This window comes from Pectinophora gossypiella, chromosome Z (assembly GCF_024362695.1).
Source record: "Pectinophora gossypiella chromosome Z, ilPecGoss1.1, whole genome shotgun sequence".
Taxonomy (NCBI): Eukaryota; Metazoa; Arthropoda; class Insecta; order Lepidoptera; family Gelechiidae; genus Pectinophora; species Pectinophora gossypiella.
The window spans coordinates 18,333,687-18,586,615 of record NC_065433.1 but is presented as its reverse complement, the minus strand read 5'-3'; the positions used below and the strand labels follow the sequence as shown (position 1 = coordinate 18,586,615).

General features: G+C 36.8%; 9 protein-coding genes across 21 annotated transcripts; 4 read left to right on the top strand and 5 right to left on the bottom strand.

Annotated features, from left to right (window-relative positions):
* The first annotated feature begins 2,043 nt into the window (after positions 1 to 2,043).
* Positions 2,044 to 10,122, top strand: LOC126379734 (uncharacterized). Its single transcript, XM_050028548.1, has 2 exons — positions 2,044 to 2,140; positions 8,797 to 10,122. The coding sequence occupies exons 1-2, from the start codon at positions 2,105 to 2,107 to the stop codon at positions 10,081 to 10,083; spliced, it is 1,323 nt and encodes a 440-aa protein (XP_049884505.1). The 5' UTR covers positions 2,044 to 2,104; the 3' UTR covers positions 10,084 to 10,122.
* A 1,819-nt stretch (positions 10,123 to 11,941) lies between these two features.
* LOC126380585 (tol-Pal system protein TolA-like) lies at positions 11,942 to 18,768 on the bottom strand. 3 transcript variants are annotated; one of them, XM_050030111.1, is made up of 3 exons: positions 18,212 to 18,768; positions 17,876 to 18,079; positions 11,942 to 12,545 (listed from the first exon to the last, which is right to left on the bottom strand). In XM_050030111.1, exons 1-3 carry the CDS (start codon positions 18,464 to 18,466, stop codon positions 12,246 to 12,248), a joined length of 759 nt encoding a protein of 252 aa, XP_049886068.1. In that variant the 5' UTR covers positions 18,467 to 18,768; the 3' UTR covers positions 11,942 to 12,245. The 3 variants fall into 3 exon arrangements, with proteins under 3 accessions (XP_049886068.1, XP_049886070.1, XP_049886069.1); XM_050030113.1 differs by lacking the exon at positions 11,942 to 12,545 and adding an exon at positions 13,331 to 13,862; XM_050030112.1 differs by lacking the exon at positions 11,942 to 12,545 and adding an exon at positions 16,340 to 16,826.
* A 7,787-nt stretch (positions 18,769 to 26,555) lies between these two features.
* On the bottom strand, positions 26,556 to 56,577 carry LOC126380557 (uncharacterized). 2 transcript variants are annotated; one of them, XM_050030049.1, is made up of 8 exons: positions 56,294 to 56,577; positions 31,765 to 31,887; positions 30,449 to 30,591; positions 29,819 to 30,155; positions 29,107 to 29,467; positions 28,856 to 29,030; positions 27,806 to 28,034; positions 26,558 to 27,721 (listed from the first exon to the last, which is right to left on the bottom strand). In XM_050030049.1, exons 1-8 carry the CDS (start codon positions 56,349 to 56,351, stop codon positions 26,826 to 26,828), a joined length of 2,322 nt encoding a protein of 773 aa, XP_049886006.1. In that variant the 5' UTR covers positions 56,352 to 56,577; the 3' UTR covers positions 26,558 to 26,825. The 2 variants fall into 2 exon arrangements, with proteins under 2 accessions (XP_049886005.1, XP_049886006.1); XM_050030048.1 differs by having other exon boundaries at positions 26,556 to 27,721; positions 29,107 to 30,155.
* A 3,975-nt stretch (positions 56,578 to 60,552) lies between these two features.
* Positions 60,553 to 97,443, top strand: LOC126380559 (uncharacterized). Of its 5 annotated transcripts, none has more exons than XM_050030053.1 (18): positions 60,553 to 60,715; positions 66,843 to 67,027; positions 72,198 to 72,400; positions 73,194 to 73,232; positions 74,801 to 74,892; positions 77,243 to 77,431; positions 78,827 to 78,970; positions 79,865 to 80,014; positions 80,335 to 80,405; positions 82,219 to 82,323; positions 83,939 to 84,061; positions 84,331 to 84,514; positions 85,267 to 85,381; positions 85,933 to 86,071; positions 87,247 to 87,456; positions 87,910 to 88,065; positions 88,441 to 88,581; positions 90,839 to 97,443. In XM_050030053.1, the coding sequence occupies exons 1-18, from the start codon at positions 60,670 to 60,672 to the stop codon at positions 91,139 to 91,141; spliced, it is 2,595 nt and encodes an 864-aa protein (XP_049886010.1). In that variant the 5' UTR covers positions 60,553 to 60,669; the 3' UTR covers positions 91,142 to 97,443. The 5 variants fall into 5 exon arrangements, with proteins under 5 accessions (XP_049886010.1, XP_049886012.1, XP_049886009.1 ...); XM_050030055.1 differs by having other exon boundaries at positions 66,843 to 67,039; positions 77,243 to 77,338; XM_050030052.1 differs by having other exon boundaries at positions 66,843 to 67,039.
* Positions 97,444 to 102,081: 4,638 nt separating this feature from the next.
* LOC126380580 (tachykinins-like) lies at positions 102,082 to 149,799 on the bottom strand. Of its 2 annotated transcripts, none has more exons than XM_050030104.1 (3): positions 149,692 to 149,799; positions 103,032 to 103,808; positions 102,082 to 102,810 (listed from the first exon to the last, which is right to left on the bottom strand). In XM_050030104.1, the coding sequence occupies exons 2-3, from the start codon at positions 103,792 to 103,794 to the stop codon at positions 102,776 to 102,778; spliced, it is 798 nt and encodes a 265-aa protein (XP_049886061.1). In that variant the 5' UTR covers positions 103,795 to 103,808; positions 149,692 to 149,799; the 3' UTR covers positions 102,082 to 102,775. The 2 variants fall into 2 exon arrangements, with proteins under 2 accessions (XP_049886061.1, XP_049886062.1); XM_050030105.1 differs by having other exon boundaries at positions 102,082 to 102,807.
* An 18,483-nt stretch (positions 149,800 to 168,282) lies between these two features.
* LOC126380029 (putative peptidyl-prolyl cis-trans isomerase dodo) lies at positions 168,283 to 194,697 on the top strand. Of its 2 annotated transcripts, XM_050029132.1 has the most exons (6): positions 168,283 to 168,502; positions 185,677 to 185,706; positions 186,214 to 186,336; positions 192,533 to 192,572; positions 193,487 to 193,690; positions 194,159 to 194,697. In XM_050029132.1, the coding sequence occupies exons 2-6, from the start codon at positions 185,704 to 185,706 to the stop codon at positions 194,353 to 194,355; spliced, it is 567 nt and encodes a 188-aa protein (XP_049885089.1). In that variant the 5' UTR covers positions 168,283 to 168,502; positions 185,677 to 185,703; the 3' UTR covers positions 194,356 to 194,697. The 2 variants fall into 2 exon arrangements, with proteins under 2 accessions (XP_049885089.1, XP_049885088.1); XM_050029131.1 differs by lacking the exons at positions 185,677 to 185,706; positions 186,214 to 186,336; positions 192,533 to 192,572; positions 193,487 to 193,690; positions 194,159 to 194,697 and adding an exon at positions 168,726 to 169,499 and having other exon boundaries at positions 168,293 to 168,502.
* Positions 169,525 to 179,406, bottom strand: LOC126380028 (uncharacterized). The gene is made up of 2 exons (XM_050029129.1): positions 179,273 to 179,406; positions 169,525 to 170,882 (listed from the first exon to the last, which is right to left on the bottom strand). The coding sequence occupies exon 2, from the start codon at positions 170,876 to 170,878 to the stop codon at positions 169,823 to 169,825; it is 1,056 nt and encodes a 351-aa protein (XP_049885086.1). The 5' UTR covers positions 170,879 to 170,882; positions 179,273 to 179,406; the 3' UTR covers positions 169,525 to 169,822.
* Positions 194,698 to 196,187: 1,490 nt separating the features above from the next.
* Positions 196,188 to 220,050, top strand: LOC126380027 (C2 domain-containing protein 5). 4 transcript variants are annotated; one of them, XM_050029125.1, is made up of 23 exons: positions 196,188 to 196,248; positions 196,750 to 197,005; positions 197,669 to 197,828; positions 197,949 to 198,089; positions 198,174 to 198,334; positions 198,490 to 198,601; positions 198,676 to 198,745; positions 199,110 to 202,786; positions 202,993 to 203,139; positions 205,403 to 205,562; positions 205,863 to 205,954; positions 206,446 to 206,578; positions 207,505 to 207,596; positions 208,155 to 208,273; positions 209,144 to 209,269; positions 211,096 to 211,186; positions 211,744 to 211,874; positions 212,066 to 212,167; positions 212,706 to 212,864; positions 213,740 to 214,057; positions 214,838 to 214,993; positions 215,262 to 215,366; positions 216,073 to 220,050. In XM_050029125.1, exons 2-23 carry the CDS (start codon positions 196,826 to 196,828, stop codon positions 216,121 to 216,123), a joined length of 6,483 nt encoding a protein of 2,160 aa, XP_049885082.1. In that variant the 5' UTR covers positions 196,188 to 196,248; positions 196,750 to 196,825; the 3' UTR covers positions 216,124 to 220,050. The 4 variants fall into 4 exon arrangements, with proteins under 4 accessions (XP_049885082.1, XP_049885085.1, XP_049885084.1 ...); XM_050029128.1 differs by having other exon boundaries at positions 196,202 to 197,005; positions 202,596 to 202,786; XM_050029127.1 differs by having other exon boundaries at positions 196,202 to 197,005; positions 202,410 to 202,786.
* A 267-nt stretch (positions 220,051 to 220,317) lies between these two features.
* Positions 220,318 to 241,672, bottom strand: LOC126380030 (myosuppressin-like). Its single transcript, XM_050029133.1, has 3 exons — positions 241,623 to 241,672; positions 221,390 to 221,583; positions 220,318 to 220,932 (listed from the first exon to the last, which is right to left on the bottom strand). Exons 1-3 carry the CDS (start codon positions 241,631 to 241,633, stop codon positions 220,841 to 220,843), a joined length of 297 nt encoding a protein of 98 aa, XP_049885090.1. The 5' UTR covers positions 241,634 to 241,672; the 3' UTR covers positions 220,318 to 220,840.
* Positions 241,673 to 252,929: the final 11,257 nt, after the last annotated feature.

The window sequence follows — 252,929 nt, the reverse complement described above, 5'->3', positions numbered from 1 at the left end:
CGCACTGGTAAAATTGATGGTCAGACTAGTCTAATAATTGATAGTCTGACCATCAATCTGACCAAGTGGGAAAAACCGCAAATAAGCGCTTACACCACTCTACCCCGTATATAACAACACACAACATAACCGAAGCTCATAACTATATCCAAATTGAGGTAGTCACATGTACATGCAAGTAGCCACACCTCACTGAGGTTTCTACATACATACATAAACTCACGCCTATTTCCCACCGGGGTAAGCAGAGACTATAGAATTCCATTTGCTTCGATCCTGACACACTTCTCTTGCTTCTTACTGAGGTTTCTATCCAATATAAAACAAAAGCTATGAAAAAGTGTGGTCAAATCAGCATGACGTAAATACAATTTTTTTACTTACTTTTACTCACTGTCATTTACCAAAAATAGGTGTATAATACGTACATACACAGACTCACACCTATTTCCCACCAGGGTAAGCAGAGAGTATGTAATTCCATTGGTTCCATCCTGACATACTTCTCCTGCTTCCTCCACATTCATCAATCGTTTCATACACGCACCCATCCATAAACCGTTATAAATTATTTCTTATAAATACATACGCCTTTCTAATAAAAAAATAAATATATTTTATTCAACAAGCGCAATGACAAAAATAACAAAAAAAAACGTCGAAGGAATAATCTCCTAAGATGAATTCTACTAATTAAATGAACATCTGTATGCTTCTAAGAAAATCTACTAACAATACTTTCATTGATAAATCACAATTACGCCGAAATGATTTCAGCTCATTTCAGTTGTTCGTTTCAATCATATCGTAACGTTACATCATACCGTACGTTACAACGTACGCAACAATTATATACTTTTACGTTTCGTAGCGCAATGATTGTTGTAAAGAATATAGTAGTTGTTGTTTATTATAATAGATTAATAAACACAAGAAGATGTGAGAGCGACTGACGCGAGCTGTGAATGTTTAGATATTTTACCAGAGCTGTTAATGCCCCCCTTTTGATTACAAAAATAAATATTATTCCAAAAAATATGCATGTTTTATTTTTTTCCCCCGCCATGACTCAGTCAGACTGACCAAAAAAAGTTAAAATCGATATCTAAGCAGTTAATCCGTTTAAGTAGAATTTTTGACATTATGCGCTTTTGTCATTCTGCGCCTTTGACATTGTGCGCTTTTGACATTCTGCTCTTTTGACAATTTGCTACCACTTGACATTTCGCTCTTTTGACCTTATGCTTCAAAACGATTTTAAAGATGGACTTTCCATGCTACGTTCTCCAAAAATAATATAGATGACGTTGTACAGCGTTTTCTTCGTTTAACCTTCTAATTTCATGGATAACAGAGGTGTACATCTTTTATCTTTGTTTTTGGGTATAAATTATGGACTTCTTTATTACACCAAGGCACACTTACATCTTCCACCCATTATTATACATGCATTCTGCCATCACATTATATTTTAGAATACTTATGTATCAGTAAATATATTATGAGATTGTGACATTAAGAATTGAAATTTATTCAAGTGTTTGTACACTATGTAAAGATAATGTATTCTAAAAATTGGTAAATATGACAAAAGTTGATGATTTTAAAAGTACTACAAAAACTAAAGTGGAACTATACTCATATACCACCATATTTTTAATGAATAAAACGAACATAATTGGTACCTACCTACACAAACCCAGCTATTTATTGACCATCTCAGCTATTCTATTAATACATATATTAAACTAAATCTTATCTAGTCTCTGTGATCCACTGCTGAGACGATATCTTCCCCTCTAACTAATTAATTTTATTTCTATTGAGCTTTACCTTATACCACAATTTGAGAACAGATATCCATCACTTAGCACTCTCATATATAATATTAAGGAAAGTGGTATTAGCAGCTCTTGTAGTGCCAGTCACAGTCGAGCAAATAGTAGCAATCTGAGTCGTCGCACGCAGCCGCAGCACTATCGGAGAAGCTTTCAACAGTAACACACGCCTCACTACAACCACGATTAGGCATTGTAAAAAAAACTTGTATGGAAAATTAATTAATTCAAGTAAATGACACACGCCAGGTGGCCTGGACCGGAGAATGCAGTTGTCAGCGTGTTACTACGCCTTTTACACGGTAAGTTATTGTTACTTACTTCTTACTTACTGTTTTATTTTGTCTTGGTTTACTTATTTCTGTGTTTTAATAATTTCATGATTTTTACTAACTTAAAATTTTCAATTAGGTACATTTATCATTTAAAGTAAATTAAATATTAAATAAATTATGTCATTTATTTATGCGGTTAAATAAACATGTGTTTACTTTCGACGTTTAAAATTGCAGTCATATTTATTTGTTATATCTATTAAGATATACCTATTTGTTATATTTTGTATAAGTAAAAAGTTTAAACATGTTCTAAAAGTATTAATAAATACCTACTAACATTTTTGTATTTACGTTTCTAGTGTTTTACTTGTAACGTTAACTGCTTTGGAATAATTATACAATGTAGGTATCTTCTTGAACTTCAAATAATATCTCCACGAACACGCTAGAGCATCGTGGTGGAGTATGCTCCATACCCTCACCGGTTGTGTGGGACGTATATAGGATATTTAGTTCTGATTACGTTTTTCATAATTTCAAATACTTAAGCTGTTTCGATATTATTTTGCATATCGCGGAACTATGGTAAATATGAGAATCGGGGTCAGTTTTTGAATAAACATTCTTAAGTTATGAGTCAAAAGTCATTCACTCGAACCAGTTTGCGTACACGTAAGTTCCCATTTTGCCGCCAAAAGATTGACAGTAAAATTTTATCGCACTGAGAAAGTATTCATTAATCGCATTCATGTTTAGGTTTGTTTATTATTTTTGTACGAGAACATACAAAATTTAAATAACAATTCAAAGAGTACTTTTAATTACAAAGCTCTACGGTGTAAAGTTCAAACCCTGGGTCGTGAACTTTGGCCCGTAACAGCAGATAAAGCACCAAAAACATTACGTAACAACAAAATTCACATCTAGTTATTACAATTGTTATTGTCTGTTATAGCAATGTAGGCCTATGCAATTTTATCGCGATTAACTTCATCATCTTTCTCTTAACGATCAACTTCAAGCACGTAAGAAAACATAATTATTATTGTTAACGTATTTTTCGAAAATAAAACTTACGTAACATTGACGAAGATAGGTTGTAGTACTACGCAGCTTCGCCAGGTTTTTTTGGGTTTCACAAAATTTTGATTTAATCGTAATAAACTAAACTTAAATTCCAATCTCATTCACATTGTTTCACGCTACACATTCAGAGTTCATTTTTTATCAAGAAACATTGGATGTAAAGAAAAAACGCATCTAGATAAATTGCACAAATACATAACCAGCTAGAAAGTGATAAGAGAATGACAAATGACACCGGCATTTGTTTAGGTTGATGTGGAGTTTCTAGTCGCCAATGTGGGATAGGGTTAGTGAAGTGGAAATTAAGATCCGTGTGGAAGCCAGCTGTCGGTCAGTACCACCATGTATGATACGACCTGCATTGGGTTATTTTACTACGTTTCCGTTTTTATTTCATCATCGTCATCCAACACGTATATACAGAAGACAATTGCCAGCTAACCAGCAAATTGGAGCGAACACAATCCGAATGATATGCGCACTGAAAAAGCTTTTCACCGTTTTTTCCTTCCTCCGTACAGCAAAGAAGTCGTACTTCAACAAGAATAGTAGCCATAAATGCGATGTAAGAGGATCTCACAACTGTAATTATGAGCATGGAACATGATAATATACCGTCTCGAGCACATCGCTTTGTGTTATCCACACAGGCTCTGCGAAATCATTTTTTGTAACTGGCCAAGCGAAACCACTGATTTATGCTAGCGATACCAATTACCTGAAAACTTCTGAGATTTAATTGAGATTGCAGCCATTCTAGGAATATAATAAATACAGGCTGTTAGTGACATCGTAACAGATACTGAGTGGAATGATTGTGACCATGATTCTGAGTTAATATCAGTGGAATCTTCCAAACACCCTGTATAACTTTTCTTTTGTATTTTATTTTCTGGCCCCCAGATCTATTGAATGCTGCAAATAAGAATATATTTGACATAGGCACTTTTATTATTATAATTGTGGTTAGGAAAGCTACACATACTGCAATTCATATGAAAACAAAGCCTAAATAATATATACCTAGTCAAAGCATAATACTTGTCAATAGCGGCTAAGTCCTTAGAAAAGGCAAATAAGAATATTGACCATATCGCACGTGCTTATAAAGCAAGTTTACACTTTCGATTAGAGAAAATGGTTGCGCCCAATAATTTCACGATTGTCGCCGACGTAACCGGCTAATGATGCCAGCTTTACAATTACACGTTAATTAATTTACTCAATGATTCGATTATAGATTCGTTTGTAAACAGTTTCATTTTCTGCTATACTCATGCTTTCATTTGTATTAGGTATAAGTAAACATGAATACAGAAACAAAAACCTGTAGACTCCGTCCTTATTTGAAATTATCTGAAACTTTTATATCGATTTCGGTTACAGAACTTTATGACATCCGGTACCTACTTAGTCAGATCATGTTTCTCTCCCATAAAATTTGTCTTGTACGTCAATTCCGTACTATTCCACTGCTGAAAAAAAAACTAAAGCCCCGTTTGTTAAGTTTCACATAATCAGCTATTTAAATATAAATGCCTTGTATCATACTTATCACAGCTTGTCACATACACATACTTTTTGTCGTTTGCAAACAAACCGTTACCGGAAGAATCATTATTACAATTATTCTCTGTTACATTATCTGTCGAACAATAATAGCGATTCAATGAACTTTTTTTGTAGTTCGCACGCAATTATGTAAGTTTTTAACTACATGGAAAAATGTGTAATTATGGGAAAACTGAAGATTAACAGTAAATAGCAGGATTGTATTGAATAATGTGCAGTCGCTGGATGCAGATATGCCTAGCCAGTGTTTAAGCACTATCAGATTTAAACAGTTAACTTTTTTGGAATATAGATACAGCTATTGTTAAAGAAATTAATTATCATAACTATAGATCTAGCGATGGGAATATCAAAGTAGTTGGGTAAAAACCGTATCTTCGTCTACCTACTAAATAGTATACACCAAAGTATACACCATTAACACATGTTTATGAAATACGATGTTCGTGCATCACCCAACAGGGTCCACATAATATCAGCGTCGTGGTTCACGCCGCGACTTGTGCTGAGTGAGGCCCTTTTATCTCAGGACGTCCACCACCACCTTATGGTCATTTCGACAAACATCCGTCTTGCTTTTTTGTAATTGTTTTAGTGGAAATTTGATATGATGTTGTTGTCTTTTTTTGTGTGTGGCGTCCTTTTATAATAAACTTTTTCTATTCTATTCTATTCTAAATGAAGTACTTGTTCTCTTTTGAAACGTAAGAATTCATAATACGCTTCTTTCGTACGTCTATTAAAATTACTAATTGACACCAGAATGACTCTCGCGAACATGATCCAAATCCTGATCCTATCGTTCATTATCAAACACATTAAGTAGTGCTCACATCTCACAACTAGAATCGATCACTTCTCGTGGCTATCAAACTATAAAACGTTATAAATCGATGAAACAAGTTTCTATAAGAATTTTGGAAAAAATCATACATAGCAATTATTATTTACTGTTATCTAACACAGCCATCAAACTTAGTCGAACTCATAATGTTTAAAATGTATTTGCTGAGAATATAACTATAATTATACGTAATAATTAGCTGCCTAATCATTAATATACTTAGTGCTTCATAATAACAACTTATTAAATACTTTATTAAGCGCAGCACGGTACCCAAACAAAAAATATTTCTGCCTAACACCCTATGTCGTATTACACTAGAAAAACACTTTGTGCAGGCGTCTTTGCAGGCGTCTTGACAGTAATATTATTCTTAAGTACTTACACGCAACTGATACGTTACAATTCGTATTTATGAATAGTGCATGCAAAATAAATCCATTAAGCGTAGCGAGACATTGTCATGATAACGTGGAAATCTGTAAGATTTATTGCCACATGATTCAAGCAAAAAAGTGGCTATGACATACGGACAAACAGACAGATATGACGAATCTATAAGGGTTCAGTTTTTTGCCATTTGGCTACAGAACCCTAAAAACATTACAATTGATTCCAGAGAAAATACATCACATTCACAGTTTCGGATAGCTAAGATTTTATACTAGTCATATGTTTACCACAAGGTTGCGTCTTAGGACTTCTTCTTTACCTGCCACAACAAACAAGTACCTATGATTAAATTAGTGAGTTGTATATTCCGACTGACATAATTACAGATGGTGTAATAACGTTTGTATGGAGTACTCATTATAATGAAACGGCCTAATGCCAAGTCCTTTTAGAACTGAATGTAACTTAAGAAGATTAAATGAATGTAGCTTTGTCAACGTTGTAAAATGCTTTTTCGCATTCAATTTAACGGTTTCAGTCATTAGTGATATAACTGTTGCGGTTGCAACAGAGGTCGCTGATCTTCAAGTGGAAGTTATTTGCATTGAGAGGAAATATATTAACTTTGTATTTTATAAACATCCTATTCCTGTTTGTACAGACTCCGATTAGTGAAGTGATGATTCAAAAAAGGAATGTGGTTGTAACCTTTTGTAATCTTAGCCTCAAAATTTTTGTTGCTTTAACCGACGAAGGACCACGATGTTAGCGAGCGAAATCAAAGATGACCAACTCAGTATTAACGTATAATAAAGAGTAAAAGATCACAAAAATAATAATAATGTAAAAAACCTAACTTACACCCCCGTTGCTAAGCGCCATATAATCAACAATACCTAGGCAACGGGGGTTGCCAGATCTGACGCCAACAGACGGTTTTTGTTAGTATCTTCCTTCTTTAAAGCTTTATCTGTAAATAGTCCTACTTTCTCGCTTTTCTTTTCTTTCTCTGTGATTACAAGACATCAGTGTACTCTCTAGGTTGACATAGCACACGGAACAGTTAGAACAATAGTATTCTCATTAAAAATCAGCATATACAGTTAACCTTCACCTTCACCTGCCCAGCATTTGTTTGTATTCAATAACCACATGGTATTATGACCCAAGAGTATTAATTATCATATTAGCTGAGTGAAAGTAGTTACGTGATTAGACATCTATGAATAGAAATGTTTATTTATACCAAACTAGTTGTATATTATGTTTGGATTTCACAGAGTTTTTATTTCTTGCCAGGCTTTACATGTGTTATTATTTCACTCCGACCACCATAAACCAATAAACTACAACAGATCATATATTTTCTTTATCGACGGAAAACCCTCCGGCGGCAGGGGTCTACTTCTCAAACAGTCTATTTCTCATTTTGACTACTTTTCGTGGAGACAACTTCGCAAATCGCCTACTTATCAAACAGTCTATTTCGCAATCCGCCTACTCTCAAAGAGACCACTTCGCAAACTACCTACTTGTCAAAGAACGAACAAAGTACTGATAAATAGAAAATTATTCATTACGTTTTGTATTATATTATTTTTATTAACCAAACAAACTTAAAATGAAATTAAACTTAAATTGTAATGTAATAACAAAGAAAAACTTAAAAACACTAATTAAATTTTAATCGCATATAAACAGTTTTTTGTAAATATTCTATAATTGTTATTTCGTTAGCTTCTAATTGGCACACGTGTTTTTCTAATTTTTGATCAAATTGTATATCACAGTTCTTGCGGTTTTTTTTCAAAGGGTGGAACAAACATCTTTGAATTTGAAAATCGAAATGTTTTCCCTCTTATTTGTCATTAAAGGAAAATAAATGAAGGATATATCAAAAATAAAGTGGCCAGTAATTTCCTCTAGCAAGGAGGTAACGAATGTGCATTCTATTGCTATTATGTTATTAACTGTCCGAAGATGACATTAAAGAAAAAAGTAGTCACTTTGCGAAGTAGTTCAATTGAAAAGTAGGCGGAATGCGAAACAGACTGTTTGCTAAGTAGGCAGTTAGCGAAGTAGTCAAACAGAGAAGTGGGTAATGATGCGAAATAGACAGTTTTAGAAGTAGACCACTGGCGCCGGAGGGACGGAAAAATATTTGACTATATGAAAGTACCCTAGCCTACTACTGTTAATAAAATCAAATTCAAACTTTTTTGTGTTCATTAAAATTTGTAACTCGCACCTAGACTATTCCACAGTCTCACATGCAATTAACCATCATCTTCTAACAAGAAATTGCTGATTAGCACATTATCATCATACTGGGTACCTACTGGCAAGAGATGCGTTACATTTACTTTCTTCGTCAATTACAGTGTGCAAAAACACGCACTCTCCAGACACAGTCGTAATCTCGACACAAAAAACGAGGAATGCGCGTTATGTACGAGACTCAGCTCTTGTTTTATCTCATACGATTTGATTCGTAACGTGGACACAGATCCACTGTGAAATAAAGCTACGAAAATACTCCAAATAACAAAAAAAAACGCTCTTGTCATTGGAAAAGCCTTTGAAAGCTCTTAGCAGTTTTCTTAAAATTTAGAAAAGATTAAAAGTAATAGATAAAGACCAAAACACAAAAACTAATAAAGCTTAGTTTTTTTATGTAAATGATGACACACTTAATTATTTTCCCATATAAAACCGTACTTTTACACAGCTTTCATTATGTTTTGTCAGGTAATAAATAATATAAATTATTTTAAACATGTTCCAGATAAGCGTAGCAGCGTCATGTGTACAATCAGTGAGCCAACCTCAAGAGTTAGCAGACAGACGACATGGGCGACACCTAGACAGAAGAGACGCATCAATAATAATAGATAACTTCCCACTGGATGATATGTTAAGCAACAATCCAAACGTAATTTACAGAAAAATATCAAAACTAAGATATCGCGCTCCAAGACCTAAATATAGATTGACAAGACAGAAATACGTACCAGTGAAAGTAAAATCAACCAAAAGTCCTGCCAAGAAGTATAAAGTTAAGAAAGTGAAACCCAAATTTGGACCCAACAATAAAAAACGTTCACCAAAACCTAGGTTCGCAAGGCCTAATAATAATAAGTACTCCAAAAACAAACCAAGATACGAAAACTCACATCAATCTCCACATATTGCGAAAAACTTACCTCCAAAGCATTTCCACAACACAGCTCAACAGCCAGCTGGCTTCGGGGAGCCGCCTTCGGACTTCAGACCACATAATATGTTTAATCTCAATCACGCAGAACCCCCAGTTGATTCATACGGTGCTCCTTTGAAAGCTAGTATTCAAGATCCATACCCGATGGTGGCCGATTTAACAGAGTTTGACAGTCATGACAATGTTAATAGTAAAAGAAACACGGGGATAAATTTAGGCAATTGGCGAGACGTTCCACAATCCGACAGTATATTTAGTTTTTCACATCATTACAAAACTTTTGTGAAACCCGGTACTAACGGTAAACCTCCACCTAGGGATATAATGGACAGCTTACACCATTTCAATGGTCATGAGCAAGATTTCTCAAGTTGGCAGAATAAACATATTGATAGTAAAGTTACATACCTCGACCAAAATCTACTTAAGCCTGAAGTTAGCGTCTTTGACTATGATCTTGAAAACTCAGATCACAACTTGAACAGTTACTCTGATGTCTATAGATATACAGATCTTAATAGTAAACCACACTACATACAACAGACAAAGAAGAAACCCGAATTTCTTGGAGATATTCATAAATTAATAAATAAGCCATGGAGGCATCCGCCTGTTAATAACAATGATGACCAAATATTGGTTGGAGGTCAATATGCCGAACCGCCAGGAAAGTATGTAGCAAAGTTCCAGCCAAGCGCGCCGATGTACCAAGATGACGACGACAGCTTCAGCCCAGGAAGTTATTTAATTCCCGATTTCTCGACCACTATCTCACCCTACGTCAACTACAAAAACAGCAATATGGCATTCAGCCCCCAAAATCTGAATGACGCATTTAGTATAGTAGATAAATGATACCCTAATTTTAAAACTATTTTGTGTCTTAACGCGAATCTCGGTACAAACTATTTATTCATCATAATAAGAAATCATAAAAAGGCAGAATTAATGTTTGTAATACTTACATCTGAAACTGCATATTTAATAATAGTATTTATCTTTTTATTAGAGATAGGTAAATAGATAAGTATACTGTATTACTTTAAATGATGTCTTAGAATTTAAGCTATTGTTCAACTACCTACTAGCAGTTACGTTTATTTTTTTATTTAGTTAGTTTATTTTCAATTGTGTACTAATTTATTTAAATTGTATCTATAATTTTCATTGCTCAGATTATCGTTAATATTGTGAACTACGTATTCGAAGAACACTACTCGTCGATGGAATCTCGATAGAAAGTTACTGAAGATAAAGCAATATATGTAGTGGGTGATATCGCGCTTATCTCAGTGCCTGCTATATGACGAGCAACCCGACGATACATTTTAATCTCGCATTGTACTTTATTATTATGCTCCTAAATATCAAAGCTTTTCAAAGTCCAATAAAAGCTAAAATAATGGTCATAGATATATTTGGATGTCCACAGCAAAAAGGGTCATTGCCACCAAGTTTAATATTTGTTTTCGCTGGTACCTGGTTTCTTAAATGTGGGAACATTTTAATACAGTTAAAACCTCGAGGTTTAGTTGAAGAAAATCACAATATCAGAACATGATTTTTCAGAAAAGTGCTTACGAGGTTTTCGAGGTTACAATATGTTTTATTTTTATGCGTTAACCAAGCGGAAACATTTTGACCTTTTGTGCATTAAACTTTTGAAATATACGTCGAGCACGTGTTTCGCTGCGATAAAGTTATTCCAGTGGCATTTCTTCTATTTATAGACGTGTGAAAATAAAAAAATGTGTTAGTGTAGACACAAACTCGTTATCAGTAAATTAATTTCATCTATTATCATCAACACATCAACATTAAATTGTTAAGATCACCTCTGCCCATGTTAATTTGTATTCTTCTTAAATTGCTCCTAAGTTTAAGTAATATAAATAAATAATATAATATTAGATGAAAGTAAACGATATTTTATTCTTACCCCATTGTAATTTCTACAAATTATTATTCAGATACATTAAATCGGATTACTTGTAGCAAAAAAAGAGCAAATGTACGTACTTAACATACTCATAATGACTCCCCTGATCCAAAAGTAATCAAATTATTTAATAACTACATGTTTTAGAAAGGAGTTATAATTAGTATGGCAGTGTATTTTAAAAAAATCCTAAGGAGTTTTCTGAAGCGGAGCGGAGATATGCAGGAATGGACCAATCACTGCGAGGTAGGTATACAGAGCCTTCTCTTGCCCTAGTGCACACGTGACTATAATATGATAAGCTCCCAAATGCGCTGTCACAGGTTATCAATAAAACCTACCTTACAGAAGCCGTTTTGACAATATATTGAGCAATAAGTGTCCTTTTTCGTAACTGGTTAGAAATGATAATTAATTACGAAAATATAAAAAAAAGTCTTCTTTGATAACTGGTTATCAAACAGCGAAGAAAAAATTCTTTTTTCATAACTAGTTATGAAACTTTGGTTACGAACGTGGACGAAGGGTAGCCAACGGCAGTAACCAATTGAATTTCGGTCCCAAGATACATTACCAAAAATTGTATTATGTAAGTAGTATAAACTTTATATTGTACGTGTTGTTGTATGGTGTAAATTTTGGAATCGACGAATTTGTTTGGCAGAGGAAACTAAATCTAAAGAAATAAAAAACAAGGGTATTTAACATCTAACACTATATTATCAGAAGCTTATACGATGTTTTATCAAAAGCTTATTCGACGACAGCACGTCTTAATACACCATATTACAAAACTAAGTAAATCAAATTAATCTAAAATATACATAATATCCATTATCCACACATTACAGATAACATATATTTAAATCGAAATAACTAAACAGTCGTGACACCCTTGTTATATCCGTATAATGCCAAATGTTTCCTTTAGTACAAGCGATAAAATGTTACATAAAATAGGTTTTCAGAATAGATGAAAATTCACAAACACCATGAAGAGGTACAGAAAGTTGATTCCGAGAACTATACATCTGACTTTTATAAGTCGTGTTAATTCATACTTTCCTTATAGAAGTAATCATCGTCGCCTATTAGACTTTGCCAGCATCAAGGCGGTTTGACTGTTAACATCTTTTCTCTTCCTGGCGTTGCCGCAAGCAGCGCGGGCCGCCTCGCACGCGCAGTGAGCTGCCTGCTTCGTTGTCGCACAGTCGGCGCAGGCGCATTGCAGTTTATGTTGCAGTTCAGCTAGTCTCGCTTTAGCTTTAGCCAGATTCTGACAATCCAATTGAAGTCCCATCTTTGCCTTTTCCAGGACGCAATGCGCTGTCTTCTCTAGCTGGCTGGCAAGCTGCGTAGCTTGCATCATTAATTTGTGCTGTAAAAAAATAAAATGTTGTTAAAGCTACTGATAACAATCTGAATATTTTATTGGTATGCAGAAAAATATTTACATTATAATGATTACGTTGATAACTTCGTCTCGTTAGTAAAAATCTCTGAGCAGTCCAAAGAACTAAAAATTAATTGGAGCTGCAGAAAGCTCCTATAGAAGGATGTGGGTCACGTGACATGTACAATGGAAGTGTAAAGTAATAGGTTCTCCAATTGTAGGTTATTTTATGGATTGTGAAATAAATGTATGTATGTATAATGTATTATATTTGTCAGTAAATTTGTTAATATTTCCGCTTCGTTAACTTTGTATTGGGACATAACGCATTCATTTGACCCTACCTAGCATACCTACTGATATTTTCTTTGTGATCATACGATACATCGCTCTACCCGTTTTAGTAAGGGTTTCATTTTAGTCGGGTTTTTATATTATATATGCAAATTGTACTGAAACAAACTGATATAACAATTCGTTAGTTCTTAAATCAAAAAATAAAACGAATATTTATGATCTAATACTATATTATCAGAAGCTTATACGATGTTATATCAAAAGCTTATACGACGACATCACGTCTTAACACACCAAATCACAAAACTAAGTAAATGAAATTAATCTAAAATATCCATTGTATTCATAATCCACACATTACAGATAAAGATATATTTAACTCGAAATCGCTAACAGGAATGACAACAGAAAAATAATGGAATGCTGCCAAATTTATTGGATTTAAAAACGTCCTTATTGGTTATTGGTTATTGGTTATTATATTACTCTACACTAACCACAGAATAAATTTCTCACCGAAAAATATGTAAGTACCAAAATTTTAACAAGTAAATGCAGTGATGTGATGAATTTACGCTGTGGTGAGTGTAAAATAACTTAGGTAAATGACTGTTCACAAGTAGGCATAAAAATGGCGCAGTATGACCAGTAGTGTTTGAAAAATATTAAGCAATGTTTAAATCCATACTTTCCTTATAAAAGTTATCATCGTTTACTATTAGGTTTCAGGAGCATTAGTGCCTTCTGGGCGTTCACGTCTTTTCTCTTCCTAGCGTTGCCGCACGCAGCACGCGCTGCCTCGCACGCGCAATGCGCCGCCTGTTTCGTTGCGGCGCAGTCCGCGCAGGCGCACTGCAACTTGTGTTGCAATTGAGCTAATCTTGCCTTTGCTTCTGCTAGATTATGACATTTCTCTTGAAGTCCTATCTTTGCTTTCTCTAGGACGCAGTGTGTAGTCTTCTCTAGTTGTGACGCTAGTTGCGTCGCTCGTAACATTAATTTGTGCTGAAAAAAAAACAGGTATTTAAATAGGTTGAAGTAGATAATCAAATAAATATAACGTAAGCAGACAAGTAATATTTACACTGTAAAGGCTTGCTTTGATGCATTTAGTATTCGAAAGTAGATAAATGAAGTCCATTATCTTAATAAAATTTAAATTTTCTTTGAGTTTCAACGCGATTTTAAGGTTTCCATCAAATAATTATATTTAAGTATATTTTTCTGTTAAATCATTTACTTTTACCACTATTATTTTTAAATCACGATTTTAGAGATGTGCATTTAAAGATAAAATCAATTTATGGCGGAACTAAATTCTAAACTCAAAACCGAACTAAAAAAACAAGAAGCACGTAATAAAAACGACATAAATATATACATATATCGCATCTGTAGCTTTCTTATAGTAAGTTCCCTTTCAGTTTCAAATTTATTTTTCCAAACAGGGGGGAGCTATCCACTCATTTTGATATAATACCAGAATATTGGACTCTTGAGAGAAAAGGAAGAAGAAGATAGTACTGATGGAGATTCCTGGGATTTAAAATGTGGAAAGATTCATCTACAAAGCAATACTGCAGTTGACATTTGCGCATATTAAAGCGCGCCATGTCAACAAACGTCGAATAGCAATACTGATTTTTTTAGATGAATTGCTTCTATGTGGCCGTTAAACCCCTCCCTAGCAGTTCAGCGTAATTCCCCTTAAGTCCTAGTCCTTGTCTCTTTTATATCTGTACGCAGCCTACACCCAACTAAGTCAAATCATCATAACATTTTCTATGTGAATATAAATCGTGTTAGACTTTCTGTCCGAAATTATCCACAACAGCTTAGAACTTTTATAACGAATCTATTGATAAAACTATGCATCATCATGCACCTAGATTTGAATGTGTCTACACTCATCGGGATCCCCTGTCTGGGAGACATAAGAGTGATGCAGAGAATTAGATCTGGATTTGTTCTACTGAATTATGCTGAAAACAGAATTTGTTCCGTTAAAAAAACGGAAATACAAAGTTTTCTAACCGACCTCCAGCCAGCGGGATATTTACCAAAGTTAAGTCTGATGAAGTATAAATTGGTATTAACTTTTAGATCTGTATTTATTCTGTTCAACAAAACAAAAAAAAAATACTTCTGACATCCTTACTTCAGCTACAATCAAGCTGCAATGAAACCTCCAGTCAGCGGACTTTTTCTCTCACAGCTTCAATTTGTACCTGATACATAGTTTTGTTTTATATTCTACCCACATATCTTTCAAATTCTATACTTTTTAATTTAAGCACTAGATGTACGAATAGGTAATTTAAGTGAAATTATAGTCGTAAATAGTTCAATTTTTATTAATTTAGTGTAAAAGTTACAAAAGAATGTCATTGAGAGAAAAAGTCCGCTGACTGGAGGTATCATTGCAGCTTGATTGTAGCTGAAGTAAGGATGTCAGAAGTATTTTTCTTGTTTTGTTGAACAGAATAAATACAGATCTAAAAGTTAATACCAATTTATACTTCATCAGACTTAACTTTGATAAATATGCCGCTGGCTGGAGGTCGGTTAGAAAACTTTGTATATCCGTTTTTTTAACTGAACAAATTCTGTTTCCAGCATAATTCAGTAGAACAAATCCAGATCTAATTCTCTGCATCACTCTTATGTCTCCCAGACAGGGGATCCCGCTGAGTGTAGACAGATTAGATTTGAAAAACGCGTAGTACTAATAAAACTGTTTCCTTATACAACCATTATGTTTTTTAACAGAAAATGGGCTGAAATAACATTTAAGTTGCGATGCAAATACAAAGAAATCTTATAATCTAACTCTTTAGCAGTTTCAGGTGGAGAATCAGTTGCTAACTGAGAAACTATAACATATTACTTTCCTGGGGAGCACTCACTTATCAGAAAGTGATATTTTGAACATATAGATAATAAGCAAGCACAATAATTTATGTATTTTTTGACTGATGGATGAAAATGTAACCAATTATCACTTTATTTACTTGGCTATGTTTTACCGTTCTTGGACCTTTAAACTAATGAGATTAGTGAAAATGAAAATGAAAGGGCTACGAGAAGTTGCACCTATGAAAATTTCATTATTTTTAGTAAAATCGTGTTTCATAACCATATTCCTTTTTTGTCATTGCGTAACTGACTGCTCTTGTAATTTAACCCGTATTTTTTTTCTGATACATTAACTTTATGTTCGATTTTATTTTTTAAACTTCAATTATATTGTAAAAAAATTGACCGAAATGTTCAGCTGATTGCACTAAAAACTATTGATGGAAAATATTGTGTATAGGCTATAAAATCTTTTCAACTACATACTTAGAGCAGAATCTGAACTTTGAACAAACACTAGATCTAAGAAAAACAAAAACAAATATGTTCTAATACTATATTTCAGAAGCTGCCATGTTCCATGTTCTATCAAAAGCTTATTCGACGACCAGCACGCCTTAACACACCACATACACAAAACTAAGTAAAACTATTAATCTAAAATATCCACCATATTTATCCATACATTAGAAATAACGATTATCTAGCTAAAAATCCCTACAGTCACGACAACGGGAGTATATCAAAATTGTCCACATTAGACAAGATGAAACGTATTAAATATTCTTAGGTGACATATCCTTATAGAAGAAATCATCGTCTTATTTTAGATTCCAGTAGCGTCATTGCATTCGGAGTGTTCACATCTTTTCTCTTCCTAGCGTTGCCGCATGCAGCACGAGCCGCTTCGCACGCACAATGCGCCGCCTGCTTTGTTGCGGCGCAATCCGCGCAGGCGCACTGCAGCTTGTGTTGCAAGTGGGCTAATCGCGCTCTGGCTTCGGCCAAATTGTGACATTTCTCTTGCAGACCAATCTTTGTCTTTTCGAGGACGCAAAGAGCAGTCTTCTCTAGTTGGCTAGCTAGCTGTGTCGCTTGCATCATTAATTTGTGCTGCAAAAAAGATGATGCAGTTAATAGACTGATGAATATCTAAAATATATTGGTAAGCAGATAAATGATATTTACATTATACCGATTATGTTGATCGACTTCGTTTCGTAAGTACCCATGTAAAGAACCATGTTTCAAGTCATCCACAACGGGAACAAAAAGATAGCAACTTCCAGAAAGCGCGCGCATTCTTTAGCAAATTATTGACAGTTAAAAGTGACAACACACGCGCTATCTAGTTGCAGTCATGAAATGTCGCAAAAATTTATTAAATATGACTAACAAAACCGAACTACATATTCACAATTATCCACCATTCAATGAGACAATTTAGCTATTTCTTTTTTCCAGTACACAAACATGTTATAATTGAAGGCGTACACGTTCTATACATCACTTGAGCACACGATAGGACTCCAGCTGCCAATATAAAAGTATAAAGCGACATACAAATCATTTTGAATATATATTACGACTGTTTCAATTATAATTTTCCACTTTTCGCTTCCAATGATCTTGGACTCGAGCCACTCGTAGAGACTTGTCACTCGATCAGAACCTAAAAAAGAAAGCCAAGTTTTACGAAGTGCTGTGTTAGCTCTTCAACAATTACTACCAAAATCAATTGTAAAAATGTGTAAGCGGATATGGTAGTAACAGTAATAGAGTTTAACATTTTACACAACTTCGTAAAACTTTGCTTCGTATCTCTGATCGGGTAGAAATTGTTGAAGATCGCCTATAAATTGACGTCAATATAAATAAAGTTGTGTTGTGTCTTTGTACATGTCGAAGTTGATACAATCGTAGCTTTTCTACGCGACACTTATTTTTTTTATAACACCTTATTAATAATAGAAGCTACAATGAAGTGCCTGACAAAATTCTAAGAAATTGAACGAATCAGAACTAAAATTTTGCAACTGACTTAAAAATAAGTAATGTGTAACTTATTCGTAACTATATTCTAAAAGGATTCACCTGATGAATAATAATTGAAGATGAAGGAAATTCGATGATTCATCGAAGAGTTCTTTAGTAGAGCATACCTGAGCAGTTGCCTGCTGCGCGGCTTGTATGGCAGCATTCACAGTCCCTTGCTGCTGGTGCACAGCCGCTGTATCCTCTGCAACCACGGCCTCCGCCTCCTTCACTTCTTGTTGTAGCTGTTCCACAACTGCCTGCTTGCCAGCGAGAGCAGCTTCAGCAGCTTTCGCAGCTTGCAGTGCTTTCTCCGCAAGTTGGGTTTTTACCTGAAAAGTAATTATATCAAATCTGTTAATTTAGCTAAGAAACTTATAATTATGTCAACTAGAATAAATTGCCATTAAATAATTTGACAACTGTCATTTTTTTCAATTTAGAATGATAAAATTATTATGTACCATATGCGCCGCCTGCGCCCCGGCAGCGTTCTGAGCGGCTTGTGCAGCTTTCGCTTCAGCTGCTGCTTTCTGTGCTATACTTGTCGCACACTTCCCTTTGTTGCAATCCCGCTGAGTTTCCCGTACTCTGTTCTCCTTATTCTGTTGCACTTGCTGGCCCAGCTGTGCTAGCGCCGACTGCTTCTCCGCCGTTCGCTTCTCTGGGAACCCCCACACTGACACAGCTGTCAGCAACAAAAACGCCCAAACTTTCATTTATACACACGTTGGTGACCTACGTCTCTACAGCGGCAACTTTAAATTGCCATTTAGTAACTAATAGACTACATTAAGTAATAATAATAATATTTTCTTTATCGAATGGTGGACATAAAATTTGGCCCAAAAATTATTGCACGCAAACAAATCACTATCTGATGATCTGACGTTTAACAAGCCACGTCTTTCTAAATTAGAAAAATTAGAGAAAAAATAAATAATTTTCAAAAGTAGTTTGAAGAGAATAATAACTTTTCAAGAACAAGAACTTCTTGGATGTAAAAAGCAAATCAACTAAAGTTTAGGTCATCTTGCTACGTGTGCCGGCAAATAGAGTAGCCCGTCTAGACATGACTCATGTCGGGGCTATTTACTCATATCAGGAAGTAGTAACCGGAACCCACGGTTTAACACGGTTTAATCACATAATCAGCCTATAATGTCCTAACCAAACTAGGGATCACAACGTATTTTTGTGGTACGTCCCCACTAGGATTCGAACCCAGGACCTACGGATCGTGAGCCCAACGCTCAACCACAGGTCCACGGAGGCCGTTTTAATAATATAAAACATAATAAACATCAATGATCATAACTATCAAAGTGTAACTATGTTACCTACTGAATAAAGATATTTTTGAATTTGAATTTGAAATTGAATAACGATTAGAGAAGGTTCATCTCCAGCATAGGGATAACATAGGTATATGTCATCCGACAAAGTGGTCTAAATTATGAAGAGCAACTTGGATATTAGCTCCACAATTGAGTTTTATTACACATCATCATCATCATCATCACCAGCCCATAAACGTCCCCACTACTGGGGCACGGGCCTTCCCTATGGATAGGGAGATCGGGCCTTAAACCATCACGCGGGCCCAGTGCGGATTGATGGCTATTAACGACTGCTAATGCAACCGGGACCAACGACTTAACGTGCCTTCCGAAGCAAAGAGGAGCTCGAAATGAAAACTTTTTTTTTGTGGTCACCCATCCTATGACCGGCCTTTGCGAAAGTTGCTTAACTTCAACAATCACAGACCGAGCACGTTTACCGCTGCGCCACCGAGCTCCTCAAGTGAGTTTTATTACACATTGAGTTTAATTGAGTTTTAGCGTTAGACATGACCAGCCCAATGCCCAGTTTATAGATAATTTGAATTTTAGAGCGCTTTTGTTAAGCGCCATTTGTAAAATACAAACAAACCAACGAAGAAGAGAACCAAATGCGCCGCACACCCGCTGCTACTGTAGTGGTACTAAAGTGTAAGATATTAGCTTTATTAAGTGTTCTCTGTTGATCCTGCATTGGAAACATAGTGTTGGCGACGTTGGCGAATTCGTGCATCTTGGTTTTCGATCATATCTTGCAACATCAGAGGCACAGAAAAAATGTCTGTTCACAGAACTCAGGCACAGAAGCTATAAATCTATGGTTAGTCAAAATAGTAAATAAACCTCGTTTTTCTTGTACATTTTAAAATTATCTCTATAAAAATTCTGGCAACCAAGTAGAAGGATGTAGAAACAAATATTTTTCAAATGTTGACGGTTATGCGAACTGTCTAATTTTGTGACACGGACTGTAAGAAATTTTAGAGTAACTTAATATTTGAATATCTTAAAATTATGTGTGTCTATATCGTAAATTGTGTTAATAAGCCGATTTAGAGGCTCACTACGCTGCCTCTCGGTATACTGGTTATATTGGAGGCACGCCAACTATCTTATACAAGGGTAAGTTTCTATGTTGTTTCGGTTGTTTCTATCAGTATGTCATGTTATATTTGGAAGTTGGACAATCGTAGCAACGGGAAACGACCCGGCAGCATTTTAATCAGTTATAAAGTATGTGTGTTTGATGCAAAGAATCTGGAAGTCCAGCAGTATTAGGGCGCGTCAACGACATCAAGTAAGTATGAAAAATTGAGGAACCCAGCGAGAAATGTATCTATTGATGCTACAGATGGATTTAGCTAATTGTATCCAATTCCTACTTATACTTACTGGAGTTGTAAAGTCACCTATAGAGTATTGGTTAAATAGGCTACCAAGTGCTTAAATGTATTTTTATGATTCCGTCTTAAATAGTTAAACTTCAAGTATTTTCATAAATAGGAATATGTTCTTCTTCTTTTAATCCTGTAGGGCTCGAACAACAGATTTCCACTCCTCGCGATCTTTTGCAGCCTCTGTAGCTTGCTCCCATGAAATAGGAATATCTATACACATCAATAATTGAAAAAATACCTAAGGAATGTTTTTGTTTTCAGGTATAGAAGATAGTTCAGCTGGTTACCAACCCAGCTGTTCACCAGCTCAACGTTGCGATCACCACGTGAAAAATGATTTGCCTCTCTCTGTATGCGCTTATCGCATCTGCCACAGTCCTGGCTTGTGTTCCGGTCTGCTACAAACAACTCCACTTAAATAAATTCCTAGATTGTGTCAAAAAATAGAGAACCGTTATGATACTTTGTATGACATGCATTACAGCATTGTTAGCAGTCGGATGTATATCGTGTGGCCCAATAATACTAGATGTTATCTGCCGTAAATCATGCAGAGGTCCTCCGTCTACATGTAGGAGTCCATGCTGTCCAAAACAGAAATGATATTATGTTAATATAATTCCAATGTATGCCGTATAAAAGAAATAAATTGTTCTTCAGAAATCCTGTTATTTTATTTGTTGTTTTATAAACCTTGTCCTTTAAAGAACAGCTCTTCTAATTTAGCTGACTTTTGTGGGTTAGCTAAATCCAGTGTTTGAATACTATTATACAGGGTTTTTTGACAAACTAGCAGAAGATAAAGTTAAATGTTTCACTACTCTGGCTCATAGATAGCATGGTTAGCACCCACAAAGACGTTATAAATAGGGCTATTTCCGGACTAGAGATCAAGCCATAGAAGTTTACTGGAAGCAATAGCTATGGAGCTAAGTCACTATTTTTCTGATATTCGCTACATATATTCCCAAATATGCATCTCTCGCATACAATTCAAATCCACTACTTACCTCTTTTCAACCCATGGATTAAATATTTTATTAAATCTAACTTTTCCACCAGAGCTTCGATGATGGATTTTTCACTAGATTTTATAAAGCGCCAGTACTACAGAATGTATTACAGAACATAGAGCAACACGGACCTCCGCGGACCATTACAGAATGAACAAAATTCATAGGTAGAATTTAGAATGACTCTTGTATGTGAACTGAAAAACATCCACCTTATCGATTCTGAAGTCCGTAAACATGTAAGTGTAGGTAGGCAACGAAGAAGTTTTTTGTATAACGACCCTAACATTCATACTGCAAAGTTTCGTCGCCTGATGAATTAATGTTGGGGTCCACTTTATGGGATCATCAGCTTCCTTTCCTACACTATATACCTGCCATTTTTAGAACTGTATAACCAGACATGTAGGTCTACGAGTGAAGAACTATTCGTTTACTAGGTCTACACATCTTTCTAATATCTGACTTAAGTTAAGAAAATAATGCTAACGTGAAATACAAAATCTTTCACAATAGTTACATTTTAACATCGTAGAATACCGGTCCGCGGAGGTCCGTGTTGCTCTTTGTTTAAAATACTTATCTTTGCAACCAAAACTGCAACATTTATATTTTATATAACTGTACCGAAAATACACAATAAAATGTTTATTGTTATCTTATCTTTTTCTTCATAAAATGCCTTTGTCTCTAATACAAGACTACTAGCGCTATGGTCCAGTGGTTGAGCGTTAGGCTCACGATCCGAAGGAACCGAGTTCGAATCCCGGTGAGAGCATATCACGAAAATCACTTTGTGATCCCTAGTTTGATTAGGCCATTACAGGATTGATCACCTGATTGTCAAAGTAAAATGATCATTGCTTCAAAGTTGTTAAGCCGATAGTCCCGGTTGGTAATTCACCTCACAACCCACACGATAGAAGAAAAACGCCGTGGCCGCGGGATTTCCTTACCTTTGACTCTTAAATTGTTGCTGTTGTTTAAATTCGCCTTATCTATAGTGGAGTCAATAAAGCCGGACTTACTTACCAACTTCTTATTTGCCAGGGGCAGGTCCGACTTTGATGGTTTTTTTTTCTTTTGTAGGGGTATTTTCTTTATAAAAAAACTAACCCTACAAAAGAAAAAACACATCAAAATCGGACCTCTTCTTGGAAAATAAGAAGTGAAACCCTTCATTGACTACACACTCCACTACTAAGGTAGGCAAAGATCTGAATATACTTTGACACTCACTCTACTTGCGCCATTAGTGTGCTAGGCCTCTTAATAGTTCAAAGTGTGTTCAAACACAGACATTTAATAATAATACTAAACTATGCATTCTAATGACCTGACTTTCTGACTTTCAAGGCCCATATCAAACGTGTGCGCGATCGCGCCGCGTTTGTAATGGGCCGTCTTCATTGTCTCCTTAACAAGCGAAGTAAATTGTCCCTTAGGAATAAGGTGAAAATCTACACGACTTACATCCGTCCGATCATGACCTATGCAGGGGTAGTTTTCGCTCACGCGAGTCCCTCTCAAATTCACCGTCTACAGGTAATACAAAATCGTTTCATGCGGAAAGCCACGGGAGCTCCGTGGTTCCTTCGCAATGAAAATCTGCACATTGACCTAGGTCTGCCAACCATTGCCCAATGGCTCAAATTAGCTTCCAAACGTTTTTTCGATTCTGCTCCGCACCACCCAAATCCCCTGGTAGTTGCGGCTTCCGAGTACATTCCGCTTAGGGACGGTACTGAAAAGTATCGGCGCCCGAAGGACGTAATATACGATCCCGACGACCCGATTACTCTAGCCATAGAGGCAGCCAATCAGCTCGCGACACCAAACACTTCAGGTCCCCGATACCGACCCCGCCGGCGTGGTCGACGATTTCCCTCATTCAGCGCTTATCGCTATCGACCCAATAGGGTCGATTAATTCTTTCAAATATTTTTCCTCTCAGACGACGCCCTGAGCCGAGGTTCGCGCCAACTGGGCACCCTCAGGCCTGTTGTCTTAAACGTTGTACCGGGTGAGAGCCTTCAGCGCTCCCCATTTGTCCGGCCAAGTAGTTAATGCCATCTGCGGCAAATCTACAATAAGCCACGTCAAACAAACAAACAAACATTCTAATGACCTTCAACAAACCCTCGATTTCATTTTATTTTATTTTGGGTGTAAATTGAGACCACATTTTTTACGGATTGAAACAAGTGCTGTTTATTACCAGGTCTTGTCACCAAAAATCTCATTTTTTATAAAGGCGCCTACGCTGTTTTCACTGTAAGGCGACGGTATGATGCCAAATGCCAACAATATGAAAGCTGAACACAACTGAATAAAGTACCTAATCAAGGAGCATATAGAAATAACACGACCTTCAAGAGTTTGTCTATGAGTATAACTCTGACACAAAAAAGAAATTTTGAATTTAGAAACGTTAAATTTTAGTGTTGGATTGTCATACAATGAAGAAATTTTTGCATAAAACAATATGAGTTTAAAATTACTGTGGAACTGCGCCAAAATAATCTTGATCTCAGGATTATCTTTTGGCGTATAATAAATTGTGCACATGGTCAGACTGGATCACAAGCTGGCGAAGTAGCACCAGGAACTGTTGATGTAAGTATCCATCGTGCCCATCTTAGCGCGCTGACAGTGCCACTGTTTAAACCTTTCGTTCTAACATAAATATGTACACAAAATGCGGGTATAAAATGTAATTATCTATCGTTAATTTATCGTCGTGCACCGTTAAAAGATGTGAAGTGTTGCAAAACAACAGGAGCGTCAAGAATTATGCTTGGAGCAGTTATCTTTGAAGAGAAGATAAGCCAAATCTTCAATATTTTTTGATGGGATTACTTCTCGTTTTCCAAATATACCTCAATCTTTGTTTCAGATACATAACCTTCATGATAAATTGCTCTTTTATTGGATTGCTTACCACCGTTACTGCCATTTTCATCTGTTTGCCTCTCATCTCAAGAATTTTGAAGCCACATTGCCGCTGTCGATCTAGCCCACCAGTAGTAGTGATACGCGTGCAACGACGCCTGTGATAGACTTGCAAGTGTTAAAACTGTTAATGTTATTTACAATTATACGAAACAGTATCTCCGATATGGACATTGTTTGTTTGTTAACTGTTTTAACCATGATAATATTAGTGCCTCTGGTTTGTGAAAAGTTGTGTTTTGACCCGCAGAAATTAGATGAAAAACAAATGTGTTCATGATAGGTGGTACATTGCTAACCACACTGCTGACACATTGACGATCTAAGATTAAATTTGATTTAAATAAATAAAATTATATTTACTTATTATTATCTTTTTTTCTTCTGATTTTGTACACCAGTTTGTACTCAGTTTATTTTGTTTTTGCATCTATCATATTTTGATTACTATCATTATATTTTTATTATTTTAGAAAAACTCTTTTGTCCTATTGATTAGAGTATTGAACTGTCGATCTAGTCATCTCCTGGATTTGATTCCCGACGGAAACACATAGGAGTATAAAAACTTTGTGAGCCAGTCCTACGTGTGGTTACGACATTGTGATCCAAAATACCTGATTGTCCGAAAATTAAATGGTTTCGTATTTGTTTTCGTACTCATCAAACCGATGTTTTCTGTTATTATTTACTTAAGTATCTACTCAGCCTGACGTGTAATTGGGCTGGTTTGACCTTCGAGTTGAAAGGTCGGATTGACAGACGCTTCTAATACCAGACTGGTCCATACATTCGGCAAAACTGCAGATTCCGGAATAAAAACGGGATACTTAAATGTTAGGGATTATTTTAAATAATAATATTTAAAAACGTACTTACCTACATTGCCAACTTTATGATATTTTATTTTATTGGCTGATTAAAAAATAAGAAATTTTATTTGTTACAGAGCTCGCCACCTACGAACTAATGGTGAACATTTATGATTTGCATATCACTGATCAGTCTAATAAGTGGTGCTGCATTCGTTTTGTGCGTGCCCTACTGCACGCGAAGACTCTTCGAGAGAAAGTGTGTCTGTCCATCTGTACCTGTGTGCCCCGAGTGTGGTGTTCCTTACTAATGAACCTCTGCCCGAACAACGCTCATTGGAAGGACTAGGTGCTCAACAGTGACCACTACTTTAAAAAAAACACGGTAACCAGTTAATGAACGATTTTCGCTGTTTGTGCGTCGTAATCAGTGGTGCTCAGGCCTAACGATGATTTGTATGTGTTGCTCAACAGCTTTAGCAGCCGTAGCTTTAATAGCTTGTGGTCCGATAGTCTGTGAAAAGTTTCTACGCTGTTTCCTAAAGACTGGGAAAAAATAGATGCAACAAATCATATAGCAGTGACTGCTTTGTGCTCGTTATTTACAATATGTAATTAAATTTGTTAAAATCTCGAAGTGACTATTTTGTCGTAAATCATTAAATCGTAGCATATATTGAAGAAGCCAACTAAGTTTCACATACTTATGTTAATATTACGCGTCGGGAATGACCCATCTAGTACAATAAAATGGTATACAGTATTTGGCCGCACGTTCGTAAAACTTTTAGGAATATCGAACTTTGTTTTAAAATGATGCGTTATATTTATATAACGGGTGTATATTACGTAACAAATTCAATATGCAATAGATAATATGCGATTTAGTGTATTCAACGTTTGTGTATTGTTTTCATGCATACTTGTCGTATTAACTGAACTTCAGTAATATTGTGTTTGGACTAAAAATGATAAAATTTAGATGAGGTAGTTTTTTGGCTTTATGCAGATGTCGTGGAAAATTGCAATGTACCTATCAGTCCAATTGTATTAAGAATAGAAAGCTGTTACAATAATATAGAATGTAGGGATATCAATCACAGTTAAACATGAACTCTTGATTAAAATAAATTATTCAATTTAGCATTTTACGCTTTGTATTTTTTACGCGACTGATGTTAGCATAATGGCATAAATATCATCATTATTACTTGTCATAATCGGATGTGTGAGATATATTTTTAAGTCGCATAATAAAAGCCAATTTTAATAGTTTATACCTTTACAAAATCTTGGATTTTTTATTATTGTGTACCATACCATCCCTGTTAAAATTAAAACGTTTAGTTTCGGAAACTCATTTTAATTCTACATATCTAAACATACACCGTAATATCACTTGACTGAATCCTTTTATTTAGACTAACCATAAGACAAAATTGAGCAAATACGTAATTCTAGAATTTATTGGCCTTCGCACTTACGTATCTGATTAGGAATAAATAAATTAGTAAGGAGTTCTATATGACACTTAAATTTAGTTATTGACTAAGAAAGCTATAGACTATGTTCGAAATCTATTCGTTGAACTTCGAAAATGTTCTTGTCTTTGTGGAGTCACTATAGAGACCGCCTCTTTCTTGATTCTCGCGTTATACGACGGCCCCAGTACTGCTTCATCCAATTTTGCGATCGTAGCCGTCGGTGTCGCATACTCTCCTACAAGTCTTGCCATTGATGTCGGTCTCACTATCTGAACTTTTTCATTATTTACTATTGTTATTTCCTTCTCATCTTTATTTTCCGCGCTTGATCTATAAAATCGCTTTACTGGAGGTAAATTCTGAGCATCTTTAAGTATAGTTGGATTTAATTTGTCAGCACTTTCAAGCTGGTCCGTTAGAGTTTCTGGTCGTAAGACGTCGTGAGTATCATTTATGGTGAACATTTGAAGTTCTTGTTTGATGATTTCTACGGCGGGCTTTGTGCTTGTTGGTGGTGCAAGGGTTGTGGTATTATTATTCCGTAATGTCATTCGTCGTCTGTGTTTCCTCTCTGCAGTATTTTCATCTGAACTAGGTTTAGAGTTATTTTCGCCGGAACTTGTCTGTTTGTTGAAGTTGATATCTGCATTGACAGTCACTAATTTGAACTCAGAATTTTGTTTATTTTGTTCCGGAACTCTTCGTTGAACTTCAGGGGCTTTAGGTGGTTCTGGAGATTTACGTCTTGCTGTATTTCTTTTACTAGTATCATTATAATTTCTATTAGCACGATAAACTGGTGAAGTCTCATTTACAGTGGATACTTTGTGATTATTTCTTTCATCGACGTATGGCTGAGGTGTTACAATTTGTAAACCCCCATTGTTCGCCTGAGCAGGTTTGGAAGAATCTTGATTTTCCAAAATTGATATAGCTTCTTTGATGCCCGCTACATCCTCCGGATTAGTAGCTTGGCCTGAAAGATAACAAAATTAATTAATATAGGTAATAATCTTTCGCATAAATAAATAATTTCTTAAAAATAATAGATAACTATTACCATCTTCCTGCATCTCCTTTTTATATGAAGAAAAGAATGTCAATGCCTTCATCAGCTGGTAACTCTTAGATACTGGGATGTTTGTGTCATATAGTCGCCTCGTATTCTTACAGTCCACGTAGAACCACCAGTTGCACTTAAGAATTGTCTGGTCAAACAATGTAGACTCAGGGCATAGGAACGACTTCATCACTAAACCGTCATCAGTGAGTGCACATACGTGGAATACCTGCAACCATAAAATAGGTTAGTTTCCATTTAGTCAAATCAGTTACTTTTTACTAAAAGTCAACATACGAAATTACTATCGAATGTGTTTGAAAAATCAACCTGTGACGTCAGAAAAACTTGATGAAATGGTGCACTTATTATTACATTTTTCTTTATTAAATTTAATAAATAACTTAAACAGTTTTAATTAGTAATCAGAATTTCATAATCTATCTTTAATCTAGGAAACTACCTAATTATATTTGAAGTCACCTTTTTTTTTGGTATATTTTATGCAAGTAAAAAGTTCTACTGGCTAACGTACTGTTTTATAATACTACAATGCATCACATTCGTGTTTAACTAAAAAATGCCAAATACTGGCTGCAAGTTGTTTTTTATTTATCTTTTAATTGAGGTATCAAACAGAGGGAAAACGTTTATTTCACACAAAAACAGATGTACTTAATTATTAAATCGTTTAATCGTTTTTAAAAAAAACGTTAAGTTTTTTTTTTATACCATAAAGCTAATGTTTGTGTGAATATTGTAGAGTACCTACGCATGCAAATCATTTTCTTTGATATCTTTTACTGGCGAGTTTCTACATCTGGGTTATATTCTAGGTATAATTTAGCTGCATCTTGCAATATTTCTTGAAATATTATCAATATTATCAAAGGCTTTCGAAATTTAGTGGTTGAGCGTTTCTCTCAAGATCCGGAGATCCCCGGTTCGAATCCCGGCGAGGACATAAAACAAAAATCAGTTTGTGATCCATAGTTTAATTGGGATATTGCAGGCTGATCACCCGATCGTTCGATCGAAAAATAATCTTACCATGCATCCAAGACTCTCATCACCATACAGTCCAGGGAAGTATTTCTGATCACCACAATGGAAGTTCGTGTCTGGAAGATCCACTTTAGATTGGAAATGGTCATCGAAGTTCTTCTCATATCCCACAGGATAATATTCTCTTGGAGCGTTCATTACTTTGCCCGAAGTAGGATTACTGAAAAGTTCAAAATTTCACGGATTAATATATCCCGTAAACCCGCAACTATAATTATTAATGATAACCATCTTACCGTTTTGGCTTTTGAACAATAGCAGGCATGAGGATCTCTGGCTCAGGTTCAGGTTGGAAAATGAGCGGTTCTTCAGTCGTAGTTGTAGTGGTAGTGGTTGTCGTAGTCGTGGTCGGAACGGGAAGGTTTGCGTATTTACTCAACAGCTGTTGCTGTCTTAGAGCTATCGCCGCTTCTACTGCCTCCATCGATATATTTCCTGCTTTGGCAATTTCGGCTATTTTCGCATTTATATCATCCTTGTTAAACTTAAGAGTAGTGTCGTCTCCGTAGCCAGTAATAGAATTATAATCGTCGACTTTTTTCGTATTATAGGCGGGATACATACTTGCCAGGTCGTGGACTTGGTGGGGAACCGGGTCTACAAAGTTAGAAACAGGATTGGTTTTTTGGAAAGAAATAGCATTTTGAGATAAGTAGGTGGGTGCTTTTGATGGAGTAATTTGCATTTGTATGGAATCTTTGAAAACGGGTGCAGGTATGATGGTTAAGGCTTGTGTAGGTGGAGCAGCAAGTGGCATGGGAACAAATGGGTTAATTGATGTTGGTATGGAATATGGGTTAAGTGTTGTCGGCATGGAATATAGTTTTGGTGTATTAACTATGATTGGAGTGGGTGTTATTTTGAGTAGTGGCTGCGCGACGTGTGTTGCTGTCATTTGCGAGACCATTTTCGAGACTTGTTCGTGTGATACATGTGGATAGTTCTCACTCTGGTAAAGTGGTCCAGGTCCTTTCGGCGACGGCACTTGCAGTGGCGTGTAAGATTTCCTTGTAGATGTTATGGGTAGAACTTTTAACGATTCTTCCTTTGGTGGCAGAGGTTTGAAAGGTGGAACACCCATAGGCATCGGCTTGGCCATGGTAATACTAGGGTTCGGCCTGTTGAAAATGGCAGGTGTTTCAACGGTTGGTCCCGGTACTACAATGGGCTTCATAGTGCTGGAGACCCGGTGGTGCAGGCTGCTCAGTTTATCCATCGCAGCTTGATTCGGACGTGTAGCTGGAGCCATTGGCCGCATCATGATTCTGTTCTGCTTGCCACGTTTCTGAAATGTTAAAAACATGTTCTAAGACAATATATTCCATTGCTAGGAATGAATTCGCGTATCTGCATTAGCAAGTGTTTTTTCCACATGTTATGTTGCCAATATAATTGGTTTATGACCTTTTTTACATAAACAAGGTTTGAGTTACAAAATGTTTTCTTGTTTCATAAAATTCGCTTCAGCAATTTATTGCAGATATTATATTTCGCTTGGCTTACATTAAAAAAAACATCTCTTCATGCATGTGTAAAATAAAGTTCGCTCAACAATGTACTCATACGGTTCGTTCCTACCTCTTGCTTAACAGTAGGCCTTACAGACGCGTCAGTGATGAAGTTGGCCGGAACTCCATTTTTCACGCTGACCGATCTCCGTCTGCTTTGATCTAAGTTGGTGAGGGACTGCTCGAATCCAAGCTCATCTCCGAGACTAAATCCTGGAATATAAAAGATTAAAGTGATACAAATATTTAATTTGTTACAATGAGTCGTTTTTAAGATACGTCGATTGGAAAAATATTCCATTCTTCCCTATCGGTAGGGATAGACCAGTAGGGATATGTGGATCAGGGAGATCTGTACTGGTAGCCTAATTGTGCAAACAGTAACGCAATAGCTGGTAAAACGCAATACAGTAGATATTTAGAAATTATACCATTACTCACGTTTTATAATTGAAATTACAAGAAAACGCTATCCTAAAGAACATTACAGTCAGAAAAATCTCTTCATTGCATAGAGCAACAGGGGCCACCTTGCTCTATGCGTAGAGCATATTAGGTACTACTAATACTTATGAGAGATGACTGTAATGGCCATCAATCACCAGCAATGAATATTATCTTTTTGTTGTGCAAAATCGAGGGCTCGCTCTTTTAATTGTGCCTATTACTGAAAGACCTTCTTTGGATGTCAATTTTTCAATGTGTCAATTTTGTTTTATGAAGCAGTATTATCGCCTTAGATCATGGCATAGTTTCTCGCCTTCCTAATCCCAGAGCCTCGATCATCATTCGTCAATCAGACAGAGAAAGTTCCCTCAATTGATGAGTGGCATTCAAAACAATTCGTGATGAATGGAAATACACTGCCAGTAGGTAATTTAACATTTTATGAAAGACAAAAGTATTGTTCGGATTGGAAACTCATGCGTGTTTTTTATTTACGACCAACAGGAAAACATCATTTTCCTAACTTTACTCTTAAAACTTTCTTACTCACAATAATCTAATCACTTTGTAACACATTAAGTAAAAATTCGCTTAGCTTTTGCTTTCATAAAAATATATTCGCTATGCACAAGTCGCTTACATGCTATAATTAAATAATTCCTAGGAGAGTTATGATGATAATGGGTAGGTACATTGCTATATAAAATGAGGATATCATTCTGCATGCCATTCTAGGCAGGTGATTTGAATAACGACTGCACATGAAGGAGAAGCGAGACATTTTTAGAGTTGTAGATCTGACGATCGACTGAGATCTGATCTAAGGATTCGCTCTGCATGAAGAACTCCAGTTGAGTCTAAAATACTCTAGAGGTATTTAATAGCAGAGGATGAAAGGTGTGGACCTTGATCGTTGTCAAACAACAAAAACACCCTTACCTATACTCGCATGTGCTTTCACGCCACCGAGGTTACGCACTCTGAAGAGACCAGATTTCTTGAAAGCGCAGTTGATCTTGAAACCGAAGTCGGACTCCAGAACACAAGTTGGCTGGACGATTTCTGAAAGATAAGAATATATTATAAATTTACTCTAATAACATCTTCAACCATTATTGCTATAATCTTATCTTCCACGATGACCAATATTCATGTGAGTAACGGTTATTAGAAGACTTATAAGAGTCGTCTTTCCTTTTCAGGTGCATAACTTTATAAAACAATAACTTCTTATGGTTCTTAGTCAAAAGAATCTTCGAAAATCTTTATATACACTCGTGGTATATAATTTCCGTTGGAACCGTGACTAGTCCAGGATATAGAGGCAGTTGTGACCTAGATTTCACTTCGTCCTGCACAATGCATAAAAGGCCATAATAATGCTCGTTTACATTACAGCCTACGCAATGTTACGCGATTTTGTGTGTTGTTTAAACCGGTTTGTACGACCAAAAATAATAGAAACTACACTATTCTATTAGGGCGCTTTTGGTCATGCGGAGTTGCAGACGCATGCGTAGCTCGCGAAGAACTTCTTATTATGTGCATTTAAAAAGATTACACATACAGAAACAGTAGTAGGCAGGCACAGTACAGTATTAGATAAGTAGTAGTATAGTAGGATTTAGCAAATCCGTGCTCCTTTTAATAACTTCTTTGTGTCCTACAATACATGTTCTTAATTTCTTATGTTTCGCAATAATGAACACAATAATACATTACTGTTATAAAATACGCTATTCTATGAATGTATAAGCTGGATATAAAAGTTATCCTCTGTTGCTTGAAAATGTTTAAATGTAAGTATTACCTATTCCTAATTGAGTACCTATTAACTTTTATGAATGAATTATGCCTGAGCGGAGATGTGGTTGCCGATTTGGAAGAACGTTTGACTCTCATTACGAGGTAGCATCTATCAAAAACTAATAATATTCGAATTTGTAATGTAGTCAAGGGTGAAGGAAAACATCATGAGGAAACCCACATACCTAATCTTTTAATTTTTACATATTTCCTTGCGTTGTGGTTGCCGCCATTTGCCACGTAGCTAGTTCTTTTGTAAATATTTCCTTTTATTTTGGTGCAATAAAGTGTATTTGTATTCCCGAGAATTTGTTATGGTATGTAACCTATTCTGTGTTGGTATTCCATTTGCAGTCGCTTCTGTAAAGACCAAACCTGTCGAATATATAGGTTAAGTAAGCGAACTTCATGAAATCGGGATCATACTAGAGATGATGATGGGATTACACTTGATGAATGGTTAACTGTTTAATCTTGTGTAGTTTATGAAGCCTCTTGTTAAGAAATATATACTTATAAGATAAAAGTAAGAAACGAGTAAAGATTTTATGAAGAAAAGCTTTTATTTAAGTACTTTATTTAAATAAATAAAATAAATAAAAGTTGAATTTCCTAACGTAACAGTTTACGCAGACGCAAATTTGCGGTGATAGTGATGTGATGTGGTAATGGTGAAAAGGAAACAGTTAACCTTAAAAATGTTTGGTTTGAAATAGTTATAAACTCGTTTGCCTCCTACTTGGACTAATACATAAAAAAAACTACTATCTGCTAAATCACGAGCAATATTATCCGTATTACTACAGTGATTTCATAATAATTACATTTTATTCTTAACTATTACGATAAATCAATGATTCCCCATTGTCTATACATGTTCTTAGACGTGAATCATGAGCATCCAAAAGATCCAAATCATTGGATATCGACTTGTCTCGTAATACCTGCTACTGTAAGTAAACAGAATTCACTTAAAATTTTATAATAAATCTTAAGTCGAGAAGTGAAAAACTTATTATCACATATTATTAACTTCATCACTTTCACAGTATTCTTTAATTTAATAATTATGTACCTCATCATCATCATCATCAGCCCATTAACGTCCCCACTGCTGGGGCACGGGCCTTCCCTATGGATGGATAGGGAGAACGGGCCTTAAACCATCACGCGGGCCCAGTGCGGATTGATGGTTATTAACGACTGCTAATGCAGCCGGGACCGACGGCTTAACGTGCCTTCTGAAACACGGAGGAGCTCGAGATGAAAACTTTTTTTTTGTGGTCACCCATCCTATAATCGACCTTTGCGAAAGTTGCTTAACTTCAACAATCGCATACCAAGCGCGTTTACCGCTGCGCCACCGAGCTCCTCCATTATGTACCTACCACACCAAAACTGAAATAATAACAAAATATATAAAATACTTACAATAGAAACTATCACCAATTTCATGGGTAAGTATCGATACAAACCATAATTTGATTCGCACAATCCGAAATGATACTACATCCGTTTGCTAATAATACTCCCATTACATTTTCAAATCTATCCACGCTCTATATTACTTATAGGCATAGCGAAATTGCGGACCTAAATCCGAATATGGATATAGTTCTTATTAGATCTTCGCATAACTACTATAGTCTGTCAGACGATCACTTTCACTGTAAGAAACTATCAAATGGCGATATCAATGACTAATGCGAAGTAAATAACACCAAATATATGAATCAGTTGACCGGTTCGACGTCCGTGCCTCCCGGATGTTTCGGAGAAAGGCTTCGGCTGACTTACTTACTCACCAGTACAGATAGCAACATTTTTATTTGATGTCGCATTGAATTGCTTAGGCCAATAACAAGTTAAGTTCTGACTAAAAAAATTCAGCTGAGTTTGGTAAAAAAGAGTACCAAAAAGCAGCAGATAATAATGTACAGATCGGAGGGCCTGTATTGTTCTATGCCGTAGTTTCATGTGTGAAATTAATAGCATAACAAGTTTAGTTGTTAGGTTTTTGCTTATACATTTACTTAATCAATTATAAGATTTATTACTTTCTAAATATGGCCGTAAGCCTAATCAAATAAAATTAATAAATAAATATTATCCCTAGCATTATCCCGTTTTTCACATAGTTCGCTTACCTAACCTGAAGATTGGACAAGTTTTTACAGAAGCGACTGCCTGTCTGATCTTCCAAACCGCAAAGGGAAAACCAGCCAAAACAGGTTTGGTTACATGCCTCCGAAAATGCATTTCTCGGGAATGTGGGTTTGCTCACGGTGTTTTCCTTCACCGCCGATCACGTGATAATCATTTATGATCCAAACATGATTTCGAAAACAAATTCGATAATATTTGGTTTAGGCCTGTGCTGGATTCGAACCTTCGAGTTCAAAGTGAGAGGCAAGCGACCTACCAACTAAGCTACCACGGCTTTCACTTACTTATATAGTTTTTCCAAAAGTGTCCAGTAGGAAGCACAGGATGTCCTATTTTTTTATCTCATTACCAATATAGTTAAGGTAGAGCCGGCGAAGTGTCCCTTTATCTTTTTTTTCTATCGCTACTAGAGCAGTTACGAAGTTATGGGCATCCATGCGTACTTATCGGGTTGTCCGAGAAATATCAATAGTTGTAACTGTGTAATTGTGAGGTCAGAGCACGACAATTGACCGCCGCTGATCAATCAGATTCATAAACAATTAGCAACACCATAAAATAATAAAATTATTCTCCATAAAATTCTTCAAGACTTTCTCCATAAAATCGGAACAATTGGAAAGGTAAACAGATGAGGTAACCAAACAAATGCGTATACATTGTCTCCGAGGCATTTCTAAGAATACCGTTCCGTCAATACAACGATGATTGAAAAGTGAAAACAATTGCACATAGCGATCAGCAGACCGTGGACGGAAAAACGAGCGGTGATCTTACATACTGGCGGCCCGCTGCGTGTGCGCATATGGTCATCAACAATCCAACCAGAAGCCCCGGAGCCGCATCGCTGATGCCAAATCGCCATGAAATCGTAACATTAGCCCCGCGTAATCACAATAATTTAAACACATCATTTGTTGCGACATTGGCCATTGTTTCGAGTCAATTAGGCGACAAAAGTGATTTAGTTGTGAAATTGAAACGGCACCTGTCAACTTGAAACTCTATTATGACAGATAAGCTGGTGGAAGTCAATTAGGTTTAAGTTTCAATGGTTATATTTATGATGTTTACCCATGTGTTATCATACTAACTTTCCCTACATAGCTATTTACTTACATAAAATTGATGTTTATGTTCTGACTTGTGGAAAAGAAACTTGCAAAGGGTACTTAATACTTCCTTTTAAAATCTTGTTTTACTCACAATATACATAACTGTGCCTTACTCTGCTACTATCTCGCGGACGTTACATAATTTTGAGGAAAGTAAAATTATAATAATAATTCTTAATTAAATTTGAATTTGATTAATACGAATATGTACAAAATTTCATAATACAGGGTGTTAGTGACATCGTAATGAAAACTTTGAGGGATGATTCAAACCATGATTCGGAGTTGATATCAAGTGGAATTTCCCGAAAGTATGGAACTGAAATAATTAAAAAATACTAAAATTTTCATGAATTTTCTGACAGGAAATTCCGCTTGATATCAACTCACAATCATGGTCTGAATCATCCGCGACAGAATTTGTTACGGTGTCACTAACACCCATACGCACTTTGTATGGCTACCTGTACGGTCACTTTGGTACCATGTCACATTAACTTTTTTGACAAATTGAACTGTAAATCTCACTAAATGTCAAATATGTTATTGCGACAGAGTCCTAAAGTGGGTACATTATATCGCTCATGATTGTACGTACTTGTACGGGGTGTAAATAACATCATAACGTATATTGAGGGGGGTGATTTAGCTCATTTTTCTGAGTTAATATCAAGTGGAAAATAATTTTAAAAACACAAAATATAATACGAATTTTGTGACAGAAAAATCCACTTGATAACTCAAAATCATCAAAATTATGTCACTAACACCCTGAATATGATGCGTCTTGTTTTCCAAGATACTTATAAATAACTGTGCATTCGTGGACTGGACAGGTTTTCTTGTCATCGCCGGACTTAATATTGATAATAAGCGGCTGAACGCGGGTCACTTTCCATTTCCATGAGAAAGCGAGTCCAGTCAAGGCGAGACCTCGCCAGACTTATGATAACCAAAGAAAACCCGTAAGATATAATAAAAAAATACATCTAAACATAGATAAGTCATAATCACTAGTTTAAGAGCTACTCTCTTGTCAGTGTAGCATTCTCCATGCTACTTTTTTAGGGAATAGGGCAGTGGTTTCCCTCCCACATAGATAAATAGGTGCTTCATATGTATAGTCATTAAGTTTTAAGAAACATTGTTATTTCCGGCTACTTATACTTAAGTCGTCTAGTGACTGCATTCGTAATAAAAGACACTCACGCAAGATTAGAATTCAACCTCAGAATAATTCAAAAATGTTTTTTTTTTTTCTAAATTACTAGGCGTATTGTCCGACGTGTAATAATATCAGAGAAGAAAGAAATTGCAGAGATTGAAGGAATTCATCAATATTGCACGCTTGATGTAGCCATAGCTCTTGAATTTTACAAAATCACAATAACCGTAAAGAACAATTTGTCATCATCGGCCACAGCGAATAAAGATGACAAGTGAACAATTTATGTGCAAAATATTGCGCTTACGACATACTTAGTACCAATTTCGTTACTATTCAGATTTACAGGCCTCAGTGCGACATTTTATCACGTTTTTCTATGACGTCACAGGTTGCTTTTTCATACAAATTCCATAGTAATTTTGTATGCTGACGTTTAGTAAAAAGTAACTGATTTATAGTTGGAAACAAGCCTGCTGGAGGTCCCATTGGGGCTGGAGTCGATATCACTTTGTGAGACTGTTAATCTAACAAGCATAATAAAATTAGCAGTTCATTTACACTTCAGAATTAATCTAGTGATCTTGACCCACCTTTACGTAATGACGATTTATAAATAATCAGCTCTTAGGAAGCGTTGCGTAACAAAACGTCATTAAAAAGTGATCATTGCAGATCCATTACTTTATGTTAGTAGCGCTGGCCTAGTAATCTAATGGCTGTTCTACATGATACCTCACTACATTGATCGCTCAAGAATAAACTTGAAAAAAAAATTAAACTTATCATCCTCAGTAAAGGAGATCCATTCCTTTAGACTCAATCTATAGATCACATAGTCGAGGCAGACACCATATATTCGAAGTATTTATGATGTGATGACGGCCCTTATCTTTACCTACATGTACCTACTTCGCAATTTTATGAACACTATCAAAATCCGAAGGCATGTCGTGACCTATGCCATAAATATAAACTTTTTTATTTAAACAAAATAGAATCGATACAACGACAAAGTATTTTGACATGCCATTGGCCCAACTGGCTTTGCAATACGTAAGTCCATTGTATACAAAGTGTAAGGGTTCAGGGGTTAGAGCCTAGCAATCAGTCTTGTTCACGTGTACGTCGCCGTTGCAAAATTATTTTGTAATTATTGCCTTACCAAAGGTAGGTGCGATTGGGAAGTTTAAACAAGCTAGGAAGCACAACTTATTACCATACGCTTTTACTACAGAGAGTCATTGGTCTGTTGCAATCATTAAAATGAAACAATAAATCACTCAACTGGAAGCAGTAACATTAAAATGTTATTGTCATTACTAAAGATAATGATTTTAATTTTCTTCCGCCAATGAATCACAAGAATGCGGATGCAACTTTTTTCATCAAAAACAAGGTTTTTTATTTCTGATATATTCAATACTGATTAATCACATAACTTTCTTTTGCACTTTCCCATGAGGGGTCACTAAGATAGCCATCACAATTTTATGCCCATACGATATTATTGAGCTGTCAATGTCATAAAACTTGTACAAAGTAATCTTTGATCACCGCGTGGCCGCCTGACCCTTCACAGAACAAAATGAAATGCTCTGTGGTAACCTACATTTAAAATTACATTCTTGGGAATTATTCTTTATAATATAACATTGGTAAATCTCTAAGTACCTATCTACCCGACCCTCTCAATGCAACAATGCATATTTAATCATGTTTCATCAAGGCAGAGACCAAAATCATTATAACGTCAAACGTAAACTAGTAATTAATAGTCGTAAGACTGTTTAGATAAGATCTGCAATTTACAGGTCCAGTGATGATTTTGTAAAGTTCTTTTATACTATGCCAGGACTCAATGTCACCTTGGTGATCCACTGTGTTGAAGTTTGAAGATCTTTGAAATCTTATTCAGTATTAGGTTTCATTACGATATTTTCACAATCAAAAACGCATGATTTACACGTCGCATAAAATATTATTGATTTATTATAGAAATGAATAAGGTGTTTTGCAACACCAATAGAAGAATAGATAAATCGTAAAACTGTAATGTTGTTGCTACCGGCAAGTGTACAAAGAAATATCATAAACTATTATTTTGCGAAACGTTAACGTCACAAAAGGTTGTTAATTCTGCAGCACGTCCCATCTTTTATTCTATCGCCATTTCTGACATAAACATATTTGCCAATTTTAGCTACAAAGGTGCATACATCAAGATTTAAACATTATTGTTTATAAATACGCATATACACAGCTTGCTTCTATCAGTAAAACTGTCCATAAACCTACTTTCTTAAAGCGCCGCATTTGGATTCCTTGGGCCCCTAGACTACACTGAGGTGGGGACCCCATTTTAACCATAAAATATACTAACTTACTCCTACAAATGACTGTAAATATTGTTTTAAATAATACTTCTCAATCACTACCTCTGGTGACAAATATTAACAATATAATATTTCAGCACACAAGGGTAGTAAGTTCCTGTATTTTACCGTTTCCCTAATTTTCTAACCAACTTTCCTTAAAAATATTATGGCAAGACTAATTTTTAAGGAGGGGCTCTATGTGGTGGAGTCCCGTTGCCTACAATAGCCTACGGTTAAATGCGGCTCTGCTTTCTTAGGTACCTAAGTAAGTACCTAGAATACATTATGTCTGTTAATAAATAAGTACATGAGTTTTACTAAATACTTATGTCTAGTAACATTTTAAATATAATCATTTTGAACGCTAAATATTAAAGGCAAAAACCGTAATAAGCTCCGAAAGAGAAGAAAGCGGTTTATATATTTATTTGCAAAAATACAGCATACTTTATAGTTCACGTTGATAAACACAATAAATTATCCCTTCCGAGTATTTTGTCCAAATGTTAAAGATAATGAGTATTCCGCACATATTCGCCTTAAGGTGTTAAGCCAAGATCGAGACTGCGACAAGGTCGCAACTTTCGAAACGCTCGATATGGCTACGATTACGTGACCGTAAACACCCATGCGGAATACACCTGTTAGCGGTTTTACGCTATTACTACGACCATTATGCACTATGTTATTCTATTAAAGTCATCAGTCTTGATTACGCCCTAATATCTTATTACGCGCGCCTTAGTACAGGTCGTTAAACCAAGCTATTTTTTTATTGGCACATTCATCGTCCAAGAATTAGTGTTCAAGATCAGTTTTGTTTTGTTATCGAAGAGGGCTACAGTTGGTGCTTATTTTTTTACAATTTATCGATAACACTATGTAAATATATTAAGTACCTACTTGTTTTTTGAGGAAGATGATTTCGAAAACTTAGTGAACGGCACGGTGTTGATTTTAAATAAAGGCGGCAATAATAAGTTGGACCAGCACGTATAACGGTATTGCAGACCATGACCCGTCTTAATAGAGATCATGAAGACCGGCCTGACTTTAAGCAATACACTGGCACTTTACCTCACTAACCTTTGTACGAATAAGTACAATTTTAACTGCTACTGGGTGTCCCCTGCCAATGCCAAAAACGTGTATCTACTTGTGCGTGTAACTAGAAGGTGCTTTAATTACATAAATTTGTCAATTAAAATATTGTAAATTAGTTAGACAAGTAGACAAAGATAGACTTAGCTAGTAGCTTTTTATGGGGCATTGTTTCGTTCTATAAAGGAGATGTTAAGCTGGCTTGATAGCCAGCCAATACTGCTATGGTGGTCCGTAATAGTTAATCATATCTATCTTAAAACAGCAATACCACAAGTGGCTGCAAGTAGTCCTCTGAACACTTACAGCACATTGCCCAGAAGGGGCTTCAGTTTATGTGTTTAAGATTTTTATAGTATGATAAACAGTTCCTGGCGTAAGTTTAACGTCCAACGCTCTCACCCGGTAACAGTTAGTGCCTTCTTACGAAATTTAAATCTAGTAGTAAAATGCAACTAAGAATGTTGGTAGCTTAAGGCACTGTGCGGTCAGCTAAACAAGCGTGAAAGTAAATGAAATACTAGAACTTTCTGCTTGTTATAAATATTATGCGTATTGGTACACTTTCTTCTGGTCCCTATAATATATGATCATTTCCTCACCTTATTCTAAAACATACTAGGTACTTACTACGCTAGCTAGCTACGGTAGCTTTTACGTAAAATTAATCTTAGAGACTGAAAATGAATTATTATACATTACTATTAGTGTTTTTCATCCGATAAATTAATGATATATGATAATGTAACACTTTTAGTTTTCTTTTACATAAACAGCCTATATACGTCCCACTGCTGGGCACAGGCCTGCCCTCAATCAACCGGAGGGGGTATGGAGCATACTCCACCACGCTGCTCCACTGCGGGTTGGTGGAGGTGTTTTTACGGCTATTAGCCGGAACCAACGGCTTAACGTGCCCTCCGAAGCACGGAATCATCTTACTTTTTCGGACAATCAGGTGATTCAAGCCTGAGAAGTCCTTACCAAACAAAGGACAGTCTCACAAAGTGATTTCGACTTTTTTTATTTTCTTAAAAACGATATTGTTTTACTCTGATTCTCGAACCTAGTTTAAAAAATCCGTCAGTATTTCCAACATGCATACTTAATTATAGAGAATGAATAATATTCTCGTTCAGAATGCTGGATGTGGTAAAGCGGAAACTGTTCGTCCTCGGAAGTGTATAGTTTCTCCCCGATACACCTCGCGATTACGCTCGCTGTTACGATACCTACTGTGTAATGTTACCACTCAATCGTTCAATAAACATTTATTAAACACGCACATTCATCCAATTTTATTTTAACCTCTCTACCCAATTCAGCCTGTATCCAACCACTGCGGAGTATTGGCCTCAACTCTTTCTGGCATACTTCACAATGTCATCCGACCATGTGGCTGATTCTACGTCTTAATCGCAAACCAACTCTTGGCCTAACTCATTCTGACCTTAGTCTTGCTAGTGTCCAGCTCATATCATATTTAGCTTGTACACAAAATAACATTCTATCATGAATTATATATTGCCACGTCAAACAGAACACTACGGTAATAACGAATACAAAACCAAGTCTCATTACAAAAATAACATATTATCAGGTAGAGGCAGCATAATATTCCAAAATGATCATTATCATCCAAGACATGGCCATCTGATCTAAAAATTCAACATTATTGAGTTTGAAAGGCGAATAATAATTATGAAGAAACTTGAGTCAGCCTATTGCAAAATGGTCGGTGATTTTACACGTTGAATTATACATGCATTGTATGTATTTAGTCATAATTGTATTGCAATTTTGATTGTATAGTACAAGTATTATTAATGAAACTTATTCGTTTCTTTCTGCATCTTAAAACTGACAGACCAATATTTTATGGACATTAGGCTATGATGTTCTCCTTTGTATTTATAGATGCCGCTAGATACGTACTTAATGCTTATCAGACAAATATTAATAAACGCTGGTAATTCCAGCTGGGGTTGGTTGAGCTACAAATATTCAAAAAGGCATCCTTAAACCTCTTTTGATTAGCACATGTGAAATTAAATTAATATGACAATAAGACATTATGATAATGTGATAATAACAATATGATATGATCCCTTTCAATGTCAGGCTTGAAAGCTTTTATAGATATATATTTCGTTTCTTATTACTACTTAACAGATGAATAATAAAAACGTGCAATATGTAATGAAACATAGGTAAGTAGTAGCAGATACATGTGCAGATAAATACCTCGGAATCGTTCAACCGACATCGAATCACGATCCCACTGAACATGTAGAACCTGACACACGGTCAGTAGTTTTTACGTGGTGTATACTTGGACACTGACATAGTGAACTAGTGACTCGAATGTCTGTTTGTATTGTGATGGTCAGTGGAACACGCAAAAGCAAGTGATAGATTCTTGAGAGGAATCTAGAGTGACCATGGAATTAACTCTACCGGGCCTACTTAAGTCCTAACAATAATAGTGCAAAAACTATCGGTGAAATCCAGTGGAGTCCAATAGATAGGCACCTTCTTGACTGAAATATTATTAATTATCTTGTTGGTTTCAATTCTCCAGAGTCAAATAAATTCTAATCTAATCTAGCCTACAAAGTCCCACCGCTGGGCAACGGCATCCCCTTAAATAAATTAAATATTGTAATTTGATAGCTTTCATCACCCAACAAAACAACTACAAAAAAAAAATAAGTTTTAAAACACTACAGACCATCGTCCTTGTTAAATACAAAGACCAACACAGAAAAGAAGATTTATTAGTTATAGAAAAAGAACGACTTACAGCTTTCAAAATGCATTAATCTAAAATCTTCGGTCGGCTATAAATTAACTCTTGCAAAAATGACTACTTGCTTTTATGCTGTCCATTTATTCTTTGTGGGTCAGCACCTTTCTTTTTGTACGTAAGTAGTTAAACTATTAGTTCGACTGTCCAACCTGCGTGAGGTGTAAGAGCAATTTGTATGCAGATTCATCGACAACTATGGTGACTGGAATTCGGACGGCGCGGTGGCAGCACGACACGACCAATCGGTGAAAGTGCTCGTCCCAGAACTAGCAAACGAAATATTTTGGAGAAGGCATCTGCTTCGGTGTATTCGTACTACAAGCTTAATGTATTACTTATTTTTCACTTGTGTCGCACAGTACTTTTTATTTAGCACACTTCGTATTTTAATTCGACAAAAGCATTAAGTAACCCTTAATGCTTTAACATTATATTACATTATATTATATTTATATTTAACATTATATTTTTTAACATTATACTTAATGAATATACACTTTTTACAAACGCTATTTATTTTTAACGAGGAATTTATTTAACATGTCACAGGCTGCCTAATAATATAATAGCCAACAATATTACAGACAAGAATCCACATTTTGTTGAAATATTATTCCCACATCCGACATTTTCGCGTGTCTATGATGACATTGACAGTTCCGGTCAAGGCTATTGTAAATATTAAACGCAAATACGGCAATGTATGCTTATCTAAATTTCACTTACATTCACAAGTGCATATAAGAGGTGCACTAATAAGTGTGTTACTTTCACAATTAGCGTATAGAAGAAAGCAGAAAGTGATCGATTATCACAGCAGCTTGTAACGGATTTTACTTCGGATAAGTCATAAAAGGGGTCTTCAAAAGACTGGTACCTAATAATGAAGCTCACACAAACATTCTGCGGTACTAATCTATCGAACGCCTGTATTTCAACACGTCCACTGACTGAGGAACATTTCGTAAACTAATTGCCAATTAGTAGCTGTTCACTCATCCTGTGGTCAATGGACCAACAAAGGATTAACGTAATTTTAGGTTCTTAAAATGTACATGAAGGCCGTGCTAAGTATTATTCTGTCATTCTTATGTAAGGCGGAACACTGTAGTTAAGCGAGTTTACGTCGATGATTAACTTCTCAATTTCCTTTTAAAAGTTCGTAGTTTTGAAAAAAAAAACAATTAGCTTCTTGCATTTTACTTTAAACATTTGTGTTACTTTATAGTAGTCGTTAATAACGGTGCTAATTTGTTTTAAAAAAATATTGCCATTAAAGTAATACGTATAGAGAATATATCAAGGCTTTTTGGCGGGAGACGGGAACGGGACAGTTGCTCTCTTCATTGAATAATCTAAATACTTAATACGAAGTGGTGTTTTGTGGTTAATGATCGCATTAAGTTAGTTGGAAGACATTCGCGAGTGTTATTATATTGGAGTATTCAATAAACAAAGTGTATCTGCCTATTTTCGCTTCGCGCCAAGAAGCCGCTTCATAACTCAAAAGTTTATGCGGAGTTTTGAGTTGATTCGTTTGGGGTTCGGAGTAGGAGTATACTCCGAGGGTGGGGGCTTAGGTTTCATCATCATCACCTTTCATCATTTCATTAATCATCAAGAAAAAAAATACGTCAGACATGGTTGTATGGGCATAGTTCCCTTTGCCTTACCCTTCGGGGAAAAGCAAAACAAAAAAAAAGAGAATATATCAAATAATAATAACAAGCCGGCTACAGTTAATATAATAGTAAGAAAATATGATTAAAACTCTCCCAGCCAAGGAATTCAGCCGCTTCTAACTACAAAAACTTCTATTTGTAAGTTTTTGTGCGTCGGTCGCGTCGTGTCGTTTGCATTTTTTCACGACACACTCGCTGTTCCCATAGCTGCGCACAGTAAGAGCTACTTCGCTCTCTAGTTGTAAATATTGACTATTGTTGAACAGGGAAACGGTGAAAACTGTTAGGCCACCATTGTGGATTCTTACCTGAGGCTTGTACGGCACTAAAACAATGAGCACTTTCAACAGTTTATGGGAAAATCAAATATATCAGAATATTACCTTCGTAAAAATGTATAATATATTTCCTAACGTTATGTAAGACGAAATTTACTTTATTGTAAACGCAACAACTTTTACTAACAGAAAGTGTAAGGTCTCTACTATTGTAAAAAACACAAAAATATTTTACGTTTTATATCGTTTATAAGTAGGCATCATATTAAATACATGAAAAATAACACGATAAGGTGTTGTCGTGTCACACGTGAAATGATAACCATCTAACACCAATTCATTCGATGACACGGCCCGAGCGCGGGTTAATAGCAAGTAATGACAATCGTCTGATGAAGACGCTTACAATCGTAATGTTAGTGTATATTCTTCAACTTATAACTCATGAGTGAACAAAGGCCAATGAATTAGTAACATACTAAATAGAATTAGCCATGTAACACAAATATAAGACATTCGTATGCAAAGATATAAAACAATTCTGTTGAAACTCTGATATTACTATCCAAATTGAGTTTCTGAGGAAAATACAGATCGCACATAAATTATTGTTTGCGTCACTTAAATCATAGACGCGAACAGAAAATGTTAAAATCATTTTCTCTCTCAAACCGTATTACCAGACTATAGATCTTATTTAAATACCGTTATGAAGTGTACTCTGAATAAACAGAATAAACATCTGAACAATGTTGATTTAAACGTTATTCAATTGGCAGCCTTCAGGTGGCAAATTAATTTAGTAACAAAGTATATTTTTACATTGAATGCTAAGGACTTCGTTACAAGAGCCTTTGGACAAAAAGTGTTCTAGCGTGTCGTTACATAAATAAACGTATAGTATAATATGCAGAAACAAGTACAATGGAAAGTGTTTTGAATATTGTGTAAACGCAACAAAACTTGAATAGGCATGTTTTCGTAATTCCAGCTATACCGTTGTCCAGTTTAACGGGTTAGCGAGATAACTTTACGAGAAATGACAAAATGCGCGTACGCAGCTAACTAGATTGATAGAGATTATGATGACAAAAGAAAGCTTTGTTACGAAGTCTCCACAACCAGTTTGTAGAACTCACATTTTGGCTAAACCGGCATATTTAACAAATAACACATAACACACACACATACACACACACGCGTACCACTGATATACGTGAACTCGTCTGCCCCTACTACTTTAATTAATACGTGGTTAACTGTAATTAGCTTCACTAGCTTATAACATAATATTATTGTAAAGTATTGTAAATGAGCTGTTGTTAACCTGAATAAATAAAATATAAAATATAAATATAATATATCATCAGTCGCATAAGTATACATACCTCAACACGATTTATTATTTTTATTATATCAACAAAGGTCTGATTAAATAAAAATATTTTATCTAACACTCCTAGTTTAAAGTAAATAGAACATAATTGAATTACTTTGAAACGGTCATGCGTATGAACAGATTACCGTCCGTGACGCCACACAGTATCCAGGACTCCTTCACGGCGCATGCGCGTGGCGACAAGACGACAATTACTATGACAAAACCATAATTACGACAGCATAAAAATACAGTTAAATATTCCGTTTGAGACTTACTAAATTGAAAACACTTGCAACTTATTGACAGAAAGATTTTACAATATTTTATTTTCCAAATTTATTAAAGTACTATGTCATTATGCGACATATTTACTAAATAAACGGTTGCATCACGTAAGTAAGCAGATTATGAATAGATAGAAAGGATTACACGAAGGTCAATTGGTCTGACGTTTTGTGGCTAGAATGACCTTAGTTTCAGCCACAAAATAATATTCTTAGACTTTTTAAATAGATATAAATGTATCTCACTTAAGTTTCACAAAAAAATACCAAAAAAAAGAACAATAATTGCAACATTTTCAAAGTCACTGAACATAACGACGCGCGTGCTACTTCGCTCTTTATTTCAGAACGTCCATTTGATTCTGATATTTTTAAAAAACCTTTCACTGAAAAGATGGACGTGAAAGCGAATACTCGTAATAACCGAGTGTACATTTATGGACATTCAGATTTACAGTAGAAAGTTTAAAAAAACATCAATTGCATAGTTTGTATGCAACCAGACATCGCAATTGGATTTCCAAACTGACAAAAGCAACGAAGCTGGATACTTATTTAGATTTTAGGATATTTTGTGTGGCTTGTTGTCAATTTGAAATTAAAGTTTATGAGATTTAATAATCATTATTTACAAGTATATTTACTTTACCAAAATGAATTACGGTCATTTGCAACGTAATCTAACATAATATGTATCGTATTATAGTATCTTTGACATCTATTACCTCAATATATCAATATTTTTAAGAATCTAATCTATGTACTGCACAATTAAATATACAACATAAATTCACATGATTTTCCAAGTGTCAGATTGTCAATTTGACATGGATTTAATGGTCATTAGTGTGTTTATAAGTCAAGTTAACGATGACCATACAAAATGGGTGATTTCAAGCGAATGTTCACGGTACATTACGGCTGCGTCTGATGCTTCTAGTGAAAGAAATGTCCATAGCGATGAACGCATATAAACCCTGAATGCTGATGTTTTGGTAAATAAGTGCTTTGGATACGAATCATCGTCATATTTTTTACAAATATATTTGCAAAATGCAACACGCACGCAATGGTGTTTAGAAAACTTGATTAAAGATGATAAGGTAACATAGCTTTCTGGTGAAAAATCGAAATAAACGTGTTCCATCCATCATGTCACTATCGTTATCTTATCCCATTATCACAAGGTCCATTTACCTAACCAGAAAATTCGACAGGTCCGAGTTTTACAGAAGTGACCGCCCAAATAAACCTAATCGAAGAATATACAGATGATATATATTACCACTTAATAGCGAGAAGTTCTAACATAATAAGGAACAATTACAATGGTGCACGAATGGAACACCTGGTTTATATCTAAAACAGAAGCAAAACAAATTGCTTTAATAGCAGCTTCTACATCGCATGTCGGTTACTTTGACTCCTCACGCGTTCTCCGCACGATACTGTTTTTTGCAATATTTAAACTCTTCATAACTGTAATCAAGTATAACGAAACGTGTAAATGCATTGCTTTTCCTCGCTTATTTTTCCACATTGTAACGCAACGGCGGTAATAGTCGCGCATTAGCAATCGTATTTCATTTTATTGATAACTTTAGTGCGTAACAATGTTTATACGAGCTTCACAAAAAGAGCTCTCTGGTTTGCTCATATAAATAAACAGATCTCATTTTACTTAAGTAAGTACTTATTAACATATTACCTCTGGATTATTGGTGAAATTCGTTGAGAAATCTTCCTACAATATTCGTTCAAGGATGTATGTGAAATCGTTTCGCCGCTGCTGAACACAACATAAACATCTGTTTTTTGCATATAACAGCTCTGTGGGTGGGAGTGCACCTATTCCTTTTGTCTATTCAATTTAATTATTAAGTGTATTTTGTTTTTTCATAAATTCGCTAAAATTCTCTAATCAAAGAAAGAAAGAAACATTTATTGTCACGCATTTAATCATTCACGCGTGAATATTAATTTTACCAGCCAGAACTAGTATTTGTCTTCTAATAGTACTCCAAAGCTTGACTCAACATTATCGATGGAACCGCCACGCTGTAACTTACTCAATCATAAAGAATGCAGAACGTGTCTCCGGTCATTAGAAAACACTTCATTAGGTAGCAAGGTTATTCGGTTTTTCATAAATTAGTAAATCACTGCCCATCACTTTCGCAACACGCGCGCCGCCCGGCCGTCTAAACTCAAAGGTGTTGAGAAACAATAATTGTCTTATTGCCTTTTTTTAACAATACCAGAAATTTTCGTGTTGGAAGCCATGACCTGACGACATGGGAGGCGCATAAAATTTTGAAGGTTTCCAAAATAACGAAGGAAGCAGAGTCATATTTCGGTGAATGGTTTTTAACATTTTAGTTGAAACAATTCATCTATTCTATTAAAAAATATTTCTTACTAAAACAAACTAACAAACATATCATAACGCCTGTATTCCCGAAGAGGTAGGCAGAGTTGTATAGTATGAACACCCACTCCTGGCCAGCTATGTTTTAGTCCCGTGTAAAGAGAAAGCCTATTACCATTAATCGAGTACGAATCCTGGAAGCCACGTGGTATTATCTATGATCCAAACATGAGTAAAACAATCAAAATTATTAAAACATAGAAAATTCATTCACACATGAAGAAAAAAATAAACGATTGCGCTCGTTGATGTCTTTTATATGAATCCGTCTAAGTTCACTATATTTCATACAAAATTCTATCTGGAAGTGGAAATATATTATTTTACATCTTAAATATATTATTTTGGAGGAGCTTACTTAGAATATATTATATTATATATTGAATAGTACTTTGTACTGCGGGGCTTAAGGCAAGAGGGAAACCACTGCCCTATTTTTCCCTAAAAAGTGGCATGGAAAATGCTGCACCGACAAGAGCGTAGCTCTTAAATTGATGATGACTTTTTTACTTTTTTTCCGACATTCCACGCGTAGATTTTAGTGTCGAGATGTAACTTTTAAATGTAACTTTTCGAAGACAATGTTTTGAATTCATTAAGTAGAATCAAGTTGAAGTCCACCCATAACTTACACTACATTAACTAAATAATAATTCAAGTACAAGTACTTCAAGGCTAGTGTTTTTACCAAAGCAAACCACTCTCGATCTTGACCGGGATCTAGTCGCCGGGCCAAAATGGACAATTATCGCATTAAAATCATAAAAGTAATGGCTACAACGCAAAATTTTCGGAAACTTAATACGGTGCATACCTTTACAAGTGTAATTTATAATAAAACACACAAATATAAAAACCCGAACGTGAGATTAAAACATACATTACACTTCTCTACTGCGGATCAATGAAGAACTTTACATATTATTGGAGATTTTTTAAAAACGCAACATTTATATGTTTTTTTACCGATATGCAAAATCAAAGATAAGGGGCCTCGGAATGCAAGGTACACGCTTTGCTACTGGACCATCACTGACTGGAAGTCAAAAAGTAACAAGGGGTATTGTAAATATATTTTAAAAAGTTTCGTCTAATTTATAAATTAAGTTTTCAGACCACGTAGTATTTGAAGTGTTTTACGTAAATCCTCAAACTCGTGTTCAAGGACAATACGAAGTTCACATGATTAAAAACCTTAGGTGTGCTGTTTTAGGTTAATGTTTGAAATTTGGGACACATTTCCATAATACCTACATTTCATATGCGAGTAGAATTCTAAAATCAAAGCGCTCGTCTAGGACATAATTATTTTTTGCGATCTAAATCGCTTTTGTCCTATGCTAAAAGGCGTTGCCTGTGATGTTGAGTAGTCTAGAATTTAGTATTTTTTTGCATTTTACAACTTAATTAGAGAAACTCAAAAAGCTGAATAATTCATTAACTCGCGGAGATAAACTAGGAAAAAGTGTTCCCAAGAAATTTGACTGGACAGCTTTCATTTGCTTACCATACAATAGACGAATGCACACTACTTCACACGCAATAAAATAGATACATGGTAAAATGTCATAAAAATGTTTTACTATTTAAAATATTCATTTTAATTACGACCTTGCTCTATTTTCAAACTTAGCACGCGGTTGATATAATTAACTCCGTAGAGATTTATGTAAGTAAAGTTGATACATTCCAAAACATTCAATCAATAAATGAATATTACTCTTCGACTATAGATTTGTGACCTTGTTTATGAAACATTTTAGTATGCTGTGGATGCAATAATAAAACTACGTACAATACTTGTCTTTCTACAATAGATATTATAAAGTTATTTGTATTATAAGTAGTTGTTATAAGTAATTCAATGAGGGAGGTACCTAAACAAAATGTACATAATACCTTGACAATAGTCAGGGGCGGTATAAACGTGCGACACAATATCGATAGGCTAGCCATTTCACAGACAATTTCACTTGCTCGCTCCAATAATCTGATCATATTGACGAGACACATTTCTCCATAATGATAACTTTGCGATTGATTCGCGGAACAAAAAATGGGAAATGCGAAACTGAAGAGTGATTAAAGGTGATGTTTTTATTGTTTTCTTTCTGTAAGTATATAATATTTAGTACAAAATGTAGGTATTAAAACGTTAACAAACTTGTACGTGTTCAATACGTTATCACCTTCACAATAATTGCAAAAAGAGAGAGGTGTGAAATATTCTATTAAATTGTTAAAATCAACACGTAGTTACAAATAACCACATGATGATACCTCGATACAAATATGACATTGCAAATTTACGAAACTTTTGACTACGAAGGTCAAAAATACAAGTAGGTACCAATGTTAATGATACAAGTTTATCTACCAATGTCAAATGATTAGTGCCAATATTATAATTATAATGGTAACCATAAAAAGGTGCATTACAAGAAATACAATCGCAAATTATAATGCACCTAACATTTTGTTTCTCAATAGCTGAAATGGTGGTTTCGAAGAAACCGATTACAAAGCGAAGCTAATCATGGTCATTTATTAATGGATAAGAAATACCTTTTGAACTTGTATGTCGCCAAAATTGCGAATGATTAACAGTTGTACGTCAAATGGATATTTGGACTTAAAAATTACCGAAATCTTATAAATGGATGTATCGTGCTGACTTAATAGCATCTTTCGAAATGTATCCATAAACTATTGACCAACAACTAATACATACTAGTGAATATTAGTGGGTAAATAATAATTGAAAAGTAATGTGTCAACTTGTGGCAGAGGTCACGATTGTGAAATATGAGAATCAAGTAGTACGCGATTTATCGGATCTCCATTGAAATGGAAGATTATGAAAGATAATGCGGAATGACAACACCATTATTTAAATATACATTATACACCGGAGAAGTGAAGGGCTCGTGATAATTAGAATTGCAGTCATTAACACTTTCATCATTCCATCACGACACATCAGTAAAGCTGTGGTAAGAAATGTTTCTGTATATCCGAAGAAAGAAGATAGGTACGCACATTGCTTGTTATAATAATATAGAATAGGTAACGTTTTACAAGTTTCTTGTAGATCTTTTACACGCCATTATAATAAGACAAAATCTCGAGTTTAAAAGTATGTATATTTCAAATAGATACTTTAGAAATGTCGAAAGAAACGGAATCATGTTCGTAATCGATAGATTTTATGCTCACAACATACCATTTGCACACATACTCTCAAGCGTGGGATTTTCGCCGTACAATGCCATCGCGCATTTCCATCAACGATGTTTCACCCTTGACTGTACAGAATATAACTGCGTGTAAGTAACGTATTCTAACTAGCTATAGTAGCTATGAGAAAATATTACCATTTTTATCTAAAGACTAAGTAGCAATAGAACTGTGATTGCCTGTAATCTTCTTCAATAAGTAAGTCTTATTTAGCGTTCCTGATATTGATAAAACAACAGTTTGGAACATTGTTTACATTACAATGTTCCAAAATCAAACTTTTAATGATATCAATTATTCAGTTCATTGTACAGTGAATTAGTACAAGTTATAACTATTCTTTGTTGTTATCATCACGATAAGAGTACAAATCCAAAATTGTTTTTAACGTGTATTTAAAATGGTCTTGGTAGAGAAGAATATCATGAGTTGTTCAGATAAGAAAGATATTACAGGCTGATCACCTGATTGTCCGAAAGTAAGATGATCCGTGCTTCGGTGGCACGTTAAGCCGTTGGTCCCGGTTACTACTTTCGTTACATAAGCCGTTAGTATTCGTTACATGAGCCATGTCAGGTACCTTTGGCGGTTCAATAGTAACCCTGACACGAGGGTTGATGGGGTTGGTAATCCACCTCACAACCCATACCATAGAAGAGATAAGAAAGAGTACATCATGATCAACTAGCATGCTTTTAAATGCAGTATTGTGCGAAATCATTTAAAATAATCTGTATCTTATTATGACCTCGAAGCTTTCAACATACATAATATACGTCAGATAACGAATTACCTTAGAATACTTCTTTCAAGTGTTTGAGGTGAATTAAGTATTTTGTAAAGAACTAATTAACCCTTTCACGGACAGAGACCATGGATCATTGATGGTTCATAATAGGTTGTGTGACATCTTGAAATCGGAACGTCCATAGACGTTCTGTACTTGAAAGTGTTAAGTATATCTAATACAATGCCTTAACACTCATTTCAAACAACCGGAACCCCAAGTCCCGATTAACTACATCAAATTGACATTGGTAGAGCTACTCACTAAATGCGTTGAGTAACGTAACCATTCAAACTGTTATATCTGTATAACATATTACTTCCCATTACAACACATATAAATATACTTGTAACTCGACAGGCCGTTACGGATTTTTTGCAGTCAAGGTGAAGTGCTACATAAATGGATTAATAAATGTAATTCGTAGATGTAGCTTGTTAGAATCTCTAAATAGCTGTTCAGGGTCTACGGGATTATGTTATTCCTAATTAGCAAATAATCTGTGTCTTCACCCAAGAGTCTGCATGATGATGATATGTATAACAAGAGCTACGAACAAGAGACAAAATTGAATTCATTACTTGGTTAACTTGCCATTCTGTTAGTAAATACAGAATAATTTTGGTAGGAGTCTAACGAATGGTTTGTCTTCTATATTTTAATGATTTGGCAATCGATATAGCATGAATAGAAAACCTGTTCAGACACCTTTATGAACTTACTAGTCTCTGTGTGTTTTGTGTACAAATTTTCAGTACTTAAATAACATAAAGTTATTAGCAGAAAATATTCTTAGTAACGAAACCGGACTACCTTACCTTCTTTGACCATCAAATCTTTAAAGGTAAGGCGTACTCGTAAAACAAAAAGGCGTTTTACAATTCTCTTCACAACCGAAGGTATCTATTAGAATGAACTAGAAAATTATGCAAATTGATGCACGACCAAAATAATAAACTTTCTTCATAAGGGAAAGTGGTCAAAACTGGGCACAGCTAGTTCGTTGTGACCGTACAACACGCAGTGACAATATCGTTGAATATGCAAAAAAATAGTGAAATCGAAAACGTGTAAAGTACTTAAACTGGAAGTCAAATGGTCTCCGCCAAAAACACTCAAAGTTAATTGTGAAAGGCTTTTGATATCCGTTACGAGACATTTTCACATTAGTTTATTAGACCGTCACGGTTTAGCTGAAGTCCATGTATATTCATCAGATGCATATATGTTCAATTGACCTGTTTATTGCAAACGACCAAAAGAATTTCATGCATATCAAAGAGGTACAGGTAACGGTACATCTTTAACGACGAGAATGTCGATCCTTCCACCGCTTCTGGACCAGATCGTCAACCGACATTCCTTTCCCAAGGGTCTCTTGATACTTTTCTTTAAAGGAAAGTAGGAAATCTATCAGAATAGAGCACATTAGTAACATACTAGACATTTTCATTTTTGTTTTTTTGTTATCTAGATCCTAGAATCAATGACATTTGATACCTATATCAACAGGAAAGTAAAGAAATAGCTAAACACTATGATGTAATTGTCACTAATAGGTACGCTTTAGAATCTATAATAGAGGATAAATGACATATTTGTGTTCAATCGATGGAAGAGGTCGCCTGGTCTCTATGTCCTTATTTCTTGATCCAGGACGCATTACTGGTGAGCCGGTTGCAGGGCATTCGTGTCAGGTGGAAGGCAAGTGCATCGGTCCCGTTACCATCGTTTCGATGTGTCAATGTTACAATTCTCCGGCCGTGACTGGACCAGCGGCCACCGTGAATGCATTTGATTTTTTCCTTTTTGCAACCTTAATAACATTATTCGAACGTTGCAAAAGCTATTGTTGGCTAGACATTGCCAAGTAACGCGGTCAATCGTTATTTGAATGACATGTGTCTACTGTAAATGTATATAGGTACATTGGGATATAAATATTCCAATCTAAGAAAAAAAAAGAAAGTAGGTATTAAGTTTTATTTCGGATGACTCATAGTTTTAATAGTTGACTGACTAGATTTGAGATTATATAAATAGTTATTTATAATCACTGGATTTAACTTTTCAATCTTAGGTAGACAATAAACTTTATATTTTATTAATTATAGTTGCGTTTAATGCAAAACTACTTTCTCTATGCGAAAGTGTAGCGCAATCGCAATTATACTTACTTACATATTACATCCTAAACTTAGCTTATAATTACGTGTACCTATTCTCGAAAATCATTATTTACCTATGGCTAGAAAATTATACCACAACGAATTATTTTTCAAGAGAGACAGATAGAGATCTATAATAAAAAAAAACATATTATTATATAAGTAGTCCCTGCTCAAAATTAAAGAAATTAACTTCTTAGAAAGAACTTACTAGGTATACGAAAACGTTTACTATTCACATTCTATAGTTTTCATTACTTTTCCTCTATTTTCCAAAAAAAATAATAACATACATCAGGTACGTAGCTCATTGTCACTTAAATTCAATTTAAAACTTTAATAAACTAGATAGGTACTGAGATGATAGAGATGATAAAAAAATAACGTACTTATTTATTAGATTAAATTAATAAATAATAAGAAAATATAGGTACCTACACTACTTTATTAAAACTTAAACTAGACACCTACTCTATAAACCAGACACCTACTCTATTAGTATTTAATTTTAAAAAGACAACTTACTCCAAATATTATTAATTCAATCAGGTGAGGTAATAGTGTCATTATCAAAACCAACGTAATGTTGACTTGCCCTTGCAAACAGTAATTGGCAGTAACCGGCTCGTGAATTCGCATTTGCTCTATATGTTAAAAATAAAATAAAATTCACAATAACTTACCTATAAAAACCGCCAAAAATAACAGGCAAGAACCGGTGAAATAGTGTACAGGCGTCATAATTCAGTCTATCCCAATCCTACACTTTCACTGAAAATCCGCACTAAATCACTGCATTACAATTCAAGTCAGAAAATATACAGTCTTCTCCTTTTTCGATTGTTAGACACTAAAAAATCTTCATGTTTTATTCACACACAAAAGTGAAAAAGTAGTAAAAATAGAAGCCGCCAATTTCAACAGTTACGAACAGACTACGATTTTCCCGCGCATCGGGCAATCTCGTTCGAAAGTCAAACGCAAACTGCGCGTTGACTGGCCAGCGTCAGTCAGGTGTGCGAGCAAGCAAAACTTGTGAAGTAAACGAGCCTCCTATTACCCGGCCAGTTTTAAAACAAATTAATTAACACCAACGTTCTGTAATTGAACAACTAATATAATTCTATCGGTTAGCTCCTGGGGAACGTTTTGAATGCCCACGGAGCGCACGTTGCGTTCTAAGGTATACGTATACGTGATTGCATTTCGAAGGCAACCAGTTTTATTGGAAATCAGTGGTTTATACGCGAATTAACATTGAACTCTTACGTACCGTCATTGGGGTATTTTAAACTGGTTTATTTAGGTATGAGAGCTATAACCTGTTCGCAATTATTACTCCCCCATATTTTTCTTATTTATATGACAAACAGGATATAAACCGTGAGAAGATCCACATAAATTAAAAAAATAAATTTAACGTAAGTACCTATTTAAAAGCGTCATATTTTTGAAGAAACAAGTAGGTATCTAACGAGGCAGCACGAGAGTATATTTATTAAGTAATTTTGAAAATTATTCGGATGTATACCAATTTCAATACCAAAATGTTTCGTTTATATGTCTTTAGCTAAGCTTTAGTATGAACGATTTTTTCTTGTTTTTTATTTAAAGTTTGAGCATCATTATAACGAGCTATGACGAGCTGAAAAATGAGTTATAGTAAGTCTCACTTCGTAAAATGTTGGGAAGCCAAAGACCAAATAATTTTAGACTTAGTGATCAATCTCTTTGTATCTACTGCCTTGGTCCTTTCTGTTAGGCTAGAGACTCAGTCCGTAGGTACCTGGCTTGATCAGATGGCGATGGTTTCGAGGGTTACCGCAACGACGAATTGAAGACAGTTTGTCGATAACCATCAAAGCTTGATGCCCACAGAAGTGGTAAGGCAGGACTAGCGAACTGGTGCTTAGAATATGTTTAAGATTTTAAACAAAATACGCCGATATTTTCCGCTCGCCCTAAAGCACCGTGATAAATAAGTACGGGTACTCGTCCAATGAGGGGCTTCCCAAACCACGATCCCAAAAAAAAATAGATCTCACTGTATAACTCCAATGTGATAATTAGGTGCCTAATTTTTCAAAAATATAATGTAATGGCAGAAGAATATACGTATACAAATAAATGTAGCTTGATGTTTGGATTAGAGTTAGGTAGCTAACTAAGTTTTGGGGGCAACTAGAAAGATGGTTGAACAGCATGTTCTACCCTATAATCAAGGTAGGGGCATTATTTCTTACTTTTTATTAGACAGGTTTTTTAAAGATAAAACTTGTAAAATTACTTTTTACTGCATATTCAGTTTTCTGTCTCTCAAAATACAGGTCCCCTAGTTTGAGAGACAGCGTTACCTTCTGCTTTTAAATAACCACCATCAAAATTGTATACTTACTGTCAATGTAATTGTAAATAATATGTAAATTGTTGTGTGTGGAAATAAAAAAATATTTATTAAAATATAATTATATCTGTAGTCATTTGTATATCCGTAAATACTTAGATTATTAATTGTCTTTTATAGGTTACTCATTAGAATTCATTAGAGTGTGAATAATTTACGTCAGTAAGTATTATGACTAATGCTAAAAATGTCCACGGCTCACTCCGCAAGTGTTAGTCAGTAAAAGATTTCGCAAAAAATGTGAGTAGTCGGCGTAACGATGTAGTTTTTATTACGTATGAATACTTAGATAAAGTTTTCCCTTTAGGTTTTCCCAGCCGTAATCGTGGCCATGATTGCACCAGCTAGGATAGACGAGACGAGACGACGAAAATAATTTTGCCTTGGTTATGATTCTGTGATCCCATAGCCCTCAGCGCTTTGTACACACATAACCCATTTATGTAGTATAACGATATCCTAGTGCAACGGTTCAATGTATTAGTGGAGTCAACATACATACATACATAAACTCACGCCCGTAATCCCAAATGGGGTGGGCAGAGCCACAAGTAATCAAAGACAACTTGCAGCCACTGTTGATACGAAGTCCTAAGATGGATATGATGGAGTCAAATTCACCTCAAAAAGTAAAAGTCATCAAAATCGGACTTAAGAAGTTAGTTAGGAAGCTTCTACTTATTTATTTAAGTAGGTATATCAACAGTACACAGTAAAGATATAAAATTCAAGTCCTAATTATTTTTTGTATATATATTACAGGTACACACAGCATTCACAATTACAACAACAAAACGTATATAATATATACTTTATTTACTTACTCTATGTAATTTTCTTATTCAAAAAGAGTTCCCTTATAAGTGTATTATCATTGATACTTACATCGTTGGTCACGGGGTATAACTAGCCCAAACACCTCTACCAACCCACAGTGAAGCAGCGTATTGGAGCTACATCATACCTCCAGTTGAGGAAAGGCATGAGCCCATCAGCGAGTATATAGGCTATTTATGTTATGTTTTCACAGACGGGACACATTGCTAGAATTGATGGTAACCGCTGAACTTGGAAAACCCTAGAATGGAGACCCAGAGCGAAAACGAAGAGGCAGACCTCCAAAACGATGGGTCCATGACATCCGGAGATATGCAGGCCACGGCTGGATGCAGAGGGAGCAAGAGCGCCGGAAGTGGAGTAGAGGAGAGGAAGCCTACATCCAAAGCTGATTAAATCGGGCCACGATGATGATAATGATAATATGTTTTGTTTTTCATGTTTCTATTAACCTGAACTGGAACTGGGTGCAAATACAATAATCCTTTTGCTTTAGCTGTTGTCAGGTAAAAAAAAATAATCAAAAAACGCGTTCCACTGTTCACCTTCTCGGGCATATCGTGAGAAATTATGTGCTCTTTAATGCTAGACTATTAGTCATATGACCGATGAGCTGATCGCGTACTATTTATCAACTTAACATGTCTCCTGGTTACTTGTGGCTCTGTCCCCCCCAGTATGTATCAAAGGCGTGATTCGACACAATACACACAATACTTATCAAAAGTGAAAATTCAATCCAGGGCAACTGCAAGTCTTTTGACGGCTTGTTATTCTAGCCAGTCATATCGAGAAGGTAAAAACATTTAGGTAAGTACCTTATTAATTTGTGTTCCCGTCCGGTTAATTGAGGGGACGCCTGGGCCCAGTACTGGAAGGTATCATAATAGTCTATTTAGTATGAAAGGTATGTTATATTACGTGTACTTAGCCTTCCCTTTCCTCCCTGGCCATACTTGAAACGTAACTTTACTTCTCCTTTTCCTGTAAGTGGGTTTTTTTTACCTCAGTATTTTTTACAAGTGATACCAACTTAAAATCCCCTACCCTGCTTTCCTGTCGAATAAGACGAGAAAGCAACCCACCAGCGCCACCACTGGTAAATCTTAGCGACACCTAGGCATTATATACCGTACGAAATAACTAAATGAATAAAAAAAATGACTAGATAACACGTAAAGCAAAGAGTACTATATCTTTTCAACAGATGTCGTCAGTACGGATTCGGACGAAGCAAGAGATAAAATTTCCTAACAGATGGCGCTAGTAGTTGGAAAGTTAAAAGAAAATCGTGAGTTGTGTCATTTTAATTTAACATTAGCTTACATGAAACCTGCATGAACGTAATTCATGAATATAAAAGAACTTAATAATCGAAATCATTAATCTATCGAACCGGTTCTTAGGTTCTCTAAAACATAAAATAAACTACATTGAAACTACATCACTACCTTGTCTATGGTTGTGTTACTTTTTAAATATTGTTTAAGTAAAGACTTTATTATATGATGCCATTCATAAAAAAGCATTTTATTATTAAAGACTATTTTTTATTTAAAAATGAACTAAGTTCTTTTATTTTTTAATTTCTAGTTAGTTTTAAATATAAAATGTAAAACAACTGTAAAGAGAAATTGTAATTATTAACCATAAGAAGCTAGACGCCCGCACCGATGTTTGTGGTAGTTGGCAGTGAACGGAACGAAGTGTCGTCGTATAGATCGTTAGCTGACTGGCTGTCTGGCTGAAAATAGTGAACGAGTTTTCGAAATATGTTCGAATAAAAGTGATTACAGTGAGTGATTGTCATCTAGCAAGATGGTTGATGACGTGAGAGATATTACGGAAACCGCTGAAAATAAAGGTATACGTGCAATCATAGTTACAACGTATCGTTTTAGTGTAATTGTGATTAAAATTGTCTAACCCTAAACCGTGTCGTGGCCCCACGTCGTGGGTTCGTGCACCGCTTTCGAGAATGTCCGCAATGGGTCGTCGTCGACGCAATGCAATGTTTTGTTTTTCGTCTTTATTTGGACGTCTTTTTCACGTCGTGGTATGTTCTAAAATTAGAGTAAGGCGTGCCAGACGGCTGGAATGTGCCAAAAAACCGTAAGACCTCACAGTTTCCTCCTATTAACAATCATCCAAAAGTTCTTAGTTTTTATTAAATTACTTGCACTTTTGTACATTAACACTAATTTGTTATGTGTTGTTCCTGGCCTTTGTATGACGTAAATGCTGACAGATGGTAGCTGAATGATCCGCTGCTTGAGTCATAAGCACACAATTCCTACATGATTTATCTTTACGTTAATAATATTCTGTGTATACCTACATGTTGCTGAACATTTAGCACGACACTTTCTACCACCTTATCTTATCAACACTATCTAATATTTTATATGCAAAATGCAGTTGCTATAATGCCTTATTGTCATTATGACGGTTGAGAAATTGGATACAACATGTTATCTCTGATAAAAAACATAGATTATACTGGTGTTATTCCAATATTTTTCAAGTAGATAAGGCATTTCTGATAAATATGAAAGAAGAGGCATTTCAGTAGATTTATTGCTATAGATTGCGGTAGGTAATATACAAGCTAACCACATCCTTACTATAAAATTATTAGTATATGATTAAACAAACATGTTCGTAGCCACATCAGCATGAGTTACAAAACCAAACAACTTTAATATTTTATTTGAATACTATGTTACGAATGGAATAAACTGAAACATACCTATTTTGTTTTAGGTTCCACACAATTTCTTGTCACTTGTCACTGTAAATTACATTACAAGATGTTACAGAGAAATTTTATTTTAAGCTGATAATTATTTTAAAGAAAAAAAAATCACAATGTTTTAATCATAACTACATTTGAATTGTTATTTGGAAGCAGTTGTATCACATGTAATGTACTATTATGGACTAAAATGCGAAAACAGACTATTTACTGAGTAAATTGTGTTTCCCAAAACCATTCCCACCTATTGAATATGCGCATTTCATCAAATTACCTACCTACCTATTTATAATTTTTTTGTATGCAATCATAATATAGTTTTTCATTTTTGCCATATTGTAATTCTTATGATTCAGTTTTTGGTTGGCTGTGGGTCCGAATCCTAAATATGAATAGACAACATCATATTGCTAATATAAAATATCAAATTCACATTTCTTCTCACTTTATGTTAGCATTAGGACTTTTAATTTAGTATTATTATCATAATTTTCATTGTATTTTGTTAAAATAAATTCATAACCTTTGTGCAGTAACATGCACCCCAGTGGAGATTTTGAATACCTATTCCTTGATATAAAAGATTAGTCACAATTAACTGTTTGTACCTGTAGTTAATGCATAATTTATGATGGAATCATTGCTATGAGATCTCAGCAGGCTTGTCTTTAATATTATACTTGTCATATATGGCTAGCCTTCTATGGTAGCACATTGACCTTTTTGCTGTGGACTGGTACAGGCTGATGATAAAGTCAAAGGAATTCCACTTTAGTTTGTATATAAAGATGAGTCATTAAATCAAGTGTTCTCTTAAAGACCTTGAATTTTTATTACATCAGTCTTAATTTTCAATATTGGCTTATACTACAACATTAACATGATTTTGCATTATAATTTTAATGTTATGTGCTTTTAGGATTACATTATACATCTGACTTTGTATGAATTTTACTATTTTCACAGCTGAATTTCAATTATTTATGGATTCAGAACAATAGACTTTCATTATAATATCTTATTATAAAATATAATCTTTATCTTTCATTATAATATAACTTACCTACCATTATAGTTTTCTGTACCAATTACATTGTATCCTCTTAATACATTATAATTGAGTGATGAACAAAAATTAGAGGCTATGCTGGTTCCAAAAGGAGATAAGGACATAAGATGATGATGGAGACAATGCAATAGTGATAATGATGTGTCTACACTCAGCGGGATCCCCTGTCTGGGAGACAGAAGAGTGATGCAAAGAATTAGATCTGGATTTGTTCTACTGAATTATGCTGAAAACAGAATTTGTTCTGTTAAAAAAACGGAAATACAAAGTTTTCTAACCGACCTCCAGCCAGCGGGATATTTACTAAAGTTAAGTCTGATGAAGTATAAATTGGTATTAACTTTTAGATCTGTATTTATTCTGTTCAACAAAACAAGAAAAATACTTCTGACATCCTTACTTCAGCTACAATCAAGCTGCAATAAAACCTCCAAAGGACTTTTTCTCTCAATGACATTCTTGTCAACAAACACACAAATCAAAAATCAATTATTCTTTTACACTAAATTAATAAAAATTGAACTATTTACGACTATAAGTTCACTTAAATTACCTATTCGTACATCTAATGCTTAAATTAAAAAGTATAGAATTTGAAAGATATTAATTGGGTAGAATATAAAAGAGTTCATTATAAATTCAATAAATGCACCTTTATACTGTCTATATTCTTATCAATATAGGAAATGCAAATATTCTTTACGCAAATGTGATTAACACAATATCACTAACGGGATTTGTATTGCTAATAAACTACCTTACTCCTAAACAGCTTCAATTTGTACCTGATACATAGGTTTTTTTATATATTCTATCCACATAATATCTTTCAAATTCTAATACTTCTTAATTTAAGCACTAGATGTACGAATAGGTAATTTAAGTGAAATTATAGTCGTAAATAGTTCAATTTTTATTAATTTAGTGTAAAAGTTACAAAAGAATGTCATTGAGAGAAAAAGTCCGCTGACTGGAGGTTTCATTGCAGCTTGATTGTAGCTGAAGTAAGGATGTCAGAAGTATGTTTCTTGTTTTGTTGAACAGAATAAATACAGATCTAAAAGTTAATACCAATTTATACTTCATCAGACTTAACTTTGGTAAATATCCCGCTGGCTTGGAGGTCGGTTAGAAAACTTTGTATTTTCGTTTTTTTAACGGAACAAATTCTGTTTTCAGCATAATTCAGTAGAACAAATCCAGATCTAATTCTCTGCATCACTCTTATGTCTCCCAGACAGGGGATCCCGCTGAGTGTAGACACATGTGATAATGATACTAAACTCAAAGGCAAATTCAAATTGTATCAGTTAAATAACTAAAGGTTCTTTGTCACTGCACAAGTAATGAATTTAAATCAGTCCATGATACAATGGCTTTGGCGATAAAATATCGTTATGAATGTGACAGACTCTCGTATTAGGAAAGGCGACCTTGTACGGCTCCACTATCTCAAGTATATGTATAAAACATGCAAATTAATCATTATTTGTTACAAATGCCTGCCTACTTAATTTCAATATTCTTATGAATTGAGCAAATTTGAGTTTTATGTCGATATACGAAAATATTCGCGTGGGTTTAACTAGGTTTGGTATTTCGGATGTAACCTTAAGTAGGATGGTGAAAGATAGGTGTCGTGAATATTGATGTTTGGGTGAGTCGCCCACGTGACGCCAACGGCAGGTGTCGATCGCTTACTTTATTCGCCTACCTAGTTGATAATTTATCTTTTTGTTTAAAACGTCTACTGCTGTTATATACCTATATAAACAAATGCTCTTATCTAACGAGCGAAGCGTAAGCAATTTATTTTATGTAAGAGTAACTTTGTAGACAAAGACAGCTTATAAGTACCTGCATAGTCCTTAATAATAATTGTTGATCTAGGCAAATGTCATATGCCAGTTATTGTCAAGTGAAGTAGGTAAATACGTACCTATGCAAGCGAAGCACGTTTGGATGCTGACAACTTTGTCACCTCATCAGCCAGGGGCCTATGGCGGCTCAATCATAACCCTGACACCAGGGTTAACGAGGCTAGTATTCCACCTCACAACCCACACGATAAGAAAAAGAACCTCATCAGCCATTAAAGACTGTGGAGTATGCTCCTTCTCACTCGTGTATAACATATAGCGCAGTGTATAATTTGTTTATAAATATAAAATTATGCGTATGTACCATTATGGCATTGTATTCATTGTGAAAATTTATTGACCTAAATTGACTTCTACTTACGTACCTACAACATGCATTCCTTTCCATCTCGCTTATCAGTTGTATTAAGATTGTGATACACTATCGACATGCTACATTCTTGAAGTACAAGTAGTTACGTATGTAATAGTTAACAGGTAACCTACCTACAATCGTGTAAATTCATAATGAGCAGTAATTTTAGTTAAACTATAAATTCGACGTTTAACTTTATATCTATACTATACCGTATCAAAGCTATACCGTAGCGCGCATTGAGGACTCAAACCCCTCCCCCCCCCCCCCAATTTCGAATGCAATATACCTACCTAACCATAATTTGGAACCAGAACATTTGACCCTGGATACGGGTCTGAGAGCTGTCAATGGCATTAGACTAAGTCTAGTGAGTCAGTTTATTGTATCCTTCTTTCACACCCACACGTCCAAACTCCATTTTAATACAGACGCATTATAATCTGTATATCAAAAGATCTCGTGTATCTTCATTGAGGATTTAGATAGCGGATGTTGTTTTCATATTATATCAAGATTAAAGCTAAATGGAGTAGGTATTTAATGTTGTGTATAAAAATAGTGTTTTACGTAATATACAAGGAATATATATACCTTACGCGTTTTTGGCAGATTATAGATAGAAGCTTCAAAAATTCATCTTGGGATACTATCAGCAGTAGTATAAGGAAAAAGCAACAGTGATAGTTCTATACGCGCGGTGACTATACGAACACATTGAAGACTAAGTAAGTTCTAAGAATATAAGTACTGTTGACGGTAGTCGTATTTTCAAACTTTAGCAGATGAATAGATCTAAAGTTAAAAGGCTTGCAACGCCTGGATGACCCAATGTCAAGCGTTTAGCGTGAAGATAGTTGTTAAAAGTGGTTTTCGATGAGCTGCACTGCATTTTAAGTTTTAAATAACCACTAGAATCTAAGTAAGTACCTACCTAAGTACGCTATAAATTTGAAATGTGTTCCATTCTAAATTGCTACTAGCCGCCACGAAGTCTAGTAAGACTATTTTGAATGTCGTCACTGAGGGAACAGTTAAATTCTTTTTATTTTAGTCAACCTTAAATTAGTTTTAACGGTCAAGTTCTGTATCATAAACCTGTCGCTGTTATTAGGGACCCCGAAGGCAGTCATTATAATTCTTACCGAGCGTTCCATTGAATATCGCCTCTTTATTTTAGTAAATAAAGCCTAGCCTAGTTAGTACTAGGCTAGGACAGTCAATAAACTATTGGTCTTAATGTTCAATGGATTGTATACATTGAATCCATTCACTGGTTATTGATTAAAATTTACATATGTGTTTGTGGAGACCCTGTAGGCAGCGCGTGTGTGTAAGTGCTCGGAAATAATTGGGTCGAAGCTTCATCAAGGGCTTTTACCATTGAAAGACCGTAATAGTGTTAAAATCGCACCTTTTCTCGGCTATAATTCGTGTTGGCCAGTTACTCGTTGGTAGAACAGTAATTTTTCATCTACCTTTAACAGTATTTAGAATAACCGTTTACGAAAAAGCCGTCTACCGTTTCTCGAGAAACTATCGGTCGTCAGTACTTTCACTCACATGCTAAGCTTCAATAAACTGAACATTTCGACCTATAGTTTACAGCAATAAATCGACGCTTTAGAAATCGACCGAATCAAAATCCATTCAACTATTCTTCCGAATGGGCAGCAAAACATAAAATGGATGATGATATTGATAACGTACATATAACAGACAAAGATTTCTTAGTACATCAAACTGGGTCACCCGCCTGTAATTCTAGCACCGAGCTATACATTTATTAGTCGGTGATAACCATTAAATATAAATGTCGCGTATTTTCGTGTGCGTAATCTGCAAAGGCATAAAATTTTCTAGAGATGGTAGCTATTGTGTGATTTGCATTTTACAAGTAACTTGTTGATTAACGATTTATGTTTTTTACAGCGTCTGTGGATGCTATAGACAGAGCCAGATTAGCACGCGAGAGACGTGAAGCGGAACAAAGGAAGAGGCTGGACGAGTTGCGGGCGCACGCAGCGGCCGCGCAGGCGCAGCGAGAGAAGAGAGACGAGGAGCGCCGCCGGCGGCAGGCAGAACAACGCGCCAGAGACGATGACAGAAGGCAACAGGTAAACCACCAAGTATGACACTTTTGAAAATCCCTTCTATTTTGTTTTGTGTTTGTTGTTTTGTTTTGTCCTTAAACTCGTATGCATGTAGCATATACTGTTGAGAAGATGTAAGTAAGCCGAAAAAAGTAAAGCGTATTTTATATTCCCAGCATTTAGACATATTGAAGCTTGTAGCTATAGTTGTGATCTTGAAGAAAACCCGTGATAGCCCTGTTCTGAGAACGCGTACAACGTAGTGACACGAATATGAATCCCAGCTCAGACACTAAACCACTGAATCCGACTGAGTTTAAAGTCATGTATGGATCATAGCTACTTGATACTAGACATCTCTGCCTACCCAGTCGGGGATATAGGCGCAATGCTATGTTAGTGTTATGTTTCTGTCCCGTCTTGCACACATCACTAAGTATTTAATGAAATATTATTATGTAGTAGTATTGATGATCTCGATGGTTATCGAAAAGACGATAGAGCTCGCACAGAACCATGATACTTGGAAAGACATGGGGGAGGCCTTTGCCCAGCAGTGGGATCACACACGCTAATAATAATAATAAGTAGTATTGAACGTTTCAGTGGTCTTTTGAAATTATCTTATGAATAAAACGATGATAAATTCTATTTCGCAATTAGAAAGCTAAAAGTTGCAGTCGAAGCTATTCAAATTGCGTTCGTGGCACTGTACACAGTTTTTGTTATAGCCGATATAAAAACTGTTGTACGAGCACAAACTCTTGCGTTTATAAATAGAAGAAACACTAATGGGGTTTTTGCCTTGAAGCGTGTACCTAGAGTTGGGATCTGGAATGAATCTGATCAATTTGTCTGTCCACTCGGTTCTTGTCTGAGCGTTATTCAGGCTCGTGACCCTAATTAATATAAAGCTAGGTACTCGCCTGCAACCCTTCGCACCCAAGTAATTTCGCCTATTGTCAGCCTACCAACGTAGGCAATACGATCAAATTCTTGCTAATCCAATCTGTGTTACTAATATTTTTATACTATCATGTCACCTTGAGGTTCATCCTGTAATAATAAGATACCAAAAGTGGCTGCGGAATGTCTTATTGATAAATGGTGGCTCTGCGCATCCCGATATGATCATTTGTCTTTAAATTATGTACTTTTTCTTGTGGCGGTTTAATTTCAATACCTATAGGTATTGATTTATCAGTATCAAAGTGAAGGGATACTCGTACTTAGCCTATCTCAACTTACATGTACGTTAAATGGATTACATATTTCAATTGTATAATATTATGTTATGTAGCTTTATAATTGCATATACTAAACACCTCTGCCTACCCCTTCGGGGATACAGGCGTGATGTTATGTTATGTTGTCGTTATCTGTGTCTTTCTTCAAAACGATGGATAAATATTTAAGAACGTTGCGTCAACTGCACGTTTTAACACTAATTATAAACGGAAATTATATTTGCAGCATGGCTTTAACAATAAAATTTTGCATTTAAAGAAAAGCGAGTTTGCAGCGCGTGGCTTGTGTGTGCTGTACAGTATGGCAGACTTTCTCCATCCTAATAAAATAGTACCCACGCGAAAACGTAAATACAATACATTGGTTAAAGAGGGAAAATTAGAAAATGTTTGCTCTAATACGAAAACACAAATATGTGAATGAAGTAATAAATAAACAACTCGCTGGAGAATAATTACGTGTTATGCTAATGCCGCCGATAATATTTGTTGAAGTGGGGATCAAGGTTCACCTGCAGGTCTTGTATGGAATGTTTTATCTTGCATATTTATTATCTGCTGCGGCCCGTGCGTTTGTAGAATGCCTCGCTCTACCTACACCTACTTGCCTAAGAATATTTGAAATATTGCTCTCTACATTCGGAAGTGCCTTTATTTCAAATGAGATCACAGGTTATTTTTGATTCCGTATCCAAAGGATCTAAGAGGATAGTCGCTTCCTGGCCCATTATTTTAGAAAGCTTAACTATTTACAAGTATAGATATATAGGTCTAGATGTCTAGGTGTGTTTGTCTATATATAAATAAACTGTGCCTACGTTAAAATGTTATTACAGATAACTACGATATAGAGGCAAGGCGTTTCGTAGTTGTACGATGCGAGTCATCAGCGGAATCAATTAGACCTTTTAGATTACGTTCGCCAATTAACAAGTTTTACTACTTACGCTTGGAGATGTATTTTAGTCTTATATTTTAGTTTGATATTTTTAGAACTAACGCCTTTCAGTTGCTTATAGTTCTAATATATTGTACTTAGAAACCGTACACCCACCCGCATCTGTCAATTGTACTCTTCTGAGCAAAGGTTCACTTTATTATCCAATTGAACACCTACAATTTATAACCATCCATTTCGCCTTTTCAATTTTAAGGCAATACTTTAAAATTTCATTGGAAACTGTCGTTAGAGTGTCTAATATTTGCCGTATTTGTGTAATGGATGACGTAGGTGTTGCATAAGTTGCGCGTCCTTGCGGCTGAGATGATGTCATTCATGCACTGTAGACTCACATACCTCAGCGGCTCAATCACTCGGTTATGGACAGATTCCACAAATATGGTGGTCATTAGTCTCCTCTTACAATATGTTATGATATTCAAATTATTTGCACACCTCCCACAATTTGGAATAATTAAATGAAGGTTTAAACACATTTATTACCAAGAATCGAATAATTCTCAATACAGAACCATACTTTATTCGTTATAGCTTGTATTTTAAACACTTTTACGTTCAATGTGTAATAAAATTCAGGCTAAAAAAATCTTTTTCGTTTAACTATTTATAGATCCAGTGCGACCCACCGTGACGATGCATAATATCGCTGAAAGGAAATAGTATGCATTCGTTCATGGATCAGCTAGTGTTAGGAGAGTGATTTTAATAAAGAGAGCGATCTGACAATAGCTGTGATGACCAGGTTACTACTAGTCACTAGTTACATAACACGGACTCCATTGTCAGTGAGGTCATGCGCAGTATAGTTCCCTACTCTGTGCGTGTGAGCAGTCAGTGCGTCGTTCAGGAAGCACCCAGTGATCTACTTATCTCATTAATGTTAAGTGTTTATTTTAATTTATTCTCTTTCACGCAGATAGTTTTATTCCGCTCACAATTTCTTAACCATTATTTAATTTAATTATTAAATAAATGACGTTATAGCCGGTAGAACTAATATTGTGTTCAAATGCGTCCACAAAAGAGGCAAACTCGTTCACGTTCCTTTCAAGTTTATAAAATGTGATCATTCCAAACATTAGAAGAGGCATTAATGGCCCAAACAGAAATACTCTCGACTCGTTGTAGTGCATCAAAAATATTTAAAATTAACTCTTGCTACGCATCAAGGAGTCGCGACAAAAATAACAGGGAGTCACTTCCTTCAGGACTAGGTGCATTCCGCGCCGCGGCCGGTTTCCAATTAAAGACACCGACACCATACTAGACTGCTCAACTCAAGTGACAGTTGGAAAGGAGTGGAAACTTCTCTGAATAAATTAACGGAAACAATGGAAAGTACGGATCGGGTATGTGAGTAAATCTAGAGGCGTGCAATAGACACTTAAGATAGTTGGAACTGCAATCATGGTTATCTCACAAGTCGCTCGTTTGCTTTATATATGGAAAACGTGACCTGTGTTCAGTCAGCATTGAATTTCCTATTAGGATATGCTGTCTGTTTCAACCTCAACAGACTCAAAGGCTGCCTGGAATGGTTATTTTTTTAATAAATTTATTTCCTACCCGACTGTGCCTGCATGCGACTGACGTGGATGTCCTAGACTATACGGACTCTGGTATTTACCTACCGTCGAACACTATCCGGGGCTTATTTTATTATTGGCATTGCATCTGTCAGAGACGGCATACTTATTTTTTTTTTACTTAACTGCAAACTCGTTAATCGCTCCAGTAAGTTCTTTGTTTAGCATGTCGTATTATAAAAAAATCATTCATTCAATGTTTCGTCCTTTGTGCGCTTGAAGACGTAAAAACTATTTTTAAATGAAATCATGATCAGCGTTATTATACTTCGCATACATTTTTATAAAGCCAAAATTATTTCAATCGAAACGCGTAGCCCAAAGTAATTATAATAGCGAATGTTTAAAGTACCATTGGAACCATAACAATAATCATAGACATTGTAATAGGCTTTGTTTATAAATATAAAAACAAAACGGCAGACAATGTGATTTTTGATACTTAGGTAACATTGGTAGAAGATATCAGAGATCGACATTAGTGACCCTCCTAATATGCCTATTTATAAAATATGTGATAAAATCGTGTGTGATGCTTGTTAGGCGGCCGCTTGACAGGCGCGAATCATGACATTGACACACTTGGCAATTTGGGTTAGAAGCCGGGAACGCCGATGACGCAGACACGGACATCGCAAAAATACCTCGGTTTTCCATATGTTTGACATTCACTGGTCTCGCCGCACTTACAACCGGGTAATCGCGTGACGTGTGGTAGGCAGTCATATTTATTCTTTTATTGTGGCTTGATCTGATTTGTTACGTTTTACTTTCTAGCGATCCAACTTTTCTTTTTTAACCAATTACTTAGGCAATTACTTAGGTGGGCAGAAGGCAAAAGGGAAACCACTGCTCTATTTTTCCCTAAAAAGTAGCATGAAGGATGCTACCGACAAGAGCGTGGCTCTTAAATTAGTGATGATGATGACTTAGATATTACACTTATTCTCTACTTTTATCATTAATATTTTGTCCCATTAAAGCGATAAGAAATTGAAGAGATATACTCACTTGTACCGAAATTGCTTGCTAGTTTATTATTATGTGTAGATACTAGTAGTAGATGTATCTTACTTATACGTCTGAACTATCGTTTGGACCTAGTCCTTTTACCGTATACGTATAGTAAACTAGAGATATTCAACGGAAAAACGTATTCACCTTCTCTGAATCCACCGTCGAGTCACTTCCTTGCAAACTGATAACGTTATTAATCATCATTCTATTATCTTAAATTATATTTGATAGCAACCAGTCTCATACGTGCAGCTAAGAACATAACATGTATGAAAAACAAAAGTGTCGCATCCAGATTCAATTATCGCCTGTAAAGTGATTGTTGTAGCTAGTTTGTTTGTTGTGACTGTAAGTGCATGTGGATAACGTGTGTTGTATTGCAGGTGGAGGAGCGCAAGCGCGCGATATGGGAGGCGTCCATATCTCGGCGGGAGGCGCTGCTGCAGCGCGAGCGCGAGCGCACGGAGCGGCTGGAGCGTGCGCGCGCCGCCCGCTCCGCGCCGCGCCCCGCTTTTGCCTTTGGCTCGTCCACACCACGACTCCTCGAGCCCCTAGATTCCGCAGGCTTCTTTTGGGCCGCGCGCAGGTAATGCCCCGACCTTGAATACCATCGTCACAATGCCAGCAAAACGTTTGCCAACACCACTCCATCTGTCCTCAGACATTCACGGCTCTCACGATTCCAAAGGCTCTCACTTAAGGGTGTTGGGACCGTGGCTATATACTATAAAATAAACGTGAGGCCCCCGCTCGATCCTCGCCTCTCTCGACACTTTCGGTTTTTTTGCTATAAATGTTCTTTTTATTACTTATTATAAGAAACTACATATAAAAAAAGTTTAGTACAGGTATATTTACGTTTAAATATGTAACAAAAATACAGAAACTTACTAAATACTTTTGTATGGGAATGTATGTTTAATCAATAATTTAAATTATTATTTTACCTCTTGTGGCAAAAATAAAATGAAGCCTCAGAAATAATGGTAAATGAGAAAAAGACCAATTTATTTACGTTTTGCACTGAATGCGCTATACGTACGCCATCTAGGTAACGGATTAAAACTGGCTAGGGTCCCAACATCCTTAAGTGATATTGGCATCATTCCAACTTTCTTATAAGACCTTTTTGAATCTATAGAGTAGTGGGTTTACAATGCAGCTTCTATTTTATGAATTGACTACAGATGTCGTCAGCACAAGATGGCGGGGAAACCGACGATAACTACACCCTGTTTTGTTTTAAGAAACTCACATTTTGGCTTTGCTTTGTTGGTCCAATTTCGGTTGTGGGTTATATTTTCCTAAAATCATAACAGGATGATCCAAATACCTGATTATTTTACTAATTTATTTTTGTTTTGTTTTCCCATCTCCAGTACCAACCCCATAGATCAGATGAACTTTTTTGAATCACTGTAAGCAGTTTTTATTTTCTTTTTGTTGCGTCTTTCCTTTGAATAATTTTCTACTAATAATTTTAGTTAGAGTATTTTGATTTAACAGTTACTAATAGCAACCAACTCGAAGAAGTAGAATACAAACTTTAGTAGAATGCAAATTTTGGCACTAATCGATGCAGATAACTAGGTACAAAGGTATTCGGTAGGTACAATGAATTTTAATCTAAATAATTCAATCTAACTTTCTAGAATAAAAAGCAGATTAGATTACAAACAGTCGTTAGTAAACTTTAAAAAGAAACAATAATTGAGATATCAGAATTTTGTAACATAATGGCATAATGTTACAACAACAAACATTCCTGTCAAAATTTCTACGAAACCTGAACTATTGAACTCGGAGATTCCAATTTCTAGACACTAAATTATTTAGGTCGCATTCCTAGCCTACTGTCCCGTGTACATTTAACGCTACCAATCGAATGTTCTAGTAATCATAACACATACCTGCCACATTTGTATAACCCATCTTCATGTACATTCACTAAAGCAGTTGGACAACTTCGTCCATAATTATATTTCTTAACTAAAGACTAACATTTATTACGTTGGTGGCAATATTTGTTAATAATTATGGTCATAAAATGCTTACATACTAATTTGTTGTAAATGTTGTTTCCTCGTCAACGTACCTACTATCTGTTACTGATTTTGACTTACTCAAATCATACAATAATTAAACAATAATTAGTATCATTTGTAACCCTTATTATTAGGAGAGATAGGGACTAAAACAGTTTAGTAGGCCCATACTACGCATGAGGGTTAGTTTGCATGAGCTGGGGTAATTATGATAGCACTAATAGCTCTAGTTTCAAGGTTAAAAAGAATGTTCTACTAAATAAGTTTTCTATTTATTTTAGGTCTGGAATATTGTTAGTGTGTACTAATTGCTCAGTAGTTACTAATCTTTTAGAGTGAATGGTAAATGGAGAGCTATTCGATCGGAAATATCTTGGTGTTCAAAAGAGTATCTAAATTTATTTCCGGGACGTATGGAGTCGACATTTCACGGTGATCGGTTACCTTATTGCACGGCTCCATAAGTCACCCATAACACACGTCCACGCCGCTGTTTCCGCCATGGTCCAGTGACCCGGTGACGTCACCTTCCTTCCTATATTATTATTTTAGCACGGCTCCATTGTCTCCATAAAACAATAGCCTTATTTCAGACATGGCGGATTTGTCAATGGCGAAATTTGTGACTTTATTTATTATACGATTTAAATCCAAGTCAAGTAGTTAGACCGCCATGACATGACCTTATTTATTCCATAATCATGCGTGCATGTACTAAGTATATAACGTAGCTTTGTGTATATAAACATAACTTAAAGCAACATGCATACTAATTACTGATTAAGCGTCGCAGCATGCGCGCAATACATAAATAGCCTATTTTTGATTAGCGTGTTGTTTAACTGGCAACTAATTACGCTCGGCTAAGTCTGTCGAATCTACAACTGTACTTATTCACCTCATGACTGTGACTGTACAACAAATGTCTGGGCATGTTTCAGGGCGGCATCAACAACCAATGTGATGTTCGCGTCTGCGCCACTCACAAAGCGCGCCTCAGCGTTACAACTTGACTCCGACATCGATAACAAAGGTACGGTAAAGTATACAGTACAATAAACAAATTTAGTACATACATTCTTCGTGTGTACGTATAAAACGAATCAAATAAAGCAAAGACTCATCAAGAACATACCCTGGAGGACAAGTGAACTAAGTCCTTGTCTATGTCAAAAAGTCTTCGAAATAAATGACTGACGGACCGACTGATTGATTGAGTGATTTATTAACACACACAGAACAGACAGGTTCGAACCCTAAACTGAAAGTCTATACTCAAGTTTTCCGCGGCCCAAACTCTTTTAAAGCCTCTACTAAAGAGTTATGTGTTTCTCATAAATCTACTTGCGTGCATGATGACTTTGTGTTATTGGTAACATAACATAAACAGCCTATACACGTCATACTGTCCCCTCAATCAACCAGAGGGGTATGGAGCATACCCCGCTGCGGGTTAATGGAGGTGTTTACGGCCAACGTTCAACGGAGAAAACAATGTAAGCTTTTTGAAAATTATGCCTACATAACACCAAAAAATTCAATGATCACTTACTTTTCTTTGGTGTTAGGGCTAAGTTTTCGAGAACCTTTCATTGTTATCTTCGTTGAACGTTGATCTACTACTCAAATGTTGTAATGCATATACATATTCATGCGACGGGCTTTACAACTTTAATAAAGAGAACAGGACAACATTTGATAGTAAATTTAATAATCAAATTGTTCATTTTCTGTACCCGTTGAGCATCCGCTTGCTATTTAGACACACCACAGACTCTAAAACTGTTTTATTAACTGAATTTTTATAATAAATGTCATTCAATTTTCCTTTTAATGCTGCCAAAGGATGCGTCATGTTTTCAAGTTTCTGTAAGTTTTTAGTTGTTTTTAAGTATAACATAACATAAACTGCCTATATACGTCCCACATAAATATATTATGATCTTGAATATCGTAGGTGATATTCACAAAGACATTGACATTCCACGCAACGTCATATGGACGAAAAGAAAATGGAATGGTCCATACTGCTTATCGTGTGTCGATATAGATAGTTGAATTTTACACGATGGATATAACTTATCACTATGCAATAAATGTATGCGTAGACAAGGTTTGCCTTCTCATGACTGCCGGTAGTAGAATAGTCAAATGAGTTTTTACGAATCGTCAAAATGTTTTTTTTTCCTATGGAATTTGTATGACTATACGTCATCAGTAATAGCGGTTAAACTTCGTACTCATTGTTACTCAAATGATAATTAAAATTCGATGATAAGTTAAAAAGAAAAATGATATGCTAGAAAAAATACACAATAATTAAACCGTGGTTAAAGAGTAAAAAAAACTCATAAGCGCCATTTGCAAAATCTCATGCTCATGTGATTTTTTTTAGCAGAACCACAGAAAGTACTCGCTATTTTCATACAGATCGAGACTGCTAATTGTAAGGTTTGGTCATCTTAATCTGGCTTCTATTTCTAGATTAGCATTTTATGATTTGTCGTTGACAAACACGTTATTGGGCGTAAGTTTACGTGGGTTGTGTACTCTCAAAGATCTTAATGCATAAAGGCTTACGTAAAGACATGTCGACGTGAAAAAGATGCAATGGGTATTGAGGACATTTACAAAGTCCGCTTAATCTACTCAGTGGCCTTGCGTCGGATTAGAAAAGATTATGCTAATACGAAGTGTAAGCTATAAGGAGCCGACTGTTTGTACGTCTACATGTTTATGCTTATATACAGAATAAAGACTGCATACGCAGTATAATATACTTAGCATTTTAAAATAAGTAATATGTTTTGGTATGTAGAACTATTGTCATTTATTAATACAAATTTTAAGCTAAAAAATAAATAATTATACTTTGCTATTGTTTAAAACAAGCGGCTCGCACGTTAAAGTGAGTTTATCCAACAGTACATAACGCCAATTGTACTTTATGATGCCGTAGAAGGAAAAACAACAGTATTCTGAATCACAGTTGACTCTTATGCTATATATTCCCCCTGGGACTTATTCATTACTTGAGCAATGACCAGTTGGGTACTTGCTATAGAAAGTTATTACAGGGCTAAGTTTATTGCTCTCTAAAATATTACTAATCCTCTTTTGTTGCTGGATAAGATTGATAGAGTAATTTTCTTTCGTGTAGGTTGTAAGGTGGATGACTGAGCTCATTTACCCCGTTGTCAGAGTTGTTATAGGTTCAAAAAAACTACTATGTGCTTGCTTATTTAATACAGAATATAACAACATAACCTCACAACTATATCCCAATTGGGGTAGTCGGAGGTACATCCACCCTCCCACGCTTCGCCCAACTTTGTTAGACCAAGGTAATGAAAGAAAAATTAATAATAATATAAAATTTCCAGACGAGCCCGACCGCTCACCGCAGCCCGTAATGTGGTCGTCGGTGGCTAGGCGCCGCACCGACTTGGTACCTACACTGCCGGCACCGCGGGCCCCAGGTAGGGCTTACTCGATGACCAGACTCGACAAGATCCCCTCGCAGCGGCCGCTCCACTCCGCCTCGCCCTCCATGCATCACCTCAACAGGACCCGTAAGATGACTGATCTGATTACTCTACAGCTTGGGTGCTTCGCTTCGTGTTTCGGGCGCTTTAGGGCTTGGCAGGATTGTAACTATAACTGAATATAATTAAGACTCTTTCTGGGTAAGCTCGTTACTCCGTCGACAGTTTCTTAACGTATTAAATGCAGAATGGTGGCATTTGGTATAAAAAAAAATACGACCTTATCATTGATTTGACACCTCTGCTTTCTTAAGCAGAAGAGGGATATCGGGCCCTTACTCAACAGAGTCGATCACTTTGTAATAAGTCAATTCAATTCGCAATGTCTATAGACTTTGATACCGACTCAAAGTCCACGAACTCTAAAATTAGAAACGATTAAGAATAAACATTGTACATGCTGGTACTTGAAGACTTATTTATGACGCAAATCTGTATTAATTGTACCAACATAACCCTTGGTGTTTACTGCACTGTTGAATAAATGCTTTGCAGAGCTGATGCTAACTGAAATTATTTATTTATATTTGATTTTATAAGCTGGATATGGCTGATCAGAGCTATGCCGCGTTTGAAATGGCACTTTGGCGTTCATGATTAATGGATGTTTTATAATTATGAATAATTCGTAATTACGAATTTACACCGCATCTCGAGTTCGTCTATTTTCCACTAATAAAGAAGAAAATTGGAGGTGTCTTGTGATCTCTGGGCTTCAAACAACGGTGGTCTGTTAATACTTGTATTCTTTTACTATTTGGGTTTACAAAGGTGTGAAGGTTTTCGGTAGTCGCTTCTTTTTTCTAAGTTGTGCGGGAGTCTCGCATCGCTCTTTCACTGGTTTTCATTGTCTCAACATGGGTAACGGTCCTTCCATCGTAACGAGGTAAGTGGACTCTAATGTACATCATTGGGACACTACATAAAACTATACTGCACTTTTACATTAGCTATGCATTACTTACATGTACATATAAAAATACAATTAAAGAAATGATACGATTAAATCTGCAACTTAATTTACTGCACATAAATAACTTTTATCTTAATAAGAACATAATAAACATGACACGATTTACATTCTTCTCGTCAAAAACAACAATCCATACAAATCCCTTATCCCTCCTTATGGCTTTATTAAATTACTGGCATAGGCCTCCCCCAAGGATCTCCACGACGATCGGTCCTGCGCTGCCCGCATCCAGCGGCTTCCCGCAACCTTCACCAGATCGTCGGTCCACCTTGTAGCGGGCCTACCCACTGAGCGTAGTATCATCTAAATACACACAAATCCTATTTAGGCTTTAAAGCTATTCCTACCTTCTATCATCCTCAATGTTCCCTAGGTACCTATTCCGTATTCCTTGACACTGAGTCGTATTATAGCGTAGTGCAGCTTGTACATAAGCGTGGTGTACGCAGAGACGCGGTCGGGAGAGACGACGCCGGGTTCTAGGCCGGGCAGCGCCATGTCCAACGCGACAGGCGTAGTCCGACGAGCTGCTTCGGCCCCGAGGAAGCCACGCCCGGCCTCCATTGCCGGCACAGGAGTCAACACGCCCAGAGGTACGCATAACGTTGGCCCAACATCGGCAAACACGTGACCAACACTTTTACTTTCGAACTGTTTTTTACAGCATGTTCTGCAAACCGTCTCTACCAACACGTTGGCCACAACAGTCGCCAATATTTGCAAATACATTTCGTAACTTTACACAAGTCTTGGGCTTTCATAGTACATACATCCATCGATCGATGTCCCTTCATATAAGTGTTATCATATCACTCACAGTATTACTTTAATATTATGATGTGCCAATTAACAATCACTGTTCAATGTGCTTATTTAATTAGCTGTGTAAATAACTAAATGTTAAATGTGTCTATGTATGTACACGTAAACCATTTAATGTAAGTAAAAACAATATTGTCAGTTTCAGAGATATACTGGATTATTACATACACCTTTTAGTTAGAATCACCCAAGCACATGGTTTCAATGTATAACTATAAACTATCATAGACAGTAATCAGATATTATCTGTGGATATTAAACTAGGCACGTTCTTTCTGTATTGCAATGTTTCTTACACTTGTGAGAATAAGAAATGCTTAATGCTATCAGTTTAGTTCAAAACCTTATGGTAGATACAACTGCAAAACTGACTGGGAAACTGGGAAAGGCCAGTGCCCTACGTAAGTCGTCAAAAGAAAATAAATATAATAAAGATTATATATTTTATTATTGGACTGGGAGCGAATAAAAAATAGAACGCGTTCAGCTGCTTATTTTCAGTCACGGGTGATGTTATATCACCAAGCGGTACATGGTATTCACTTGAAGACGTGGTACCAGATGGCTGTAGATTGTGTTCTGATTATTTGTGGCTACGCGCACCTCGCTAGGTATTCCGAGAGTGAGTTTCTGTACGTGCTTATATAATAGTATGTGACCGTTAGGCGGCGGTGACATGATGTCGCTAAGCGTGGCGACGACGCCCTCGGTGTCGCGCGACGGCACGACCATGGCCGGCGGAGACGTGCCGCGGCGCGGACAGACCACACCTCGTCGCCCACGACCCGTCTCTATGCACGCTGCCGCTAAACCTGGTCAGTACTACAATTTATTTATCCTATTTATTACGCTTTAAATAAAAACTGATTTTGTTGGGCTGGCAGCGAATAAAGCACATGGACCGCGTTCAGCAGTTTATCTTCCCTGGGTTGTTGTAAAAACAGACAAAAGATTAGTGTAATACGGATGATGGGCTATTAGCCGCCATGCAGTTACGCCGTTATGTTTATCCCAGGCACTTCACACCAAACGTGTCTCCAAGTTGTCTGTTGAATACTTGTTACTCTGTCCACAACATTAGACAGATTAGATTTATGTTTGTTAAATAGACGTGTAATTAAACCTAATGTTTCAGCTTCAACCAATCCGGCAGACGGCAAGCCGCCAGTACACAGAAAGCCAAAGCCAGCCAAAGATCACGATAAGGCAAGTTGACAGACTTCAAATAGGGAAAGTTTTACCATCTACTAGGGCATTGTCGTATAAGGGCATTGTTAGCGGAATGCGCAACTTCGTACAATCGCCGTTTTTATTGTAAGATCGATCGAACACGATCGTAACAGCTTAGTATTTGCCGTCAGGTATATACTTATATATCATAGAGGGTCCCCCACTCACTTCAGGCTGAGTACTGAGGGGCGGACGGCAAGAGGGAAACTACTGCCCTTTTTTTTTCCATAAATAAGTAGCATAGAAAATGCCACACCGACAAGAGCGCGGCTCTTAAATGAGGGATTTTCCAACCGACGTTCCCCAAACACACGATAGATGTTCATTTCTCATTGCTGGGGTACATAATTATTCAAAAGTGTAATGGGCACCTTCGCGCCCGGATTAGTCAGGGGCGGGCTTTTTGACGAGTGCAGTAAATAGCATTATTTTTGTTCTTCTTCTTATCGTGTGGGTTGTGACGTAGAATACCAGCCTCATCGACCCTGGTGTCAGGGTTATGATTGAACCGCCAAAGGCCCCTATCATGGCTCATGTAACGATTACTCACTTACATCAGTAAATAGTAACCGGGACCAACGGCTTAACGTGCCTTCCGAAGCACGGATCATCTTACTTTCGGACAATCAGGTGATCAGCCTGTAATGTCCTAACCAAACTAGGGATCGCAAAGTGAGTTTTGTGATATGTCCCCACCGGGATTTGAACCCGGGGCCTCCGGATCGTGAGTCCAACGCTCAACCACTGGACCACAGAGGCCGTTTGTTAATATCTATGACATAAAAAAAAAATATTCAAAAATGTAATGTAATTGCCGACGCATATATAAAACTAGTTGTTGCTTGATTTTTGGATCACATTAAGTATAGAACGATTAAAAAATATTTAAAAACTTAACTCAAAATTAATAACTCATTGGTGCAAGTCCGGTACCGGGGTTCCTACCGGCTCTTCCCGATTGATAGGAAAGCTGGTGTACCTGCACAATAATGATCAGTGACTATAAACCACAGGATCACAGTGACTATAGTACATACATACATAAACAGCCTATATACGTCCCACTGCTGGGCACAGGCCTCCCCTCAATCAACCGGAGGGGGTATAGAGCATACTCCACCACGCTGCTCCAATGCGGGTTGGTGGAGGTGTTTTTACGGCTAATAGCCGGGACCAACGGCTTAACGTGCCCTCCGAAGCACGGAATCATCTTACTTTTTCGGACAATCAGGTGATTCAAGCCTGAAAAGTCCTTACCAAACAAAGGACAGTGTCACAAAGTGATTTCGACAATGCCCCCATCGGGAATCGAACCCGGACCTCCAGATCGTGAGCCTAATGCTCTAACCACTAGACCACGGAGGCTGTGACTATAGTAACTAGTGCTAATTCCTGTAGACATCGCCTAATATTATTTTAACTTACATTTTCTTTTCGGCCGAAAAGAAAAGGGACAGGTAATAAAATTTATGGAACACACATCGATTTTAGGTACAAATATAATCACACAAACATCTAAAAATTTTACATTGACCAATAAGCCGACAGAATTAAGTTGACAGCACACGTCAAACGGTTTGTATACCAGCGAGATACCTGTTTGATTCTCCCATTTATTCATTCTTTTTTAAAATTAACAGCTGTCAATTATCCGTCCCTTTCCTTTTCGGCGGATAAGAAAATGATAGATATAACTTAAAATAAAATAAGATGGTATCTGCAGGGATCGGGGCCAATATTTACGTAAGCAAACCGGGACCAAATTGAACCTTGAATCTTATGTATACAGACTCCGCGCGGCAAGTCGCTGTCAGCGTCGCCCGGACGCACCTTGTCTCCGACACCAGCCGCTTCTAAGGAGCCTAGCGTCGACAAAGAAGTCGCTAAGATCAATGTAAGTTCCTTCTTTTTAGTTTAGTTTAAACAGTCACGTGTCTCCTACAACTACACAAACCTACTTACTAGACATGTACATACATTGCTCCTTCCCCTGTTGCTGGCAACACAAGTATAAAATATTTAATAATATTTTTTGCATGGCAATATTGTACGGAATTGAATGGCCGACGCGTCCCGTGAAAGTATATTTTAACGATTACAAAAACTTAATTTTTATCCCCTGTCCTGTATTTGATCAGTTTTCAGAAGAGAAAAAGTGACTCATCCTGTCATTTATCATCATGTAATTTCTGATGTGTGCGTACCACATCACATTACACATACTAGAGTCGCTATCAAATTCATAGGTAACATAGTTACGCTTTCAATCGTCAATTTTTACATAACGAACGTCTCATCCGTCTTAAACTACTGCAGCTTCTCACAACCTTTATAGCCGGTGAAAAGAAGCTGCAAGAAAAACCTCGGCACAGGGCCCTAGAAGTTCTTAAAAAAAAAAATAAACGTAAAATATTGAGTAATTTAGCTACCTAATATCAGTTCTCAGACAGTTAATCCCATGCATTCATATCTTCTAAATAATCACTAACTTTATAATAACCTTTTTTGCAAAGTTTCTATGAAGAGGATGTACTTGTAACTATGAAATAACAGCATCACACCAAGGGGTAGGCTGAAATGTATTGTATGTACGCCCTCTCCTCGCCAGCTATGTTTAAGTTATATTTATTTACTTAAGTTATTCAGTTTACATTATATTGTCATGTACAATATATATATTACAAAAATCCTGGTATTTGAATCAAAGTTATAACACCTTGAGACCTATCTAACCACAGAACAGGTGTCATCAGAATTACAAAGGTGTATTAATGTAAATAGTGAAATTAAACAATGAATGACGCACATATTTATAATAGTCGTTCAATGCTATTTCTAAATGTACCAACTAAAGATACAATAAATGTAGGTTATTTAGCAAAACACGACGTAAGTATTTTGTGTAATTGGTATCATTTATCAAAACACAATCGTCTGTGTATAATAATTTCAAATTAGATATGACAAAGAAGATAATGGTTGTCCATCTAATAGGGTAGTTTCCAACTACTCAAATCAGTTAAGTTTTACTAAACGTCAAAACACTAAATTACTATGGAATTTGTATGAAAAAGCACCCTGTGACGTCATAGAAAAACGTGTCAAAATGTCCGTCGTATTATTACGTACTTCTTGATTAAATAAGTTAAATAGAAAAAACCACCACCTGATTGTCCAAAAAATAGGATGATCCGTGATTCGGAAGCCACGTTAAACCGTTGGTCCCGGTTACTACTCACTCATGTAAGTATGTAGTCGTTACATAAGCCATGTCAAGGGGCCTTTGGCGGCTCTATAATAACCCTGACACCAGAGACAGCAGGGGCAGGGGGTTGATAGGGTTGGTAATTCACCTCACAACCCACACGATAGAAGAAGATAGAAAAAGAAAATGGTTTTCGTTAGTTTTAGATCTGTCTTTATTTAGTAATCAGTATTTCATAATTTATCCTGAACCTAGGACGCGACCCTCTTCGAATGCATCATTCTCATTGTGTTTTTTCTTTCAGAATCACGTCATAACAGACAAGAACCAGGTGAGCGCAATCGAGGTGACACAAAAACTGGAAGCCTTGCAGATCCAGAATGGAGAGGAGCAAACGCACGCTCACAACCAAAATGTAGATGTTAAGGTAATGTGAATATCACATTCGTAGAATAAAATATCATTCCAAGTATAATTTCAGCAGCGGTGATTACATTACCATGATAGGCACAACATAATATAATATATTATTACCTTTGTACTTATTTAAATAATTATCAGATTCTGCAATATTACCAAAATTTCCATTACCTTTAAATAATACAGACTATGGTTCTGTCATACTGCACTTTTTTTAAAACTTTCTTTTCTTTACTTAATATTACAAAACTTAAAATTGTTTCACGCACTGTACAGGTAAGCGAAAACAAAGAAACCGTAGAAGTTAAGCCGCAAGAGAAAGCGACCGAAACCCCCAAACCGGTAGAGATTGCCAACGAACACAAAGCAGAAGCACAGAAGCCAGTCGAGAAGAAAGAAGACAAACGAGAGGAGAAGAAGGAACCTTCGCAAGAGAAGACTGATGATTCAGAAATGACAGGTGGGAGGTCATTTCTGACTGATATATTGCCTACTTATACCCCTTAAAACGTAGCATAATTAGAATGACAGCAAAACAGAGAACAAACAAAGAAGAAAGAGATGAGAGATATGTCTCTTTCGCACTGACGATATAAAGCTTAGTACGATAGATATATCACTCTTATCATCCTACACTTCAATGGATATAATTATCCAAATAGCAAGCTAGTGTGTGCTATTTTCCCAATTTCCAAACTAGTAAACCACTATGATAAACCTCACCTCAGTTAAATTGTACCACATATATTTTCTCTTCAAAAACAGTAACAATCAAATGCCTTATATGTTCTAGAATTATATGTCAACAGCAAAGAATAAAGATTATTACAATTCAAGTAATAAACCTAGACAACTTAAATGCTTTTCTTCCTATTTTAAGTGAATGTCCCGCCGAAAGGATGTTCTTTTTCCAGCTTATTTTTTTAATTCCGGCCAGTGTTGACAACTTTCTAAAATATTTACCTCGTTGAGAGTTACACCACCACCAACAAAAGGTTTATTGAAAAATAGGGGGTATTTATGATATTCTTTTTTTTAGTTAGGGAACATGAACAAAGTTCATAAGGCACTATTACATAGTAAGGAAAATACTGTAGTGTGTATTTTATGAAAGATCATTCCATATCTGTTCGCTCTATTTTCTAGATTTTTCGTTAAAAAATATTTCATTGGACAAGCCTACTACTATTGACTGACGATGTTTGTTTGCAGCGTCAATGACGGCTCGCCGTATAACGACCGAGGAGGAGGCCAAGGCCGCGCTAGCTGAGAGGCGCCGCCGCGCGCGCGAAGAGCTTGAGAGGCAGGCAGAGCTCGAGAGGCAAAGGTAATGACATAAACATCCCGGATACTGCGATAGCCCTTCCCGTCAATCAACAAGAGGGAGAGCTATAGAGCATACTCCGCCGTGATATAATAATGTTGACCAATTTATTATATCATCTCCAACATTATGCATGTAGACCCTGGGATCGTAATCTGTCTGATATCATACCCATATTCAAACAGTTACTGCCGGAGACAAGCCCACAGCAAGTTACGCAAGAAAAATCACGTGTATTTAGAAGTTGTTTTCAAGTAAATTTCTCGCCATCTGTATTCGGTCACACGTCTCCAATCATTGCTAGACGCGCCGAAGATCCACTCCATATGTCTGACGTACTAGAAAGCAATATTGCTATTTGACATTTGTTTTCATTGCGCACTTACTTTTTGATGAGCAAATGTCAAATTGCAATATTGCTTACTTAGATGAATTGCTTCGATGTGGCCATTTTAACCCCCCTGAGCGTGTTACAATCATTGCACGTCAGCGCACCTGCAATATAATTGCAGGTTTCGTCCTGTAAGTAGTATAACACAAAAGTGATATTACAGACTACAGCGCGAGGCCGAAGAGGAAGCAGAGAGACAGCGGCAAGAAGAAGAGAGGCAGCGGCGGGAGGAGGAGGAGGCGAGAGAGCTGGCGCAGCTGCAACGCCGTATGGAAGAGGAGAAGCTGCGGAAGGCTATTGAGGTCAGAATCGTGACATGTTACGAAGATACACACACACACACACATACACACCTTATATTTACATGTTAATCTACTGGGCTGAGGGTCAGATCGAAATTAGTCACTATCTGATTTGTATTACGTTACATTGCCTGTTGTGTGGGGTATGTCTTTGTAATGTAATACATTACGAGGAAAGCAAAACGTGAACGCGGGACCGCTCTCTGTCTGAAGGAAACCTAGTTGCTACACAGCTGCACGTGGAGTAGATAAAAAACGTAAAATAAATTGCGAACTCAACCCTCATGCTGAACTTAAGATCCTCTATTAATATAAATAGAGCTCATTGTCAACCATCTGCGTAACATGTCGCTCCCGCATTATCCTAGTAAAGCTTCGTATTCAGTGAAAGAAAAATATATGTGTTGCGGCACTATTGAATACAAGACTTAAGCGCAACGTGGACTCGACAAAAATACTTCAGCGAACGAACTAAGGAGCAAATTAGTAAAATAATATCTACAGAATATAGTAAGTCATAAAGTATAAGATAAACAATTCAACAATACTAGCTTACACTGCCTAGAGAAATGGGATTTACTCAGAATATTGTTGCGAAATACTGATTCTCTGTAATAACCACTGGTTTTGTACTGTCATCGCTTCGCTGATACTTCTTGTCTGGTCTACGCTACGCCTTAGCGAGCCGCGGTTTCACCAACTCATATTTGTACATAGTCAAGAGAAGTGTTAACTTCTGGTGTTATAAAATGTTGCTGGCGAACTTATGACATGCCACTTGATGAAATGTAAAAATATTTTTGTTCACAATGTATTTTGTTAAATCTTACTTTGATGTGCTATGCGCTAGATATTTTCTGAAAATATATTTAAAATATGCGTTACAAGCGCATATTGTAAACGCTAAGTTGAGTGTTGAGTTTGTCTAGGAAATGCTGAGCGAATTAGCGACTTCTTGTTTATTTGCGCTTTAGTGATTGATGCCTTACTATTCAGTTATAGCGAAATCTACGTAATGCGATGTTATTTTATGGTTTAAGCGAATGAAAATAATCAGAAAAGTCATCTAATCATTAAGCTCATAAACTCATAGAAACGCGGCTCGCTTAATCCGTCATCGTGTCATAAATATTTAGTGTAAAATCTCGCCGCTAGACAGAATCTTTTGTTTATAGGCGCAGCAGCAGTTGGAACGGGAAGAAGCGGAGCGTAAGGCGCGCGAAGAGTCTGAGCGCCAAGCCCGCTTGAAGGAAGATGAGGAGAAGAGGAAAGCTGCTGAGGAAGCAGAGAAGATCCGCAGGGAGGAGGCCGAGCGAGAGGAGAAGGAGCGGCTAGCGCGCAAGTTGCGCGTAGAGGCTATCATGGCGCGGACTCGGCTCAAGAAGGTACTTATCACGACATTTTCGATATAAATCGACGCAATTTATAATCCTTCAAGTCGTTCGCAGAATAAACGCGTTGCTATTTCTTTACTGATAACTTGAATAAAGCAGCGTAGGGTCTAAAAACGTTTTGAGCATTTCACCTAAAGAAGACGATTCTGCTATTTTAAATTAATTTATCATAACGCAATTTCTGTCTTCACAGTTTTCTAAGGAACTTAATAAATCGGCGCACAATAATATTTGTCGAATGAACTGGATTATAGCAAAAACAAATTATGCTTGCGTAAATTCTCAGAAGTCTTAGAACGAATACACAAAACTTAGCATTTGAAAAGTAAAATAAGAGTGTGAAACATTAATCTTTCCCATCAACTGCGACTAGCTGTAATATATTTTCTTAGCGTTCAAACTTTTAATGATCGTATTAAAATAACATAATTGTGATATTGACAGCAAGCGGAAGAAGATAAGAAGCAACAGGAGAACAAAGGGCAGGCGCAGACGGGGTCTACCCCTGCCGCTCCAGCCGCCGATCAGCCCGCGCCGACCCCGGCCGACAACGGCAACGCTGTCGCCACTGGAGATTTACTGGGATTCGCCGCTAGTCAGGTCATTATTAACATAACGTACACCCACGGCTATATACCAAATTGTGGTAAACATAGATGCACCCAACGCAGGATAAACGAAGCATTCACACTTCACCGAGGTTTATACAATTTTTATCGCAGTGAAGCAGCGTGGTGAAGTATGCTTCAGACTCCTCTAGTTAATTGACGAGACGCCCATGCCCAGCATTGGGCCGTATGTAGACTGTTTATTGTGTGAAATATAATAAAATCAAAAAGATATACATGGTTACATAAATGTAAATATTGCAGCAAAACGTTTGTGCAAAAAATTGTACTTACGTAAGTACAAATTGATTACATCAATGTGAAAGAAACCTAAGCGACATTTAACGCTCATATTTTAATATTGCAGCCAGAAGAAACAAAACCTCAAGAGGAAGTGAGCGCTCCACAATCAAACAACGCCGCGCCGGCACCGGCCAAGGAATCGAACCCCACACCCAACAACGGCAACGTCACTGCCGATCTACTGGACCTGTCCGAACAAAATAATGTAAGTATCCAAATAAAAGCTGCCTTGCGTAATATTCAACTTGTATTTTTCTTCTTTATTTCAATATTTTGCTTTGCAACTGCGAATGATCATTATATGAAAAAATGTAATATTTACATTGAGTTAACTTTTAGACAATAAACAGTTTATAGAAACAAACAATGCCAACGGGGCAATGCCGCTAGTGTAATGGGTTCGTTTGGACCAGGTCAGATTCAGAACACTTAAACGCCTAGTTGAACGTGACGAAGTTACGTATGTTTCTGATTATGCGACAAATTGTATTATTATAATAAAATTGTGACCTATTATTTGTAAACAGAAAATTATTGTATTGTCTATTTTTAGGGTAATATTAATAAATTCAATGTTAGAAACAAATATAAACGGGAAATCGGTTTATTCAGAAATTGTCTCCCTAGCGTATTTTGAAAATGTCCGTGGTTGCAACATTGCATCAGCTGTGCGCATAAAACTCAAAATAAATCCTTTAGTTGATGACCTTATTAGGGTAGGTTTATAGCGCGATCTACAAAGCTGCCATTACAGTAGCCACATGGAATTATCTTGATTTTTTTAAATGTTTATAACAAATGTACACGCTCTGTTGATTAACGGGAGAGCTGTGGACACATAAAATAACAGTATATTATTTATAATAGCCAAAGAAAATACCTACAAAAATGCAGTCAAGTATTAGCATAGAATAAGGAATAATACTACGTACAGAACGGTAACGCTGCGCTCCCCACCAGGGTCTGAGCTACCTTTACCTCATCGCCTCGAACATAGTCACAAGTTACATGTCAGAAGTCTCACACACACAGATGTGCGTGTAAGATAATATCAATGAGTAATGTCTGTGTAAATCGAGGTTGTTTGTATGAAGTGTCCGGGATATGGCATTAGTGAAAGCATAAAATTCACATTATCCGAGGTCAATCTTAACATCATAACCATATATATTATGGACTTTGGGAGGTTAAGAAGGGTACATCGAAGCAATTCACCTATAAACCAATATTGTAATTTGACATGTGCCCTTATAAAAGTAAGTGCGCAATGCCTAAAAATGTCAAAATGCATTTTTTTTAGATGCTTCAATTTGCCCTTTTAACTCCCCTGGTCAGCATTTAGCATAAGTGTTACTAGAAGAATGAGGATAAAAACTTGAAGCTCAAATTTAGGCGGCAGCAATGTTGAGTGTTCCTAAATTTTGATAGTTCTTCCATACTGTCCTGCCAAATATAATAAAATGTGGTACAACGCGAAGTGTATCCCATCTGAAGGATGAGTTACGAAAAAGAAAAGCCATCAGTTGGAAAAGGCAGTTTTGATTGGAAAGTCGTTTTTCTAAGATTTCTTCTTTCCCATGTTTAGAGAAGAAATATTACACTATGATTTTGCAGTTACACGCTGCACAAAGGGTTATAGTGAAAAAATATAACCAAAACAATACTTTTGTTTACTCAAATAGTACCGAGAACTGACAAAATTTAAGAAAACTCAACAATAGCGACACCTGTTGGGAGAAATACTTTTTTTCATCCTCATTGGTAAATTTTTTGTTTGCGCTCAGTAGACCTAAAAGCTACGCATACTATTTATATTTTATTTTTACTGTGTAAAATTTCATTACTTGCTTTAGTTGTGGAACAAGAAGAAAACAACGGCTACCTCCTGGGTTCGATTCCCGATCGCATGAAACAAGTTTTCTGAATGGGCTCTGATGTTATGAGTAACAGGAACGATTAAAAAATTTGATGCTAATATTTTTTTTAAATGCGCATTTAATAAAATTAACAACACAACAGTTTTGACTTTTGTCTTGAATTCATGGTTACTTGCGTAGAAAAGCTGGTGCTGATAATCCCTGTAAGCAAAAATGTGAGCTATCAGAAATCAAATTATCATCCGCTTTTAGTATTGTTTGAAAATAGATAATGAAATTTAATAAACTGTACGGTGCCGCTTTATAATTTCTCACTATAATAAATCCACCGTGTTATATCAGCGTAGCACGTTCTAAGCTAAGAGTTCATTTACGTCCTTGGCCATGCATTTTTATACCTTATTATCCGTTTGCCGATCACTGGACTAGCCGGTTTCTTAACATGCATAGTATTAAAAGTCCCAAACAGGGAAATTGTATGCGAATGTGTATTTCCTCATAAACTTCCTTATACGACTGGCGCTCATGTGATACGATAAGAATAATAGTTTTCCAAAGCAACTTTAAAATATTTGATAATTTCAGATTGAGGACAATACGCAAGAGCAGACGTCAGCAGCAAACAACAAGCAACCAATAGATAATTCACCGAATGCCAATGCTCCGACAGTAGAAACCAACAATGGTAACGTCCAACACGTTTTGGAACCGAACACCAATGCAGGCCACATATCGGCCAACTTCATCCAAACTGAACGGATGTCCGCAGAGCATAGTCAAAATAAGTTGCCTGAAAATGTACCAAAACTAATCGAAGACGATTTCACTGCGCACAACGGTCATGGGGCGACTCACAATCATCCTCTGACGTTGCAAAACGCAATATAAATTAAAATAGGAATGAATATGAAATGCGAGCGGTTTTCATAACGTATATATTGGCTGCCGGCGACGTGAGGTGAGTAGTAGCGAACAAATCGAGGTAGACCCATAATAATATATATTCGACTGAATTAGACAACTTACGTGATATTGGAATATATCATGAGAACATATTGGAAATTTAAATAGGTATAGAAAGGGAAAATATGGAGGAAAAAATATAAAAGAAATATTGCAATTGTATGTAAGGTGCCTTTTGTAAATAAGTTATTTTTTTGGTGCTATGGATTTTTATTGAACCATATATATTATTGAAACTATGTATGTACCTTATTTATTTCATGCGTAGAGAATTGTTTGATTGTGCACCTATATAGTGAGTTTATTGAAGCAGTAGCAATTATTTTCCCTATAGTATTTTGGAATGACGTTACTTTAGGATAATACGGATCCTCATGTGGATTTTGTTGAGTTCCCAGTCTTGTTGCAGCCAATATGTATGATATAGAAAACAGGATGTTGGTGTCTGCTACTCTAAAACCTTCACTGAAATATCCTCGGATTTAGTGGGTTTCATTTGTGTACGTATTAAAAATATCAACTCTGTTTCTGCAAGGAACTATTTCATATACACAATACTCGGATAAATGAAAAATATGTTTTGTGTTGTATTGTCTGGCTGAGAGAGCTGTACGCCGGCGACTTGTAACGCGGGAAACCCGATGGCCGGGGCTCATTTTCGAGACTATAATCTCTAGTCAATGCTAACAACAAAAACCTAGTGGTATAACCGTGTGTTGTGTATGGAATTTGAATAGTATTGCGGGTGATACGCAGAAAATATAGATAATTGCGGAAGAGCGAGATAGTAAGTACTTTCGTATTACTAGTGAAACTACAATACATATATTGGCCCCGATTCCTGCAGACACCTCCTAGTTTTATTTTAAGGGAATACCCGTCATTTTCTTATTTGCCGAAAAGGAAATGACGGATGATTGACAACTGTTAATCTTAAAATGAATGAAAAGCCCGAGCGAATAAAATATGCATCTCGCTCGTATGCAATGCGTGTGCTGTGAACTTAATTCGGTCGGGTTATTGGCCAATAGAAAATTTTGGAAGGGTTTATTTTAATTTCTACCTAATATTGACGTGTTCCATAATTTTTTTTTTTCCCTTTTTGGCGGATAAGAAAATGACAGGTATAACTTAAAATAAACTCAGATGGTGTATACGGGAATCAGCACCATTGACTAAAATACTAAGCTAGATTTTTCAATGAAAGCTAGTACTTCTAATATTTTAAAGTGGTAACATTTGAATGTAATTATTTACGTCAACATGTAGTATGCGATGGTGCCTTCGCCGCTTCCCCTCCCCCGCACTTCGACCACGACCCAAGATGTGATACAGATTAGAGTAGCAGACTTGGAAAGACACTAAATTATGCTAAATAATGATTATTAATGCATTTATATTGCAAATCCTTGATTCTACTAAGATTGATAGTTATTACAATTGGGTATGCTAAAAAAGAATTTGGCATTTCTTTTTAATGATAATATACATTATTTTAAGAAAGTAATATAATTGCTTGTTTTAACTTTTAGTTCACTGGATATTTCCAAATATATGTTTTTAAATTTTATTACCTTGATGACGTGATACACGCAAAACGGAACGACTTGTTACTTTTTAACGATTTACATTGTCAAAATATATATTATTTTTATTACCAGCCAATCACGAAATATGTTTTCTTTATTGGAGGTCTTTGGCCTGTTTTCCTGTGTCAAGTTTATTTTAACGTGACCAACGTCTTAGGGGTAGAATGGTCATCGAGATTTTTTAATTATTTTAAAGTAATTTTTAACTTGATTTTCAATCTCAGTTTTTAATAGAAAAATATGGTATCATCATCATCATATGGTATCAAACCAAATTATCTCCATAATTTAGCATACCCAATAGCAAAATTAAATAAATTAAGGATCATAATCACTGCTTAACTTTCTTCATGTTACGAAAATAAAAAAAAATATTTTCATACAATAATATAACATTTCTTTGTTAGTGTATGTAGGTAATGAGTGGATTAAAATAAAAGATATATTAATAGGATCAGGGACTAATGGAATTAATGTCATTAATGATTCTATTAAAAATCATTAACAAATCGACTTTGACGGTATCATTTAGGTTGTGTATAAGATGCTGTGGTAATAGCGTAATTATTACACAGTGTGCATTACATTTACTTTGTATAAATTTTAAGTTTTATTTATTGTGATGTTGTATTAAAAATAATAAGAATCCCGGCTGTAGACCTGCAATTTGTTCGTCACAAAAATGACTCATATGAACAATTTCACTCCTCTCAGTAAATATACTTGGAGAACCGCTCCACTACCGTGACGATGGACTTGTTGGGACTTGGGGAAGTGGATGTGCAATACATTTTTTATGTAAATGTATTAAAGTGTGCGCCCATTTCCAAGTGCACAACACGGACTGAGAGACAATGCACCGAGCGGGAACTCGCTCACTCGCCTTGGACATAACCAGTGATAACCCACACATACAGATGCTTGAGTTATCGATAATTCCAGTAGAACCTTGAAGTAATGTTACGATTGGTCAAATTAACTTGTTATTATCTTTTCGAACAAGCAATAAAATGACACGCAATAAAAGCTATAACGTGCATTAAGAACAATAATATATGTGTTACAGCAATAGAATTGTACAGGGGGGTTAAAAGACCACAACTAATCAATTCATCTATAAAAGCAATATTGCAATGGGAGATTTTCTTTTTTAGAGTCAAAAAATAATAATAGTTCTCAATAACTCGTCAGATGGCGCTTAACCAACTACGTTACTGGGCCATTGCCAAAGATGCCACGAACTAATAAGAGATTGATTCATTTTTCCTTGTTATTTGCTTATTTTCAAGACGTGACGTAATATGTATTTTTTATAACAAGTTTTGTTTTCAAAATTTCATCGCAGAAAAATAAATAATTAAGGTTTCGTTATTTGCAGTAACCTGCCAAGTTCAGCGCCATCTATCCAGCAGCTAGGAATAAGAATAAAATAAAAAGAAAATCCCTTATTTGACATTTGCGCATTTAAAAGTAAGTGCGCAATGCAAACAAATAGCAACATTGCTTTTTTAGATGAATTACTTTGACGTGGCTTTGTTAACCCCCCCTGCTCATCACCATAATACACACAATATGGTCTTAGCAAAATGAATGTGGTAATGTAATAAAACATAATAAGTTATTTAACACATGCATAAACAATTTTTGTATAATAAGTAGTTAGCGTTCAAAATGTAATCTGTTTTTGCGAAAAGCTTTGCCCATTTAGTTATTTATTAACGTATTCATTTCTTTCAATGTGATTTTAGATATGTTTAGTATATTTTGAGCGATCTATGTATGTATGAATTTATTTGAACATTGAAAATCTTACCTTAATTTCACAAAGTGAAATATTATCACTTTGTGAAATTATTCTTGTAGTGTGTTGGAACTTTATCTGGTTATCAATACACTGTATATAGAATCAATTCAGTATCACTACATAACACACGTCTATGAATTATGTTGAATCATTCGTAAACTGGATACAGATATCCGTATAATAATTAGTCGTATAAATATAGTAGGTATAAATAACAAATTCAAAATTTCTTAATTATTTCATGCTGGAATCTAAAGTTTCTGACTGTATAGGAATTCCATATAAATATTATTTCAATTCATAAATAAGCAGTAGGTAACTGGTCCTTCTCCAGTAATATAATGATGGTTATCTAGACTCTACCGTAGTTTTATCCTCTGTACAGCTTTTAAAACATTTGGCGTTACGATTAGGTGAACGACTGAAAGTAAACGTATCCTTGCTGTAATAGCAAGCAATGTAGCAAGGTTTTGTAACACTCTTTTCCAAATTTATTACGTACACTTTTTTGCTTGTAGGTAATGTATAAATTTTCACTACAGCCCATTTATATACGATTTTAATCATGTAGGTGAATATACAAACGGCCTTATTAAAATTACTTATACTTAATGGTTGTTTCTTTCTTATGAGTTTTGTATAACATTTTTGTATAACTTTTAGTTGGTGTGGTTCGGAAACTCGTGGTGTTAGAGACAGAGAGAGGTGTTGGGCTCGAATTAAATTAGACTTCGTCCTGGTCGGCCATGCTGGTAAAACTAGCTACACTCAATAAAAAAAATATCTCTTAAAATCCGTCCAGCGGTTCCAAAGTTGTAAAGATAAAAAAATTACTGGTTAAATTTCTATAGCTATGTCTACATCAGTGTGCATTTGTGTTGATTTTGCGTCTTCGGTGACGCGCGCACGAGTAACCATAGCGCATGCGCCAAAAGTATTTGAATATCTGAATGCCGCACGCCGATCTACCAGTGTCTTTCCAACACATGTCCGTATACACAACAGGACCCTTCGTCTGATTCGATCGACAACCAGAGTTTCACTTTCGTAATATTTAGTACCTTCCGAGTAGTGTAAGAAAAATAATAGTACCTTTACAGTTAAACAAAAAACTTGAATTAATTTCCAGCAGGACCCTCCGTGGTTTGAAGGTCTTCAGACCATTGGTGTATATCCCTGTATAGCGGTGCATTAGTACCTTCAGATTATCTTCGTTTTCTTTTAAAACAAATATTAGTTTATAAGAAATAAATCTACAAAATTTTTATACTGCCAGCAGGACCCTTTTTTGTTTTGGTGCTTTCAGTCCAGACATTCATATTTCCTAGCAGCAGTATATTAGTACTTTTCAAAAAAATATCGCTTAATTAAAAAAAAATGTATTAAAAAGTAATAAGACTGATTCTTTATCAGAGAAAATATTCTAACACTTTTATTTATGTGATGCAACCAATGAAATAAAAAACAGTTTTCATGTTATATTAGGTAGGTACGTAGTTTGATATCGTCAAAAAGGAAAACACAATGAAAATTATAACAAAAAATAAATTATATTTACAAAAATTTACATTAGGAATTATCAATCAAAATTACAATTACCAATCAAAATTACAATTACCAATAGAAATTATCAATCAAACGTTGTTCAGCGTGGGTTAATAAAGATCATAGTAGATCATTGGTTGCATCACATAAATAAAAGTGTTAGAATATTTTCTCTGATAAAGAATCAGTCTTATTACTTTTTAATACATTTTTTTTTTAATTAAGCGATATTTTTTTGAAAAGTACTAATATACTGCTGCTAGGAAATATGAATGTCTGGACTGAAAGCACCAAAACAAAAAAGGGTCCTGCTGGCAGTATAAAAATTTTGTAGATTTATTTCTTATAAACTAATATTTGTTTTAAAAGAAAACGAAGATAATCTGAAGGTACTAATGCACCGCTATACAGGGATATACACCAATGGTCCGAAGACCTTCAAACCACGGAGGGTCCTGCTGGAAATTAATTCAAGTTTTTTGTTTAACTGTAAAGGTACTATTATTTTTCTTACACTACTCGGAAGGTACTAAATATTACGAAAGTGAAACTCTGGTTGTCGATCGAATCAGACGAAGGGTCCTGTTGTGTATACGGACATTTCCAACACTGGTAGATCGGCGTGCAGCATTTCATGCATTTTGGATGGCATTGTTTGCTTTTAGGCTAAACAAATACTTACGTGAGGGGCATAAAAATGAGTCTCCAGTAGGCAAAAATAATATTTTACTAGTTTTATTTAAGCGTGTATCGCATCTCGATAATGTTGTTAAAAGCTTGTAGATAGTTAAGCGTGCCGCGTCCATCTTATGACCAACCAAATGCATGCGACAGGCGCACAGATACATACACCTAGATAAAATGTTGCATGTATCATATGTCACAGCTCTTGAAGCAAGGCGAATTGTTAGTTGAAACGCAATATGAACATGAATCATTATCTGAGGTACAAATAACGTAGCACATCACCTACCTAGCACAATCACATGCAAATCAGGACGAAGTATAATATCATTTCATAATAACTGAGCTCCCAACAGGCAAGTGTTCTTGCGTAGGTTACGATTTTCACATTATAACTTTATATATCAGCAATTATAGGTATGAATGAATCCGAGTACATAAAGTCGCAGGCGGTGCTTGGAACCGTTGCTTGTTAGCTGTCATATAAAATATGGTATGTAATGTTTTTATGTATATCACACATGGCTTCTATGTACGTTATTCTATATTATGTTAGCAATCGATGGATTTATAAGGAGAAAGTTTAATAAAAAATATAAAATTTGTTTATTTTTTTATTTGCACACCTGTATCCTTACCATGGCCTCCAAATAACGCGCGCGACGCGATAGGCCGCGTTTCCAATGTGGCGACGACAGATTACCGTGTCGTTTAAAGCGCGTCTTATATAATATAATATAAATGGGAGGTGTTCACAGGGCGACATGATTATACCATGTAGCGACTCCTCGTGGTGTTTATCCACAATAAAAGGGTAAGGTTTATTATCGACATCTGGTGGGCGAAAGTAGAACGAATTATTTCGTGTTAAGTAATCCTAATATCCAATTTATATAGGGTGTTAGTGACATCGTAATGAAAACTTTGAGAGATGATTCAGGCCATGATTGTGACTGGATATTAAATGGAATTTTCCTTCGCAAAAGTATACAACGGAAAATAAACACAAGAAATTTAATGAATTTTACGACAAGAAATTCCACTTGATATCAACTCGGAATCATCGTCTGAATCATCCCCCTCAGTATTCGTTACGGTGTCACTTAACACCCATACCTAATTGTATGGCTACCCTGTATGTACTTGTACGAGGTATAAGTGAAACTGGTTGTTCTCCCAGAAGGAGTGTCGGGGGGTAAAAATGATGTATGGGGGATGTGATCAGGACCACACCCGGTGAGTATGGGACAACTTCCAGATCATGGAAAACTGCTCCGCATCAGGGAGACACCCTACAGTGTGGCGCAACTATCGCACCTGGAACGATTCTTTTTTCACAAAACCTATTTAAATCTTGGTCAAAATCTATCGTGGGTGATAAAAAATCAAAATGGCGGAAAAACAAGATGGCCGCCATACAAAATTTTGTTTTTCCAGAAAATGTCTTGTTGGTAAAAATTGTGTACGGGGTTGTAATCGGAACATATTGTCGAGTATGGAAATATTGTTTGATCTTGAAAAACTGCTCCGCATCAGGGAGACACCCTACGGCCTGGCAAACCTATCGCACTTGGAACTTTTTTGTTTTCACGAAATCTATTTACTTAAATCTTGGTCAAATCCAATCCCCGGTGAAAAAAAAACAAAATGGCGGAAAAACAAGATGGCCGCCATACAAAATTTTGTTTTTCTAGAAAACGTCACGGGGAAAATAACTGTATAGGGTTGTAATCGGAACGTCTTGTGGAGTATGGAAATACTTCTCGATCTTTGAAAGCTGCTCCGCATCAGGGCGGCACCCTACGGCCTGGCGAAACTATCGCATCTGGACCTTTTTTGTTTTCACAAAACCTATTTAAATCTTGGTCAAATTTTATCGCCGGTGAAAAAAAAACAAAATGGCGGAAGAACAAAACGAAAAATTTTGTTTTTCTAGAAAATTCCTCATGGACAAAAAATATGTATAGGGGTGTGATCGGAACGTCAACTTTGAAAACTGCTCCGCATCAGGGGGCCACCTGGAACGTTTTGGTTTTCATGAGACCTATCAAAATCTTGGTCGAATCCAATTGCCGGTAAAAAAAAAAAAACAAAATGGCCGCCATACAAAGCTTCGAACTAATACAGGACACGCGAGCAAAAGTATAAAAATAATCATGAATTTTGCGACGGAAAATTCCACTTGATATTAACTCAGAATCATGGTCTGAACAATCCTTCTTAGTATTCGTTACGATGTCACTAACACCCTGTAAAATGTAGCGAAGTGTAGCACTTGCTAGTTAGAAGAGGAAAGAGATTGCGCTGCAGCGAAATTACGCTAATGGCAGCAAATTCATTAGTAATTTAACACGTGATATATATGGGGACGCATATATAAAATGATTTACTTAAGTCTCGCATATTTCTTCAATTTTTATTCAGTTTCGTCCTGTTAAAAACGTAAATAGTTTATTGGAATTCCAATAAACAGATATTTTTGAATATTTGTACTAAACCTTCAGTCATTTCAGCCTTCAAACAGCTGGGCAGTAGCATTCATCAAACATACTTATTGTAAAACAAACCTTTGCTAAGTTACCCGGGATCGAAGTCAGGCACCCGCCGTTATTGCATACAGTCATGAGCAATATAATGTACTTACCCACTTTAGGACTCTGTCGCACTAACATAATATTTGACATTTAGTGAGACTTACAGTTCAATTTGTCAAAAAAGTTAATGTGACATGGTACCAAAGTGTATGCATATTAATGCTCGTGACGTACTTGGTCGTTTCTTAGTGACCACGGGCGTAATGTATGGGTCACGGCCGTATGGAGCTAGTCCGTCATGGCCCGTATATGGATCACTGAACTGTCAACGTGTTAACTATCTCTTAAATTTAACTAATTAAGGTAGGGACTTAAGCACTTATTTACGGTATCGTCTGAGGTGTGCGCCCAATAGATACGCTGCGTTTTAGGCGCTCTATGAAATTGTAATCGATGATAGCTCTGTTCGGAAAACGCGTGACTTACGTCGTAACTAAACCACTGAATTCGACTTTAGTTTGAATTCATGTTTCGATCGTAAATAATTAATATCACGTTGTTTCCAGGATTTGTGCCCGGTTAAAGAGCATTAAGTAACGTTATTACCTACATGGGAAGTAAACATAGGTGACTAGGAGTGCTATACTATAAAATACACGCCTGTCTACCTTTGTGGTGATACAGATGTGTAATTTAATATCTATAACGAATAATATCAAGCGCTGTAGTCCGAGTCAAGAGAGAATTCTAGATCTCTGGGTGCGCATCTCGAATGCCTGTTAAAAGTACCTAAAAGTCGCTAGTGTCGGAATCCATTCTTAGGGTGGTATTAAAAAACTAATCTCAGCTTTGAGACTGCCCTCAAGATCATGTCAATGTGACAGTTCTCATATAAAAACAGGGACTTGAGCATGATCTTGAGGGCAGTCTCAGCTGAGTTTAGTTTATTAATACCAGTTAGATTAACCAACCAAAACTTAAATTTTATCATACCTATTGACAACACCTGTGACTGAGACAAAACAGGAACAAAGTCATCAAAGTCAGATTAGCAGTAAGTATAAGTAAAGGTAAAGAACTTCTTAAAAATCAGAAGTAACAAACAAAGTTTCTAATTATTGTTAATGGAACCCATTAAAATATATATTGAAGAAAATATACCTAACTGCTGTTTTGAAAAGGTTCTAATTTGAAAGATTCTAAAACAGCTCGTTAATCAGTGACAAATAGCCATGACGTGATCTTCAGAATAACTGGAGTTAATCTCAGTTGGATAATAAAATTATTGCCTCAGTTCTTGATTATGGACATTCCTGAGTTTGACAAAGTTTAGAGGTGAATGAGGTTCAACAATTTCAATCTTATCACGACTATAATGCTGGTAGTCAGAAAACTACCTATTTACCTATTCATAGAAATGAATAGGTAAATACGGAGCCGATTTAGCAATAAGCTAGCAAAATGTAAGTTCCTAAGTGGGACGAAGCGTCATCTTTTGTTAAATTAAGTAATTCAAAAAAGTCTAAGAAGCAATAATGATCGAAACCTACTAATTAATTTAATAACTTAGTATCTACCACGGATACCTACGCTAAGTTTTTATTTTACTAAGGAATTATATCATCTTCACATTCTACCTCTACTTACTTTTCTTCGATCCTGCTCCGCTCCACCCAAATCTCCTGGTAAGTAGTTGCGGCATTCGAATACATCCCGCTTAGGGACGGTACTTGATAAATATCGGCGCCCGAAGGACGTAGTATACAATCCTGACGACCTGATTACTCTAGCCGTTGAGGCAGGCAATCAGCTCGCGAGACTAGCCACTTCAGTACCCCGATTCCGACCCCATCGGCGTGTCGGACGATTTCCCACATTCAACTATTGGCCCACTTAAGGCTGAATAATTCTTTCAAATAAGTATAAGACGTTGCCCTGGGCCGAGGCCTAACTAGGTACCCTCAGGCCTGTTGTCTTAAATTTTGTACCGGGTGAGACCCCTCAGCGCTCTCCCTTTGGCCGGCCAAGTTAATGAACAAATGTAAGATAAGTCACGTCAAAAATAATAAACATCTACTTACACTTACCTCACTGTGTTGCCTATAAACCGACCCATGATGCCCCAACCCAACCCACCTATACCCAACGAACTTATAGATATTATAACCCGGCAAATTCACACATGCCTTTCCTTTCCTTACGTGGTGAAAACCACATAATATACAGTGTCAGGCAGTATACCAAATATCGATTTAATTACCTATAAGTACTTAATAATATTTACTTAGGTTTTAGTTTTAGTGGTGCAACGCATTGACGCGTTCTCACTTATTGTAGAATTATAGAGATTTAGCGAAGTAAAATAGGTGGGTACGGTCACGAGCATTAATAATATATGTTAATTATACACTTTGGTACCATGTCACATTAACTTTTTTGACAAATTGAACTGTAAGTCTCACTAAATGTCAAATATGTTAGTGTGACAGAGTCCTAAAATGGGTCAGTACATTATATTGCTCATGACTGTACGCCATAGAGCCTCAGGCTGCCTGGCATAAATTGCTGTTTAACAGTAAGACTATTTGATTATTTTATCCGTTTGTAACTGTCTATATTCATTTTAGATAAATTAGAACAGTTCTGAGTTTTTCTTTACAGACAGACATTTGCATGTCATGTTAAAATATAATAAATAAAAACGAAAAATGAGTTTGTACAATCAAAATGGCATCTGCGTTTATTAATACTTTCCCATTTATTATACAGAGTTAACATTTTGCCAGCCTTCACAAAATGTACTTAAGACATAAGTATTATTATTTCAAACATTTAGAACAGCTATATTTAAAGTGTGAACATGTTTTATACAATAACTATGACATAGCCATAGCGAATGTTAATATAAATATAGGTTTAGAAAGCATGCAGTTACGATAATAATGTTTTTTAAAGAAATTGTACCTAATTACAGGAATTACCTACGTCTCAAAAAAATAAATGGTTCGTACTTAATTTTGCTGTAGGTATTTAATGATAACAATAAAATGATTTTTTTTCCAACAAACATAAAAACAGTTTATAATAAAAACAAAACAGAGAAGTACGTATAGTAATATATTTATAATACTTTTTAACTTGCCATATTCAATTTGAAATAAATATATAAAACTTGCATTTTCTTATAATATGTAATCTAATATTTAAATATAATTCATAAATGTTTTAATATATCAAATATTTTGACTAGAATTCCTAATTAAACGCTAGAATAAGCCTCTCCTAATAATTTCATGTAAGTAAGTAAGTAGTTGGCAAGAAAATACATTGTATTATATAGGATATGTTAATAAATGTAGTAGATTCCTTCATAAAATGAAATAGACTGAATAGGAAAAGACTTTTAGTTGGTGACGTCGGCTTCAGGGCTCGCTGCTTCTGAAACAAAAATAAAGTAATATTAGGTACTGATCATACAATTTATCCGGTGTTTGTGCAATAGTTTAAAATGTTTTAATTAACAGTAATTTTAATTTATCCTTGTCCCTACTACTTGTAGATACTATGGTGTGCCCGCGACTTCATCCTTGTTTTATAATTAATACTTATGTTTAAGTAAACTGTCATGTTCGTTGGATCGTGGTTCTTTCGACACTTACCATCAGTCCATTTCTTGCCGCGCATACCGAAAAATCCCATCTGAGTCTTCCTTTTAGGCCACGGGGCGCTCTGGTCCAACAAAAACTTAAGTTCCTGCATTCCGTTGTACTTGGCGTCCTTTTTACCTCGCACCCCTATGAATTTGCCGCGGAAGGTCAGGTCGTAAGGTCGCTTGTTGTGTACAGATTTTTTTCCACGGACGCCAAAGAACTGGTGAATATTTGCCGCTCTTTTGTCGATCTCATTAGTAAAATGCTCGTCTGATGTCTCGTCTACCGCTCGTGGTAATTTACTGACAAATTCACCAGAGTTCACATTCTCCAACTTCTGCAGATATTCAGTTATGAGTTCGTTCAACATAGGTGTATCTGAATGTTTTATTTCATCGTTAGTTGAATAATCGATCTGACCGATGAGGGAGCCGGCCGGCTTTGGCAAGTAACTATAGCCGTCCGGATAGTACATGTTGTCCTCCGTCAAGTATTCCTTCTTGCCTCGCATACCGACAAAACCCATTGGAGCTCGTTTGTAATTCAACGCATCCTGTTCTAAAGGATTCAAAAAGCTTTTCTTCCCTTTCACTCCTACGAAGAACTGTGGTTTTCTTTTAAAGAAATGCTCAACCTCTGCGGAGTCTATGTCGGTGTACTTTTTGCCGCGCATGCCTACAAAGCCTTGTGGTACACGTTTGACGACCTCTTGGGCCGATATCATGTAGATCAGATGGCAAATGATGACAAATATACAGGTCCTTGAAGCCATTGTTGTTACGCGATCTGAAACAACAGATGCACACTGTTAAAACTATTGTAGTAGTTATGGGAAAGATGCACATTAGAAGAATCAATATAATTATGCTCTACATGGGGCAATTTGGATTGTACTGTGCGTGTGCTGTTCACATTCCTACCCTGCAGGGCACATTCGTTAGGCTACGGTTCATGAGTCGAGCCCTAAGGGAGCACCGTTTGTGTGCATAACGCCTTGTCACGTCATAAATAACTTAGTTAGTTGATGTTTCACGTGCCCAGGGAGCGCAGTTGCTATTTGCATGGAATAGCAATAAGACGTTTAGTTTTCCAAAAACATTCCACTAATCTTCAACATAAAATTATGGTCGCAAAATCACGTTCTTAAATGCTACCTACCTACCTACACGTAGGAAAATAAGCAAGTAAAAGTAGACATGTTTATAAGATAAGTACCTAATATATTTTTATTGTGCTGGATATAAGATTGTTACTTGTATTCGTAGGTATCTACATGATGCGCCAGCTGTAGTAATATCTTCTCATCGTAGCCAGTTGTAATGGAAGTGTAAATATCGTGGATATAATACAGACCCTCGTTGTGGACAACATTAGTACCGGTTACATTGGGATAAAGTTTATATTGTGTTGTATCTTAGAGATGCTCAGACGGGGGTTTTAAAAAATAACAATAAATATTTATTTGTGTGGGTATACAACGCAAAAAGGTGTTATCTAGTACGGTAACGTTTATTTATAATTATTTTTTTTGAACTGAATAGGGACGATCATTTTCTGACTTTACGTTTGACATTATCTACCTACCTAGTGGTTATTCTTAGATTAAAATCTACCATGTAGAAACTTTATATACCTCACTTGTCTGGTGCGGAATGGTGTCTTATTGGTGATGGTGTCACAGAGACACCATGTGTCAACTGAATACATTTTGATGGTCACCATGGTGTCCTAGTAAGATATGGCCCTAAGTATTTAGTATCCTATTAGACACTAAACTCAACCACGCCGATGGATTAGTGTGACGAAAAACAACTCGGGCACCCTTACTAATATCACTTTCATTACTTACAATCTATTAATTTCTAAAATTTCCTTTGTAGTCTTGTCACCAAGTCTAAACAAGATACCTTGTGTCATAATTTACTTGCCTCCAGGCTAGACGACTGCTCGGCGAAAACAAACAGCAGAGTAATAGTTAAAACAGAAGACGCTGGATGACACTTCGGAACTACGGCTCCGAGCCTGAGTGGTGTGCGAACGAGACAGAAACATAGCTAAACGAGATACAGGAAAGAGACACTAGAATGGCTAATGAGCCCTACCTGTCGCCCCTCGTCAAAGCTTAAAAGCCATTTTAAAGACATGTGCTAAGAAAGTTGCGAGATTCTTCGCCAGTGATTGAACTTCTATCCCATTTCCAAGATGAAACCGCTTACGTAGAAAAGTTTTTCAGAATCCGTACAAGCTTAACGATAGTATCACGTGGAACTCTATGAGAACTTTAGACTTCGGATTTAGATCTAAAAGATAATTTACAAACTAAAACCCTATTGTTACAAGAAAATGCTGCGTGAGTTCTTTTAGCAACTTACAAGAATCTTCAATAAAGTCTTTCATGAGAGAGACTGTAGTTTTATCACAATGTTTATTAAGGAAAGTGTTAAGACAAGTACGGTCACGAGCATTAATATGTATACACTTTGGTACCATGTCACATTAACTTTTTTGACAAATTGAACTGTAACTTTCACTAAATGTCAAATATGTTAGTGCGACAGAGTCCTAAAGTGGGTACATTATATTGCTCGTCACTGTACTTATGTTTTGTTTTCTATTTTTAGATACCATATGCCGTTACTGAAATGAAGAGCAGAAGCTTTTTGTCATAAAATAGAAATGGCAAGAACATGTGCCAAAAACGAAGTGGAGGTAATCTGGAACTAATAAAACTGATGGCAAACAAGTTTAGTCTCCAGCTGAACCCGAGATTAATAGGCACCCGAACAGTTTACTAAAATTAATGAAAACTTTATTCACTCGCTACCCGCTACGTCACTACAGCACCTTATGCAAATTTGACTAAATATTCAATTTAAACTAACTACCACCATCACTGTGCACTTTATAAATTGTCTGTAAAATTCATGGATTATTGTGTTTTGATAATGTGCTTTACTAAAATGTCGAAATGAATTTATGACTATCTTCTTTAGTTGTAATCCTGGCTTTTATGAAATTTGCCCTGAGGTTTAGCTTACCTTCCGTTTTCACAAACTCCAAGACACGTTACCTTTATTAATACAAATTGACATTTATTGTAGCCTAATCACACCGCGTAAGCCGCAGCCCTATTCGGAGTAACTAAAGGACAATCCACACATAAGCCGCACCAGCAAGTCAGCGCGCACCAAGTTTTCGCTGCTGGGTTTTTACAACATACCTACTACGTTCTTCTATCGTGGGGGATGTGAGGTGGAGTACCAACCTCATCAACTCTGGTGTCAGCATTACTATTGAGCCGCCAGACGCCCCTGCTATAGCTCATGTAATGACTTCTTACTTACTTACATCAGTAAGTAGTAACCGGGACCAATGGCTTAACGTGCCTTCCGAAGCACGGATCATCTTACTTTCGGACAATCTGATGATCAACTAACCAAACTAGGGACCACAAAGTAATTTTTGTGATATGTCCCCACCGGGAATCGAACCCGGGACCTCCGGATCGTGAGCCCAACGCTCAACCACTGGACCACGGACCGTCGTCATATACTTTTATCCACTAACCCTTTGATGTGCACTTCGAAAGTACAGAATTTGAATTTTAAGAAATTTTCGGCTGGGGTTGACCCAGTCACGCTGTTCGACAAAACCTACCTATATCGCTAGATTACTTCTACTCTTGAAACTACGTTTTGAGATATAAGACATTCCCCTGATTTGACGTTAGACATTGCGTTGTTGTTTGCGGAATTTGTCCCCGGAGCGATGCCACAAATGTATTTACCCCAAATCGGTCGCCGCTTCCATTAGGTGCTAGCTAAGTGCTCGCCGCGTTCGAAATATTGCATTCGAATTTACGTCGCGTATTGGCCCGTGCGAAAACGTCCAATGTTCACAATGACTTTACTTCTCGCGTCTGTTCCCCGATGTATATGCAAGTTGATTGTGTGCAGCAGCATGCGAAAAGTCGAATAAAAAAACAAATCGCGTAATAAAATTGTTAGACTACAACCACACAATAATACGGTTAGGTATAGAATGACCGAAACGTTACGAAGTTAACTGTTTCAGGGTGCTTATCACGTAGTATCCTAATGAAAAACGAACGGTGTGTGACCGCGTGTAATGTGATAATACAAAACTATGTATCATGCATGTTATTTATTTATTTATTTACTTGTATTTATCATACATTGTCATTATTTATCTATCATACATTATTGACATTAAGTTTAGTTGAACATCATTATTTTATAAAAAAAAAAAAACAATTTAACTTATATACTTAATTCAAGATATTTTGTGTAACAATAAGTAGTTAATATTTAATAAGAACTAGATCAGAACACTTCACTATTCATTCATTAATGAACTCCTTAACGCTATAGTAAGCTTTTTGTGTGAGTAGCACTTTTAATTTACCAATGAAACTCGCATCAGTATACATCCTTCAGATCCTTCGGTAACTTATTGTAAGTAGATGCGTTAGGCTAAACTCTTATATTAGGACATATTATATGCTGTCCCCGACGAAGAGGCCAGCGTAGAATACCATTGTGACGTACGCGCCCGTTTCATGTAATTGCCTCCGTGGTCCAGTGGTTGAACGTTGGACTCACTATGCTTAGCGCCCAGGTTCGCGGTGGGGACATATCACAAAAATCACTTTGTAATCCCTAGTTTGGTTAGGACATTACAGGCTGATCACCTGATTGTCCGAAAGTTAGATGGCACGTTAAGCAGTTGGTCCCGGTTACTACTTACTGATGTAAGTATGTAGTTGTTACATGAGCCATGTCAGAGGCCTTTGGCGGCTCAGTAATAACCCTAACACCAGGGTTGATGGGTTGGTATTCCACCTCACAACCCACACGATAAGAAGAAGTTTCATGTAATAGTGAGAGTGTGGGTGGACACTCCACAAGCCTATTTCAGCTTTTCTTTGTCCATTTAATTGGTATATAGTAGTAAAATAGGTAGGTATACAAGGTAGACGTTTCTGGTCATTAGTGTGATATGTCGAAAAATATATAATCAACATTATACCCTAATACATAAACAGCCTATATACGTCCCACTGCTGGGCACAGTCCTCCCTTCGATCAACCGGAGGGGGTATGGAGCATAGTCCACCACGCTGCTCCAATGCGGGTTGGTGGAGGTGTTTTTACGGCTAATAGCCGGGACCAACGGCTTAACGTGCCCTCCGAAGCACGGAATCATCTTACTTTTTCGGACAATCAGGTGATTCAACCCTGAAAAGTCCTTACCAAACAAAGGACAGTCTCACAAAGTGATTTCGACAATGTCCCCATTGGGAATCGAACCCGGACCTCCAGATCGTGAGCCTAACGCTCTAACCACTAGACCACGGAGGCTGTTATACCCTAATAATTATTCAATAACCTATATCGATTATATACTAAATAAATACCGGAGGGACACTCTGAATTTTGACATGTAGAGTAGATAAAAATATCGCGTTATTTGTCAGAACAATATATAGCTACTCCAATTCTACCCCCTTCCCGTTACACACGGTCTGTCAATTTATAGTTTATCCGTTTGTTATCCAATTGATTTCTGCCTCATTATTTTTTCGATCCCGCGACTTTGAAAGAAAAAATATTTTCTCGCCGGGCAGTACACTAAAGACCGTCTGTTAGGTATAATACGACCGCCATAATCCAAGTTTGATACAACATTCTTTTATTTGACGTGATGACTTTAAATATCCTGTTACGTCAGATACGCCAGTGCCAGATTGAAGACTAAAATAAGACCGAGGAGGGGTGAGGTAAACCTACCTCAGAAGCTGGCGGGGAGCGGAGAGTTGCCGTTGCTTACGTAGCATATTCCTCCTTATTCTATGACCAGGGTCAGCGTACGTGCAGAAAGATGTTTTCCCAATGTCTTACCTACTTATATGTTTTTTGTAAAATACAATCGATAATTATAAAAACTAAAAGTAATAACACAGCATCACGCCTGTATCCTCAAAGGGGTAGGCAGAGGTGTATAGTACCTATATAAGTACACCCACTCCTCACCAGCCACAAAGCAAAGGTGGACATAATGAATCGAAATCAATATTAGTAGTAAGTACTTTACATATCAGAAATCGTTTTACTCGTAACGTTGTGCATTCCAGTTGACAGCATGGATAACTGGACATTACGCTGCAAAAAACGTTCACTAACTAAGCTCTGGTACGCAATCACGCGGTACACAGATATTTTAGCTAGCTAAATGGTCATCGATATGTTTCTGGTACGAGAAACACGGATTTTTTTGCGTTTAAAATATTATTTTCGCGATAAAAAAGGCACTAAAATGTAATGCGATGTTGCGAGCTAAAGTTGAAGGTTGGAGCACTTTTGTCCCACGTCAAAGTGGAGGCAAGCAGCGGCAATATCATTGCGTTTAATCTCTTCCCGTTGCTCACCCCAGACATGCAACGATCTTCTGTAGAAAGCTTTAATATTAGTTCTTAGCTATTTATAAGTTTCCACTGACATTATCTTTCATTACAGTAGAATTTACAGTGAATTGTAATAGGTAATATTCCCCGTTTCATGGTAGTCTTGCTAGTATGTCCTTTATTAGTAGGACCAATGAGAAGTTATAATTGGTAACGTCGCGAAGGTACACTTCAAGAAGTTGTAAATTAGACATGAATTCTTAAGTACAAATGTAGCAATAATAAATTATTTATGAAATAGTATAATAACATAGTATAGTTGAGTGATAGACTGAGAAACAGTGTGATAAGACAGATGTAATGTAAAAGACGATCCAGTGACTAAGATTGAGAAGGAATTGTTAGGTTGGTTTGGACACGCAGAGCGGATGAAGGATAATAGAATTGCGAAAGCGGTATATAAAGCGAAAGTTCGTGGTTGGGCTGGCAGAGGAAGACCTAGAAGGACTTACATTGACCAAATTGCAGATGTCATTAGAAAATGTTTAGTACGAACTACTCTGAACCGGTGTGCGTGTATGAAGCGATTGATGATTGTAGAGGAAGCAAGAGAAGTGTGTCAGGATCGAAGCAAATGGAATTCCATAGTCTCTGCTTACCCCGGTGGGAAATAGGCGTGAGTTTATCTATGTATGTACCAGTATAATACTCAATACTCATAAATGTCCCAATAGGGTACATCCATCGCAAGGTGAACTACGTACCCACGCCTCATCTAGTTTTCTGTTAGACCCATGTTAGACCAACAAACTAACTAACAATATTACATTTCAATGATACAAAGGAACCTATTTTGATTAAAAAATATATTAACAAACAAAAACACTATTGTGTTAGCATAACAAATACACCTAAAGCTTTATTCAAATAAAGAATGTAGCCTCGGTTTTTTAAATAGTTTTTTATAAATATAGGTTAAACTCTGAATACGTGATGAAGATGGTACATGCGTATATGTAATTCATCGTAAATATGTCTTCGGTTGACTCCCTCGCATATTTGGAATTAAACATCACTTAACAGGTAGGTTCGTAACGGCCTCCGTGGTCCAGTGGTTGAGCGTTGGGCTCACGATCCGAAGGTCCCGGGCTCGAATCCCGGTGGGGACATTTCACAAAAATCACTTTGTGAACACTATTTTGGTTAGGAAATTACAGGCTGATCACCAGATTGTCTGAAAGTAAGATGATCCGTGCTTCGGAAGGCACGTTAAGCCGTTGGTCCCGGTTACTACTTACTGATGTAAGTAAGTAGTCGTTACATGCGCCATGTCAAGGGCCTTCGGCGGCTCAATGTCCTGTCTTGTCACAACACCTGTCACAAGGGTTGATGAGGTTGGTAATTCACCCCACAACCCACACGATAGAAGAAGAAGGTAAGTTCGTTTGAGTCATAAAATAAAAGCTCTACTGTCCTATTTGTTCCTAAAAAAACTACAAGGCGTCAAGTGCGTACGTTCGTATTATGTAGATATTATGTTATGTCTGTTTCAACAGTTTAACTTCATTCACAATGGCATAGCTACTAACACTGATAGTATTGCCCTGTCCAATCCCGCTTACCTACCTGCATAAAAGCTTAGCGTACCTCAGCTGTGGAACACCCAATCCATAAATGATATCACCTTACTTAAACGGACAGTCGGGAACAAAAATTACTTCAACAATTAAAAAAAACTGTTTTCTCAAATTCATCAAGTTTCAAACAGGTACCTAGACTTTTCTTTAATCAATTTTGTTTTTAAAAAAGCTCTAGGATACTTTTCATGGCGCTTCCTACGTGGCGGTATTGCCAGATTAAAATATTGATATCTCTGATTCACAAAAATGAAAATTTACACATTTGTCAAACTTATTTGTTTAATTTGATTATGAATTTCTTATTAACTCATGGGTAATTCTCATGATAACGTGAACCAACATCACGTCATAATATAATATCTTCATTTCACAGCTCTACTATAAAGCACCTAATCTATATTAAAATCTTATTCGTTACTCGCTCGTAATGTTCCTTCTAGCTAATTGTACTTACATAATTCTGCATAACATTCATATTGTATGTAATTAGAATTTCGGTTTATATTAAAACCAGCAATTATAATATTCTAAGTGGGTCCCACACTTAGTGCTATAGGTAATAGTAAAAGTTCTTACTTTTGGCAACATATGAAATTGTATTGTAGCCAAACGCAAGACTAAGGTCAATATTTGTTTTTATAACCGAACATATAATTCGATAACAATAAAATAAAATCAGTCAATGATGGCATACGATTACCCCGGGTTTGAATTCCGTTTCGGGCTCTAAACCACTTTATAAGTTTGAATTCACGTTTGAATCATAGATAATTCTGTCTCTGTTTGTTTAGCGGCCGAATGTACCAGATAAGCCTACGTGTTGATATTAGATAGCCATACATTAGTCACTCCATCATTGAGGATTATCTTCACGGATTTTTCACTCCACTAAAAGTTACAAATAGTTACAAGCTTTGTGGAAATCGGCGTCATTTGATTAGATGTGTATACTAATGGGTTCATAAGTGCATTATCACATCGTTAGTACGTTATTGAGATATGATATCTTAATGCATTTATGGTCGTCGTGCTATTGATTCACCTTGATCAATGTGAAATACATTTAAAGTATATTTTGCGTATTTAGCCTTTATTTTTTAATAGAAAAAAAAATTAGTATCTAGGGACCCTAAAAGATTTAGATGTACAAAGCAATTTTTTTTTATTTAAGTATAACAAAAAAGATCACTCTTTCAATGCATTAATAGATAAGTTTGTACCACTATTCAACCATAAAATGAAAAAAGCTTATGAAGTATAAATAAGTATAAGTAGGTGAAATTGCGTAGGTAAACTGGCGTACTATCTCTCCAATTTGTATGCAATGGGATCACATTTTATCAAATACAGACAGAGGGAAACAATCCAACATTCAGCAAATTGTTAACGGGTACGTCCAAATTTGACTCATTTACATAATTCCATTTTTATATACAATCATCAATATTCCTTTTATAATAGGATTTTTAGATTGAAACTCTTTTTTGCCAGGAAAATCTCTTTGTTTGAAGTACAATACATTTGGCTAATTAAAAATCTAATGATGGTTGTCGGCAATTATTCATTACATCATGGCACCGGCCAGCCCGCGGCGCCGACGCCACTTTAGACAAAACCCTTTTTTTTAAAGACTACAAAAGAAACCGTATCCTTCGAATTCGGTAGCTAAATGGACCTAAAAACACAATTATTTCTACATCTCAAAAAATGAAGTAAAACGTGAGTATAAGTTTCTATCATGTCACTGTACGGTTAAATAGAAAGTGCTGGTTGCAAGTTGTCATGTGATCTACCAACTCTGCATGGTTTTGGTGTGACTTATTGTGTCGGCACATACGAAAGCGTGTGGGCTGGTCAACTGTCGCCATACGGTCTATCATACATCTACTCATCATTTTACTACGTATCAAATATAGCTGCAATAAAAATTTAATAAATTAACTGTGTTTCTATCAGAAACTGGGTTACGACTTAAGAGTCATAACGACTCAACGTGCACATTAAAACCAGTGGGGCTCTGGAGATCTTTTAAACAATGCTTTCAGGTGAATGACTAAACCGAAGTGGAGAGCACAATTAAAACTGTAATAAAGTCGAGTTGTCAACAGTCACATCAAGTTAATGGTTTAACGGTTGTTTAGCACCCACAATCTGTTTTATGCATTCACTTTACTCGGTTAGATGGGTCATACTGTTGTATAAAAACGCCGGCCGCGGGTACGGTGGGCGAGCTCGGAAGTTAGAACACACGTACACCTGTACGGTACACGTATACACAGGTACAAAGTGCCCGGCTCTACCCACTCTCGCTAGCTCCTTCGGCCGCCTTGTTAGTGCAACGATTTTTAAATTTGTTTCAAACTGGCAAACTGTTGAACAGTTCTGTTCTGAGGCCAGTGGCGGACTAAATCTTCAGAAGCCTTCCGTGTTTTATTACATTGGAGTCTTTATAATATCATCATATACATACATATAATATATACAGTCATGACCAATATCATGTACCCACTTCAGAACCCTATCGCACTAACATTTTTCACATTTGGTGAGACCTACGGTAAAACTTGCAAAAAAAAGTTAATGTGACATGGTTTCAAAGTGTATACATATTAGTACTCATGACCGTACATAAATCCGGTAGACGCTCGAATTAGACAGGTTATATTTTGTTAAATTAACATGGTTTAGTAATTAAACTATAGAGACCTAATCTGTGTCTATTTATTTAGAATAAAGTGAGCTAAGACCGGCGACTGTTAGTGACCCGAAACGGACCACGTAGGTATGTTACTCCCTCCCTTAGTCCGCCTCTGTAGTGGGTCGTTTCAGATGCAAAAACTTTCAAGTTCTATAATGAACGATGCCTGAACCTCGTGTATCGCATTCAACCGTAGTAACGAGAATAATTACCACTAAATAACATCGCCGTAAATTAACGAAGTGTATAAAATACTTTAAATTCCCATATTAATTGGTTCTGTAATTTTCGTAGTTATTAATTGTAAAATTAACATTAGGTAAGTTATAATATATTATTATTTAATGTTATAATAAATAACGTTATTACCTGCGCTTTCACCTTGTTACTTTTGTATAATGTGAAATCTGAAATAATATAAAAGTACTGAGTAATAAATCTGGCTCAATCCAACTCGGTGAAGTGTGGGTACTTAGTTCATCTTAGGAGTCGTGAGCTTATGATTACATAGTTGATGAGGTTAACCTCATCAACTGGAAGGAGTTATACCTGCCTGCGGAGTAGGTCCTAGTTCTTTTTTAACATGACGTTCAATAGTTTTTTGTAATACTTATCATCCTAAACTACCTCTTAAACTTTTGTGCAATAAAATAATTATGAAATTGATGATGTCAAGGGCTTTTGGCGGCTCAATAGTGACCCTGTCACCAGGGTTGATGAGGTTGGTACTCCACCTCACAACCCACACGATGGAAGAATTTAGTGATTAGATATTATTGTAGTCATATTTATACTTAAAGCCTGTTTTTAAGGAAAGTTAATTGAAAAGGATTTTTATAAAATGATATCGTCACTGAAACGGCATAATTACGCAAGCACCAAAATACCATTTCGAGAAAAAGGCGTTTGTAGTCGTTGGTAACTTGTAAAGAATGTTCTATTTTTAAGTAATTCTGGTATTTAAGTATACTATCGCTATAAGTTACCCAAATAAAATAAAATAAATAAGTAAAGTATTTTTTTATTTTTTTATCATAACTTTTTACCAATATTTTCAATTTGAATGACGTCAACATAAGATTACATTATTTTTAATTTTCTGTATCTCGCAGTACATTATTATAACATGGACTGGTTTTTTAGGATATTTTGGCGCTTATGTAATTTTGCCTTTCCAGTGACGATATGGATGGAGTTATTAACAAATATATAAGTAGTTAAAGGTGGTCGTATAAAGTAAACCAGGGAATATCCGATTACATCGAGTGAAACATGGCCGTGACGAGCGAGTTTGATAGATCCATCAAACGTCCGGGTTCAATCCTGCTAACCTTATCTTCGTTTCCATATTCCAGCAAGCCACATTCAATTTTTGAATTCATTCCGAACGGGGCACATTATTCAATGTCACAGTAAATCCGACAGACCGCAGTTGGTTGGTTCCACATGTTCGTTTGTCCAAGCTGACTCTGAACCAACATTAGTATCATCACACACAGCCTACATTACAATTGGTAACAACATCTGATGAGTTTCTCTGCTTTATTTTTTGTTTTGTGGCCTTTTTATAATTTATTTAACAAGTTTCTTTTTTCAAAATTTGTTACCAATTTTGGTAAACAGCATAAACACCTACTGCGGTCTAAACATAGGAATCGATAACAGTTAATATTAATTTGCATTAATAAATCTATATTTCCAAAAAGTGCATTTAAAATATTAACGTACCGACACGAAAAAACACTCAATTGGGGTTGACTGCTGAACATTTTTTCTCGCACTGAAGTTGAGTAATCTGTGCAGATAAAATGAATAATTGTGCTATAAAACATTCAAAGTTGACCATGGGGACTTGGATTGGAGGTACAGGTAAACTTCCGCATTTCGATTTGCATTTCTAAAAGATCTTACTAATTGCTAAAAGATCTTACTATTTGCCTATCATACTCTGCTTAGTGAGTAAACAGTAGCTTTCATTTAGTCTCTGCATTTCAGTCCTATTGTAGCAATCAGCAACGGGTTTCATAATATAAACAATTCGTTTACATCCCACTACTCGGGCCAAGCGTCCCCTCATCGAATGAAGGCTTAACTTTTTGTTAATATTAAATGATTCTACCTTTTATTTTTAGGTACGTAATTATGTGAAAGAGTGTACCGCGGCTTCAATTTACCCTTTGCCTAAACAACCTTTCCCATTTTTTTCTGAAAATGAAACATCATTTCCCAAATCAATTTATTTGGGAAATATTACCAGTCAATTGACTGGCAGATAATCTGGATTGTTGTAATATTTTTAGCGATGTGCAAATGAACCAAATAATTTTCAGCGAAAAGCTATAGGTATGAAAAATAAATGTGATGAGATACATGGAAAGATATCCGAAAAATTAGATGAAAGTTTTCCATCAAATCAAAAGTTTGGAAATATAAAAGTTATAACACTATTAAAAGAACAACGTTCTGTTATAGTAGACAGAGTTGTAAATTGTAGTCAATACTGATGTCAAAAGTTTATTACAGCGATCCAGTATAAATGATAGGTAGAAAAGTTGAGCCGCGGCTTCATTTTTCTTCGTAACCTAGTACCACTTGAATATTTTTAAGTAAATACGTGAGTAATTTAGAACGTTCGAATTGAACTTATTATTATATATAGGTAGGTATGTGCTCTGTCGGCAATGTAATCTTAAGCTATAAAACAAACATTTTAACTTAGTTACAACACATGCCTAACAAGTTGTTGCGCAACGTAAAGTTGATATTTTCTACAAAAACAACACGAGCATTAAAACAACAGTTCATTATCATCACATTTAATACAGTGTGCCTAAATAAGGCGGTGACTGCGACCACGCGAGAGCTTTCAGATAAGCGAAGCTCTCAGTGTATATTATGATAATTGAATCACATTACCGACATTAATAAGTCAGGGTCTCCAGTGCTTTTCAGTCAGCGAGCATCTAAAGCTTAAATAATTCAAGTGGCTCTAACAGCAGAATGTTTTAAAATAAATTCATTGATTCCAATTAGTAATTAGATTATTACCAAAACTGCTGCTTATCAATATAGCTAGTCTTATCCTTTAAAGTCAAGTACATAATATGTTGTGGCCAGATCTTAGAGATCGTCATATCATGATATGCTCGATCATTTCATAAAATGGTCATCATCATCAGCCCATTATCGTCCCCACTGCTGGGGCACGGGCCTTCCCTATGGATGGATAGGGAGATCGGGCCTTAAACCACCACGCGGGCCCAGTGCGGATTGATGGTTATTAACGACTGCTAATGCAGCCGGGACCAACGGCTTAACGTGCCTTCCGTGGTCATATTTCATGAAATAGAATATCATTCGTTGGCCACATCATGATGTAGTTTAGCCAGATCAATGAACCAAAACGTTTAACGATATTAGCAACTAAATACATGATTACTTCATGATATGGCCAAACGTTGGAAGTCATATCGTAAAATTAGTAACATTATCCTCCGGTAGTAGCGATGGTGTCGATTGTAAAGAAAAGAAAATAAATAAATAATAAAAAAAATGATAAATCGATGTAAGTAATGTACAATTTTCCCATATCGATTAGGTAAATAATTTTAAACCTAAGAAATTAATCGACTATTCGCATTTTTATAATACCACATAACATGAACACCGCCTGCATTAAAACGATATGACCAAACGTTGATTGAATATCATTAAACGTTGACGTTTCAACGACATGGTCAACTTAAGTTGGCTATTTCATGAAACATGACCATTTCATGATATGGTCGAACACATAATGAAATGATCAATTCTAAGATCTGGCCACGACACATACATAAAGCATTATTAGATAGGTCTTTAAAAAAAAGTTATTACGTCTCTTAAGACGTAACGGTGCCAAAGCAAATGTTCGTGAAATTAATACTAGCAATTTAGACGCCTTAACTTCGTAAGACGTTTAAAGAACTCAATTTCCACCTCATGTTTATTTAAGAAATTGTCGCATGAACGGTGTTTGAGAACTCTTTTTATTCATTATTTGATATTCATTGATGCCAAAACTTTGAATATTCGTAAATATTGACGTTAAAAGTTTTCTTCAAACAATATTCCTATGCGTTAAAGTATATAATGTGTAAAGTTCCTACACAGTTTGCTGTTCTGAAAAATGTAATAATAAAGTGTTGGTACAATAACAAAGTGAAACCCTTACCAAGACCATGTCGGAAACAACTGGTACAGTTCCGTATTACACAAGTATATATATATATGTTATGTCCCACTGCTGGGCACAAGCCACCCCTCATTCCACCGGAGGGAGTATGGTCTAGTGCGGAGGTACTTGAGCTTGTAGCCCGGGACCAAAGGCTTGACTTGCCTTCCGAAGCACGGAATGATCTTACTTTTCGGATTATCCTGCATTGTGGAATGTAAATTAAAATACTAAGTTTTAATATGTTGGAAAATAAGAAATAAATTCTCTTTAACCAGAAGTAAATGACTTTCATAAAATATATTTCATAAAATTGCTTTTAAAATTCTAGATTAAGTAAATTAAATTAATCTTTTTTGGGGTTATGTAGGTATACGTTTTTACAATAAAATACCAGATAATATTTTAAATTTGTCAGAAAATAAATTTAAAGCTCATGTGAAGCTGGCTTTATGTAAAAAAGCTTATTATAAGATTAATGATTACCTAAATGATTAAAATGTCTGGTATTGAATGTGTTCCTCTAGTTATTAAATAACTTGTAATGTATAGCCTCGTTGGTTTTTAAAAGATGTGTTGCTGTTGCAGTTTCTTGACATTTCTTCTCCTCAGCCACGACACCTTGCGAAATGACGTAAATTCAAAAATGTTACATTTACCTTCAACAAGTTTATCCATGATAATTACGTTTAATAAATGATTCTGGTATCCACCGCTACTCGCATTTCGGGGATCTAACATCCTTTAATGTTAACATTATGAAAACAATTGTTGAATACGGAACCCAAAAAAAATCTTTTCTTAAAAGCGTGCCTCAAAGGTCTTGTTTACTTTTATTTTTGAATAACTCATTGGTTGATCAGGTGGAAGTTATTTTTATACACCAACAAAATCAAAATAAAACTTAGGTACTTACTTACTAACTTATCGTATAAAAAAAATGTATTACGGTAACTACTAGTGTAACTACTGCATACTGTTGTGACAACGAGGAATGAGTAAATTACCTGTTATACATAATAGTGTTATGGTATGAAGTCTCTTAATATGAATAATGTATCGTATTTATCGATGCTTGTGCTTTAACACAGGCAGTTTCTTTATAAGTGGCAACTCGTTGACTACTGAATGGACAGGTTTAATTAATGAAGGAAATGCATCAACTAGCCAATGAACACGGGAAATATCAATGCGTCCAATTATATGCGCGACCTGCTAGTTGCCAGTAGGTAATTGTACACTGGCCTCACTAAAACAAAATCTATTTTCATATCGCGTATGTTACCTTTAAAATAAATACAATGCCTACGCTTTGATATGAAAATACTGTGATTAGAGAAAGGTCCAAAACACGAACCCTTCTCAGTTTGACATTCATGCAAAAAGCAAGCCAATATTCTATTATACTTAAATAACGTCGACGGCCGGTGACAATTTTAAAAAAAAGTCAGCCAGAATTTTATAACGTTGCAAAAGTATTTTAAAAACTAGTCCTCGTCTAGGAAATCAGGTGGACGGTGTAAACTCATTATGCCGCAGAGATTGGTGTCAAATCGAAAAGATAAGAATTTTCTAGGACGAGTGCTAGCCCAATGGTGCTTGTTGATTGATATCGATCAATAAAATTAAGCAATTATCCGGTGCGGTCAGCCATTAGACGAATGCTAGCTTATTACCTAGTTAAGTACTTGGCTTTTATTTCGGGCTCTTCAACTCTGAAATAGTTAAACCTCTGGAAGAATACGATTTGGTTGTGAAGACACATGGCTAATTCCATTCTGCCAACTTTGTTTTTTCTGACGTACTTAGTTCATTTTGGATTCCAGGCGGCATTCAATTCATGATAGAATAACAGTGATGTTATGTATTTTTTTAAGTACCTAGAGAATTTTTGCACTTAGCTTATATGTGGTGGCTGTCATATGTATATATCCTACATGCAGAGCTATAATATTGTCACATCATCTCATCATGCGTGTCAAACATCCTTCATGACAGGGGTCTGTATTGTTATTAAAATTTCTTAAGCAAGATGGACGATTCAATTACAATAACATGTTGAAAAGCATCCTTCATATAGCTCGTTGCTGTGCGTCGACTCTAGGATGATTTAATTTTCTGACAGTTTTAACATATTTGGTGTATCGCGCATTGTACGTATATCCGGATGGGGCCCTCCAGGCCTTCGTACCCGCATTGTATTGTAAACCGACTCCTCATAGCGAGCATTCAACTACTCTCATGCTACATGCTTCTTTTGGAGTACCTACATTACTGTCTGTTCATTTGATTCCCTTGTTCTCTGTTCTGATTTCAATGACATCAACCATAATATTTGTCTGTCTATCGAATTACCGATTTGTATCTAAAACCAATGTTAGGAAAGTATTCCTTCAACATAGTAGCGCTGCCCGCGCTCCGACACCTACAAATTCACATAAAGCGCGGAACGGAAGTGTGAGATGGTGTACTAAATGTGTATGCTACCTGTTGTGTAATTTATCCAAAAGATATAGGTATTATAAATGGGTTGCGTCTGATGTATATTCATAATGGGAACGATTATATTAAGTAATGTTTTTTTTTTCGAAATAGATGCCATGGTGTAGGGTCCCTCAAGTACGCCCGTAGTCACCCACGCACCGTCATAATGTCCAACTCCGCCCAAGCTGGCCGCCGAACTTTGAACATTTTCAAAAGATGTGTAGGTAAATACTACATCCTAACAATATGTGCTAAGCAAGTAGGTAATCAGATTACTTAATAAGTTTCTCAGTTTTACAGTTCTTTTACTACCAACCCCGCCAGGGATAGTCTCTGAATTTTTGGCCGTATTGCAATACCTTTATCTAAGTTTTGTTATTAATAATATTAAAAACCTTTCTATTCATTGATTCATACTAACCCAAAGACTATAGTAACAAATTATAAGTAGGTACATCAATGTCCTTACCATGGTAAGTAGGTAATTCTGTTATTATCCTTTTTTCAGCTAATATAAATTTTAAAGCCCTAAAAGTCTTCTCAAATCGTCGGAAAACATTTTCACAATGTGCTCAACGAATCATGAAAGATTTGCTTTTGCGAGACTTAAATTCAATATTATGCTGTAAGTAATTAATTATTAGCATAAGCTTGGAAATGAGAACTTCGCGTCTTGATGCGGACTCGTGCTGCAAACATTATGAAGCGGTTAGAAGTTTTGTTTCAATTGAAATTCTACACCGAGCGTGTTGGTCCTCAGAAATAGACTATATACCTACATTCTAAGCCTTTGTTTACGTAAGAGTGGAATTTTGCAAAAATATTATCTAATAGGTACTCTATTCTCAATGAATGCCATAATAGGGTATATAAATAAATTGCGTTATTATTAAACTGGAGGTATAAAAAGTACCTATGCGAATAAAATAAATTGAGGGATTGAGGTATGAACCTACGTTCATACTTACATAGAGCTCATGCACTAAGTACAAGTTTGGTGGTTTGCACTATCCAAGGTAAAGAATCTCAAGAAAGTTTTTGTCTACCCTAGGGTGAAACCGGCGGTATATACGGCCTGTCATTATTTGTTGAGGTAGGACATTTTTTACATAGACTACCCTCCACGTGGCAAGCAGTCTACAATTTGAGTAAAGACTTTAAATTAACCGCTACGAAATCAAATAAGAATCACCGAGAGCACCTTTAGAGCGATAAAATAAAATATAGCATATAACGAACAAGCTTTATGGCAGCAAGTTTATTACTTTTAACCGCAAACTCGACAAAATATTTATTGGTTTTACGACCCACCAAAGTTGCAGGTTACAATAAAAAGGGTAATTTCTTGCAGTTCTCGTGTTTACTTGTTATTGTAATATTTTTTCTTTAAAGTTAACCAAACAAGAAAGTACATGTCACGGAGATCTCTGGCAATGCAAGCGAAATTGAAGCCATAAAGGGATCAAACTGAATCGTTGTGTTATCATGTTTATATCAAACCTTCAAGTTGCAGATTACGTTACACACATATATGATCAGCGAAAACAACCAGCACTTTTATAGCATCATAAAATAAGGATTCAAGGGCCAAATAATGCATCCCTATCAAATATTCATAAATATTCTCGGAAACTTGAGAAATAAATGTAACAGCGATTTGGATATTTTTCTTCTGACATACTGGGTGTTAGTGACATCGTAACGAATACTGAGGGAGATGATTCAGACCATGATTCTGAGTTAAAATCAAGTGGAATTTTCCGTCGCAAAATTCATGATTTTTTAATTATTTTTTTTAATTATTTTCAATTCTATACTTTTGCGATCAAAAATTCTACTTGATATTAACTCAGAATAATAAGCTAAATCAGCCCCCTCAGTATTCGTTACGATGTCACTGACACCCCGTACCAGTACATACAGGTAGCCATACAAGTAGGTATGGGTGTTAGTGACACCGTAACGAATACTGAGGGGGATGATTCAGACCATGATTCTGAGTTGATATTAAGTGGAATTTCCTGTCGGAAAATTCATGAAAATTTTTGTGTTTTCTTAAATTATTTTCCATTCCAAACTTTTGCGATGGAAAATTCCACTTGATATCAACTCAGAATCATGGCCTGAATCATCCCCCAAAGTTTTCCTTACGATATCACTAACACCCTGTATATATAAGACATATATCTCAATTTAATTCAACAGCCTCCGTGGCCTAGTGGTAAGAGCGTTAGGCTCACGATCTGGAGGTCCGGGTTCGATTCCCGATGGGGACATTGTCGAAATCACTTTGTGAGACTGTCCTTTGTTTGGTAAGGACTTTTCTGGCTTGAATCACCTGATTGTCCGAAAAAGTAAGTTGATTCCGTGCTTCGGAGGGCACGTTAAGCCGTTGGTCCCGGCTATTAGCCGTAAAAACACCTCCACCAACCCGCAGTGGAGCAGCGTGGTGGAGTATGCTCCATACCCTCTCCGGTTGATTGAGAGGAGGCCTGTGCCCAGCAGTGGGACGTATATAGGCTATTTATGTTTATGTTATGTATCTCAATTTAAGTAAGTAAGTATCAAGTAAGTTCATTTATGTCAGTGATATTAATATAAACCCCCCCCCCCCCCCCCCCCCCCCTTTGATTGATTGGAGGCCTGTGCCCAGCAGTGGGACGTATATAGGCAGTTTATGATATTAATATACTTATAGAAAAATATAATATACATCGTGATATTATTATGTGTACATCATGAATTGATTGAAATACTCAAATATACGTAACACTACGTTTCAGAAATACTTATGATATGAAATAGCATTAACATTACTTCTCGGGTAAAAACAAAACATAAGCTCGCGACTATGTCCCAACTGGGGTAGTCAGAGGTACGTCCATCGCAAGATGAACTTAATTATTATAATAAACCATAACTAAGTGGGTTATGAGGTTAGGCATCGTTTGCCGTGGTTAACCGCGCGGAACTCTCCGCCTCTTCACGTCTGTCACACGAAAAATATATTATGTTAGCTCATATTTCATACACTTCTTAAGAATGCGACATCTTAGAGAACCTCATTATTCCTAGTAGGTAATATAAAGCACTTTTATAAATGCTAACAAAAATAAAATCAATTCGAACTTAGCACAAACTACATTCGGCATCGAGAAGGTAGGTAATAAATTCTTTTAGAAGTTCTTGTCCTTTAAGTTTTAACGTAAGCAATAAAGCTAATTCAGTGAACGTCTTATTTGCCGGCAAAAACTTTGCCTATATTTACGAGTTTGGGAAATAGGTGCGCAGTGAGTTTTGGGGAGGGTCACACATCGTCATGGTCTGCTGTCCGGGTCTTCCTACGTCTTTATGAAAAACACTCCAACGTAAGCTTACGACTATATCCCAATAGGGGTAGTCAGAGGCACATTTATCAAAAGACGAACTAAGTGCCCGCATCTCACCGACATTTCACATTCAGGCATTCACAAAACTGTGTTTATCTCATAAAAATGTTTAATAAAAGTCAAATAATTCGACTGAACTTTGTTAAGTTTACATTCTCTAAACATTATTATGTGGCATAGCTGAAATGGAGTCAAGTCAGCTAAGCATAGCATAGCTCACACCACTATCGTACCGGCTAAGACCACAGACATCGTGTTGGTGAAGTAAAATATTCAAAGCGTGTAATGCCATCTCAATTTGCCGATTGTGTGCATTGTACAGTTGCTTGCTAAACGCAAACCATGACCACATTCATTCATCTCGAATAGCTAATTGGAATGAAGCATGAAAAGTGAAATTACACATGTAATTTAATATAAATATGTCTATTGTATGCATTAGACACTGGGTTTAGAATCAGGAAATAACTAGGTACGTAACCGTAATGAAAAATTACGCACAGTATTAAATTATTCTCTGTGTATACAACCAGTAGCGAAAATAATATCAACATAATTAAAGTCCTACTAAGTTCTAAACCTGTGAAACTAGATCATTAATGAATAATTGGAATCGATTTAAGTCAATTCTTTCTCGCCTAATGGGTTTACTCTGTGAAGCTCCAGGGACGACTACTATCACTTATGTAGATAGGTAAGTACTTAGGTATGTATATATATGACTCCAATAGCTATACCATTAGGTACTATTTATAAATGGAAGAAAACAGAGAAACAGAGAGGGAGAGAGAAGTTGCCTGGAAGAGTAATAAGGCCGCCTATCGTACTCTTTATTTCTGTATCTTTTTTCCTGTGTGTTTGCATCAAATTACTTTTATCATTATGTTATAGAATAAACCGTTAATGTGAATAGTATTAATGTGATTTATCAAAAAGGCGCTTGCAAAAGATCTCTTAGCTACTTATAAGTTAACTGTAAGCATTTTAAAACATAATAACTTTAAGCGAACTCCACTCTCACAGACAAACCGAGGAATTGGTTTTGTGGGGTTTTTATTGTAAGTACCAATATTTTCTGTATTTTTATGAAAAATAAACATTTTACTTACGTACTTACTTACGTGGTTTTCACTCTCACCCACCCCGCTTTATACAAACAACCTCGTTTTACACAGACACCACACATTGACATTATCATACACGCGCGTCTGTGTGTGTGACGTACAATTCAAGTCTAAACTATGTCCGAGCGGGGGTGAGGTAAACCTACGACGCTGGTGGGGAGCGGATAGTTGTCGTTCTATACGTAGTATTCTTCCTTATTCATTCAGACAACAATAAGGCGATATAGCAGCCCAACCAGCTCAATCAAAAGACATTGCCGTCATCTGCTTTAGCTCAAATCGGCCTATTAACACACCTTTCTTTGTTACTTACCTATAAAAATGGCTATTATAAATATATAAGGTTAGTAGCTAAGTGGAATAATGTCTAACAACCATAATCACAAAGTTTCATTTAATTTCGTAATTTCTTTGTTTTGTCCAACTTATTTGTCATGTTTCCTGCAAGTCTCCAATTCCATAATTTATTAAAACAAGTTGAAAGCTGAAACGTTGTTCGTAGTAAATAACTTAGGTATTTTTTTTAATATTATGAAGTAAGAAAAAGTAAGATAAGAATGAAATGACGCCGCGGGTGGAATTGTTTAATTTATGTTTGTTCCGTTAATTCAACTTTTAATAAATTAACATGTTTAATTTAGAACGAAATAGGGAACTTGCAACGGACCCTCTTTATTATTTCAGAGTTATAGATTGTGGGTAACCTTAAGTATTTGGTCTAAAAAGCCACATTAAAACAAACATGTACTTACAAAAATCAATATTGCAATTTCACATTAGCGCATAATATACTCGTAAGAGCTCGATCGCGAAACAAATAATAAGTATACCTAGTTAAATGAGTATTCCATTCGATTCGCCCCTTTATGCGTAACGTTTGTTCATTCGTAGAAATAATAATTATTATACAATTTTTTTATCGCACAAATATTTTTGTGCAAGTCTAGTGAAGATGGTACATGCTCTTGTACTGCTGCAAGTAAATATGTAATCGTCTTCGGTTGACTCCTGAAGTATAATTAGGACTCAAAGGAACTTACCTTATAATAAGTAGGTAATAAGTAGGTAGTAACCTATACAAAATACTGTTTAGCCGATTACATAAAACAAACACATTACATCAAACCAACTTTTAAATGTATTTTAAAATATTGGCCCCGATTCCTGCAGACACATCCTAATTTTATTGTTATACCTGTTTTTTTTATCCGCCGAAAAAGAAAGAGACGGATGATTGACAGACAACTGTTAATTTTAAAACGAATAAAGAACACGGGCGGGTAAAATAGGCAACTCGCTCAGATGCAACCCGTTTGACGTGTGCTGACTACTTAATACTGTCGGGTTATTGGCCAATATATAGTGATGAAATATTTTTTTAAAATGTCTGCCTAAAATTGACGTGTCTTCCAGAAATTTTGTGCCTGACAATCGTCAGGCATAAAAAAGACAGGTACTTATAACTTAAAATTAGATGGTGTATACAGGAATCAGCACCATTCTGGATTTAAATGTACTTATTTCAATGTTTAAAAATGTATTTAATCGAATTTACAGCATTGTTCTTTATTAAATTATTCACAGCTCATATATAAATCAATTAGCGGTCTTACAGGATTATACACGTATACGAAACTACTCAAATATGCACAGTATTATACATAATATAATATAATACACTGCCAATTCTTTTACAGAAGGGAAATTCACCCATGCACAGACAAATTAAGTGGGTATCTTTTAATTATCATGGTTGGAATCCACAAAAAAAAGAAACAAAAATATCTATTTGAATACAACTAGCTTGACACGAAAATAACCGGGTTCCCATCAATTCTTATCATCCCTAATTTAAGAACCACGCTCTTGGCGGTGTAGCATTCTCCATTCTTGTCTATCTAAGGCCAATTCCTTCACTTCCTTATAAGACGACGTTCACCTTCTCTTTGATCAGTTCCATGTAAGCTCTTCTTGGTTTTCCCCTTCCTCTCTTTCTTTGTAGCTTTCCATTTATGGTGCTTTTAATAAATTCGTCGTGTCTTATTAAGTGTCCAATCATCTTGCCTCTTCTGTCCTCAATAACTATTAATATTTGCCTTTTTTCCCTTACTCTTACTAGCACTTCCTCATTAATAACTCTTTCAGTCCAACTTATTCTTTCCAACCTCCTCCAACACAGTGTCCACGTTTCACATCCATCAATTCTAAAGTGACAAAATTGTTGTTAAGTACGCTCTTCGGCACCTATTCGAAAACCTACTTATCGAAGGAATACAAAGAAAGCTAATCCACGATTCACCGCTGACTAACGCCCGAGTGTTGACAAAGTACTCAGGAAGGCTTAGTGTTTCAACCCTAAACTGAAAGCGTTTTACCTGAACCAATAGTTCGTGAATAGGTCTCACTATTCAACGCTATTTCTTGACTTATATTGCAACTACGGACTTGAATAAGTTATTATGGAAAACTGTTATAGATATTTCCTCATATAACAATTTTACTACTTGACCAGATAAAGCGCTAATACGGCTCTCACCCTTTACAAAATAGGAACCAAAAATAGGGTCTAGAAGTCCTGAAGAATTTGTAGTCACGAGCTGATCGGCCGCTTCTATAGCTAGAGTAAAAGGGTCGTCAGGATCGTATATTGCGTCATTCGGACGCCGATATTTTTCGGTACCGTTCCTAAACGAGATGTATTCAGATGCCGCAACTAACAGGGGATTTGGGCGGTGCAGAGTGCAGAACAGAATCGGAGAAACGTTTAGAAAGTAATTTGAGCCATTGGGCAGTGGTAGGGTGATCTAGGCCAATGTGCAAAAGAACCTCGGGGCTGCTGTGACTCCCGTCTCATGTAGATGGTGGATTAGAGAGTTACATGCTTGAGCGAAGATAACTCATGATCGGACGGATGCAAGTTCAGATTTTCACCTTATTTCGGGGATAATTTACTTCGGTTGTTTAGGAGACTTCATATGGGCGCGAAACGTTAGACATCTATCTGACTTTTAGATAGATCAGGGGTCACCAAGATAAATATTTGACTTACTTCTCTCAGAGGATCGGCTTTCCAAAAATCTTGATGACTTTGACTTGAACGGTGTAACCGTGGCGAGTTGTAATTGCCCATTAAGAAGTGCACTGCAGTATGCAGACACTTTTTTCCTCGATAGTCCATTCACGAAACCTCTTGCCCAAGCCATTGGCCGCTCGTTGGAGGATTCCGATCGCAACATGTATGGGAATATACCAGTGGCATTCCCAAACTTACAGTGAAAACAGTAAAGGGAAAGGGAGAAGACGCAGCATGATCGGGTATTATAGAAGCAAATAGCTTGCTTGGTACCTTCCAACCCTCACCAAGTTTAATTGTAATAGTCACTTTTAAAGATTCACACACTTCGCACGCGTATATTTATATCACGTATCGACCCGTTAAAAATAGTTTCCTTTGACAAAGATAGTGTTATGGTCGTCAAAACAGCAATTATATTATTCATATAACGTGAAAAAGAAAAATCAGTATGCACACCTTGAAAATGTAGTTTCAAACAGGAAAAGAGAGTGGCATAATATTAATAATGGGTTCGACGTTTGTGCGAGCCCCAGATAAGACAAACACATTTCGTGGGACGCGGGCACTCGCCGCTCGGGACGGTTGTTTCCCTAACTTTTCGCCAGTCGCCAAATTGAAGTCGTGCGAAATTAAAATAAAACGTTCACCGCGGAATTAACAACTTAATTTGCGAATTAAGCTCCGGCGGCGCACTCTAACATTATTATCCCATTTAAACTACTGTTAACATCTGAGTGTTGCATGAAATTTAACACTTAACACTTTGGTCGAAGCCTGCCTTTTGTATAATTATAAGTAGTTAAAGAAACGCCACTTTCGCTTTAAAAAAGATTTGTATTTAAAATGGGCGTATTTGATACACTTACATTTGGTGACTATGTAAGTATTTATTATAATGAGATAGCATAGAATTGCATTGTGATAAAGGTTTACCATAAATAAAAAACGTATATGTATTTATATTATAGATATTTACGTATTAGAAGACGCCACAGTAGAAAAATAGCGCTCTACAGAAATATACCTATTTAGAGCGTGATTTTTCCGTAGTAGGGTTTTAGTCATTAAGTGTATATTATACATTCATAGCGGTCAAACACATTTTTGCTTCACCGCAGTCGGATAAAAAGTGCATTAAAAAATTAAACTTGCACAAAACTAACAGAAACAAAGAATCTGTGAGCCAAACCGAATAATAATAATAGTAGTATTTCTGCCTACACCGGAAATGATTGCAAAGTAATAACTATTTTCAAAAAATGCAAGTAATGGATATTAGAACACGCTGCGATGTTGCCGGCTCTATCATCTAATATCCCTTGAATAAACGTTTCTACACACTCGTTGAAAGGTTGGCCCTTTGCCTCCAATATCAATACATTTATTGGTCTTTCAGTGAGTTATATTTTATTTATTTTTGTCGTCTTTGTAAAGTACCGAACGATCGGACAACGGGACTGGTACGTCCGTCCCGAGGGATCACCCCAGGATAGCGATTCACTACAAACGTTAACATCGCTTTCATTCCGTTATCTGTAACCTGCTTGCCCAAGGACCAGTGTCAGCTTTCGTATATACCTCCAACAAAGCTCGCAACCTATCACTGACGGCTACTCTTTTGTAATGAAATTTTACTTTTTTTTAAATGGATTTGATGTTGACCATTCTGCCTCTTATAGAGCATGAGAAAGTGCCGACGATATAGCGAACTTACCCAGAAGGAAATCACGTTTATGGTAACACCGATGATAGCGGAAGTGCATTCCACTCCTTGGATGTGCGCAATATAGGTACCTAAATTGGACACGACGTAATGCAAACAAATAGATAACTGAACATCTAAAGTAAGATGCGGTTCATATAGCTGCAGTTTTAGGCGGATGAGACGATCAAGGAAAAATATAATTACTTATGTAAAAATTTACGATTCAAATTATAACTATGTTACCTAATGAATGAATGAATTTTCGAATTTGAGTTTGAACATTTGTTTTACAAACGTGTAAGATAGTATAGGTTCGTGTTATTAAAAAAAAAAACTACTTTATTTGTACGAGTTCCTTTGCTACAAATTCAAAAATATCTTTATTCAGTAGGCAACACAGTTACACTTTGAATCGTAAATTTTTACATAGATAACGTCTCATCCGCCTAAAACTACTGCAGCTTCTTACAACCTGTATAGCCGGGGAAAAGAAGCTGCAAGAAAAACCTCGGCACAGGGCCCTAGAAGTTCTTTAAAAAAATAAACATTCAATATCTTTTCGACCTGACCTGCGAACAAAAGAGGGCGACCTAACCTATTAATACCAGCAAGGCCTCTGTCCAGTACCTATAAACTGTTACTTACTATTATTAAAAACCAGTTTGCAGTTTAGTTTATCATTCTAGCTTATCATTATACTATAACCTGCGTGATAATTCACAACTAGTTCTAAATTTATTAGCATGTCGCCTGCACTGTCGAACAAAATTAGTTTTGGACAGACATTCGTTGAATATTACATACATTATTTGAGTGTGAGTACTAAATGTCATATTCCCTGTTTGATAAAATCATATTAACTTTGATTTTGCGTTTTTATACTATAAACAAATGGCCAGTATACTTCAGGCATGTTGTCTTAGTTTTTTCTAACAGGTGAGAGCCCTCAGCTCCCTATTTGACCGGCCAAATAGTTAATGCCATCTGAGACTAATCTACAATAGGTCACGTGAAACAAATTTTCGTCAGGCTACGAACGAGTCGATCAGTAGTTTCACATTCAAATGTCCCTAATTTTTTCAACATATAACATAAACAGCCTATATACGTCCCACTGCAGGGCACAGGTCTCGGTAAACAAACGGAGCGGATATGAAACATACTCCACCAAACTGCTCAACAGCGGTTTGGTGGAGGAGTTTTTACGGCTAATAGCCTGAACCAACAGCTAAACGTGCCCTCCGAAGCACAATCATCTTACTTTTTCAGACAATCAGGTAATTCAAGCCTGTAATGATCTTACCAAACAAAGGACAGTCTCACAAAGTGATTTCAACAATGTCCCAATCGGGAAACGAACCCGGACCGTCAGATCATCAGCCTGACGCTTTTAACTAACCACTAGACCATGGAGGCTACATTTTTCAAATAAGTAAGTAAATATATATATTTTAGCCGTTCGTTTCTGGCAACTTTATTTAGTTAGGTGTTAGTGACATCGTAGGTCATCAAGTGGAATTTTCCGTCGGAAATTCATGTATATTTTTGTGTTTTTTAAATTATTTTCAAATCTATACTTTTGCGATAGAAAATTCTACTTGATATTAACTCAGAATAATGAGTTGAATCATCCCCCTAAGTATTTGTTACGATGTCACTTACACCCTGTACAAGTAGCCATACAATTAGATAGGGAGTTAATGACATCGTAACAAATGAAGAGCATGATTCTGAGTTGATATCAAGTGGATTTTCCTGGCGGAAAATTCATGAAAATTTTAGTATTTTTTTAAAATTTGCAACGGTTCCACACTTTTGCGACGGAAAATTCGACTTGATATCAACTCAGAATCATGGTATGAATAATCCCTCAAAGTTTTCATTGCGATGTCACTAACACCCTGTATACCTACATCTCGTCTAGATAATCCTTGTATTATACCTACGTGATGTGCCCAGAGATTGAAGATAATTCGCAGTGTATGATTGTGACATTAACATGGTGACATCTGAATTAAAGCCGTTCAATTAAATATTCCCTCTGAGGCGCGGTTAATTGCCATCATCTTGCTGCGCCCAGCCTAGGTTCACAACGAAACTAAACCATCTCTAACATATACACTGTTTTAAGTTTACGCGGTTATTATCATAATTAAAACACATAATAACGGGTTCTTACCGCGTTTAAATGGGGATATGAGACTCCCAATATTTCGACACTGTTGCAAGTGCCATGATCACGGGATGACGGGATCAGTCATCCCCTTATTATGTGTTTTAATCTCTAACATACTTAGATGAACGTTAGTTACCCGCAATTTTATCCACGTGTAAGTACTTCTTTCATCGAGACTGGTTCACTTTTTGGCGCGCGTTTGAAAAGTACCCTACATCATGTTCTGTAGGTACTCCTGACAATGTCATCACCAGCCCATTAACGTCCCCACTGCTGGGGCACGGGCCTTCGCTATGGATGGATAGGGAGATCGGGCCTTAAACCACCACGCGGGCCCAGTGCGGATTGGTGGTTATTAATGACTACTAATGCAGCCGGGACCAACGGCTTAACGTGCCTTCCGAAGCACGGAGGAGCTCGAGATGAAAACTTTTTTTTGTGGTCACTCATCCTATGACCGGCCTTTGCGAAAGTTGCTTAACTTCAACAATCGCAGACCGAGCGCGTTCACCGCTGCGCCACCGAGCTCCTCCTGACAATGTCTATGCAAAAATTATGATTGGTTGCGTAGTACAGACAAACTCTTATAATATTCGGTTATCGAGGCGAGTATGTACAGGACAGAAAAGGTCAACGTCGATTTCTCTTTGAAAAGAAAACGGCTGAAACGAGCTTAAAGGATCCATAAATTTTACCACTTTTAAAAATGTCAATAGCTAGTACAAATTCGGTCTAAATTCCGTAGTTTCTGACGACGACAACGGTTTTCATAAAAAAAATACTTGGCACCCCGCTTATTATGTTCTTTTAATTATGAGTACTTACATCAAGTCTAACCCTGTTCTGTTTTCTTGTACCCGTGACGTTTATGCAAAATTTCAGCGTAACAAACAAACTCACCTTCGCATTTATGTGGGATTTGGGTTTGCTCAATTAAACAGTCAAGTACGGTTCAAACACTTCTTTTTATTTATTCTCCCAGTACAACAATCTACACCACCATCGTCTACCGTCCGCCATCATCTGTCCACATCCATCTCTCCCCCTCTCCTTCCCTTCTCACTCCTTCTATCACGCTCTTACTCATTCACACTCCTTCGCTCAATCTATCATTTGTCCTTGACTTGATTTGTAAGCTGCAGTAGTTTTAGGCGGATGAGACCTTCGTTATGTAAAATTGACGATTCAAAGTGTAACTATGTTACCTATTGAATAAAGATATTTTTGAATTTTGAATTTTTGAATAAGAATATAAAATTTAATATACTTAAACGATTTTTATTTTGTACCTGATCTGCTTAGTTTGTTGCTCATTTTCAATCAAGTAGCACAGCCTCTCCTAGCCGTATTACGTAAGCAAAATGAAGATGAAATTTCCAAACACCTTAAATAGCTGCACCGCTACTAAGAGCCTTTTTGTTATTCATTATTTTCGTCTGGTCTTTTAAACTAATAATCGAAGTTTTAAATATTCATAATGTACTCATGATAAGCATTCATTTTTCTTAGTACCTACAGCCAAAATATTTAAAAAATACGGGATTATAGATTAAGATTAAGAGATCTGAAGTAAGTAGATAATATAGTAACTAAGTGTTAACATAACTCAAATAATATTTTAATGTTAGCAAATGTGGCAGCTCGGTATAATATATACTTAACTAAGTAAGTATGGGTATCACCTATTATATGTAGGCCTGTCCTTAATTAAAAACTAAAAATAGCGGGTGCTTTACTTCAGGACAATATTTATACCCGAGCCCGACACGATGCCTATAGCTTCCTATACAAACCCTTCGGTTTGTGTAGGTTATTTTAAAACTTGACAGAGTTTATTTTCAATTTGCCGTCGCAAATATGAAGGAATTTGCTTGCTTACAAACATCTCGAGCGCAATACTACTTCATAAATTGGAACAGTTTAAAGACATATCTGTCTTTGCGGTTGGCGGAAGAAATATTTGAGTGCAAGTATAAATCGGAGAGAGGTACCCAGGCCAGGCTGACATTATTTTGTAAAAACTCTCGCTCCACTCAACAACCACTTGTAGAATCTCAGGCGAGACAAGCACCTTCCTTTTATTGAGATGACGACACAAAGCTTTTATAAGTATTTCGCTCACCTCGTCGTTGACGCAAAATAAGAAGCCTTTTTATATTTCAGTGGCCAATTTTATAATATTTTACTATTTCTAGAAAGGTCACTTATAAAAACAGATTTTAAGAGAAAAACATTTCACTTTACAGTGATTATTTGAGATTTGGCGACAAACTTTCGTACCTTCAACACTAGTAGTTGAATACAAAATACGAGTAAGTATAGGTAATATAATAATAGTACTTATATGTTTATGTGCATGAATAGGAATCTAGTTTTTAAAGACACCTTTTCTAGTCATATTCACACTAATCGGGATGTATACGCATACGCATGTATACGTATACATGATCAGAAATTGAAAGCCCTAATAATATCATCGCTACACAGAAGCATGAGTGCTCGGCGCCAAGTACAACTACGCTTGTGAGTAGATATTATGATGTAGTCCAACTTTCCTTGAATTCCCTCCACACGTCGTAACGCGTGGTTACCTTGACTGCAACACTGCAGCTTCATTGTGATGCATTGAATGCTGCCAGACCAGACAACTAGTGGAGAGTTACGGACATACAGACAACGAGTTAATACAACTTGTCCGCGCAACTGTAAATAATAACGTAGGAACAGGTTGTGAGTTTATTTGCGGCCGTGTCTAGAACTATTGTTTCAAATGTCTCGGCGCAGAGCTTTACGGAACTTTTATTCAGATGTAAGAGTGCAATCCCCCATAGACACCACACTACTCGAATGCAAATATGGAATGTTCTGTCTTTCGAATCAGTGGCGTTTTCTTATTTTAAAATCTGTTTTTTCAGTTAAACGGTTGATGTACCTACCTGGTTAATTCATCAAGTAGTAATTAAATGTTCTAAAGTACGTAACTTTCTAGAGAAATTCCAATAGCCGAACCGAACGACGGTCAATCAAAGTTAACAATCACTCCTTATAAATGACGTTACAGCTTTAGATATAAATTCGGTACCAATACTGTTGAGAGTGGTGTAAAACAAAACCATTAGAAATTTGCTTGAGCATGGCAGTTGAAAAGCTGTAGTGAAATTGGCAAAGTTTAACCCCATTCTCTCGTCATTGAGGTTGGACCATTGTTATTAAAGAGCACTCATTAAGTTCCATTCCGAATGTACTGATTAAAACTAAAAGTTCTTTTAATCTTACTAGAAATATTTTCGAAATTCGACACATACCTACATTGCGGTGTAATGGCTCGTTGTGGTGTAACATTTCTAACGTTTACTTATCAGTTTGTTAGTAAATTATAATACTAGCAATTACACATACAGAATAGATGTAACACAATATTGAAGAAGACGTTCAGTAATACAAATGTGTCAAAATAAAACAGAAACGAAAACATAATAAGAAAATTCGGCCAAATGTTAATAGAACTGTTTCTGACGGACTATGTAGGTACTCTAACCATAACCAGATGGTCAGAATAAATAATCTTTTCGTTTTGTATTGTAGAGAATAGATACTCCACACAAGATATATTTTGTAATTAAATTAAAATACACACCTCCACCAACCCGCAGTGGAGCAGCGTGGTGGAGTATGCTCCATACCCCCTCCGGTAGATTGAGGGGAGGCCTGTGCCCAGCAGTGGGACATATATAGGCTGTTTATGTAAATTAAAATATTCGACTTAGATTATGAAGGAAACGAACGAATACTCACAAGTGACAAGATTTCTGAGATAAGTATGTCAGTTCTATAACATAATTGCATTTATGTTTACATTCTAGATATGAGTAAGTAATTCAAACTTTGTTTCAGTCATAATAGAGTTCCAAAACAAGTCAATTCAGGTGAGACACGCCGAAGCACGGCGTAAGTTTCTCATCTACAAGCAGTATAACCACTTGCTTCGTGCTGCTACACCAAGTAAAGATGAAACTACTTATTCTGTTTGCTGTACTAGAATAAAAATCACAATTATGTTATTATTATATTTTTCTACTAAGTATGTAGAAGAGAACTGTACGAAAAAAGGATTTTGCAAAGGATACAAAGCTTTGCAGATCGGAAGAACTGATATTACACATTTTACTCGATTAAAGGACCTACCCACGGGAAACTACTTTATTTGCAAAAAACAAATATTAAAGTAGGTATCTAGTTACAGATAAAATGGGACAAAAAGAGATTTTTTGTTGAATATTTACTAAATTTTTATTAATACTAAGTTAAATCAGGCTCGTAAAGAAAAATGTGTCGGTTTCGAAAGCCTGTCGTAAGTAGCATAATAAATGTCTTGGTGATTAAACCTCTTTGCATAAAATGAGGCTTTTCGGACTGGGATATCAGTAGAATATTACGGTTAGGGATGGTACTTACTCGCCTAGACCTTCGTGGAATAAAAAAGGCGTGAGGAATTTTGAATTTTCGAAATTGTGATCTTACGTACTTAGTCCAAATAATAAAAGATATTCTAATAGACGACACAAGGAATCCTAGCATCGACGTTATTGAATCTGTTTTTTCAAGAATTTTAAGGCTGCAGTCTCCGCAAAATTGAGTCGTTGCGAGTTTTTAGTGACAATTAATTTCCTTTTTTAAGCAATGTTACTATATGTACATAAATATACATGGTATAAGTAATAGATCCGTATTTTTTTAACTGCTTTATATAAGATAAATCCAGCGTTGAATACGGCTCTCTTCCGCCCAAGACAGTGTAGTATTAATTATGATCTGTGACAGTGTCGAGTCATTTTTGTGCACTTAGAATGACGTAACAGCAACTAAATTGAGAAATCTACTCAGGCTATCCTGTTCTTAAGGTTTTATAGACGTCAGCGGGGGTGCTCCCCGAGAGGGGTGGACATATTCAAATTCTGGATTCTGCTACCGGAGACTGGGCCCTTAATGTAAGTAAGTAGTCTATTTTTTTTAGCCCGTTGATGACAAGAAATTTAATCGTGGCACTCGCTACCTACTACTAAAGCAGTCTGCTCGTCGTTAATCACCAGCCAGAATTTTAAACAAGATTATATGCGCAAGCTTCGATCGTGAATATATTTCTGATTAGAAACCGTTTGCCGATCTTGTTCCAGAATAATGTCTGCAGGAGTTGTCGCGATTTAAATTCGTGCATTTAAGCCATAACCCTCAATACGACTGTAACTAATAGGGTTACTTTTAGTACATACTTACTATTAAACAAAGCGACCACTTCAGTACAATTAATGATTATATTTCTATAAGATATTTATAATTGTATCAATGCGAGGTAAGAATTAGATCTGTCAAAGTACGTAAGCCAGTTTTGTGACGTTTATTAGCATACTGATGAATTAGTCGATATTATGTCGATCGATTCTTTTCTGTCTAACAATACATACACACTATAAATAACTTCATAAACGTAATGTAAATCGCCTATACTCGCTTATGTCTCACTGCTGGGCACATTCCGTCGATCATGACCTATGCAGGGGTAGTTTTCGCTCACGCGAGTCCCTCTCAAGTCCACCGTCTACAGGTAATACAAAATCGTTTCATGCGGAAAGATACGGGAGCTCCGTGGTTCCTTCGCAATGAAAATCTGCACATTGACCTAGGTCTGCCAACCATTGCCCAATGGCTCAAATTAGCTTCAGATCATTTTTTCGATTCTGCTCCGCACCACCCAAATCCCCTGGTAGTTGCAGCTTCCGAATACATCCCGCTTAGGGACGGTACTGAGAAGTATCGGCGTCTGAAGGACGTAATATACGATCCCGACGACCCGATTACTCTAGCCATAGAGGCAGCCAATCAGCTTGCGACACCAGATACTTCAGGACCCTGATACCGACCCCGCCGGCGTGGTCGACGATTTCCCACAACCAGCGCTTATCGCTATCGACCCACTAGGGTCGATAATTCTTTCAAACATTTTTCCTCACAGACGACGCCCTGGGCCGAGGTTCGCGCCCAGCTGGGCACCCTCAGGCCTGTTGTCTTAAACGTTACAACGTTTAAAAGCGGGGAGCGCTGAAGGCTCTCTCCCGGTACACCAAGTACACCAGGTGAGAGCCTTCAGCGCTCCCCACTTGTCTGGCCAAGTAGTTAATGCGGGTTGGTAAAGGTGATTGGGCTAACGTGTCCCTGCCTACGACTAAACGTGCCTTCCGAAGAAAGTCTCCAAAGTGATTTTCGGTGGTGTCCCAATACTCTAAACACCAGACCGCGGAGACTTTCCAGTAAAGACTACTTATGAATATCGTAGAAAAACAAACGAAGTCAAAAACGACAAAACATCCATAATGTTAATCCGCAAGAGGTCAGCATCGATGCTTAATTAAAAGAAGCTTAATAGCTACTGTCGCTCTCGCATCGGACTTTACAGCCATTTTAAAAGCTGCCACAGAAACGCTGTTTGAATCATTTGATAAAGATGTAAAGGCCTGTGATGATGAATAGCCACTAGTAAAGGTGGAAAATCCTCTATGCACCGTGTGTCATTGTCAGTGTCTTCAACAAAAGGGTGCAAGAGAGGCAGCTCCCTAATTGACATACGAGTACCTCCGTTACGTCCGGCGCGACGAGCAGTATTTGCAGAATACCTCCCGCGCACGTCGCTTATCCCTTTCAAGACATCAAGTCAAATTTCAATGGATACTAATATATAAGATGTGTAACTTTCCCAAAGTCTCAACAAAGTAGTTTTTAGGGTTCCGTAGCCTAATGGCAAAAAACGGAACCCTTATAGATTCGTCATGTCTGTCCGTCCATCCGTATGTCACAGCCACTTTTCTCCGAAACTATAATAGCTATACTGTTGAAACTTGATAAATATTTGTATTCTGTGAACCGCATTAAGATTTTTACGCAATGATAGACAAAAACAATAAATTTTGAAGGTCCTCATACATAGAACTGAAACTCAAAAAAATGCTTTTCATCAAACCCATACGTGTTGGGTATCTATGGATAGGTCTTCCAAAATGGTATTGAGGTTTCTAATATCATTTTTTTCTAACTGAATAGTTTGCGCGAGAGACACTTCCAAAGTGGTAAAATGTGTGTGTGTGTGTGTGTGTGTCCCCTGTAACTTTAAAATAAGAGGAGGATAAAACTAAAAAATATATATGATGTAGATTAGCACGCAAACTACCAACGAAAATTGGTTTGAACCAGATCTAGTAAGTAGTTTTTTTTTAATACATCATAAATCGTAAACCGTAATTTACTTTTCATTCAATCAACTCAAGTATAGGAACGAAATAAAAACTTTTATATTATGTTACTTGCTGTTACGGAACCCTTCATGGGCGAGTCCGACTCGCACTTGGCCACTTTACGTGTCTTATTGTAGATTTGCCGCAGATAGCTTTAACTTAGCCGGACAAATGGGGAGCGCTGTGGTCTCTCACTCGGTACACACAATTTAAGAAAATAGGCCTAAGAGAGCCCAGTTGGAAAGCTCGGCTCAGGGCGTCGACTAACGGGATCATATTTGAAAGAATTAATCGAATAAGGGAAATCGTTGACCACGTCGGCGGGGTCGGTATCGGGGTCGACTCAACATAGTCTCAATGAATATTAGATTAGCATAATATGAATAGGCAACCAAGTCAAGCCAAGACATTCACTATAACTCTTAAAAAATACGGAAGCTCTATACTGCGAGATAAGGAACTTGAGCATAGCATAATACAACGTACTTCAGTCTAAAAAAATATGCTCATGTCACCAAGTAAGTTATATACCTTCTGTTGTTTTTTTTTTTTGTTTAATTCTCCCATTATGTACTCACGTACATATGGCGGTCACCCTGCACGTTGACCATGGGTAACTAGCGAAATTCAAAACAAAATATAAAAATATTGTTATAACTCAACAGAGAAATTCAACATTAATTTCAGATTCTGCATTAAAATCTCTCGCCATTCGATGACATTCAGTGAATTCAATCTAATAACTTACATACTTACAGGGGTTTATTTGCAAACGATTATCACAACCGACAAAGATAGGGATAAACATTTACATAAGACCATCTTCCTTGGTCTGTAAGCACCATTGTGTAAATTTTTATAACACCTTAACAGCTTAGGACGCTTACAGACAATCGTCGCTGGTCTGTAAGCGCCCTAAGGTGTCAATCCTATAATATAATATTATTATCACTGTCACTGTCGATCATTGATCTCCAACGTCATAATCCCCAGATATCCTTATTTTTTTAGCAATTTTTGGGTATACCAGGAAACTTATTACAAAATTTTTATTGTTAATGCAAGCAGCATACGAATATTTAAATATAAATAATTTATGCGAAAAAAAATATATCTTTCGGCATCGTGATTGATTGAGTAAATAAAGAATTCGTATTGAATTAATTTTTGAACCGAATGTTTTAATCAAATTTTGATAAATATTAATAAAGGAAAAGTTGATTGAATATACCTAACTCACACCGGTTGTTTTTAGGGTTCCGTATAAAGAAAAACGGAGCTGGTGTTGATAGTCTGTCACATAGGTCCCAACCACCAGAGTTAAACAAATAAAAAAACCCGACATTTCCTCAACTAGGAACTGGGGGGTTAAAAAAGCCACATTGAAGCAATTCATCTAAGAAAGCTATAATTATTGCAATTTGACATTTGCGAATGTCAAAACAAATGTCAAATAGCAATATTGCTTTCTTAGATAAATTGCTTCGATGTGGCCATTTTAACCCCCCTGAACTATCAAATCATACGGTGAGGTAAAGGTTGTAAGAGAGTCCGGCAGCTATACGTACAATGACGTACATATGAGTACCACACGGTCTGCAGTTGAACTTCGAGCAGACACGCTCTAATGCCGATGGATAGCTGCACTTACGCGAGAACAAACAGCATGATAGTATGCAGCGGCTCAGGATATCGATAGGTATACACCACTAGCTGAAAGGTGGTTTACCTGCCTCACCAACTTGCAACTTACGCATCTTTCATTTCTACCCTGCAAGCGTGTAGCTCTAACGCCCTACTCTGGAGGCTGCAGGCAAGCCAGAGGGAAGAGTCCTGCGGCCTTGGAGTCCACTCCAGTCAACCAGCGAAGGCAAGCCAATGCCGTAGGGCCAGACCGACTCTCGAGGGATCTCAGATCCGTGGTGTCGTTAGCCGTTACTCATCGAAAGCTCGCCACAAGTTGGCCTGTAGAATGCATCAGGCTCGCAGATAAATTCAGCAGGGGGCGATGGAGTCGTCACATCCCATTTTTTTTGTTAACGTATGTTCTTTTCATATCTCGAGACTATGGAGTCCCTCGACTTTCGAAGGGCGTGTGTGGAGCTGAAGTATTATTTAATTATATCCAACCCACGTTTGTTGTTCTCAATTAAAACCACACACACACCACTATCGCTTTATCCATTCTCGCCATCTTCATACATGCACAATTTACACACACCAGTTTAGTTAAAGTATCTACCCTTTTGCTGGCCTATTATTAGCATATCCAGATTTTTTTAAATATCGATTAACAAATTTGTGTAGGTGTCTGAATCTGCGATTTTATTCTTGTGGTAATAATTAATAAGTATTATATTTATAATTAACGAAGCAAACAGCGCCCTGTCGCCGGCTCTAAGTTGGTTTACAGTAAATAATCTAGTTCTGTACGCTAAGAAAACGAAGAAAATTAAATTTGTTTTACCTAATGTAATGAAAGTAAATAATAACATTAAAATTAACGAGGATAACCAAGATTTTGTTGAACACACTGTTTTCTTAGGAATGACTGTAGAATCAAAACTTCAGTGGGGCCCACATATTGTATCACTAGCGGGCAAGCTAAGTTTTTATTCATTTATTTTATTTATTTATTGCATGTCACATGGTATTACAGTTCTTATAAGTAAATATATACAAACATGTGACACCATGTAAGGGGGTGCCCTTACAGGGTGTCCCGCACCGCACCGCAAGTTCAGCAGCATATTATGACGTCATAAGGATCCAACAACTCACAAATGTAGCCACTGCTAGACTTGTCTACTTCAGCTACTTCCATAGCATAATGTCTTACGGCATTTTGCTGTGGGGGCGAGCTGCTGATGTAGAAACTATTTTCATTATTCAAAAAAGAGCAGTTCGCGCTATTTATAATCTTGGAGTTGTTTCAAGAAATCAATATACTGACTTTTGCAAGTCAATATATTTATGAAAACATTATGTATGTCCGTAAAAATGTATCTCTCCTTCCAAGAAACTGTGAAAGACATACTACAATACAAGGAACAAAAATAAAATTGCTGTCCAAAATTCTATGCTAAGTAATTTTTTTTGGGGTTATGTATACTTTAAATAAATTTAAAGCTCAAGTGAAGCTTACTTTATAAATAAAGCTTATTATAAAATTAATGATTACCTAAAAGATAAAAATGCCTGCTATTAATTATGTTTATCTAGTTATTAAATAACTAGTAATGTATACTACATTGATTTAAAAGATGTGTTGCTGTTGCAGTTCCTTATTATTTCTTCTCCTCAGCCACACCTTGCGAAAAGACGTAGATACAAAAATGCTAAATTGACCTTAATAAATTATTCTGATTCTATTATTTATAAAAAAAGAACCACCAGAAAACGATCTAACTATTTAGGTAGATATAGTAAAAAAAAATTTAACATCTATTACTGGTAACTTTGTGTTTTTTTTTTAATATAAATAATAATAAATTCATTAATTCAATATTGCAATTCATAACAAATTTTTACTTCGTTTCAGACGGGAGTTGAGTTAAAACTATCAAAATTAGAATTATAAATTGAAGTACATTAAAAGGGAAAAATATTAATATCCACTATCACTCAGCTGGCGAGTTCAACATGAGAAACCGATCAATTTGTTAGGGTTCGAATTTGAGCAAATTGTGGCGTCGATAATTTATTACAGGAAAGTGGAAAACTTTGCTGTACTAGAGAATATAATACATAGGTACCTACATTCCATACACACACTCACTTTCAAGACAAGCTGACAAGTACATGTTCTAGGTAGACAGGATTACGTAGCACTAACTTACGTAGAATTAACTTGATACTAAAGTCGAGATCTACCTCTTGAGCGTAGTAATATTCTGAGTCTTCTTCTCTCGAGTGGGTTGCGAGGTCGACGACCAACTCCAGCAACCCTAATGGTTATTATACCTATATCATTGAGCTCCCAAAAGCCCCTGAAATTGCTCATGTAACGCTTACGTACTTACATCAGTAAGCAGTAACCGGGACTTAACGTGACTCGCGAAGCACGGGAACATGTTATTTTTCAGACAATCAGCTGATTTCAACCTGCAGTGTCCTAACTATATACTCAGTGCAAATTATTATAGTTTATTTAGGTACTTATTAAGTTTCTCTTTTCGCCCCGTGTCCAGTTAATAGGCTACTTGACAACCTAGTCAAATGAGATACTTTTTATGAAACGTCAAAACGAAAGTTTCCTTTGGAGTTTGTACCTTTTTTTTTTTTGACGTGACTTGTTGTAGATTTGCCGCAGATGGCATTAACTACTTGGCCGGACAAATGGGGAGCGCTGAAGGCTCTCACCCGGTACAACGTTTAAGACAACAGGCCTGAGGGTGCCCAGTTGGGCGCGAACCTCGGCTCAGGGCGTCGTCTGAGAGGAAGAATATTGAAAGGATTAATCGACCCTAGTGGGTCGATAGCGATAACCGCTGAATGAGGGAAATCGTCGACCACGCCGGCGGGGTCGGTATCGGGGTTCTGAAGTGTTTGGTGTCGCGAGCTGATTGGCTGCCTCTATGGCTAGAGTAATCGGGTCGTCGGGATCGTATATTACGTCCTTCGGACGCCGATACTTGGAGTTTGTACCGAAATACTGTACTGTGACGTCATCAATAAAAGCGGTCAAACGTCGTACTTGTTGTTACTTAATTCATAAATAAAATTAGAAAATAAGTCAAAAAGTAAAATGTGATAATTTTTTGATAAGTTTAGTCTTCTATTTCTGGGTAAGCATTTTATAATTTATCTTTGACCCAGTCAAATACCCTATTCGTAAACTGTCGATTTAATTAAGTATGTGCATCATACATCCAGAGTAGGGAATCTTAGGGAATCCCGATCTTATGGAATCTCTTCTAATTTTTCGAGATCAATCCCGAAACATAATAAAACGAGATTCCATTCGAGATCGACGGGATTGGGCGAATCTCCTTAAGTTGTTATACTTTTTGTTTTGATTATTATGCTGATTTCCAAAGAAAACTTAATTATTTAGTAATATAGAAGAATAAAGATTTTTTTTTCTTTAACCTCACTATCACGAACAAGCACTTTTCATCGTGTTCAGTCATCCTAACTTTACATTTTTTTATGAACTAGACGACATCCCGAAAATTTCAGGATCTCGCGGAATTGATATTTTCAATCCCGCGGGATCTCGAATTTGCGATCTCGAGAGGGATTGCATTCCCTAATCCAGAGCTTCAGAGGAATGTATTAAAAAGGAAACAAATGGACAACTGAAAACGAATGTAATAATGCAAACCCTTTATAAATACTTCCGCCTCATCCGGCCAGTTGCTGTTACCTATTATTATTTACGTATACTACACAGATTACACTGAAGTACATTTACCACATAATACATTTGTACCCTTACTTCTTCTTTTGCGTAGCATCTGCGGTGTGAAGTTGAGTGATAGAGTGAGAAACAGTGTGATAAGACAGAGATGTGGTGTAAAAGACGATATAGTGACTAGGATTGAGAAGGGAATGTTAGGTTGGTTTGGACACGTTGAGCGGATGAAGGATAATAGAATTTCAAAAGCGGTATATAAAGCGAAAGTTGATGGTAGGGCTGGCAGAGGAAGACCGAGAAGGACTTACGATGATCAAATTGGAGATGTCCTTAGAAAAGGTTCAATACGATCTACTCTGAACCGGCGTGCGTGTATGAAGCGATTGATGAATGTGGAGGAAGCAAGAGAAGTGTGTCAGGATCGAAGCAAATGGAATTCTATAGTCTCTGCTTACCCCGGTGGGAAATAGGCGTGAGTTTATGTATGTATGTACCCTTACTTCTAAATATAGTTTATTTCCAATGAGAAGTCCCTCTACGGGCTACGTTCACCAAAAATGATATAGATGACGTTGTACGGTCACGAGCATTGATATGTATACACTTTGGTACCATGTCACATTAACTTTTTTGACAAATTGAACTGTAAGTCTCACTAAATGTCAAATATGTAAGTGCGACAGAGTCCTAAAGTGGGTATATTATACCTATTGCTCATGACTGTATACCTTTAACGTGATAAATACCTATCTTTTCATTACTCGGGTACATAATTATTCCAAAATACAATATAATGGCAAAAGCTTATATTAAAATAATTGTCGCTTGATATTTGGATCACATTTTCCTATACCTATATTGCTCCTCTTTATTTTGATCACAATCATAATGGGTGGAAGATCACGTAGGGCCCAAGAAACCCCTAGAAAATAATCAATGGTGTATCCGTCCCAACAACTGAATCATAGTGGGCCCAGTTACCCACTATCAAATTAGAAAAGGGCAAACTCGTCCCTGGGCCCAGTTTAAGCCTGGGACGAGATGTCCCCTAAGCCATTATTTTATTTTTTGCCTGGGGGTAATAAAAAGAGTCATCATTTATATCTAAAAATAAAGATAAAATATGCATAAGCCTGTTATCCATGAAATTAGAAGGTTAAACGGAGAAAAATCTGTACAGCGCCATCTATATTGTTTTTGAGGAACGTAGCCTGAAAAATCCTTCATTCAACAATCGACCAACTAAAGCATTCGTACACTTGGAAAAGTGCAAACGAAGATTAGCTATTAGCCTGTTACTGATGACAAGTAGGTTTCTTTTTTAACGTGACTTATTGTAGATTTGCCGCAGATGGCATTAACTACGAGTATTTGGCCGGACAAATGGGGAGCGCTGAAGGCTCTCACCCGGTACAACGTTTAAGACAACAGGCCTGAGGGTACCCAGATGGGCGCGAACCTCGGCTCAGTCGTCTGAGAGGAAAAATATTTGAAAGAGTTATCAACTACGGTCGATAGCGATAAGCGCTGATTGAGGGAAATCGTCGACCACGCTGGCGGGGTCGGTATCGGGTCCTGAAGTGTTTGGTGTCGCGAGCTGATTGGCTGTCTCTATGGCTAGAGTAATCGGGTCGTCGAGATCGTATATTACGTCATTCGATGACAAGTAGGTACTCGTAAGTAATATAACAAAATTGGGTCGTATACTAGGTTCAAGATAAATTATGAAATTAAAGACAGATCTAGAACTAACGAAAAACAGTTTTATTTTTCCTTTTTAACTTCTTTACGAATTTGTATTAAGAAAAACGTAATTTATCATGTATTTCTATGACGTCACAGTGTGCTTTTTCAAACAAATTTCATAGAAAATTTGTGTATTGACGTTTAGTAAATAGTAATTGATTTGACTAGATGGAAACTAGCCTATTTTACCATGGTTACATCTACATTTGCATGATAGCCTCTCCATTTACGTTGAACGAAATTCCCCTTATAGTTTTGCTTGATTAACATAGGTACTTATTTATAAAAAACAATGTTACCAGTTCTCTGAACCTATAGTTTATAAATATGGAAAACAAATTATTTGTAAATGTATCATCAATAAAATCAGATTGTACAGTACCTAACTACCTAATGAGAATTAAGTATCACAAAATATTATTGGATTCCCGGGAAATATAATAAAATAACAATCAAAATGTTCAATGATGATAACAGATTATGATTTGCTTAATAAGTACGTTGTTATTTTAAGCCACTTTACGTGTAGAATCGATGTTATCGTAAAATTAACACGTATTTAACAGTATCTTTCAAATAAATCACCGACCAAGAACTTGTCAGACATGACCATTAGAAGGTCCCGTAGCCATTAATTATTAGTTTTTATTATTATTAAACCTTAATAAACACTGTTTTAGTTTGTCAAGATCGAAGCTAATGGAATTCCATAGGCTCGGCTTACCCCGGTGGGAAATAGGCGTGAGTTTGTGCATGGTATCTAAATCTTAGTACTAAATATACAATTCAGTAATGCTCAGTTAAACTGTTTAAATAGTTTGTCTGCAGAAAAGAGCCTGTCTCTTATAGCAACATGTATAGTTATAGGGTGTTAGTGACATCGTAACGAATACTAGGGCGGATGATTCAGACCATGATTCTGAGTTAATATCAAGTGGAATTTTCCACAATATAATAATAATAATAACAACAAAATTCATGCTTTATTTTATATTTTTTAAATTAAATTTCAAATCTATACTTTTGCGATGAAAAATTCCACTTGATATTAACTCAGAATAATGAGCTGAATTATTCCTCTCAGTATTCGTTACGATGTCACTTGCACCCCGTATAAGTATACAGGTAGCCATACAAGTAGATGACTGCTTCCTAAGATAGATCATCATGGGTGTTAGTGACACCGTAACGAATATTGAGGGGGATCATTCAGACCATGACTCTGAGTTGATATCAAGTGGAATTTCCTGTCGGATAATGATATTTTTTGTTATTTAATAAATGATTTTCTATTCCATACTTTTGCGACGGAAAATTCCACTTGATATCAACTCAGAATCATGGTCTGAATCATCCCTCAAAGTTTTCGTTACGATATCACTAACACTCTGTATATCAAATTATTTGTTAAAGCAAATTTTTATTGCAACTTTATTTTGTTCTTGGAATTGTTTCGAAATATAATGAATGATACAGCTAGAAGTGAGGGGTTCCGTCCGTATCATTAAGTAGGTACACAATTAACAAATTGTTTTTGAATATCTTCAAAAAAGAACATTGAACATTATGGGACCATATTTTTGAATATACACACTATATATACACTTAAAAGTAAATGGTGGTATAGGTTTTAGAAACTTATTTCACCCATTTGGACATAAAACGAGTTTCCTCTCCGTTGTATGTTTTACATTTCGATGTGCTTTTTCATGACGATTGGTGCATTAAATAAGTAAGCAGAAGTATCACATCCACAGACAGATATTATGAAACTTGATAGTTGAATACGGAACCCTAAAACGTGGATTATTTCAATCGGCTTACTGCCCTCTCCTTGCCACAACATACTAAACGCATCGTTTGAATAATATAATAGTAATATCAAAGCTAACCGTCCCTGTAAATGGATAAGCCAAAAAACCTTTTTAAGTTATATCTTTCCATATTTTCTACGGTTATATTTAAGCTCCACTTATTCGCTTCTGAAGACATAAAGTTACAACGTAGTTTACACCCTTTTCCAATAATTTTCTGAAGATAATAATAGTTTTTTGAAGCTGTTATAACAAAGTTACATTATATTATTGTCGTTAACATTATGCAGTAAGTACCCGTCGGCACACACTATATCACTTGAATTCGATCAATTGAATGTCGCTTGGATTAAAAACTTAAAAAATCGCTTTATTCAATGTATGTTAACTACCTAATTATTATTTCCGGCCAATGTTATATGCAGTAAATCCAGAATAAGTCGCGTCAAAAATACCTAATTATTTATTAACTTGCGAAAATTAATAGTAAGTAAATAGGTATTATTGTGTTTGTACAATATTTTTATGATTCTATGAAAAATGGTCAAACTTAAGTGAGATAGGTAGGTAGGTACTTATACTTCAATTATTTTATTTTATAAATGCTTATTTTCTGTAGAGCTCAAAGTATCGTTTGTTTTTTTTTTAATTGTAAGTATTGTAAAAACGTGTAGATAGGTAGTTGTACCGTTGTTATTAATATCATTCATAATTTATACATTTCAAAACTAAACTCACTTTTATGAGCTATAAATAATGTATAAGCCTATTATTTTAATTTTTAATAAGTAAGTACTTAAATATTTTCGTAAGTATTCTGATAATAGGTATTACAACCCTTAATTTATGAAAATCTGTGCCCTCACGAATATCTTTTGACATACTGTTTACTTACTAGATATTTAGTAGTAGTTTACTTATCCACAATTTTAAACAATATCCATTGTGGGTAGGAAATTTAAGTTTTATAAGGTAATTTAGACAAATAAATAAGTAAAAAGAACTTTTTAAACTCAATCTTTTACATTAGGAATGACATCTATACAGAAACCAATCAAAGGTGCCTGTGTTGGATGACCTCGCTACTTCCCCATTTTTAACATAGACGTGTAGATTGAGAGAAATTATAAAAGGTGGGTGTACTGTATTAAAAATTAAACCTAATACAAAAAAATAGACCTAATAAAAAGAAGAATCATTGTCTAGTCTCGCCCTACGACATAAAGGTCTTGGGGCCAAGCAAGCTATAATTATGGAAGTACAAATTTTATTTTGAGAATAAAATTTTAGCTAAACGCAATAATTAGTTTAGTTTCAAAAGTCAATGATAAATGCCAATCGTACCTAGAACATAATTCGCCTGCGCGTTTGCTTTCGCAAATGCAACGAAACACAGTAAAAATAACTCGGTAATCACAATGGACTTAACAAAACAGTACATAAATAATTTATTTAAGTATTTTCTTAACAATGATTTGGTATAAAATAAATCAGTAAATCATTTAAAAGTATAAAATAGTGAAAGTACAAGTACTTACCGAAACAGCACACCAACGAAAGAACAATTTTAGAAAAGCTTCATAACTTCGAGTTAAAACTTTGGTGCGAGAATGTTCCCCACGCTGGTTCACGCGGGAAAAACTGCCTTAGACTGACGTAGAGCGCGGGAAAACGGGTCTACTTAGGCGTTTCGTCGACCAATCACGGCGGCCGCACGCCTACTCGCAAAACTCAGCAACCAATTACAGTAAAGGCGAAACACTCAAAAACTTTAATAGGTTTTTCGTGTAGAACTTTTTGTAATGCGTTTCGGAAAATTTATTTAATTATTCGAAACTATACCTACATATCGATTAACTTATAATCTGGTTTGCATATCTGGGAAGCATCGATGATATTGTGTTATTTATAGGTGATATTTCGTCCTAAAACAAGATAATGAGTAGAATTCGACTAGGTATGATGACGAAACTCCTCGTGGCTAATTGACATTTAAGTGGGAGCAGAGGCGGACATGCACCTGCAACCTACGTTCGTCGCCCAGTAAGTACTTATGGTAGCCACTTATACTCCAACAGCTGTGTGAGTTGTGTTAAATGTTCAACAGGATAACATAACTAAAACTGAATGAGTAAATTGTACTTATGTACACTGTTTCACCTATACTTTAAACTTGCTTAAAGTTTTGTTATTTTAAATAAAGCTATCTAAGAAGAACGCAGTGACTTATACGTATCTTCAAAACCACATTAAGAAATTTACGCCTAAAAGTGTCTACATGTTGAGAAAGAACGACTAAATTGGCGGAGTAGAAGTAGTAGACCCAAAGAACGTGATCTAAGCCCACATGACGCAGTCGATGGGCCCAAATCGACATGGACTAATGAATGCCGTGATTTCAGCTTGCACGCGAACTCAACGTCCACTCGAGTCTGAAAGTAGTAAAAAAATAAGTAAGTTGTAAAAGACTTAAGTATTTAAATTCAGTATCTATTTATGATAACATAATTAATTAATTATTATATACAGGGTGTTAGTGATATCGTAACGAAAACTTTGAGAGATGATTCTAAGTTGATATCAAGTGGAATTTTCCAGTTAATTTAGTAACGAGCACTATGCCTTAATCTCAAAACTGACAGCTCTTCAATAATATCAGGATCCGGACTTTAACAATCCATGCACAACAAATATTAACGTTTATAACTTAATTATTGGAGCAATAAATATTTACGTAAATTTAAATTGCTAGGGCTAAAAGGGGAGAAGGTAGAACCTTTAGGAGCGAATAATAATAATATTTTTGTCGAATAACTCTCAGCAGCCTTCATATGGGATAACATAATAAACAAATTCCCGAGCCTATGCGGTCGAACCAGAACTCAGCAGACTTGCGCGCCTAGCAGTAAATTAGGATGCATAATTGCATACCTGCAGACAATTCGCTTGTACACCTACACACATCTTCGCTTAATGCCATTGTCAATGTCAATCCTGGACATAACAGGGTAATAGCATACAATGATCTGGTTTAAATAGAACAGTAACGACATGGCAAGTGGCCACATCTGCTCCTATTAGTTTCCTCAAATAGACAGGCAGCAAGCCTTTATACAATGGAATAAGATCCATGTCTCTGGATGGCATCCGAGTTTTTTATCGTTTCATCATGAATCGAATCTTGGTGACCAAATTGTCTGTGCAATACAGCACAGGTCTCATCTGTGTGATGCGAATACACCTCACGTGCATTATTGATTATTTTTTTACTCACATTTATTGCACTGACAGTTATACACCAAAACTTACAATAAAGACAATATTAAACAAAACACAATTACAATTAGACAATTACAGGTAACTTAAAAATACAGTATAACATTCAATAAAACAAATGTAAAATATAATACCGACTTATATTTATAGATTTATTATTTATATTTTATCTCTTTATTGCACAATTAAAAACAAAACAAACACATCTTATAAATAAAACACCTCATCCAATGCGTCACATCGAGGCAAGGTGCCCAACAGGCTGGCAGCATTACCCCTCTGAATCGCCAGGCTAATTCTCTGACAGAAATAACTACCAGCCCTAGCATCTCCCGAAGCCCCGATAAGACGCATTGAGAGATCCTTAACAAATAGTTTTGCTTCTGGACCCCAAGGACCCATCGTTTCAACCGCAAATGGGACAAAAAGGAAGGACCCTGCCAGACCCGAGTACTAAAAAAAAACAAAACAAATAAATAAAAAATAAATATTTAGGTTTGCAATGTGGCACGTATTTTGAAGACCAAAATCCAAATATCGTGGGACGGTTGTCCCTAATTACCTATCACTGCATTTCCACCACCAATTTCCAACGAGCCCAGCACAATATGCAGGCAGCAAGAGAGTAAGCGAACCTTACACTTAGCTAATTGGACATTATCAGTTGTGTGCTAGTCAAACCATCGAGCATACCAACTCATACCAGCACGTGTTAATCAAACCTGAAAATAATGTCACCCCCTAATTCACACTCGCAATCCTACACATAATTAACATCAAAACAAATTGCTTTTTCCATGAAATTATGTCAAAATAAACGAGGATTGTGTCAATATAATTTTCAAGATCATGTACATTAATTATTAGAGTTCTTAAAATAAATATCTAAAATATTATTTGTTTGTTTGAACGTGATAATTTGTATGAGACGGCTGCATGGGCCATCTCATCACGTAGGTTTCAACTTACCTGAGACTAGATATTTGTTCATCGTACCGACAACCTTTCATTAGGTGCTAAGTTAATTAATGAAAATATTAAGTACTACAAAAACTAATAGAAATAACATTTAAGTATATTGTTATGTGTTTATTGTGTAGTCCTCCACTTGTCAAAGATACACGATGACGCTGAAAAAATGCTAGACAACGTGAAAGTGGCGCCTGACGTCGTAGGACAGGACATTCTGTCATTAACTTCACATTCTGCAGAGCATGTGGTAGACCTTGCCGTTCCCGGTTTGGCTTATTTCTATATAGCCATAAGAATAGAGTAATAAAGTGCTTCCTAGATTGTAGATATAACTACTTAGGTACTTAAACACGAGTTTAGTGCAAGTTTGTAATTGGGTAGTTTCCAACGAGTCAAATCAGTTACTTTTTACTAAACGTCAAAACACGAAATTACTATAGAATTTGTATGAAAAAACAACCTGGAACGTCATAGAAAAAGTGACTAAATGTTGCTCTTATTATTACATTTTTCTTCATTAAAATACATAAATAAGTTATTAAGAAAAAATAATTAAAGACCTTTACGAAGCCACTGACAATGCCGTAAGCGTGGCCAATTATTGGTCAGCAAAAATCTTCCATCGATTCGCAAAGAAGAAGAAAAGTCTTTATTTAGTAATCAGAATTTCATAATTTATTTTTGATTTTGCCAAGGTATAACAGCCAGTAGCATGCTGCTAAGCTTATCGCGTGCGGTGCGATATATTCACTAACAAGGGTAGGTATTTGTTTAGAAATATTTAAACGGTTATGCGGACTCCGTGTTACGGCTGCACGTACAGATATAAGTAAGTACATAAAATCAATGGGTACTGTGGGTTGTCATATTAAATACTTTTGAGTTGAAGTCCCAGGATGGGCACGATATAATGACATGACAATGTGACTGGGGGTTAAAATGGCCACATCGAAGCAATTCCTCTAACTAAGCAATATTGCAATTTGACATTTGTGCAGATAAAATAAGCGCAATGCTAACAAATGTCAAATAGCAATATTGCTTAGTTAGAGGAATTGCTTTGATGTGGCCATTTTAGCCCCCAGATCACTAGCCGATGTTCGATTTTATTATTTTGTTGTCGGTGTGCTGGTGATGGTGTTGTGGACGGATGCAAGAGGGAAACCATTGCCATTATTTTCCTTAAAAAGTAGCATGGAGAATGCCACAGCGACAAGAGCGTGGCTCTTAAATTAGTAATGTAATGTATATGTCGTGGCCATATCGTAAAATTGATCATTTCATGATGTGTTCGACCATTTCATGAAATGATCGAGCACATCATGAAATGACCAATTCTATGATCTGGCCACGACATATATACCTCCAACTCATTTCCATTTTTAACTAAGGATGAATTAATTTTAAAGTAAGTAATTATCAAAACAGATAAGTAAGTATACGAAATTGATGCCTCACCTACCCACACATTTTAACATGGTAAGTAGCTACATTTGATGATATGATGTAATTATAGTTTAATTTGTCTTATTACATCGATGTTGAATTTAAATTTGAATGGCCTCCGTCGTCCAGTGGTTGACCGTTGGGTTCACAATCTGGGGACATATCACAAGAATCACTTTGTGATACCTAGTTTGGTTAGTATATCACTGGCTGATCACCTGATTGTCCGAAAGTAAGATGATCCGTGCTTCGGAAAGCACGATTAGCCGTTGGTCCCGGTTACTACTTACTGGTGTAAGAATGTAGTCGTTACATGGGGCCTTTGGCGGTTCAATAATAACCCTGACACCAGGGTTGATGAGGTTGGTATTGCACCTCACAACCCACACTATAATGTGAAATCAGAATCAAACACGTTGGATTTTATTTGAATATCTTTTTATTTGATGTAACTTTATCACTGAAAACACAAGTTATTCGTACAACAGCTAAACACCGACTGCCCGCTCTTCGTCGAATGTGCCGAGTCTCGTTTTGCTAACTTGACATTTTTAAAAGATATGATATTTCAGTGTTGCCAATAAAACAATATTATACTTAGTAGTTATTTTAGTAACTATTATCGAATACTAGTTACCATTATTTAGCAATAACGTTACAGTCGGCCATCCGACGGAGAACGAGTCCCCTCGTTCATTACTGGTACAAAATAAGAGAAACAAAAAAAAATAAAAAAAAATAAAAATCACTACTTAACAGTTTTTGATTATGAGCGAAATATTTTGTATTAACGTTGCCTACGGTTATAGTTTCTATTTTGTCTTTACTTTACACACTTATAATTAACGTACTAGATCTCGTACATAGAAACGTTTATCCTACATATCACATAATCAACGAAACTTTACACAACATTACTCAAATTTAACAAATTAACTAAGTTAATATTTATTTATTTAGCAAATTCGAATCAATCAATGTTATATAATATTATAATACTTATTTTTATGTATTTTAACAGCCTTTTTACAGACTAATCGAGACTTTAAGGCAATTACTTAACTATGAATAACAAAACTTTCATTTTCAAAGTATTATCTGTTCAAATTAATGTAAACTGAAGCACATTACAACAAATATCTTTAGTATTCTTTTATTATCTAAATCGAATATTATACAATAAATCTAGTAATCTAATACATCAAGTATCGAAAATCGTCAGGGCGGCACTCTATGTGCGTCCTACCCTTAAGGAAATAATTTATGTCAGGGATAGCACTCCATGTGCTTCTGTCCCTGCTTAACTTTCATTCGAACGGCACTCAATGTGCTCCTGTTCGTATGCACTCAAGTAATATTTCTATGATATAGACCAATATCAGTTCACCTTTACAGCGTAAGTACTTTTAATATTAACTAGACTAGAGAATGGGTCGGAAAAATGGGTTCCAAGAGATCGACGACTATCAACTATTAATTTGCCTCATCACTTGAACTACAACTGGGAGCATCGTAACTAAGCCAAGGAAATATTTTGTCGATGGCAATTATTCCTTCGTAACGCCTGCCTTTACGAGTAAGTGGGGTATCTTCAACCAAGAACCGATCATTAGGTAATATCTTTTTGATCTTAAATGGCCCTTGGCATTTAGGTTCCAACTTCTTAGATTGACCAGTACCCGATCCAATTGCTTTAATTATCCTCACTAAATCACCTTCTTTATACTTAGTACATTGTTTACGTTTTTTATCAAATCTTTCTTTGTTCAACTCTTGATTTTTCTGTATTAACTTACTAGCTTCACTCCTAATTTCATCAAGGGGTTTATTTACCATACCGTTTCCTACATCTTCTATAACGTCGCTAAGCGTACCTTGGGTCGGGTTAGTAACTTTTCGACCAAACAGCATTTCTGTCGGAGTCTTTTGGGTGACTTCGTGAATGGAGGTGTTAATGCCAAGTTGCACATCATTTACGTATTCGTCCCATGTATTAGGATCTTTCCCGTGGGACATTGTACCAAGAGCTGATAAAATCGTGCGATTATATCGCTCAACTTGGCCGTTGGCACGAGGTGTGGCGACTGAATTCAGGATGTGCTTAATGCCCCGTGAATTTACAAATGTTTTAAATTTCTTACTAGTGAAACTCGTGCCTCTGTCAGTAATGAGGCGCGAGGGGGTACCAAACAGACTAAATAAAGTATTAAAAGCCTTTATACTGGCCTTGGTTTTCGTGCTACGTACAGGAGTCAGGTGTATATATTTTGTGAATGAGTCCACTATCACTAATAAGTAAGCGTTCTTGTGTTTACTGCGGATGAAAGGACCAAGGTGATCAGCATGTATTGTGTGGAAGGGGATCTCTACCTTCGGTATCGGGTGCAAGGAACCTTCTTTAGCACCGGACGGTACTTTATGATGAGCACATTTAAGGCATGCTGACACATATTTCTTTACAAATTTCCTCATTTTCGGGAACCAAAAATATGTGCGTATTCGTTGCAACGTTTTTTCGAATCCGAAATGTCCAACATCGTCATGGTTGAACTTTAGAACCTGCCACCGAACTCCTTTTGGAACAACCCACCGCATAGTGTTTTCATCTATGAAACGATAAACACGACCATTTTGTACTTTGTATTCTTTTCGTATTTCCGCGATTTTTGCCATTTCAGGGTCTTCTAACACTTCTTTTATGCGTTTGACTTCAGAGTCTGCCATTTGAACGGTGGATATCCAGTCGTCTAATTTAATAGACAACACATCTAATGTGAGTATGTCCGGTTCATTATTGTTTGTCACAGGGCTCCTACTTAGTGCATCGACATGGGCCATTCTTTCACCAGGCCGATACTCTACTTCGCAATCGAATTCTAAAAACTGGATCCACCATCTTGATATTCGTGGAATTAAGTCACGCTTGGTGAAAGTACTGCGCAAAGCGTTGCAATCTGTCACAATAGTGAATTTAATTCCCAAAAGGTAAGTTCGGAATTTATTGAGTGCACTGACGACAGCCAGTGTCTCTAACTCAAACGAGTGTAGCTTTTGTTCATCTGCTGTTGTTTGGCGGCTGAAATATGCCACCGGCCGCCATTTCTCCGTGCCAGTTTTTTGTAGTAAAATTCCTCCCAAACCCAGTTTACAAGCATCCGTGTGTAACTGTGTTTCCGCTGTATGATCATACAAAGCTAACACAGGCCGCTCCACTAGACAACGTTTCAAGGAATTAAACGATTCTGTTTCAGTCTTACTCCATTTCCAAGGAACGTCCTTTTTCAGGAGTGTGGTTAAGGGTCTAGCTATCAAGGCAAAATCCTTAACAAAACGTCGAAAGAAGCTCGCTAGACCGATAAATCTCCGAACGTCATGTTGGTTTAAAGGAGTAGGAAACTTTGTGACCGCATTTGTTTTCAGTTCCCCTGGTTTAACACCTTTCCCATCTATTTCAAACCCGAGAAAATCGATCTTTTCCTGGAAAAAATGACATTTTTCCATTTTTAGAGTGAGTCCGCTTTCTTTTAGAACAGAAAAGACTTCCTCTAATCGCATCAATCCTTCATCGATCGATTTAGCCGGAATTAAAATATCGTCCATGTAGACCACGACATATTTTAATTTGGCCTTGTTTAAAATCTTGTGGATGGTCCTTTGAAAGACGGCAGGCGCGTTTGCTAACCCAAAGGGCATACGAGTGTACTCGTATTGCCCATCGGGCGTTACGAACGACGTCTTTTCAATGGAATCCTCGGCGATTGGAATTTGATAGTAGCCCGAGGCTAGATCGAGAGTAGTGAATATGCTATGTCCCGTCAATTGGTCTAAGAGATCATCAATCCGAGGAAGTGGATAATGATCTCTTTTAGTCTTTCTGTTGATGGCCCGGTAATCTACGCACAGTCGTTTTTCGCCCGATTTCTTTTGCACCAATACAATAGGGCTTGCATAAGGGGAGTGCGATTCACGAATTATCCCGTTCTCGACCATGTCGTTGATCATGCCCTGTACCAGTTTCCTCTCCGGAAATGACAACCTGTAAGGTCTGTAGACAACTGGCTCAGTGTCTTTAAGTTGTATAACCATTTCAGATACTGTCGTGAAGCCTAAATCGTGCAATCCACTTGAAAAACAACACTCGTACTTCTTAACCAGCTTCTTTAATTTTTCTTTGTCGGAGTCAGCAAGCCCTTCAGCGCAGTTTAATGTAAGGAGCTGATCTTGTGAACTCGAAACTGTGACATTCATTATACTTTTGCTTAAAGAAGCAAACCTCGCTCGCGTAATCAGGAAGTCTTTAACCAGGCTGACTGGTTCCGTACAAACGTTTTGTATGAGAACTGAAGTTTCACCCGATTTAATTACGTATTCCCCTGGGAATAGGTAGTATTCGCTACCGGTATCTCCTCGCACAGACCCCCTAACATATATATTACCGTTATGTAATGAGTCTGCTTTAACCGGAACAGCTTTTATTTGTCCGGGTTCAATCGAAACATCATTACGATTTCGCAATAATAGTTTAATATCGTTATCGGGTTCAACACTTTCGAACTGTAAATCTGCGGCGGTTTTTGTGATTCGAATGCAAGGCCTTTCTGTGAAACTATGCCCCAATAACACTGGATAATTAATCAAGTGATCATCAACAATATACGCTTCGACTTTTTCTTCGGTCACGTCGTGAATTCGTATTGTAACGAAAGTTTTTCCCTTTGGCAAATACGGCACATTTCCAAGCCCACGTAATAGTGGACTATTTACTGGCTGCCACCCGAGTCCCATTCTTTTCGCGTCACACTCCCTGATCAAGGTTGCCTCGCTACCTAAATCTACTTGACATAGCACTGACTGGCCCTCTACAGTTATCAGGATCTTGTACTTGCTATTCAGATCATCACTGTAAGGAATATCTGTCACTTTGTTCGGGTTTGGACCAGATTCAATCGCCAGATCATTTTCATCAATAGAGACTTTTAGAACATGTTTCTCTTTTGGATCAGATTTTTGACCAGCCTTTATAGGACATTGTGTAATGTTATGACCAATAAGTTTACAAAAGTTACATCTGGTAATTGGTTTTGGACATCTAAAACTAACGTGACCGACTTCCTTGCAGTTATAACAAGTAACGCTATCAGATCCTTGACGAGGTTTTGAAGAGTCTTTAGTGCTGGTTTCGGTGCCCCTATTTGTTGCTCGAGAATAGCCCGGTCTAGAGTACTGTTTATCTTTCCTAATTTCAGAACTATCTTTTGTGTGAGGTCGAACGGTTTTAAGGAATTCTAATACTTCCTCTGGCCTGTAAAATTTTGCGGCCTGCGCACCCAACCTCACACTCCTGTCATCTATCCCGTGTACAACACAATCTACCGCTTGTTTACCGTATATTTTACAGCGATTTAATAGATTTATTTTTGCATAATAGTACAGTTCCAGTGGTTCTCCAAAGCGCGCCCTTTTGTTAAGCATTTCGGTTAATAGTTCCGCGTAATTTTCTATTGATGGGAATGATTCAGTTAATAGCACTTTCCATTCGGACCATGTTCGCTTAAGAGAAGGGAGGCCTTGGTACCACAACCTTGCTTGGCCTACCAGCTTAGGTAACGCATAGTGTATTGTTTGCTTGTCATTCCACCCATATATATCTGCACATTCATCGACCTTGCTTATCCAGATGCTAACAGTCTGCTCCTTACAAAGCGGGTCAAATTCAGGAAGTACGTTATTCAGAGCTGGTAAACTATCACGTTCTCCAGACCGATTCTTAAAAAGATTCAGTAATTCTTCAAAAAAAACTGATGCTGGTTCATACCTAGATCCTCTGTCACGCGAAGTGCTCCTCCGCTCTCGCTGAAGAGACTCTCTTTTCTGTCGGCGCTCCGATGACTGGCCTCGGCCCCGCTCTCGCTCTAACTGGCTCTGTAGAACTTCTACTCTTTGTTTTTCTATCTCTAGCTGTTCTTCCATATCTCTTACATATGTAGCTCTGTCATTCCGGCAGTCGCGTAAACGACTGCGACTACGATCACGTGAATGATAGCTTGAACTGGGACTGCGCAATATGCGAGTCCCACTGCGTTGAAATCTGTCATTAGGCCTTCCTAGTTCTCGTCTCCGACTTTGGTAGTGGTCTTCTTGTATGTCTGGACTTTCATTTCTATCCAAACCACCAATACGACAACGGTTTTGGGTGGCAGTTTGCAGTAACGGGCTCTTGGATGGTGTTGCTCGATTTCCTCTCAACTCCTCATCAATATCCATTGTCTGAAACTTGAAATATCACTGCGTCAAACCAATTTGAAGTAGTAATATTGTACGTTTGTGGTTAACTCGTTTCAACACGATTATATTGATAAAAGTTAGTAGATATCAGCTATTTTCCGTCTACACAAATATACAAAAATACTATGTACTCGTACTTATATTCTGAAACTGTGACTCTGTATAACACGTGTCCCCCATACACAATCAAAGGGGAGCCCTGGTAGGGGTTGCATTAGGTTCATTTAACACAATGGTAACATGTTACAATGCAGCCCCCGCACGACCAGAGAGTAGCCCCGGCCACGTGCACCAGGTTACACAATGATTGCACTGCTTTCGAACTAACTTAACGCGGTGTAACATGTATGTAGCCCTTGCACGACCAGAGGGTAGCCCTGGCCACGTGCACTAGGTTACACAATGATTACACTGCTTTCAAAGTAACTTAACGCGGTGTAACATGTATGTAGCCCTTGCACGACCAGAGGGTAGCCCTGGCCACGTGCACTAGGTTACACAATGATTACACTGCTTTCGAACTAACTTAACGCGGTGTAACATGTATGTAGCCCTTGCACGACCAGAGGGTAGCCCTGGCCACGTGCACTAGGTCACACAATGATTACACTGCTTTCAAAGTAACTTAACGCGGTGTAACATGTATGTAGCCCTTGCACGACCAGAGGGTAGCCCTGGCCACGTGCACTAGGTTACACAATGATTACACTGCTTTCGAACTAACTTAACGCGGTGTAACATGTATGTAGCCCTTGCACGACCAGAGGGTAGCCCTGGCCACGTGCACTAGGTCACACAATGATTACACTGCTTTCGAACTAACTTAACGCGGTGTAACATGTATGTAGCCCTTGCACGACCAGAGGGTAGCCCTGGCCACGTGCACTAGGTCACACAATGATTACACTGCTTTCAAAGTAACTTAACGCGGTGTAACATGTATGTAGCCCTTGCACGACCAGAGGGTAGCCCTGGCCACGTGCACTAGGTTACACAATGATTACACTGCTTTCGAACTAACTTAACGCGGTGTAACATGTATGTAGCCCTTGCACGACCAGAGGGTAGCCCTGGCCACGTGCACTAGGTTACACAATGATTACACTGCTTTCGACCTAAATTAACAATGTCATAACATCCTATACTCTACTGTTCATAAGGAAACGAGAAAATAAAGAAAAAGAAAAAGAAAAAAATAAATAATTACGTACCTTTTAATTTCATGTAGGCGTGTACACAAACTCAATTTGTGTCGATCCCAATTCTGATATGTGAAATCAGAATCAAACACGTTGGATTTTATTTGAATATCTTTTTATTTGATGTAACTTTATCACTGAAAACACAAGTTATTCGTACAACAGCTAAACACCGACTGCCCGCTCTTCGTCGAATGTGCCGAGTCTCGTTTTGCTAACTTGACATTTTTAAAAGATATGATATTTCAGTGTTGCCAATAAAACAATATTATACTTAGTAGTTATTTTAGTAACTATTATCGAATACTAGTTACCATTATTTAGCAATAACGTTACAATAAGAAGAAAAATTTAAAGTTAGAGCCGTAGTAGCCCAGTTGGTAGAAAGCTTGTCTCTCACTTTGAGATCGCAGATTTGAACCCCAGCACAGGTCAAATCCAATGTATGTCGAATTTATTTTCGAATTCATGTTTGTATTATAAGTACTATAGCCGTCCTTCAAATAAAAACACTTTGCACTGTTTAGTTATTTACTCAAGAAGTTAAACTATAAAATATAAAGAATACTGTAAAATAAATCAGTGAAAAACAAATTAACAACAAAAACTATGGCGAGCGGTAGCGAGCGGGCGGGCGGACAGTGCGCTTATTTGGCGCGCGATTAACACCAATAGGTGGCGCGTTTATTTTACTCGCTATAGTCTCCCCCTCCAAGCCTCGTACACGTCCCGTGCGAGACTTGGCACGACGAGGTCGACCACGTTTCTTCTTAGAAACTACCTCTACATCAGTTCCAACGAACGGAACCACAGCACTGGCATGATACTTGCCTACAATGCGGTCCTTCTTATCCTTCAGTTCGTAAGTAGTGGGACTGACAACTTTACCAATTATGAAGGGACCCTCCCTTCTAGGAGCGAATTTAGTCGTGAACCCTCGTGCGGCATTACTCTGGACATGCGACTCCACTAACACATGATCACCTACACGATATTCCGGTCCCGGACGACGACTAACATCAGCAGCATTCTTGCGACGCTCCTGTTCATTCTGGATACGGGCGTTCACCTCGTCCAATTCCTTAGCGAACTGACTCAAATACGGGGTGATCTGAGGTAAGTAATTTTCATTTTCTGCTACCTGACGAATATCATAAGCCAGATCCACAGGCGCACGCATCTCGCGGGCAGGCGTCAGATAGGTAGCAGAATTACCTGTATCATTTAGATGTTTTACAAAAGCTGTGGGGACTCCCCCTGGCTCCAAGATGTCTCGGCACCTGTCGGGCAAAGACAAAACAATACCTTCCTCCTCTCGGGAATCGACAGACGAACATACCAGTTCACGATCGACGCGCTCGTACTCCAAGTGGTATGTCTGAGGATTAGGTTCTGATAAAAATGTAAAAGTGTCGTTACTAAAATTTAGCACCATGCCAGCCTGTTTAATAAAGTTCATCCCTAACAAGGATTCCTTTGCACCAGGCAATATAACAAACTGCGTAGGTATAACAAGTCCACGCACCCTCACGTCTACCTTGGCGACATCAAAAACACCAGAATTTACAGTTCCATTTGCAAGCTTAATACTAGTCCCTACTTTCTTAAACTCGTGGCCATGCGCCAACAAGTGAGCATGCAAACTATCACTAGCAACTGAGTGTTTAGCACCAGTGTCTAATAATGCAGTGCCTTCAGCACCATATACAACGATAGACATCATAGGTCTCTGACGCGAGTCAGTTAGGTTCCCTAAGGCAGCGACAGATTGAAACGCAGTTGTAGAAGAAGGCGAAGACGGCTCCGGCTTCAAGTTACGGCACGTCGAACAATTAGAGCGTATAACGCCGGGCGCACCACATCCGAAGCATGATACGGATGGCGTAGGGCGCGGCGAAGCACCGGTATTCGTAGCAGCAGGAGTCTTGCTATTCTTCAATAATTTCGGACAGGCATCTTTCAGGTGACCAAATTGTTTGCAGTAGGAGCAGCGCGGTTTGGATCTACTTCTTGTAGCAGATGGCGCGTTGGGAGCAGGCGTAGCAGGTGGTACAAAAGAAGCAGGCTCGGCAGAAACAGAAGGCTGTGAGGTAAGTGTCTCAATGATCCTCTCAGGATGGCCCTCGTCAAGCAGTTCTTCCACACGTCTGGTAAGTTCCAACATCTCCGCAAACGTTTTAAATGTCGTACGACCAATTTTCTTTCTAATACGTCGATGCAACAAGCCATAGACCATATCCAGCTGTGTTTCTTCAGACAAAGTTTCAGGCGGTAATTGTCCAATTAGAGCCCGAGCATGACACACAAATATGTCCGTTGGCTCCTCCCCCTGTTCCTTACTAAACAGCCGACGAAACACCTTATGGGGCGGCAGGAGTGCTCCATAAGTTTGTTGCAGCAGGGTAATAGCTTCTTGCCAGCATACTACTTGATGCTTTATACCTTGCCACCAAGTAGCAGCCAAATCTGTTAGTAGCATAGGCAAACCTCTCAAAGCCATGTCATCAGTTACTCCAACACATTCTTTATAGATAAGCACAGCATCAATGAATATCTGGACATCACCCGTTCCATTAAATCGTGCAGTACACCGTGACAAGTTACCAGAGGATGCTGATGGCGCTCGAACGGTACTGAGAATCTGCATCAATTGTTGATCTGTAACCATCATAGGAGTCGCAGGTGTCAAAGATAGATTAGGCAGGTTAGTAGCTTGGTGTCCATAATAGCTTGAAGATGGATGAGTAAAGCCATGCTGTTGGTATGCCATTTGAGGGTAAGACATAACAGATGTTAGTGGTGGTACACACTGTGCTTGTGTGTAATGCAGGTAAGGCGACGAATACTGTGGCGCAGTAGGGAAACCATGCTGATACACGGCGTGTGGCGCAGACAGTACATGCGCTGGTGACACGACGGGAATGTTGGAGACAGCAGGGATCTGTACCACAGGTGTCGTAACTACCGATTGAACCATCTGAGGTATACATTCTCTGGAGACTTCATCCGCCCACAACACCCTTGTTGTGGCAGATGTTAGTGGTGAGGTCATCACAGGAGCAGCAGAACTCGGCAACACAGGCGAAGCTGGAGAAATGCCGGCAGACACTGCTGGAGCGGTACCAGAACCATCCGGCACCGGCAACGACTCTAGAGGAGCCGTCGTGACGGGACACGCATCCATATCTTGTCCAGTCGGACTAGCAGCACGAGAACGCGTAACCACCATAATTACAGTCAGAATGTTCACAAGAATATCAGTAATATTATCAGTTGTTCAGTTCTACCAAGTTTTCAAAGTTCACAAAATTATTTTATAAAGTTCTGCCAAATCCTATTATCATTTGAATTAAAAATGTAAAAAATATTATGAACGTGTCTCCGAATTTTTCACGTCACTTTGACAGTTTAGTCTATGATATATACAGTTCGAAGGTTGGCACTACCAGCTTTCTGTCACTGTCACTTGTCAAAAATGTCCGAATAGGAAAAGGAAGTTCACTACAGTTATTATGTTGGCAGCACTTTTTTCTCAACACACGCGGTGTGAAATGCAACGAATAAAATGTTCGAACAAAACTTGTAAAAAGTAGAATGTAATATGCAACACAACACTGTTTTTATGATAATACAAATGTCCAAAAACATTAACTGATATTGAATGTCCGTAAGAAAACTGTATACGACAGTTTTTGAACCCAAAATTGACGAAAAGTCAATGACCGCGTACGCGCAGTTTCACTGATTTTACACTGAAATCCTTTATAATTTCGCTGAAATACGATGTCGACGAAGTTACAGGTGTCCATCAACCCGAAAAAACTTGTCAAGTCCCAAATCGTACACAAAAACAACGAAAATACAGTTCCACACAATGTTTTCACTCGATGTTCGGCCACACGTTGGGCAGCCAGTTTTATAGCCGTCCTTCAAATAAAAACACTTTGCACTGTTTAGTTATTTACTCAAGAAGTTAAACTATAAAATATAAAGAATACTGTAAAATAAATCAGTGAAAAACAAATTAACAACAAAAACTATGGCGAGCGGTAGCGAGCGGGCGGGCGGACAGTGCGCTTATTTGGCGCGCGATTAACACCAATAGGTGGCGCGTTTATTTTACTCGCTATAGTACATGATTATCACGTGCTCAGCGGTGAAGAAAAACATCGTGAGGAAACCCACATTCTCGAGGAATTCATTAAGTATGTGACCTAACCGGTATTGGGCTGGTTTTACCTTCGCGGGTTGGAAGGTCAGACAAGCAGTCGCTTCTGTAAAAAACCGGTCCTATCCAATTTTCAGGTTAGATAACCGGACCCCGTGAAAAACGGAGATGTTGATGATTGCGCACAGGTTTGAACACTTGTATATACCTCGTTAAACACTTCAACGTTTTTATATTTTGTATCGTGTCGTCTTTTGTAACAAAAAGACCTCACCTTTTATTGTTTATTTTTTTAATATAGGAATTCGTAGCGTAGCGCGTAGGTACCAAGAAGCTGGGTGTCTATAGACGTTTTTTCATTCACATTACAGAACCTAACCCTATGAACGAATATCTACATTATAGGCATTTGTAAAATCGACCTTATCTGTTGCCTGCCCATATCTCCTCGGTCTTTTTCTTAGGTAGCCATTGTCCATGTATTTACTTACACACCTACAAGACCCGAGCATCCACTTGTTATGCCTTGTGCGTTCCGTTTGTAGGTATCTAATCTCTGCTATCTGATTGAGTTTCTAGTGCGTATCTAAACTTGCCGTCTACGTAACTATTTGCCATTGGTTTGTTTACTTAGCACTATTGGACGTGCGTAATTATCTTCCTGTGCATAAACAGTCTACAAACCTACAAACAAACGCTCCACGGCAGCCCTCCCCTTAGTCAACCGGAAGGCGTACAGAGCTTACTCCATCACGTTGCTCCAACACGTATTTGTGAAGGCATTTGGGTTAGTAGCGAACCCATTCGAGTATTTCAAATCATCTTTGTATTTAAAATCGATCAGTTTCAAAACTCTTAGGGATAACAGCTGACTCATAGTAATTATATCACAGCCTATAACTACACACTTATAAATGTAAACAAATATTGTCATATATTTATGGCTTTAATGGTACAAATAAAGATATTATTATTATTATATTATCTCTTATTCTTAAGTCCTGGCAACATGGGCTTCGCTCTATTGAACCTCCAAACCAATCAGCAAAAATGTGGAGAATTAATATAGGTACCTGGTACCTACATAGGTGCTTACAGTTAGACTTCATCTTGGTCAGGACCATTCTGATTAGGTACCGAATGTTGAATTGGAATTAATGCAATGTAAAGTTTTCATCACAGAAATGAAATATACTTAAGAACATTATTTCTGAACGAATAAATAGACAGTCAATATAAATAATAAAAACCGTTTAGGGGTGCTAATCGGAAGAAAAGTAATTTAAATACATTTTACGTTGAAATAAAAAATACTTTTTATATTATCGAAATATTTATTTGCCCCACTTAATGTTTATGATTTTAAATGATATTAAAAGCTACCCCTACTTACAAAAAGAAAACCATCAAAATCGGACCTGTCCCTGGCAAATTAGAAGTGAAACCGTAGTATTCTCAATTAGGAGTGTAACCCTTCATTACCACCACTCAAAAATGTAACCTTTAATGAGGGACTTTCCAGGCTACTTTCACCAAAAACAATATCTGCATTGTATAACTTTAATGTGATAATTTACCATTTTCTCATTACTCGGGTGTCGGGTGCATATCTAATTATTCCAAAATACAATGTACTTAATGGCAAAAGCATATTATATTAAAATAATTGTTGCCTGATATTTGAATCACATTATGTAAAGAATTACGTTGCTACCTACCTATATTGCTTCTCTGTATTTTGATCAGAATAATAATGGGTGGAAGATGTAATTGTGCCTGGGCGTAATAAAAAGGATCATCACTTTTACCCAAAAGCAAAGCCAAATATGCATAATTATGTCTGTTAGAAGAAAAATTTGTACAGCGCCATCTAAGTATACTTATTGTTTTTATTTTTGACGAACAAAAAACAAGGACCAAGGTATTTGAATTCTAATACTTGGTCTTTGCACAAAAAAGTATACTAACGCCACCTCGTAAGCATTATGTTTAAATATTGTTGTCATGGTAATACACAAGATGTCGCTTTATTAAAATAGTCCACCCAATAGTAGAAAGGTATCTGAACAGATGGCGCTGTTAGACTAATTTTTGTAACAAGTTTCGCAATAATAATAATATTACAGCAAAGATGGCGCTAGTAGGACAACGACGGACGAGAACAAGAGCACGCCGAGAGGCTGGCTGATTTACGGGGCGCGGAAAAATCAACTAAGTGTTTAAACCCGTAAAAGAGACTTCTTGTTCTACAGGACTACGAATAATGGCTTTTGCGCTTTTTGCTTAGGCCCACCCCACCTAAGCAAAAAGCTTTCCTTTAGGCTTTTTGGTGCTTGTTATCAAGATTTTTAATCCTTCGTAGTGGGTAGGTATTCTTCAGTACCTAACGTATTATATTATACACCAGTGGTATTCTTTGGTACAAAAATAATAAATATATTGTTGTATGTGTACCTAAATAAGAAAGTAATAAGTAAGTATATTAATAATATATATTTCGCTAAGTAACTTTAATGTCCCCGTGTGAGATGGTGCTTACTTATATTACGGCTAGCCGTTATGAAACAGGTGCTGCCTAGTTGTCAATAAATCTCTTTATTGTTTTATTTCGTCAGATAAAGTGCCCTATAATGTTAAATTATAGTACTACGCGGCTAAATCTGGTTAATTATTGACCCGCCGCATTACAAAACGGTTGTTTAATTTGTGATTTACTGACAACTAGGCAGCATGTTCTTATGATCTTAGCCTAACACTATAGGCGATAGAAAAAAATACTGGTATGTATGTGACGTGACTGTATGTATGTATGTGTGTGTGTGCATCAATCAAGCGAATCCCGCCCCGGTTGGTTTCTTTGGAAAAAACTAATAAATTACTACCTACTGTCTACTATCGCATCATTGATTTGTTCAGCAATTTGTACATCAAGTACAACATTCTGCCGGAATTTAACAACTGTTCGCTGTCGCTGTTTCAAACATATATGAATACGTTTGCAAGGTAAGACATTTTTATTTAGTATTTGTAAATATTTCACTTCATGTGTTCTTTCGATTTATAGGTAATAATAATACTTCTATCATGTTCCACATAATTGGTTTCATAAATATGATGAACAAAGGCAAACTTTAGTTTTCCCTTATTTTCTTATGGGTGTATTTTATATTTTCCTATTTTTATACTTAACGCAAGTCTTCATCTGTGAATCCACCAAAAATTCCAGAATGTCAAGTGAAGACCACACTCTGCCATTACCGGAGGGATGGGAGACACGAACGAGCAGATCCACGGGGATGACATACTTCCTCAACACCTATACAAAAAAATCACAATGGGAAAGACCAGTGGCCCCAGCTAATGACCCAGGGGAGGTCCGCTGCAGTCACATCCTCATCAAACACTCCGGCAGCCGTCGACCGTCATCCTGGCGCGAGGAAACAATCACACGATCCAAAGAGGAGTCATTGGAGCTACTAAAAAAGCTACGCAGGCAAATTGTCCACAACGAATTATCATTTGTTGAAGTAGCTACAACATTCTCTGATTGTTCTTCGGCAAAACGTGAAGGAGATCTGGGCATGTTTGGGCGTGGTCAAATGCAACAGGCGTTTGAAGAAGAGGCATTTAAACTAAAACTTGGCCAGTTGAGCAAGCCCATCGAAACCGACTCGGGTTACCATATTATACTTAGAACAGCTTAAGTTATACAATTTAATACATATTTCTCAGGTTTATATCAGATTTTCATATGTGAAGCTACATACCTAGAATATGGTAATTACATACTCACAGTTACTATTTTGTCTTATCTTCACATGTAATAGAATAATGCATTTATATGCTGTAATATTTGTTGTAGTCATTAGCTAACTTAATTTCTACAATCAGATATTCTCTCAGATGAGTATGTAATATGAAACTTGTAGTATTGCCTTTGTTCATCATATTATGTTAAATAAGTGAAATTTCAAGCCAAATAAATGCATCATCAACTTAATACTCTTTATTAGCTAACAAGATTGCACAACTAATAAGTATAACATTATAGCCTAACAACAATACTGACTTAGTGCAAATCTCACTTTATTTATGTCTTTGACGAACCCAGCCTACTTCGCCAGAGACATGTGTAACTCCCGAACTTATAATCTCTTCATACTACACCTATAACTTTGTTATAATTAAAATATGGCACTATAAATACATTTAAATTACAATAATTTAAGAATATATAATTCTTGTAATTAAATAGACCCATTACATATATAGGTATAATAAAGTTCGGGAATTACTGAAACTGCTACATTCGAAAAATCCCTTTTACAGTGCGTTTGTCGTTTTATCGGTACCAGGTTGATTATTTCTGATCAAAAGAATTGCATCTAAAGTGTTGTCCTTGATGATTTGAGATGGCGGCGTCCAGATTGGTCCAATAATCGGAGGCGATCTCTTTCCGCCCCAAGCACTGAACTTAACCTTCCTTTTACCATCTTTTTTCAAGTTGACATCTACATATGGATGGCCCGCTTTATACATTTTTGATGATTCTATAAATTCATTGAATGGCATTGCCTCTCTGGTGATTCTGTCTTCTAATCTTGTACTCATTGCAAGAACTCTGATGGGATGTCGCTTGTCAAGAGTAGGAATTAACTGGAATCCGGCCAAATTGAATCGGTGTCCATTTGGTGAGTAATTCGAAATAATCCGTGTTAACTCTGGGATCGAATTCGAAAATATTATTTTCGACCCCTTAGTGCCGGGTTTGTATATTAGTTGACCGCTTCGCTTGCCTCCCCATGGGCTAAAGCGGACACGTTTAGGCATGGTGGGCTCTCGCATATTGGCAGCACGTTTCCATGTCCACATATTGTTTTGTTCGAATCTGGGTCTGTCTCTCTTCCCTCCCCAGGGGCTGAAACTCTTCTTATCGATGTCAATAGCATTTAGGTCGGTAGAGTTGTTGTCCATTGTACCCGATATTCCCTCATATCTCTGTATTAAGTATGGAGTCGCTTGTTCATCGTTCTTGATGTGGACCATTTGGTCGACGTTGCCGTAGTTCGGCGGCCATTGTCGCTGTTGCTCGTTCGTTTCCATTTGCGCATAGTGCCTCTCCCTGTGAGACACTGAACGTTGTTCTCTATCCTCACCAGGATAGAATTGTTCATTGTCGAGATTAGTTTGACTTTGATATCGTTCACTGTCGCTTACAGGAGGCGCAAAATTTAAAAAGTTGGAGTAGGGTAGTGGATAGTGCAGAGCTGGATTGAGAGGATCGAGAATGTTGTTGGCTGCTGGTCCGCCTGTGTTGATGTATTGGAGCCTGGCGGAACCGAGACATGACAGGACGATGATCAACCAGTAGTGTGACATGATACTGTAACAAACAGAATTAACCTGGTTTACTAATAAGGAACAATAAATGCAATTTTTTTTAGAGGAGAGGAAACTTAAGAGAGATTCGTGACTAATAGATTTTAATATCAACCGTATCTATTCGATGTTTTGTTATTCTAGTATCTGGACTTCCAGTTATAATTTATAATTGTTTATGTTGCCGACTATTGAAGATGATAATCACTTTCAAGAGGCAAACGATACCAATCGCTAAAAGTTATCCTTTGTTTCATTCATTCTATTACCTATAAATATTTATAAATTCTATGAGTATTTGTGTAACAAAGATATCGGTTGATTTACAGGGTGTCAGTGATTCATATTCATTATCATGATTCATTATAGGACCTAAGTCGGGTGTATTTGCTAACATATCCTCACATACAGGGCGGCCCAAATACTGACGTCAAAAACGAAAAACTGAATAGAGGCTCTCATTTCTTAACAAATAAAGTTCATGTTGTTCAGCGATTAGGTATTTTCTGATATATGCAAACAAATTAAAAGTTAAATAATCATTAATCACTGACCTCCACCTTGGCACCACCCTGTTTACATATTAAATACAATTTATTCGCGCAGCTCTCTTTAACTTTGTCAAAGCAACATTACCTATAAAACAGTGATTGAATATCCACGTAGGTAACAGGCATGGCAGCGTCACAAAATAGTCACTATAACGAAGGTGTAGAACCTTGGTAAATTAACACCTACACCTTAGCAACTAAAATAGATACCTATATTCGTTTGTGTTAATTTACTTAAGAGCATCAAACGTAAGACAAATTACATTTATAAAAATACTATTGTAGATAGAAAGCACTGTTCACAGGCACCGGGGCGATAGGAGATGTCGGAAATGTAATTTTCTTTGCGATGGACCCAAAAAGTTATAGGAACAAAGGATACATAAATAGTTGGCCGATACAACGTTTTACAGATATGGTGGTTTGCCGAAAGTACGCAATCTTTTACCGATAAAAGCTGAACTCAAGTACAATCATGAGCAATATCATGAACCCTGTCGCACTATCATGTTTGACATTTAATGAGACTTACGGTTTAAATTGTCAAAAAAAGTTAATGTGACATGGTTTCAAAGTGTATACATATTAGTACTCGTGGGCGTACCTACATAGACATCACTAGTATACATATGTTGTGCTTGTGACGTTAGAAAGAAATTGAGTATAAAATGAGACATTATTATTATATAATGTGAGTCGTGAGATGGCATGGGATACAAAAATAACATAATTACAGATAATTTCCGGTCGGTAGTACTGAGGTACCTTCGTCAGTTTATAAAAGCATCAAATTTGAGTAAGGGTTTTCTTATGTTCGACTTGTGGTGATTGTAGTATTTGATAGGAAAATATTATTGAATAATTTTGAATACGGAAAACAGCTTGTGCTTCTTTTTCATTTCATCTACTTTCTATTGAAATTCTGCCCTTAGCAAGTTATTATTTATTACGTTAACTTGACCGGCACGTGTTCATTCTATTCACCGAAGAAAAAATTGAGGACCAAAGAATAGTTGAGGTATACGATACCACCTCAACTATAGTTGAGGTGGTATCGTATACGTCGTCGTATACGATGCCAAAAGTATGCCAGTTCAAATTGATTAAAACAAATCTCCCGCTTGTAGATTCTAAGCATTTTAATAGGCGAGTTGAACAAGCACCTAAATGAAATAATAAAAAGAAATATGAAGACGTCCCTTTCTATCACAGTTAAGTACCTACTTAGTTATAACATCATTTACTGTCACTATATACAGCAACACCTCTAGGACAATTGAAAATCATATAATATTTGAAGCGGCCGCATACGGGAAATACCACTTGCTCTGGTAATTCGAGTAAAATCTCATGCCTCGTTTTTGCTTTACCGCCATATTATATAATTTACAATATGATGCGCATACGCCAACGATGTGACGGATGTAAAAACATAAGCGTATGGCCAATCGATTTCTGGGAAAGTATAACAGACTTTCGTATATTATGTATACAAAGATGATGTTAATTTTACGAAATATTCAGGCCGTTTCATTTAGTGACATCGACCCGAATCCAGAAAATGTTATTTATTTCGAACTAGTCTTTATTAGTAACTCTTTGCCATAATCATAAATCACTAATGAGTGTAAGTAAGTATTTATTTAAAATCCAAGAGCGAAAGAACTTAATCGCAAGAATCAAATTCATCTAAATTGTATAAAGCTTGCCTTCGTACTCGTATGAATCGTAAGAGAAATCCGAAAACCTGAGTCATTGTAAAGTAAACAATGAAACCGAACTTTAATAAAAGAGACATTTAAAATATATATGGATGAGCTGAAAATATAAGCTGATTAAGCTACCTTCGGCTATAAGTAATATTTAAGTTATAAGCTTGTGAGGTTTGCATTAGCGTCGAGTCGTAAGTCAAAAGGTTATCACCTTGTTTTCTTAATAGCTTTCAAACTCTCAGTAGGAAGATGGATACAGGCTACAGAGCATTTTGTAGGTCAAAGTTTGTGGTAGTTTTAGCACACCAAGTTGATAGTAGATACCTATGTATGGATGTACATTAAGGTTGCATTATTCGGGTTTGGTAGCATGTAACTTTACCTTCATTATACGAATTGATGAAGGCTTTTTTACATTCTTCTTTCCCGTCAGTCATCTTTTAGGGAACCGCGAAATAAAAGCGCGACAAAAAATACTTATAGACTCAATTTAGAGGGAGTAAAACGTCACGCAGTGGAAATAACTAATGGCTCTGTCTTCCTCGCTAGGGATAACGAGCGTTTTCATGTTTTGGCAGAATAGTTAAGCTAAGTGAAAAAATAACGAGAGACTTATAAAATACAGACTGGAATATGAATGTGCACGTCGACAACTGGAATGTGAATGGGTATTGTTATCCGTAAAATTTATTTGCAATACAGTGCCAGTTTTTGACAATACTTAATTGCCCTAGAATTTTCAACTGCATGCGCTTGTTTCAGTTCCGCCTCGTTGGATACATATTTACTTAATTTATTTGATTTTTATTTTTGCTTTTATTGAATGAAATTCAACGGTTTTTTGTTTGATGCTGTATCTACCTAGTAGTATTTTATTCAAATTGTTTTATTGTTTACTCTATTCAGTGATCAAAAGAGCTTTATTTATCGGAATATTTTAATATTCGTCAAATCTCTTGTCGTGTGGGTGTTGAGCGTAAACGCGCACAACACCACCTGGGTCCTTTTCCCATAGTGGCTTTTCTAGGCATCACGCTAAAGCACAACTTTCGTCACTTGAGAAGTTGAGAGTATGGTCTTTCTTAAAGCGCGTTCAGGACCCCGATACCGACCCCGCCGGTGTGGTCGACGATTTCCCTCAATCAGCACTCCACTAGGGTCGATTAATTCTTTCAAATATTTTTCTTCTCAGACGACGCCCTGAGTCGAGGTTCGCGCCTAACTGGGTACCCTCAGGCCTGTTGTATTAAACGTTGTACCGGATAAGTGCCTTCAGCGCTCCCCATTTGTCCAGCCAATTAGTTAACGCCATCTGCGGCAAATCTACAATAAGTCACGTCAAAGAAAAATTAAAAAAAATTTAAAGCGCGGTATCCGCCACGTCTGAAGCTTACTCCTGGGTAGGTACCTATCAATAGTAAACCTAGATATGCACACGAGCTTCTTCCGAACTTCAACCGCCAAAATTAATTTATAATTTTTAAAACTCTTAGAGAACGGCTAACAGTGTAAAATGACTTTTAGCCCCAAGCATCAACATTTAATTTAGTTCGCTAGCGCTCGGGTCCCTCGGTCTACTCTAAACCAACACTTGAACAAATAGTGGAAGCGTGATGAAGACGCCGCTGCTGTAACCTAGACATGTTGTAGGCAATTTTTCAAATTACGATGCAGAAGTTGTATTAAATCTGAGGCACGTTACGCGTGCGACCCGAGTACGCCTTTTCACACATTCAATAAGTAACATCTAAGATATTCCACATGCTGATACGAAATTTTACACATAGTGAATATCTATCCCCGATTAACCCGTTTATTCCCAAGAAACACGAACCTTATTTTGGGAAAACAAAAAACAAGTCTCAATATACAAAAACGTAGGAGCAGCGACATATAGGTACTTATGAGTAGGTACTTATTTTTTTCGCTAGCGCGTAACCTTTGATATCGATTCATAATATACAGTATACACATTTATCGAGCCTGAAAATATAATTCATATGTAACTAAAGATACACGTTTACTTTGTCTTTTCTTTTATGAAATTAATATTGTTTATTTATCTACTTATGTTAGAATGCTCAAGAAATAGCGCCGGTGGTCTATGTGTACTTGATGTATAATTCAATGCAATGGAAACCATTCAATAATTCCATTGCATTGAATTATACATCAAGTATTATCGTTAATTGATAATACTTAGTAGGTAAAACTTCTTAATGTTAATATTTTATGATGCAAATTATTGCAAATACATAAATCGTTAGATAAGTTTCCGAAATTATTCACATCTGAATGTTTCACGTTTGCTATAGGTACCTACTGTTTATGGGCTTAGTAGGATTAAAACTTAGCCAAAAATACTCTGTGCATAGAACATGAACAATATGAACATGTAGTTAGTAGAGGTAATACGAAAGAAAACGTGGGAATGTCTCCACCCTGAGAATTTCAGTATTGTTTATACTAAACCTTCCGATGGGGAATAAGTGCCTACCTACTCGCATCAAATTGTACTTGAAATTGTCAGAATTTTAAAATATTTAAAAGAGGAAATGGACATCCGGTCGGGTGCATAAAAACTAAAAACATAACTTGTGCCATCCATCACGCTTGAATCTTTAATCTTTGATGTCAGCGAAAACCAGATGCATGAGTTAGTTGGAGGGTATCAAAAACGTTAAAGCCATTTGTAGGTATACATTGATGAATAAGTACATATACGTCTTTTTTAGTTCTTAGATATTTCAACGTCAACCTCACCTGCACTTGGTACGCTATTAGGTATTATTTATTCGTAGGCTATAGGATCACGCGTTTTTGAGAGGCTCAAGAGACTACAAAAGATATGAATGTATAAAGATGTTTTTGGTTATTTGGGTTTTAGGCGGATTAAATACATTGTTCACCAAGGGAAGAAAGTGACATATTATCGAGTTAGGAATGGTTTTGTGGTTTATACGACACCTACAAGGAAAAATAGCTAGTCAGTCTACCTAATCAGTTTTATATCGAAAATTCATACATATACAACAATATGGCGAATCGCGCCCGATTTTCGCTCAAACTACGTCCTTGTTGGTAATCAGTTGCTTTTACTCTGTGAACATTGTAATATTTTTTTATACACTTTTTCTACCCGCTTATTTGTATGACAGAAATGCCGTATTGTGCCCGCTTTTTCAAAAAGCGCATTTTCCGCGTAGGTGTAGTATAAAGGTTGTGTTATCTGAGTTAACAGTAGCTTTCAAAGCTAGTTTACACATCGACTATATGTATAGTTGAGGAAACTAGGCAAGTGGGCTTGGGGCGCGGAATTTTGTTAGCGGTTTCAATTGCTGTGTAGCAATAAGGCCGCCGATTGTGCTGCTTATCTCCATTTGTAATTGACCTGCGTGTTGTGTTTTGACAAACACAGTAAAGAGTTATTAAATTGAAAATCTCGCGCCCTAACCCGCGTGTTAGACTTTCTTGATTCTGTGTGCAGTTAGCTTTAGCCATGTCTTTTACGGGCCTTATCATGTGAGTAATGCCGTTGTCTTAAAGTAAAAAAAAAAAATCTGTATGGAAACCATTCCAGCTCGGTGAAAATTGTTAGTTGGTCTCAGCGAGCAATCGTGTTCCTTCATAAATGCTTTAAGGGACAGTAATTAGCTTGCCAGTACACCTACTCACTAATAAAACCATCAAGGAATAACATGGGTAGATGAAAGTGGGTAAATAAAAAGGCCTATGGAAGTAGTTTCAGTTTTCAAGTAGTTTCAGCGTGCTCGCTGTCTCCGTAGGTACCTAACTACCTACTCTGCGTAAATTTTACAATGATAAATTTCAAAAAGTATGTAAAGGTTTTTTTTGACGTGACTTATTGTAGATTTGCCGCAGATGGCATTAACTACTTGGCTGGACAAATGGGGAGCGCTAAAGGCTCACACCCGGTACAACGTTTAAGACAACAGGCCTGAGGGTGCCCTAGTATGTATAGGATTTAACCATTATAATTACCCACCCACACAGATATTTTTAGCGTATGGCCTTTCCATTTAAATGCATCGTCAAAATAATTTAAATAAGTAGCTTCTGATTATGGCCAAAAATTATCATCATCATCATCATCATCAGCCCATTAACGTCCCCACTGCTGGGGCACGGGCCTTCCCTATGGATGGATAGGGAGAACGGGCCTTAAACCACCACGCGGGCCCAGTGCGGATTGGTGGTTATTAACGACTGCTAATGCAGCCGGGACCAACGTCTTAACGTGCCTTCCGAAGCACGGAGGAGCTCGAGATGAAAACTTTTATTTTTGTGGTCACCCATCCTATAACCGGCCTTTGCGAAAGTTGCTTAACTTCAACAATCGCAGACCGTGCGCGTTTACCGCTGCGCCACCGAGCTCCTCAAATTATACGTCGTGGGAAATGAAAAGGCGTCTAAATAAAAATTGGTCAAAAATTCATTTAAGTTTTTGATAGTTAGGTGGTAATGCCACAACTGTGGTCGATTGCACATTCATCTGCCGCCGCCACGGGTCGTTTCACTCGCCCGGTTTTATTTAAATTGATGCTAAATTCTTTATTTTTTGACGTTCCCAATTTATGGGAAGAATATATAGACTGTATATATATATTCTTCACTATATAATAATTCTAGTAGATTATAAATATAATGTAAGTCTTATAATGTACATTGTTCTTATGTTACAGCGCGAACTATCTTATCAAACAGAGACTTTTCAATTTGCAAGCGTTGTTTCGTGTTACGTCGTTCGAATAGATTACGTGAAAAGCACTTTTACACAAATCTCATCTTAAAATTAAACTGTATCTAGATGATACAGAATATGGCAGCATGGCCATATTTATTCGCAATTAAATTAAATTTAGTTCCGTTAATGAGTTAAAAATAAGGATTTTAAATTACGGACCGCAAGCGGTTAGAACTGCGGTGCCAATCGACCAATGTTCTATTTGAGTGGCTTATTTCGCACCGCTGTGGTTGGAGCGGTGCGAATAGCTCCAGGTAAAGTTCTGCGATTCACTCTTAGCGCGTACGACGTGGTGCGAAAGGACCCAATCAAAACAAGATCTCATTTGTTTCAGACCACAATTGCACCGGGGTCCGTTGCATTTGTGGTCCGAAACGACTACAGATCCAAAAATAACCCAGCGTTCAACTTTATCTGACTGTTTCAAGCAACGACGTTTGCGTTGAAAACTAAGAATGCATTAAGGGTGGATCGGTAAAATGGATAATGCCATAACTTAATATTACGATATCAGAAGGACTTAGCACAGATATCAGAGAAGTACGAAAGAAAATTGGTAGGTACAGGACTGCATGTTACCCATTTCTTTTAAGTAGAGCTAACTAGCACTGCACAAACGTAAGGGTTATTTACTTATTATATTAACAAGAAATGTATTCTTAATCTGCGTCAAGCTACAACTAATTTACACGTTATTGTATGAAATTGCTTGTAATATAACATACTGTGGAATGTTCGTACTTTGAAGTAGTGCTGTGACTACTGAAGGAAGTTATGACTTGATGCAGTTGCATTGATAGTTACACATTACCAATAAATATTGCCATCGGTGCATAGAAAACAAATATTTATATACACGTATATATATATTTGTAGCTTACTAAGTAAGTATATATCTAATATAATAATTATATCAGATGAATAGCAAAATAATATTTCAATAAATGTGGGGTCTATTTTAAAATCAACTAATCTTAGTTATTTCGAAAACCAGAATTTTAATTTTACGTAGCTACTGGGCCCATATTATTATGACATTTGCAAATAGCATTCTTTCGCTGGTTTCCAGATTAACCATTTGTTATTATTACTGGACACCTTGTGTATCACCTCTGTTTTAGATTGGATTTAATAACACGAAACTGTATAGATATGAATTAAACATATTTTAAATAAGGTAAAACATATAATGTTGATACGTACCTACCTAACGAAAACGAGATATATTTTATCGAAATATTATTCCATTTTTATTTAATCAATTACTATTTAATCGCTCAGCAATAATTAAATTACGAGAAACAACTAGTGTACCTATTTCAATCACTTAAAATTTATTAATAAAAATCCAAAATTGTGAACTTACCTGAAAAAATAAAGCTAGATCATAACCGAAATAGAAAAATCACTTTAAACTGTGTACCATATATCGTAGTAATATATAGTAAAGTAAGTTATAGAAGTTTTGGTGGTAACTAAAGAAGTCAAGCGTTCTCGTGGACACTGAAAGGTGCTATGGGGCGTACGCCGCTGCCGCTTGCGTTTATATACCGCGTATTGTACACACACACTCCCGTGCTATACCGTTTACAGAAAAATCCCAAGGCATAATTTCAATAAAGACATTTTTACATAACTATAATATTACACACCCTATTTATCTCTATGACCCTATAATGCATTTATCACTGTTTACTATAAATATACGATTAGGTACCCCTCGTGTTTGGAATTCTTCTTGATTGTCTATTGTAGAAATTTTTCTGCAGGAGCAATCAATACACTAGGTTTTTAATTTTATTGTCTTTACTTCTAGCTGGTTCTGTATCACTCTCTTTCTCTTAGGTTTTCCCTTTGTAGGAAAACCGTATAAAACACAACAAATAGATTTTTCGTAAAACCATTGGCCAATTTCGTGATGCTGCATTTTTAAGATGTAAACACGAGTGAATTATTTTTAATCACACAAATCGGAACCGGAAGACTTCGAAAGATGAGCCTTGTTGCTGGATGTGGCCTTGGCCAGCAGTGGACTAATTAGTAGAGCCGATTTTTTCATCTTCTTTACGGGGTAGATAGAATATGAAGAGTCGAATAGTGTTCATCTGTACCATACACCGCATGCGTAGATAGGAACATGGTTCCCTGCACCATTATACCTTCAGGGTAACTCAAATTCCAATAGTTATGTTAGTGAGCTTATGGGTTATTGGGATAAGTTCACGACTATATCCCAATTGGGGTAGTCAGAGGTACATCCATCGCAAGACGAAGTAAGTACCCACACTCACCGAGCTTTTTGTTAGACCCACGTGATGAATGGTGAACCATATCGCCGTTATTAGTTCACCGTTAGATATAGACCGATCTCATTGATCTGGATTTTTATCTTTCTTGATTAGTAAGTCAAGTAGCCACGTGTGTCGTGTCGTTGTATTTGGCCGGAGCAGTCATACATTAGGTGTCGATCAATTTCTTAACATTTTCAATAATTATGTATTTGAATGCTAAAGGAAAACCTCAACAGAGGGGTTAAAATGGCCACATCGAAGCAATTCATCTAAGAAAGCAGTATTGCTATTTGATATTTGTTTGCATTGCGCACTTACTTTTATATGCGCAAATGTCAAATTGCAACATTGCTTTCTTAGATGAATTACTTCGATATGGCCATTTTAACCGCCTAGGTATATCTGCACATATTTATAGTTCGAGAAAATAAAGATAAATATTATTCAACTGCGTGTAACTTTACTAATGAGTTGATAAACAATATTATTTTCATCTTATTGATTTTAGTGGAATAGGCATTCGTTTCTATCCACGGCCAGAAAGTTAACTCGTAATTAGTTAATATAACTAGCGACCCGCCTCGGCTTCGCTCGGGTGCAATGCTAAGGAAAAAATGTATATTTACGACATCACATTAAAAACCTCAAAAATAATAGTATTTTTCCACTATTTAATGGATGTTATTATACATATAAACCTTCCTCTTGAATCACTCTATCTATTAAAAAAAAACGCATCAAAATCCGTAGCGTAGTTTTAAAGATTTAAGCGTACATAGGGATATAGGGACATAAAAAGCGACTTTGTTTTATACTATGTAGTGATAATTGTTAGTTATTCGTAATGTTGTCATTTAGCCAAAAATCACCTAGTTATCCAAAGCTGTTATCAGAAAGCGTTCTCAATATCTATCCTCTGAGTCGTATTTTTTTATCTATTTGGAAGCCTCTGTTCTGTCTAACTTGCCTTCTGTTAAGGAAACTGTCTCGAATCTTTTCTTTAGTAATGTAATTTCGAGGCATTTTATTTAATAAATAATATGCATTAGGTGTATGAATTGTGCGCCTATATTAGTATTTTGTCCCTAGTCTGCTGTGCCATTCGTATAGGTCCGGGTAGGATTTCAACTCAGATTGACCCAGTAAAGGAATGAAAAGTTTATATTTATATTCGCTGGTGGGAGTTGTTTTTATATACTCGTTTATTGTGAGGTCTTTAGACTTCTCCCAAACAACTTCTTGCTTATTTCTAGCCGGATTTTGACTGTAACTACTTAGGCACTTCTTAGTATCGCAGCTGTTGACTGTACATGCATGGGGCAACCAACTGTTGAATTGCAACAGGACATTCTGTACCACACCGTAGGTCGAAACGTCTCCGTTTTCCAGTTTCTTGTTCATTAGTTTGTTATTCTTAGTCCTCTTGTTAAAGTTCAGAACAATTTACGCTCTAGATATATAGAGACAAATAAGGAGCTTGTAGCTTTGTTGTGGTTGTTGATAGGAACATTAACATAATTAGCAATGTTTGGCTCCCCGCTTAAGTTACCGTCTAATCAGCATCAGCTTCTCCGTGATTCTAATAATAGGGTCTGTAATAATCCTCGTGTTAATGTTTGTAATGTTTTTGCTTACCGCTTGCGTGATGGTTAATAGATCAGAATGATGAGATAAGCTCCACAACCCTACCGTATGTTCGTACTGCGGTGACGAGGGAGACCTAGACGGAACGTATTTTGTGTACGTTAAAATAAAAATGTCAGCGAATGGAAATGCAGTACAATACTGAACTTAGCATGCGACATGTAATAAGTATGTATTGCTGGGACAGTCCTCCTTTTCATCGCTAACTTGTGATAAGTACCTACCTGCAAGTCAAAAAAATATAAGTTTAAAATCGAAAATCGCGCTCTAAAAAGTATGAAAGACATAAAACCTATCCGGACAATGTTTGAGCAGAAGTTATCAATTAAACATAATTATCCAGTAAATAATACGAGTAATACAGTAATAATAAATACAACAAATTTCCCGATTATAAGTTACATATTTGAAATGTGCAAATTAAGACCTTTCATTTGATACCCAATACCATACCATGAGCAAAAAAATATTTTCGTCCGCAGTTTATGTCCTCTAGAAGGCGCCAAATTTAGCGTAACGTCACATAGCCTATGACCACCGGACAATTATTAAGACACCTCATATGTTAAATTCTGACAGATGGTTTAGAAGTTGGGTGGGAACTTCTACTAACTACTTTTTGCTTCGTCGCAGACAAAAAATAGACATGTACATTTTTAGTTGGCATTAGGTTTTGGAAACTTTGTAAAAATGCAGGTGCATACGTCACCCTACCAATAGAAATTATTCATTTCTGAAGATGCATGCGCTTTTCCTGGGTTAAGTACCTGATAAATCATGTACGTAAGAACGCTCCTACGCGAGAGTATTACAGTTATACGGCTATCAAGATAAACTAAAATCTAATAATTCCGAATAGATAAAAAATGTTGTAAATTCAAGGAAGACTGGCTGGTTTATATCTACCCTACCCAGGTATATTTAATATTAAAACATATTCATTTGGCATGTTTGAAATTATAATTAATTATTTTCCGCTAGAATATTTATTCTTTAGGTTTGACTAGCGACCCGCCCCGGCTTCGCTCGGGTGCAATGCTGAGGAAAAAATGAAATTATTTACGACATCACATTAAAAACTTCAAAAATAACAGCATTTCTCCACTATTTAATGGATGTTATTATACATATAAATCGTCCTTTTGAATCACTCTATCTATTAAAAAAGCGTATCAAAATCCGTTGCGTAGTTTTAAAGATTTAAGCGTAGATAGGGATATAGGGACAGTAAACACATGTAAAAGAGAGGCATGTTCGTTTGCGTTGCGAACTTGGCATACTCACTGCTATGTGTCTAGATATCATATATAGGTAGTAAAAGCATTAGACAGCAAAAGCAATTAGGTGTTTTCGCATTTCAATAACACTAATTTTGTGTTTTGAGAACCGACAATAGGCAGTTTTATGAAAATCCCGGTCGTGGGGGACGATGACTAGTAACGGATGACATTCTATGAAAGTTGATAGTGCCGACCGGATTTTTCATTACTCATAGTGACCCCTTTTGTCCGGGAACTTGACTAATACTGAATCGGGCCTAAATTGGAGTATCTCAGATATTTTTGTTTCGTGTATAAACAGACGGCTGTTGGTAAACTTTCCACGAAATCACGGGAAAACGAGACAATTATCGGTCTACGCGTGTGCGGCGGACATAGCACGCATATTGCTCCAATTGACTAACATCCGGTTGTTTCTAGCGTACACTTATTATTTAAAAATAATAAAAGAATACAATTTTTTTCATACTTTTTCCGTAAACTAAAACCGTCGTGTTTCAGTCAAGAAAATTTCTCTGAAAATATTCCGAATAGTGGTGTTTAGGAGGTAGCCGTGGTTATATATGCCATGGTGGTAAGCAAACTCTTAGGACAGATTCTGGAATTCTTGTTTCTATTAGTCTGGCCCCGGAATTAGTCGTATTCATAAAAGTTACACATTAAGCAGAAATCTGTCGATGTACTACATTATAATATGTCTATAACTATCGAATGATATAATAAAAACGACGGAGAAAAGGTCACATCTTGACTGACACTGGTGTTCGGTTCTCCCTGGCGTCTAGCACTTAATTTAGATCAACATTCGAGTAAAAATACTCGTTTTATCCCTAGAGTTCAACTAAAATTGGGGTCCATTTTAACTACGTCTACGGCTTTTTATTACGAATCGTACTTACAATTACATATTAAAGGGAAACACACGATTTATAACTCTTCATACACCTTCTCCAATTTTTGCCAGATCTGAAACATCCCCACATACAGCAGCCTAATGAGACCTACCTCTTTCAAGGTACCTATGCATGATAGATCGATTATTGGTAGAGTGCATCCTCACTCTAACTAACGACGTTAACGATAAAGCCGAGCAACCTCTAACATGTGTATTAGTCTTTCAGCCTATAAGGTTATTGGTTTCTAATTAGAGTGAAGCGTCAAAGTAGGTACCAATAAACTACTGTGCCGAGTATTATGGATAACCTCTCTTCGTAACTCAAACAGTCTAAGGGTTGCAAACACCTGCGATCCCCGAGTGCCCAAATTGATTAAACGAAAACAATATAAAGGACCAAACAGCTATCGCATTGCCGCCGAACTTAAACCAGCCAATTCCAAAGATCTCGTGTTTCAGAGGTTCCAAAAATATCACAATCTAATAGCACGGGTAAGTTGGCTTACGTGTTTGTGCAATGAAGCACCAACAAAGTCAAATCAAAACAGTCTGCCTACTACGTAATTTAAACAGTGCTTAGACTTTCGATAGAAAAAGTGTTTATAGAATTCGTAATAAATTGAATATTAAACTCTACACAGTATTAGGTATATTAGCCATACGTAAGCTAATATAAGTAATATTAAAAAATATGCTGTTAGGATATTTTAAAGAAAGATCAGGTCAAGAGTACTCTAAACTGGCGATCAGGCACGCATGGAAGCGAAAGTGGGGTGTCATGATCGTGGTAAATGGAATTCCGTAGTCCGTGCCAACTAATTCGTCACTGACGTATGTGAAATTTTTGGCGATTCTGATTTGCACCTTTTGCTATTGTCAATAAGACACAAATTATTTTAGCAAAAAATTCCAGATACGTCCGTTTGCAAAGTCACCCACGAATTTATGCATGTATATTAGATATTTTTCTTTGTAATTTTACCAACATAGAAATTCTGTTGGGAACCTCAGGTCTGCAGGTTATGCGCTGGCTATTTACGATATCGATTAGGTCGCAGCATCTTTTATTAATGTCTGATACAGTGTGTCAACAGATTTTTCTTTTGTGTCCGAGATACCAGATCTATAGAAATGTTAATACTTGCAGTCTCGCACACAGACTTTGCTACTGGTATCATAATACTAGTAAATGTCGTGACCCGAAGGTATTTTCTTCGATTTCAGCAATTTTATTAAGCCGCTACAAACACGTAGCTCTTCCGTCGACGTTCATACGTCGCGTGCGCCGCGCCCGTGTTTGTCACAAGTGTTTATAAAATTTAATGTATAGACGTCGGTTTCCTCATTTTTTATATTAGCATCAAAACGATTGCTTTATTGTGAGATACTTTGGAATTATAGAAATATGTAATTTATTAAATATGTACAAATATTCTGCTTTATTCTGTTACATAGACGCTAGTAGATAATGGGCACCTCTCAAGAATAGGTAGGTATACATTTTCCTTCACTCAACTGCGAGTGGGCGCAGAACAAACCATGTTCGTATCTCTTAATAAAACCTAAAACTTGATGGACCATGGATATTTGACCCTTTGTATGTCGTACCCACTAATTCCCATGCTAATTTTATAACCGTATATTCTCATGTTTGTTTCAGGTCGTTTGAACCGGCAAACGTTCTGCTATGGTAAGTGTCTCCTAGAATAAGTACTCTTTGTAATGCTCTGACGTAATACTTGTCGTTCTTAAAAACAAGAGTATCATAATATTTTATTAGATGTTATAATAAAGAAGAAGAACTTGTTATAATAATGAATATGGACATCTTTTAATATATTTCTTTTATTGATTTATCTATGAGATAACCTTTAGCTAGTACTTTTATCCGTCAGAAAAATTCTGGATTGGTTATCATCAAGCAGTGAGGTAGGCCCTAAATATGTGGTTTTTGAGAGTAGTTAGCTAAATGACGTTAAATTATATACGTACATATGAGAAAGATATAACTATACGATCGAGTTAAATAAAAATTTCTCTCGTTTTCCACTAGTGCTATATTTGTTCGTTGTTTGTTCATGAAACATTTTTTGCTGTCTGTCAATAACCAACACGGATTCCAAACTCAGTCTACTGGAGATATATCTATATTTATCAATTTAGCTGTTATTAACTAAGCTCTTTCGCATATTACCAGAAGTTCAAGTTCTGTTCGGAAGGCGATTGCCCTCTGTGGGCGCTGGCAGCGCTGCACGCGCTGGGCAGCCTGCCTGCTCCGCTGTTCCGGACCTTGCTGCAACACGTCCTCGAAGAACAGCCGGTAAGTTCTGGGCACGGAATATAAGAAAAAGGTTGGACGCACCAAGGGAACGCGAAACGCGCGTCATACAAGTATGAGCAAATAGTTCATACTCCAACTTCGCATTTCACTCATCCACAAACTTTGCGACCCACGGAGCTATACTCTGCTGGGCAATAAATCACATATCAACTATCATGCCAGGAGATCCCTCCTTATCACAGGAAAGCTAAAAACCTTAGCAAGATCGGCTTTTAATCAAAAATACTTTGGTTTGCAGTATCTTACGAAAAGTGATGTTAAAATGCAGCCTATAACATAAAATGTACACTGCCGATGAAGTCTATCGATTTTGAGAAGCAGTAGAGCTGTCGTAGTTATCTGTTTGCAGGAGTAGTAGTAAAAAAGAGTGGGGTTGAACCGGCGACAGTATTTCTCATACAAAATGCGCGTTAGGGCCTTTTGAATCTCTTTCTGGAGCACCTCTGTTTGGACGGGAACTGCCCCCTGCATGCGCTGGGTAACCTGAACACACAGCTGTTCAAAACGTTACTGCAAACTATCATAGAAGTAGAACCGGTGAGTTCAAATTCGAGTTGTGTTTGGACAAAGACTGAACCTGATGTTAGGGTCACTATTGAACCACCATAAGCCCCCGATATAGCTCATGTAGCGACTTCATATTTACTTAGGTAAATAGTCGCCAGGACCGACTACTTAACGTGCCCTCCGATGCACGGATCACTGGATCGTGTGATCAGGTTGATCACTGGATCGTGTGATCAACCTACAAAGTCCTAGCCAGACTAGAGATAAAAAAATGTTTTTTTTTTCTGATTATGACATCACTGGGACATCCGTATCGTGAACCCAATGCTCAACGTATATTAGGCATAACTATATAGGTTGTTTATATTAAGTTATAAACAAAATAGAATTAAGGAAAATCGTCAACATAGCTGCCGTGGAGTGGGTATATACTTCTCATACAGGTGTGATGCTGTGTTATTAAAATCGTGAAGAAACTGCGCTATAGTTTCGGGCAGTTTTTTTTTATTTATATATTAAATCTTAATACTAAAAATACAATTATCATTGCCCTGCAAAACTGTTTAAACAGTTTGTCTGCAGGAAAGAGTCTCTACTAATAATATGAACTTATATCTAATAGTCAATTAATAACATAAGTTAACTAGGAATAATAAGTTAGCTAGGACACGAGTCTAGAAGGTTTAAGTAATTTTTTATATTTACTTTTATTTGGTTCTAGACGAATGTTCTCAGGCAAACTATAAATGCCTTTGACACCGAGAGAATGGGGGCCTAGCAACAGCCACATCGAGAAAGCTTACTTCGAAGTATCCATGCCATGAAGATATACCCGAGTAAAAAAAAAGTATATTATTACTACTTAAAAACGTGGCTACAGTTTTATTTTCTTACTTATTTTGCGTAATAGTTTTCGTATGAAAACGTAACAAGGTAATTGTATAGTTTCCTATGTCTGTCATCTCCCATTTCACTTCCGGGTTTTAATCTTCATGTTTATTATCTCGTAAGCCTTTCCCGGGCGCTTGTTACAAGCGCAGCTTACAACAATAACGAGGCTGTATCGATTGAAAATAACTATAGTACATACATAGTGGATCTGGGTTAAAGGTGCAATGCAATATTGTCACTGCTTATAAAATGTACGGCTCTACCGGCCTATTGACTGTTACTACGGCGAATAATAAACCAGTCTGATATTTAAGACATTGGCGGGCTACAAACTCAAATGCCTCCATTCTCCCTCCGGTTGATTGAGGGGACGCCTGTGCCCAGCAGTGGGACGTATAGGCTATTTATGTTTATTTGTACGATATTAAAATACTTATTACCTATATCAAACTAGGATAAAACAAATTAGGATTCTTACAAGAAGAATGAACACACATTAATCTTATTTTTTTCCAAAGTTTTGCGTCTCTTGCATGATATATTTATTACACTTTGTTTTATTCATGCACCCACGTAACTATGTAATCTATTTCATATTATCGGGATAAGCAGAGCTACAAGTCGTCAAAACAGTGCCCAATCATCATCATCTTCCTAGCATTATCCCGTTTTTCACAGGGTCCGCTTAGCTAATTTGAATATTTGACAGGTCCGGTTTTTTTACAGAAGCTGTTGGCGTCAGATCTGGCAACCCCCGTTGCCTAGGTATTGTTGATTATATGGAGCATAGCAAAGGGGGTGTAAGGTTTTTTAAATTATTATAATTTTGTGATCTTTTACTCTTTATTGTACGTTAATACTGAGTTGGTCATCTTTGATTTCGCTCGCTAATAGAAGCGACTGCCTGTCTCCTTCCAACCCGCGAAGGCAAAACCAGCCCAATACAGGTTGGGTCACATTGGTGCTAATTCCTGTAAATACCATCTAATTTTATTTTAAGTTATATCTGTCATTTTCTTATCCGCCGAAAAGGAAAGGGACGGGTAATTGACAAGCATAAAATTTATGGAACACACGTCAATTTTAAGCACAAATCTAAACCAACCGTCTAAAAATTTTACATCAGTCAATAACCCGACACATTCATTTACTCATTCTTCCTAAAATTAAGAGCTGTGAATCATCCGTCCCTTTCCTTTTCGACGGATATGAAAATAACGGATATAACTTAAAATAAAATTAGGCGGTGTTTGCAGGAATCGGGGCCAGTGTCCAAATATAAATATTATTATGGTATTTTACAGATTTGGTTACCGTACAAATCTATTGACTAATATTGTCAATGATAAGTTCCCGACACGCGCGGACGATCGTTATCTCTTCATTGATTTCTAGGGTCATGCTCATTATAAACAGCAACTTAGTATCCTCAATGAAGTTTTTTTTTAACTTAACCCCATGCTAGATTAACTTTTCTTTTCACTACCCAAAGTACCTAGGTATATATTGCCATATTTTTATTCCATACGATAAAACTATAAATTCACTGTGATGATTAAGTGAGATAAAACCATTTATGCACACCTGCAAATCGAACCTGATATTCCGAGCATGTCTGCTCCTCATTCCTCCCCTCCTCGTGGCTCCCGCCGAAGTTCCTCCCGGCCCACGTATTCGGATCTCCACGCGAGACATGCTCAATAAATTCAATTTGATACTTTATCGTGTTTTATCATATTTCCTAATAAAAATTTAGATGTTTTAGCTGTATTCAAATGTTAAAGTAGGTACTTTAACCTGTACCTACGTTTATTTGCGGTAAAAGTACTCGTAATTTTCCCTTAAAAATATAGATGGCGCTGTTCAGATTTAACGTAATAATTACCTATTTTGTCATTGCTCAGGGTACATAATTACTTATCCAAAAATATAATGTAATATATCAGAGGCATGTAAAAATAACTGTTGCTTGATATTTGGATCAGATACGTATATAATTATGTTGCTACCAATACAGGGTATTAGTGACATCGGAACGAAAACTTTGATGCATGATTCAAACCATGATTCTGAGTTGATATCAAGTGGAATTTCCTGTCGTAAAATTCATGAGCTTTTTAAATTTTATACATCTGCGATACTAGTTCTACATGATATTAACTCAGAATCATTAGCCGAATCATCCCACTCAGTATTCGTTATGATGTCCCTTACACCATGTACAAGTGATATTAACCGGGATTTCCTGTTGGAAAATTCATGAAAATTTTAGTTTCTTTTTAATTATTTTATTTTTTCAATAATTTTGTGACGGAAAATTCTACTTGTTTATTAACTCAGAAACATGTTCTAAAACGACCCCTAAAGAGTTCGTTGCGGTGTCATTAACATACTGTATTGTTTCCTTTATTTTGATCAGAATAATAATGGATGGAAGATGTGTTGTGCATGGGTGTAATAATAAAGGGTCATTATTATTTGATACCCAAAAATATAAATGAAAGTTGTTTTCTAGGCAATTACAAGGGTAGAAAATACAGCGCCACCTATTATTTTTTGGGGACGTAGCTTGGAAATTCTCTCATTGAAAGTACAAAGTATGAGTGATACTATATTATGATATACATACAAACAGACAGACACGTGCGAAATATAAGGGGTACCTTATACCCGTGCTACAATAACATAAGTAGGTACTTTCCTTGTAACTTTGAGATTTGTCTACTGCAATAAAATGCTGATTTAATTTACTAGATTTGCTTGTCGATACGTAATTAGGAAAAAGGTTTATTTTCCTTTTTGTTACGTTTGCAATTATTTTAAGGAATTAAAAGTAAACTATTTAGATAATTACGTAATTGCCTACCTACTAAAAGAATTTATTATTTGTGTAAGATCTGCCGATCGTAGAGAAGTTCAGGAACATTTAATTCAATTGATCTTTTATCAGCCTCCGTGGTCTAGTGGTTAGAGCGTTAGGCTCACGATCTGGACGTCCGGGTTCGATTCCCGACGGGGACATGGTCGATTTCACTTTGTGAGACTGTCCTTTGTTTGGTAAGGACTTTTCAGGCTTGAATCACCTGGTTGTCCGAAAAAGTAAGATGATTCCGTGCTTCGGAGGGCACGTTAAGCCGTTGGTCCTGGCTATTAGCCGTAAAAACACCTCCACCAACCCGCAGTGGAGCAGCGTGGTGGAGTATGCTCCATACCCCCTCCGGTTGATTGAGGGGAGGCCTGTGCCCAGCAGTGGGACGTATATAGGCAGTTTATGATCTTTTATCAGAATTATATACATAATCATGTATAGATAATTTTGATAATTAAGATCAATAGATACACGAAGCTACATTGCTAGCTGCGTTTACATTCAGATTAAAAAAACTGTCCTATGGCTTGGCTGGCAAGATCATATACGTGGTGCAAGAGTCCGACTCGCACTTGACTGTATTTTTTATACAGGGTGTCCGGAAACATGTCGCTCGCACGTCAACTTTACTTAACATAATATTATGTATTATTTGTCACAAAGTACCTATCATCATTGTGGCTTTTATTCTTAAATCCAATATTTTTTGCTTCTTGTCTCGTATAATTTTGGCTTTGCAGAATTTGTTTAGGAAACAAATACGTCGCGCTTGGGGTTTTTGTCAATTTGCCTCTGTCTTATTGGGAATATGACATCCATTTGCTTTGGTGTCCACTTTTCCTTGTAGGGTAAGACTTTTGTCTGATATAATGTTGTTTGTCACATCACATGCGGGTGGTTATTTACGTCGTACATCGGGCTCACACCTTCACACTCGAAATGTCAAATTTCATTTATGTAAGAACTTCATTAATTTATTTAAATTAGCTTCAATTAGTAAGCATCTTAGCGCCGTTTTTTGGTTGTATCGGACTATTCGGACTTCAAATAGTAACAACACGTAACCATTAACTAATAGTGCAATTTGTTTGTCCGTTCCATGTCTGCTGCATGCACGCATATAAACCGCTCTATGTTCGTAAATTGTTATCACATTGCGTAGTTTGCGCAAAAGAGGGACATGAAATTCTGCGTGCATTTATAGATAAGTACAGTAACGACAGTGAGGAGCTCGGTGGCGCAGCGGTAAACGCGCTCGGTCTGCGATTGTTGAAGTTAAGTAACTTTCGCAAAGGCCGGTCATAGGATGGGTGACCACAAAAAAAAAAGTTTTCATCTCGATCTCCTCCGTGCTTCGGAAGGCACGTTAAGCCGTTGGTCCCGGCTGCATTAGCAGTCGTTAATAACCATCAATCCGCACTGGGCCCGCGTGATGGTTTAAGGCCCGATCTCCCTATCCATCCATAGGGAAGGCCCGTGCCCCAGCAGTGGGGACATTAATGGGCTGATGATGATAGTAACGGCGCGCTATTTTACTGCAAATTAATTCGCGCTTATAAAACCTCTCTTCGGAGGGATGCCAGCAGTCGCCCTTTCTCAGATCAACGTTTATTGAAACGGAAAGAAATAATTTTATCTCAGAATAATACAGTCTAATATTAGGTCCTCTACCTAAATAGTTTTATGTACTGCGATTTTATATCGTTTCATGTTCCATTCGGTATACATATTATCCGCCCCTAATATCGGTCTTAAGGGACATCCGCCTCTGCCGTCTCTTCATCGCAGCCACAGCATATAATAAATAATTAAACTCGCAACACAAATATGTCTGTCATGCAAAGACAGCGAGAAACAGACACTTTACCGTAGCTACCTGATTATATTAACTTTATTGTGTGCTTGCAGGATGATGGCATCATGGACATTCTGAAGAATACATATCTATGTAAGTTAAGTAGTATAATATACGTATTAATAAACATGATATTAGATTATGCTAATCAAACTAAAAAGTACTAAACACTATTAGAATGTATAGAATATACACGTAGCAGCTACAATGCAACCTTTTCTGCTACGCGCTACGTCGTAGTCGAATGTGGGCGAATCTCTCCATTACTGTCCTTACCTCACTAAATAGAATTATTTTTTTTGATGATAGTTTTATTAATGAACATGTATTGTTAGAATTTTTTTTTTAGATTTTTTTTTTAGCTGCCGAGTCGAAGCTTATACCTGTATTTAGTGTGATATCACACAAAGGACAAGATTAGGAATGACTACATAAGAGGAAGTCTGAAAGTAGCCCTGGTCGCTGAGAAATTGAAGAGCAACAGGTATGGGCATATGATGAGGAGAGATGAAAGGCATATTACGGGAGAATGATGAGTATGAGTGGGTGGATATAGAGGTAAGGATGACCGAAGAAGGTGTGGATGGATTGTGTGAAGAAAGACATGTGGGTAAAAGGTGTGGGTACCGAGAATACGAATGATAGAGAGGAATGGAAGAATACACGTTGTGCTGACCCCACATAGAGTGGGATAAGGGCAGGAGGATGGTCAATTGTCTGCATTACCTTGCTGCGTATTCTACATACACACACACACACACCTCCCTTCTCATGGGGTGGGCACATAAGCAATCAGAATATAAATATCGGCCACTTTTTGTATTAGAAAGATAGATAAAATCTTACTTCTTAAAAAAAATAAAAATAATGTTTATTTCTCTCACTAGCTTAGAACTTGAGTACAATATCCAATGAATATATAATAATCTTGATTACTTACTGCTACTTCTACTTACTTACACACTTTTTTTACTTATTTTATTATTTGATTGTATTGTTGTTTGTAGCGTCTCGGGAAGAGAGCGCGCGCGCAGCCGCGGTGATCCGGTGGGTGTTGCACCAGACGTGGAGCTGTGCGTGTCCCGGCAGCCAGCTGACGCGGGACTTGCTCGTGCTGGGCGTGCCACGCGCCCACGCCGCCGCGCTCGCAGACGCCGCCGACTCGACAAGGGACAGCCACGTCGCCAACGCTCACAGCAACGGATTCATGGGTGCGATTTGCTAATCTTCTTTTAAAGGCGTACGTGTCGTATTCGTATCAAGTTCTACCTCTGATACGAAGTTCTAAGATGGATAAAATGGATCGTATAATTATAGGTGATCAGCCCGTCACTCATCATAATAACGATGGACCATACGGGTGGATGATTGATTGACACCAATGGTATAAGAAAGGACATCATCGCTCTGTCGCTTTTCAGACAGGCCAGCCAGGCATGATGCTGCCGAACGCGTGCTAAATTTTTTCCCTCCCAATCATACACAGTTCTATTAAAAATATATTGGAATCTAGTGCGTCCATTATCGTATGTGGGTGCGTCGATTAAATCCCATATTTTTTAATTTAATTCGATTCATAAGCTTTTTGTGCTTCATCTACAAAAATATTACGTAGTTTGCCCTGTGTTCGCTGTAACGTCTCTCACATTTTAATAACAACAGTTTTTTTTTGTTTCCAGTCAATAAGGTGTCCAACGTAACACTTACACCAGGCCCAGAAGGTGCCATAGATACGTACAAACTGACTCTCTTCACTGACGACGTTTTCACAGGAGAACAGAAGAGAAAACAACTTCTCATAGAGAAAACTCAAGCAAGAACATTGCTCACTGAATTAAAGAAGGCATATCAAAAGATGGAAGGTCTTGAAAAATAAAGTATGAAAATTAAGCGTGGCAGGAATATAACCATAAATGTTATTTCTGGATATTATACTAATAACTTATAGTGGGTGGGACGCCCTACGTACACATTGTTTATGTTATATAATACTGTATCAATTACCTACAATATAATATTTCAAGTTTTTTTATGTTATGGTACCTACTTACTGTTACAATTAAGTACTTATCTGGAACATTATTTACGTAAAAACGTATTAATATAGTGCTTATATCGGGAAGTGTGTGTCAGTAAAGTAATACGAATGTAATTATAGGTTAGTATAGTACCCACCTAATATAATTCATAAATTAAAAATAAACATTCCAAAGTTTAATACAGTGCGCAGAAACGCAAACTTTTATTTACACATCTTAAAAACTTGCCTCCGTGCGAACCTATCTCTAGTCTCTATCCAAACCCAGATTACTCCCAGTACCAAACAACTATGCAATGCTAATATAGGTATTCTTCCAACATTTAGAAAATAAGTAGCCGTGGTCGAATGCCAATTTGTCCTCAGAAGTTGCTTACCACGGCTATTGCCTAAACATCACTTTTCGTTTTTAGTGTTCAAAGTATTTTTATACCGTAGCGTTAGTTCATAGTCATATAGAAACGCGCGCGATGTGCGTGCATCAATCACTATTTCATGGTATTGGAGCTAAGGCAGATATTTATACTACGAAGCTAATACATGCTAATTTTAATGTTTAACGTGGTTGAACTTAAAAAAAATGAAGGAACATACTCGTCGTTGGCCCCGATTCCTGCAGACAACTAATTTTATTTTAAATTATTATTCAGAATCAGAATCATTTATTCAACGTAATTATCATGGATAAACTTGTTGAAGGTCAATGTAACATTTTTGAATTTACGTCATTTCGCAAGGTGTTATGGCTGAGGAGAAGAAATGACAAGAAACTGCAACAGCAACACATCTTTTAAAAACCAATGAGGATATACATTACAAGTTATTTAATAACTAGAGGAACACATTCAATACCAGACATTTTTATCATTTATTTATTATACCTCCCCGTCATTTTCTTATCCACCGAAAAGGAAAGAGGCGGATGATTGATTGACAATTGTTAATTTTAAAATGAACGAATAATCGGGGCGAATAAAATAGATATCTCGCTGATATACAACCCTTTTGCCGTTTGCTGTCGACTTCCCCGTGTCATGTACGTAGTATTATTCCTCATTCTACCCCCGTGTGAAACGCGGCTTATTGAACTTACTAGGGTACTACGATACCCCCGTGTGAGAGATCGTTCTACCTTGACAGATAGTGTTGCTATAATTCGAATTGTTATAGCCGTGAAATAAAAATAATACCTTCAATCATATTTGAAGAAGAAGAATTTTGAGTTCTTCTGAATATAGTTATGTCATTGCAAGAAGCTATAATACAATACTGAATAGTGCACGGTTGTAGATTTGGCAACATTGCTCAGGATTAGATTCGCGTTGTTTTCAGAATTTATGGGAAAAAATAACTGGTGAAGTTTTGGGGAAACAAGAACGCTGAGGAAAACATTGGGAATTTTTTTCTTGGTTCCAGGCTTCCAGCCAATCCAGCTCCTGCCTCACCTATTTGACGGACATTGAGTAACACTTGGTGACTTCGGCCAATTAGTCGGGCGAGTTTGTTATGTAAGGTCAATGCCCGGTTGTGTATGGTGTAAAATTACAATTTAAAACGTGAGAATCTTATATCTTTCACATAGGCTACAAAAGTTTGGAGGATTTTTTTGAAAGAAAGGGATTCCAAAATACTTGCATGGCAACCCTGATTTACCTTTGACAGCTGATAAGCTGAGTTGCTGAGTAGTCCGCAAATGTCGCCGTTTCTGAATTAATATTATTTATTACAAAAGTATAGTGTTTAAGAAATACTTCCTCTTCCTTTAACTATAAAATGACTGAACTGACTTAAAATTGTTTGAAACCGCTAAGTTCTAGGATAGTGTATTACTATTTATTTATTTCATTGTTCGATACTCTCTAATTTCGTTGATCTAATAATAAACCAACGCCGAAATCTCTTTATAGTTTCGGCCTACGTACGCAATAGTTTCAGCGCATCGTAGCACGCTCTTACGGAGCAACGTAAAGGTTGTGTTTATTATAGAAAATGTAGTGCGCATTTCGCACGCGTTCTGTTCCTACTAGTTATTGGGCCGGCCGAGAATAATTATCAGGGACTATTTATCGTCACAAAATGTTTCAAAAAGTCTATTTATCTCTGTACTATATCGATTTGGCATGAAACATGCGTACGATAAGATAATCTTATTGACTGTGCATTGATTTGGGCCACAAGTGTTAACGTTCGTATGAATTGAGTGATAATATATATAATTTATTGTACTAACAGATTTGTTTAGTATGTGAACACATATTGAATGACTGATGAATAAGTGTGAAGTGGTAGGTTGGTAAATAGAAACAAGATGCCTGGGAAAATAAAGGTGAAGGTACTCGCAGGACGTAACCTGCCTGTAATGGACCGGGCTAGTGATACTACAGATGCCTTTGTGGAGATCAAGTTTGGGGGTATAACCCATAAAACAGACGTTTGTCGCAAATCTCTGAACCCACACTGGAGCAGCACAGAGTGGTATAGGTTTGAGGTAAGATAAATTTTATAATATTTGTTTATTTTGACATGTGTAGTAATAAATTACATAGTTAAAACCTTGTTAAAATACTAATTAGTATTAGATTAGTAAACATTTACATTGTGAAAGCCAGGGGCTCATTGTAAATGAAAGTATTTTGTTGATACCGATGTAAATTTTCAATTATAGATGAATGAATCTATATTATTACGATGTAAACAATAATAATTGTGAAAGTTATTTTTATTAATCAATGTGCAAAATATTCATTGGAAAATAGAATCCTGTTCATGTACAGCAATCTACAAGGTCACTTTTTCATTATAGACATGTCATTGGGAGAGTTGGCTCAGGTACAAGTCTTGCCATGTGCTATGGCAATATTTTGAAGTATTTTTATAACATGTCTGGTGGATGTCTGCTAGCTTTTTACAAGGCAGACAACAAATATTTTTGTTGTTTATACATTATACTGCTGGTACGGAATTTAAAAACAACGAAGAGATTACTAAACCCTATACTTACTTGATATTTGTCATATACAAACCTTTTCACATATATGAAAACAGGTACTCTCCTTCTTATCATGTGGGTAGTGAGGTGGATTACCAACCTCACCAACCCTGGTGTCAGGTATGGGTAATATTATTTAGAAATGTGTTATTATATGACAAGGTGGATGAATCAGAGTTACAAGATGAGCCACTACAGTTGCGTCTGATGGACCACGACACATATTCAGCAAATGATGCAATTGGCAAAGTAGTGATCAGCCTAGCTCCCCTCTTGGCCAGAGAGATCCATAACACTAAAGGTGTTGGCACTACACCTGGTGGTAAGTGTTATGTATTTGTATAATTCAATTTTTGTAGAAATGAAACATAAATAACGTAAACTAATCCATTTAAAGTTTCATAATATAAATAGTCACTATTATTATATTAAATTATTTTAGGTGCTGTATTGTCAGGGTGGATACCAGTTTTTGACACAATGCATGGCATTCGTGGTGAGCTAAATGTTATTGTAAAGGTGGAACTTTTCACTGACTTTAACAGATACAAGACCTCAAGCTGTGGAGTCCAATTCTTTCACTGTAAGCTAATTCACAATTCACAATGAAAAAAATGATATAATTGTTTGTTATGTTTGTTTATTATACTCATGTAAAAATCCTTAGGTCCATCAATACCACCAGGATATAAAGCAATAGCAGTTCATGGCTTTGTTGAGGAGTTAGTTGTCAATGATGACCCCGAGTACCAATGGATAGACAAGATTAGGACACCTCGAGCTTCAAATGAAGCCAGACAAGTGGCATTTATTAAACTCAGCAATCAGGTTTGTTTACACACATAAAGAAAAATGTTGTGTTTATACATTACACTTATTTATTTTCCAAAAAAAACTAGATGTAACCTGATTCTTCTGATGATTAGAAATGTTTATTCTGTTAGTTTGTTAGTTTTATAATTGTCAATTTCGGTACATTTTAGGTACAGAGGCTGGTAGGTTTAAAAGCAGCTGAGCTAGGTGCTAATGCTGTAGTGGGATATCAGCAGGATTTTGATTTAGAGGGGGAGGCAGGTGTTGTTGCCAGAGCTATAGGTAAGTACTCTGGCATTTGTGAATCCAACTGCAAGCATTCTGATATTTATTAACTTGTGAATATTTCTGTTCAGGCACAGCAGTTAGCATAGTTCCTCCACCAATGCCTAGTCAATCAATGAGCATTCCTCCCTGCACACAACAGTGAGTTTTTCTTACCCTTTTTATAATAGTCATAGATTTTTTTATCCTAGGTTAGTTTAAATTGTCCCAATGCAGGAAAACAAATATACTAGAAACGATTCTACTAGACAAATAGATATGATTGTTAGATTTAAACATAATATGCTATTTATTATGAATTTAACTTAATGAATTTTGCTAAATAAACTAAAAGTATATATTTATATTCTAAAAATCTGCTTTGATTGTGCATATCTATGTCGTATTTTTAGAGAAGTAACCAGAATTACCTATATTGACAAAATGTTTTTATTAAAATTACTCATGAAAAATATGTTTGCATGGTTTGTCGTGTATTACGCTTTCACATTATTCACAAAAATAGACAGTTAAAGAAGTACTTGGACATTTTGGCGACTGACAACGAAAGTATTACTGACTTGAATCAATACTTCCAGAGCCACCAAGATGAGTTAACTAAATTACTGAACATTATGAATCCCAAGGATTCTGCTTTGTTAGATGACGCAGAAAACCTAGAAGACGACGATAAATGTGATCTAACGAGACAATCGAGTATCAAAAGTTATACTGGTAGTCTTTCCATATACCAAGATGATTACGTTTCCCAAAAAAGCATGAGACACCTCTCAGAAGATCAAACTGATTTGAACAAACTACTAAGACGCAATGAGGACTCAGATTCAGACTCGTCAGGGCCATTGCAAAAAATTAAAAAACTTAAAACTACCTTGTTTACTAGACGCTTTGGCAGCCACCGTTCTAGAAAGTCTGAAAAGCAGGAGGATCAAATTTCATTGAAATCAAATTCGTCGGATACATCACGTATATCTTTAACAGAGTTAAGAAAGGAATTCATAAAGTTTAAAAGGTTGAAGAAGCCGAAATTTACAAAAAGCCGTAAAACATTTGCAAACAAAGAAGATGAAGGAATTGGCATGGCATCAATCCTTGCGAGGTCTGTGATTCATGCTCACACCAGCCTCGCCTGCATTGCAGAAACACAAGATTCAGAACACTCACCAAGTTCAACAATGAGGCGAACCAGTGAATCTGAGCCCAACATTAATGTATCTGATGATGATAGGCCCAAAAGTATACCTGCAGATACTGAAAATAAACTGAAAAATGAATCAAATGTCAAAATTCCCGAAATACATACATCTCTTAAGAACATAAAGTCTGACGAAAGCAATACGACTACAGTACATAGAAAAATATCAGAATCTTGTCCTGCAACTCCGATGACTGAGAGAAATGAAAATCTTCTAAAGCTTCCTGGAGAAATGGGATACTTCGGATCACTTTCACTGTCTGGAGACAGTTCTGTATACAGTAACAGTAGCTCCGAAGAGGATGACGAAAGTTCAGATCAAAAAACTGATACAGAGAAATACGTTGAAACTACGAGCTCTGTTGTCCAAACGGTCTTAAATAATACCGTAAATCCAGCGTTTATTGCCCAAATGGACAGGAAACTTAGCATTCTGGAAGGCTGCGTGCCTAAACTTAAAGAAAGTAAGTCACAAAGTCTAATTGAAAATTGTGATCAAAAACAGGCTAATAGTGAATTGTCAAAATCATCACCATGTATAACTGATCAAAACGACACTGACAGTGATACATTAAAGAAAGATATTATTTTTGAGTCAGCGTCGCCTAATACAGATGTTAATTCTCCAACGTCTAAATCCAATAGTGGACATCACTTTAAATTCCATAATCCTTTTACCCACAAAAAAGTGTCCAAAAGCGTTAGTGCACCTTCCTCTCCCATTGAAACCAAGGGTTTCATATATCGCTCATCTAAAAGAATAAGGCGTCAACTTTCCAAAATATCCAACAGCAATATGATTAAAAGTCTTTCTCATTATTCATTATTACCAAAGAAAAAACATTCTGCGGCTAAGGTAACTCTTAGCCAACCAGGATCCACATCAGATGTTCCGTCGAAGGCGCCTAGTCATGAAACTGTTTTGGGTTCTCCGTTTTTATCGTTTGCGGATTTAATGACCCTCGATAAAGAAAATAGCGATTCGCACAAAGAACCGTTTCATAGAAGTGACGAATTAGATCATTCAAAAGTTATGATGTATATAGGTTCAGAACCAGTTTCTCGAGCATCACTAAGCGGCCCATCATCGCCTTATGTTCGAGAAGAAAGTCATCATTTTGACCAAAAATCATTAAGAGGAGATAGAGCTTCACTTAAATCTACTGGTTTACTTCACACGGCAATGGAAACCATTCTCATTGATAAAGTTCAGTCTTTACTTGTTCCGACTTCGCCTGAACCTAATCAGTCAAAAGAGCAACAATTCTTTGACAATATCAATGAAAAATTGGAAAAAGTTGAAGAGACCAGAAATATAGAAAATTTGAAAAATATTAACATTACAAAAAGCGACGACAGACCGGCTATGGAAACTGCACTTATGGACAAATTTCAGTCATTGCTTACAACTCCTGATATAAATCAGGACACGGATAAGCATTTTTTTACCGATACTGTAAAGACGAATGAAAAATATAGCCACCCTCATGAGAATAAGGGTCACTCAAGTGATCGAGAGCGTTCAAGCTCACAAGAAAAGAGTGATAGTTTGGTTCAATCTGCTGTTAAAACATTACTAATTGATAAGGTTCAGTCCTTAATGCCGGCGTCATCTGAGCCTGTTAATTTCAGTGAAAAGTATTTAAAGGACGAAGAAACGGCTCATACTAAACGAAACAAACACCATGGTAGCTTCTTTCATACTGCTATGGAGATGGAGACCAAGCTCATTGATAAAGTCCAATCTCTCATTCATCATAAATCAGATGGTGATGAACATAAAAGTCATCATATCAGCGATATACTTCACTTATCAGATCATACAAAAGATAAAAAAGAAAAACATGAAAGTCTTTTACACACGGCCATGGAAACTATACTTCTCGATAAAGCGCAATCACTTATACCGACAGGCTCAGAGCCAATAACTTGTCCAGATAAACCAGTATTCGCTAGTAAAAGCCAATCAACAGAAAACCTTGAAAATGTGAAAGATAGTCACAATCTTCTCCACACGGCAATGGAGACTATTTTGATGGATAAAGTTCAAACACTTGTGCCACAACCGTCGGACATTGCTCCTTTTATAAGTGATACCACAGAAAGAATAAATGAAGTAAGAAAGGAGAAGGACGGAAGGGAAAGTCATGTAATCGATTCTACAGTTGGAACGAATATTGAAAACATGACTATTTCTGGTTCCAATACTGAACAGAAAATTTCTTCGAAGGAATATCATCCATTCGATGAAATTGATCAAGTCAAAGATACTAAAGAAGACAGTTTACTTCATTCCGCTATGGAAACAATACTTTTGGACAGCGTTCAATCTCTTCTGTCAGTCGCTAACGTTAAATCTGATTGTTCAACTTCCATTACAGAGCAATCTCTTAATAAGGAAGCTGACAGCTTTGAAAGAAAAGAAGTTTTAACAGGGCCAACTACCAATAAAGAGAAAATCTTAATTAGGCAAGATAGCTTACATTCACTCCCGGAAGTTGGTAATGAAGAGTCGCCAATAATGTCCAAGGACGTCGGTGCTAACTTAGATTTGTCACCTAGAGTAACTCACAACAAACCTGTCTTGCAACATTTTCATCCTATTCTTAGCGGTCCGCCTCTGGAAACCATACCGTCACTGCCAGAAAGTAGTTTGGATCACGCTGAGAGTTTAGACGTAGAAGGAGTTGAGCGAACGTGTGACTGTCAATCTGAGTGTCAATGTCAAGAGTGTGATAGTGAAACTAACAGTGCTAGCGTGTGTGATAACTCGCATGCAGCGTGCCGATTTGACAGGAATGAGCGGGAAAAAGAGCAATGTGAAAAGGAAAAGGGATCGCCCAGACATGCTCGACACGAATCGTATGGAGGCCGGGAGCCCGTTGCGACGTCACAACCCACGCAGAGTTTCTCGCTCAACTCTACTTCTACACCAGTTGGAATACATCGCAGATCCTCAGATTCTGATTTAAGCGTGACACCTAAAGGTTAGATATGTTTTAAACATTTGTAGCTACTTAGTCTTATACTGCCTTTCCTTGATTTCAGGACTCAACTGGATTTGTTCCACAATCTTATAAAGTGTCTATTAAAACTTATTACCAACTTATGTCAGCGATAGATTTAACTTCCGTTGCTTATTGAAATAGAAGAAATACATGTTGCAATTTTTTGAAATACTTTACGTTTTTAGGAGGTTCCCTAAATGCATCAGCAGGTAACGGAGGAAGCGGTGGTGGTGCCATTTTACGTCCGTCAATGAACAGCAATAATTTGGAAATGTTGGAATACCCTTTCTTGACTATGACGGAATACCCACCTGGCTTCATTGTGCATATAGGTATGTCATCCTTTTTATAAATACATAACATAAACAGCCTATATGTATAAGTCCCACTGCTGAGCTCAAATCTCCCCTCAGTCAACCGGAGGGAGTAAGGAGCATACTCCACCACGCTGCTCCACTGTGGGTTGGTGGAGGTGCATTTTTATATATTTAATTAGTTCCTTAAAACCTTGTTTTATCTATTCTTATTGTTGTGTTATTATTCTTGTCTGCCGTCGTGCGAGTCTTGATTTATTAAGAAGGTACCTAATATATGTGCCAAATACTATAATACTACCCACCTACTGAAAATGTACACAATAAAATAAAAGTTATACTTTGAAATAATGATGTACACCCGATAAAATAATGCTTTATCCATCTTAAATAATCTTAATCGTACAGGATAGTGTAATGAGAATTTTAATACAAAAAGTACAATAATTTATGACTCCCGTGACTTTGTCCGCGTGGATTTCGGTTATAGCGCGCGCCACTTTTTTTCCCATCCCCTTTTCATCCCTTTAGGGGGTATTTCAGGGATAAAATCTATGCTATAAATATTCTTCCATAGGTCTCAAACTGTCTCCATTTCAAAGTTCATCTGAATCAGTTCAGCGGTTTAAGCGCGAAATGGTAACAGACAGATAAAGTCACTTTCGAATTTATTATATTAGCGTATAAGTTATTTTTGGGTGTTTGCTGTGCGAAATAATTTACAACTGTGCCTTTGCGAGTATAATAAATATTATAATGCTTATGTCGTCACAGTACAGTATGAGTCCGACATATTACTTGCGAGTAATAAATACCTTTGTTGGCTGAAGTAAATACTTCAGTATTTATTATAAATATAAATACCTAATTAACATAAGTTCTTCATTTAACATAGGCGCTATAGCGAATCAGGAAACTATCTTACAGAGAAAATGTCGGATAAATGTCTATCAAAAATGTTTGTCAAACCGTGCTGATCGTATGCGTTGTACGCCAAATGAAATCTAATCAAATAACTTCATGGCGTTCCTACCAGCCTTAGATAAACATTTGGTTGAATTCTTAGGTATCAACTCCGTATCATATATAAGACGATAAAAAAGCGATTGTACCTATGAATGTCTATGAATCTCTTCTTTGCTTCGAGTGTAATTATTAATAATTATAGAAAAGTTCTTCTAAAGACTTTTCATTAGAAAAATAAAATTACGTCGAATATCTCTTATTATTATTTTAATAATACTGTAATATTGTAGATGTATTGATTGTTCTGTTAATATATGACCCGGCTGTTTGCGTGCCTACCTGTTGCTTCGGCGTGTTTAGTTTAGGTTAGATTAAAGGCATCTAACCTGCGCGGCTCTATTGATTTTCGCAGCGTCACAGCTGATTCTAGAACTCCGGCGAATGTGTTTTATCCGAAACATAACTATAATATGTAGAAATAAAAGACATAGATAAACTCACGTCTGTAGTCCCTAGTGGGGTGGGCAGAGCCAAAAGTATTCGGAAGAGAACTTACAGCCACTTTTAATACGAAGTCCTAAGATTTATAATGGCCCATCGCGTTATGAAGGACACATTCCTTCTGGGGGATTTTTTAATCACCAAGAACTTAAAAAATACTAATACAAAAGATTTACGCACCTTTTTTCGGATTTAAATTGTGTTAATTGTTAGCTTAGCGAGCGATTTCTATAAAAGGTTGACTTTTTTATTTTTACTCACTTTTTACTATAATGTATGTATGTCCCTGGTGGGAAATGGCGTGAGTTTATATATGTATGTATGTACGTTTACTATAAGATTGGTACTAAGCTGGCGTAAGGCGGAATCTATGAATAAAAAATATAATGATGGATGACCTCCGCCTAAAGTATCACGTTTCGGAAACAACGAGGGTTAGAAGATCGTCAAAGAATTAAAAGAATCGACAAATTACAGGTCTACGTCATTAGTGTCTAAGTTCCGAATCCATTTTTCCAAAAGTCATTATTTTAGTTACTTTTTTTTTTTGCATGTTTATCTAAAGTTCTTAATTGTTTTTCTACTGGCTACAAAAATGACCTATAGAATGTTCGATGCAATCGACAAAAAGGTGTCCTACCTAATACGCAATTACTATAATTTAAAAAATGCGTCTCCTACAATAGAGAGGCTTTTTAAAAATTCAACCAAATGGTTTTATCTTTTTTATTGCGAATGTTAAATAAGTTGAATTATTCAGTGCTATAGGATTATTATAACGACCTTATGAAGTTGTATATATGTATTGTTGCAGGAGGCACTGTGTGCGCGCGGTCCGTGAAGTTGGTAGACGCAGGGGGCGAAAGCGCCGCGCGCGCCGCCTGGTGGGCGGAGCTGCGCACGGAATTGCGGGCTCATGCGCGCGCGCTTCGGTGCAACGCTGTCATCGCCTACACAGAGAGCGCCGCTATTTGGTACGTACGTTTGTGTTTATGTTAGAATGCTACTGAAAAATGTCAAAGTCCAATAAATGCCCGACAAAAGACACCGTTATGAAACGTGAATCCTATCAGGTAAACGTGAATTAAAATTTTAATGGACACTCAGTTTCAAAATGTGGAAAAAAAATTTGAACGACTGTGTATATAAGTACGTCTTTATTATTTATTTGTTTTATTGATTCGGAGTACCAACAACTATAACTATACAATGAATGCTTACAAATTCAATTAAAAACAAAGTTTATGTATAGTCGTATACGTAATCTCTTTCAGTGAGGATGTCTGCGTGCTGTCTGCGTCGGGCACTGCGGCTGTGATCAACCTTGACTGCGAGTTCCACATGGAATCCGAAATGTCCACCTCAGGTTAGATATATTGAAAATTTATTTTGTAATAGGTAGGATTTTCTCCTCAGCCATAACACGATTCGAAATCTTCTCCTGTGGGTTGTGAGATCATTGATCGACCTCATCAACCCTGGTATCAGAGTCACTAATTGGGCTGTCAAAGGCACCTGACAAGGCTCATGTGTTTAAGTGCCTTCCGAAGCACGGATCATCTTACTGTCGGGCAATCGGGTGAACGGATCAGTACGTGGGTTTTGTGGTAGGTCCTTTGTCCATTGGGATTCAAATTCTGGGACGTGAGACCAACAGAGGCTGATAACGATGACGTAGAAATATTAATAATGACGCGAGAATGGTCGCCAGTATTACATCGAAAGTATAAACGTGCTACAAAAAATCCGTCAAAGTGACGTCGCTATTGATATGTTGCATGACGCTAGCTAAAGCCAACGCCACAAGGAGTCCCAATAAGTTTGCTGTGCCTTCTAACTAGTGTTGGTTGTCTCCAGTTCCTAATGGGCCCAAGACAGAGCTTGAGCCAGAGGAGCCGGAGCTTCCAGAGTACTGCACGATGGCTCACGTGCCCTACTCGCCGGGGGCGGGGCCCTACCGCGTCGAGCTCTCCACCTGCGGGGGCTGCAAGTACGTTTATTTGTTTAACAGATTATTTTACCACAGACAAATAGATAATTCAGTTTCGTAACGCAGTTCAGATAGAGATGCACCGACTAGATACGGACTAGCAGGTGACACTTCTGCGAGAGCGCCGACTAGTCTGCGTTGAATAAATTAGCATATTTTTTTTTACATACTTAAAATAAAAACTGTCAATATGAATTAAATAAAGGCCCAATTCCCGCAGACACCTCCCAATTTTATTTTAAGTTACACCCATAATTTTCTTATCAGCCATAAAGGAAAAGGACGGGTAATAGACAGGAACAAAATTTATGGAACACACAATCAATTTTAGGCAGAAATTTAAAAGTTCCTACCAGAATTATACAATGGCCAATAAGCCCGGCAGAATTAAGTTGACAGCACATATCAAACGAGTTGTATATCAGGATATGTCTATTTTATTCACTCTGGTTATTCATTTATTCACTAATTCATTTTAAAATTAACAGTTGTCAATCATCTGATCACAATGACGGGTATAACTTAAATAAAATTAGGAGGTGTCTGTAGGAACCAGGGCCAATATTAACTGAAATCAGACCAATTTATACGAATTAATAAGAAATATTGAGGAGCTCTGGCGCAGCAGTAAACGCGCCCGGTCTGCGATTGTTGAAGTTAAGCAACTTTCGCAAGGCCGGTCATAGGATGGGTGACCACAAAAAAAAGTTTTCACCTCGAGTTCCTCCGTGCTTCGGAAGGCACGTTAAGCCGTTGGTCCCGGCTGCATTAGCAGTCGTTAATAACCACCAATACGCACTGGGCCCGCGTGGTGGTTTAAGGCCCGATCTCCCTTTCCATCCATATGGAAGGCCCGTGCCCCAGCAGTGGGGACGTTAATGGGCTGGTGATGATGAGATGTTTATACCCCATGTAACGTGTAACAGGCGAGCTCGCGTGCCGGCAGTGTTGTTGGCAACGTGTGCTAAGCCAAGCAGGATGCAGTCTTACGCCAGAGCAGTCACCGTCACCGCTGTTGGTGAGTCTTACATAGCCTTCCTCACAGCGTCACGCGAACAACCTAGGTATATTTTTTTGGAACGTCAATACGTGTCTATGAAATTTGTATGAAACAGTGAGTTATAACGTCATCATAAATAAGGTAATTGACTAGGTCAACGATAAATTATAAAATACTAAGAAATAAAACTAGAAATAAAACCCAGTCTAACACGATCAAAAATCAATGTCAGTTGTATTTTGTCTTGTTTCGATATTTAATTATGTAAATTTAGTACGACTTTTGACTGCTTTTACTGATGACATCCCAGGCCAGCATTTACATGCAAAATCCATAGAAAATGTGGGCATGTTCCTGTTGTTGTAAGTTTTTAAAGGCGAAATATTTTCAATATTTTTCAAACTCACCTTTTTGACTAACCTGCGACTGTGTGTTTTTTATTTGTTAATTTGCTTTCTTGTGTTCAATGAAGAAAAAACAAACATAGTAGATGCGCGTTACGTTTTCGCAGATTGATTCTTACAGATTAATAGAATAATATACTATAGTTTAAATACTATACTTGTTTGTACGCAGCGGCTCGTGTGCGCCGCGCGCCGCCTGCGTCGGAGCCCGGTGCGAGGGACATCTCCGACCAGCTACCCTTCCTCGAGTACGAGCTGCACAAACTGCTGCTTGCCAAGCTCAGGATGCAGGTATGTGTGCTAAACACTTGTACAGGGTGACCCGTAAATCATGGATGTTCAAATTAGGCTTGCACTTGACCGCAATCTCACCTGATGGTATGTGAAGTTGTATCAAAATCATGTCCTATGTCCCACACTATGTCCAAATTGTCGCTGATCATATTAAACGATATTTGTACATTCGTACATACATACATAAACTCACGTCTATTTCCCGCCGGGGTAAGCAGAGACTATGGAAGTCCATTTGCTTCGATCCTGACAAACTTCTCTTGCTTCCTCCACATTCATCAATCGTTTCAGACACGCACGCTGGTTCTGATGTGATCTTACTAAACCTTTTGTAAGGACATCTCCCATTTGGTCAATGTATATTCGTCGTTTAGTATCAGCGACTTTATTTTATTTCGAGATTTGTATATTAATTGGCTTCCAGAGGTAAAAGGGTGGACAACACCTTTGGGGACGTATTTCTAACTATATCTCTAGATTTCCGCCCTTTGTTTCTTCGATTATATCGTGCATCGCGCGCTCTAACTCCTTCTCGGGAAATTACACTATTTGTTAAAGTAGTGCTTGATCTTTCTACATGTTTTCATGTAAATCTGTTCAGTCATTTAGTCGTGAAAAGGTAACAGACACAGTGACTTTTGATTGATATGGATGAAGCATAATGATTAATGGATTTGTCAAAAAGAAATAGGCTGTTTTAAAGAATAGAACCCTAATTCAGACCAATTTAACATGCGGAGCTTTTCTTTGCTTGTTTACTATCGTCATAGAATAAGAAATAATACTACGTCCATCGTTCCACTTTTATCTAAGGGCGTATTTCATTCTGCGATTTACAAGATAGTGAAATGAACGTTATTGTTTTAGGGGGCCAACGCGTTGTTTTCTCTACAAACACAAATCGCGATTGGTGAAAGATACGTGATGGCGCTCGCGAGTGGAACGGCTGTGAGACTGGCTGCATTACCGCCACCCACACCGCCCAGAATAAAGGTACTTATTTGTAGTCTACTAGTTTGTATGGTTTTGTCTTACTAAGACATAGCTTTACTACTACTGTAGATTGAACATCAGCGCCCAAAAAGTGGGAGGCAAAGTTACTGTCAATATAGCGACGTTGACAGTTCTTTATTTCAGTGCGCGATTAGGCGCCGAACTGGCAACACGGACAAGTGCATGGTAAAAACTTGCAAAAATAGACCCTTAAAGCGAAAAAAGAAGGATGGAACACATTGTGTATGTTATCATAGAGTAAACATTTTAATCTTCGCAGTAAAACCCACCAAAATTATTATTTTAGTTTAAAATACACTAAAACGAGTATTCCCGGTCAACCTGAGTCGCAGTATAACCCGACCGGGTTACGAAGCTCCACGCGCTAATGCACGTAATAAGACGATGCGTACTTTCTTAATTTAACACGATTTTATTGAATGTATGTACCGCTGTGTACGAATGTATAGCTAAACAAGCGCCAAGTTTTCGGCGCATTTTTGTATCAAGCGCTGTATCTACGGTAGTGGTAAATCAATGTAGTAGGAATAAAAGCGCATGAAAAAAAATTTGGCAGAGTTAGTGATGTTTGTGATCAAAACATGTTCACTATCAATATTAGAAACCAATTTATCTAAAATTAGATCTGTTATTCTATCAGAGATTAAAATGTCCTTCTTCCCAAGGTGCTTCTGATTTCTACAACGAATTAAAGAAAAATAGTTTTTCTATTATTATTAGAGATTCACTAACATAAAAAAGACCTAACAAAAAATTACATGACAAGAACAAAAAAGAAGATGGTAATTCGTTGGTAATTCCCTTGTTTCCCAGGTCAAAGATAAATTATGAAATTCTGATTACTAAATAAAGACAGATCTAAAGGTGACAAAAACTTTTTCTTTTTTATTCAACTTATTTATGAATTTTAATAAAGAAAAGTCTAATAATAAATGCGACATTTTATCACGTTTTTCAATGACAGGTTGCTTTTTCATACAAATTCCATAGTAATTTCGTGTTTTGACGTTTGGTAAAAAGTAACTGATTTGACTAGTTGGAAACTAGCCTATTTATAGTCCTTTCGCAACGATTATTATTATCAGCAATTTAAATCCGATTACCTACATTTTGGTTTATAAATAATAACATACGGACTGTTATTGGGCCGGCGTGGCTGCCAGATACCTTTGCCAAATCCAAGCACTTTAGTTACTTCGCAGTGATGTATAGCTTAGTTATAGTATCTATATCTAGAGACATAGATATATATCTAGATAGCTATAGATATCACCACGTGAGATAATATTTACCATAGCGTGTGCCAAAGTCAATGATTAGAAGGAAATATATTGTTACTTTCTCAAGAAACTTTAACCATGGAGACTGTAGGTTCGGGTAGTGTCTGGAGGTTCGGGTTCGATTCCCGATTGGCAATGTCCCCTACATTGCGAAATTACTTTGTGAGCCTTTCCTTTGCACTCCGAAAATGTTAGATGATTCCGTGTTTCGAAAGGCGCGTAAATCCGTTGGTCTGAGCTACTAGCCCAAACACACCACCAACCCGTACTGAAGCAGCGTGGTGGAATATGATCATATTCCCCTTTGATCAGGAGCGGATCCAGCTTTTATGTCAGGGATGCGTCACCAGGTCGCAGACAACCTACCTCCGTAGATAATTTTGCAGTGGCCACCTGTGACTCAACCTGTCGTAGGGGTCAGAACACCCCCCCGCCCCTGGGCCCCGGTCCGCCCATGTTTTTGATTGAGGGGAGGCATGTCCCCAGCAGTGGTACGTACATGTTTATGTTATGTTCTGGTTGCAGGCGTCCGAAACCGACAAAAATGCACTGGAGATACAGAGAGCGCTCTGGGACTCCTTCACCGCAAACAAAGCCGCGAATGGATACGATATAGGTAAGGAGTTGTAAATATTTGGCCAGATGTTACATGACTTCATGATTAGTGTCCACGTGTATTTTAATTACTCTTCTTATCGTGTCGACGGCAAACTAAATAGTATCGGCCCAAAACTTGGCAACAAGTATGGCGCTATCTGCAGCGCTCATCAGATCCTCCTGCGTGCAGGTGTTCGGGCGGGTCCTTTTTGTTCCAAATAAATCTTTACAAAACTTTTTTTATATGTAGTTTGTAAGAAGTAGGTTAATAATAAGTAGGTAATAAAAATAACATTTAAATAGGAAGTTGACAATAACTTCAGACCCAGAGTAAACCTGAAGAAAATAGAAAGGATTTATAATATTTTTTATTGTTTGTAGGTTCTCTAGACCTTCAAGTAGTGGCGAAAAGGTGTAGAGTTCATTTACCTTAGTTTATCTATGACAAAATTTTCGATCACCGAATGGCACGGTTACATTTACGCCATCTATTGTCGCTGAGCTAGGGTCCCAACTCGCTCTCCTCCCTCTGTGTGCATCAAGCTTCAGTGTTTTGTGGTATCATTGTATAAGCAGCAGGCAGTGCGGACCAGATCCCGAATGGCGCGCTGCCGGACTTGGAGACCGAGGAGCCGGCGGCGGCGCCTGCGCTCGACCTCTGCGTGGACAAGGACGCCTGTGTGCTTGAACTCGACGAGGCGGAAGATGTAAGTGTTCACATATTTGCTATCCATGATCCAAAGAACATCGGATTCCAGCGCTGAGTTTTCAAAAGAAGTTATGAAATTGAAGTTTCAAAAGAAGAATATGTTTTTCTAATGCTTCAGATAATAAACGACTTCTTTAAAGACTTAGTTATGGTTTTTTTAAAACTAATATAGTGTTGTTTATTGTGCAGGTGGAGACAGCGAAGACACTGGCGATGCGTCGTATGCACATGCAGGTGTTCACGAGCGGCATGAAGGCCGCGCCCAAGGCACCGCCACATGCGTTTGCGCAGGTAACTATTCAAATCAGGCGAATCAAATAAATAAAAATGTTTATTTCAGAATATCGTTCTATAGTTTTTAAATTTTACAAAGGTGCATTTTATGTTCTATTCAATTACATTAAGATGTTCGTTAGTTTTAACATTAATATTATATAAGATCCAACTGCTAGGGTTGCATATGCCTCCGTTTGTTTTTTCCATTTTTCGGGTTCCTGGCTACAGAAGTAGTAAAGTTCTCCCGATAAGCGTCATGGTCATAAACTAGTGAGCGAACTCTTTTGGGGTCTGCAAGAACCTATGTCCATCTAGCACCCAATGCGTGACCGTTCAAGCGAAGCTAGGCAATTTTACTTCCTACATCAAGGATTTCGGTTCCGTTTTTGAACGTAGTGTTGTATAGCGTGAAGGTAACTATTACTTCACATTCTATAATCAGGAGTTCTGATATCCACTATTTTGAATTTAATGCCTTTATTGTTAGGACCTTTGTGAGTAAAATAAGAAAATTACGTACACGTTTACTGGAGTCACACATGTATGGTGGCAGGTATGGCGCGCGCGGCTTCAGGTGTCGGGCCAGAGCGCAGGCGCGTCGACGGCGGCGGAGCGGCACGTGGCGCGTGCGCTCGACGGCGTTACTTACAAGCTGCGGCGTTTACAACCCTGCGCACTTGTCGCGCCCAGGTTCCAGCTCGAACTGCCTGAGGTAAGCTTACTTGGACTTACTAACGTATGCTTACACCAGTATTCTATGATGTTAACTCGACTCTTCCTTCACGCCACTCGGCTTCAGCTGAACATTTTGGTATTTTAAGTTAACATTTACGTCCTCGACTTGAGATATTTTTACTCACTGGAGTCGAGCATATCATACATCCAACAAAACAATACGAAATGAATGACGTCATCCCTTATTGGAGTAAACTCGAGTTAAGGTTGAGGCGCCGTCTATGAGTACAGATTTTGAGATGAGTTCGAAGAAGACCTTGAGGTTGCCTCAACTTCGAGTGATCATCTTAGAATACGGGTCTTATTCATAGCTCTTAATATTCCTTAAGAACTTTCATAAGCACGAAACGGTATTTGGCAGTCTGATCGGGTTTCCACCAAAACACAAAAGAGGGAAGCGGAGCTAACACTTACGGATCGGCCAATCACAGCGTGCGATAGAGCGAGAGAGCAAACGCTCTGTCGCTCTCGTCCGCGCAGTGATTGGTTGATTTAGGGCATATTTCGGTTCGTCTCCTCGAAACCCATCCTTATATAAACAATGTTTAATAGTCATTCTATTTACAAAAAAGACTAATACTTTCGAACTAACGTACATTGTACTCCTATACTTCCGATCCCACATACATCGGAATTTCGTACTTCGCTATAGTGTATGTTCGAACTGACGTACATCGAAATCGTATATGTACTTGTGAACTAACATAGATCGGAATTTCAAACTTCGAAATTCAGTATTAGAGTCGAAAATATTGAAATAGCTTGACTGTCACGAATGTCTGAATGATAAATACCGTTTTATGGTAAAATCCTTTTAGTATCCAGCAATGTCACAAGTCCCAATTTTGCCAGGATGAAATCCAGTTGGTAGTGTCAGGGGCCGCTATCCCGCTACTAGATCCGAATCGACCCGAGCAGATTCTCCCAGAGATTGTGTATCCTGAGAGCACTACTCCAAGTCCTCAGCCAACGCATAGCAACGGGAACCATAGCAACGGCAACCATGGCAGTGGTAACCATAACAACGGCGGTCATAACCATGGCAACGGCACTGGCGACGCAGATGATGATATATTTACTCTCGATGAAGAACAACTGGTGAAGCAAACACAGCCAAGCGAAGTCGGCGATGAGAAGGCGATTGTTACGACTGGTCAGGTAAGTTATCAGGTGCGTAACATTCTTCCTAAGGTGTTGTATGTGTCAGAAAGACTTACAATTTAATAAGATTTTATACACATGATTGAATGAGGAATGTACCAATTACAAAATAATTACGAACTAAGTAACTAGTAAGTAATAGTAAGTAAGTTTGTAACTTCTATGCATTCAAAAAATCCAAAATCTGTAAAGTAGAATGTGATGAAGTTAATCTCTACTATATACAGGCTGTTTTTGACATCGTAACGAAAACTTTTCATCCCCCTCAGTATTCGTTACGATGTCACTAACACCCTGTATAACTTATGAAAAAATACTGTGCATTGTCTTGATCTGTTACTTACTTTCTTGATGTTTCTTCTCCGCGTGTGTATATTTGTTCGAATCCAAAAAAGTGATTGTAAATTTTCTTAATTGTGGCTCTTATTATACTCTGAGGGATTACGACCGACAGTGACAATTAAACAAAAATAGTTAAAACTGTAGCTATCTTCTTTACTCTCGTCCTACATTCATCTCTGTTTATCAGTCAGTGTGATATTACTTTGTATATCAATGCACCGGCACAAAGTATTTTTGACTTCCTCCTCGTGTACTTCGGCTCTTTCCTTCTTCAGCAGTGAGCTAAATAGAATAGAAAACACGTTCTTTCCTGGGTTTCAAACTCCATATCAGATTTCATCAAAATCGGCTCAGTAGTTCCAGAGATTGCTTCCTTTAAACAAACTCATATTTTTTACCTCTATATTAATGTATATAACACCATTAAGTTGCGTTGTGTGGTTGCAGGCACCAACGATGGTATCTTTGACGTCATTGAGCCACGTGAGTGGTTCGCGGACTCTGCGCCGCATATGCGCGCTGCGACTGCTCTTCGTACGGGAGACCACGGCCGTCAGGGAGCTTGGAGGCCTCAGCGGGTTCCTACACACATTCACCTGCGAGGTTAGTATACCAGCACAAACCAAAAAATGTGTGTTCGGAAGGCACGTTAAGCCGTTGGTCCCGGTTACTACTTGCCAGCGTTGCCAGATTTTTTCTGCCAAGTCGGGATTTTGAAACTTTTTCGAGTGAAAAAAAGCTCGAATAATGGCATCCTTTTCTGTTGCATAGCAGCGTCCTTGTGACGTTGGTCACTGATCTCACAACCCACCCGAGAGAAAAAACCGTCTTGGTAGGATTTAGTGTATGTAATGTTTGTGTTTGTTGGCAGGTGCTAGCGATAGTGCGAGCGTACACCGCGGCGTTGGGGGGTAACGCACTCACCTCCTTCTACATAACACAGCTCATGTTGCAAGACAACGCGCACAAGAATCAGGTAAAAAATTATACGTTTTAATCGTCCTCCCGGTGAATTTAATACCCTATTGTTTAAAATATTAAAAATAGACTAGCTTACATTCACTGACTGATCGTGATCAATGGTCGTATTATCAAAGAACACAGGCTATACAAACCCGGCTATAGAGTAGCCGGAAATGGGAGAACTATATTTAGTTCCGGTGCGGCAAACCTAAAATGTAAATGCATTATTTTCTCGTATTACACAATAGTAAAATAAATGTGGACATTAAACGTGATCATGTATACTCCTTTCTCTGTCTATGTCGAAAAAGTAGGTACTATCTGTTCGGTTCTCCTAATGGAATATATGTTAATGATGGTGGTGAGAAGACGAGCGTTCTTCTTCCAACCAAGTGCAAACACCAGGGGGGTTTAAAATGCCACATCAAAGCTATTCATCTAAAAAAGCAATATGGCTATTTGACATTTATTTGCATTGCGCACTTACTTTAATATGCGCAAATTTCAAATTGCAATATTGCTTTTGTAGATGAATTGCTTCGATGTGGCCTTTTTAACCCCCCAGTTTATTCTGTATTACTATTTAATTTAACTTACAATACTTTAAAAAGTATTCTAAGTTAATAATTTACCCCTGTGTTGCCAGCACTATGTGCTGTTCTTGTTGCATAATGTTTTGTTGTGAATTCCGTACGATAACAATGTGTTGTTGTGAACAGGGGCAGTGCCTGCTGTCAGTGGGCGGGGATGTGGTGCACATCACCTACTGACACAGCGCTGAGACCGACTGACACATAGACTGGCTGGTGAGCCACGGCGTGCCGCTGCGCCGCGCTCACTCGGTCTAAGTGCCCGGGCGCATCACTTGCCATCATACTCACCGATCAATACTCAGCCTGTAGGTGCACTTCACTAGCATCCAGCACAACATAACATCGCACGCACCATTTGCAATTTATTTCCGTTTAATTGCATAGCGTATGTGTAATCGCGGAGTGACTCATCAATGTAAGTGCTTATGAACGACGGAAAAGTGAGACTGGTAAACTTATAGACATTTGTAGGTTACAACTTCGTCTTTCAGGCGTGTATAGGTAATTAGTATTAGAGTCATTACTGGAAACTATAATTGAGCGAGAGAGTATAGAGGTATAGCACGTTTGCAACGTGACGTCAAAGTTGCTTTGTTGAGTTACAATTGTTTTTTACATAATATAGGATACAATGATATTAAATTACGAATTTACTAAAATAGTCAATTTAATAATTAATTTTGGAACTAACATCAACTTCTGCTGTAACCATATTGAGCATTGAAACTTTCGTTTCGTTTCAACTGTATAGAACAGTTTTGTAATTGTTTAAAGAAATTTCATGACGTCGCGACGTTGAGGCTTTCAGCAATCTAATGTGACATTGACACGATATCGAAGATATTTTAATGTCTAAGAAGATAACTTACATATAATTAACTAATGTGTTATATTTCCTACGTAAAATTGTAGTTATTAGGTTTTTGATCAATTGTTTTTAATAACAATGCATATCATGACAATCTGTAGTATTCATATTATTCATGGTGTATTCAACCCACAACTAGCTTAGCGGTCTTGGCGATAAAAGTATTTAAGATATGTAGAAAAAGGAGATACAAAATCATTTGTCTTCCGTTAAATTGTAAAATTCATTCAGCATGCTGTGGAGTTTTTAAATCCTTTGATTAGATTAGTCATTGGCCCCGATTCCTGCAGACACCTCCTAATTTTATTTTAAGTTATACCCGTCATTTTCTTATTCGCCGAAAAGAAAAGGGACGGATGATTGACAACTGTTAATTTCAAAACGAATGAGTTGAATGAATAACCCGAGCGAATCAAATAGGTATCTCGCTGGTATGCAACCCGTTTGACGTATGCTGTCAACTTAATTCTGTAGGGTTATTGGCCGATGTAAAAATTTTAGAGGGTTGTTTTTATATTTCTGCCGTGTGTTACATTAATTTTATTCCTGTCGATTACCGGTCCCATTTTAATCGGAGAAGAAAATGACAGGTATAACTTAAAATGAAAATAAATGGTACTTGCAGGAATTAGCACCATTATTGCTGCTTATGACCTTGCAGTAGATGATTATTCCATGTCAATTACGTAATATTATAAAAAAAACCTCATTTAGAGTGAGATCTAGCGAGTTGTATTTACTGTAACAATATTAATTATTATTATAATTTTTACATAAATAACAAACGTTTCAATTGTTATTCGGTGTGTAATGTAATATAATTATTGTATACTTTCGACATTATTGTAAAATGTAGACGTAGTATGTATAAATAGTAAAATTTTATATATTTCATGATAATATTATGTAGGTAATGGACTTTTGCAACCACTGCATATGACTAGTCAACAAAATAAACGTCACCAGTCAGTCATTTGCCACTGAGGGACTTCCCAGGCTATGTTCTCCAAAAATAATACAGATGACGTTGTACAGATTTAACGTGACATACATACATACATACATAAACTCACGCCCGTAATCCCTAATGGGGTGGGCAGAGCCACAAGTAATCAAAGACAACTTGCAGCCACTGTTGATACGAATTAACGTGACGATTACCGTTTTCTCATTAAAAATATCGTTTCTCATTAATATAACGGCCTCTGTGGTCCAGTGGTTGAGCGTTGGACTCACGATCCGGAGGCCCCGGGTTCGAATCCCGGTGGGGACATATCACAAAAATCACTTTGTGATCCCTAGTTTGGTTAGGACATTACAGGCTGATCACCTGATTGTCCGAAAGTAAGATGATCCGTGCTTCGGAAGGCACGTTAAGCCGTTGGTCCCGGTTACTACTTACTGATGTAAGTAAGTAGTCGTTACATGAGTCATGTCAGGGGCCTTTGGCGGCTCAATAGTAACCCTGACACCAGGGTTGATGAGGTTGGTAATTCACCTCACAACCCACACGATAAGAAGAAGAATTAAAAATATAATGTAATGGCAGAGGCATCCAATATAATCTAAGCCTATTCTATCCCACTGCTGGGCAAAGACCTCCCTTTGATTTTATAGAATAAAATCACGGCAGAGCATATATAAAAATAATAGATGCAAATATGAATAATAGATAAAAATAATATTTGGTTTAAAAACATTTTCTTTTTTCTATTTTACTTATTTATGAATTTTAATCAAGGAAAACGTAATTATAAGTCAGACTATTTGTCTCATTTTTCTATGACGACACGGTGTGCTTTTTCATACAAATCCCATAGCAATTTCGTCTTTTGACGTTTAGAAAAAAGTAACTGATTTGACTAGATGGAAACCAGTCTATTATGTTGCTCCCTATATTGCTTCTGATTATTCTGATCGGAATAATAATGGGTGGAAGATGTGTTGTGCCTGGGTTAACAAGGGTCATCATTTATATTCAAAAAGAAAGTTAAACGAAGGCAACTCTGTACAGCTGCTGCCACCTGCCGCTAGTTTTTTGGGGAATGTGGTCTGAGTAGTCCCTCGTTCTCATTATTTAATGGACAATTATTATTGTAATGAATGTTTTATTATTTCCTCTCTAGACGACGTATTTTGACGCGTTAGTAACCCATACGAATTGATAGGATAGTTGATATCGTTTAGTTGTATTCCCATATTATCTACAATATATTTATGTACTAATGCCATTATCGCGTACTGTTTACGGATTTTTTACATAATTATAAACGTGTAATCGACAACAATTTACGTATTCGTGTTTTCAATGTAATTTGTAATGTATTATAATGAATAATGACTCTTTATTTATGTAAATGTGTGCTCTGCTATTTTATGGTTAGTGTAAATGTATGGTGCTACATAGACATGTACATACCTAGGTACTTCGTATTTTCGTCGGAGAGACGGTCATCTAGATCTTGTCACAAAAAAAAAATTCGTTTGTAATATCATGCTATTATCACGAATATGGCGTACAAAATGACAAAAACATTACCTCTGACATAATTGATAGGCTAGCCTATCATATTTCTTTGTGTTTCATATTGGTTCTAATTTCGTGTAGATCTAATTTTATTTTTAGTTAGATCTAAAAATCCACCGAAAAGGAAAGGGACGGATGATTGACACCTGTTAATTTGAAAATGAATAAGTGTAATGAATAACCCGGGCGAATCTAATAGGTATCTCGCTGGTGTGCAACCCGTTTGACGTGTGTTGTCAACTTAATCCGTCGAGTTATTGGCCAATGTAGAATTAAAGGGTGGTTTTAGATTTCAGCCTAAAATCGACGTGAGTTCCATAAATGTTATGGCTGCCAATTATCCGTCCGTTTCCTTTTCGCTTATATAGCTTAAGTAAAATGTCTACAGGAATTAGCACCGTTATGTGTTGTTATCTGACGACACAATGATAGGTAGATAGACCTAAAATATTTATGTAAATATTACGTACATAATACTTTGACTATTTCATTGTAAAGGTAATCGTGATAATATAATTTCACTCAGGCCTCTCTCCTTATATCGCCCTAAATGTATTTGTACCACATGACATGTCTATATTGAGAAACTCGGATGTCAAACAATATTATTGTGACAATTATAATTGTAACTAATTGGATGTTTTTTGCATTTTGCCTATCTTTATCATCATGTGTTGTGTAGCATTAAATATAATGTGAAAAATCCGAACTTGTACGTCTTTAATTATACCTTAAATATTTTTTTTGCTTGCCTACATTGAACCCTTTCTGATAAAGTTTCAATAAGATGAAATTGATACTTGAAGAGTTTTGATAATTTTACGGCTAATTCGGCAGTAAACCACAATTTAATAGTTATTAGAGATGACCGAAGTTTTCACATAAATGTAGTTCCTATTATGAGTTTAAATTGTAACGGTGAAGTTGTAGAGTAGGTAATTAATTTCATCGATAGAACTTAGGGTTTTATAAGACAAAAATCGCTGGGCTTGTCATAAATATTTATTTATTTAATTAAAACATTGTAATCATTATATATTTAATATTCTTACTTACCAAATGAATTGCGACAAAAAAGTTGACAACAAGATTGTTAATTACAGCATCTTAAATCTATAATACTTTTATTAATACGTACTTTTTATTATAGAAAAAGTCTATCCTTGTAATTATGTAATAAAATTTGGAGAGAGAGGTTTAACCGCCGGGTGTTGTCGGCGTTGCGCATTATAACTATTTATAGTAAGTAATACAGTATTAGGTCGCAGTGCTCGGATACCTTTGAAACATTATCTTACATAATAAGGAACTTCCTAGACTTGTTAGGTATAATGTTTTGGACGAATAAACTTAATTTACGGTTTATACGTTAGACATTGCGTAGAAATTAAAAATGATATAGGGCAGAGTCGTGTGGTGTTGACAGTTCAAGCATAGTTGCGTGTCTCGTGCGGGAGAGGTGGCGGGGAGGCGCGGGCGCGCGGGGAGCGGCGCGCGCGTCAGCGGCGGCGGCCGAAGCGCAGGAACGAGTGCACCACGTCCTGCCGCTTCATGCCCGTGTCCAGCAGTTGCGGGTAGTCGCGCACTAGGGCTGGAAACAACACCTCTTGAGAACACTGCTTAAACTACTTATAGGCGTGATGCACACAGAGCCTGAAAAGCGGACAAACGAGGCGGGCCGCGAGAGTTTTTTTTGCTGTTTCATACGAAGTTCCGCGCTCTACCTTCCTGGTCTCGCTTTCAGGCTCTACGTACAGAAATAAATAATTAGGTAGGTAAGTAGGATAGGTAGGTAGTACCCGTAATTAGCATTTCATATGCTAGCCACTATAAACACACCGCAGAACAGACAGATATGATGGTACTTTAGCGTATTTTTCCTACCCTTGTCAAAAATCGAAACGAGAGGGTTAAACAGCACAGAAAGTTCAAATTCCAAAATATATATATTCAGTACGTAACATAGTTACACTTTGAATCGTGGAAAGATGGCATTCCAAAGTCGGCGTTGCTCCAGTAGATTATTTAATCTATTTAGTCGTACTCACCTTGGTACTCTGGCACCTGTTCACCGGCAGCCTCTGCATACAACTCGAGGAAGGTATTAAGTGCCTGGCAAAAGCGTGCGGCGCGAGGGTCGTCTTCGGCTGCGCCGGCGCATAGCTGCGCGGGCGCGCTCGACGCCCCCAGGGCGCACCACGCCACCACCGCGCACACCACCACCGCTCGACACGCTTTCATACTACAACAATGTTTACATACATAAACTTAAGACGGAATACACTTGCATGCCAGCTCCCTGCATATGTTAGCTACTGTCAGGTGTATGTGTATATATGATAACTGGCATGCCTGTACCTGACACGCAAGTAGATTGCATAACATTTGATTTTCTTACGTGCAGGTAAATAAACAAGTGTACGGACCGTACTTATGTAGGTATGTGTGTAGTAGATGGTGAGAGGGTCCTACTTCCAAGTGCATACGCCAATTTGTTCTTTGTCACTTGGACATATCACCATTTTCTGATCCCTAGTTTGGTTAGGACATTGCAGACTGATCACCCGACTGTCCGACAGTAAGATGATTCGTGCTTTGGAGAGCACGCTAAGTAGCATACATACATAAACTCACGCCCGTAATCCGTAAAGGGGTGAGCAGAACCACAAGCAAAACGCACGCTAAGTAGCACGGCTACTATTACCTGATAGTTTTCTTCTATCGTGTGGGTTGTGAGGTGGAGTACCAACCTGATCAACCTTAGTGCCGCCAAAGGCCCCTGACATGGCTGATAGTCATTAAGGAACTTATAGCAGCTCAGCCCTAGCCCCCCCTAGGGCCCTAGCCTTGGCACTAGGATGACGAGGTCGGTCCTTGATATCAGCACAACCCACGAGAGAAGACGATAGTTTATGTTCTATTATACTCGTATCTACAAGTGAGTATACGCCTGGCGTATTATAGAAAGCCACGAGTCATCTAAACATATTTATCTGATTGCTTTACTTCACATTTGTATTCTGAATTAAATATTTAAAAAAATAGCCCTAGCATTATTCCGTTTTTCACAGGGTTCGCTTACCTAACCTGAAGAGATCCGATTTTTTACAGAAGCGACTGCCTGTCTGACCTTCCAACCCGCAAAAAGAAAACCAGTCTAATACAGATTGGGTCATATACCTCCGACAATACATTTCTCGGGAATGTGGGTTTCCTCACGATGTAATACTTCACCGCTGAGAACGTGATAATAATTTATGATCCAAACATGAATTCGAAAACAAATTCAACATTCATTGGTTTAGGCCTGTACTGGATTCGAACCTGCAACCAAGTGAGAGGCAAGCATTTTACCAACTGGGCTGCCCTCTTGAACTGAACTGAATGGCTGAATTCAATATTTATCTTAAGAATTTAAAGTAGCTATAAGATATATTTTAAAAAACAAGGGACTGCTTCCAATATTATTTATGATTTAAAACATAGGCACAGAATAAATAACCATAGATAAGTAAGTACTTATAAGTTTTTTATAACGTTAATAGTAGCATCTCGCCGTAGTGTTAAACGAGCATTCAGTTTGAAGAACGATGTTGCCATTCGAGACGTGTGCAAAGGGAGCGTGTCCTACAATTTTCCTCCAAGCTCCCTTTGTGGCGGTTCTCTTTGCCTCTCGCGTTACTCACGACAAATCGGAGTTAACGAGCTTTCTAAATCGCATTTGTTTTTGCCTCTCCATTCTCTCTGTTCCGTATTTGATACAAAGTCCGAAGCCTCTTATATACTTACTGAATTATGATTCGTTCAGATCTACCTTACTATACGGGTAGATGGGTCATTTTATAATATTTTATTATGAAATATTTTATATTTCAGATAATTTTTGTGGTGTTAGACAAACTTTAGAATCTTAGATGCATAAAACCAAAACTGAAATAACAATCGTTATTTACTCATTTATTTAAACATCTTGCACAATTTACGTGCACTTCGTAACACCACATACATACCTAAATTATACATAAAAGGTGTAATCTTAAGAGTGGGTTAAGAAAGCCAAAGTTTTTAAACATGTTTTAAATTAGATCTTACAAAATCGCCTTCCTTTTTACTATAAATGTGAAAAGCCTTCGATTCTACGCAAAAACCAATAAGTTTCGTATTACACATGGGTTTGTCAAGGCATTCCAATATTCAGGCACACTTTGAGACGCTGTTTCCCAAATTCCAATGGTCCGCTTTTTATTGTGGTTATCACTTGAGGCAAGCGTTATTTGAGAACTTCTTTACATAATATATGTCTAGGTACATACTTACATGCATAGCCTTCGCATTTTATGTGTAAGGTGAGTATTATTGAAAACATGCTCATTCATTGAAAACGTCTTGATAGCGTTAATTCATAAATTTTTCATATTAGTAAGTGAGTGCTCAGTAAGCTACTAAAACAAATTTTGCTTTGTGTCACATTTTGTCTTATGGGGATAAGAGTTTATTGGATAACGTCTTGCGCGACTGTTGCGAGATGAGACGAAAAGCCTTCGACAAACAAGCGGCAATCCACGCAATCCTCTCATAATCTGTTTGGACGGTACAAAGCCCAAGCGCAAACTTTTTATGGAGCTTCTAGATTTTTAATTGCAAAATTTGTATCTTATAGCGGGTTCGTTTCGTCGGACAATAATTTTCATAAAACCGAGGGACAGATTCAATATTTGTTTTGCCTTTAGGTAAGTATCTATCTATTTCCGTCTTTATTTAGGTGTATAATCAACATAATAGATCTCGTGGGAAACGGTCTATAATTACGAATTGATACTATACGGGACCAATATCAGAAATAATAATAATAACACTTGTAACATTTCTGTACCGGCCACACATCAGTTTTTAGGTTGTAAAAAAACGGGAATCGCTGTAACTGGTCTGGCGAATTTCTCGAACTCATTCCAGGGGAAACCAGTTTTTGTAGAGAATTACTGTCACTAATAATTCCCTGATTTAAACTCAATACACACAAAGGCAACGCCGAGGGCGTCCAGGGCATTCTTTTTGTAACATTTGAGTTTGTATGCCCGCCGCAGTTTCATACAAGCTCCCGCCAATGCTCTACGTTCTATGTTCGACGTAATGCTAACAGCAGTGAGTGACAATTTACTTACTTATCTATTATTCTGTTTTGCGTTTACTCTTCGTTAAATTGTCACGTCTAAGCTCAATGCCAAAGTTACACAATTCGCTCCTTGTTTGTAACGAAAAAATTCTAAGTACGTAATACAACCGTTCAGAATGCAAAAGAACAGCTCTAATGTTTTGTTAAAAATAAATATTTTACTTATTGTATATTCTCCTTTCCTTTAAGGAATGCTCTAACATGAAAACTGGTCTATGCTAGTACTTGGTACCTATCCAAAAATATTTTCTAGAGGATGTTACACTGATATACATCTTTACTTAAATCTAAATTTATTTTTCTGAATTGAAATGTTGTTCTAGCAGACTTCTCATAAGACCGTTGAGATAGCCTTCATAGTGTATGAAGTGGGTTTTAAAGTTTCATTATTCAAATTGTAAATAGGTATTTGGTAAGTAAGTAGGTCCCTACCTACTTACTTACCCCGAATTCCGGTTAATACCCCTGTATTAACCGGAATTCTTTGAATTGCATCAGAGGCTAGTTGACTAATATTACCGTCAGGCAGCGCATTGCTATGTTATTACATACTTACTTACATATTATAAAACACAAAGAAATATATATTTTCCCTAATAGGGTAATTTCTAGTGAAACGAACCGTGTGTGTATGCCGGGCGCGCATCTCTAACGATTTAATATCCGCGTGTTGGCCCAATACCTACCACTATATATAGATTCCTCTCCCACACATATTTCAGAAAATTGAACTTATTGATAATCGTGTTATTAATTTTGTTTGAAATTGTTTCAATTAAACTCCTTTCTGAAACCACAAAGCTCCGTAAATGAAATGTCGCTTTTCGGCAAATACGCCAACAAGGGGTTGAAAACAATGGCTCATTATTGCGATATTAATTTAAAGTTGGTGGATTGTAATTAAGACTTTTATATGAAGTTTAAATGCGGAAGACAATTATCTACATGATTTATTGACCGCGTACGTTAAATTACTCTGTGTCCTAAAATTAGAATGTAGATTAGGTAGGTACCTAGACAACTGTCCGTTTTGAGGCACTCCGTCATTTTTTAACCCGATAAGCTGGGAGCTGGAGTCCTCATCCAGTGGGCATGGCTACCTTATGATGGATATGGCAACCGAGTTCACCCCAGAAGAAAAGTAGCGATCTCACAATTTGATCTCAGTTCGCTGAAAACTATAAAAAGTGGAGGGGGTGAAAGGGAGGTCTATACCTAGCAGTGGGATAATAATATTAGCTATGCTAGTAAAATAAAAAAGAAGTCTTGTTCTCAATTGTAGGTTAAGTAGATAGGTAGGTGTCTACCACAAACAAACAAAATCATGCAAGTACAGTTTTATCAATGGAAGTAGGTTGTTGTTATTAAAACTGGGCTGTAGAATCGTATATCTACTTTACTTTTTTCTTACTTTGTTCTAACACTAGACCTAATCTGTATTGGGCTGGTTTTCCTTCGTGGGTGGGAAGGTCAGACAAGCAGTCGCTGAGATTTGCAGTGAAAAATCGAACCTGTCAAACCTTCACGTTAGGAAAGCGGATCCTGTGAACACGGGATAACGCTAGAAAGATGATGATGATTAGAAATAAGTCTTTTTACTAACAGATATTAGTCACTGGTTATTTGTAATAAAGATTTTTATTATTATTATTATCATTATTAACTACTTCATGGCTGGAAGTAAAAGTAGAAAATTGTGTTACGCTGTACCTATATAATTCTATTAACTTCTTTAAATAAAATGATTCTCATTAAATAGGCGTTTTGAAAAAGTAGGAAGTAGAAAGTATGAACCCGAAGTAGTTGTTCTTTTTTCCTACTAGATAACAAAGCTGAGCTATCGTCATAAGGAATCGAGCAAAACTTACTCGCTCGTTTGCTCGATATATATATAAAAAAACTATTTTAAAAGTTATACGCGCTCCTTAATTCTTATTCTGGTTTATTTCGTTTATTCTGTTTCGTACAGAGGGAAGGAAGCGACAGGTACAGCCGTTGTCTACTAGATATTGCAGCATTAGATAAGATAAGACACTTTAAGAGCAATATATTTACCTATATAAAATGATGAAGACACTTATATTATTTATAACAGATTAAACGTATTTACAGATTAAGACATTTTTGAAATCCTCATTCTATCTTGACCAGCCTGGGTAGGTGTCATTTACATCATTACGTTCAACAACATTTTCACTAATACTTTACACATAAAGCATTACTTCAAAGATACGTGTTACCAAATATCGATACTGAATTCGAAAGTGATAGCGATACGTATAGTTTGACTGTAGGTATGATAATATCGATTTTGTAATGAGGTATTGATCTTAAAGAGCGTGCGCGCGCGTTTATGTCAATCGTTTACTGAGGCTGGGTCGTGGACCGCATCGATTTATCTCGGCTCCCCTCACTCTACCTCTAGGGATGCATCGACGTATTTCTTCAACTTCCGACAATACCCAAGTTTCATTCAAAACATATTAATAAGTAATCGAACGTCGATCAAAAGGTCAAAGACCGGAGCAGTTTACCTACTGTGCATATTTTTAGCGCGTGTCGATAAAGTGCTATTTTAGTATGAAGCTTTTTTTTGCTGCGACTTACTGCAATTAGCCAGATATGAGTACCGCAGAGGGTTCGCAATGGTAAAAAAAAATTGTAATCAGCCTCAGGAGGGCTGGAACCTTAGCTCAGTCTATGAAGTTTATGTAGGAAAAACTGACCCAAAAAGCAGGGGAAACATGTCAACTGGCGAGGTTGGTACAGAGGAACTGAAGTGTTTACCGCTGCCGAGTCAACGGGCTTGTACATTACGTCCTTTGTTTATAGAAACTATCACAGGCATTATGTGAACACGGATTTATGAAATCTATGAGCTGAGTTTCAAATGGAAGCCTGGCTTTAGAGGTGTGAGATGGGTCGCTACTTGGGTTCAAGATTTAGTTTAGGTGAGGTTGCGCAAGTAAGATTGCATTGTATAGATAAACATATCACTTTACTACTCGTTCGTTGTGCTTCATTCATTGGCTTAAGGAACTCCGTAGGTACCTAACTCAACTACTATTTACGTACGTATGTAAGAACGTAAACATATTTAATGAATAAATTGAATCAGACTAGTAAATAAAGCTAGTATTTATTTAATGACTGGTTCTAACTAAAAAAAGATAGTTAAATAATAAAATTGTAGAAGTAAATTAATTATTTAAAACTCATCACACTTAAATTTAAAATTTACCTAAGTATGTAAGTACTTATAGGATTATAATAATTTTGGAAAATAGAACGAAGTTTTTCAAACTTTAATTTAAAATAAATATTTTGGTAACCATGCCTTTTGCTGGTCTCATATTCCAAATTTTGAATTTTGTTTACGTTCAATGGAGATCCGTTAGCGAATAAAACAAATAATCATCGTATTCGGGTCATCCGAATATATCCAACGCGCATCGAACCAGCTATCGATGCGATGGCGCAAACCGCATTAGGCAAGTGACGCACGCACGACTGTCGATGTATATCATTTCCATTTGTTGTGAATTCACACACATTCCGCTAATTAACAAACATCAAACGTAGATGGCATTTTCCGATTAATTACGCAATAATTAACCGATACTAAAACATATTTTTGTATGTTTTGGTACCAATTGTGTTAATTGCGGTTTGATTTTGCCTGAATTTAGGTACGTTACAAGCAGCAAACAAATATATTTACAGCACCCTGTAATACTTGTAATATCCGTTAGCACATTTTTCACATGTGTTTCTAAGGCCAATTTCCAGATCCATAATGAGATGATCAGAATGTAGTACGTACAAACCTAACAAAATACCAGATGAAAGCTGTTATTGTTTCCCGATTAATATATATTTACAAAAAGCCATTTAAAAAAACACCCAACAAAATACCAAACCCAGATCAAATGTTTAAAATACGTATTAACCCGTGTTCGTCTGTAACACATAATAAAACATATACCTACTAAACCTTTCCATTCGCGTCCCGTCTTGCATGAAACTGGATTGGATACCGTTTTTCACATGAACGCGACATTAAGTATTTAAACAAACATAGCTACCTACTTACCCTTTGCTGCCGCTGATCGAAGAGACTATAAAGTGTTACACATAAAGGTGTAAATTAAAAGATAAGTCCCTAATAATAATAAATATAGAACCATCCATTATACGAAATCTTTATACACCTCTGAAACGACTATCTATTGAAGAAACTTTGCACCTGTTTATTTATAGTCAGTTGTTGAACGAAGCGACTGCGAGTAATCGAAGTAAATCTTCTATCTGTCACTGGGCAGGTTTATTTGCTCCCGACGTCTGGGCCAGGGGATATTGTCGAAATATGTCCTCATTTGTGTCTCTTTATTTACCTGCACCTTGCCGGAGTGCGCCCACTTGTCAGGATTAAGTGTTTTATTGTTTACTGCCGCAGATTAAAGGGTGGACGAAGATATAAGAGCGTAATACGTTTCTCTGTTAGTACCTAATTTGGATGGATTCGTGTCTAGCCGTGACTGTGATGTATGTACTTAGAGTCTGATATCTGAAGAAAGGCCTTCAGATTTATGTTGAGGTGTGTATCATGCGCGGCAATTAATTTATATTAGGTTGCCAGGAAAGAATAATGGTATCCACATATCTTATTTTGCATTCAAAGGAGAAGTATATTTTAGAAACTGAGGGTGTTTATTACTGTTAGTAGTTTTCCCTAGGAGAGGTGGCATTTGTATGTGCGCCGCACCTGCCGTTAAGCTGTAGATTGCAGCCGGTTTGATTTAGGCCCTCCCTGCGACCGGTCACTATTTGTCACAATCACGCGGACAGCCCGCACGCTTCCATCGCTCTCTCTTCATCTCATTCCGTACACTCTTTTTGTTTCTTAGAACTATGTTTCCATTCCTATGGATGCCAAAGTGAACAATAAGATAAATAAACGGAAATTAAGCTTCTTCACGAGGAACTGAAGCGAACATTTCGCAGAGTGCTGCTGCGAAAGCAAATTGTGGACTATTGTTGAGTTAAAACGTTGTTTCTTTTAAGAACAACAGCAAAGTTCAAGAAAGCCAAGCTACAAGTTTTGCTATTGTGCAGATTTTCATTGCTAAAATCGATATTTTAATTAAAAGGAACTGTACAGCTGCAGGTATTATTATTAGTCTTCCTTTTTGATTGCAAAGTGCTAATACCAGGTTGTTCTTCTTTATCACAACGAAAGAAGGCGTTTTATCTACATACTAATTAGTATCATCTCGGTTTACTTAGCAGTCTTATTATTCATTAATTTAGCCTCCGCGGTCACTTGACACTTTAATAGCTTGCGGTCTTAAGAAATGAAATTATCATTTCAAAGAAACGTGTCTTGCACGTGGAAAGGTAAAAATTAACACATTTTTATGTGGTTAAAAAGCAATCTAAGTAACCTCTAAGTCTATATATAGTTATATAAATGCACGAAAACCCATGTAGGTACGTACCTACTGTCTTTTAGACAGACAGGTACATCCTATGTGTTTTAGGTTAAGTACGGTTAATGTTCCTGTAAAAGGACCTAAACTAGGACAGGTTAAAATTATTGTAGGTATCTGGTGTGTGCCTTGTATTGTATCTCGTTAAAGTATATTGTATAATCTGCTTGGCGGCATGGCGACAGCGGAATGCTGATTAGGCGGGAGCGGACAGTTCCAAAAAGTGACGCTTGACGTTTGAAGAGTGGCAGGGTGATGAATAGTGTCCGCAGCCATTATGCCGCACCACGCGCTTAATTGCATCTCTGTTAATTAGTTCCGAGCGACTCTGGTCGCGGCGCCGGGTTACGAGTAGTCACCAGACATTACTACATGGATTGTTAGCGCTGGGACGTGTATACTACAAACCCATACAATTTTACATTACTGTCAATCAATTTAATGCTCCTATGTGTTTTTGAGATTGCGAATAGACTACTTTTAATGTTGTTCGCCTGATATTACAGCTTCGGAAACTTTTTACTGTTACATTAAATCGTAGGTTGTTAAATAATACAATAGGTATATTTGCCATAAATCGGCTCTATTCTATAATAATGTTCATGCCCTAAATGTTAGCATATTTTTTGTATATTTTAGAGTTAATTAAATAATCCGTCACCCGTGCGTCTCTACTACAAAAGTGCAAAAAATCTCAATTTTTTTTTCAAAGGCTTTTTTAATACATTTTTTTAATTGAGGTTAAATTGAATGTAAGAAATGAAACACAAGGAAATAAATTTCCTAAGGGACACCAGAGGACATTCTATCGATTTTGCCAATCCAAACAATAACCCGATGCAATCATGTTTGAGACTTATCGAAACAGATTCGTGAATAATAAAAATAAAAGTATTCTAGCAAATGTTAACGATGTTTTAAAAATTAGATGCTACACAAGAACAAAAGAAGATAGAGAAAGATTTCAAGTACTTACTTAATTCAAATTGGTCGAAAAACCCTAGAAAAACATTACCTAAGACTTATTATACTTGTTGCAGTTTATTTACTTTTACCACAGAGTACGAGAAGTACACGGTAAATCAGGTTGTCCTGAAGCATTAAAAACTTGGCTATAAGTACCTACGAGTTGAGATTGAGAAGCTACAGTATTTTTAGACTGTTATGACGTTCGAATAAAAATATATTTATTTATAAATTGACAATTCAATGTGTTATATTACCAACTGAATAAATATAAAGTCATTTTTAGGGTTCCGTAGCCTAATGGCAAAAAACGGAACCCTTATAGATTCGTCATGTCTGTCCGTCCGTCCGTCCGTCCGAATGTCCCAGCCACTTTTCTCCGAAACTATAATAGCTATACTGTTGAAACTTGATAAATATGTGTATTCTGTAAACCGCATTAAGAATTTTACGAAATGATAGAAAAAAACAATAAATTTTGGGGGTCCCCATACATAGAACTGAAAATAAAAAAAAAATATTTTCATCAAACCCATACGTGTGGGGTATCTATCATTTTTTTCTAAACTTAATAGTTTGCGCAAGAGACACTTCCAAAGTAGTAAAATGTGTCCCCCCCCTCCCTGTAACTTCTAAAATAAGAGGAGGATAAAACTAAAAAAAATATATGATGAAGATTAGCATGCAAACTACCAACGAAAATTGGTTTGAACCAGATCTAGTAAGTAGTTTTTTTTTAATACATCATAAATCGTAAACCGTAATTTACTTTCATAGTCAAAACAACAAAGTTACTACGAACTAAAAAATCTTTTATATTATGTTACTTGCTGTTACGGAACCCTTCATGGGCGAGTCCGACTCGCACTTGGCCGCTTTTTTTAGGTTCACGCACTTTATCCATAGTTAAACTATTTTTATCGAGTCGATACGGGAAAAACAAATTAATTAGATGCCCATTTTTTTACCTCATTTAATATTTAATCGCGTTTCGACCCGATTTTTTTGAGTTTATTGTAAGGAAAACGACAACATACCCTATACTTACCTCTTTTTCTGTCGCTTTACTCTCTAAATCAAACGAATCTATCGAGCAGTAAGTACTTATAGGTACTTTTGACAATTCCATTCTACCTTAAGCAATTGATTTTTGGCAAAGGTAAATAATATTCTGAGTGTTCTATTTCCAGTCGATTAGCTTAGATAATTTGAAATGGTTTGCTTTGGTTTTTGAGGAATTGTTGGATTCCAGAACTAAACAAGGACCATGAATTATTAGAAAAATAATTTAAGTAGAAAGTACTTTTGTAAAGGTGAAGTAGCTTAGTTTAGAACTTAGTCTTCGTTGGCATTATAAATATACGTAGTATTTAAACATTTAAGTACGTATTATTTTACTTTTTTTTTTAAATCACGCTTTAATAAAGATTATCGATAGAAGTAAAAGAAGGTTTATGCTTTGTTTTCCATCTTTTCAAATACCTTATAATTTATATACGGGAGTATGGGTTGAAGCCTTGAATTAGTTTTGAAGAAGGGAAAAAAATAATTTAAAATTGGATTATAAGATTGAATTCATATCTCTTCGTACGTTAAGTTGAAAATAATGTGAGTTCCAATTGATAATTTATCACACTTCGATGCGATTCGTTAGCGATAATACAAAAATGTTTGAAAGTAAGGATCGCTGTAAGCTAGTCCACATCAGAGGAAAGTAGTTTTTGTTGAGTAAGTACAATACTTCCGAACGTCAGTGCAACGTACAATAGTCAAAGTTAGTTTTACTAAATGTTGCAGTGTTAAGTAAATGAAAGTAAATGTACAATACTACAAACAGCCGAAATAAAGTTGGATATCGTTACCGTACGTCGCATGGCTTGCTATGTGTTATACGTGGCTCGCCAAAAATATGAAAGTACTTACACACATCGCGACGCATGCGGCGCATGGCGTGCGGATAGATTTTTTTTGACGTGACTCATAGATTTGCCGCAGATGGCATTAACTACTTGGCCGGACAAATGGGGAGCGCTGAAGGCTCTCATCCGGTACTACGTTTAAGACAAAAGGCCTCAGGGTGCCCAGTTGGGCAAAGTAGAAACACGCAAAAGTTATGTGAAGAGAGCTTTATTACGTAGCTTTAGGCAGATAGGATCAGAGTATAAGAAAGAATAATTTGAAAACCTTACTAATAAATTGTTTTTACAACAGGAACGAGGAGCTCGGTGGCGCAGCGGTAAACGCGCTTGGTCTGCGATTGTTGAAGTTAAGCAACTTTCGCAAAGGCCGGTCACAGGATGGGTGACCAAAAAAAAAATGTTTTCATCTCGATCTCCTCCGTGCTTCGGAAGGCACGTTAAGCCGTTGGTCCCGGCTGCATTAGCAGTCGTTAATAACCATCAATCCGCACAGGGCCCGCGTGATGGTTTAAGGCCCGATCCCCCTATCCATCCATAGCGAAGGCCCGTGCCAGCAGTGGGGACGTTTATGGGCTGATGATGATGATGACAACAGGAACATTCCCGGTAACGGCATATCACTGTGCCGGACACATGCCGCGCATTGTTTGCATCCGCCTCAAAAATTGCAGTTCTGAATATCATGTTGCAAAATGTTCCACAAAAAGTAAGTACAGTGTGTCATATTGCGTCACTCATGACGTCATGGTCATGTCGGACATCTCTACGGCTACGTGCATTCAACTCCTGAAACGAGCCTCGTTACAGCCGCGAGCCACAATTATATTAATTTACAAGCAACACGTAATTATCTGCAATGTTGTATTGCATCAAACAAATAAGTACATTATGAATTTACAACAACAAAAATTCTACTTTTGTGGTTGTTCTCAAATTATTCTGCAGTTGATGATTTAAAAACCGTCGTTGTAAATCGCTCATTTATGAAGACTATCTATAGATTTTTTTTTAACTTCAAAATCTACAATAATTCACGTAACTTCTATGCTGTTCTGGGAGCAAATAAAAAACATAGAACACGTTCAGCTGCTTGTCTTCCCGGGCATGTCGTAAAAACCGACAGAGGGATTGCGTCCTCTAACATGATGGACTAATGTTATGGGCGATAGGCTGATCCCTTATCACCATAAGGTTCATCATATCCATCTTAGGACTTCGTATCAACAGTGGCTGCAAGTTGTCTTTGATTACTTGTGGCTCTGCCCACCCCATTTGGGATTACGGGCGTGAGTTTATGTATGTATGTTTATGTAATTCACGTAAAAAAAGATCTTCTCTGGGCACGCATGTCGCCGCCTGAATCTATCGTCTCGTTGATAATCAATTGCTATGGACATTATGTAGACACGCGAAGGACGTGTGCGCAGTATAACATGTTGTTGATCCTCTTTATGTTCATTGGTAAGTACGAATATCAGGAATGGTTGGTTGTTGTCTTTCTGATGCCTTATGGCTTTGCCCGACCCAATAGGGATACGATTGTATTGTGATGGTGTACCTTTTTTTTCTGTAGCCTAATTAATGTCCCTTAATACTTAAAAAAAGTTCTCACAAAGTCAATCATTTTTAATGCTTTTTTCAGCTCCAGTTATTTCCTCGTTGGATGTGGAAGGTTACGTCACAGCAGAATTAGTAACACCAAAACCTGAACCTAAAAGCAATATTTTATCCAGGATCCTGACTTCGATCAATAAGGCTATAAACAAACTCGTTGGGGCTTTTACTAACACTCATCAGAAACAGAAGCAATATTATGACGATGGAGATTATACCAGATTATCTAGTGATGATCATTACTTGAATAATATAGTTGCTTAATAGACAACCAAGTTAAACATCGATTCAATTAATTACAACACATACATATTTTTCTTATTATTTGTAAAAATAATCACAATTTATTAATGAAACATTGTAGTGTTCATTTAAAAGTGATGTTCTGACCAATGAATGAAAACTGTCTTTCTACCATATGTGTTGATTGTGGCATAACAATATTAATTTACTTTATGTTATAATGTATAGAACTAAAAATGGGGTAGATAGATACGTGATTGATACAGGGTAAGAGGCGCAATATCGACGTAAACTACTATTGATGGTGCTGCTGAAATTGTAATCCGCCGTAAGCCGATCTGTGTCCAATAAATAATAAAATTGTTTGAAAATTCCACTACTTATATATTCATCATCAGCCCATTAACGTCCCCACTGCTGGGGCACGGGCCTTCCCTATGGATGGATAGGGAGATCGGGCCTTAAACCATCACGTGGGCCCAGTGCGGATTGATGGTTATTAACGACTGCTAATGCAGCCGGGACCAACGGCTTAACGTGCCTTCCGAAGCACGGAGGAGCTCGAGATGAAAAAATTTTTTTTGGTCACCCATCCTGTTACCGGCCTTTGCGAAAGTTGCTTAACTTCAACAATCGCAGACCGAGCGCGTTTACCGCTGCGCCACCGAGCTCCTCAACTTACTTATATATAGGTCATAAAGTTTTTATAATCTGTTATTTTGTTCTCTCGGGAACGTTTGAACCTCCCCCTTCCGAGACTTTTATTCTCGTAACGGCCAATTTGCTTGTCAAAGGAAGTTTGCAGCAATTTTAAGGACACCTTAGTATAGTAAATTGTTGCCAGTATTATGTGGTAATGAGGTAATTTCCCCTCGTTTCGACCCGAACGCTTGAACGTCTTTTAAAGTAAAAGAAGCGATGCGTTTATCCTACAAAGTATACATTACGGAGCTCAAATTAATGTTACTTTAGAGAAATGGGACTCGAAAGTGTTTCCGAAGAAGAATAATTATGTATTTCTAACAACTAAGTATCAGTTCTCAAAATATCTGTTAAAACCTTGTGTACGCTATGGAAGAAAATAATAAACAAGACAAGCAAAATACGTACTAAATTAAAAGTAGGTCTTAACGCCTCGCGTCTGAGTGACGGACAGACGTAGAATGGCCGTGTCAGCTTACAGCGTAATGAACAATCGGAACTGTTACAAAGCGTGTTCAAGTATTCTTCACTAAGGAAAATAGGTACGATCGTGGAAAACAATATAAGTAGGTGCCCTGATTTTGAAGTACGTCGAACGCCTGAACGAGACGGCGTCAACATTCTATTCTATGCAATCTTTTATTATGGCTAGCAACGAATGAAAACCTGCACGTTACTTTACAACAACAAACAAGAAGTACAGTTGTCGTGTGTCGTAATGTGTGTACTTTATTTGTGGAGTTGAAATACTGCGACAATTTGCGGAGAGATATAAATCCCTAAGTTGTTACAGGAGACACTGAGCAACAGGTGTATTTATCGCAGTAAACGTTGGCCAGTGTGGACTGTGTCGTCACTTGTGTCGAGGTATGACTACTCATTTTAACGACGGCTTAGCATAAGCGTTATACTCGTATCCAAAGGAAAATCCACCCAACAAACTATAAACTTTCTCCAGCGAGCTCAGATTATTACCATAACATATTATGTACTTACTATAGAAACTTGACAAAATTTCACGGTTGGCAGGAAAATCTGTAAAACATACATCGCCTGTAATCCTTAAAGATGAAGGCAGTAATGCTTTTAGAAAATAACTTGCAACCGCATTTGGCACACATTTGGCTCAAAATGTTGACTAGTTCGCTTACAATAAGCCCGTCACGAAAGATTAGTCGTGAAACCATAAAAAACTTCAACGATTTGCTAAATACGACTAACATAAGCGTTATTTTAAGTTTCAATCTTTTATTATTTTGATTTATTTTACTTTTCACTTATATCGTCGTTGTTCGAGCGCGTTTAAGTCTTTTGTATGGCTATCTTAATGCAAACGAGGTACGTTCGAAATATTTTTGTTACTTACTTATACAATTATAATCTGTTTAGACGACTAATTGCATTTGCCAACAAGCAAGATAAAAATTTCTCTCGAAAATATTGACAATAAGGATTTCTTCAACGTGTATGACACGAACTAAGACCCTATTCACGTCCAGCAAATATCGATTATAATCGACAAAATAATACATTGATATGATGATGGTGGTGGTTGGTGATGCAGGGTTTGTGCCAAATTAACTGTGTCATATTCCTCAAAAGACGTACCCTGTATACTCTATTCTTTTAACTTACCGACAAAATTCTGCCCGATTTAGTGAGTGATACTTGCTCCGATTTGTGGTAAGCAACACCACGTAGAGAAAGACAGTCACTTAGTGAATACAAGAAAATCTAATAACAGCAGCCCGTAGACTTAGTGCATGCATACAGATAGCTCTTTTCATTATTTCTATCTGCTTAAGGCGCCAACAGGCATAAAAAGTTGGTTGAGAGCCGCATATTGCGTAATGTACTACGCATAGTGGTGCGTATAAATTATAGGATTTGCTTGTAACAGAACAATCAGCAGTCGTAGTGCGCATAGTATGCATCTCTGCAGCATATAGTTGATAAAGCGCGAAGCCCGAACCATATCGTGACACATTTGCTCGAACCTACCATTTGACTTTACTTAGGTATTACGCTCGGCTCAAATATTCATTTTCCGAAGAACATAGTTGATATTAAAACCCAGTCTCAAACTAAGTGAAACTTGAGAGGTACGAATGAGGTGTCTTTACCGCCGCTAAATAACGGTCCCATCTGACTTCAGGCGCCCTTAAAATCGTAAATAATTTTCCTTTCAAACAAAAAGCCTCATATTCGAAATTCACCAGCACCCATTATGTTGTTATAATTAGGTCGGCAAATATTGTTATTTTTTTTGTATTTATAGTGACATAGTTACTTTACTGAAATATGATACTAAAACAAGCTAAATAAAACTGTTTAAAAATTACAATTATTAGTACTTAATTAAAACTATTAATGTTAACTTCTTATCGTCGAACAAAGTTGAAATCCAGTTTAAAAGATGTATTATGACATCGAAATATTATTAGAGACATCATAACGAAAACTTTGAGGGATGATTCCGGCCATGATTCTGAGTTGATATCAAATGGAAATTGCCGTCGCAAATGTATGGAACTGAAAATAATTAAAAAAGCCCATCAACATTTTTGTGAATTTTGCGACCGGAAATTCCATTTGATATCAACTCGGAATCATGGTCTGAATCATCCCCCTCAGTTTTCGGTACGGTGTCACTAACACCCGTATTTCTTGTATGGCTACCTATACGTACTACTAGTACGGGGTGAAAGTGACGTCGTAACAAATACTTAGGGAGTGATTCAGCTCATAATTCTGAGTTAATATCAAATGAAAATTTCAATCGCAAAGGTATAGAAAAGACAAGAGATTTCACAATTCCACTTGATATTAACACAGAATCATGGTCTCAATCATTCCCCAGTATCCGGTACGATTTCACTAATACCCTGTAAGTATGTATCATTAAATCTAGCAGCTATAATTACTATAAGTACTTAGCAACTATTTGGTAAAAATGTTTGTTCTACAGTTACTTATTTTAACACTGTTGTCCTACCAAAGAACATTTCTTGTAACCCCTTTACAAGATCAGATTTGAAGAAAACATTTCGGGATTTTTTCTATACGTAATTTTGGGGGCAAAAAAGTTTGTTTAAAGTGTTACAAACTAAGTTCTTATAGACCACTCTATTTGATCTACAAAAATATGTCGTAATAGAAAATTACTGTCGCTCTTTCGCTAAAAATAATAACGCCATATATTTAGAAGCACTTTCCTAGTACAACACATTTTACCCGACTGCAGAAAAGCAAAAAGGAGGGTTATGAGTTTGATGAATACGACTGTTTGTTTGAGTCAGTCAATTGAACTATTCAAGAATGTCATTGATTAAGATTAATTATTTTTAATTTTGTAAATAGCCTTCGTTGTCTAGTGGTTACAGCGTAAAGAAAGAAAGAAAAAATATTTAATCGACATACTTATTGTTTTCACATATTAAAACAAAATAATACAATTATGAATGTATGCCGAAACGGTTCCACCTCAGCATAGTGCCATAGGCTAGACTATGACGCTGATTTTTAGTTGGAACCGGTTGCGTAGTCGTTATAGCCTCACGATCAGGAGGTCCGGGTTCGATCCTCGATAGGGACATTGTTGAAATTACTTTGTCAGACTGTCCTTTGTTTGGTAAGGACTTTGTAGTCTTGAATCACCTGATTTGCCGAAAAACTAAGATAATTCCGTGCTTCGGAGGGCACGTTAAGCCGTTGGGCCCGGTAAAAACGCCTCCACCAACCCGCAGCGGAGCAGCGTGGTGTAGTATGCTCCATACCCCTGCTGTTGATTGAGAGGAGGCCTATGCCCAGCAGTTGGACGTATATAGTTTGTTTATGTTATTATTGTTTAGTTTTGGACTGTAATCGTTACTTGGAACTGTAATTTCCTACAATGTTTTTTTCAAATCTAAATATGCTTAGACTAAGTGTATCATTGCCAAATCATACTTTCGAATTTGTCCGTGGATTTAGGTATTAAGGGGATTTAGATAATGTTTAGATATGATTATGAACTACAATATAGCGGCCGCTAACTTATGCTGGTTATGAACTGAATTTCACCCGCCATCAAACTCGTTTTGATTACGACGACGGGGTAACTGAAAATATTTCAGCAACACATTCACCATTTGAGGAAGTGTTTTGCAAACTTACATCAACTTTCTCCTCACCGATAAGGAATAGGTAATCATATTTGGCTATTTACGTAACTAGTAGGTATGGCTAACGAATCAACACTAAACATACATAACATAACATAAACAGCCTATATACGTCCCACTGCTGGGCACAGGCCTCCCCTCAATTAACCGGAGGGAGTATGGAGCATACTCCACCACGCTGCTCCAATGCGGGTTGGTGGAAACAACTAATAACCGGGACTAACGGCTTAACGTGCCCTCCGAAGCACGGAATCATCTTACTTTTTTTCGGACAATCAGGTGATAAGCCTGAAAAGTCCTTGCCAAACAAAGGACAGTCTCACAAAGTGATTTCGACAATGTCCATATCGGGAATCGAACACGGACCTGCAGGTCGTGAGCCTAACGCTCTAACCACTAGACCACGGAGGCTGTTAACACTAAACATATTACTGAATAATTTAGTGCTCTAGTTTTATTAAGCAGTTCAAACTACTTTTACTTAGATTCTTGATTTTGCCTGTTTAACTTTCAGTATAAGTACTAGGTAAGTACTTAAGTTCTGGAGACAATATTGTGGCCAATATTGTGTGACTGTGGCTGATGTTAAAAATAATATTGCATTAATTGTTGATGAATGATGTAAAGAATGGTGATGCGATTTGGTCTTACTTTAAAATATATATCTCTTAACATTTATAACATTTTAAGTAGATTAGATATGTATACTTTCTTCGCAATGTTGAATACATATTACGTAGCTAAGTAAGAAATAAGTTTTATATTAGAGGAGGTCGACCGACGAGCAATTTGAAATGTGAATTACTAAGAACCGCGTATTTGAGACGCAACATTAAAATGAACTTTAGAACATTTCTACTTCTGTACAAGTGCGTGAGAAAAGTTAAACAAGTTATAATTTCCCTTATTGCAAGTACTACAGAACGCCAAAGCGGAATACTTGGCCTTTGTAATGTTGCTAAAATATATTACTTGTTTATGAATTATTCTATTTGCAGTAATATATATCAAAAATAGGTTATGTTGGTAAAAATAGAATAACAGATGTACTTACTTGGTTTAGTTTTGAAACTTTCAATGTAGATATAAAAGAATGATCGTATTCTTTTTTGTATGAAACGAACAAGAGTATACTTCAATTACAGTAGACATTAGATAAAACATTTTGTGGAATGCGAAGGTATTTTTCAAGAAAACATAATTATGAAACGAGAATGTACCTCTATAACTATCTTTGAATCGTCGAAACTTGATGATATAAGAATATTGTTCAAACTATTATTTTACGCGAATTGCTGGTTTCATTTTCCTATTTATTCGCAAGTTGGTTCTTTATTTTATTTTTTCTTTCGCAGTCAGCTCTGTAATTTGATATTATTTTTTTATTTATCCTCACAATTTATGTATAGTATCTCTAAGTTACAGGTACACATTGCACATTAATATTTAATACATAGTTTTAAAATGAAATAAAGATCTTTCTAGTATTATTTTAAAAAGTAATTAAGCATTTATTATTTATCCTATGAGCTTTAGTAAAAATCAAGAAATGTTTTTACGGTATAAACAACTATTTAACAATCGTTACGATTTTATTGCATAGTTATAATTATATAAATAAGAATTAAGCTGGTTATCTAACGACCCTTATTATTATTAGTGCAGGACAATTATTTTTAACAACCATTAATTTTCAAAATAACACTTGTTTATCTTATTAATAGCTACGACTATAAAGTGAAGTTTAAAAGTTAGCGAAGTCATGCAACTTGCGGGTAGGAACAGAATAAGGAAGTTTCCTAAAAGGTATCGAAACGAAGCGCGCTGTTTACGATTGTTTTATCAATTAACTTATGATACACTTGATTTAATAAAAATAATATCGTTGCTTAGCTAAAAAATAAGAAAAGTGGACGACAACTAAAAATAAATGTTGGAAATATTGTACAAAACATGGATGTACAGTCTATGGAGAATATTCGCTTCAGCAAATATGGTGGAACTGTACTTACCCCTTGGTCATTTCTACAGTGTTCTGGGCTGGTGCTACGGCGCTACGCGATGCTTGTGGAGTGCCGCCGTAGCCGCGTAGCAGCCTTTATATTCTTTGGGCGGAGCCCACTACCCCCGCCTCCTGGCCGCCCAACGCATACAGCCTCTGTCGAAACATGGTACTACAACCCTTATTATTATTAATTACTTTTTGTATCACAATACCTTCACCCCTTAAATTAAGCCACTTTTATTGAGTTTTTGTGGATGGCCCAAAATGGCATGAAAGATGTGTTCTTTTTGTATTTAAATTAAAATAGTTGCTTGACGTCACCGGGACGCATATGACGTCATCGTAGTACCTAGTGGAGATAATTTAAAAATCTGTGGATACCTGTGCCTACGCCTTTCGATTTCGATTATTAGTTTATGAAAAGTAGTGGGATGTCCGAGTTTTGAGAAGGTTTTAGCATATCGACATTTTAGCTTATGATGGAAGTTTATAGGTTCGTAGGTACCTACATGGATGAGGACGCTCGGAAACTATCCGTGTCCATAATAATAATAATAAGCTGTGCAAGATATTTATATCTATTTTAATGATTTCCATTAAGGTAAGTCCTTAGTTCTAGATCTTAGTAATATATTTTTGATGCATAATAGTGATGTAACGAATGTCAATTTTTAGACATTAGACGAATTCGAATATCTGCAAAAAATATTGGTGAATACGAATGCGAATATGTCGTTTTTATTTCTGTTGCCGTTTATTTGGCTTGATTTTAACAGTTTAATTCGCCGCGCATGACCCACGATCACTCCGGACAAACCAAAAGTATTTTTGTTTCATTTACCTCATTTCGATTCATTTTCCTAATATTAATTTTATTATTACATACAGAAATTAAAAAAAAAACGCGAAATAAGACATTTAGAACAAAAGTAATTTAACTTAAATCAGTAAATTAATGTAGGTATATAACTGATTGTGCCTTGACAAACATTCAACAAGCGATCTACAGGCGTCTCCTTGAATACTTAAAACATATGAAATTGCTTGCACGTTTATTGACATCCATAAGTTCTCATCAGGGTAAACTGTATTAAATCCAAGTCTGTCTGTATTACAATTTGGAGTAGAAAGGTTATTTATACTTAAAGCTTTTCTTTTAAACTGGCATCGTCCATTTACATTACGGGGTCCTGTACAAAAATAAGTTTATACGAGTATTTATACTTGCACCTATCTGAACGGAGCTTCGTCGCAATTCTAATAAAAAAATACCCACAGTTGTATTAATGTCATAGTTTCTAAAATCATCATCATCATCACTAATTTAAGAGCCACGCTCTTGTCGGTGTAGCATTCTTCATGCTACTTTTTAGGGAAAAATAGGGCAGTGGTTTCCTTCTTGCCTTTGGTCCGGTTTTTGAAATAAGGAATGAAAAATTGTTCCAGTCACAGACATAAGTACCTACGTCTCTAGTATCTTTGTCACTTACCTACTTACACTTTTTAGTGTAATAATAAATAATGTTTTCATTATAATATGTTACATTTCCAAAGCTAAATATAGTGAAGTCACCAATTATAAGCAAACACTAAATTAGTTTCCAACTAATCAAATATTGTTTATGATAACGTATCCTGGACAGTCTCTCATTGATCTTGTACTAAGATAATAATATGATTACTGTGCTAGTTACCGACATCTCAGCACATTTCATCATCATCATCAATTTAAGAGCCACGCTCTTGTCGGTGCAGCATTTTCCATGCTAGTTTTTAGGGACAAATAGGGCAGTGGTTTCTCAGTACATTTATATGTCATAACATATTTATAAATATGTAATAAGTAAAGGCGTTAAGAGTATACTTTGTACCCCATCGAAAAGGGTTTACGTCGGAGTAAAACGAACTAATTTAATTATCAAATGTTAGGTTGGTATGTAATTCTGACTACAACAGAATCGCGCGCTTCTTCTTCTATCGTGTGGGTTATTAGGTGGATTACCAACCTCATCAACCCTGGCGTCATGGTTACTATTGAGCCGCCAAAGGCCCCTGACATGACTCATGTAACGACTATTATTGCATTCCGGCGCTCTTATTGCATTTCGCAACTGTACCTACGTTTGCCTAAATTAATTGCGTATATGGTCTAGCAGCGAACGCACTCGGACCATTAACAATTTGCCCAACGCGAGTTTTATTACAACATACTGCGAGCGTATCAGCTAGACTATTTGCTTATGAGATTGTCAGCCTTCCATTCCTGACTAGTCTTACCGAGCTTAAGTTAATGGGCCTTAGCCAGCTAAGTATAAATAATGCATAATAAAACGTCAATATTGGCAGATCATACTACTCATTAAAACAGTAAGTATTTATAAAGCACCTAGCTACTTACTACGTCCAGAAGGACGCTCACCTCATCATCCTATTATCTTACTTTTTTGGCTTGAATAATTGAAAAATCGGTTAATAAAACGGTTCTGAAGGATGGATCTGGAGGCCCGGGTTCGATTCCCGATGCGGACATTGTCGAAATCACTTTGTGAGACTGTCCTTTATTTGGTAAGGAGATTGCAGGCTTGAATCACCTGATTGTCCAAAAACGTAAGATGATGATGCTTCGGAAAACACGTTAAGCCGTTGGTCCCGGGCTACTAGCCCAGCAAAGACCTCCACCAACCCGCAGTGGAGCAGCGTGGTGGAATATGCTCCATACCCCCTCCAGTTGATTGAGGCGAGGCCTGTGCCCAGCAGTGGGACGTGTGTAGGCCGAAATTAAAAATAAAGATTTTAGAACGTAAAATACTGGCTACGTCGCGCTTGCTTCGCCACGTTTTTTTCAGTACCGAAAATTATTACGGTTAAATACCGATAAATAAGAGACCGGTACCGTTAAAATTGTTAAACGTTTTCACTCTACCTTTAAAATAGTATACCGTATTTTACCTTACCCGCTTTCGTGCCCTGCCCTATACCTAATGTATTTGATATTTTGCCGTTTTATATATGCCTGTTGTGTTTATTTTGGCTCGTCAAACCTAATTTTTAGTGTTAAATGTTGTACCTACCTAGGTGTAGTTTGGGTGTGTCTTGGAAAACTGTTTTTCTCTAATTGTAAAGGCTCGGTTTAGGTGCCAGAGTCCTAGAGTTTGAATTCTTCTTTAGAACACAGATAATTGATATCACGTGTTTTCCAGGATTTGTGCCCTGTTGCATTAGGCTAGCCTCCTATTACGTGGGACTTAAATATAGGGCGAGGAGTTGGTGTATATACCTCTGTCTACTCCATCGGGAATAAGGGCGTGATGCTATGTTCTGTTATGTAAATAAAAAGTGTTTAAAACGGCCTCCGTGGTCCAGTGGTAGAGCATTGGGCTCACGATCCGGTGGACCCGGGTTCAAATCCCGGCGGGGACATATCACAATAATCCCTAGTTTGGTTAGGACATTACAGGCTGATCACCTGATTGCCCAAAAATAAGATGATCCGTGCTTCGGAAGCCACGTTAAGCCGTTGGTCCCGGTTACTACTTACTGATTTAAGTAAGCAATCGTTACATGAGTCATCTCAGGGGCCTTTGGCGGCTTAATAATTACCCTGACACCGCGGTTGATGAGGTCACAACTCACACGATAAGAAGTGTTTAGTTATTCACTCCATTATCACTTAGAGTATTTTCATTATCGTGCAGTAATGGTATACCAATATTACGTATGCATCACCTTATAGATTGTCTTTTTACCAGACTAGGGCAGGAAAACCCGACATTATTATTATTCATTGATGTTGTACGTCATATTATTAATATATGCACCTTAAGAGCAATACTTTGTCTAAGAGTCTAAGGAATGTGTCCAAAGTGAGAATGTAAAGACACTCGCTGCTTTTCTTAATTGTTCTTTCTTGTACTCTGATCCTTATCTGCCTTAAGTTTAGGTAATAAAGCTCTATTTACATAAGTTTTGCGCATTTTTATTGCCACCGGGATCGTTTACAAAGTGGGAATATTCCGAGGCACAAAATTCATTATTTGTTTTTTCAAATTATTCTTTCTTGTACTCTGGTTTTATTTGCCTAAAGATTAGGTAAGTAAACTTGGTTTACATAACTTTTGCTAAGTATTTGGGTGAATATCAAAATGTCAAGTTTGGTGGCGACCTTTCGTATTATTTTTTTGTGAAAAATTGGGTTCCGACATGAAAAAGGATAGGAAAAAGTATAGAGCTAACTTGTTCCTCGAATGAAAGTTCGCCACCAAACTTGGCGCATATTGATATTCACCCATTTACGGTATATAGTGATATACCGTAGAATACGCAGTGGCGTACTCTGCGCTTGTGGCCAGCAGCGCCTAGATCTAAAGTCAGCGCTGTCCGGCAGACTCACGCTAGCCATAACTAATTTATCTTTTGTTTATCTCGTTATATAAACTATGAAAATTATGAATAATTAACCGAGGATTAACTGTACAAGTATGCTGGGGGAATCTTATGCATATTAAGTGCAGGAGTTAGAAAACTCGTTTTTAGTTGGTTATGAATTTGTAGACATAGACGGTAATCCGTCAAAAGTTAGGGAGAGACGAGAGGAATCGCTTATGAGCAGGACTAGTTGTGCTATACTTTTGAGTGGTCCATCTATGATATTTTTTTACACAACCCTATGTATAATTTTGACATGCTTATCTAATAAACAGTAGAATATGAAATATGTCGGATATGGTAGTTTATCATTGAACAATAATTATTAAGATAATTTTTAACTATTTTATTTTTACAAAATAAAAATGCGATATTTTATCTATGTACCTACTTATTACAAGACCCGAAACAGGGGCGTCCATGATTGAGCTTCGTGTGACGTCACATTTCACAAAATAAATAAAAGCTATCTGTCAGGTTTCAAATTATACTGTTTTATTTGTTTGAAATGTGACGTCACTGGGCAAAATGTCACGTGACTAACCGTTTTCGCGCGAAATTTAAAATAATGAAGAAAAATACGTTTTGTTTTTATTATATAACGTTATTCCGTGAAAATAAAATATGTTAAGAGGTATAAAATAAGCGTTTGTAATTTTTAAATACTTATCCGAAAACAGTCAAGTAGCCAATTCGCTCTGTATATTTACAGAGCGAATTGTAACATATTTAAATTTTAAATTTTAGTAACATATTAAACTACTTTACTATAGTAACATATTTAAACTTTATGACCGGGACAAACATCACAATGCTCATCATACTGCCACTATTAAGTTTAGTTTACATTCATTTTTAAACCTTCTTCTTCTTCCTTTTAAATCTTCCCTCGTGTGGATCGTAAGATCGATGACCAACCCCAGCAACGCTAGGGTGGTATTAATAAACGAATCTCAGCTGAGACTGCCCTCAAGATCATGCTCAAGTCTTTGTTTTTATATGAGAACTGTCACAATGACATGATCTTGAGAGCAGTCTCGAAGCTGAGATTAGTTTATTAATACCACCGCTAGTGTTAGGATTATTATTGAGATACCATAGAGCCTTGACATGGCAACGGATCCATTGAAGTGAATGTTTATGGTATTATTATTATGTGTTTTGATATTCATGATATTCACCCATACTAAGATTATAAATGTGAAAATAACTCTTGGTACCTACCTTTTCACGCTTAACCTGTTGAACCGATTTCTAGACGGTATTTGGCATGGATAGATAGTTTGGAACCCAGGGAAGGACATAGGATTCGACTCTTATTTCCTGGCGATATATGTGAATCTACAAAGTGTATCCTTCGGCGAATCGGGTAGTTTGTCTGATATTGGTTATATCTCAAACAGAGAAAATTTAAATCGAAAAAAACATATGATTCGGACGACGGTCAAGCCGGGACGAGCGTGTTAATTATTACACCACCGGCCCGGCTTGACAAGAGTTGCGGGTTCAAGTCCCGTCCGAGTCAAAATTTTTTCGATTGAAATTTTCTCTTTGTGAGTTTCCCTAAGCACTGGTAAGTGCTATAAAAACAAAAATGTTTATAAGTACAGTCATGAGCAATATAATGTACCCATTTTAGGACTCTGTCGCACTAACATATTTGACATTTAGTGAGACTTACAGTTCATTTTGTCAAAAAAGTTGATGTGAGATGGTACCAAAGTGTATACATATTAATGCTCGTGACCGTACAGAGAAACAATCAAGAGTCTAAGAATTCTCAATTCTTGTGCTCCACACTTTATTCTAGAGTTATTTTTCTCGTTCTAGATCGTGTTACAATAATTTATGAATATCATGAATATCTACCTCTACAGTAAAATATCAAGAACACAAAATGATTTTACGTAAGTACGTTTATTTGACATGAAAGATTGATTGACAATCTCAAGGCCAATTAATTTAGCTCTCCAGAGTGTTAGTGACATCGTAACTAATACTGAAGGGGATGATTCAGACCATGATTCTGAGTTAATATCAAGTGGAATTTTCCGTCGCAAAATTAATGTATTTTTTTGTCTTTTTTTTTAAATTATTTTCAGTTCCATACTTTTGCGACGGAAAATTCCACTTGATATCAACTCAGAATCGTGGTTTGAATTATCCTCAAAGTTTTCGTTACGATGTTCAAACACCCTGTATAAGTACTTAGAATATACTTAGAGTTATTGTTTAGGTAACTTTTAGATTACCTATACGACAAATTGAACTTACATTGACATTGATTTAAAACGTCGTCTGAAGTTTTGGCGAATATTTGGAAACGAAGTGATCCACGTGGATCCGGTACGGTAAGGCTGAGAGCCTTATAATTGCGCCATCTGTATATTAAAAGTAGCTAATAATAGTTACATTTAGTAGGACATCTTTCAGGAAAGTACCCACTTGATTGAAAACATAACAGGTGTAATGCAGTTTAGGAAAGTCCCCCTTGTCCGTTAAATAAAAGCCCTGCGTAGGCACCTACATGAAATAGTTCAGTGTACAAGGGTGAACTTTGACAATGGACAGTTATTATAAAACAGTGTATGATGTCGCGTTACAGTGAAAACCACGTAAGCGCCTTGATTTCATTGAATTACTTAATTTAAAAGAATCACAATAATAATACAAATTTACACGAAATTACATATTAAATCAAATCAAATCAAATCAAAATCTTTATTTGTGAATACAGGTATACAAAAGGTGTTACATAAAGTTATTACAATCTCTGTATTCAGCCTGTTAGTAGGCATACAAATAGTGGCTTATTATTTAAGTACTTACTATTAAATTCAACAATTTATACAATAGGATTTTAAGCAGAGATGTCAATTTAAAGCTAAAGATACAAGTATATTATATAAGACTATTATCCGTTAGGTATTCATGGATGTTATAATAGGCTAACAGTAACAGTGCTATTATTCAGTGTTATTAACAGTAAGAATGTACTTAAAGAGAATAGAAAAATAATAATACATAAAAAAAATAGGTACAAAATGTTGGTCGTAACACAAGCCGCGGCGTGAGCCACGACGCTAGTATTCTGGGGACCCAGCCGCGTGAGGCCCGGACATCGACACGGATAAGTTAGGTTCACAAACTTTTCAGTCTTTTGCGATGTTTTACTTTTGCGGCGCTTACGAAGTGTTCACATGATTAGGTACATACATAATCATGTTATCAGCAGGTATGTCGATGTTAAAGTGGTTACCTATCGTTAAACTTGTCAGAAATCCATTAGCTCATTAGGTTACCACTAATCTATATTAATTGGTCGCCATTTACTGTCGCGATAGGTAATCCTATCAGCATTATCTACGTATGTTTACGTATTTATGATGTTTTTAAACGTCATAGGCAAAATACATCCGGAATGTACCAGTTAATCAAAGTTACAAAGTTCGTACAAAGTTAAGTTAATCGAAAAAGTGGGTAAATGTAGGTTTTCCTCGAAACCCTTCGCACTTAAGTATAGGTAAAACAGTTTTGTTTTATTCACAAATGTGTCTAACTGAGCAGCAGTTGTTAACCAAAACGAAAAATTGTTAATTAAGTTATAGATAAGTGTTTATTTAGCACATCTTTTCTATGAATGATAGCAACTTATAAATACTATGCATTCATATCAATCATATTATATAATATTCATCGTATAAAATGCTTTACGAAAATACCATGATTAAGATGAGTGGACTCTACCTGTCTGACATTTGGAACTCCCACATAAAGTTGTGTTAAGTAGACTGTGTGTTGAAGTTAAATTAAACGACGCTAAATACAAGTATAAAAATGTATTTAATTACTTTAGATTACAGCGAAATAATTATATGACGAATTAAACAAGCGCGCGTGCGGCGGCGGCGGAGTCGGTCGAGAAGTGGGGGGTCCCGCGCGCGCGGCGCTCCTGTCATCTGGCTCTTTGTATCGCGCATGCGCGCGCGTGTTGGTGTTGCCAACATTCTGCCGGGGCCAAGAGTGAGGGCCTCGTCATGGGCATTGTGTGAAGGCCATCTGTATTCTGAAATGGCTATCAGTATTCTGAAGTAGCTCTCTGCTTTCTGATGTAGCTGTCTGCATTCTGAAGTAGCTCTCTGCTTTCTGATTTAGCTGTCTGCATTCTGAAGTAGCTCTCTGCTTTCTGATTATGTTGTCTGCGAGTCATCTGTGTTTTGAGCCGGGTCATTTGTGCCGGGGGCCAAGTGTGAGAGCCTCGGTCATGTAAGAGGGCATATTCGATTGAAGGCCCTTCTTATGGTGCCTGCTTGGGTTTTGATATCTGCAACTCTCGCGACGTCGTCTGCTCCAGGGTGAAGGTGTATTATTCTGCCCAGGGTCCAGCGGGCTGGCGGGGCGTCCTCCTCCTTGACGACGACCAGCATGCCCTCCTCCAGTTGTCCACGAGATTGCTGCCATTTGGACCGCGTTTGGAGCTGTGAAATGTATTCTTTGTAGTAGCGGTTCCAAAAGTGTTGACGTAGCTGTTCAACTCGCTGGTATCTCGGCAGACGCAGCGGGTTGCAGCCAGTGATCTGCGGGTGAGGAATCACAGTTAGAGATCGTCCAATTAAGAAATGAAAAGGTGTGAGGGCTGTAAGATCTGACGGATCGGAAGAGAGAGGCGTCATGGGCCTAGAGTTGAGAATGCCTTCAATCTGAACTAGTACTGTGTACATCTCTTCATACGTAAGATGGGCTAAGCCTAGGACACGTTTTAAATGATGCTTTGTGGACTTCACAGTACTCTCCCACAGTCCACCGAAGTGGGGAGTGTATGGAGGGATGAAATGAAAAGTAATGCCTTGCTCTGCTGCACTGCTGTGTATTGCATTCTGATTATCTGTAAAGAACTTTGCAACGACATTTGAAGCACCTACAAAGTTGGTACCATTATCTGAATAAATGTGAGAAGGCCTGCCACGACGACTAATGAACCTATTCAATGCAGCTAAATAGGCTTCCTTAGTCAAGTCGGTAACCAACTCCAAATGTACGGCTTTCACTGCAAAACATACAAATACACATATGTATGATTTTATTAATTGACTACCGCGACCCCTACGGTTACTGATCATGATTGGCCCGGCGTAGTCTACCCCGACGTGTGTGAATGCGAAGTCTGAATGCATGCGTGGTTCTGGTAAGTTACCCATGATAGGTGTAACTGGTTTTGCTTGATATCTTTTACATGTGACACATGTATGTACTGTTTTTCTAGCTAAATTGCGGCCACCGAGAGGCCAGTATGTCTCGCGTATGGTGGCGAGTAGAAGTTGAGGGCCTGCATGAAGAAGTGCTCTGTGATAAGAATTGAAAATTAGTTTGCAAATGTAATGATTAGATTGTAACAACATTGGAAACTTTTTGTCGTATGAAAATCGCGAGTTCGCGAGCCTGCCGCCCACGCGAATGACACCGCGACCATCCATGAAAGGATGCAATGAGTGAAACTTATGTTTAACTGGAAGTTTATTATGCAGAAGAGACTGATATTCATCTGGAAAAGAATGCAATTGTGAAACTTTCACTAATTGAAATTTTGCCTGATTAAGTTCTGATGTTGTTAATGTTGTATAGTTGCGTTTGTTGTGAAGTTTTTGTTTACAATTGTTAATGAATCTTAATATGTATGCTGTAATGCGTGTTAATTTTGAAAAGTCTGAATAGTCGTAAATAAATGAATTTTTATCTACTTGCATGCAACAATGTTCTGTGTTTGTGTGGTTTTTTGTTTGTTCTAAATGTAAGAGTGTGTTGTGTTTCTGATTACAATACTTGCATGCTCCTCCTTTGCAATGTTTACTATCATGTCCTGGATGTAAACAATTGTAACAAACTTTCTGCCTTTCTGCTTCTTTTAATCTGCCTTCAATTGTCATGTCTCTAAATGTTTGACAAGAAAATAAGAAATGTTTTTGTCTGCATAAGGAGCATGTAGGTAATTGTACTGTGTAAGTATTTTTACTACTACCCTGCTTGGCAAATGTATCATTTTTATTTAATTGAGGAGTGTTTTTATTATTTATATTGGAGTCCCGTAAAGTTTCCAATAAGTCAGCGCGGTTTTTTAAGAATTTATAAAAAAAATCAAGTTTGGGCATATCTGTTAGTGTATTTTTGTGTTCCTCCCAGTGTCTGAGTGTTGTTGAATCTAATTTACTTGCTGCTAAATAAATGATTAGTGTATCCCAATGCTCTGTATGTTCACCAAGCGTGGCTAAAGCTCTGAGGTTTTTCTGTATAGTGTCCAATAATATTCTCAATAATTCTGCTGATTCTTGGCGAATGTTAGCTATACTAAAAAGTGCCTGAATGTGATTGCCTATAAGCTGACGTTTGTTGTCATAGCGCTCACATAAAAGTTCCCATGCCACTTCAAAATTTTCACCAGTCATTTCCAATGACTTGATGACTAATGAGGCACTGCCTGATAATGATGCACGAAGGTAATGATATTTCTGAATGTTATCTAGTGTGCTGTGTTTGTTAATAAGAGATTGAAAAGTGTCCCTATACTCAAGCCAATCATGAAAGTCTCCGGAGAAGTGTGGTAAGTCAATTGTGGGCAATTTAATAAATGATTTGGTCCCACCTGATTTGTCAGTGTCCGACATAGATTTGGTTACCGCTTTGTCATGTCTGGAAACTAATTCAGTCGCTTGGGCTACCAGAGGGTGGTAGACATTCTCGAACTTCTCACGTTCCGGGTCTGGCAGGTCTTCGTTCCATTCTGAAATATCCACAAGGGATTCTATTAAAGTTTGTGTTTCGTTAAAGGTGTTGTATATTGGTTTGAATACTGATAGTCTATTTTTTAATTCAAAAAGCTGTACATCTGTTAATG

Coding starts and splice junctions, on each gene's coding strand:
- LOC126380028 (XM_050029129.1), bottom strand. CDS start 170,878: ATGTCACACTACTGGTTGATCATCGTCCTGTCATGTCTCGGTTCCGCC.
- LOC126380030 (XM_050029133.1), bottom strand. Junction 220,933..221,389: donor ACAGGTGCCAGAGTACCAAG/GTGAGTACGACT, acceptor TGTTGTTTCCAG/CCCTAGTGCGCGACTACCCG.
- LOC126380585 (XM_050030111.1), bottom strand. CDS start 18,466: ATGAAAGTTTGGGCGTTTTTGTTGCTGACAGCTGTGTCAGTGTGGGGG. Junction 18,080..18,211: donor GGGCGCAGGCGGCGCATATG/GTACATAATAAT, acceptor ATTACTTTTCAG/GTAAAAACCCAACTTGCGGA. Junction 12,546..17,875: donor CGCAGCAGGCAACTGCTCAG/GTATGCTCTACT, acceptor ATTTTTTTACAG/CACAAATTAATGATGCAAGC.
- LOC126380029 (XM_050029131.1), top strand. CDS start 168,309: ATGTGTGTGTGTGCATCAATCAAGCGAATCCCGCCCCGGTTGGTTTCT. Junction 168,503..168,725: donor TATATGAATACGTTTGCAAG/GTAAGACATTTT, acceptor CAAAAATTCCAG/AATGTCAAGTGAAGACCACA.
- LOC126379734 (XM_050028548.1), top strand. CDS start 2,105: ATGCAGTTGTCAGCGTGTTACTACGCCTTTTACACG. Junction 2,141..8,796: donor GTTACTACGCCTTTTACACG/GTAAGTTATTGT, acceptor AACATGTTCCAG/ATAAGCGTAGCAGCGTCATG.
- LOC126380557 (XM_050030048.1), bottom strand. CDS start 56,351: ATGACGCCTGTACACTATTTCACCGGTTCTTGCCTGTTATTTTTGGCG. Junction 31,888..56,293: donor ATTTTTGGCGGTTTTTATAG/GTAAGTTATTGT, acceptor CTTATCTTTCAG/AAATCGTCCAGCCAACTTGT. Junction 30,592..31,764: donor GAAAGCACATGCGAGTATAG/GTAAGGGTGTTT, acceptor TTTATATTCCAG/GATTTAGTCTCGGAGATGAG.
- LOC126380027 (XM_050029125.1), top strand. CDS start 196,826: ATGCCTGGGAAAATAAAGGTGAAGGTACTCGCAGGACGTAACCTGCCT. Junction 198,090..198,173: donor TGGAGTCCAATTCTTTCACT/GTAAGCTAATTC, acceptor AAAAATCCTTAG/GTCCATCAATACCACCAGGA. Junction 206,579..207,504: donor TCCACCTGCGGGGGCTGCAA/GTACGTTTATTT, acceptor AACGTGTAACAG/GCGAGCTCGCGTGCCGGCAG.
- LOC126380580 (XM_050030104.1), bottom strand. CDS start 103,794: ATGGCTTCAAGGACCTGTATATTTGTCATCATTTGCCATCTGATCTAC. Junction 102,811..103,031: donor CGGCAAGAAATGGACTGATG/GTAAGTGTCGAA, acceptor TTTTTGTTTCAG/AAGCAGCGAGCCCTGAAGCC.
- LOC126380559 (XM_050030052.1), top strand. CDS start 60,670: ATGGTTGATGACGTGAGAGATATTACGGAAACCGCTGAAAATAAAG. Junction 60,716..66,842: donor GGAAACCGCTGAAAATAAAG/GTATACGTGCAA, acceptor TGTTTTTTACAG/CGTCTGTGGATGCTATAGAC. Junction 78,971..79,864: donor AGGAGTCAACACGCCCAGAG/GTACGCATAACG, acceptor TGTGACCGTTAG/GCGGCGGTGACATGATGTCG.